The following is a 288,358-nucleotide window of genomic DNA, read 5'->3' on the forward strand; positions in this document are numbered from 1 at the left end:
AGCAGGGACTGCACGAGGTGTTCTGCATTCTTCGCCCCAGTTCAGGAGCTGCTCTGCCAGGGAGTCTTCTGGATAGGTATCTATGGATCAGTTCTTAAGTGCCAAGAAGACATTAAGACAACAAGAAATAGCTAAAAAATATCCCATTAGTTGTCTAACTATACAGATAAATGTTTAAACACCTTAATATCTAGGAAAAAAAAATATAATCTTTGAGCTTTCTGTGTCTCCATTTTCCAATTACTAAAATATTTTCATACTTCATAATCATGCCCAATCACACACAAAACAAAAGAACAGCATTTCAAGTTGCTACAACAAAACAACCTGAAGATTAAGAAAAAGATTAATTGATCAGCTACACGTAATGGCTGTCTCATTTGCAGATACATATTGCACTCCTAGCACAACTACTACATCCTGTGGAATAAAAACCCTACTGACAATGCCTGATGTGACTCTCTGGTTTGTTTCGTGTCGTGTATAATCATCCTGGTGCGGGTTATTCATTTGAATATACACAAATTTCTATTTTTCAGTATTTTGCTGCTTTTGCTCTCAGTGCACCCAGAAAGGCACTTTCATCAAAATGCAAATTTGTTGAGAATATTCTTAATGGATTAGACTTCAAAACTATGGTAAATATGTATTATTTAATATCTTCTAAAAATGAAGATTTTTCTCAGAGTAGAAAAGATAATTCTTATAAAAGACAGCAGTTGCACTATCACTTAAATTAAAAATAAGAACGTAATCTATAGACAGCAGAAATTTTTAATATTAATATATAAAAATCTTGCTACATGAACACAAACATTAATAGTATTAGTTTTAATAATTTCAACAAAGGTATTTACTTTTCCTAGAACATATGCTGACTACAATGCAAGCTGGAGTTTAAAGAGTTACAAAGGCTATGCAAAAATGTTTGATCAAGGTAAGGCTGACTTCCAGGAAAAAAAATGTCAGACCGAAAAAAAAAAAACACCACAGTAGATAACGGACAGATTATATATGCAGATTTATGTACTGGTTTAAAACAGGTTAAATGTATTATGGTCCAAACAATTTTTGGCCAAGGACTTAATAGGCATCCCAAACATGGAATAAAGTCAGTAACAAATGAGCAGGGAAAGAAGGCACATGGGGTGATTCCACTTCTTTGCTGTATCAGAGTTCAGTAAAGGAGGGTTCATTGACTGAACAACATGATGGGATTCATTACATGCGCTATACCACAGCTTAGCCTTTCAAAATTCCACCTTACACACAACTTTCCTGTCTCGTCCCACTCTGTGTTTTCGGTTCAAGAATGTAATATTTAAAAGCAAAGAGAAAACAACAAGCCCAATATCTGCAGTGCCTCAGGTCTGCTCTAACTTAACTAGGACTTGAGAGTTAAAATACTATGTCACACATTCTGGTATTTGGCCATCCCTGTTTTTACCCCTAAGTGTGGAAAGGCTAATTGTTTTGCTGAGGTTGTGTCATGTGCCAGAAGTGGCTGGGAAGGAGTCAGATAATTAACTAAGCTGCTGCTGAGAATGTAGACCTTTCCCCCTTTCAAAAGGTTTCTCTTTTTATTCCTTCTCAGAGCCATTATTAGATTTTTCTTAACTGTTAAAAATTGCAGGGAGTGGACAACCTCAAATCTAACACATGAAAATGCAAAGAAAAGGGAAAACAATTCCCAGCAAAGAATTCCTTCAAAAAAAAGTTCATGTTCCATAACAGAATATTAAAACTACATAGGTGCAATCACAATGAAAACGTTGTGTTTTATTAAAAACACATCTTGCTCAAGGCATCCATTACTCATTTCCGGATTAAATAGCAAAATTTCAAATTTTAAGGAATAAGAGCCCTTCAATTGGACTGTATCTGGCAGCCATCAATAATATGGCATCTTTTTGATATCTACTTTGCAGCTTTTATAGCATTGTTATTGCTATTTTCTAGACGCTCAGATCCCTGCCCCAGATTTTTATATGAGAAGAATAGGTATGGCGCCATACCCTTAATGAAGTGTCTTTTTTTCTACACGTTGTTTGCTTGCTCCATGCATAGCCACCATGGTTATTTGTCATGAGCTTGCGTGTTGGCATTTTCTCTGCCTGGCCTTATCTGATTGCTTCACTGGACTTTCTTCCAGGCCTGAGCTTCTTCCCACACTAGAAGATTGAAAGGACACCTTCTGGCAGGCATCAAAGCCCATCTGGAGAGATAAATGGGAGACTGTCAGGTAGCACACAGTAATACTTATGCCAGTCCCTCATCCGGAGGGTGGAAGAAGCACCTGGTCTTCATTAAAATCACTGCTATGGTTAATGCATTGCAGGTGTGAAAGTGTGTCGCTGAAATCTGACAAAACACCTGTCTTTCATAGCAACATTAGATCTGTCTAGTGTGGGACTCAGGTATGTCTGATCCTGCCTTGAAAGCCATAGTAAGCATTGTCCTGTAATTATGAAATCAGAGTCATCATTTGCTGGGAAGAATTCTTTAACAAATTATACCTAATTACTCTGAAATTACCTTTAATTCATGGTAAAAGCATGGCTAAACTCTGTTCTATAACACCTTCCTTTTTATCTTTATGCAAATATGATTACACACTATCAAACTGGCACAAACAGTCATAATAAACAGCTGCAGCTAGTTCTCTGGTTAGTAAATAGGAACTGGACATGTGCCATAGACTGTATTTTCTGGAATGCTGCATCAAAAATTATTCAGTTCATTCTGTGACAGCACTAATTTTTTACCTCCCACTCAAGCCAGGAGTGTTTGGATTTGAGGTATTGGTTCACTTCATAATACAGACCAGAAACAGCAGAGGAGATTGGATCTATGTCAGAATTTCTTCAAATACGGTGAGCATTTGGAGGAAGAGCTTGAGTTTACATCTCAATTTACTACCTCAGGGAGCCAAAACAGAGCCTACAGATCCTACTTAATTAACTTGTTGCTGAACAAGAGACAGATTTGTAAACATATACAACTCTCTTATTTTTTTTTTAACTATTCATACTATCAACTGTGTGTTATATATTCTAGTAAGATAAAGTATTCAGAAGCAGAACTTAATATGGAAAGGGGAAATGCAAACTATTTCACTATGTAACTACAGAAGAAAAATTCCTCAAGAGAAAAATCTTTCCACAAATACATATAAATCATTACCAGGTGGTAGATTGTCTTTGGACATGATAGACTTATTTCTCAAATAGGAGTATCATAAATTGTTTTTTTTTTTCCATTTTGCTCTCTTCTTCCAATCACTGTGCCTTTTAGAAGACAGTTTTAAACACATTTTCTTGTAAGATGACTAGTTAATATAAATGTCAGTCCGTAGTAGCATCCGCACAAAGACCAGCAATGATGAAGTTGACTTTTAAGGAATTTATACACTATAGTAGCTTGCTTCTTACAGGCAGATGTGTTCTGCAGTGAAGACAAACCTAGTGTATTCAACAAAATTCTTTATCTTCCTTTCTCTCATTTTCTTTGTTTTTCTTTTTTTTTACTTTTTTTTTAAAAAAAAGTATATTGCGGGAAATAGACTTTGTGTTTAAACCGTACAGAGTAAAACAAGACCTCAGTTGTGTGTAGCCCTTCAGCATTACTGACATACAAAGAATCTTGATACTTCCAGGTGTTTCCTTACATATCTGATATATCACTTTTAGGGTCTGTGTTTTCATTGGGAGTTTTTATCTTCAGAAGGTTATCTCAGAAACTTAGAGGAATACAGTCACAAAGTGGTTAAAACATGGAATAGCATAACATAGACTTAATGTTATTTTATTGTTCAGCATTTATTGATTTATTTATTTTAAAAGAAAACTTTTTAGATGGCCCTTTGGAAAGTATACTGAACTCCCTCTACGCAATTTTATTTATGGAGTTTCCTTTTTCCAGTATGAGATGCAACCAGTGGGCCATAAATCAGTTTTCAGAGTTTCTTTAATGAAAACATTCCCTTCTCATTTAATGCTTCCAATGCAGGATCATATTCCCTTCTGTGTAGCAAGAATGTCTGATTGTTGAACTCAAACACATAGACTCCTAAACTTCTATAATCACAACCTACTTGCTCCCTAAATGTTTTCAGCGGTTTATTACTAATTCAAATAGGTTATTAAAATGTGGCCTCATTGTGCAATGACTGTCCAGCTTTAAAAGAAATAATATTTTCAACATCTCAGTACCCTTGTGTGGCAAACTTTATGAACATATAAATATGTTTATATAAACATATAAACATGTCACTGAGCAGAGAATTCCCTCACCTTTTTTATTAAGTTTTCGGCTTTCTTATTGAAATAAGAATAATTCCTTCATTATGCAGCAACAGAGCTGCAAAGCTTGTAGGTGTGCTGATCTGCAGCATTTTGATAGTCTTTATTTTCAGAGTGTGCATGAGCGCTAATTCTTTGAGCAGATGGTAGAGGAGAGGCAATGAAAAAATATCCAGTTGCATATACGAAACAAGTTTCATCAAAAGGCCTCTGTTAAGCAGTTAGTCTTTGTTAGATACAGTTCAGACTCAACGACCCCTTTCCTAAGACGATATTGAGCCATTCAGCTGAGAAATCTCTTGTTCAAGGTTATTATTAGGGACAGTATGGTATATAGGAGAAAGGCTCAGTGGGGTGGGGGTGCTTTAAAGGGTTCATTACATTCAGTATTCTGGGCACAGCTATCATATAGAAATTTTTCCTCCTTTCATGGAAAAATTCATTCTGGATGCTTACATCCCAAGACCCACTAATAGGCAAGCCATTAGCACCTTTACCCACTGACCCACAGTTGCGGATGGGCCAGCTGTTGCACAACCGCAGCTGCTTCCTTCTTACAAATTCTCTGTTCTAGAGCCAAATCCACAGAACACTTTCCCTACAGTCCAGTCTCAAACCGAAAGCCCCAAAGTACCACAAAACAGCCTACTCTGACATATTTCCTGGCAGCACAGGAATCCAAGAGTACTTCCTAAGGCAGTTATATGTAGAGAATTTGTGCCCTTCTTACCATTTCATCCCCGCTGTGCTGGCACGTATCTCAGATACACCCTCAAAGAAAGCCCTAGAAGAACTACCAAGGACTTTAGGGCAAACCTTAACAAATTTGTGTTGAAACAATTTCCTTTTTCACACAGATATAGCTTTTCCTTGTCTCCCCAGTATCCTTATACATCTTTAACGTCTTTTCTGCTCATTCCAGCAGCTTCTGACTCTGATATTCCTGATGATTTTAATTTATTTTTTTTTAGTGGAAAGGTAATGAAAGGATTAGAGTTTTCCCATTATACTGCAATTATTTTAAATTGCTGATAAGTAATAGGTATTTAAAAACCCAAAATAGTTTTGGCCCGAAAAGTAAACTAAATAACAAATCTGTTAGCTACAAATACACACCAAATCTGATTTAAAGAGAGCCCAAGTTTAGTGTCTGTTCCAGGGGAATAGCTAGTAGTTTAGCTGCCTGTTCAGCCATAGCTGTCTCAGCAGGCTAGCAGCATTCCCATACAGACCAGTGCCCCTGCCTGCTCCCTCCCAGTCAGTCAGGTAGAGACTCAGGCAATGGTATTCCCCGAGGGTACTGGAAATGCAAAAGGAGTTTGAGGTACAAATAGGTTTAAAGTTAGCAGCTGGAGGTTATGGTGGGGTTGTGATGGAAGTTGAAACAGAACTCAAATTAACTGAAAACCTGGCTTCATTAATTTTGTTACTTGCATAACTTGTTTGGTGTTCTTTATAATTCATATTCTATCCTTACTAGCATTCTTTGATGATCCTAATATAGTCATGATTGACCTTCTCCCAAATGCTCTAAAAATGCCATAATGTTGCAGTTTACAATAAACTTGGAGAAAAACACATGTAAGTGATATCAAAGCAGTTCATTTTAGCTACAGTACAAAAAAAAATATTGTTTCTAAGTTATTTCATTATTGCATGTTTTCATGTATATTTACATGTGCATATATTATGCCAGAGCAAATTATTTAAAATGAGACAAATGATAAAACCAGCCCAAACTGAAGTAGTAAAAGAACTTTGGGGATTTTTTTTTTAGAAGAAAAAAAAATAATAATAACAGTATTTATGTCTGAATAAATTCTGAACACAGAAATACATTTTTATGCAACATTTTCAAATAATAAAGCTATCTTTCTTTGTAAGTGTGAAGTTGTGGGAGGCTTTACTGATATAAATACTATGGAAGTGAATGCATCACTTACCCAAATCTTTTAAGTTTTGAGTGTGAAACAATATTCTATCACAGAGTGCCTTGTGACCCATTCTGAGCAGTAATTTGTCAAATACTGCAGTACCACAGGGAACAGGCACTCATGAACTGATAAATGCAGTTCTGTTCCCCAGGCTCTATGCCTTAACAAAATAGAGCTGTTTGTCAGTCTGGAGCAATGTTATAATTCAGTTCTATATGCTCTGCTCTCATTTCATGGGAAATTGTATCAGTTCTTTCTTTTTTCAAGATTTTGGCTTGAGTTTCCTAAGATAGCCACTGGTTTGAAAGGTCATAATTGCCTTTGCAGAGCCCTTGAAATGTTCATAGTCCCTTTGACCGTCCAGAGAGCTGTAGAGGTTTTTTGAAGCACAGGAACTTCTGTCTTTATAGCGAGAAACAGAAATTTAATCCGGGTACAAATAAACTTCATTTAATTTCTGTTTGCTACTAATTGAGCAGCATTATTCCTCAGCCTTTTATGTGAGTGCACCATATAAGTGTAGCTATTTTCAATATCCATACTTTTACATGTGTATCCCAACAACTACAACAGCCCACTTAGGCTGATACAAGGAATTCACTTTCTCCAAAACAGACATGGGGAAGCACCTGTATTCTTGTTAAAGGTCTGGTTAATCGTCAGAAAAAAAAAAAAGACTTAGGCTGTATGCATAGTTCTCCCAACCAGGGAGAACTTTTTCATTTATCCACTTTTTTTCTTATTTTCTCCATGCAGTGATGATTCATCTTTATTGTCACTAAGATATAGGATGAGACCTAGGGCATTAAAACTCTAATGCCATTTAACCATTCAAAAATATCCAGTAGAAAACTGCTGTGCTACTGTCAGCTTAGTGCCCTTTCCTCAAGTCATAGGATTTTGATGCAGAAATAGAAGAGGCCATGTTTCCCTGCAAGGAGAATGTCTGTTTCCAGCATCGCCTGTCAAATTAAGGCAGGCTTGGATGATAGAAAAAAATCAAACTTGATTTTGTTGTGATCGGATTATAACATCATAAAAATTCCTACTGAAATGCAAGCAATTACACGGAAGACTTCAAGCTGTTCACTGGATCTTGCTGTTATCCAGACACATAAACAGCATACACATATATATGTGTGTGCAAGTGTATGTATTTTGGGGTTGTATGCAGTCATACATATATTAAAAAAAAAAATCTCATCATACACACAAATGCACAGAGGCAGAGCTCTGAAGCTGTGAGTTATGATACTGTTACTTTGTAGTGAAAGGAAGGGAAGAAAGCATCCACCTCCCCTGTCTTACACTTCCTGACCCATTCACTTCTCTCCTTCATGGTTCCAAGAGCTACTTAAGCCAATAACAACTTAATAACTAGTATTGCGATTAGCTGAGCTTGAGCTGATGTTTTGGCAAGTTGTTTTCATACTCCAGCTGAGTCAGGAAGATTTTCCAGGTGGCTTTCACACAAAATAAAGCTATCCAGAGATTCTCAGCAGGGCATTCTCCAAACAGTTCCAGTATTTTCCTGTAACAGTAAAAGAGTTCACTTCAGGATTTATCTTCTGTCTCTTCCACCAGCCCCCATGTGCACCAGTTCAAAATGCCCCATGTCTGGACAAGTTTCCCTCCAACTAAGGAACTCAGGGTGCAAATCTCTCCAGGATTTTTCAGCCACAGAGGAAGTCAAGCTAAGCATCCTCCCTTTGCATTGCTTCTGGCTTGTTTTGCAGTGTTTGAAGCAAGGAAGCAGGATCTGCAGACTAGCCACAGTAAGATATATTTAACTACCATCTACAGACTTCACATGTTGCTGCTTGGCACTGTTTCTTGACGCAACTCAAGTGTGAAGTATAAGGAAAACTACATGCCAAGCTGTTTTGCACCTCCCGCAGCACAATAGTTTAATTGCACTGTGGTTTGTCTTCAAGACTTTAATGTTAAGTGCTAGAAATGCTTTTGTTACTATGTGGTTTGGAGCAAGGCAGAGGCTAGAATGGAAAACTATCCAGTGTGTAAGACAATTAAAGAACAGGGCATGATAAGGCATGTGCTATTATAGTAGTTACTACACCATATGTGTTGTAGCTTACCAGCCTAAGATACGACACTCTCTTAGAAGTGGACTGGTTCTGTTTGTTTCTTTGATTCGACTTGGGACAAGTAGCATAAAACTTACAATGTCTTCACTTTGAATATTTCTCAAAATTTTAACCTCTACCTACTGAGGTGAGGTGTGGAAGACATTTACAATCTCCTGCCCCTTACAGACGCATTGCTAGCTGAGCTGGGAGGCTTTTGTTCTTGTCCACTCTTGTTCACTTACAAATATCCTCAGCTCAGAGATGCGCTGTTTCATTCACTGTCTTTGAGCGGTGACTCTCACTTCTCTAGCAGGTCAAAACCACAGATGGTCTGCCTTTGGCCTGCTGGGTGAGTTGGATTATGTCTCTTTTTCCTACCTCAGCTTTCCCAAGTGTAAGATGGCAAGGATAGTACTTCAAGGTCCACAGATCAGTGTTCTAAATAATGGAAGGCTTTGCTGGTATATATTCAGAGCTGCTGAATGTAGTAGCCCAACAGTGGTGAGGCTGCTGCAGCTCCATGTCCCCAGTAGCGAGGCTGAGTATATGTTCCCAATAGGCAGACGTGCACACACACACACACAGACAACATGTATACATGTACACACGGCCAGCCTCACGGGCAGAAGAAAAAGCATTTACGAAAACACAGACTGCACTGACGTCCTCATCCTGTTCCCTCTCTGGCTAATCAGGATGAAAGCCTGTTAGTGGGAAATATATACATACATATGTATATATTCAATATGGATCCCTCTGGTAACTGGCCTTACTCATACATCTGTCCAGTAGCTCTGGACCTCATTGTCTCCTAGTTGCTACATACACAAACAGGTATTTCTGGTAGCTGGTCCAGACCCGTGCAACTTACTGGTACCTACCTCAGACCCCTGCTCTCTGCAGTAGCTGGCTTGGACCTACGATCACTCCAGCAACCAACTCTCAGACCTTCTGGTCTCAGTGGCATCCAGCCCAGAGTTAGGGCCACTCCAATACACAGCTCCCAGACCCCTTATCTTACTTAGCACTAGTCTGGCTTGATGTTTGCTAGTGATTGAATGCAGTGACATATGCACCCAGACAACATGCAGACGCTCCAGTCTCTCTGGTTGCTAGCACCCAGGTTGCAATAAGAGGAACTCTGAAAGACCTATAGGAAAAAAATATGAGGCAGCATCCACACTATCTGCAGCAAGGTTCCTGCGTCTCCCAAGGCTGTACACAAATAAGGGCTTCTAATGACCTTTTACATCATGAACTGAGGCTTTACAGCAACTTTGAAGAGTTCAAGTTCCCTGTTAGGAAAAGAACTGAAAAGTGCATCATGAGATTTTCTTATAATAGTATGAAAATTCCAGCCATCAGCACAAAGCATGGATGTGAGTAACTGTAGTTTGTTTTTTGGCCCTCTGTTTACATTTAAGACCTCGTAGAATAACTGATAACGGTGGGCAATTCTCACTTTAATGACCAAGAGATAACCTCATAAACAACAAGTAGGAGGACAAAGCCCCAGGCAAGTTATGTCACACTGTCTCTAACGCAGGAAAATTAAAGCATATTCCATTGTTCATCAGTGTTTATGAGACTGAGGCTGTTTGGATGGAACAGAGCACAATAATATTCATACATACAGCATGGGATTATGTAGTGACTTTCGTTAGCTGTTTCCAGTGGAGGTTATTATATTTATTTCAATGTGTTGACTATCAGATGGTTGCATCTGGGAAATATGTTTCAGAGATGTAATTCTGCATTCTTGCACCAGTGTCTGTCTGCAGTAGACGGCACTGACATAAGGACAAATCCTGTCATCTGCCTAGCACATTATCACCTTACTACACACATAGGTCCACTAATTTTAGACTACTCCTAGGCTAAGACACTGATCAAAAGGAGGAAGTGTCACAAAAAACAGAGTGGAATGAAGTAAACAGATTTATGCCTTTTTACTGGCCAAGCTGTCTGAGAAGTAGACCAATCGGAAGCTGAATGTTGATGGAGAAAAAAAAAAAAAAATGTTCCCCTGCACAAGAATGTTTTTAACATAGGTTTGTAGTTAAACTTTTTGTAACACCTTTTTTTTTTTTTTTATTAAAAACTAAGCACAAGTGAATAGCTCCTTTGTAGAAAAATCACCTATTGTTTTTTGTTTTAATTTGTTTATATTATAAATACCGTTGGCTCAGGAAATACGACAAATCCTGTTTCTCAGGAGAAGAGAGAAAAACATTGTTGACTGACAGTTTTTTGGGAGGATAAATGTTGGTGTAAATCATCCCACCCTTTTCACTAAACATTTTTTCCAGAGGCAGCTGGGCAGCTGAATGATTGCTTATCCAATTTAATCATTTTGATGCTGTTCTAAGTAAAGTTTCCATTATGCAAACATATTGCAATCCTTCTTGTTCATATCTAGGCTCTTGTCTATTGTAGGCTGGGACAGAAAGAGGAGAGGCCTACCAGAGTTTTATCTTTAGCTGTGGAGGCCTCGTTTTCTCACTGAAGTTAAAAAAGTAGAAGGCGAAAATGGACTGAACAATAACTTTTTCCCACAACTACTTCCTATACAGTTACAATTCTGCTTTTACAAAATCGATCAAAATTATTGTTTGCTTCCCGTTAAAGTACTGTAAGTGGATGATACATGGTCACTCCATGGAAGCAAACCTACCAAGTGCGAGCAGTGGAAGGAGGACTGAGAATGTCTTAGTATGCACTAAAGAAAAAGAAGGAGGAAAAAAAAAAAACTTAGTATGGAAAAGAAAACATGCTTGCCTGCTAAAGGAAAGCATGAGTAATTCACTGGGGCTGCTGTTCAACAACAGTTTGTCCTGGTGAAAATATTACTTCTGTAATGCAGCCAAGGTGAATGTCAGCTTAGGTTATCTGCTGTGGAAGTACCAGAGATGCGGGTGAGATCTTCCCAGGAAGACTTAACAGACATGCACTTAGCTGTGAGGTCCAACTTCAAGTTTTCTTTAGTCATTTATACTGGCACCTCTTTTTGCTTCATACTCTTTCTCCTGTGTAGGTTGCACAGTCCCTGTTGGCTCATCTAACCTTATCAGTCACACCTATTAAAGAGATACTCCTGGGAGAACATTCAGGGTAACATCCAGGATATTTTGGCACAAAGTTTTTTCTCTACAATTCGCAGTACAAAACATGAGACATCTTAAACCGGAATAACTGTTCAATAAGCTCCCTTATGTTTTCAGGAATGAATCAGCTCTTCCTCACTCCTCCACAGAATTCATCTCCTCCCTTCGACCTTGCTGGCCATAAAGAGCTGTGGAATTACTTTCTGTGGAAATTCAGGAAGAAAAAGAAGATAAAGTTTTTCTCTCACCAGAAGCCTGGGTTCAGTCATGCTCCTGCTTCTGCTAGCCTAAATCTGGAGTAACTCCTTAACAATGCTAATACACCAGAGTAACAATGGCATCAGATCTCCCAAGCCATTAGTCCCGTAACATTTTCAGACAGATGCAGTTACCCAATAGCAAGTGTTACAATACATCTAATAGTGAGCTGTGGTCCCATAATAATGGCCCAGCTCCTTCTTGCTTTGTAATAAACACTTAAACTTTGCATGATGTGACCCTAAGATACACATTATTCCCAGACATTTGGGCATACTGTCTTTGCTGAGCAGAAACCACTCTTTACTGCATCATCATCCACCTGGGAGTGCTGGCATACTAAGAAGGGAGGAGATCTTAGTAGACAAAGAATGGGAATACTAGTAGAAAAGTTAATAAAAGCTCATTATAGCTGCAGCCTGGTCAGCAGTCTTGGCATTCAATTATTCCCTAGGAAAGAATGATGTGTAAAAATAATTTCCTGGTTTCTTACACACTCCCTCCCTCTCCTAGTAAAGAAACTGAATATTTCTTTAATTAATTTAGTGCAGACTGGATAGAGTGTTCGACAACAGAAATAGTGTATAAAGAATTTATCCTGCTACTCAAAAATACCTTTCAAAGGAAACTGGTAGAAGCTGAGTTAACTCCAAAAGTCAAAAAGAGCTAACTCAAAAAGGAGTGAGGGAGTGTGATGAGGAAGAAAAGTGTTTCAGAACCAACAGGATACTCAGCTGCTCTGCTAGTTAACCTCTTTATTACTGGAAGGAGTTTTGCAACATCTTCAATAGTATTGACATTTTTAAAGTATAAGGAGAGCCTATTAATTCTGAAATTTCATAGTCGTCACTTGCCTTGCCACTTACTTAGAGTCTCTGTTCTGTGGGATTAAAAAAATACTCGTGGCTTTTTTTCTCAAAAGGTACCTTCTGTGACTATCTGTTTCCCTGTTCAGGACCCAGTCTTCTGGGTCCTCTTTCTAGGAGAACTTTCTTCTCCCACAGTTGCCACTCAGTTGCTTTTTCCTAACATATCCCCCCCAAAAATTTTACTAATTATATTTTTTCTTGCATCTTGAAGCCTTGTACAAACGTTAATGACCTACAGCCACACTCCCAACAGGGAGATAGAGCAATGAAGAGCTCAGGGTGACAGAAGTGGTCAATGATATAGCTTGTACTGGAAGATATATTCACATGCCCACCAGACTCACCATTGCATAAAACCACATTTCACGACTCCATGCTTCCATCCCAGGCATGTACACCTGAAAAAAAAAAAAAGAGAAGAGTGCACAGACTAGTTCTGTGGCTTGCCTCCTATTAAATTGACACTGATTACTTTGGGGAATCATAATGAAGGCAAGATTTAAAGTACGACCCAAGCTGCACACAGACTGAGGGGAATCATGTTTCCCCTCAAGCAATTCCAGTGATAGATAACTTTATTAATCCTTGTTTGCTTTATAGAGGATATACTTTTTATTTTTCTTTCCTGTTCCCTAAGGGTTCAGGGAACTATTTTATGAAAATGCTTACAAACTGCGAGAAGTTTAGCTTTTTCTGGGGTTTTTCAATAGATGGAATGGAAGAAGAAAATTGAAACATCAAAACAAGTACTCTTCAGATAGCCAAATAAATAACAAGGTCTGTTCAAAGTCAGTAATTAATCTAGGACCTAGAGAGAGGCCTTGCACTCCGTAAAAGTGCTTTGGGTCAAACATGGTACACTAAGTATCTGTCACGCCAATGCACCAGCATCCATCAGATAAAATGTTTAAATCTGCACTAGTCATTTTATATAATAGAAGAAATGTTGTTCTAATACAACTCTGTCAGAGGATCAGTGCCTGCTGCTTAGAAAATAAACGCTTCTGCATTCATGAACCAGCAGGAGGCCATTAACCTATGACAATATTCTATTCCATGGGCATTAGCTCTTAATTATAAATCGTTTTAAAATGTTCTGTCAAATTACTGATTATACAAAAACTATTTTGCTAGAAATAAAGGGTTTATTAAGGAATTTTATGATCAACACATTCCTACAGTGTCTGAAACATTCTGTTTTCATAGAGTGAGGCTACAGTGGCAAAAGACATGAGCTAGGAACACCAGAACATGGGAGAAATACACTCTTTGTCTCTCCAATAGCTACTTTTTGTGACTTCGCACAAGTTATCACCATATTCTGTCTTACCACCTTGTAACATATTACATGTGTAAATCTACTTACTATCTTTACCTGTAAAAAGACCCTCTTTTTAAGGATAGTGTGGTGTTCTGAGTTGAGCTGAAGCTTGCTTTGTAGGTTAGTGGCGATAGATGTATTTGTGTTTTTATTTCACCTCCTCAGCAACAGAACAGAGTAAATACTTCTACCTAAATTTTCATTCATAATAACTTCAGTTTTACAATAATAGCTTAGAAAAAAAAAGAATAATTTGCAGATGTTAGTAAATTAAATATTAACATTTTGTTGGTTAAGGTTCTTTCCAGGCTTGAAAAATAAAAGCAGAATAGTAATAGTAGTTACACTTCTAAATATGATCCAATGATCCCAACCCTTTTCCATGTGACTTCTCAGTTAAAAAGAAGGCAACACGTAAAGATCACAGCCTCTGGACACCTCTCAGCAAGCACTGTACACTAGGGTGGCTTACAGTGACAATTGAGTGTCTATAAGAAGAAACATTGAGAAAGAACCAATTTCCATGGAACCTCCCTTGAGTCATTAAGGCATGTGTCAACAAGCCAAAAAAATATCAGCACATGCAAAATAACCATGTTAGCATAGTAGATCTGACTCAAAGCTCCAAAGCTAGGAAATTACTACCTCTCCTTACTCCAGTCCATTGTAAGAAAGATGCACATAGGGTCTTCCACTGGGAGGCCCCCGCAACATGCATAATGATGCATTTCTATCATGCATACTTGGAAACTTTCATGCCTGGCTAACCCTGAGATTTTCCAACAAATGTATGTTCTTAAAGAGAAAAAGATGACTGGAGCATCATCAGCCATCTAAAGACAGTCTTGTAACTCTGTCCATGTAGAGTCTGTTGCAACTACAAACTATGAGATTAAAGCTTTGATGCATTTGTTAGAGCCATTTTGAGCTTGATACAGCTAAAATCTCATATGAAAACTACATTAAAATTAGCATGATCCAGCCCTAAGGTAGTTTCTGCTTATACATACCATTGCATGTTTACTTTATCTCTAATTAGAGGTTTTCAAGAAAAAAAAAATAGTAGTTTGTCTCTTTAATAGTTTTAAGAACAGTCTGAAGTTCTGAATTTGGAGGACACCAAGAAAGGTTTCTGAAGGGACTTCAGCAGCAAAAGGAAGCCTGAGGAAAATGTGGGCCAGCAACCCTATTGGGTAGGCAAGCTGATGACAAAGGACATGGAAGAGGCAGGTGTACTTAACATCTCCTTCACGTCAGTGTTTACTGGTGAGACTAGTCTTCAGGAATACCAGGCCCCTAAAACTGTAGGAAAGCCCAAGAGGGTGTAGTTCATAGAATCATAGAATCACATGGTTGGATGGGACCTATAAGATCATCTAGTCCAACCGTCTTCCCACTACCATTGCTGCCACAGCTACTAAACCATATCCTGTAGCTTCTCATCAAGCCGCCTCTTGAACACTGCCAGGGACGGAGACTCCACCACCTCCCTGGGCAGGCCGTTCCAGTGCCTTACCACTCTTTGAGAGAAAAAGTTTTTCCTCAAGTCCAATCTAAACCTCCTCTGGTACAACTTGTGGCCAGTTCCTCGGGTCCTGCTTGTTGCCTGGAAGAAGAGGCCAAACCCCTGTTCATCACAACCTGCCTTCAGGAAGCTATAGAGTGCAATGAGGTCTCCCCTGAGCCTCCTCTTCTTCAGACTAAACAATCCCAACTCTCTCAGCCGCTCCTCATAAGACTTGTGCTCCAGACCCCTCACCAGCTTTGTTGCCCTTCTCTGGACACGTTCCAGGGCTTCAATGTCTTTCTTGTAGTGAGGGGCCCAAAACTGAACACAATACTCAAGGTGCGGCCTCACCAGCGCCGAATACAGGGGGATGATTACCTCCCTGCTCCTGCTGGCCACACTATTTCTAATGCAGGCCAGGATGCCGTTGGCCCTCTTGGCCACCTGGGCACACTGTCGGCTCATGTTCAGCTGAGCATCAACCAACACCCCCAGGTCCCTTTCCTCTTCACAGTCCTCCAGCCACTCAGCTCCGAGCCTATAGCGCTGCATGGGGTTATTGTGGCCAAAGTGCAGGACCCGACACTTGGCCTTGTTGAACCTCATGCCATTCAGCTCAGCCCAGCGATCCAGCCTATCCAGATCCCTCTGAAGGGCCTCCCTACCCTCAGGCAGATCAACACCACCACCCAACTTGGTGTCATCTGCAAACTTACTGAGGGTACACTCAATCCCCTCGTCTAGGTCATCAATAAAGATATTGAACAAGATGGGCCCAAGTACCGACCCCTGGGGGACACCACTCGTAACAGGCTGCCAGCTGGACTTGACTCCATTAACCACCACCCGCTGGGCACGGCCCCCTAGCCAATTCTTTATCCAAAGAAGGGTATACCTACCCAGTCCACAGGCAGCCAGTTTCCCTAGGAGAATACTGTGAGAGACCGTGTCAAAGGCCTTGCTGAAGTCCAGGTAGACCACATCAACAGCCTTTCCTTCATCCACCAGTCTGGTCACCCAGTCGTAAAAGGAAATGAGGTTGGTCAAGCACGACCTACCTTTCGTGAACCCGTGCTGGCTGGGCCTGATCCCCCGGATGCCACTCATATGCCGAGTGATCTCACCCAAGATGATTTGCTCCATAACTTTCCCAGGTACTGAGGTCAGGCTGACAGGCCTGTAGTTCCCCGGATCCTCCTTACGGCCCTTCTTGTAGATGGGAGTCACATCGGCAAGCCTCCAGTTGTACCCTTGGTGGAAGAACATCAGATTAGGGAGCACTTAAACAAACTGGACGTATACATATCCACAGACTGTGGTGAGATGTAGCCATGAGTGCTGAGGGAGCTGGTCCATGTCATTGCAAGGCCACACTCAGTTATCTTGAAAAGGTTGTGAAGACTGGCAGACAGCACATGTTGCTCTTTTCTTCAAGACAAGTGACAAGGAGGATCTAGGGAAGAACATGTGCACATCAATCCCTAGGAAGGAGATGGAGTGAGTAACCCTGGAAACCATTTCTAGACTTTTAAAGGACAAGTCAATTGCAATAGTCAGCATGGATTCATGAAAGTGAATTCCAAGCAGCCTTCTATAATGAAGTGACTGGTATGGTGGATGAGGAGAGCACAGTAGAAGTCATTTACCTTCATTTCAGTAAGGCTTTTGACACTCTTATCTTTCTCTTGACATCCTCATAGACATGTTGGTGAGGTATGGACTAGATAAGTGGATAGTGAGTGTCGTAGCTCAGCCCCGATCGGGATCAGACTACGCAGTGTCTCTCTCTCTCGCTCCCCCCACCCTCTGAGAGAATAGGAGGAGATGATATAAGAAAAATGGCTCAAGGTTTGAGATAAGGACGGGGAGAAATCCTTAAAGTTACCGTCACGGGCAAAACAGACTCGACTTGGGGAAAACTATTCATTTATTTCTAAAATTAGCAGGAGAAGAGACAGAGAACAAGATAACCTCCCCCCACTCCTTCCTCTTCCCAGACTTAACATTATCTCTACTACCTTCCCTCCCAAGCGGCACAGGGAGGGAGAGGGGAGGGCAGGGCAAAGGGAATGGGGGTCACGGTCAGTTCATCACACATTGTTTTACGCCACTGTGTCATTGTTGGGGGAAGAACTCCTCGCATTCCTCCTCTGCTCCAGTGTCAGGTCCCTCCCACGGGACACAGTCCTTCATGAAACTGCTCTGGCGTGGGTCATCTCTTCCACGGGGTGCAGTCCCTCCAGAACAGCTGTCCCAGCAGGCCCTCCACAGGCCACAGCCTCCTTCAGGCCTCCACCTGCTCCAGCATGGGGTCCTCCACGGGCTGCAGGTGGATCTCTGCCTCTCCATGGACCTCCATGGGCTGCAGGGGGACAACCTGCGCCACCATGGTCTTCACCACGAGCTGCAGAGGAATCTTGGCCAGGAGCCACATTACTCCTCCCCCTCCTTCTTCACTGACCTTGGCATCTGCAGCCATTCCTCAAAACAGGCTGGCAGACATCTCTCAGGATCCTTTTTACATCTTATTCACTTCAACTTCTCATCTCCTCTCCACTTCTTGCAGCCAGGTCGGGCCAAGTTGGGCCTAGTTGGCTGCCCAGCAGGAGGCCAGAGGGTGAGACCTGCAAGACATACAAGGCTCACACCTTCCCCCTCTCTGCCCCCTGCTCAGCTGCTTCACATCTCTCCTCACTTATATACTGAGCATGATGTCAGATGGGATGGAATAGCCCTTTGGCTAATTTGGGTAAATTAACCCCAGCTGTTAGCTAGTTAGTTAACTATCCCAGCCATAGGGGCTACCAGCTTCAGTTCTCCACCCAGCTCAGGTGAATATTAACTCTATCCTAGCCAGAACCAGGACAGTGAGGTAGATTAAAAAATGTCTGAATAGCCAGTCTGTGAAGGTTGTGATGAGTGGCATAAAGTCCCAGTTGGAGGCCTGTACCCAGCTGTATACTGCAGGGGTCAATAGTGGGACCACTACTGTTTGACATCTTTGTTAACGACCTGGACAACAGGACGGACTGTACCTTCAGCAAGTTTTCAAATGAGGAGAGGCTTATTTATCAGAGGGTCCTGCTGCAATCCAGGGGAACCTGGACAGGCTGGAGAAAAGGGCAGACAGGAACTTCATGCAACTGAATAAAGGGAAGTGCAATGTCCTGTGTCTGAGGAGGAGAAGCTCTAGGCACCAGTACACACTGAGGGCTGACATGCTGGAGAGAAAGCCCTGGGGAGTCCTGATGGACAAAAAGCAGACCATGAGGCAGCAAAGTGCTCCTGCAACAAAGGCAGCCAACAGCCTCTTAGGTTGCATGAAGAAGAGCATTGCTAGCAGGTCAAGAGAGGTGATCCTTTCTCTCTCCTCAGCCCTTGTGAGACACATTTGGGGTGCTGGGTCCAGTGCTGGGCTCTCAAGTACAGGAGGGACGTGAGCATAATGGATTGAGTGCAACAAAGGGCCACCAAGATGTTTAATGAACTAGAGCATCTCTGATATGATGAGAGGCTGAGAGAGCTAGGAGTGTTCATCCTGGACAAAAAAAAAAAAAACCAAAATGCTCTGGATGATATTTTACACTTTTATAAATACCTGATGGGAAAGAATGAAGAAGAGACAGCCAGAGTGAGTCGACTGGGAGTAGGCAAGAAGTTTAATGGGGTCACAGCTGGGACAGCTGACCAGAACTGACCAAAGGGATATTCCATACCTTACAAAGCAGGAGTCTCATATAATACAATTGCTCTTTCTCACCTGCACAGCCTTGATCCTTGCTACAAGGATTCTCATTTCACACTATGTAGCAACCTGTGCAACAGTCATAACCAGCACAATCATCAACTTTTGTCTGGAAGAAGCTCAGTAGAGTCTGAGACAAGTAGCTAGTTTGAAGGAAGTGTTGCCAGAGCTTATCATGTCCAGTACCTAACTCCTCTTACCTCCATCTGTTCTGCTGATTCAGAAGGCTGGTGTTACCCAGCTAACAGACCGTGTAAATAAACAGATACTCAGTGATTGCATCGTTATTGGCAGTTTCAATTACATCAGTACGAGGAAGCCACATTGCTGAGAATTGCATTGGCCAGATCAGCCCACTCCCTATTCTTGACCTCAGAAAGATCAGAAACTGCACGGAGCAAGACTGCCATGAAATACAAGTACCCTCCTTTTTATTTGCTCAACCTTGGTCATCAGTACAGGCCAAAATGATTAATGCATTCATCCTTTGTGGTGGCTTTTCAACTGTAATGTCATCCTCTCATCTAATTGTACCAAAAATGCTACAAGTTACCTGGACTTTATTAAAGCCTTTGACATCATTTCCCACAGCATTCTCCTGGAGAAACTGGCAGCTCATGGCTTGTATGGGTGTACTTTTCAGTGGCTAAAAATCTGTCTGGAAGGCCAGGCCCAAAGAATTGGGGTGAATGCACTTAAATCCAGTTGGCAGCCAGTCACAAGTGGTATTCCCCAGGGCTCAGTATTGGGGCCAGTTCTTTTTAATATCTTTATCAGTTATCTGGATGAGGGGATCCAGTGCACCTTAGTAAGTTTGCAGATGATAGCAAGTTGGGCAGGAATGTCGATCTACTTGAGAGCAGGAAGGCTCTGCAGAGGGATCTGGACAGGCTGGATTGACAGGCTGAACTTAATTGTATGAGGTTCAACAAGGGTAAGTGCCGGATCCTACACTTGGGTCAAAACAACCCCATGCAATTCTACAGGCTTGGGGAAGAGTGACTGGAAAGCTGCCTGGCAGAAAGGGACCTGGAGGTGCTGGTCGACAGCTGGCTGAACATGAGTTGGCAGTGTACTCAGGTGGCCAAGAAGGCCAACAGCATCCTGGCTTGTATCAAAACAGTGTGGCCAGCAGGACTAGGGAAGTGATCCTCCCTTTTTAGTTGTCATTGGTGAGACTGCATCTCAAATACTGTGTTCAATTTTGGGCCCCTCACTTGAAGAAAAACATTAAGAAGCACATCCAAAGAAAGGCAATGAAGCTGGTGAAGGGCTTAGAAAATAAGTCCTATGAGGAGCGGCTGACCAAACTGGGATTGTTTAGCCTGGAGAAGTGGAAGCTAAGGGGTGACCTTGTCACTCTCTACAGCTACCTGAAAGGAGGATGTGGTGAGATGAGTGTCGATCTCTTCTCCCAAGCAGCAAGTCATAGGACAAGAGGAGATGGCCTCGAGTTGTGCCAGGGGATGTTTACATTGGATATTAGCAAAAAATTCATCACTGAAAGGATTCTCAAACATTGGAACAGGCTGCCCAGGGAAGTGATTGAATCACCATCCCTGGAGGTATTTAAAAGACTTGTGGATGTGGCACTTAGGAACATCGTTTTGTGATGGACTTGGCAGTGTTATGTTTACAGTTTAAGTCAATGATCTTAAAGGTCTTTTCCAACTTAAATGATTCCACGATTCTATAAAAAATGAATGGATAATGTGGACCTTTGTATTTAATGTAGCCTGTAGCAGGCTTGCAGTCAACAGAATTGTAGCACTATAACAGGAGAATATTTTTATACTGCCTTAGATTTTGGAGAAAATAAGTCTACTTGCCTTGCTCAAGCATAAGCTTATGAATGCACATGTGAAATTCACAGAAGTCACCTTCAAAGTTCAGAAATCTGTCACCAAGTTTTTAGAGCCCAGGCCAAGTACAACACTGCCAATCCTTTTCAACAAATAAGAATACTGCTTTTCTACCTGTGAGTTCAGATAAAGTTGGTCTTTTGATTTTAAAGTGCCTTGAATTACTGTCCACATCTTCAAACTGCAAGTTCTCCCTTAATGCTTTTAAAATCGTGTTTTAGAATATAATTCTAAGCAATACCATAAATCCCAGCCAAAAATTCAGGGAAGTGGACCTACACCTTCTGCAAACACTTAACAACACTATGACTTTGTTTTATTCCTGCTGGTGTGAATCATGGCCTTACCTTTAAATGCTCTGGCTTTTGTCACTCTAGGCCTCAGTCACTGCCACTGTCACTCTAATTTTGTCAGAGGACTATCTGGGTGGTGCAGAATGGGCAGGAATACTTAGCACAGCACTGTAATCTTCCACATCATCCTAATACTGTCTGGCTTCTCCATACTAAAGTACACAGCTCTAAGACAGGCAGCAGTGGAAATGTAATTTGCGAAGAATTATTAGAAGGCAGAGAGCCTCTAACAAGATGTAATTCAGAAGTCATGATACCAATCCTATTTTTCCTAGTAGTGTATTTGGCAGATAACTGGTTTCTCTTTCTCTCTCTCTCTCTCTCCCTTATTTTCTGTGCTCAAAGAGTTAACAGCAAACCAGACTGAAGTGGCATGTTTCACCATGTCTTCTGCATGACTGATACTGCAATCGATCTGCAGCGGTTCATTTTCTCTCTGGAATCTCTGCCTACTGAGAACAAATACAAACACATGTGGAACCAATAGGAAGCAGACCAAGGGGTTTAAGAGCGCGTACCAACCTATGTCAGAAAGTTCTCACTTAACAGATGGGGCAATTAATAAAACAGTCAAGTGGTATGACTGCGTCAAGGTGCCTTTAAGTGCTAACAATCCTCTTTTGTCTTACTACTGTAGTGTACAGATGGATTCCAACAGAGAATAAGCACTGCATTGTGTCCATGTTTGCCGTCATACAGTGTCACAGTATTTATAGGGTGCCAGGTGTCCAATGCCTTTTATTTTAAAGACAAATAGGAAACTGGTTCCCTCCCTTCTCATTCCACCCCCTGCTCTAGCATTTCAAGTGCTGAAGTGATCACTAATCGGGGTAGAATTAAACTCTAGAAGTAAATCACCCTTTTTATCAATTTGTTAAGGTAGGATTTGCCATAAAATAATGCTAACATTCATGTGCATCTTTACTGTATTGATCCTACACAAGAAAGCACTTTGTAGGGCAGTGCATACCCTGCAGTGTGCCTTGTTACATCGTATATTGATTCTCAGAATTAAAAAATTATCTTCACTTCTCATCTTGAGTATGAAATGTAAAACTCTGTCTATTTCGCATTTAAGACTTTGAGAGACTTATTACCAAGATTACTAATCTGAGTGTCCTGACCAAATTCTACTGTCCTTCTCTATGCCTATGTCACATCTTCATTCTCCTTTCCTTCTCTCTTTCCCTTCTCTTGCTTTCCCATTATCTCCCTTCTCAACATTCCATACCAGAGCAGGCACATGACAACTCTCATCCTTGGAGATGGCTGTTCTCAATTAAGCACAATGTTGATCTCCTTCTAGATGAAAATGCCTTTAAAATGCTCTTAGGCTGAAAATAAAGTATAATAATTGTTTTGGTTTTTCCATACATCGCTAAACTTTACTTTTCAGTCCAGGACAGAAATAGAGCGGTGAAGGTGAGGGTGTTTCCTCAGGATCACTGACTCACAGAGCTACAACCACCAGCCCAGCTGCCAGCTCTTGTGCAAGCAGGGCACTAGAAGCACATTCAGCAAGACTCTTGATGCACAAGCATTCTTTTGTATTTTACTTTGTCCCTGCATTTAAGCACTAAATGAAGGAGCGGAGTCTAGCAAAAAGACACTATTGCCAGATGTAGGGGTGTTCTAGTTCTGTTGTTGCAGCGTGTAAGTATTTTATTACGTCACCTTCACATTATTGCTTTGTCACACCATGCTGCATAACTAATAACCTGTTTATCCAGTGAGTTGTGTGTTACTGTTATTATTATTGTTATTATACTTTTTACCTGAGGCATACATCAGAAAAAAAAGAGACTGATTTGTGTCTCAGAGCAGATAGGAATGAGCATCCCTTCATCAGCTTCAGAAATATTTTGCTGATGGTAAAGTTGAAAAAAAAAGGAGGAAATAAATGTTTGTTTTGATTTTTATTTCTCCTTTATTTTACACATAACAATGCCATAACCTTAAACTATTTTTCTCTCTGGTGAGTGAGGTTTGCAGGATTAAGTCCTGGCTGTTATAAATGTAATGAGCCTGTCAACTCACAAAAAATTGATGGAGTTGCCCCCACCTATTTGTGAAATCATTAAATTAAATGCCACTCACAGAGTAATCTCTTCACTATAACCGTCAGTATGACTGACAAAGACTACATGGAGTTTATCCCATTGATATTTTTTCCAATTTGAAATCAATATGCTGTTGGTTTTGTTTTCACTCAGCATATATTCCAACTAATCAATTCACTAGGAAGAGAATCTCTTTACTATAGACAAGACTTTAAGGCTGGAGAATATTTGTAGGAAAAGTGTGTTTGATCAAAATGAACCAAAAAGGCTGTAAGTTCAAAGACCAGTTATTTGCAGGAAAATAATTACTAACATTCATAAGCTTGAATCTGGAGCAAAAACTTAGTCTAAAGATATGCAGCATGTTGTAAAGAAGCTTCAGCCAGCCCTAACCAAATAGAGTCCTACAGCTGCACTAGTGCCAGGTACTCCTCCAGATAGCAAGTTTGGCAGGCATTTCCCAAGCTACTGCAACTTTACCTGTGTGGACCAAGAAAGCAGCATGGTGCTATGCTCAACAGTGTGCCATATCTTCCCACGCCTTTGCTGTGGGCTGCAGAGCATGCAGACAAATTGAGTTAGTCTTACTGCTGTGTCTACAATATATGATCCTTGGCCAAACATCCACTAGCCACATCAAAAAGGAGTAACAATGCTAGAGGAAGGGCTACCATGTCAACTTTTCAGAATGAAAATTACATCACATTACATTACATTTTCCTCCTGTGGGATCTTTATCATCCTTGTCTGGATGATAAAGGTCTGTAGGGCTCACTTTTGTTAGGGCTGGCTAGTTTCTTTGCCTCATGCTGAATATCCATTATTTATAGATTAAGACATTACTTATAGAGGAGAAAAAGCCATACTTGAGTTTGACTGGATTCTCTCATCCCCTGTAACCCACGTTGGACACCTAGTGCATCCGCCTACAATTAAGGTAATAAATGTCTACAGTGATCCATGGACACTGAGTGTAGACACCTCATCTGCACAGGAAATAAAGGAACTGTAGACACAACACATCAGACAATTCTTTCCAAGTTGTACCATATTATGGCAATCTACTAAAGTCTAAGACGGTGATGTGTTCCAGCAATTTCTGTAAAGCTCAAGCTGTTAGCTCTTCTTAGTATTTTCTTCTACATCTTTCAACTTATCTATGTAATATTTGCAGCATAATAGCTCTTCTATGGCTGATCAGAACCTCAGTAGGTTAAAAGCATGTAAATCCAGAGAAACCCATAGTCTACACCAGAACAAGTTCTGCTTTGCATTGAGTCTATCACTGTAAGGCAACACAAATGTTGTTATTTCTGACCAATGAACAGAAACTCAGCTTTCTCACTGTTATTCAAATTTGCTGCCAAAATTGATCATTCCTTGCTGGAACCACTGTTGATATTAAGCAATTGCTGCTGCTAATGTGCCAGCTGGTATTGTACACCAAAACAATGCTGACATTTTAAACATCTTTTAGTTCAGGAGACTTTCACAGTAGCAGAAACTCTTTCATAATTGAACAAATAACAACAAATTTACTGGTATCTTATTTCTCATCCTAAGGTTATTGGAAGCCTCTTTCCATTTCTTAATACCTATGTTTATAGCAACCAGATCTAGAAGTCATAACATTCCTATTTCTTTTGTTCCAGTGACAGTTGATGAATTCAGGATGAAACAAAACAGAAAACAAGTTCTGCAGATTTTCCCATGTCCTGTGCAGACCTCCTTCAGAGACAAGATAGCTGATTCACACCTTCACCACCACACTCTTGGCCATCATTTGCATGTTTTGCATCCCCTTTTTCTTAAGATCTAGCTGTAATTTATCTCAGTGGTTTCAGAAAATGCTTTTGGGTCTCACAGAGAAGCAGGACTCTTTCTAGATATGCCTACTGGGAAGAGATAAGAAAAAAAAAGCTAATGCCACTTCCCAGTTCTGACTGTCCTTCAAATACAGTCTGATTCAGTAGTCTCCTCCTGATATGCCTTACCTGCTTGGCTGCTGTATAGATAGCTAAATTGGTTATCTGGTTGACTGTATAAATGTATAAGACACATAAATTGCTTCTGGTTGCTTTTCAGGAGAAAGGGCATTGGAGACAGCCAGAAGGCTTTCAGGTTGGAGGACTGCAGTCGCATAAAGACCTCTGTCACTCTCCTCCATCTTAGGAGTTTCCAGAACTCAGCACAGCACTACGAGTTTTGGAAAGTGACTGAGGGGAAGACATTGCCTGGGTAGTTGGGAAACATGTTTGTTCAACACACTCACACTGCAGCTTTGGCCAGCAGGACCACAGAGATTAAAGCCAACCTCTGCACAATGCTAGGATGGCACTAGTGGGACAAAAACGCTTGGTCTGCCTCGCCATTTGAGCTGTAAATGACCAAATCAGCAGAAGGACATCTGCATTGCCCAGTGACAGTGAAGACAGATCTAGTCAGACCAAGATAATGTAGCAACTAATGTCAATACTGTGTACTAGAGATGAACCCCAATGGGCTGGGCGTGTACGGATGTGTGGTTTCAGTTCCATGCGTACTAAAGTGTGGCTGATGCACAGCCTACCAGAAAACAAACATGTGTACAATGTGTCAGTTATATTAAGCCCCAGCTATGTATTAAGCAATCACACCCTCTCCCTATCCCTCCCCCCTCTTACCCGTGCAACACACTAATCTAACGGCAAATATTTTAATAAAAGCCTCCTTTGGTTTTGTATCATGCTATTGTTTGGGGAAAACAAGTTTATAGTTTTTGTAATGTCCATCTTCCCTTTCCTCAAACACAGTTTCCTGCCAATCATGCAGGAACACAGAGTGCCAGGCACTCTGACAGGATGTTTGCTTGCTGCAGCCGCTAGCCAAGTTGCAAGTCTCAGCACTTATACTGAATATCCAAGCATAAGAAAATGTCTTGAACAATTATTTTAACATTAATAGGGTTGTTTATACTGTAAAACAGACACAAATTATTCCCAAGTGAGGAAAAGGTGCTGATGAACCTATAACTTTCAACGGTTTTCGTATAGAATCATAGAATAGTTTGGGTAGGAAGGGACATTTAAAGGTCATCTTCTGACAGTTCTGCAGAGCAGATATCAGACAACTTACTACATTCTCTTAAACACAACTAGATCTTTTCAGTTTTGTCAGTAAAGTAACAGATAATACCAACATTCTCCAGGCTGAGGGGCCTGAAGACTGTTTTGTCATTTTTAATTTTTTTGCAAAAAGTCTCCTAAAATAGTCACTAGTTAGCATTCCATAGCTACACTTCTACTCTGATTACAAATCATCATTATTTCAGGACATCAAATATTGATGTGACACTGTAAGATACAGTGGGAAGGCCATCAGAATGGCCTGCCATGAATCTTGGTAGCTGGTTATGCACTCCATTCTCTGCTGTTAACCTGCTCTTGTATGTTCCAGATAAAAACCAGCTGAGGCATGTTGGATCCCTGCAGCAGAAGAGGCTGGGTCACTTGACACAAAATGGTGGTAGTTGTGAAAGTAAGGACCTCAAGACAGATGAGATGCTGGCAACAGCTTAAGCAGTAGTTTGCTTAGTATTATTACTCTGAATTAACTATAAAGCCACTCAGGAAGGAGGATTAATTCAGAACATAACTAAAGGTTCAGACTGATCACAAGACAGAGAGTTAGTCTATTCACAGGCTTATGTCTCTGTCAATCCATTCTTAAGTGTTGGAAAGCTTCTGTTTATTTTCCTGGCAGTATTCTATGCCTCCTTACATATCATGGGTATTGCAGTGAACGTGCTCAGACTCAGAGTACTATTTGGTCTTTTTGCAATATGTGACAACAGCTAATTAAGTGTTTGAGGACCTTAAAAAGCCACAGGTACCTGAAGCTACATTTCAGAATACCTCAAGATTCAATTTAAGGTAAGAAAGTGTCACGCTAAATTTTGGGAGACGTATGCAGTGGAGTCACATAGCTGCACATCTCTTAGTGATGGAGTGTCTCCATTCCCAAACTAACCGTTGCTTACCTTCTAGGCACATACATAGTTCTTCGTCAGGTTTCCAGTTTGTATCTTTTCTCAAAATAATCAGCTGTATTACCCTACAACAGCTTTCTGTGCCTGGACTTGTGGGTAACATAAGAAAAAGCAGTGCTTCTGAAAAGCCTTCAGAGTGGGGCTTTCCTGAGTGACTCGCACATACCCAAAATGGGCCAGTAACTGAGCCCAAAGATATTTATCATCAGCATATTGACCTAGGAACTGAAGGACAGTCAACCTTAATAGCTACTGTTGACTGGGTTTTTTCTGCTATTAACTGACTACTCAAAATTGACTTCCCAGAAATTTAATCCTGACTGAGCAAGAAAAGTAATCTATGTAAACAGAAACATACCTGTGTCACAGTTTATTTAGCCAGCCCCCTCAGCAGTCAGTTCTCTGTCTTAACGGTCTAAGATCAATGCATATTCATTCTCTACAGCCCATGCTCTCTGCACATCCAACATAAAAGCCTGATCTTTCATCCTGACAGCCTGAATGGACTGAAGCCAAAGTGACCTCTCAAGTCCACATTATGATTTACAGCTTCTCCAAATAACTGTGCTAATCACGTACATGGAAATTATCTATGTCCTCAATGAATCTTATAGAAAATGGTCCTGTGTTTAAGGACCTTACAAGGACTCAGAAGAGGTAAAGTAAGTTTCTTTTTCTGCTACGAGCTTCCTCTTATGTCATAGGGCATATTGCTTTCTCTTCCTGGCTGTATCTGGACTGAGTGGAGGTTGGATGCTATCACACATACCACAGTCCTGTGCTCCCAGCTGCCAGAAATGGGGATGTGGCCAAAATACTCTCTGGCTCTATTAAGCCTATACCTTTCAGCAGAAATCTGGACACAGAATAGTGCTGCCCTGGTTCTGGGTCTGGGTCTTCCCTTGAATATGGAGCTGGAACAATGTCATAGGAGATCTGGGAAGCACTCCTAGATGCACCAGACTAGATATGGCCTTTGCCATAGTTGTTCATTCGTAGAAAGTAAAAGTATTTGTTTCATTCTGTACTTAAACTCCTTAGATTTAAAGGGTTTTTTTCAGATAGTGAGGACCTGCAAGGTTTTGTAAACAGAGGTTATATGTTTTTATAATATGTACTTGCTGCGCTTCTGTCTGGGATCAGGCATTTGACGTACTGTAGATACAAAACGCTGAAGAAGACATGTACTTACTGTGCACCTGTGAAAGGCTTTACTCAAGATCAGAATGTGCTTTGGGCTGATCATTTTCACTGCCCTGTATAAAGACAGCCTTTCATATCAGCTGTTCTCCCACAGGAAAACCTGGAAAATAACAAATGCAGGGAGAGGACGTGCAAAGAAAGACAATAGTATGATATGAAGAAACAAATGCATCCTACTTTAGGTAATGAGGGTTTGGGTTTATTTGTCTTCTGTACTGTATTTTAGCACTTCAATACTGTGGTGACTGAATGTCTATCTGAAACAAATATATCAGCTAGATTAAATGGGCAACTTTTTTTTTTTCTTCTCCTGGCTGTAACTATCTATGAATAGTGTCACAAGACCTTGAGGAATTTTCTTGATCTAGACCCTAGAGGTCACCATATTATTCTACCCAGACATGTTTAAAGTGTGTATCCCAAAAAAAAACACATGGGAAAGGTACTTCTTCACAGCTGCAGGGAAAAATTATTTTCAGAACAAAAAGCATCAGAAATCATAATACAGGCTTTAGTTACGGTTGAAAGGAAAGTACAAGCAAAATTCAAAATGTGGGTCTGAAATCTCACTTTAAAAATATGTTCACACAGCTATTAGCTGTGGAAAATATTTTCATTTTCAGAATCAAACTTTTGCAATTCTATTTCACAGACTCGGCAAACAACAAAAGAAAAGTGTGGGTTTTTTACAATAAGAAGCAGACTTCTCCGAAAAATAGACAAAAAAAATAGAGAGAAAAGAAAAAAAAAAAAACAAAAAAAAAAGTAAAAACTAATGAAATGAGGGGTTAAGTGTATTAAGTTTTGTTCCTTACATAAGTTTTGCTGTTGTAAAATATGGCACATTTTGTACTGTATGTTCCCTCAGAAAGCCAAACAGAAACTTGTCATCATGGTTTTGAGAGCACAAGGCCTCTCCTTTCTCATGTTTCAACTAAACAGTCTCCACTTGGGCTGAGGAACATATCATATATCATAAATCACTCTCTGATAGATATTTGGCAGCTAGTCAGCACCCCAGGCTATGCAACGTACAGTATGGAACATTTTTAAGGTGGAATCTAGATTTTGTAACTTAAAGACTTAATAGCATCTCAAAACATTTTACTACTTCCTGGTACAAAAAAAAAAAAAAAAAAAGAGAGCCAAGAAAGCAGAATTCTCCATATGGTTTTAGGTTCTGAATAATGCATGCATATATACATACATACATACAATAAGCCATGGAACTGTAAACCTGCAGGGTTTATTCAACAGAAAGAAAGCCAAAAATAAATTAAGGAGCATGGTTACAGCTAACCCTTATAGCAACGAAATAGCAAAGAAGTACTGGAATCTATTTTTCATCTGTTAAAGATCTTAACTATTTCATTGCCTTGGAAGACAAGGGGTTTTAAATATCCGAGCACAGATAGTCCAGGCTCTGGTGGTTTTGATAAGAAGATTTCATTTTTATGAAATGCAGCGCGTGCATAAGGAAAAAAGAGCCCTGATGAGAAAAACGACATTAAGTAGAGTATATAAATGATGGTAATTAACCCCTTCTTTGCAGTGTGTCATTGGCCGACTCAGGAAGGTACCCCTTATCATAACTTCAGGGCAGCAGCAGCTGCTAGTAAGTGTGTATTGATTGACAAGGTTATGCAAGAACTGTTTCCCTGAGTTTATGCAGTGTGTCATGGGACACTTACGGGTTAACTTTATGTTTTTGGGACGTGTCATAGTGTTCTCAATGTACTTAGACTGAGCAGTTCTTAGAAGGATGAAATGGAAACAGGAGGAATTGCAGAGCATGTGGTATGGGGGTTGGATTTCAAGAAGAAGAGACGCATGAGGAACAAAAGAAAGCTGCTGCACAAAATCCAGAGCAAGTTAAATTAAAATTAGGTATTTACAGAGTTTTTTGAAGAAAGAAGTGTGAAATTCTAATTTTTTTTTATTTAAGCTGCAAACAAAATTACACTTAAGAATTTATTTTCTTAAACTGGATTATCCCACTTTTGTTTAATTTATGCAGTGTTTTTGCAATGCTTTATTTTTTACTTAAAATAAGACTATGAAAAATTATAACTAAGTCACTGCTTTGCCTTAGTCAGTCAGGTTGTTCATGTTGAAATACTACAGTATTTATGCTTAAATCCAAACACTACTTGATTATCAAATTTAAAATCGAGAACAAACAATCCAGACCCTTCTGATCTTAAAATGCTGAAAATTTAGGTAAACATTTTGTGTATTAACCTCTCTCTCTGAATTTTTCTAAAACTAAACATATAAAATTTGGCAGGCAATGCCACATTGCACATTTCCAAAATGGTCAGAAGAATGACATGGAACAAAGATGTTCTTCCTTGGTATTTGCAGGTCCTGTAGTTTCACTTATCATCTGAATATCAACAGAGGACTCTGCAAAGTAGCTTATACAATGCATCAGCGAAAGTACATTTTCCCAGCTCTTTATAAAGACAATTCTCTGAGTGGGCAGCAAGCTATTTAAAACATCAAGACATGAGAAGTCTTTACTAATTTCTGTCCTTGCTGCTCCTTCAACTCACAGTCTAAATTATTAACATCCTGTTTATATAGATGCATATGCCTACCCAGACATGCTATAATAACATGTTACAAAGGTCATATAGGGTTTCTATTCTAACCTTCTTTTCCTATACCTCTGAATTTCAATTTTTGACTTTTCAGTCTTGAAAAAGACTGCAGAACTTTGCAGTCTTGGTCTATACCTGGAGGAGATTATTTATTTATTACTTAGCAGGTCAAGCAGGTCATACTCAGACTTTGCAGATCTCAGGATTTCCTACAAAGCATTTCTTGTTGTATAAATACATATGTGCATGTTTATAAACTGTGTTGTACTCTCTGAGAACTAAGGTTTAAAAAAAAAAGTACAGTTCACAGATGTGTCTATGCTTTACAATCAAGATCTCAACATTTCTGTTAACAATATGTGAAATAAATATTTAAATGAAATACTAATTTAACCTAAATTAATGGATATCATAGCTGCAATACAAAAAAAAAGGAGTCAAATAGACACTGCATGCAATATTTAAACCTGATAATCTACCCCAAAACACCATGAAAATCAACACAATTAATCCTGTAGCTTGCAGAACAATTTTAACACACACAGTCTCTTTCTTTACCACCTTTTCAACAGTTCTTCAAATGCATCAGCTATGTGTTTGCTTGCATATCTGGATATTAATGAATTAGTGCATTACAAAAACAATTTTAAGAAGGATTCACACTCCATCATTCACCTATGCAAACTGTATGAACAAAACTGCTAGAACGGAACCCAGGAAGACTAGTAGAGCTTTTCTTGTCCTGGCCAGTGATGAAAGAGGACCATATCCTCAGTACAAGACTTGCTGCCTTGGTCTCCTTAATGGCCCTTTATTTCTGCAAGCACTCTCTCAAGCTTCTGTTAGGAAGGGAGATCAGATGCAGAACTGACTCTGTATTGGCAGACATCAGCATATCAACAAGAGGGCATAAAATAGTTCAAGAGATGAAGCAGAGCACCATCAGAATCCACAGACTAAGGCAATTACAAGCCAGGCTGTGATGACAATTAAATTTTGAGCAGCAGTAAACATTCCTTGGATTGTGCCAGCCTGTACTATAGTTTGAACCTCTTTCTAGTCCTTATTACATGGACTGAAACTATTTATTTTTCTCTGACACAATAATGCTTGTTAGTAATTTTACTAATAGTAAGTACACTTAGACCACCACTGTTGTGCTGACTGCACACCAAATGAAGGCCCAACTTCACAGCTGTCTTAATGGGCTTGAAACAAATCACCGGTAAATCATGTATTTATGGAAAGGAAAATGTAATTCTACAAACTCAAGGATGAAAACTGTTACAGTAAGTGAATTGTGTACCCCAAGGTGCTTTTATATTTTGTTCTAACAATGTCTAGCAGATGCAAAAAAATGGAGAAAGAAGCTTATAAAACAAGCATTTAAAAATGTCTTGTCAGTACTAATGCAAATTAAGCTTTGCTACAATTTCAGATGCCACATACATTATTTTCCCTGCTGGGGGAAAAAAAAAACAAAACAAAACAAAAAACCAACCCAAAAAACCCAAGCTAAATAAATCCCCACTGCACCTAGTGAAACTAGCAAACCATTCTCCAGGAATGGGTTTATCGACAAAACTAAACTTTCTATCTCTTGTTAGACAACACTGACACACTTCAGTGAGTCAGACTATGGCCTGACTGTACTCATCACAACTAGATGGTCCGGGAATGTATCAAACTTTGTTTCCCCATGTCTTGAGTGAATGGGATGGGTAGTCCGAAATGGGGTGTAACTGGTTCTAGTTCTGGTGGTGTCAAGACATTACATATCTTTGGAAGCAGACCTTTGCTGGGCTGGGAGTTTCAGAAGATCTATTGCCTCTTCTGTTATTATTTGTGCAAAGAGCTGTTAAGAGCTGACCTATAAATGAACAGCAAAAGGAAGGTACAATAGTAATATATGATAGCATATTTCCGTAACTCACATTAGTACAGGATGGGAATAAAAACATGGTAGCATGGTTTTATATCTACTTAAATCTGTGTCTGAATCTGTATTATGTCAATATGTCTGTCTTACCATTGACACTGAGGTTACATAAATTAACCTAGAATATACTATTGTCAGAACGTCACTTCTCATTTTAGATTTATTTTGGCCATACTAAGTGTTCAAAAGAAAAACAGAATTCTTGAACTGGAAAAACCTAGGCACCTCTAGACAGCTCTAACTATATGTGTTAAAGATCTCATTCTGGTCTTTGTTCTTTTCTTCTGTGTCTTAGATTCCAGAGGACTTCTTGCACCTCAGGAAATTTTATGTTCTTTTTTAAATCTCCAGAAGACTTTTGTAAGTCTACCTATAAGGCTAAAATCAGGTTCCCACTGCCACTGAAACTCAGTAAGTTGGATATCTAAGTCTAAGATATCTTTGAAAGCATTAGGTTTGTTCTACTCAATAAATTATTAACTTGAAATTAATCTTTCATTTGTATCCTCAACTTCAGTCTGAAACAGAGCAGAGCAAAAATGTATCTTCCTAAGTTATCTTTGAACAATGTTCACTCAAGCAAGCCTTTTGGTGTTGTTAATATTAATAGAGAAATAAAATAAAATTCAGGAGACTGACTACAACAGAATACATTGCAACTGTGAACTCTGAATTTTGATTAAGTACCCACTTTTAGTTGTAATTCTTCCTTCTTCCCTGTTTCTTTCCTAACTAATGTCTATTTAGAGATACTTGAAAAATATATCAGTGAGGGAGAAGAAAAAGGGCTACTTATTACTACAGAAGAGTAAGTCAAAGTGTCAGTCTTTCTTGCCTTTAAAAGAGCAGCCTTGATGACTAAAGTAGACATTATTTTGAGGGGGACGGGAAGGAGAACATTACTCATTATCAGTTATAAAATGGACTGTATGAAAGGGAAAAACTGATAGGCTAGTAAGGTTTCTGAACTTAGATGTTATTTTCTATAGGGTGTGGGTACTGAGACCAGCACTGTTTAACATCTTCGTCAGTGACATGGACAGTGGGATAGAATGCACCCTCGGCAAATCCATCAATGACACCAAGCTGTGTGGTGCAGTTGATGCACTGGAGGGAAAGGAACCCATCCAGAGGGACTTTGACAGGCTGGAGAGGTGGGCCCATGCAAAATTCATGAAGTCCAACCAGGCCAAGTGCAAGGTCGTGCACATGGGTTGGGGCAGACTGGCTGAGCATGGACTGAGAGAGGCCTGAGGAGAAGGACTTCAGAGTGCTGGTGGATGAGAGGCTCAACATGAGCCAAAAATGCACTTGCAGCCCAGAAAGCCAACCACGTCCTGGGCTGCATCAAAAGAATCATGGCCAGAAGGTTGAAGGAGGTGATTTTGCCCCTCTACCCTGCTCTAGAGTAGAGTGAGACCGCACCTGGAGTACTGTATCCAGCTCTGGAGCCACCAAGATAAGAAGGACATGGACCTGTTGGAGAGAGTCCAAAGGAGGGCCAAAAAGATGGTGAGAGGGCTGGAGCACCTGTCCTATGAGGACAGGCTGAGAGAGTTAGGGCTGTTCAGCCTGGAGAAGAGAAGGCTCCAGGAAGACCTTATAGCAGCCTTCCAGTACCTAAAGAGGCCCTACAGGAAAGATGAGGAGAAACTTTTAGCAGGACCTGTTGTGATAGGACAAGGGGTCATGGTTTATAAATGGAAGGAGGTAGACTTAAGCTAGATATAAGGAAAAATTTTTTTACAATGAGGGTGTTGGAACACCGGAACGGGTTTCCCAGAGAGGTGGTGGATGCTCCATCCCTGGAAACATTGAAGGCCAGGTTGGACGGGGCTCTGAGCAACCTGATCTAGTTGGAGATGTCCCTGCTCCTTGCAGGAGATTTAGACTAAATGACCTTTAAAGGTCCCTTCCAACCCTAACTACTCTATGATTCTGTAATCCAAACGTCGTACTTATTAAACAAAAACAGAAACACCACTTCCACCACTGAGGTTAAATAAGGGATCCCAGACACTTCTTTAAGTAGTGGACAGAACAAAACCTTTGACTTTGTGTCTGACAGCACAACAGAAACAGAGCTTGTGGGAGGAATCAGGCTACATTTTCAAGGAAACTGGCTTGCACATTTTCTCTTTCTGGTGCCATAAATTGACCATGAGCGCGTTCAAACCCTAAAATGTTTAAACAAGGTGTCAGCTACAGGAGTAAAGTTTTACCATTTCCTGAATAATCTTCACTCATCTTCACAGAATGGATTCCAGCCAGCTGCTTTCCAAGCTGTGGGAACACTTCCCATAAACTGCTGTTTCCATGTGAAGATAAACAACAGTGGAATCCTTTACACACACAGGACAGATATGAATATGAGACCAAGAAGAGGAAATAAAGAAGGAATAGCCTCTGCAGAGAGCTAAAACTTGCCTCAGCAAAGATTTAGTTCATTAAACTTTTTTCTAATTGTAAAAGTTCCACCAAGTCCCTTGGCAAGAAAGACATGTAGAAGGCAGCCTGGCTGCACAGGCTGCTTCAGGTGCCAGCATTTCTGGTAAGGGGATCTCTGGACATACTGAGCTGCAGTATGCAGTGCTTCAGAGAATGGCAGTGGTTTTTGCACAAGATGAGGAGAACATGAGCGCTCTCTGTGCTAGGAAGCCCTCTAAGTGGTCTGGAATTTCTGCAACATTGCTCTCAGCAGCTAGAAATGTCATCTTTTATATTCACCTAAGATGCAGTTTAACAAACTGGTCTGACTCTCCATAACATTTCTTAAAGTACAGCTGTAGAATGGTCTTGTCTGATTTAAAAAAAAAAAAAAAAAAAAAAACACCGCTAAAAATATGTACTTTTGGACTGTGTAGCCCCACATTGGATGAGTAGATTAGTTTTCCCTACTTGTCTTACTTAACCTACTCTTTTAGAGAGATGATCTCTCCCCATTACTTGCCATACACCTTTACAAACAGCACTGCTAATGTCACCACAGCACTGAACAGCACCAGTCTGAGGATCTGATTTGAGGAAATGTTCTTTAAAGAGTACTCAGCAAATACAAACTTCTGACCTTGACTTTCTGTACAATAATGGTGTGTAGGGCCAAGCATTGCTTGGTACAGAGTAATTTTCACCAAAAGACGATCGCCAGAAGGACCCCCAGTAGCAGTATAAGACACCTGCTACAGAATGTGGGAATGGCCAGTAGCCTATAATAAAGGCCAGAGGCTTCAGCCTAACCCCAAAGGAACTGGTTCTTTACATTATGACACTTATAAATAACTACTTTACCTAAAAATGAGAACCCCACTCCCATTAAATAAAAAAAATAACCCCCTCCCAAAAGAAACCTCACCTTGCAGTTTTAGAATACTTATACCCTGTCCTCTGTGAGATGTTGGATGGGGCACTTCCAAGCACCCAGTCAGATTTAGAAACCTGATCTGGACCCTACCTTTCATTCGGTCTTGATATTTAAACACTCAGAAGAAACTCTCTTCCATTCAGCTGACAACGCAAACTGTAATCCACTCTTTTTATACAACTGAAAATCAAATAGAATTTATTCATAAAGCACCTCCCCATTAAGCATGTTGTATTAATATACATCCAGCTTTCTACATAGTGAAAACACAGTCTTTGTAGTTACTGACAAAATCAATGGTTCACCATGTTTTATGTGCTGAAAAGGAAGAAGCAACTTGGCCAGATTCCTGGGGGAAAGATAACCTGTCATATTTTCTGAGATTTATTTGTGAAAAAGCACTCAAGATTATAACTTTTGTGCAATCCCCACCGTTTCTGCTTTGAGCATCATTATCAAAAACTGAATTTCAGGGATTCATTTGAAATCAAAATCACAAGCAGTCAAGGAGGGCTTTTCTCTATGGCAGTCATTGGCTCCTCCACTTCATTATTCAAAATTTTCTTATAATTATGATTGCATATTTTAAAGTCATGCATCTGGTTCTGCCTCTCCCCTCATTTGTTTCCCTGTTCCCAAGATAATTACATTTTGACAAAAATTTATTGAGACATCTGTTTTTTGCTTCAGATCTCCAGGTCATTCTGCAGCCATAACATCAGTGCAGCACAGCTCAGCCATTTTCACCGAGGAGGGGGCTGCAGTAACTAAACTCATGGCCAGATTGGGAGAAATCTCAGTATAAATCTGCCAGCTGGTTTAAGGTGGAAAGTGGCAGGATGCTCAGGAATGGAAGAGGAGATGAAGAAGAGCATCTTTCTGGTAATGCCATCCTTCCAGCACTTCTCGTTCACCTCTAATAAAGCTAGCTCACACAAAATCAGCTGTGCCAGCAAGCAATCACTCTCATTGTCAGGAAATGCTGAATTAGTGCAGCAAGGGACAGGAAAAACTGGCAAAAGTAAAAAGAATTTTTAATAGCATAGTAGACAGAACCTAGATTAGAGCATTTTGTGAGGTGGCAAGCAGGAATAAAAGGATTCATTGAAAGGAGGGGGCCAGGTATTCAAACACACGGCCTATATGTTTAAAACCACTGCTATTCTGGCTGGCCCAAATTTGGAGCTGTGGCACAGTAACCTGAATTACACTTCAGCATCCTGTCTTGCATGTTACTACCTCAGAATTTAACACATACAAGAGAAAAATGATGTCATTTAGAGGCTGCACCGTTAGATGTTATTTGGGAGAAGAAGCAGGAGCTAGAATGCTTTGTACCTGCTGCCACCACAACTTAGTCCTAAAATTAACTGCCAGTCTCCCTTAGCAGTGGTAATACTTCCATTTTTTCTCCATTCACTTTGAACATGTGTTACAAATATTGTGTGGATGGTCAGCTGTATTTCCCATCTCATGACCTACTAAAATAGCATCCAAAATACCCAGTGAATGCTGACATTAACCCAGCATTTATGTTCAGCTAGGGTACGGAGATTTTTGAGAAGTTATTATTAGGAGTCTAAAAGGTGCTTTAATAAACCCCTCCCAAATCCCAAACAAAGAACAGTTCATCATTATTAAAGTTCATCTTAGCTAAATCCTACATAGCAAAATGTTTCCTGCTACTCCATAGGACTCCTCTCACAAAACACAATGTTAAGCCTTCTAAAGTTAACAGAAAAAGTTAACTTTTCCAGCCTTTCTTTAACTAGAGAAATATCAGTGACTTATTGCCTCATCACATTTTGCAAGGCAGGAGCTGCTTTCTTGTGGAAACCAAAGTTTGTCTTTCAGCTATTGGAAATGAAGTACTTCTCTTGAAGATGTGATGTTTCCTCCATACCCCAGGGAAAACTATGTGGCTTAGATTCTAACCATCCCCTTAATGCAGTGTAAGAAGAAAGACAGAATGTCCAATGGGCCACAAAAGGAGTTACTTTATGCACTAACTATTTTTATGTGAACTGAAAGTAGTTAGTAGCCATCTCCTGAAAAGAAAGATGCATCACAAAGAGAATAGGCAATCCTTATTGCTTGTTAACTCTAGCAAAAAAAAAAAAAAAAAATTTTTTAATAATATAACATAGCAGTTCCTTGGGTTAGGTCATAAGGTTCAGAGGAAATAATTTATAAATGGTACCACACAACTGCAATTGCAAAGTTTAGTTGGCCTTTACAGAAAACTTCTTCCCCTGCACCTCAGAGCAATCACTGGGCATTTCTACTTGCTGGGCAATTTTGTGATGAGCACTCTTGGTAAGCGGATCTATTCCTCTTCCTAGTTTCTTTGTTGTCACCTCTCTTGTAATGGTCTCCATGTAAACTGTTGTATCTGAGCAAAACCAGACTGACTTTAAAAGGTAAAGAGGTGTGTTTTGGAGAAGGAAGGAGCGAAGGACCTGCTACCTTAATTGGTTCCCCAATCTCTGTGAAAATAAATGCTGCCACACCCACGCATGATCCTGAGGAAGCAGCTGAATTCAGGATGCATAAACTGGTGAGCACATGGACCACTGCTATTCCACTTGTTCACCTAAACATCGCCCTTGAGAAATTGCCCTTTATGAGATACATGAGGTGTAAATTCAATCTCCATCTTCACTCACTTTCTGTCATTTACTGAGCTTACATTGCCAGCTGTGCCAAGCCACATCAGTTGGACTCTTGATGAGTATGTCAGCTTTAGAGGTTACCCCAAGAGGCCCTGGAAACTCATCTCAGGTGTAGAACTCATTTCAGTCTCAGATGAGATCGTTCAGATGGGACAGGCAGGGTATCAGCTGCATGATATCTCTTTTGCAGCACGAGGAAAGCGCACTGTTGAAAGAAGCTCATAAAAGCCTGCTTAAACAAAAAAGGACCTCAAACATAGTTCACTATTCTTATTACATTTTCTAAAGATACAAATATGATGACCCAAGCTATTTCTATTTATACCCAAACTGAATGTGTAGGGGAAAAACCAAACAAATAAACAAACAAAACCCACAGAGCAAAACAACACATTTCTCGATTTTTCCATGTATTATTAGAATTAAGTGCAATTTATTTAGCTTCATGAGATCTCTGATAATAGGCATTGACAAAGAGGATGAAATGCATCTAGGACAAAGGAAGACCCAAACCCCTGCAGCTGACATGTTTGTTAAAGCCAGATGTTTTGCTGGCTGCTCAGATTTGGTAAATGTTACAATGATAATGACCACTGTATAACAGTAATTTTATCTCACAGACCCATTCATAATTTTTTCCCATGTCATTGTTCACAAAGGCACAATGTATGTGGTTTATTAAAACAGAAATGTTTCTGTAAATGTTCAGTGTATGCTCTTATTTGTTGGCTGCTGTGCTGTGCTTTAATGCATCTGTTTATGCCACATTTGCTATGGCAAGTTTTGTCTGACACAAAAAAAAAGCATTTTGATTCCTGAATTAATAATACACAAATCAGAACTGTGACTGAATGAGAGCCGTTCAAACAGTTTGAGCAAACACAATGTTTTAGTTTAAACCAATCAATAAAGCAGCAAGTCTTCCTCTTCAGTGTTCAAAATTGCTCTGTTTTCATAGGTAACAGTATTTTACAAGTGTATTTTACACTTCAGGAATATTTTCAGTTAAAGGAGACAGAAAAATATACACTTTGCTATCTTACATGTTGCATTTGCATAGTTCATTGTAGTGTCTTGCTAAATTGGCTTTTTGGAAAGATGTTAACCCCATAATAACAGTGTGAGTGCTCTAAAGGTGTTCATAAACCAAGACCAGCAAAAGTTTTGTCTTCCTTTATCTCTCTCCCATGTCAGGTTTCTTTAGTCTGCTAAGACTAAAGAATTTATTTCTGCTGTTAGAGCTCAACTTGTCACGGAATTGCAACACAGAATAGTGCGATCCTATAAGGCCCAGCAAGAAGAAGTAAAGGATTTTAGTTCTAAAATGCAATCCAGAGACTGTATCTCAGTCACGAGATGGAACTTCATAAATCCCACACAAGAAAGATTTTGGGCATTCTTGACAGGAAAAAAAAGTGACCTACTGTTCTTCAAAACAATATGCAGACACAAAATAATTCTTTTTTCCTTCTTTTCAAGCATGCAATACCACAAGACCTGAGAATTAACAAAACAAGAAGGCATGTTTGGGGATGTTATCTGAGGAAACGTCTAACAGAGTGATCTACACCCTCCTTTTGGAGGCCCAGATCCTGAAATACCTGTCAGTACTCCAGCAGAAGTCACCTATTCAGCCATATCAAAAGAATGACTGAGAAAAAACAAGGTGTGTTTGTTGCATCATTTTTCCACTGGCTGTGCCTCCTGCAGGAACTCCTGTAATAGGGCTGCAGCACATCTCTGTGTGTTTCCCCTTGCTCCAAAACTATTGTTGTGGGACAGGAGAAACGCCTGGTCTTTGGACAGACAAAGTCACTGCATCATACTTCATCATATTCTGGTACTGCATAGTTAGTCCTTTGAGTTTGTTTTGTATATACTGTCCACCTCCTTGCAATGATGTACAAACCTTCTCTTATGACCGATAGGAGTAACCTGAAAGGGATGAAATCATTTTGAACAAGCGTTAATTTTAGCTAGTCTCTGCACAGTTTACATTAAACAGAGGGTCCCACTTTTTTTTCCTAATCCTTGGGAATAGTGACAATATGTAGTGTCAGCCTCTGGCAGAGTGGGTCAACCTTCAACTCATTGCACACAGGGAGAAGAACTGCAATTACTCACGTTCTCTGCAATGATAAAACATGTGCAGCCATTAGAATTTGTGCTGTCAGCCAGAGCATAAAGGAGAAAAAAGTCCACTTATTCCTTTATCCCTAGATATAAGAAAGAGCCCATCTGTTTCATGCAGACCAGAAAGTGTGGGGCAACTGGACGGTTCAGCTGGTGCATCAGCTTTACATTCCACTGCGTAGTCTTCATTTCCCTGTCATAAATCAGTCATGAGACTTACTACTACCCTCACAGTGGCTTACTGCACAGCCACACTATTGTCTGCCTGGCTCTGATGTTCCACTTCAAGGAACTGCTGGGCCATTTTCTCTCGCTGTGACTGAGCTAGAGCCTTTTTAAAGGAAACTGTCATGCATCTTGCTTTGGAAGTTTACAAGAGAGGAGCTATTTCAAATTCCTAAAGGAAGCAATCCCGCAGTCTCAGGCTGGCTCTCAGCCCCCTGCTTCAGCCAGCTCCATCACGCTCTGTTTCAGATTCCTAATGAGAAGGGGTCCTGGTTACAAATGTGGACATTGTTCTTGTGTTAGCCAATACCCCAGGAGCTGAATCAAGGTCTGGGCTAAGTTAAACGAGGTAATCTAAGCATACAAAGTATGTGGCAATGTCGCAGTTCAGTTAGAACTCATTTACCAGCATTTTTGCCTTTCTGAACAGTCTTTCCAGGTTTCAGCTGGAAACAAAACCTAGAAGACAATAAAATGAGCTTCCTTCTTGTAGTAACTGTACCGCAAAGGACATTCTTGCGAGTCCCCCAAGCAAGCTGGACTTTGTGAGAGTCCCAGGTAAAAATATTCCACAAATCCAGTAAGTACAAATATTATTTTTTTTTGTATTGAAGTAATCCTCCCAAAATTTATGCCCCTTCCCAGCACTGCCACTGAGAAGCTCATCACTTCCTCCATTACTTCAATTAAAAAAAATCACTTTTCCGCAAAAATGTCGTCAACAGCTGAAGGAACTTGGCATAAGCTGTTCCACAAAGTAGTATCAACTGCGGCTACTAAAACTTCCATTTTCTTGCAGCAGTGCAAAGCACAGGTACACAGTCTCTCTTCCTAAAAGTTGATCAAATCGGGGGAAATGGCAAGGATACTGTACTGGGTGTAGGTGTCAACGTGTTGGTAGGGGACAGCTGCATGGGTAGCCTCTGTGGAAAAGCTTGGGACTGCCTCATGCCAGACACAGATGGGTCCAACACACCCACTACAGGACACAGCTGAACTCGTCAGCAAAGCTGGTGAGACCTTAGGGAAAATATACGTAAGAACGGGCAAAAAAACACTGCACAGACAGTAAGGAATGAGGCAAAAAGTCTAAGAAACAGCCTGGTGAACACCATGGTCAGAGAAGAAAAGGGTGAAGGAAGAGCTGGAGCAGACATTCCTCTGCAACCCCTGGAGGAGACCACACTGCAGCAGGTATTTCCCTGCAGCCCTTGGAGAGGACCACATCGGAGCAAATATCCACACTGCTGCCCATGGAGGACCCCATGCTGGATCAGGTGTTTTTTCCCTGAAGGACTGCAGCCTGTGGGAGGGAGCCCACTCTGGAACAGGGGAAGAGTGTGAGGAGGAAGCAGCAGCACAGCAGCTGTTATGGACAGATTGTGACCCTCTGTTCCCCATCCTTCTCTGCCACTTGGGGAAGGGGTGAGGTAGAGAATTTGGGAACTAAAGAGTGAAGTTGAGCCTTGGAAAAAGGGGGAGGTGCAGGGAAGGTGTTTTAGTTTTGGTCTTTGTTTCTCATCCAACTCTATATTTAATTGGCAATGTATCAAATTAATTTTCCACAAGCAAGTATGTTTTGCTTGTGAGGGTAATTTTTAAGTGACCTCCCTGTCTTTATCTTGATTACCAGCTTTTTCATCTTATTTTCTCCTCCCTATCCTTGAGGACAGAGAGTAAGCAAGCAGGTGGGTAGCAGTCTGTCAGCCAGCCAAGGTCAACCCACCACAGACACAAAAAGGAGAAATTCTGGTTTCAAGAAAGTTAAAAGCAAACAACGACACAACCTTCAGCTCAGCAAGGAGTGATTTCGCACAACCAGATCTAGTTCCTCTAGAGAACATGTTAATAAGCTCTGTAAGGAACCACAGTGAGTCTCCAGCATACACAAAGAGCTCACCTACACAAACTTGGCCTAAAGTGTGAATAGTCTAATAGGGAAAGAAAAAAAAAAAAAAGAACTTTTTTTTTTTTAAATTAAGCCCAAGTAGAATTCAGGAAATACTTCCTTGCTTTTTCAGTAGATTACTTTTAAAAGTAAATCAAAGTTTAAGATAAAAAAATTGTGGGAATCTCTCGAAGAGAAAGTAACATTTTAAAACAAAACTTGGATAAAGTGCACTATTCATTTTGAAAGTGAAAGGCAGAGTTCAATGTCCATCAATCCATTTAGTTTCAGAAATAATAGTTTTTTATTAGTACATAGAATTAAATGGTCTAGAAAGTAAACTTCCAGATAATTCCTGCTTCTATCACTTCTGCCATTACCATGTTTACCTACTCCTTTGTACTTTCTTATCAGTGAGTCAGTCCTCAAGAGCAACACAGAAAGGTGATAGCAGAAAGAGTTCAAGCATTACTTGTCCACAGAGTGTGGCATCAGTCTGGTTTGAACTCCCATTATGGCAGTTAGTTAATTTATCCAGGTATTCCTGATTTGATATGAATATAATTTTTGCATGTGATGGAAAAATAGCTTCAAGAAAAAAAATTCATATTTTACTCAAAGACAAGAGTTGAAGAATCTACTATCTCTTTTGGCTGCTTATTAGTAACATTAATGTTTTTTAAAAAATCTGATTGTTTTTTCTATTTAAATTGACCAGCTTCAGCTTATAGACATTTTCCTACTAATTTTTATCATATATATTTGATAAAGAAAACAGGCCAAGCTCTCGAAATTTCCCATGACAATGCTTTTTCCTAAATTCCAAGTATATCAAACCTTTCTTCCTCCAAGATTTTTTTTCACCTTAGAAGTTCAACTTTGAACTATTAAAGGACAACAGTGTTGCTTTCACTGTCATTGCAAATATGTGTAAAAGCCACAGCACTACCACTCATAGGTCAGGTAAAAGGGCTTGCTCACCCTCTTCATCCTATGTTGCTTCAGGGCTCAAGCTCACTAGTCTGCTTTTTATATATGTTAAAACTTTTTGAAAGCCATCACTGCTGTAATGCTCAGCATTTATTGTATTGAATATGTGCTGTAGTCCAGTCCCTTTGTTGGTTTGTTCTGATTTTGTTTACCAGGACCTTTTGCTGTTAGTTTCAGCTTCCTTTTTGGCTGGGTTTTTTCAGATTTTTTTTTCGGTTCTCGTTATTCTTTATGAAATAGATATTTTTCAACCTACCAAACTACTCATTCAAATTGTAACACTTTTTCAGGCTTTTGGAATTTCCTTAGTGCTTAATATTTATTAAATGAAAATTTATGCAGATATAAATAGCTTTTGACTGTCTTTGAGAATCCTTTTCTGGCCCTCTGTGTTACCTAGTTACTAGCTTTTGCAAATAGAGTTCTCCTCCCTCAGTAAAGGACTGATAAGCATGTCAGCATCCTGATGACATACAGGGACTTTATTCTGCTTCTTTCCAAATAGGAATATCTTTAATGGGGCACTTCTCTGGAACCATTCTGGTTTTTCAGCATCATTATGAAACTTTTGCTATCTCCATTTGGTAATAGTCTTGTTTCACTGCAAGAGTTTCTTTGTTCCCAGTGTATTCTGGCTCCTTCTTATTCTGAGCCCTGCCAACCATGTTACTTTCCTTAATAGCCTTCATTTCCCTCTATCATTTTTGTCATGTTATATCTCTTCCTTTTTGTGCATTATTTTAGCAGACAGCTCCACCTCCCCACTAAAGTGGGATGAGATTTTATGCAAAAAGTTGTCTCTTTCTTTGCAGGCAGCTTGGGATTCATAGTTATTTAATAAATTGTTTCAATTGTCTCAAGCAATCAGAAAACTATGTAAACATTATCTTTGCTTTCCTTTCTTTTCCTCTTTTTTTTTTCTTTCTTTCCTGTTTTGTTTTTAGTGGTTTTTTTTTCTTTTAAGTATAGCATTGAAATTTGTTGGAGAAAAGAAGACATGTCAGATCCTTTTATTTCCACTTGAGAAGATCAAAATCCTACAATTATTCATGAAAGTACTCATGTCAGAAAAAAAAGTCTTGCAAGGTGACTGTAAAAATGATTGTCAGACTACAATTAAACTTCTTACTGGTTTATGCTGTATAAGTTAGTTGCTCTCTAGGAAAAAAAATGCAAGCCCACTCATAAACCTAATCAGAAGATATATATCTTATAAGTGTTTAAGGTAACAAAGCATACAGCAAATGAGGAGTTTTAAGTTGTTACAGCAACAGAAGTTGCAACTCATGTTAGACATGTTAATAGCAAGAGATGGGGTAACACTTGGCTATGAGCACATAATCTGCACGTAATTACAATTTAACAAATTCTGGACTCATGTGCACCGTACAGACCCCTTCACAATTAGTGACATAGATGCTGAACAGACTGAAGAATGGTAGCCACTCGTTCAATAATGAAAGCTACTTCTTAATTATTTTCAGAAGATGCTTGGGTTTTCTATCCTGTCCTATTGACCTAGGCACCAATTTCCATTTATCAGTCGTAAATTTATTTCGTGTTATTCATAGTTTTTATCAAATCCTGCAGATCTGCTTATTAATCCTTTAATAAAGAGGGTTGATTCATTAACTTAGAGATACCACTTCCTCCAGCTCAAATTTCCCTGACAGCTGAGAATCTTCTTCTACAACAAAACTTCAGAAATAGATCAAAATCTTCTCCTGGTCACATAAATGGAAAGCGGGTATGTAGAGGAAGCACAACAGTACAAACAGCATTAAAAGGCAATCTCATTCTAAGTTCTACAAGTTGTGTTAAGCTTACGATTTTGAAAACTGTTTCCCAGAGATGTACTTCCTACAACACCTAAAAGTATAGAAGATGATAAGATCATTAAATACTCAATTCATATTTTATATGATCTGCTAAAATTTGCCAGTTAAGTCCAAAAACATAGGCCTTTTACTACAGGCCGTGACTTGGGACTTCAAAACAATTAAGTTTGACTTGATACCAACTTTATATTTGGGAAACAAATCTCTTCTCTCTCAGAACATTAAAAAAAAAAAAAAACAGAAACCAGAAAAACAACCAAAAAACCCAGCATTTTCAAAAACTACGTGTATGGTTTGACCATGTAGGAAACCCCCCATTATCCTGGAACAGTTGGGTGATAAATGTGACCCACACCAGGAAATAAGGCTGCATTTTTTTCTAGTCTTCCAGATGATATAAATGAAACTTTGTTTTAAAATAACTGCAATCTATTCTTTTGTGTGCAAGTAATCTCCCTCAAAACTTTGAGACCAGTCTTTTCTATTATTATTAATATTTCTAGGAATATTGAAGTAGTGCCTGGAGGCCCTACCTGGGGATCTGGAGTTCACTGGGTTAGGTACAGTACATATGCCTAATTGAGGGAAAAAAAAAATAAGAAAGAAAAAAAAATATAGTTACTGATGCTAGCAGACAAATACAGTCAACAGATGGTGGAGAGTATAAAGGACGGCACAACAACTTAACTCTGTCTGATCTGTCTTAGGAACACTTCAATCTTCAGATATATTCAGGTAGAAATCCCAAAACTCGAGGATTGTTTTTCTCTGCAGCCCTTAGATGTTGATAAACATTTGTCAAAGACAAATGTTCAGTCAAGCAATAAACTGTATCAATCACGATGACAGACAAGTGAATGAATAAACAATGGAACAGCCCTAAAGTATCAGTTTCCAATAAATTCAAGAAAAAAATAAAATACTACTAAATTGAAGGGCTGGTGCAACAAGACAGGAGGAAGATTTAATTTAAGTGGAAAATGTGGGTTCCTCATCTGCAGTTTTTGACAGCAAAACAACGAAGAAGCATCAGGCAAGACCAACATGAGTGCTCCCTTTGCTTTCCTTGATCTCTGCAAATGGCAAATCAGGCCATAATCCAGCAGTGCATGCCTGCACTTTATTGACAGCAGTTTGTATCTTCACCTTATAGTGTTTGGCCTGAAGACTTGTTCAGTAGGTCACTTCTGTTGCACTCCTCGAACAGCTGTCCAGCTGCAATGTGCAGCACCGTTCTGTGGGACTCTTGTTTTAGTTTAAAGTTGGTTCACATTTGCTTATGAGCTGTTTTGACATAAAGATGAACATCTCTTCAGCTTTTTCATTCTGATCACTTTCAATAAAGCCATCTCCTAGAGAATGTTTTTTATTATGTTATATACCAGCACAGAATTATGGCAAATGAGCAAAGTCTTTCACTCAGGTTCTGAATAAAACATCAAAATGGTAACAGAACCCTCACAATCATGCAAAAAACATGTGAAGGAACATCAAGAATCAGGTAATCTGATAGCATTTCCTCCAACTGAAGAATATTTTTGCCTATTAGTATGTCAACATCACTGAAATAGCTGAAGAGAAAGAAAGACTGGACATAAGGAAAAAATGTTTTACAATGAGGGTGATGAAACACTGGAACACGTGTCTACCAGAGAGGTGGTAGACGCTCCATCCCTGGAAACATTCAAAGGCAGGTTGGTCGGGGCCCTGAGCAACCTAATCTAGATGGACATGTCCCTGCTTCTTGCAGAGGGGTTGGATTAGATGACCTTTAAATGTCCCTTCCAACCCAAACTCTTCTATGGTTCTATGATTCTATGATTCAAAAGGTGAAAACAGTAAATCAATATAACGTCAAAAATTGTAAGTAAATGCTCAACTTTAGAAATTTTTCTCCATTCTCCAATTATTCTCAGATGTGGAGTTCAACATTTCCAGTGTCCTCCTGTGGAGGCAACGCATGGTTTATATTGGATCAGGCAGCTCAGCCCTCTACCCCTAGGTATACATCCCATATATGGAATAATGTACTTTTCAGGGGAATTTTATCTTTTTCATAAGTATCAAAGTTAAACAAGTTGCTCTTCACTGAAGCAACTTTGCCCTTTCCCAAGTTCCTTTCCTGAGAGGCAGCTTCAGCAGTAAAATGCAATCTAACGTTATATTTTTAGCAATGTAAAGTCTACAGTATCTGGTTTTGAGGCAGGAATCGTAGATATTTCCTTTCTTCCTAAAACTGTTAAGATGATGACATATCTGGAAATCATATCCCCATATTTATTTCAAACCCAGGCCAGACCTTCTGCTTAATCAAAGACAAATTGTAGGAAGTTAGATGATTCTACATATTTCAGTAACAACCAAGCAAACTAGTACTAGAGGCCAACGCAAACTGGTGAATGTTTTCATTCTTTGCAAAGTTTCTGTCTTGCAAGGAAGCTTTGTCTGTAGAGGAAGTGATTTTGATTCCTTAATTCAAGCTAGAAAGTTCTAGGTGAAGGATTTGAGGTCCAGCAAAACTCTTAATATAGTCAAGTGACTTTCATGTGGAGAGAAAGGACTGATCATATCCCTCAAGTTGAGTGAAAACAACATGTGTTAGAAGGCTCCAAAATCTGCTTTTCCCAAAAATGAGCCCCAAAGACACATGAGTCCTTGTGGCAGCTCAGGCAGGTGTGATTTGCTGTCAAACTCATCTAAAATTTTCTACTTGCTAACAAACTCTCTGTTTCTGTACTCTGAGGTCTAAGCTATATAGCCATACAAAAACAGGACGAAGGGAAGGCAAGCCAAGAAGATCTTTCCAGTCATCGTATCTCACATCAATATGGGAATAGGCAGTGAACATCAGATAATTTAGAAGTTTGAAGTTTTACCTGCAAATCAATTGGATGCTCTCTGAGCAGAGCCTTGGAATTATACCACATTCAAGAGGTATTTTCATTTGTGAAACCACATCAACATTTGCTGAGTCTGAACTTTATAACCTCCAGCAGCTGCACCATGCTCTGTGCTTCACTATTGATGACTGTGGACTGACCCATGCCCCTCAGGAAGTGGCCAGACTGATTTTTTTTTAAAGCAACAAATAAGCTTTGAATAATTCACCAGAGAACTCAACACAAATATAAACTGGTGCATGAAACAAGGATCTGCAGGAGAGCCTGAATATTATTAAAAAATTAGTAAAAAATCTTCAGAAGTACTTGCATAGGCTCAGCAGGAAAGCTGATGGAATCATGTAATCACAGGTTGGTTTTTTTTTTTGTCACAGTGAAAACAGGTTTGACTTGCTGGCTTAGAAAAGCAATGCTCATGTCACTGTAGAACATAAGTAAGTACAAGTAACTTCACTTACAGGCTGTGTGCTAAACCACATTACAAATGCAAATTTAGCACTCAGAGAAATGATCACTGTGTTTCTGTCTGTGTGGTGACATAGTTGATTCACTAATAATCTTAACCTACTTTTAATCCCAATAAAGCCATTTAATACTAATGTGCAACCTGCTGAGTGCGTAATTCTGTCGGCAACCTACATGTTGTATCTGAGTCACTGTAACTCTAGCCACAGGAAACCTGGAAGGTTTTATTCCCATTTGTGTTTACGTGGTGTAGATAAACTAAGGTATGCAACTTCACAGACAGTTCTGAATAGTTTACAGGAAATTAATAGGAAGTTCCTCACTATGCTGATGCTCACTCTGATGCTGAGCTCTGTGATGCTCGTCACTCTCCAAAAAAAACCCATTAAAAAACTCAATTTGATGACTTGTGGAGGCATCATGTTATATTTAGTTTATTTTCTCATTACTAAGTTTATTTTATGGTTATTATGGTGTATGTCCTCCTCTCCTGTTCAAAACCAAAGCAAACTAGCATACATCAGGCATTTCAGGTATTACATACAAAGTGAATTCTCACCTCACATTATATTTAAAGGAAGGAGGGGGGCAGAAGGAGATAAAGCTACCTAAAAAAAAAACCCCAAAACTTATCTTTGTATTCTTGTCTCCATGAAACAGAAAAATGTACTCAACTTCTGACAGTTTTCACAGGTTCAAGTTTTCTGGGGAGTGAAATAAATCCACTCTAAGTAACTGTGACATTTTTCAATATACTACAGCAGAAAAATACACTGAGGGAAATATTTCAATCTCAAATAATTTGGGAAAGAGGTATTTTTAAACCAGAATTATGTCTGAAAAGTGTTTAAGTACTAAAGCCCCCACTTACCCTTGGGTGACCTCACTGCATTCAGAGTCATTTCAGTGGTCTAACTGGGGGCACCATTTGTTTCTTGAAACATCAGTAATTATCTGATCAGAGAGTTTTTGAAAATTGAATTGACAGCTGCTTACAGTTGATATGGTTCCAGCTTCACAGTGCTGCAGTGCTTGACTTGTCAGTTACAGGGAGATATAGCTTTTATCCCTGCCCCAGTCCTGTTGTGTATCAGGATGACTTGCTTGTCTGCCCACAGCAATGTGTGCTGGTTTTGGCAGCCAGCAGTGCAGCTAAATATAGTCAATGGAGACTATTGTTTTAGTAGTGAGCATCAGCTTAGCAAGCAGAAGTAGTTTTGTTCTGCTTTGAACACCTCCTTTCATCTAAGGCATCTGCTTTAGGGAAAAAAAAAAAAACCCAAAAAAAAAAAAAAAAACAACGCCCATCTTAAGACCTCGAAATCCACATTCACCTAAATTAAGGTGCCTTGCCAGCAATGTAGGCCTGATCCAATCCTTGTTAAAAAACAGCTGAGATTTCTATTGACTCCAGTGGCATCAGATCAACCTTCTAGAGGAGCAGGTTTCCCCTTGCTTTCTTAAGCAGCACATTCTGTTTAGGTACTGCGTAACACCATGTGGATCTCAAGTCAAGCTTGAGATAAAAGACTGGTCATGTTGTCCCCACCTCATTTTTTAAAGCTTCTTATTTTGCAAGTAATATTCTGTAACTTTGTTCATTCTTTGTCTGGGGAGCATGCTGATACTCTGGACAGAGTCAGAAAAGTGGACCAGACTACTACGTAATGGTAAATGCCACAAAAGGCAAATTGAGTTCACAACACACTTGAATCCTTGCACAGCTTTGGACAGATCTTTACTGCTCTCAGCAGCTCAGTCAACCCATGTTTTTGGGTAATAGCCCTAGTAATAGTGGCTGATCTCATGCCAGTAAAGACCTTAAAGAAACCATCAGTGGATGCTCTAAAGATGTATTTGTCAGGTAGAAATAGGATAGTTCTTCTAATGAATTTCCCTTAGCTAGATCCTCCTTGCATCTGTCAAATTTTGACCGACAATGCGAACAGTTTGCCTTAGACTGCTCTCCATTGTTAAGTCTCAGTAGACATGGTTCTGCTATTCTTGAGGATGACATATATACCCTATGTATAAAACAATCCTCTAGTTACTTTACCAGAAAGACTTAAGGCTGCTGCTGGTTTAGGCGGAGATGTGAAAAAGGGCATGTGAATTACCTGGATAGCAGCGACGAGTCTTTTTTTCCTCCACCCAAGTACAGACAGAATTTGGTTCAGTCCTGAGCATTCCATAACCTTCTTCTGTTCATAAAAACTCAAGGATGTGATTCAGATTCTGCAGCTAAACACTCCCAAGCATTCCCTAGCATTCAGTGCCTTCATCCCCAAGGAAAGAGATGGTCATGGACCCAGGCTCACAAGCAAGAAGCTGAGACTACGTTTGTTTTCAGCTTTGCCCAATTAGCCAGAAGTTGATTGAGCGACAGCTATAATATACAAATTTAAGTCAGTAACTGGAATAGAAAGAAAAATAAGACTCAAAAAGAAACCCCCACCCAACAAAGATAACTTAACAACTTCACTTAATGACTTAAGCGGCAAAAAACTGTGAGGTGGCACTGCACATTTCTACCTTGCTTGTACATGTGTTTGGATCTGGTGGCAAGATTTCTGTTCTTGATTTCAATTGTAATTGTTAAGCTCATGGGAAAACACATAAAAATAACACTGGAGTTATCAAAAAGACATTAAACACCAGTTCATGGACTGTTTGTCTGTTTCTTCTCAAAATCCTAGCAAACGGGAAAGCAGAAAGGCCTGAACCAGCAGCTTCCTTCTCTCAGCATGCCCCCCACCATGAACTAGAGAATTTCCTTATCAGAAAAGGGAGGCAGGACTGAATTTAAACATCTCTGGGTTATGCAGGAAGGTTTTCTGTTTCAGAATTTTTGACATGAAACCTGAAGTCCTTAATACAATTTTCAAATCATGTCCAAATGAGAACATTCAAGGAAACTCTAGGAAGACAAATTGGTAGAATTTCCTAACTTTTCAGTGCCTGACAATTTGTTTTGGAGAGATATACATAAAACAAAGGGCCTTTCACAGAAAAATTAGTCCATTTAATAAACAAACAGTGTTTGTGTAAATGAACCAGTGGGAGAAAATAACAAATCATTTTCCATTTTTCACACTAATGGCTGAAACTGGATAAAGCTTATGCTCTAGAACCTGCAGAACATTTTTATCTGAGTAAAAGGAGAGTCATTTAGCTTCACTGTGGGACAAAATTTGAGGATTTCTATAGAATATAGTTAAAGTCTTCACACTGTGATCCAGTCAGTCATCTCTTGACCATATATACATGCTACTTGCCAACTGTTGCTACTGGTTTATGGATTCCTAATGGTATAAGAAGAAAATAATGTATTTACAGGAACATGAGATGAATGAAACATCCCAAATATACAGCTAATTCACACTTATGAAAAAGAATTCTTCTTTTGTAGAATTCAAAGACCTTGATCCAAAAAAAAAGCTTTCTGAAGTCAGGAAGAATCTGGGAAAGACTGGATCTTGCTGTCTTTATTTAATAAAAATGTTATCATGAAGGCTGCTAAGAAATCAAAGATTTACTGTCTGTCACAAGCCATTAATATTGAAAGAAAACAGAGGTCTCTTCCGCTGTCATACTCAATCTTACATCACAGGAGAAGCAGTTCAGGTCACTAGGGCTGGTAAAACGTCATGATGAAAACTAAATATACACTTTTAAATTGAGCTGATTATCTGTTTATATCTCCCTTTGTTTCTGTTCTCCTTTTTTAGTGTAACAATTAAGTCAAAATGTATGCAAACAAATATGTTAAATCTGAACTCATTATACACAGAAATCCATAAAGTTGTGCCATGCTATCAGGCTACAACTTTTAAGGTTACCTTCCAAGATTTAGAATCACAGAATCATAGAACAGTTTGAGCTGGAAGGGACTTTAAAGACCATCTAGTTCCAACTCCCCTGCCCTCGGCAGGGACACCTTCCACTAGAGCAGGTCACTCGAAGCCCCATCCAACCTGGCCTTGAACACTTCCAGGGATGAGACATCCACAATTTTACTAATGATGACTCTTAGAGATAGAAAAGAAAACATAAGACCAAGGTCTGTAGCATAGCTCATTTTTATTGTTTAAACAGTTTTTGCATAGGAAATATAACCGCTTCCAGTAATTCACTGCAGTATGAGCAGCTGCTAGCAGTATAGGCTGGATATAACAGTAACAATCACATTAAGTCAAGCTTGATTTACACCAGTTTAAAACTTGTGGCAGTTGAGTTCATTTGTAACCTAAAAAAAAAGTACCAAAAAGAACATTATTATCCTCCAACCAGGCACAATAAAAACCTTTGTTAACACTCAGGCTAAGAACAGGTCCGATGCCAGAGGGCCCTAATTCCAAAATTAAGTAGCTGTACTGTAATGCATCCTACTAGTGAAGGTTCATTACACAAAGACTGTGCACGCACCTCCTTTTTAATTAAAATGTAACCTTCAGGATTTATGGCCTACAGTATCGGGAAAAATGCCAAAAGTTTTAAAATGGATCAACCCTGGTATGTAGCTAGCAAGCAACAACTGACTACTTGTCACCTACAGTTGTACTAAATGTATCTAAAGAAACACACAGCCCTACAAAAGTTGTTCTCAGAGAAATATCATTGAGATGGGGTGCCTCTTCCCAGCTTACTAAAAGTTCTATATGATATAAGCACAAATTAACAGCTTGATGAAGACATAATCTAATGCAGCTCTTGAGAAGCCTATGCCTGGGACTGAGGAACCCCTCACATTCTACAATGTTGTAGAGATTTATTTTTTTTTTTGAAGAAAATGTTATCTGAAACATATTTACAACTGAACTCAACAGAGACTGTGAAATTGAACAGGCACTGCTCATTTGTTTGAGTTTTTTGGTAAACATTTTGCTGGTTTTTGTTTCTTTCTCATTTTGCATCAACTTTTATCAGTCCATGCAACTTCAATGCCCTCAATGAAGAATGCATAATAAGCCATACTTCTTAAAAAACTTCCTTCTGCATATAGAGATACATTTGCCACATCAGTCCCTGTAGCACAGTTTTCAAAACCATTCTGTCAAAAATACAGTAATACAAAGACTAGCTTTAGTGTCACTAGCTCACACTGCTCTCCATTTATTTAGGCCACCTTCTGTTTTACTGTTACCATACCATGCAATAAAAGAATCAAAGGCTTATTCTACGATATTATGATGCTAGTGGCACTGAAGCCCTTTTCACAAATTCAACATACATTTGAATTGCAACACACAGATATTTCTAAAGAGTAATAACTAGTGAACCCTTTTATCATAAAAAAAAACAACTACTTACAACCATTGAAGAAAAAATTGCAACAAAAAATGTAAAAATTGACCGTCTCCAACTTGTCCCCTTTACTATTAACAATGTGACCAACAGAGCTGTGGCATGGAAACAGTACAAAGAGTTGTCATGGCAATAAGTTTGGCTGATGCAAAGGTCATTGTGCAGGGTTAAAGGGCAAAATCAGTGGTCCATGCTATCCTCCAACTGCAGTGCTCCACCACACCCACACAATTTTGAGGAATCAGAAAAAAAAACTGGGGAACTAGCAGAAAGTGCAAATAAGAAGGAGGCAGTTTTCAGCTCCTTCAGCATGGAGTAGGACATTCAACTTCGAGCTTTTCCTGTTTAACTAGATTAGTCTGCATGTGATTTTACTCGCTCTTTTCTTTTTCTAAGTTTTCTAGAGAAACCCAATTAAAAAGTCCAGGAGCATGCAGCTGGTTAATGTTAACAAAAGACCTTGACAGGATCATGTAAACGATATTGGATGTCATGCTTGGGGCCTTACTGCCAGCAACATTAGAGAGTTGTTTCATTAAACGTGAATACTGTACACTGAATATGGGATAACTTTCTGCAGCCTTCATAATCTCACACAGTAAATACAATTTAGATTTAGGTACAGAACACACTCCGGTGTCACAGCTGAGTATGTCCTTGTGCAATCTCTTTCATTAAGTCCTTATGAAGCTACAAGTTGCAAATCCAAAATTCTGCTCCCTGAGGACACAGCTATGTGAGACATAAGTACTGTTTTAGTTCTCTGCCTATCCTGAATTGCTCTGTGAACCTAATCTTAAATACCATCATGTAACAATCACAAAACTTTTGCTAAAGGCCATATATACTAATAAAAAAACAGTGGTGCTTCCAACATTTTGAAATGCTCTGAAAACCAACTTTTCCAATACTAAATACAACAAAATAACCTTCATAAAATATAACTTTTCTCCATTTACATTTTTAAAGGATTAGTAACCTATGCTTTTCAAGCACAGGAATCTGCGAAATAACTCCTAACATGGACAGATTTTTTTTTTTAATACATAAATTAAGAAACTGGAGAGTTTTAACCCAAGTCCAGTTTCCAAACAAGGAATATTCTTGTTTACTTTAAAAATGGAAATGACATGCATTTCCATTATAATTGTTAAAAAGTTAGCTTTACAAACAAGGGTATTTTAATTAAAAAAAAAAATTCTTAACAAAACTATACAGTGTACAAATTACTGTCTACAAGGTAGGCGTTTCATTCAGAAGATCCTCCTTTCTTCTCGCTACTTGCAGCTTCACAAATTCATTCACATATTTTCAATGGAGCTGCCCACCTGAACATCACCCCACAACTATATTGCTATAATTAATATTTTTGCCATGTCTTTATGTACAGTCTCCTTCACTGCCTTTTTTTTTCCTTAGTCAAGCCTCAAATGTTCATGTCACTCCAGGGGAAACACACTTCAGTGGCACAGCCATGAGGCCAGGGCTGCAAAGCAACTTAATAAAGGCAGAACAGTGCACATAGAACGGGGTGGCTCGATTTAGTCAGAATACACTTCCTGGTGAAGGAGGAGGCCAGAGACTGGATTTGAGTTCTCAATCTTATCTTAATCTTTTGACAGCTGAGCTTAAAAAAAACCAAACAAACAAACAAAAAAAAAAACAAAAAAAAAAAAAACCAAAACAAAACAAACCTACAGTAAATGAAAAGATGAAAAGCTCATTTTCTTCCAAACAGGCTTTTCTATTAGAGAGGCAGGTGGAAAAAACCCACAGTTGCTTAACAACTCCATTCATTCACATAGGAGGAAGGAGTTTGCTTTTAAAAATATCACATCTGTAAGCTCAATACAGGAGGTCAGAGACAACAAAAAACTCTGTTAAGGGCACCCACCTTCTTACAAGAGCAATCGTCATTTTAACTATTGCACTTTGAAGCCTGAACTTGTTTCAGTTTCATCCTGTGTGCTATTAAAAGCTTCAGGGGGACACCTTGCTAACGGCACTAAGCAAGGACAGCACCCCAGCATCCCCTTCTGCTCGCAAACAGCTCACTATCAATGGTGCACAGAAAGGACAATACAGACTTTGTTTTACCAGGCCAGAGCCTGAGGTGCACTCTGGGTGGGTCTGGTACATTTTCGTAAGCCATGTGCTTAGTGAACTAATTCACTTACTATGGGGCTCAGAAAAGGAGCAACATAAAATTGATTTTCATTTTCTTTTGGTGTCTTATGTTTCCATGTGAGATTCTTTTTCAGTGTAGGTATAGATAAATCTCAAGGATTTGCTTTTCTACAGCTCCTGCCTCTGTAGCCATCAGGGCCCCACCTACGCACGTACCTCCGGCCGGAGATGTGGGGCTGTGGCACCACAATGGCTGCAAGCCGCTGAGGGGATGACATTGGTGTGCCACTGCCCAGCACTCAGTGGGGCAGCTGTTCCTGCAGCTGCACCTCTGGACCTACTCTGGGACAGGAAAACTTCCAAAATGCACAGACAACGGATGTATTTTCGCAACACAGTATCCCTCTGTCCACATGTCTACACTTTCCTCTGCTTGCGTCCTAACAAAAGGGTGTGCTTTTAAGAAAAATTCACCCAGTGTTGAGCCATACAGCACAAAGATCCCTGGTGCATAAGAGGTCTCCAGCAACAGGCCCACGACTGATCTGCAAAATGTGATTTTACTGGAAATACACTTTTATTTACATCATAATCTAATTCCATGCATTAAGAAGCTCCTTCCCCCCTACAGCCCAGGGCTCTCCATCTGACCTGCTGTATGACAAGACAAAAGCCTGAGCAGGCTGAAAATTGTAATTCAGATGCTGTGAGTTAACAAACCTGGGGGGTGGGAAGAATGTTTTGACATAGGGAAAAAAAAAAAAAAAAAAGGATTATTTACCAGTCAAGTAGACTAAGGAAGGCAAATTCTCTGCAGGAGCAACTCCAGAGTCAGCTGAAGTCAGTGGAATTATGCTAGCAAAGATTTTGGCCCTCTACATGCATTTCCTAGACAAAGCAAGCATCTTTGTCATTCTGAGCTAAAAACATTTTCTAATGTGAACACTTTAGGATGCAGCATCTTTGCCAGAATGGAAAAGGCTTCATCTCACTGTGGGTCTTGACCTCTTTCTCTGCCTGTCTGTCTGTCTCTCTCTCTTTCGCAAGAAAAAAACCAAAAATTTAAAACAATTTCCTCAAGTCAAGTCTGCCTCCAACAGAATTCATTATTTATTTTTAAAATCCAGAAATGATTTCAGCTTGCACCCCAGGTGGGAAGTTAAAAAGAGGGAACCGATTTGAAAGTTTGTCACAGTAGGCAGAACAGTCGCTTTGCAGCCCTTGCCTGGCTAAGGGTGCACTGCTTCACAGCTACACTGTAAAGTGTTAAAAATCCTCCCCACCCACCCCAGAATATATATATATGTATGTATAAAAAAAAATCCCCTGTCCACCTCTCAGTACAGAAAAGGACCTCATCACACTGCAAAAATAGCAGTACCCACTTTGGTCAATTAAAACAAACAAAAAAAAGCATACATTATTCTTTTTTTTTTTCTTTTAAATCTGTGTACTTACCTATAATAACCAATACAGCTAAAAGCACTACCTACATAGGCAAAACTTGGTATTGCATAATTCGTATAAATTTGTATCCCCTCCCCCCAATATTAATTGGAAGATGAAAAACATGTAAGGTTAATAGAAAAAACACCAAAATACTGAAAATATTGCTGGTCGATTACAATTTTTAAGCGGCAACTATACACAGCCATGATATGCTTTATAAATGTGAGATAAAGGTATAACTGTCTAAAAAATCCATGATGTCACACTTTTTTCCCATCTGGAGTACAAAATATTTTGTCATAAAAATGGTAAAGATCTAAAATGATAATAAATGCAGCAAAACAAGTGTAGTGATGTCAATTTTTTTTGTAGTTTTTTTCTTTTTTTGTTTTTTTCAATTTTTTTTTAGATTTCAAGGCAAGGCACGTAATGTGGACATTATATCTTCGTGCAAATTAGGATTACTGGAAAGAGTATTTTAACTATTTTTTTAAAGAGACATAGAGGCAAAATGTCTGCCCATGCACGTTATATTTCTGTCAATATGTGAAAATTGTTGAACAAGGCTAACTTCTGAAAGCACCATGCAAGTATTCAGCACCCTGTAATTAGACTTACATGAAGAGTGCATTATTTAAATATAACATATCCCCATCCTGGTATTACCAGTTTGTAAACGGTAAGCTTTGCCCTTGTGACATGGATTTGCCTATCTCTTTGTCTCTATGATGCAGATTTTACAGAAACATGTAAACCCTATGGGTTCTTGATGCAACCAGTAACTAAATAAATAAATCCTACCCCTCCGTCGAGGCAGCAGCTAAACCAACATAAGTGCTGTGTTTTCATTGATCTATTTTTCTCAAGGACATGATTTGTCTTGATCTAATGCCTTTTAAAGCCCTCAAAAACTGAGGGGAAAAATAAGTCTGTTCAAAGTAATTTTTATTTCTATTTTTAATCCCCTCAATTTAGAGTCCAAGGGCTGAAGGACTTATAGTGATGACCCCTTAGATATGATTTTTAAATTGCACTTGCCTCTGTAAGTGTTTTTTAAGTGGGGAAAACGTTCACTTTATTTCTTTTCATTTTTACTGTTGCATGAGGATATAACACTTTTTACCTACGTAGAGGCATTTCTTCCATAGAGCCTGTGTGTTCATACTGATTGAAAATTTCAAACTGCGTAACACACTAGAAAAGGCTGAATTAAGGGCCAAAGTTTAATAAATCCATACTGATAACTAAAGGCTACAGAGCTTATTTTTAAAACATTTAGAAATCATAGTGTTGAGAAAATGACTGGCTCGCGGCCCTTTCCTCCTGCAGCTCTGTTGCTGCTGCCTAGCCTTTGTTTTGTGAGATAACCAGGAATAGTGATCCCATGCGTAAACAACAAGAATACTAAACCAATAAAACTAGCTTATCATGCAAATATTAAGGCATCTAGAAAGTCAGTTAAAATATATTGTCAGAGACAGAACATCTATTTCCCAGCGGACTTCATATAACAAAGGCTACTTAGCAGGGCTGCATTCTACCCATCAGTGAAATATCATTGACCCTTTTATGTCATTTCAGTTTCAACCATAAGGGAATTAGTGATTGTAAGAGCTGCAGTTGCTGGTCTATTTTTCCTTCTTTCTTCAGTTTCTTTTCTTGTCCTGTCTTCCTTTCTTTTTTTCTTTTTTAATTTTGCTTTTATTTTTTTTTATTTTTTTTTCCCTCAGTTGCTTGTTTCTGCTTGAAGGAAAGGCTCTCCAATTATGTTCAAACCATAATTTGGGACATTTGTCGGCAGGATCGGTGTCCTATTTGATACTTGAAAAGGAACGAAGCTAGCCCAGGTACCAGGACTGTTGAAAAGGGGAAAGGGATAAGGAGAGAGGGAAAGAGAGAGAGAAAGAAACAAAACATAAATTAAACATGTTGCAAAAACCAGAACACAATGAATTTGAATCAAAGTTAAGCCAATATTCATTATTAGTAGCATTACTTAAGATAAAATAAGAAAGCAAATTTGTGAATACTATTTGAGATTCTAATTCACAGTTTCCTTTGTGAAAGTATGACTTATTTGAATGAAAAATAAATGTGTTGATCTCAGTTGCTGTCTTACACTAAGTGGCCTGCTTGTTTATGAAAATCCCCCAAAACTTCAGGCACAAATATATAGAGCAGACACAACTAAAACATACAAGTGACACTATATAGCACCACGGATGTTCTTTAAGAGCTACTGAAATACACTACAGCGCTCAGGTTTGCTTTTTTCAAGAACACAATATGAAGGTTCAGTGGTTAAGCTTCCTGTGCAGTTTCCTACCCTCTGACAACCCAGCAGTTTATCTTCTCTCAGTCCCAAGATGTGCCTCTCAGGTGTGTGGGTCCCCATGAGAACAGGGGACCTTTAGTATTAAAAAACCCTGCTTTCTTCACAGATTTCTCCTAAAAACTATCAGTGCCTACTGAGCACTGGACACAATCATGTAAACACTTGCATCCCAGGGTAGTTGTGAGTTGAGCATAGCAGTGAGTACCATAAATTTTTCAATAAATGTCTGAGAAAGAAAGTATTTTCAAAGGCAATTCAATGACACTGGAACTTAAGTCATCATTTCAAAAGCACTCTGCCACTGAAGAGCTTAAGTCCCAATAGTAGTCACATGCTTACCAGGCACCAACCAGTAGCAGATAGCATGCCCAACAGTATTTGCAAGACAGATACTCAAAGAAAGACCTCAGCTGCCTCTATTCAGTATCCAGAGAAGACCCGGAGCAGCCTTTTCCTTAGATGTGTTTCTAGCAACCCAGAAATAATGGACTTCAGAGAAAGTCTCGCCAAATTTATTCAGAAGAAAAACAGCATCATTATGTCAGCAATCACTGCCAAACAACTAACACCAGAACTGGATACACAGTATGCAAACACATGCTTTCTCCACATTAGATGTTTCCACAAACACAATAGCTTACTTGGGAATACACACTGGGATGAGACTGGTAAGCAAGCACCATGATAACACATCTGAAGACTAAAAACTCCGACATGTTTTGTGGGGGATGGATGCTGGAAGTTTTCTTCCTTCTCTGTCTTTGGTCTCCCCTCCACACTGCTCTCTTCCTGGATGAGCAGATGCCCTTCTGTGGCACCAGGTGTAAAGAGGAAAACAGACCCATTTATCTATTTTAAATGTCTCCAAAATAACTGCATTTCACCTGGCAGATTTATGTCAGTTGCTGCTGTATGAAGATCAAAGAAAGAGGTCAACTTATTTTGTGAAATTCAGGCACCGTGTTCCTCAGGTCTTTTATAATAAAAATAATATAAACAGCTTCTGTCATTTAGTCCTGTTTGATACTCTTTATCTCTCTAAACCTGATAATTTACTATTTTGATTTCTAACAAAGAATTTCAGGTGTTCTGTTTTACACAAAAAAAAAAAAAGTGGAAAAAACTGCTGACCTGCTTGTCTCTCATTGAGACAAGTCAAATTCTGAAGTGAGCAGGACTAATTTATTTCCTTAAGGAAATATAAAATACATTAATAACCTAATGTATTTTAAATGTCTAAAGTACAAATATTATTCAGTAAGGTTTGTGGGGTTTGTTTTCTAACTGGTTACATTCTTGAAGGTCATCTGAAAATCTGAGGAATTTTAACCTCTTCAGAAATCTAAAAAAAAAAAACTTGCTGTATTTTCAAAATCTACAATCAGCTAATATGTTCAATTAAAGATTTTTCTTTCTTTTTTTACATTCTATTGACTATGAAAAATAAAATTAATTGTGCTGTTTGAGAAATAACCCTTTCTGAAATTCAAAAATCACAGTTACACCACGAATCTTGAAATCACAGACTTAAACACAGTTATGTATGAAATATTTGTTCAATAAGATCTGATGAAAAGATAATGTTTCAAAGAAAAAATTCAATACCAGAACCTCATTTAAGAGGCTTCACAATTTGTTTTAAAATACATTTTTTGTTCCTTCCTTTTTGGATTTCAGTGATGTTAAGAAGTAAATTCTGACATAACAGACACAATGCAAATCATTTCCAAGCACAGGGATGTGTAAAAATAGGAACTAGTAATAAAAAATAAAAATAAAAAACACAAGCAGATTTGTTTGCTCAAGATCTGTCTGAATATATGTTTTACAGTGCACAGTTCTTTGTTGTCCTGTTACATGGGATTTACAGTGTTTAGCAACTTTAAACAAAATAGAACACTAACTAAGGGAATGTAAATTTTGTGTGAGGTCAACACGGTATTTAAACAATTTCTGTTGCAAAGGCTAAATACACAGCTTCCAGGTTATCTTTCTGAAGATTTACAGTGCACTTCAGTGGTTGAATACACATATATGTGACTTTTTCCTTGGTTTTAAAGTTGACAACCTTTTAATGCTCATAATGGGTAAAGGGAAGAAGTCAGTGCTGATAAAGAACAAATTATTATTTGTAGCAGCTTTCTTATCTACTGCTTCATATAGGAGACAGAGATCTTGATTTTGTGGAAAGTGCTCCATAAAAATAAGTTGTAGCGAGTGACTAATAGGACTGTTGTTGCCATATGACCTACAAATTCAATATACATGTTTATTTAAACCTTTCAAGCCTCCCACTTTGTATTACACGACCATGATAAAAACATGCATTGCAACAAATTTATCAGTGCTGCATATGAATCCGCAGGGCCCAATAAATCTCCCCTGTTAACACCGTGTAGATCCCACAGGAGTTTCACAAGCCTCTCTCACAGCTGGCCGCCCACCAGGGACAGGGATGCAGGCACCAGAGCACCCGCCACACCAGGACAGCTACACACTGTCTGCCCGCCTCGGCTGGAAAAGCCATCACTTCGACACCTCTGATGGAGGGCTGACCTACATGAACTTGCTGGGCAGCAAGTTGGCCCCACTGGATGTCCCTCTGCTTGCCAGCACTTCCTTAGCCATGACAGAATCATAGAATCTTTAAGGTTGGTAGAGATCTCCAAGATCATCAAGTCCAACCATCAACCTAACACCACCATGCCTACAAAACCATGTCCTGAAGTGCCTCGTCTACACGTTCTCTGAACACCTCCAGGAACGGTGACTCCACCCCTTTCTTGGGAAGCCTGTTCCCGTGCCTGATCTTCAAGGCTAGATGAACTCCAGTTGTATTTTAGAAATTAACTTTATCATACTGCAGTTTGATGTAACTCTATCTTGGGTCATCCCAGTTCTGATACCGCTGCCAAGTCTTTACTGCAGACAAAAGAGGAAATCTGAACAGAAGTTACTGAGGTGAATGGCACTAATCACAGCACGAAGCTCAGAGAACAGCTAATCATACCAAAAAAACCCAAACAACCTTAGGCTCTAAGCTGCAAATGTATGTCTCTCTATCCGACATTCCTCCATACCCCATTACATTTATGGTAAATTTAATTGAACTTTCCAACACCATAATAAGCCATCCCCTGCTTTGTAGCTCCACAGTGCTCCTGTGTGTAGCCAGGCCAGACTGACAGCCCAGAAGAGCACAGTCCCCTGTCAGCTTTCTCAAACCTGCTCTGAACGGACCTCTGTGAGCGTCACAGAGTTTAGCTCCTGCCATGGAAACCCTCTACGTTTTTTCTGCAGTGTCCTAGGCAAAGCACCAGTTACTGCCAACTGCAGAGCAAACTCTACCTGGGGGCCCACGCAGGTGGCAACAGCAGGAAAAGGAAAAACACCTTTCCCTTCACCACACGATCCAGCAGCTTGCCTAAGTCCCAGGTAAACTTCCAGCCCTTGGTTTCAGAAAAGCAGAGGCAATGTTCTGTCTCTGTTCACTAAGTGTCTTAACATGGGGGAAGCAAAAACTCTTTCCAGGACACAGGCAAGCTGTAGTTAATGAGATGTCTCTCTGTTCACTCGGCTTCTCCTTCAGATAAAAAAAAGCTTTGTATGTATGAGTGGAATAAAGCAGGTCTACCCCGCCCTCCAGCTCACTGCTCCTGAGGAAATTTGTAAGCCCTGCGCTGACAGAGGTTCTAATATAAATGCCGGTCCCTTGGAATATGAAGTGAGACCTCCAAAACACTGCTCTAGGCTAAGTTTTGAAGAAAATTACATGAGAAGCACCATCAGACACTGCTGTGAGATTCAGACTGTGAGAGGGAGTATGGTTTGCAGGACCATCTTCCTGAAGCATTATACCTCTAAGTAATTTCACTACCAGAAATAGTTCTTTCTCACCGTAACTAGACTATCAGCTGTGTTATACAGTCATCAGTTCCCTCTCTATCTGCGGCAATCTATCTGTTCAAATGTAATAAAATAGGAAAGGAAAATTCTGCAAGCATTCTACAGGGTTAACATTCTCCATTACAGTTTCCATTACAGTTTTCACATGTTAATTCAATCACGATTTCTGCTGTGATTTCCTTTTAAAGATAATAATTGCCATTTCAAGAATCTCTGATTAAAGTATTACTGGAATAGACCACAAGCAATACTAACATTATATGTATATACAGTCCACTTTGGAGGTTATAATAACATAAAGATTATAATAATGTTAAGCAATTAACTAAATGCAATAAAAAAATAAATCAAATCAGACCTCTGAACAATTTTAAGATTCTTATTTTCCACCAGTACTACCTTCTTTCTATTACAGCTTCAGAAGACTATAAGAGCATTTCACCGTATGGAAAGTACACCTAAACCAGCATTTCCTTCTTGCAGCTTTACTACTCTGTGAGTGAACAAACTAGCTTGGACAAGGTAGATCAGACCATGCCAGGTCAGTCTTTGGATGCAAAAGGTAGAAACGCCTTTGATGCTGAGAGAAGTGGCACTAGCAAGTCACCAAGCAAGGTTTGTCCATCTCTGTCCTAAGCAAGTGCTTGTCCGCACAAGTACAGAAAACCTTACCATTTCAAATTGTTAAGATTGTACAGACTTTGGAAACGCAGTTGTGCTAATCTCAGTGCCCTGACTAAATTCCCAACTGTGCATTTCTGCCAAAAGAATAACCATCCCTCCAGCATCTACTTAATGTGGTACCTCTGCTACCATTCTAAATGGGTATCTGTAGTTAAATAGCTGCCAAATCTCACCTCCAAGGTGAGCATTTATTTCAAGAGATCTATTAAGTATATCTCAGCATAGTTTAGGATTACTTTTACAGTTTAGCAGACACAAACCACCCATCTAGCAGATGTAGGAGGTAAAGAGCTATTAATTTATGCCCAGAAAAGGGAAAATGGAATTGTTTTGTACTGATCCTTATTCTATTTCCTGCAGACCCCTTTTTGTGACAGTGTCACAAAAGAAGGTAAGGAGAGATCAGGAAGAGGCCACAGAGCCCATCACTAACAAAAAAAAATCCACAGCAGAGGAAGGGCCCAGAGAAACACTGCACGTCCATGCTGTGCTCTAGACCATGCACACATGAGCATTTGGTGCAGGGACTGGGCTAAAGGAGGTTTGCAAACACATACGTGCACAGAGAGGGCTATGACCAAGTGGAGGGCTGTCTCTCACAGAGCCAAACTGTGGAGAAGGTGGGCTCAGGTTAACAGAGACCACTGAGTCACCTACAAAAAAATGACTCTTCACTTTCCACATCTGCACTGCCTTTTTTTTCCCCCAAACATTACCATTTCCAGTTTTAACCTGTTAGATTTTTTTACCTTACCACTTTTTTAAAAAATGACTAAAAGTTTATTTATCAAATTAGCATAACTAAATAATAATGGAGATAATCCTAAATGCACAAAAAAAAAAAACTCCAACAGTGTAGTTCTACTGTTTAAAAAAAAAAAAAACAAAACAATTTGAACTAAGATGACCAAGGAGTAAAGAACTGGAGTAACCAAGGGGTTAAAGATAGAGTTTACACTTGGGAATTCTCTATAATATGCCCCTCCTTCCCTTGCAGTGCTGCCAAAAAATCATCTGACAGGAAACATAAGATTAAGTTTGTCCTACCTAAGTGAACAAAGAGGGCTCAGAACAGGCAACCAGTTCATTGCAGAGCGGGAACTTTCCTAATCCTGCTGGAATCTGCACTGCTGCTCAGAAAATATTACCGAAGTTGTTTTCTTTACTTTAACATCTTGATTCTGGATCATCTCATTCATTTTGGTCATACTGCAGTTCTCGCTGGTTCTCCCATAAAGGTTAACTTAAAGTTCCAAACATAATCATGTGGAAAATGGACATTATTGATTCCTATGGTCCATTGTTCCCCCATTCTAAGTCCCTGAAGTTCAAGTTCAATCTGGAATTACATCATGTCTGGTTTCTCCTGGTTACCAGACGGCTTGAGACGTGACCGCAGCTACAGAAAAAACAAACAGCCTTCTTCACGCTTCGGCTCCCCTATCGATTCAAACATAAACTTTTTTTCTTTCTCTCAAGTATGCTTCAAGTATGGAGCATGGTTAATTTAGAGATTAAGTTCCAAATTAGATTATCTAATGGCATCTTAATGGATTGCTGACCCATTTCCTGTGGGATGGCAGCATGCAAGTCTGGCTTGAATACAATTAATTTCTTAGGAAGTGTTCTGAAGATGTTTGCCTAGATGGAGAGGAAACATAATGTTCCGCACATCTTTCTGCATTACAGAGTTGGGCAAAACTATTACAGTTAGCAATTTAAATTGATAAAGACCAGAAATCGTGAGGTTTTATTTCTATGAATACTTCACCATCAGGACACTTCAGCATTTTTGTTCTTAAATGGTAATGAATTGATACTTCTATTCCAAACCATTGCCCAAGAGGATTGGGGTGGGGGAGCCGGGGTGGGGAAGCAGGGGATATGAACCATTGCTCTAACAGGTGTCTGTGTTTGCTAAAATGCGCTTGCCACAGCAATGCTGCTGTGTTACTTTAGCGATGTGTTTTTGTCATACCAAACACATACAAGGTACTGTGCTACAAAAGCAACCTGCACCCATTCTCAATTCCTCTCCTACTTATTTCACAAATCAGAAATTATCCCACTCGACTGCCTCAGCAGCACTATTAACCTAAACCCAGAGTGGTGCTGGGGGGAAAAAATGATGCCTGGAAAGCTGAACACCCCTACAGCAAGAGCTGAGAAGGAAATCCAGCACTCTGAGAACAGAGCTCCCGTCAGCATCTCCAGGAACAAACCAGCTGTTGTGCTATGCTTATGTGTCAAGATAACAGACCAAAAGCAGGAAATGCTAACCTAGTGCATTTGCCTGGGTAGTGTAAATGTAACATTACAGTAACAGTTAACCCATAAAGCTTACACAGAAAGACTGTTAAAAAAAAAAAAGAATATAAATAACAATAGTTGGGAATAAAAATATATTTGGCAATAGCTGAGTTAAAATGGACGCTTTGGCAATGAAAATCTGCTTACAGTCTGTGAAAGACTTGCAAATACTCAACATGCTGTAAAAGAGACCCATCATGCCAGTGTTTAGGAGTGGTCCCACTGGAATGAATATCAATGGCATAAAGAGTGGCTGAGATTCAGGCTCAAGCTCATGTTATCAGACTTAGACACAGACACACACACTTTTTCTCACTCTCACTTCTGTCTAAAGTTCACTTGTTGCATATGCTCTTGCTCTCACGTAGCAACTGAGACAGTATTTTCCTAATTGAGCCTTACTGATTTTCACATCTTCCCCTCACCTTCTGTCTCTAGAAAAACAGTTATTATCACAGAACTGTGGTTATCAAAAAGGGAAGGGTTTTTTTTTCATGGATTCTTAGTATCTTCTTCATATGTACAACAAAAAATTGAGATAAATGATCTTTAATCTACTTGAGACAGTAGACAAAATATATACTATAAATACTACAAAATAATTGTAGATGGTTAGGGCATCAGGAACAAAATAAAAATTACTACTTCCAAATACCTTACCAAATAATTGGGGTTTTTCCCATTTTTTAGGCTGCTCACAGGATGTTTTCTGTAAGTATTTTGTTTAAAGATACTAGAACGTTTAATTCATCTAAGCAAAGTATTAATCTAGTTTTTACTATCACTATTCCTTGCAAGTTTTCTGGTGTTGAAGAAAATGGTTCATCAATGACTTAAGGTTTTAAGCTTAGGGGCTTTTTTGGTCTTGTATTATTCATATTCGTCTTTTCTTTTTTTCAAAGTTCCATCTTTTGCACATGGACCGCTACTGTCTTATACTAGGACTTTAAATGCCAACAGATACATAATTTTATAAGGAAAGAAAAACCCAGAAAATATATTTTGAAATCTACATATCTTTTTTTGGAATCTTTATATCATATCTACTATCAGGTATGACAGGCAGCTAATAATAAGACAAAGAACACAGAAATAACAGAGGTTTTATCGTCATTCACTCTCACCAAGTTTCCAAGGGACGGTTCACCAACAATGCTCCCTAACAAAGCTTTCAGCTTGGCCTCTCTGCTACCTGATTTCTGTAGGAACAGGACAGCTAACGTTGAGGCACTAACAACTTTTTTACCTTCTTGAGGTTAATGATATTTCTGAAAAATTAGGATACTTAAAATAACCACAAAAGGTGTAAAAGGTCAGATCAAGTACCATCAAAATGAGCACTGCAGATTTGAGGAAATAGTACAAATGTTTACTAAACCATTTTAAGGAGGGGGGAAATTTGACTGTCTGGACTAGAATATATTTTTTGCCAGCAAGCAACAACAATTCCTTTTGCAGTAAGTTCTCCTTTTTTTAGTGTTAGTTTTAGTGTTAGAAAGGCTCACTGCTCCTTAGCTTGCACAGGTATCATTTCTCCTCTTAGATCCTCACCTACATGGGATTTGAAGAATGTTGTATTTCAAAGCCTAAATCCTAAAAGCCATCTATTTAGGGAGAACTAACAGTTTATTTCTTTGTCCTCTAAGGTTGTTCTTAATTCAAGGCCAAGTAAGCATAGCCTAGGCCTGTAAAGAGATGACCATGGCAGAATTTGTGCCCAAGTTCATCTGGCAGCACTTTCGTATGTTGGCAGGGTCAAAGTAGCATTCGGGGAGCGACCTGCAAAGCAGTTTTGTCTATAAAGGTGAGTGGATCATGAAGCGTGCTCGCACTCATCACCAAAGTTTCCTCGGTCATTGCCTAGAAATCTTTTTCCTCCCTTTGCTCTCATTTCATAATATATGCCCAAGGGTCTTGTGTGATGGCTACTGAAAAACAGAATTCAGCAAACACTGGGACAGTACTTCAGCCAGTATAAACTGGCATGGCTTTAAAGGGTGTTTGAGTAATGACTGATTAAAACTGTTCAAGGATATTCCTAGATAGGCAGTTGTGATATAATTTCCTAATGCCTGTCCATGCCCTGAGAAAGCAACACCCTTTGTAGTGGGAGAATAAATCACCCCCTCTCTGCTATACTAGCTTAGTTTGGATTCACTCTTGGCAGTACATTGAAAACTGTGGCAATTACTGCATGATGGGGATTTATAATGTGAATCACAGCCCTTGAGGAGATGAGGTGAATCCATTAGCTAATTTTCCATTGTGCCATTTAATCTAGAAGGGAAGAAATGACAACATTGAGCTTTTCCACAATAATTCTTCCAGATTTTAAATATTATTTCAGAAAAAAAAATGCAAAAAGGATAAGTAAAGCAAAAATATTCAAGGCATTTAAGCTTCAGATTTGTAAACAGCACCAGTTTTCAAATTCCATAATTACGCTTCCAAGTTGATACTCAAAAACCTCAAACCTTCTAGCAATCCATAGTACAATCCAGTGCATCAAAAGGCATTTTGTGCATAATACATATACACACCCACATTCACACTATTACTTACACAAACTATGTAGAGGTATGTATACTTCCAAGAAGTATTTAAAATTATTTCAAGAGCAAGTATCTAATACTTCATCTGACAGGCTCCCAACCCATGGCCTTTACATGTGCAGCCCCTATTAAGTGTTGCAGATAATTCTGCACATGAAAGAGGTGAAAAACTGATGTATCACGATTATGCTGATTTGTTTACACACCTATTTAGACACGCACACCTCCACTGTTACCATAATTCATTGTATACCAAAAGAAATAAAAGAATAATCAGTAATTTATTAATGTACCAAAGGTTAAGGGGTTTTGTTGTGCTTCCTTTATTTTAATATAGAAAGGAACTCTCTTTCATGTAAATCATTCCTAATTATTCTATTATTTAGCTGAGAAATATGATGGTTTATATCTTACCTTCATTTACATGTTAGTGACCTAAGTCTACACCAGCCGATTAGTAAGAAAAATCTCTATGAATAGTACGGTTATTCATTGTCCAAAACCACCACCACCTCAGACATGTATTACTATACTGATCTATACCTCTAACAGCACCATTTTCTTTGTGTTAAACCACTAAGCCCCCCAAAATATGACCTTTAATTCTGCAAACACCATTTTCATTTTTTAAGCCTAAGATCAGTATTCCCTTAAATTTACAAACCCTTTGCATTTGGCAGCACAGCACTGTCTTTCCAGGTGCTTAATTAAGGCAGTTTCTGAATTCAGCTTACACTAAAGATGATCTGAATGTGTATGGGAGAAACGTTACACATGTGTTTTGATCAAATGCTGTCACAGATTTCTCTGGAGGCCCGCTAAAACAGATACTGCAGCTCAATGCAACTTTTTTAGAGGTGGTGTAGGGGTGGAAATAATTAAAATGTTACCTTTGCCAAGTAATTCCCAATGTATCCTCACTGGCACTGGGGTATAAATGCCTGCCGTTTTGATTCATGGTCCAGTCACAAATTCTCAGCTGTCAATTGAAACCTAGCAGTCAGATATGGATCGAGCAGTACTACAGTTTTTAGTATTTAAATGAATACATGCAAACTAGTACTGTACATGGCAAAAGGCTTACTTTCCCAAGAAGTAACTTTAAAAACTAAAAGCAAACAAACAAAGAAAAATAACTTATTCTGAGAAATAAATGCCTATAGAGTTGCTTAAGATAATGCTACTTTAATACGCTCCTCTATTAATAAAGCATAAAAGAGTAACTAGTGTTTAGCACATAACAATTAGCCATTATTAGATTACAAACTGAGCTGGAATAAAAGGAAATGTTAATATTCAATAGTGAGATACTTTAAGAAAGGAAATAAAAATGCTCTATATAATGTGTTTTAAGTAAAGGTCAAATATAATCAATATCTTGTAGCATGCATTTCATGAAACATAGAAGACATGCAATTTATAGAAAATTTGCCCAAATTAAACAAGCTGTATGTCCTTATCTTACTATTTAAGAAGGGTAAAGGTATTTTGTAATTGAAGCTTATTAATCTAGTGTTACTGAAAGTGATATTACTTAGCAAGAGGTGATAAAATAATCTAATCTTGCTTTAGACTCAGAATAATTGCATTTAAAATACTTTATTGTATTTTAATAGAACTAGGAATGCATCAAATGTTAGCTGAAACAAATTTTTCCCAGATCCTCAAATTATCAATTCTGCCTCCATGGATTGTTCAAGCAACCCTCTACACCTCTGTTTATTTAACAGCTGCCCTGTAGTGTTAGCAGATTTATTGAAAAGATATACTGCTTATTTTTAAGATTATGAAAGTGAATTTATCTGGCTTGCGAAGAAAACATACATTTTAACCTCTATGTGGTCATGCTGTATATAAATTGATGTACCATTATATATGATATAGCAGTCTGAACTGAAGATAATGTTGTTACTGAGTTTAATTGCATCCAATAAGTTTTTGTTTTCTCTACCAGTATCCACAGTCTTTAGATAGCACAGGCTACAGCAAACAAACTACAATAAGCTATTTTCACAGGAGCACAATTAATTGCAGTCTTTTCCTGAAAAAACACAAATGCTGAGGACAAGACAATATTGCAAATCTGACCCTGTCTGGCTGTTAGACTCACAAGCTTCCTGCTGTTAAGGTCTGAGAAATGGAAATGTTAGTCTCTGATGTTTTCATAGGGATTGTTTCTTGTTTGTTATCTGAAGAACTCCAAGGGACCTTCTAAAGGCCATTAAAAGCATGACTAAACCACATGAAATTAACCAGAAAAGGAAACATGCAGTCAAAAAGTTTGCTAGAGGTAACTGTGAATAATATATTAAATATGTTTAAAGAAAAGGGTAAGTAAATATTTGGTTTAGTCACTATACAAAATAGTATTGTAAACTTTATTTTAATTTGAAGACATAGTAAAATATGTCAGCTCAGTTACTCAATTTACTGTAGATGTATTTCTGCTATAATCCTTAAGAATGTCTTCATCTCCATTATAGATGCACATTTTAAAGCTTTATAACTTAGCTATAAAAACTCGCTTCCAGCTGAAACACAAGACTGAAAGGTTAACCCCCCCCCCTTTTCTTCTTTCACAAAATATAAAATCTACAAATAAAAGTCCTTTGGTTGATTAGAACTATAAAAAATATTAAACTCACAAACATAGTTTTACCAAATCATTTTATGCACTTAAGTCTAGCTCAAAAATCTGGCAAGCACCTAGCTTTCTATAGAACCTGCTTGCATTTGTCATTTGGTGAAAACAGTAAGGGTATGATACATTACATTTAAGTAAATCAGCTTCTGCACTAAATCATTATATTTATCCACAGTCTGTATTAAAACCTTCCACGTGTACCATTAATGTGTCAAATTTATCATTAAGAAAGCTCCAAAAAGTGGTTTTCAAACCTATTTCATAAATGTCAATAATGACATACTTGATATTATTTACAGTCATATGTACCTCAATACGTAGACATCTAAGTAATGGTAACAAGAGAACATGCACATTTTATATATATGCTGTAGACACATACACACATATGTATATGAAGATTCATGCTACGTCAGACATACTTAGTGTAAAGTGTAGTGCTATTCACTGCACCAGCTGTGCCATTACTTACGGCACTGGCAACAGCTTGAAGAACTGCAGGACTCTATGGCAATGGGTTCTGTGAGAAGCTCAGGATTGCATCAGCTGTGCTGAAAACCACTCTCCCAATGTTAAAAACTATTGCTCCATGCTCCTCAGCAGGCTCACACACCTGCCATGTTGTCTTTAAAAACTAACCTGCCAGGAAAATGGGTTTTTTTCTCTCTCACATAAAATCTCCTCTCCCAATTCACTCCTGCTTAGAGATAAGGATGTCTTAAGATTTAGGAAAATACTTCTGAAAAAATATAGAAGTATCACTTTTAAAGTCTGCATCTGCATCCCTCATATGTGTTCAGTGCCTTCTGGGTAAAGAGGCTGGAGAAGCTTAAAAGAGCTCTCTGAGCCCTGTCTCCATTTGATGGAAGAAGACGTCCGTCCCCAGCAGCAGCGGGAATGCTGTCCTTGGAGCATGTCCAGACAGCCCAACAGGGTAAGCCTTGGAGCACAGACCTGATATAAGTACCAAGCTTTGGAAGGATGTAGGGCACTTCAGTACAGTGTTTTGAGTGCTATGTGTTGTCTGGAGACATGCTGAAAGCTTTCTGGCTAGTTATAGTCCTCTGGGTAATTTAAGTGGAATCTAAAATCATGCTGCAGTGTTAGCTAGAGATGAGAAGACACGTTCACTCACCCACAGTAAGCCAGCTAAAAGAGTTTCTCTGCAGGACATATGAAAGGGAGAGTCAGGGAACTACTTGAAGGCTACTTGAGAAAACTTCAAAACCTCACTAGAGGGACTTAAGAAATAGTCATAGACAATAGACACAATAGACACAATAGACACTTAATAAATGCTGAAAAACATTACTAACTTTCTCAAAAATACGCTATGAATGCAAAATAAATGACATGTGCCAAAGTCTTTCCTAGAAGGCTGTTGGGCAGGCCTGCTCTTCAGTCTCACAGCTTTGTGATTTTCAGCAAGAGAAGCCACATGAACCCCACTTGAATAACACCTTCCATTCACGAAACATTCTTTTTTTTTTTTTTATTTATCTCTCACCTAACTACACAGAAAAAGAACATGGGTCTGTTTTCTGAAGTGGGAGAGGATCACCAGCCTTGCAGCTGTTGGGGAAACCTCACAAGCACTCCAGCTGTTTCCTGACATGTGAAGCTGCAGCAGCCTCTAATCCTTGCGATACATCCTCACTGCTACACTCATGACCTAGCAGAGAGCGCAAAGGCCACTGCAATGGGCAACTCCCTCACTTGCCTCACAGGAAGGGTCCACAGGCCTAGGCAGAAGCAGAGCAGTAGACCAAGTGCTTCTCCTAACTCTTCCAGCTGCCTGAAACATATCCACCTCCCTGCTCCTGTTCTGCCCTCTGTAAGATGCCAGGAAAGTTATTTTGGTTTGCACTTTCGGGTGCTGTGAGATGTACTGATGTGAAGTTCTACTCAAGAGCTAGATTTCACTGTAGCTGCCTTTTCAGTTTAAACTGGGCACCTTCCAAGCACAACCATCCTGCAGAGTGTCCTATGTTCATTAAAAACCCATAATCAACAGCTCAATCTTTAGTCACAGTCTGAATAATTTTTACCAGGTGATACTCAGGAAGGTTTTGTATTCTCCTCTTGAAAGAGTGGCTGTCTGAGACTAACATTCATTTCAAGCTTCTGTGATCGCTAGTGAAAGCAGATACATATTTTGGAAAGTGTAATAGGAGACTGTGCTATAGCTCCTGTTAGTTCAGAAAAGCCCATAAAACTTCACATTTGCATATTGCCATTGTTTTGACTGAAACTTCCTTTAAATGTGTTTCCTTTCCAGCAAGCATATGTGAAAGGTGACCTCTTATCCATTTACATACCTCCCTGGTGCTCACGTGATCCAGTTTTACGTCAAACTGTCAATTATGATAAGAGACACAATAAGAACAGCCTAAGTGTTGATAACCTGTTTCCTGGCTTTACTGAGAAGTTCTGTTTAAGAGTCCACTTGTGTACTTCTTTCAGCCCTCTGCTGAAAGCAAAAGCAACATCCACCCAAAACATTTTGCAAACAGTTAGTCTGTGTACAGTGGACATTTCAGTTTACGATTTCCATTATGAATACATGAAGAGAACTCCATTTTGAACTGTGCGATCCAGTAACTAAAGGATGCATCTGGTAAGAACAACTTCCTACCAAAGAGGCAAGGCAGTCTGGTGTGTAGAAAATAAAAAGCTGTCCACAGTTTTCTGATTTTGCATTTGAGAGACCTTAAGTGTTTCTTATACCGATGTACATGGGAAATGTCTCACTCATAAATGTCAAAGCTGTGTGAAAATCATGTATACCACAGACCACACCCAGAAAGTCCAAGCTCTAGTGAAAACAATGCCATTGTATTGATCAGTGCAAAGACTGGAGGAGTTCACTAGTTCCTCAGTAGCAGGGCCAGCATTAGTTAGCACAGTTTACGTAACAGACAGGAAAGTTGCAGAGGTCATTGTCTTCACAGACCTCAATACCTATCCTATTTATTTATATTTTCTAATTAAAAATAGAATCACCCATACAAGGCTCCAAGATGCATTAAAATTAAATCAATGGCCAAGAAAGAAAATCTGTCAGTTATTTCATTAATTCCAACAGAAATCTTATTATTTGTGAAACCATTAATCTGCATTTGCAATAAATGCAAATGTCTGTCTAGCTATCCATCCACTCACCCATTCATCCATCTCTCTGTTTATATTGTTTACACAGGTAAAGTGCATGACTAGTATTTCTGGCAACATTCTAACTTTATAGCCAGAAACAACATCAATCTGTCTCTAAGTGTCTACCAGTTCAAGAACACAATAAATTAATGAAGTTGAGAACAGTAACACAAGGAGGATACAGAAACGCCATTATATAACCATGAAAATTCTCATCATTAAGACTTTGTTACTGAACTAAACATCTCTCCATTAGGATTGTTTAGCCAAAAGAATGGAGACACAGCTAGAATCTGGCAAAGGACTGTGTTCACTTGTAGAAGATTGAATTTGACTGAGTTTCCTCAGTTTGTTGCTTCCTCCTCTAGTCTAGGCTTAGACACCACAAATCTTCAGTAGATGCAAATCAGAGAAAGAAGGGGGCAAAAAGGTGCTCCCATATAATGTGAAGATTATTCAACCTTCCTTTTATGCACAATGCATTTAAGATGTTTCTCAGCACAGATGATGAGCACTGAGTACCAGATTTGACTTCATAAAATAATCCCACCAACCACCAATAGTAAAATTAAGAAAAACTGTCTCACTCAGGTACTAGCTCGTATCATTTCCCTCTCCCCTCCCTATGGTACCCTCCCTGCAGTTACATGATCAATACTTAACAACTCTCAGAAACTGATGCTGAATCAAGAACAGCAAAACAAGTGGTCATTAACCATTTGTAATAGACAGCTGGGGAGGGGCTGACATGACTTTTTTACAACAAAATAGTAAGATACATGTGACTCTCTAGATGCCACTGAAACAAGAGGTATGTTTTGTAACTATTCACATCACAGTATAGAAATGCCTGGCATTTCAAGGCGGGTTACAGGAAGACCCACCAGCGATTGCAGCAGAAAGTGGACAGCATAGTTTTAATTCCTTATTAGACTCTTCTCTTCCTAAGTACCAACAGAGCATGCTAAGTAATGCATGTAACAGCATATTTTTCACTGTATCCAGATCAGTAAAAGCAAATAAACTGCTCCCATTGGTGCTATCATGCACTGTCTTTCAAACTTGTGTTCAGTACTTCCCATCTAAATGTGAGTATTCCAGGCAGGTTGTGCTATAAATTGTTTACTGGAAGTTCTAGCAAACTATCACTTTGTCAAAACGTTCCATGGAAGTGCATTCTTGTAAAATACATGTGTAACTTTTAAATTTATTGTGGTTACTGTAATTTAAATAGGCTACATAATGGTTCTTTTTAACAACCACAAAAATAGTCAACGATATATGTCAATATTTCTCATAACCAGAGAGAATAAATCTTCATAAAGGCTCCTCCAATGAAGTAAAAAATGTACCGGTGACAATATTTATTCTTGAGAGGTCAATGGGCATTACAGGGTATGGTGAATGTTTAAAAGACCTCTCTGTAACTAAAACCATTGGCTTTCTAATTTAGAATTTCTCTCCATTAATACAAAATGATTGATTGCCTTTATTTAATGTACCCCTTGATTTTTCTTTTCATTCATCATGGGCTGCTTTAAAGCAAATGCATTTAAAATCTGCCACAAGAAGAGTGGTCTCTTTTAAATTGTTGTAAAGTAATGAAAGGACATAGTAAATCAATCTCATTTATGCCTTACCAAAGCATAACCTTTAGTCTGTTAAAGTTGTTCAGACAACCTCAGTGCTCTACCTCACTTTCTGGGTAATAAACATGTATGACACTGTCATCTCAGAGATGCCTTTAGGATTTAAGTGACTGAAAGTAACTAATTAATTTGAAACATATATATGCACTTATATATTCATATTAATCCATCTGAAAAAGCTTTGTTGTTAAAGTATTCTGTTCTTTCAAGTGGTTTCAGCAGTACATGCTATTCTCTAATTTTTTACATATTTATATGTGTAAGTATCCACACACGCACCTCCCTCCCAAACGCACTCAGGGAAGCATATACATACATGCATTGCATAAGTTAGAAAAGAATAGAGAATTCACAACAAAGATGAGACCATGACACAATTTTTAAATTTACAATATGGCTCACTGGTCACCAGTTGATGCTCTTGAATTGATATAATGAGACTATGAAGCAATATACTTTGAAGGGAGAACATCAGTTTCACGCAGTGGCATTGAAGAATTTTTCTGTTTGTGAAGTGTATGTGAGACCTAACTCATTTCCCCTTCCCCTTAAGCCATCTGGCCACATGTTTTATCATGAAAGGGAGTATAAGACACAGTGCATGTAAACACGAAATACTGTGATGACCCTTGAGATCCCTCTCACTTTTATGTTCCTATGGCACTGATGAAATCTCCACATTTATTTCCATCTACACAAAGCCAAAATATAGAGAAGATGCATGAAATAAGCAGTATGTGATTTACATGTCATAATCTCAGACAACACAAAATTATGTGTGCAGCCACTACCTTCTGGCATGTGATAAGAAGTTTGTAACTCTTGCAATCAACTTGGAAGAAGGTGAAGTGGGCTTAAGCAGAGGCAAATCTGAAGAAAAAATTGTGTTTAAAAACATGTAGTGAAAAAACAAATATTGCACATCCTGAAATTAACTGGATGTCAGAGACTTCTCAAAGGATACTGTGTAAAACTTCACATGAATAGAAATCCTGAAATTACATGCACTTTTAAAAAAAGAGACATTGTTTGTGTTTTAAAATACAATAAACCTATAATGTGTATCTTTTAAAAAGAACCATGATATAGTAATTATAATACATTTTCATAATACAACACTCTTTGAAAGGTTAAAAAAAAAGCAGTACACTAGAAAATTTACTGAAAAATGAATGGCTGGCAAAACCACTAATTGTCATTTGGTATTTTCATAAAAGTGTACAGATGTTTCCAGTTATGTCTCACTGGTTAAAAAAAAATAATAATTGGCAAAGCATCAGCTATCTTGAATAAATGATCATCTTTATGACTTTCTCTGAACTCTGCATGTGGTGACTTCTAAAACGGACATACTGCCACCTTGCCCTGGAAATGGGTAGGCATAGGAGTTCCAGGTGAAGCCTGCTTCAGCTATACCTCAGTAAACACAGAACAGGTAGATTTTACTAAAAAATGAAACAGGCACATGTACCAACTGTTGACAGGAACTCAAGCCTGAGAAGAAAATACAGTGCAATAAATACCAAAGACTATTTAACAGCCCTTTTCTTACTGCCACATTCCACTTTTTTCCTCATAAGATCTTATATGCTGTTAATTTCAGTTGTCTACTGCTAACATCTAGGAGCAACACAAACACACATCACAAAATATGCTAAAGTTCTAAAGAGTCTGCCTGTATTCCTGTTACTAGCAATGTAGCATTTCTGTATATGCATGGTCTTGCTACTGACTGAGGCTAATTTGTTTGCAAGTTATCATTAATCTTGGCTGTATATTTTCACAGTTTGGGTAAACACTTCATTTGCATTAAATTTACAGCATTAATGAGATGTGAAATTTAAAATGTTGCTTGAAATGTAAATGATGTAAGAATAGTTTTACATGGTTTTATCATGTTTTAAATCAGCAGACCAATTTAAACCTATTAAAGTGTTGCATTGAGAATTTAGCTTTTATAACTCATCTTCTAGAATTAAAATGAAAAAATGTAGGCTTAAACATCTAGAGGAAAAAAAACAGCTTAAAAATAATAAGTTGGACCTTTTTCTTTGGAAATTTGGCTTATTTTTTAAACTGATTTTGAAATGAGCATTTGTTCCTTACACACCTCATTCTCTTTCCTAAAATCCTACTAAAGATTACATGTATGAGCTCTTGAAAAATAAAATAATTGAAAGAAATATGATTAGAAGATGGCAGAAATCTAAGAATCTAAGAAATAAGGCATATGCTACATTGATGTTGCTTAAAGGGCTCAGTTTTGTTTTGAATAAACTTCATCTTCAGATGAAGGCAAATACTGAAACCATTAGGATCTCCATCTAATCCAAGATAACAGTGGCAGCACGTAGGAAGGAAATATCACAAAAGCTTCTCTATATCATTACACCTATGTGAAACTTGCCCACCTGTTGCTGGTGTAGGAAGGATGGGTCTCTTGGGCTTAGTCCCACATATCGATTGGCCTGGGATGTGCCTGAGGCTGTGTAGGCTGATTAAGGAAGAACAAAACATATTGATAAAAATGCCAACCTATCATAACTATTACCCTGTGCAGGTACAGTACAAATATGAGAGATCCAGAGTTATGATTTTGCAACATATAGGATGTGTCTGTGTTTTCCCTTTATTTAAACTTTAATAGAATGTAAAAGAAAAATTGGACCAAATTTTGAAAGGCATGTGTAAATTCCTATCGACTTCAATGGAAGCTGCATGTGTAAATCATAATAAAGTCTACTCCTAAACAAAACTTCCTCTGATTAATATATATATATATATATATATTTAAAATTATTAAATAAGGTGTGTATTTGAAGGGATCGCAAGTCTGATTCTCATTTCCATTACATCAATCTAAGTCACCAGAGAAATCACTGAAATTACAGTGTTGAGAGAGAATATTAGTGCACGCTTATTATTATCCTTGCTGCTGTGAAAGCCCATCACAAAACTGTAAAAGAGCAACAAAAATTGGAATCAAAAGTTCCTTTTACTGCCATGGCATAAAATGAATCTTTACAGGCCTTTAGAAACAGGATGTAATCTGATTAATATTTTCATGAGAAGGGAGCTGATTCTTACTGTGCAATATTAAATATTCAACTCCCTTGTGCATCAGGAAACAATGTTTTCCCACGGGGATAATTTAAGGAAGTCTCTCACTGTCTGCTACAGAAAATTAAAGAAATCCATTTCTGAGGACAAAGGGAATGGTAAGTGATGCTGGGATTAGTTACACGATATGGATCCTTCACCTGCAGGTCACATTCCTGTCTGGTCTCTGTCAGTAATCCCTAAAAGCCATTACCCTCTCATGGCTTTTGGTGGCACTTATAAAATGAGGTAGCTGGTCTGACTCCACTTCCCAGTGCGGAGATGTCCGCACAGCAACTTGCAGCATCACAGCCTGAAAACTTGCTGGCTGACAAAGCAAAACTACTTGTTCAAAAAAATTGAACAAGGATGCCAGTGAGGAGCTAGATGGGAGTACTTACTGAATTGGCTTGTTAGTATTGAAGTCACATAGCAAATACAAGCAAATTAACTCTATTAAATACTTTTTTAAAAAAACTTTATGCAGTAAACAGGCTTTACTGAAAAACTCTCATGAAAATTAATCAATTATTAGAAGGAAATTATGGTGGAGGCCACAGGGTTCCCCAAATATTATCAAAGCCTGCTGTTCTTTCTTATTCAAAATAACTCCGCTATTGCACTTCAGAATGAAAAGCAGTGGTAATCATCTGCCATTTTATTCTCATCAGACTGAATAATAACTTGTTGGCCAAGCATATGTTTTACATCTGTATCTATATATATTTTGAACCAATCAATCAGTTATTGCAAATAAAAGTTAAACTATGCCTTAATATATATTTAGTCTTGATTTTCCCATTAAGTTAGCATTAGCAGTCTGTGTGGCAGGTCTATTATGACTGATAATACAGCTTATATATGCATTCATATATAATTTATATAATATATATATTATATATATATAATTCATATATGATTTTTATATCAGCAGGAGATGATCCCTCATTTTTTGCTATTTTCTTTGTCAACAAGTTCCTTCACTTTTTTTGCCCTTGCAGTTACCAATCCAGTTTCAAAAGGCTTTACTAAGCAGATAGACTAAAATACATAACACTCTGAACATCTAGCATTTACACGCTATCGCATATGCAGAACTGGCACATTCAAATAAAATTTGTACTTAGCAGTTTTTTATTATTATTCATGATAGACATTGTATCTTTAGGCAAGAAGTTACTTGCACACTACTGTAGAAGCATGAGAAGGTCTTATTTCAAGTATCTAAGTCGAGATGTTCTAAGGTTCACAGGGAATCAGGTACCCAAGTTCCAACGAATTGCACCAGAAATCAGGTGCCAACTTCATTTGAAAACATAGTCCAAATTTTGCCCTTAGTAGTAGGACAATGAACAGATTAGTTTTGCTTTCTTGTAATGATGAATAACATAGTCAGATTACCAAAAAACATCTCAACACAGTTCTGACATTGTATTTGTTCTTTTTGCCACTGGTATTAGGAACCCTGACCTCGTCTGTTAGACAGCTATTTAGGCCAGGCACGATCATGTCAAACAGGATGCAGAATGAAACCACGAATACTTGAAACTATACATGAACTCAGTTTTCTATTCTGGACCAAAAGTTTAGAGCAGCAGCTTCTTGTTTGCTGCTGAAACTAACTCTTCTTAAAAGGTACCAGAACTCTACCACAAACCACCAGGAAGGATACAGATACACTCTACCACCTTTACACAAAACTTCTGCTATACTACAAGAATAGCTAAAATACTTCCATAAATCTATCAATATAATTATTTGTTTATACTCAAACAATAGCTTGTCCAACAGTTATTACTATCCGTTAACAACACAGGCATAACAGTTTTCTCCCTTTACATCTTGGCCATTCCTATGCATTTGAGCCTCATCTCTGCTTCACATTCTAATTAAAAGATTTAAGGTAGTATAACATCTAAGAAACATACAGTTTATGGTCTCCATTAAAGACAGACCAAAAATTAGGGACTGGATTCACAGTTCAACTACTAAACAGTCTAAAACAAGTAAATTTAATGTAGGAGACCCTAAAGAGATTAATATTTTTAAAGACTGGTAAGTTTTCTTCCAAAATGTATGTTTGGAAGTGTCTCCTAAAAATCTTCACCGCTTTGATAAATACTGGTAACACTGACCATCTCAAGTCCAAATAAAGGCTCAAAGACAACAGAAATGCAGAAAGTATTTAAAAAGCAACATTCTGCATCACTGAAAATAAGATGAGTATTTGAAAGAGAAGTTACCCTATACATAGCAACACCTTTGCTCTTATTTCCAAAACTGCAATTCCATTGAAGATCATAGGGTAAAAAATATGGTCCTATATAGTAACAAAGAGCTTAAAACATTAAAGTTAGGGTTTGGGTTTGTTTGGTTGGTTGTTTGGTTTTGGTTTTGTTTTTTTTTTAAAAAAACAGTGGATCTACCATCCATTGCAACAATGACAAGGAATTTTTTTTTTTTGCTACATCAGTTTTTTTGCTAAAAACGACACAACCTATATGAACATGCAATTGTCATAGCTCAGATTCAGTATGCGTTGTAACAAGATTTGATTTCTATAGGAAAGCTCATTGAGGAGCAAATTATCCAGCCTCTGTCTGGTATTCTGTTTGCGGGTCATTGTAAAACCTTGCTGTCTGAGTGTGCTTCTCAATGTCTTAACAATGTCCACCTTAGATGAACCTTAGGTTTTCTTTTTCTTGAATAGTGGTCAAATATGCAGGCTTTTCCCTTTCATTTTGATTGTCATGTCACAAACTTTGGTTCAAGTAACATGATGCAATGGTTGAAATTTGGGGAGGAAAAGCTTTGCAGTCAGATCACGTTTGCTCTCCATGTAAAATGATGAGCATCCGCTTGGTCAAATAGTAGGAAAAGGCACCTTTTTCTGGCCTCAATTTGAAATTGTATTGAATCTTCGATGGACATTTTTTGTTTCCTAAAGAAATACTTACTGGTTGCTGTAGGTGAAGATGCCTCACCTTCAGTGGATGTAGTGATGGGTTTAGTATCTGTCATGGTCAGGGTCACAGGTCGCACCGCACTGTGATGGGGAGAGGGTGCCAAAACTGGAGTAAAATGGCCAGGCACTTTCCCTACTACTTGACCACTGCTGTTAGGCTACAAAACAAAACCAAAAGAATGCCTTGTGAAACATACACATTGCGGTTAAGGAACCTACCAGCCTATCTTAGGGTTTTCCAGGATGCCCATCACCGTAGTACCTGCATGCTGGAATGCGCTGTTCTAATAAAGCTATGAATCTCTATGTGGTATTGTCAGCAGCCAGATGCCTCCTCAGATAGGTAGCACTTGCTTAAGTAGCAGTACTTTTTTGTAAGCTTGCTTTCTTTCTGGATTCGGCACACATCAGATTGTTTCAAAATATATTTGCTCATGCAGTGGCTGTGAACCACAGTAAATCCCACGATAGTAGGATTAAACTGACCAGGCATAGGCTCTAATATATGAAGTATTAAGAGCAAATGAATGATGCAAAACCTCTGTTTTCACATGCCACACCACTCTGGCTTGGAGCATAACCAAGGCTTGACCACAGCTGTCCACAGAGATTAAGCATACTGGAAGGCTAACTAATAATTCACGTTTGGGAGTCAGGGGGAGGGTTAGGATACGATGTACTATAATGTATATGTCATAACATCTGGCCAAAAGCCATCTACCAAAAACAAAGAAGTGTTTAATAATGGGAACTTTGCAAGTCAAGAGCATAATAAACAAAGACACTTCTTTCATAGATACAAAAGGCAGTCTGCATATGGCCTTAGGGTACAAGTCGTCAAGGTAATATGCCACTTTCCACATAGAGGCACATCTAAATTTGGCAATGTTCACCAGTAAATGCATATGTTTATGCAATGCTTAAACATGCCTTAGACATTCTGCATGACTGTAAATACTCCAATGGTAAATAACTTGCAGTAAAAATTAGCAAGTAGTAAAATTTTTTTCAACAGTGGCTGATAACTTTTGTCTTAAACTGATTGTGTGTTCTGTGAATCAAAGGTATTTCAAAATATAGCCATACAAAGTAAAAAATACTGGGAATCTTATTATCAGAAGAATCTTGTCAAATCTGAGATAACTTAAAGTAAAGAAACAGACTGATAAAGGACCTGATTCAACTCATACAAGGAAAGGTTAAAAGAGGTAAGTATGACTACGGTAATGAAATAATAACTGGCTGAGACAATTACTGCAAGTATGTGCAGAGTATAAACGCACAGAAGAGGAAGGAATTATTTGGAAAGTACAGGAAGTATAAACTCGGGGTAATGGAATGAAATTGAGAAGGAGGAAATTTAAAATTAATAGCACGAGAAACTTCCTGGCAGTATGATCTACTAGACTTTGCAAGTGCCCCCAAGGGAGAGTCTTGTTCTTTAGGACATCTACAACTAAGCTAGAAGAAAACATGAGAAAAAAAAAGTGCAAATGGAGACCAATCTTGTACTCATTAGAACACTGAGCAGTTAGCAGACTACTTCCCTCTCTAAAATCACAAGCCTTACAGTGAAAAATAAGTTGAAATGTACACTAATGAGAAGTGTCCAACAAACTGGCCCTCTAAATGAAAAAAAAGTTACCCCCTAAACACAACTGTATGTTTCAAGGGGTATTGGAGCAGGGTTGGGGACAGAAAAGCCATGGAATTCCAAGATCTTACAGATATAGAAATTGGGTGGATTTACCACTTTTTCATTCATGTTCCTAGCTGCATAAGCTGACAAGTTGCTACTAGAAGATTAGTAATGGAAATAGGTGTCAGCTGTCAAAGCAGCTTCAAAATAAGAAAGTAGCACAGAGTGGCAATACTTTCACAAATAACACAATTTCCCCAAATAACAGGCATGCTACATTAAGTTCTGTTCACCAGGTGAAACTTAGCAGTTAGACAGATCTCCCTTATTATATGTACTTGAAATGAAAATGAGATGGGGCAAAACATACACAAGAAAAAATAATGCAGCCTAAAAGTTTACAGAGCATATGCTTGCACGCCTACATGATCATTGGGTCATAAGTAGCGTATTCACTCAGTAATTACAGAGGCCTTTCCTCAAGAATAGAAATTACATCTTTATATTACAGCAAATAGTCTTATTTTATTTTGTGGGCTCTATTTTAAAGGCCTGCCAGCCTCTAAAACCAGGTGTCTTGGCAACCAGAAATCAGACTTGACCTGCCTTAGAACGAAACGAAAATTTTAACTAATATACAGCAGAAAATCTCTAAGAGTTATCCAAATAAATCCTCCATACAAATGACCCAAGATACTCCAAAACTTAGAGGTAAGTATCCTTACTCACTGATTGCAAGTCATAGAGATTTAAACTCAAGATATCTGGATGTTGCAATAAAACAGCCTCTGCCATAGGTACAGGAGCCGTCACACAGTTTGAAGCAATTGTGGGGAAAATTGTTAGAAATATAGGCGGGCCTTATAATAAACTTTTCTCCAAAACACCGAAGTTCTTGTCTGTACGACCTGCTAGCTACATTGGACTGGACTTTCAGTGTGTTTCTGGGGAGCCTGCTGCAGAGGCAAGCCCCCTCTCCTGCCCTGGCAGCCCAGCTCTCAATTGCATATGGTAGCTCCTAGGTGGAGTCACTGACCTGTGACCACAGGTCACCTTTGCTCACATGGTGTGCTAACGTTATCATGAAAACAGCTGAGAACCCCTTACCAAAATGACCAACTTTTATTAAAAACTAGAAAAGACGATTCCAAGGAGTTTATGGATTAAAATAGTCAGTGTCAGCAGCTTCCAAAAGCAGCTCTGTTTCCAAAGCCAGACTCGAATGAATTAGGACACAGCTGGAGACCAGGACAGTGTACAGCAACCTATCTAGTGATCCTGGTCAATAGGAATGCAATGGCTCACACGGACTCCAGCTTAGTCCTTGTGCATATGATTCAAATGAGCAAATCCTCTCCTTGCTGCGTTACAAGACAAAGAATATACTTACACCCCATTCTCATGTAAACCATGCTTTGCCCTGTCTGATACATAACAGCAATGCAGTACATCACCCCACTTCATCCAAATTGAGGGTGAAATCCTGTCCTTGTTGAAATCCAAGGTGGGCATTCCTCCATTTCTGTCCTACATGTAAAAACTGAGTGCAGACACAATACAATGAATCTGAGGTCTGCAACCTCTAGACAGAAAAATAAAACCTCCAAAGTAAGAAAAGGGAAAACTCATTACTTCAGTAAGTTTAATTCTTATGGTTCCAACATTTCAGACCCTGACTGCACATTAGATTTCAAATGCAATTATAACCTAGTTATCTGCCTCTTAACAATTTTATTGCACATTATCACATTTCCCCAAGTATCTTCTGACTGCACTTTATGATTTATTCTGCTTTTATTTTTGTAATCTCTAACATCTATTCCTTTCCTTTTTCAAGTACTTTACCTCTATTTTCACATTTGTAGCATAACATTTGTTTTAAAATTTTGCAATAACGTCAAATATTGTATATTGCAGTAACTGTTCAGATGTTATCGCTCGGCAAATAAGATAACACAAGAATGGATAAGTACACACAAGACAGAGCTTGGTGTAGCATGTCTAAGAATCTAACTTCCCCCCTATTACTGAAAGTTTCCTGAATTTAAATTTTTAACTAACCTCAGTTGTAGGTAAGCACTTACCTACCAGGACTTTTATATATATAATTCTTATTCAACAATCCTAGCTGTCTTTCAGAACTAAGGTTCTCTCTTTGACACAGCTTGTCATGAGAAATGGTACACATTAAATTTTCTTAAAATCTCTGTGTTTTTCCTAGGCATGCTATATTTGAAAACAGAATTTAGGAAAAGCAGTCTCATACTCTCATGAATTTTTGTTACATGAATGTCACTCATAAGGAACCTTCCTGGGACATTGATACTTTTCTTTCTCACATGTAGTGAACAATAGTGAATCTGTTAACAAAACTGATATTTAAGTTATCATAATTAGTTTGCAGCTTAAGATCATAAAGTAGTCCTAAATAAACACATCACATAATGGTCTCAGAATTATTGCTTAGGCCTGCCTTCAGATTGACGCTGCATTGTTTTATGCTCAATTCACTCTTCTGTGGTTATCTTTGCAAACACAAAGCTGAAAGCATTTGAAATAAATGTCCAGATTCTGGACTGTGGTAGCTGATAGTGGCACAAGCTCGAGAACACTACCCCTCTTGGATATCTCAGGTCCTCTCCGTCCTGCTTTAAGTTTTCAGTGCAAAGAGGGAAACCCTCTGGTCAGAAATAGCCCTCTGAAGTCATCAATTCATAATCTTACTGAAAACTGGCTGCTAGAAATAGCTTCTGTGACCTGTTCTCCTTTTAACTTTTGCGATTATTTCAAAAGATATTTTAGTATGGAAAACACATATCTATTCGGACAGTATCCACTTGAATAACAAGTGCAAATATTTATAGCACATCATTTAATACAAATTCATTTTGCCCTTACTTAAAGAAGTTCTATGTCCTAGTCCTAGTTTTCCCTGAAGAGATTCTTATAGACAAATGTATTACAGGTGAAAAATCAACTGTTACCATCAACTAGGGCATCAATATGTCTGTGTGATGGATTCACAAACAGGGAGGTGATGCCCGAGGCATAAACCTCAAACAAATTGCATGGACGCAGCTGTGTGAGATTAACAAGCTGTGCATTTGGAAATGGGAGGGGGAAAGAAACAAACACAATAAAGTCTGGCAAATTTAGCCTCAATTTATGGAGGTATATATTTTTCTATTGTTAGAGTGGAGACTAATTTTATTTTCAAATCTGTGTTACATTTTCCAGCTTTTAAATTCACACCATCTTGAATTGCCACAGATTAACCCATATATGTGCCCAAAGCCACAGATCAGTTGTATTCATCCTCTTAGATGTAATATAACTTAACTCAGATTGTCAGACTGTTAATATCTGATTGTCTGCACCATGCACACCTTCATTTAATCTTTGGGTCTGAAGTCTGAACAGAAACTTGTAACAGATATGAATATGGGCATTCTTAAAATCAGGATTCACTATACCTGTTTTCCCTGATGGGATTTTACTAACATATTTATAATCACTAATTAATCAACCTCCTCTCAGAATTCTGTTCTTCAGTTACATTTTAGGACAGTGTTTTGTCATATAGCTCACTACTTCCAGCATTGAAAAAAATCTTTCTGATGCCACAGTGAAATGGCAGTGCTAACATCTACAGACGTCCAAACATAACAAAAATTTGACACACATATTACACAATTGACATAAACGATTAAGTTGCTTAAATGTTAAAATATATTTTGTGTTTAAATTTGCACAATATCTTTTTTAACAAAATAATTGTAGTATAATTTCAAATTCCAAATAAATAATTCCAGTTTTCCTTGTAATCTTAAATACAAAGCATCTTCAAAGAAATAATCAACAAAGACTACAAATCATCTTAATCCTGTGCCTGTATAGGTACAGCTACATATTATACTGTGTTAGGTATTTCAGAAAGAAGTTTCAGGGCTTAAAAAAAAATATGTCATTCCAGCTAATCACTCTTCTTGGAGAACAATATATTTGCATCTCAGAACACGGGTTTTTCAATAGAAACTCTGTGTTTCCCAAGAAGGTTACCCTGTTATAGCCAGATGATCAACCAATGAATGCCGTTTAGTCAAACTGGACTCAGTGTGTTTGGAAACACTCTGTCACCCATTTCTTCTCAACAGTTCCACTCCCTTGTAACAGCAAAGTTCAGATACTATGGTGCAGAATATCACTGCAAAACCCCATGGCAGTGCAGTTTCAAGACCATTGATTGACCTGATTTTGTTTATGAAGCTGTAGAAGATCCAGCTCTGCGCATTTTGGTCCCCTGCTGACAAGTCAAATACCTTGTAACAATTTTCTACTGGCTACGTCTATGAACTTGGAGATCATAGCTGCTAAGTTCTGTCTTTGAGTCCATACTGTTGTGCTCTGTGATATCCACAGAGGGTGATGGATGTTTCAGAAAATCTACAAGTAAAAGAAACTGGAAGAACTATCTTCCATTTTTTATAACTCGCTCTACCTTTGTTTGGCTTTTGGATTGATTTTTTTAGTTATATGACACAAACCCAGCCTTTTACCTCAGTAGAGCTTTTGCCTAGGGCACTGTAATGCTACATCACCTGTAAACATCCAATGGCCATGTTAGCCTGCCACGGGAGACAGCTCAATGGTAGAGGAGGCAGTTTAATCAAATGTGCAGAAGGAACTTCCTGAAGTTATGACCTATCTGCGCAATATAGCACAGTGCCTTTGAGATTCTTCTAAATATAAGGGAATGGTATTGTTAGAGCACTGCCAGTGAGACTGTAGAAGGTACTGCAGGACAGTTTCTCCTCAGGTTGAACCTGGTGGGTTCCATAAAGCTTTTGTTTAATAAGAAGCAAGACTATACAGATTTTCTTTCTGCTCTTTGACAGTAGGAACAGAAACGTACTCTGCCTTTTTATAGTGCTCCTTGCCACTTTTCATATGGATGAATCTCACTAGTTACCTCATCCTTGCAATCTGAGTAACTCATTGCTACAGCACATCTTATGCAGACCTCACTGGGAGATGCCACACAAAAGCTTCAGGTGGTGTGACATGCAGCCACCTGTCTGCTTGAGGAATTACCTTTAGAAAAAAAACATGTTGTTGCCAGTTCTTGGCTGACAACATCACTTCTGTACTACTTTCTGAGAGAAAACACGATGTTGACTTTGATCTATAAAGCTCTGAGTCTCATCCATTTGAAAAAACATTTTCCTCTTGATGTAATGCTGCTGAAACTGAGAGCAACTGCAGACCTTCAGCAACCCATGTTCAGACACAGATATCATAAGACATTCTAGGCAAAGAGTCCTCCATGCTGAATCACAGTTTTACCTGTGAGCTCACAAAATCTGAATTATTTATCAACAGGTAGAGCACAAGGAAATACCCAGCTTTCCTTGTATATTTGCCTTAACAACAGAGTAAGTGCATGTTACACAAGCGCAGGAAAGGAAATATCTTTGTAGATAAATGTTCAAAAGATATCTTTGGGTTAAATGATATTTTGTGCACTCTGGAGACTTACAACAGTGCATCTAATAAACTAAAAATGAGCAAACTAAATACAAAATAATAATTTACAACTGCAATTAAATATTTAAATGCCTTGTCAGTAGATACAGTTGAGCTAGTACTCTTTCTCTGCCTCCCAATTACAATTAAAAACAGCACATTTTCTTCAGCAATTTCTTTAAAATTACAAGGGAAGACTTGCCCAAGAAGCTGAAAACTAATAAATGTCAACAAATAAAGGTGTTAGCTATAGCAAAAAAAAACATATGCACACATATCGCTTGTGTCGGCTTATACTGCTCGTATTCTCCAAGGAACCAACAGGAAACCCTTTGACCAGCCCAAACAAAGCCTCACAAGATTCCCTCCTCATTGCTAAATGACTGCAGTTATTGAAGAATGACAAAGCATCTGCCTGGCACTCCTGAAGAGTGTGCCTATCTTTCATTGAACAAAAAATTGAATACCCCAATCAATTATGAGAGGAAAATAAGTGGCCTCACCAGCTTTCAGAAGCAGCTCTTCTCAAGTAGTTCAGATATTTCTGTCTTCAGACAAAGATAAAATCATTAAAAAGATAAAGGCGCAAACTAGCCCACATTGCAATAAAGTACGCTTTAATGGCCCTAGAAATTTTAGTCAATATGTGGACAGTGGTTCACTTGAGCTGTAGTATGTAACAAGTGTAAGTCATCTATTGTAAGAAGAAAAGGATACAATATTTAACTCCCCCAAATTGGAGGCACTTTTACCATGCTATTGAAAACTGTATATTTCACCAAAAATATCACTAAATTTGATTTAAGGTTACCTGTAAACTGTGCCCTTCATAATCCAAACTCAAAGGGCTTGTAACATTGTCTACTTCTGTTTGCTTTGTTCAGTCAGAAAAAAAAAAGTTTCTGACTGATGCCAGGATGTTCTCCAGCAGAATTCACCTTAACTGTTTGCTTTATCATTGCTTCCTTCATCACACCTGCTGACTCTTCTTCTGTGATTCACTACACCTTAATCAGGAAATCACTCCATTGAACTTGACAGGGCACTAAGTTTGGAGTTTTTGTTGTTGACTTCAGCCACACAAGTGGTGTTGTGCTCGGTGATTTGTTCAGGCTCATTGGAAGTCTCATTCTGATACTATACATTGATTCATACACTGTCCATTATTAATGCATTTCAAGTGTGTACAGATTTGTGTCTGTGCACGCACATGCGTACATGCACACAGAGGAGGTAATATTTTCCAAGATTAAAGAAGATTCACCCATCTGGAATAATTCAAAAAGGAAAGGCATGTTCTAAATCCATGGAAGCTTTGAAAACCTCAATACACTGTAGGTGGACAAACACCATAGGTGGATTAGACATATACCAATCAATCAGGTTTTGCTGAAACTTACAGGAAGTAACCAGTATCAATCTGACTGTGGAGTTACCAGCACCCTATCATAGTACAGATACATACCCACACACACAACCTCATCCAGTACCACGCGTGCTAGCTCAGAAGAAAAGCATAGAAACAACTACAATAAAAAGGGCTCAGCAGAATTATTTAATTATTGTAAAGTATAGTAGTTCTCAAAATCTTGGGAACTTTTCAGACTACTAATGGGAGGCAAGTCCAGCGCTATATCTAACCAGGTCTATTTCTACTCCATACATTTGTTTATTTATTCTCCAGATTGAACAGGTGATAAAAAGCAGATATGCATGAAACTGACAGCCATGGCTCTCTTTTGTTTAGGATCATCCATTGTTGAATCATTTTTCACTGCAGCCAAAGGGCCTGTTTGAACTTCCTGACTGTTCATCACACATAATTTGGAGTATTTAACATTATGTCAAGAAAATTGCCCACTGCTTCCCACTGTGGAAACCTATGGGAGCTCTATATCTTTAAACTAATTTTACTTAAAGTATTCCATTGAATAACATGACTGTCTCACTATAATCAGTGCACCAGTAATGTAATTAATCTCAGAATTGCTGTGGGGAGTACAAGGCATCTCAGTTGCTTATCGTAACAATCTAAATTAGCATATTACTGAAAGATGTTGGGGAGGAACAGTTCATTTTAGGTAAATGCTGTCAGGGTATCCATCCTTTCTATTTCTAAAGCTGAAATTAAAACTATCATCATAGTTCCTTTTGAAATCCAAATGAGTATGTTTTGAGGTGGGAAAGTATAATTAAATTTGATGTGGTATTCCTACAGTTGCAGTTTTGCATTTTATTATAATTAAATTTGTTTGAATAAAAATTCATGTTTTATTTAGAAAAGAAAAACTGGTTTGGCTCAAAGCATGCCATTGTATCAAAACAATTCCCTTCTGTCACTGAAACTTCACAGGCGGCTGCTTCTTCTTTTCCTAAGCAAAAAAAAATTATTCTTGGTGTTTTACTTTTTGTACAGCCATCCTTTAACTGTTCTATTTAGACATATTTCGACTGGGCATGCAACTCCTCTAATGTACAGCATACCTCAGAGGTGAACTTTAAAAAATTACATGTATAAGAGATTCCACTAATAATAGTGATTAATGGTAATAAATTGCAGAGAAGAGCTGATGCAGACACCTAGAATCCCATACTTGGTGTTGTTTAACCCCATCTCCTCTTCTCAGGAACTAAATCAAACATCAAATGAAATGAAAAATATTATCCTAATATAAAGGTTATGAAAGGTGACGAAAGTAGTTAATTGAGGCCAGTTTGGCCTGTAATTCCCTGTGGTGCACAAGAACAGGAAGTCTTTTCAGTTTGCTACTACTCTGAAAAAAAAAAAAACAAAACAGCAGAGTAAAATTTTATCTTTTAAGGTCTAAAGATTAATCTTTCAACCACAGATAAGGGAAAAGAGTAAGAGTCTTGCTGGGCAAAGAGTTGAAAGCGCTTCTCCTGCTCAATGAATATACTCCTCAATGTTAAAATCACAAGACAGCACATTTGTTAACTGTCTGAAAGAAAGTCAGATACTTCATTTAGATGTTGTATTTTGTCAGTGATGATCCAAAGCAGAACACTGAACAATCCAGAGAGATTACCACCTAATCTGCTCTTTTAATATATATAAGAAATCAAAATGTAAGTAAAACAAGCACTGAATAATTAAAGAAATGTATAACAGTAAGGGCCTGATTTTAATTTGTGTAATTTTTCCCTTAATAGTGCCTAATTAAGACATCAGTTTAAAAAAAAAAATCCAACAGAACTCTAAGATTTTCTGCACTGAATTAACGTTAAGGACTTTTAATGGATGTCTTAATTAGACTTTGTTATTCATGGAAATTTTACACAAATTAAAATCAGGTCCTGCATGCAGCATTCCCAGCTGAGTCTCAGAAAAAAAAAGCTATATGGGACTGAAAGATTTTTAATCCATGCACAGGCAGCAATTTGTATTCTAAAGCTGACATACTCCATTTTCACTTTTTGGTTTAATTTGCATTAACATGGTAACCAACAAAAATCACATAGCTGGTATTTCTCCCTTCAAAGTAAATTTTGATTTAATGGACCCACTTTTTTTTTTTTCAAATACATAGAAAGTCATGCAGCTGGACCAGAGCATTAGCTCATGGGGACAATAGACACAATGAACAGCCCAGAGGGGCTGTATCTATTATTCAACATAGAAAGTTTGATTCAGTCTCAAGTTTTATTGCTGTTGTGCCTGAAACACAGGCTGAAAGGCCTGTCATTACTGGTGAAAAACTAAGCAAAACAAAGCCCAAAACAAAATGCTGTTGCAGCAACCCCTTCACCCCTGATAAGATAGTTGTTCCACAGGAACCTAACTCTCAGAAGCAGGAAAACCTGATCGTTGTCCTTCAGTTTACATTGCCAAGGCTCTTCCAAAAAACACACTAAAGCACAAGCTACATAGCTCCACAGGAGCCTTGTCTGAAAGGCCTTTCAGACAAGGCATCAAAAATAAATAACAGCCTGAGCAGTAAAGATTACATTACACTGACACTGGAAATATTCCAAGTATTGACAGACCAAGTCTCAACTGCAGTTTATCCCTTAGTGCAGATCACATGCTAATGCTACGTGCTGATGCTATCATGGAAAGCAGTTTTGCACACAGTCCTTCACAAATTACTTTCCTAATGAAAACCATCTTAATTTCCCATATCAGACACAAGTCTAATACTGTGTAGCAGCCAGGAACTCATCTGTTACTGCATGTTCTCTATAAAAGGAAGAAAAAACAATTTTTTGGGTCTGTGCTGTGCTCACTACAGTAATGTTTTTGCATCTGTGGAAAGAAATGCCAGGCGCCTATGGAACAGGGCAAATATTACCTTGCTAGAGTTTATTTTCATTGTCAGTCTATAAATACAACTGTATGTCTGTCTATGTGCATGTGTGCACATGTACAAATCAGTGCACTCCTCGCTCCGTCCTGCAGCAGGAGCTTCGTCCCCAGCAGCCCTGCACAGCCACAGGCACCCAGCCTGCAGAAGGGGTGCGGGACTAGGACCTGCCCTGTTAGTGCTGCCGGGTCGTTCAGGGCAAGTATTTTTATTATGCTTGACAGAGGAATAGCGAGTGGCTATGACTAACCTACACCCTTTATTCAACCACGCTGAACAGGAAAAGTTGTCAGATCACTTATATGCCAGCGCCCAGCTTGCTCTGAGACCAGAACTAGTGAGACACCAGTCTAGATGCCCTGGAAGACACATATTCCTCACAGGATTTCTTTTGGAGGGTTTGCATTGTTTTACAGTACCTGGCTAGTCTGCGGGCTGGACGGGTCGTAAGAAGGTACATAATTCTTCAGAGTATCCTGAGGATTCAGGTGGGGAGGATATCTGATCGTTGGATGAGAGAAGTAGCTAGACGGGGCAGGAGGGAGAATAGCTTGTGCTGGAAATGGCAATGGTGAAGGTGGAGGTGGAGTTCTAGTTGAGATGACTGGAGAAGATAAAATAAAATTAAAATTACTTCGCGTCTTGTTTCTTCTAAAATTCTTCACCTCTGTGTTACAGTAAGAAAAATAAAAAGTCGGTTATAAATCAGAACACTGCACTCCCGCTTCACGGCATCTTTACAGAAAAACTTATATGTCCTCCCCTCACATCATCCCAGACAATGGAAAATGCTACTGTTCCAAATTCATTAATAAGTATCTTGTTTTGGTTTTGTGGGTTATGCCATCATATTTTTTTCATTTGTTCTTTAAACAGTAATCATTCTCCAGCATAAAAGACATTTCAATTATACAGGTTTCCCAACTGGAGCCCACATAAGCAAAATAAATATTTTCCTCAACATATAAAACCTACGCTTTCATCCACAGCACTCCAACAGAGGAGACTAAAGTCACCAAGCCCAAAGAAACAGTCAGTGATTCCTCACTGCATTGCACTCTACCTGCCTCATGTGGGGTCGAGGTAATGACTTCTCATCAATAATGTCAGGAATATTACCTGACCTTTGTGAAAATGCTAATGAACATTCAAATTTAGGTCCTGGGAAACCCATCCATCCAATAAAAACATCTCTGGCAAACTAAAAAGTCTCTACCCTATACATATTTTCTTTGCATTCTCTTTCTTCCCAGCTCATACAAACACACACTTCTCTATCTGTGGACTGCATGTAATGTCTAAACAACCAGCAATGTTTTCACAGGGAAAGGAATGTACAGCATGCCCTGCTGCTGCCCAGTCATCCGGCTGGAAGTGGAGAGTGTTCTTCTATCACACTGCACAACAACCCATTTTCCTCCCTCACTACACATCTAGAGGGCACCTACTTGGTAACCTATTAAAAAGGAGGTACTGAATTTATTGGAAATTGAGAAAAGGCAACAGCCCATTCATTTTCATTAGTGGAAGAGTACAAAATCAGGTCTGTATAAGCAAAGTGTTTTATAAACTGCTCACAGTTCTATACTGTATCAGCACAAGAACACCAATACTGCTCTTCTGGACCACCTCTCATATCTTTGGGTTTTTTTCAGCTTCATTTTTAAATGAATTGCTATTTTTGAGCTGGGACCAAGTCAGAGTTTGCCCAAGAAAAAACAACAGTAAGAATGTTCCAAAATTGCTGTACTTGGCAAACAAAACCTTGCAAATGTCAAAACCATTGCTCACTGACGTAACAGAACAAACTACACAAATAGAAATTGGGTTTCCTAGCAAATACGTCTACAAATTAGGTTACGACTGTCACTCAAATACATACATCTAAAAATTATACATTAAATCTAAAGGTCTGCACATAAGTATAGGGCCAAAAAATAATTATGGGAGCTTCTTTTCTGACAGGCTTATTTTAATCACAGTTCCACTAGTTCAGTTTAATCACAAAACATTAGTTACTGCTCTGACATGTGGGAGCTGTGCAAAACAAACACCAGTGAGCAGAAATCTATCCCTTCCATTTCGCCCATCATCTTTGATGTGCTTGGGTATTTGCTGATGGAAACCAGAACGAGTCTGGGCTCACTTTCATAATACATAATAAGTGGATGTCAAAGGGAAAATCGTCCTTACACATTAATTGAAAGAAAGGAACTTGAAATCATGGAGGAATCACAAAACAGAAACTTCTCAAAGCAGAACTGCATGTTAAAGAAAAGAAGAGAGAGTGCTCAAATCTCTTACTCCTCTAGTCACTCAGTTTTCCTCAAGAAATGAATCCCTTTATATGCAGTTTATAAGGAGACATGATGAGCTGCTCAGGGGAGACTTTCAAGGACTGTGTTCTCACCTGAAGAATCAGGGTCACTCTCACCTCTAAAATTAAATAGATCATGATGCTGGATTTCCTGATAAATCCTAAAGATAACATGCAGTCCACCACGTCAAGTGTCTCCTTCACACTTTAAGTGAAGTTTTACTATGGATTTACTATGGATTTCAGAAAACAGATGTTCAAAAATATTTATCAGGACTCAACCTCTTTAGGTAGAGCATTCAAAAGAAGTACTGGTACTTATTTCATTGGAAGTGAAGGTGGTTGTGATTTATCTTGTGTATTAAATCCTACCTATTCTGGTATTTAAATACAACATATTCATGTAGGTGGAAGGAGGAAAGACAGGGAGGATTTTTCCTCTGTCAGTTTCTTCATGCAGTTTACAGCTTATTTTATTCACTGGTTAATCCTAAATTCTTTCCAGTAACTTGCAGCAGTCAGACTACCTGAACGGAGTTTAATGAGCATTCCTGCAAGAATGCCCCAACCTCTTCCATTTCTATTTTCATCAGTTCTATAAATGAGATTAGATCTCTAAGAAAGCCTGCAAAAATGCATCACAGTCTGATTGTAGGAGAGGAGAATAGACCAAATGAATAGGGAGGTATTTCTTCCTCCTCCATAACCCTCACCACTGTGTGCAACTCCTGGGATTCCTGGATGGTGATGCTGGGGAAAAGTGCTCAGTCTTGGTGAAGAATCCTGGGGAGAAGTAGGACTAAACAAAGGCTTTTCAGGTTTCTTCATTGTAGGAGAAGACATATCTGCAACAGAAAAACAATGGAAAAGTGACATTAGCTTAGAAGTCCATCTCAGGACATACCATTTTGTAGACTGAAGATATTTATTTTTACTGTTCTTGCATAAATACTGTTTGATGATCCAAATCCCCCATGACCAATAAACTAATTTTAAACTATCGCTTTCAAACTTGAGAATGAATAATAATGTCCTAACTGGTCTTTGTCCTGCAAAACAGAAACTACATTCCTTTCATACCAGACAAGCCAAACAGTGAAGAAATGCATGTCTTCAGAACCTCCCTAGACACTTCTCAGCTCCCTAGAACATCACCAAATCATCTGCTCCTTCAACAGCCACATAATCTTTATTGCATTTTTTAATGGAACACCTACACTCAGGTGTGTGGGGTAACTGCCATACACATGCTGGTTTATGGTATTTATTAATTTGTTAGTTCAAAACCCATCCCTTACCCTTCCCAAAACCATAGTGAAACAATGTAACCTCCTTAAGAATAAAGGATACTTTAACTTCTCTATCTCATATTTTCCATGTCTCAAGTAGGGCCTTCCCACATCTTCCTTCCAGCTTCCCTTTCAACAAAAACATTTCTTTAGAGCTCACTGCATGAAGATAACACACTAGTAAGGACAAATGTGTGATTTCTACCATGCAGGGTTACTGATGCTGCATAAAGCAAAAATAGTGGATTCTTTCTGAAATTTTGTGTTAATTAAACAGCATTTGTTGGACTTTGTAGTAAATTATTTCAAAGTTAATTATACTATTTTTATAGGACACACATCAATATCATAAGTGGGTTCCATTTCAAATCAATGAGACTAACTCATGTTTAATGAAAAAGTAATTTCTTAAGTACTTTACTGGACTGGGGCCACGATGCAGACTTTCTTACCTGGATCATGTTAGCCCTTAAAGTGATTCAGGCACTTTTAATATTGGTACACACTGTACTGTGCTATTCTGGGGGGCATACAATCATCTTGGAAGTCAAAGGCATGCCAAATCTGAGCGCCCTACTGAAACCCAAGTGCACCCATGCTTTCTGAACCAGCTGGAGTTTAAGAGTGGGTTTTCACCCTGGAAGCCATACTTAGAGCAGGATCCATCAAACTTAGCAACCGCTTGTCTGCTTTGCCCCATCCCACTGTCAAGCCCTACATATGCACTGGCACCAGACCCAAAGCAGACTCTGCCAGTGCCCCTCTTCCATCCCCCTGCAACTCCCCAGCACGCCTTTGGTCTTGACTACTACATCTGCTGATTTTTGAGATACCCTGCAAGGTTCACCTCTTCAAGAAAGCTGCTGAGAAAGGATTTTATTCAGCAAAACATTCAGCAAGAGCAAGGAATTGCTTTACAACAGAGCAATTCAGGACTCATTCAGTTTTAACAGATATGACAAAGTTTACTGCATGCTTTTTATTATACTGATCTGTTGCAATTTTATTTTGTTATCAAAAACACTGAGTGCTGACAAAGGTGCCTCTAGTTGTCTTATAAAAATTTGGTAAATAAATTGTTGCAGAAAAAAAACAGAGGAATATTTTGTTTCTTTGAATCTATCAAGCAGGTTGCAAAGACCAAGTTGCCAACTGGTTACAACTTTGTTGAATACATTCTGCTAAGCTAAGAAATAATTTTTAAAACTGCAAGATGGATTTTTTTTTTAAATTGAGTTTTGCGTAGGCAAATCTTTACAAGAAGGTACATTAATTCTGGAATGATTTTCAAATATTTCATAATGTTTTATTTTCTACTCAAATGACAGCCCTAGCTTCTTCATATAAGGCCCTAGTTCCATCAGAGCAAGAAATTCTCACACCTCCACAACAGATGTAGAGTTTTATAAAAACCCAGGAAAAAGTTAACTAGCTATTGTTTTTGTACCGTGGTTCTGTGCATGCATAATCTCTGTCTCTGCCGAAATGTTGCAATATTACCGTCTGAGAAAAAAGATAACTGTGCCTAAGAGCTCGGAGACACAACCTCCAACTACAACGCTGTGGTCATCAGTAGTTGTCACAGAACTTATCAGTGATCAAATATCTTGTTGACTCTACCACATATAGGCTATCACAGAAGAGAGAATGTACAAACAGTTTAATTTTACTTCAAATTAGAAGTACTGCACTTAAGTTTCCCTAAGGAAAAAATAAACCATGGCCTGAAACTGGAAAATCTTTTCCATATGTAAAGCTCATATTCAACAAAAGAATTAATGAAAGAAAGAGTTGCCTAGCTCCTGAAGGTCTGCATGCATCAGCAGCTCTGATTTCTGGAATGCAACAGAGATTTAATTTGGTTGGTGACTGGTACTTCATTAAACAAGCAAAATTTGTTGTGTTTTTCAAAAACAAAATATTTTAGTTGTTTGAAAGAAGTATGCTATGTGAAGTGCAATGTAATGAGAGTATCCATTAACCCCCCAGTGGCATCACTAATTTGAAAAGAATCTACTGAAAAGGAGATTGGTGACTATGATAACCCTAGCATTTGCTCAAAAAATGTGTAATTTATTCCTGCTCCTATGCTACAGAAGTAAAAATTGTAGCTAGCACATAGAAAACAGACGGCATATATTACAAAGCAAATACAATTAACATCTCATACAGAAGACTGTTTCCTCATCAAGGTGAACGTGACTGGTAGTCTGGAATAGAAAATTCAGTACCACCATAAAAATACTCATTACCCACCAAAACAGCGACTTTAACGTTCACTGCACAGCGCACCACCACGAAGTACTTCCAGAAGTATTCTCGTTATATATAGCATAGGCAACTGCAAAGAATAATGGCTGAAGTGCAGGCAGCAGCTTCTTTGTTAAAACAATGCATTTCACATTGAGAAGTAATTCAGATAGCCCCTTGTCCCCCGCACCCCATAAGGCTCTCCCCGTGGGTGCCTGGTCATCCTAACGGAGCATTCATGCTCATGCCACTACCAAATAACAGATGCAGTCGACAGGGAAGACAGAACAATAACCGTTTGCATAGGTTAGGAAGGAAGGCTGCAGTCATCTCCTCCTTGACTCAGTGAGGAGGCTTGGAGAAATAGGAAAATATACAAGTCACAGTTCTTTGGAGAGCTGTCAGTTAAAAAAAAAAAAAAGTGAGGGGAAAAAAATGCAAAGCAGTTTTTCACTGCCTTTAATTTTGCTCATGAGAAACAGTGCCTTTAAATAAAACAGAATGAGTTAAAGTGGCAGTGAGACTTCTTATTATTTCACTTGTAGCTTCCACATAATAGAAAACACATATTTGTCTCATTTTAAAACATGTCTTGTTTTTTCCACATCATGAGATATAGTGTACTAGCTATGCAGAGCTTAGTTATATACTGATAATTACATAATGAATGACAAACAGAGGTCACAAAAATAGGCCAGTTGCTCTTATGTCTGCGTCAAAGTTTCAGGAATGAGATTCCAATCCTTATTACTTTGAAAATGAAAATAAAAAAAAACAGTTTCAAGTGCCATTTATTTTTAAACTTTCAGAAAAAAAAATAACAAAACTTTAAGTGCAGATGAAAAGCAGAAAGATGCCAAAAGAACTTGGACAAAGTTATCAAAAGGTCCACATTAATCAGGCACTGTGTCCTGTCCTGCCAAGAATTGTCTTAAAATCTGAAAAATGGGCTTTTTTTTTTTTTTTTTATTCTCAGTGCTGTACCAAATCACTCTTGCCTGTATTCACATATTACTGTGGAGATACAGTATGTATGCACCTAAATGAGTGGCATGTTACACATTTTAAAGCATCACATAAAGAAAAAAAGAGCTTATGCAAATAAAAAGTGTTAGATCACCCCATCTCTCAACAAGGTAAATCTGTCTACATAGGAAGGCAGAAGAGCTGCTGTGAAGCATAGCATATGTAGCCTGTTCATCAGCAGCTTGCATAAATGGTGCTCCAGATGTATGGCTTTTCAAGACAGCCCAAGGCAACAATTTTGATCAATTCTAATGTGTTATAATGCCATGGGGAAAGTGTGCAGAAATGTTTTTACGTCAGCCTTTAATTAAGCTGTTGTTCACATCCAAAGAACTTTAGGAAACACTAATGAGACATGAGTTTTGGCAATTTCCTCATCAAAGCAAAGACCCTCTTCCTTAGCCCTGAAGCAGCTTGTCATCCAGACAGTTCCTGGACGAATGTCACCTTGGCACACCATTCAGCAAGCCACCTGTTAGGAGAACTTGGCTGGAATCGAGCAGTGATCCAGGGCAAGTTCAAACATCCACCTGCCTGTTTCTGGACACCTGATCTGCTTTCTTGCTTACCACCACAACATGGCAGCTTCACTTTCTTCTTCATGAGACATGCTCATGAACAGAGGAAAAACAACTCATAAACAATACTAAATATCTTTTAATCCAGTTTATTCTTAACTCTTTTTATTGTTATCTTTTCTACTGCATAGTTTCATGAGTCTTTCTTCACAAGGTACGCTCCTGCAGACAACAATCTGTAAAGATTCATTTACAGCTCATTAGTGTAACATCACCTCCAGGGAAAGCAAGATAAAACAACGTTCAACTTACTGTATATATAACCATAGTGAAAGCAGGAAAGCTACGGAGTCCATAGCACCACTGGCAAGCTATGAGACGCATCCTTTCATGCTACAGTTTTAAACAAACTGCTGTTTTCCCAGAGGCAGTACCTGGCATCATTTCTGGTGGCAGGATACACTATGTACATCACATCCAGCTGGGCCTCACTCTCCCCTGCCTCCACCACATCTGGTATGTACGCTTGTGTGAAGCAGGTGTGAAAACTTAAGTAAAATTTTAAATTCATGTCAGATAGCTGGATGATGGTGATGAATTGTGACAAATCCCACTGTGCTCAGGAGAATCACTTTTGTTTTACACCTGTGCAAGTGAAGAACAAGCAGCGCCACTCTGCAATCTTCAGATGTGCTCAGGCTGATTCCCTTTAATGCTGTAAGCATTCTGTATTCCTCAACTGTAAGTCTTAATAAGGCACCTAACACTGAATATTGACAGCTGAGTGGCCCTAAAGCACTCTCATCTGTAAGAAAAATGCTTTGCTGTATCTCTCCTAAAGACTAGGCACTGGGGCTAGATGGAAATCAAGAATCCTGAAAATCAAAACATTTTAATTCATTTCTCTTCTTCACAAAAAAAAAAAAAGGAATGGTGACATATTTTTGTGGACAAATAGGAGAAAAAGACAGATGTGCCTGAACAGCTTTGTGTCTGAGATACTTGATGCCTAGAACAGAGAAGGACTTGCTAGAATTCCTATTCAGTATCAGGCAGTTATCAGGATTTGCGTCTAGCTCTCTCATTATCCAAATCTATGCCCTAATAATTGGCTTGTTGGTGTCTCATTCCCCCTTACTGTATATCTTCTCTTAGGCCAGAGACAAGCCCTCCTAAAAATTTATTTCCATGAAAAAAAAATCAGTTCTGATAAGCAATGTTTTCCTGAGTGGAAAATCAACAAACAAAACAAAACCAACCAAACAAATCATGATCAGTTCTGTTTCATGACTTTCTGGGATACATAGAGCAACTCCCAGTGTAAAGGACTTTGTACTCGCTTTTGAAACAGTGAGGTCTTACATGAAGACATATATGCATGTTGCTTAGCAGATGACAGTGTTCTGAACTTGAGGAGCAGCCAGTGTTAAGGTTCAGAGAAAGCTGCTCTCTTCACGTTTAAAAACTCAATCTCAATTTTATTTTTGCTTCTAGATCAAGTGTAGAAAAGCATTCTACCTATGAAAATCTTATACTAGAGTAGAATATTTCAGTGTACAAAGATTTGATATCCTCCCATCTTCAAGTCAGCCTACTTAGCACCAATGTTGTTTTCACATGCACACCTCAGATATTGCACAATCCAGTCTATCAGACTGTGACATTGGTTTTCCTATCAGCAATCATGCCCACAGCTAATCAAACATTCTTTTCTACTATTTTGCTGTTTCAAAACAGAGAAACCATTTCTTTTGTGATTTGTAGCAAAAAACCTAAGAGGAACTAGACTAGAATTTCTTCCAATGCCATTTTCAGTACTGCAAGCTGGCAAGCAAAACACTACAACAATATTGCAATTCAGAAAAGCTACTGTGAAATATGAGTAAATTTCATATAATAGCAACTGAATTATTTCCTTGTTCATTCTCTATTAATTTTTTCTAATAAATTACACTATTTTATTTTGCCTTGCTCAGTAAGTATTAATACACATAAAAGAAGAAAGTGATGCGAGAACTTTCAGACAACTGAAATATCAGAGTCAGAAAGCCTTTAGATGGAGTAAACATGTCATTCTTCTCATCCTTGCCTACATGCAGACTTGCAGAATACTGTAGTCCATTGCCAACAGTTACATTCTGTGCAATGTGTTAACTTTGATGATTTTCTTTTCCTCAACAGAAAGGGATTTGGACAAAAGGCAGAAGGGTTGCATCTACCTGCCCTTATAGCTCCCAGCATACTGGGGGTGAGGGAGGGAGGAGGGGGAGCAGAAAACCCAGGTGAGTCTCTGTACAATCAAGTTGTAGTATGCTTTTTGTTGGTATATGTGCCTACCTATATAAAGTTGGATAACCCAATTTCTTCACTGCATTACTGATTATCTACTTTTCATGGACAGAAAACAAAACAACTCAGTACAGTTCCTGTTAAAATCATATACACTAGCTTTTGAAAAGTGTAATTCTAGTGCATGGCTATTTAAGTTAGGGTAATTGGGAAAGCTGCATACACATTTCTCAAAAGTAACTTTTTTTCTTTAATTTTTTTCAGTTTTAAGGAAGGGCAGTTTATAAAACAGGGGAGGAGGAAAGATATGATAGTCAGATCTGAGCATTAATATTGAATCACATCAAAAACATCCACATCCCAAAGCAATTTCAAAAAATGTTTAACAGTAGGATGGGACATATGGACCTAATCCCACAACAGTTGTTTGACAGTGTCATACGACAGGTAAGTAACTAACTGCCATACTGAAGAGATTATTTCTATTTAAATTTACATCTATTCTCACTAAAATTAGGCTGAAACTATGGCACGCTATCCCGCAAGAACAGCGAGCAGCAATTCTTCATTCTCATCCTTCAAACCCACCTTGCCACCCCTCATCAGAAAGCAACAGTAAACGTCCTGGGAAACATTCATAACCAGCATGATTATGTCATCATACCTGCAGTTTCTTGTGAGGAGAAAAATCTCTTTTTTTTTTTCCCATGCATTGATCTGCTGGCACAAAGCTGGCCAGCCTTCCTCGCCCTACATGCTTCACACCAGAAGCACTGTCCAGCTGTGAGACCTGCAAGACACAGGTGCCACCACGGAGACTACAGGAACTTGGAGTGTTGCTGCTGGAGGGAGGCGAGATGTCTCCACCAGCTCTGCAGTGACCCAGGGGGACCGGCAGCAGAGTGCCAGACTTCGCCTCCGCAGCCTCTCCTGCCTCAGTTCTTCCCACAACTTCAGACTCCGTTTATCCAACCACCTCTGTACCAGCGCAGCCCATCAGATGCCCTATGGGAAGCACTTAGGAGTAACTTAGAGCTCAGTGGGGTGGCTACCTGTTAAACATGGAGCAGACACAGCAGATAATGAGGCTGACTTTGGAAACAGAGATAAGAAGCATGAGACCAAAAATAAAATGTTATGGCCACAAAGAATGTACTATAACAAATATATATACAGTCATTAACAAACCCACATCAGGCTCTCAGTACTCTGCACTGTCATAAATACCCCTTAAGCAGTTACAGTGTACCTTAGGTGCTCAACTACTTTTTTATTTAACTTTACACTTCAGAAATGGACTGGGCCGTTTCATCATTTATGAATCATTGTTAAGAGAAGTCATTCCAGCAGATAGCTGTGACAGAAGAGTATTATGGAAGACTGTGAGAAAATCTAATTAAAAAGCCAAACAACTTATAAAGACTTTAGAGTACATTTTAGTCATTTATTAAATTGTCCTACAGAAAGTCATCCAAACTCCAAGGAAAAATACACAGCTGTAACATCTCATTAATGTCGAGAACTCAAGGCACTCAGCTAGAAAATGAAATCAACATTGTAACCTTAACTGCAAAAGTCAGAAAAGTATTCCTAATTTCTAATGCAATAAGACTAAAGAGGCATTTGAGATAAAACAATGTAAGGGACATTGTTGATTTAGAAGCATTTAGGTTATGGCTTCTCCTTCATACTACTACTCCAGTCTAGACTGGTAACACTTTAGGATGGTTTAACAGGTGTGACGTATTAATTTAATAGTAGATCCAGCTGGGGAATGGATTTGAACTGAGATAAAATCACTAACTCACAAGGAAATGTACTACTTTGATCAAGTTTTATATAGTTTGTATGAAAGCAGTAAAAAAAGATAAATTAAGAACCTTTTCAAACGTATCTATATATACAGTACAGAAACAAAGAATCTATCAATGAAGGCAAAAAGGAGAGGTGCCTAAAAAAAAGTTACAATATGTGGGCTAAATTCATTTTTTCCATCTCATGGATGTACTGTACGTGGAAAAAAATGTCAGTGCAGCCAGCTTTGATTCATGAGATACTAAATACCTATTCCTTTGGTAACTGAAGATATTCTGCACCACATAGGTTAGACCATACAGAATAATACTTAAACTACAATTTCTAATAAGAGCTGATCAATTTCAAAAATACTAATGAAATCTCTTATTCAGCAACTTGGGAACAGAACAATTATACATAATAGCTCCTGGGCCACATCTTGCATTAAGACATGCATTTTGTCACTAATTTCAATCAAAGGACATCTAGAGTCACCATCAAGGTAAGAAGATGTTGCCATACTATAATCACAGCATAAATGCTATGCATACAAGAAAAGTATCATTTTGCACTTACATCTCTCACTGATGTGTATAGAGATGCATATGCTAGCCCTGAGTGTATTTAACTCAGTAATCACACATGGAAAACATGAATAGGCCTTGCCACAACATATTAGTGAAAATAAAAGACAAAGAACCTATAATGAGATTTTTTACAGTGACTTTATTGAGCAAATAACAGCCATTTCCAGGAACGCAAAAAAAAAAAAAAGCAAACCTTTTTGTATGCTTCCTACTGTATTTGTCTTTCTGTCTATATTTCTAAACATTTTATTACTCTTCATTCATTCAGAAACTGAAGTATACATGGGCTGAAGAAAAAGTCAAGTCCCTGCTCTGCTCAGAATAGAAACTTCCTTATCTGCTACTCTGAATATTTGAAGACACTATGAACAAGTTGTAAATTGGTCTAAAGCTATTCTAAACACAGAAAAACAGACACAATCTCTGTTGCTTTATTTTTGGAGAGAGTGTAAACTTAATATCTTTCTCACCCAATAATGGAAGATGTAAATTTTCTTGATGTACAAGCAACTTCACTCATTTTAAGACAACATTTTTACTGTTCTGCTCACGAATTTTTTTTTCTCTTTCACTGTCTTTTTAATTAAATAAGCATTTGAAAGCTCCTTCATCTATTTTTCTACACTTAGTGCCTTTCAAGCTCTAAGCATAAGGAAGCACTTTCCATCTTTATGAAAGCAATGTTTAACTTATTTTACGTACCAGCAGTTTTTCTTGTAAAATTGCCACTATGGAAACCAAAAGTAAACCAATTCCCTATTGATTTTAACTATATGTTGTAACTATCATGGCAGAACTACTGATGTTTAACAAGTAGACATAATGCTTATTCATTGAACACTACCAACATTTTGTTCTGCAACCAGGAAGAAAGAGGGGAACCCAACCTCTGGCCTCCCAGATGAGTCTTCCTTGCTAATGCTATTGTTTGTCATCATGATGCCACTTTCACAGCAGCCAAAAGGCTAAGAGAAGACATGGCTAAGAATTTTCTCTGGAAATACACTTTGAAAAGTTACGCTCGGTGAAAAATACCTCTCACTTTACAAAAGTGAAGCTATGAAAACTTATCAAGTGGCAGCATTTGACTACCGTGCACACATTACACTAGTTAAAAACACAGAAAATTCAGATAGATCTGATAAGGTGTGCATGGGTATGTGTGTATATATATATATGAAAGGTATGTGCACGTGTGTGTATACATTGACTAAAAAGTATTTTGAAACATTAAAAAATACAATGGTAGATGTAACAGAAGTCACTAACAAGACATAAATTGCTTTAAAACATGCTTTGACATACAAGGATTTTGAGAACTCAGACTGAGTCAAAAACACAGAAATGCATTTAACAGATATTCATCAAGGTAAATCTTTGCAAGATGAATTAATCTGTTAGATGGAGACTATGAGTTTCTAAAGCATTAACCTTCAGAAGGAGCACCAGGACCTGGAAAAAATCCTGAACTCTGCCCAACACAGGCCACCAAAAGGCCAAGGTGATCTGTTACCGTTCTCAACTCCTGGACCACATTAACTACTTCCTCTTTTAGCTCCCTCACTTCAGAAATGAGAACATCCATCTTTGACGGTCCATGAGAAGAAGGCCCAAGAAGGAAAGAGCCATCAGGAAGGACCCCAATGGGGAAGGAGTGTCCAGTGGGTGGGGAGAAAGCAAAAGGGGACAAGTGTCCAGAAGAGGGGTATCCAACAAAGGGGGTCGGGACCTGAGAAGTGGAGGGTCCAACAGCTGCTGGCCAATCAACGGGTGAAGGTGGTCCAGCTGTTTCAGTTTTAATGGTATGCTGGCATCTTGTCTCTTGACTGTTGGTGGAGGTGGGTGAGGTGTAAGAGAGTGAACATGATGAAGAAACTGTAAAATTAAAATTCACTTAATTGTATATTGACATTCAGTATTTCCAGATACCTGACTACTATAGAAATCCACAAGAATCTCTCCACTTTTATCATGACCAGTGCGCACTGGTCATAACCCCTGTTTTACTTATTACAACATACACAGCGCTGTAACACTGTACCAGTAAAACAGATTTCAAGGACAAATACTGAAATTGTCTGCAATTATGTTAATGCACTTTGTCAAGCTAGCTTTTAGAAGGGAAGCCATAGGTGCACACACAGTGCTCTGTTCTTCTGATATTCCTCTTTCCTTATGAGTTGAGGAAAAAGTATCTGATTTACTTACCAGCTAAAAATCAAGATGTTCACCAACAGTTCTTAGCCTATTACATCTGAAGTGTTTTCTACCCACTGCACTAGTTCCTAGTTTTGTTACATTTTTAATAACTTCTTCTCCCAAATGCAGAGGGTGATTTTTATTATTTTTTTTTTTACTGGATAAAAGTTTACCCTCCTCAGAATTTCTAAAACACTCAGAAATTTACTAATGCAGTCACTTCCATCTGTTTCACAAAGTATTACTACACACCTGTAGGAACTCAAAATTTTGCTTAATACAGAAACACGTAAAGAATTGAGTAACAGCAATCTGAAAAAAAGTAATACTACAAGAGATTTACAGCAAACTACTTTTTAGATCTAGATATACTTCCAACAGGTAGAAATGTGAGTAAGACATGATCCAGACATTATTGAAGTTAACAAGACATTCAATTGGAAAAACTGAGGTACAAGAAAGAACAAATAACTTGCACAAGATCTGACAGTAGACAAGGAATTGAACTCCTATTTTCATGTGAGGGCTCTATTTCTCAGTAATGCACCATTCTCAGAGATGACTTTTCACTTTCTTAGGCTCTAGGATTTTTGGAGGATGGTTAGTTTGAAGGCTAATGGTAGAGTGAATGTTTGGGACAAATCTTTACAGTTATAAACCTGCCTATTTGTTCTGCAGGAAGACCTCACACCTGTTTCAAAAAAATAATGCAAATAGAGAACTATTTGAAGTATTTTAACATAGCAAAAATAATGGCACAAACTACAGAATCTTCCCACAATAACTGAATGTATCTGAAATAAAAAACAATATTGTAAATCCATAGTAATATTTTTAATCTGTTTTTGAAACTGTTACACATACTCTTGTGGTTATGTATAATTTTAAAACAGTCACAAACTTTAGCAAGCCAATGAGGTAAACCTCCAAGACAGTATCATGGCTTCACAATCTTTTCTTTTCTTCCATAAGGACATATAATCTGACTTCAATAAATACAAATAAAAATTTATTTTAATACTAATTTTGTTTAATTAGAGGTTTTTTTATTTTTACATCAGAACAATAACATGCATAACAATACTAGAGCATTGGATAATAAAGCCACTGCTCATAACCTTTCGTGGACTGGCTTTGACCAACCTTATGCCATCTAAAGTTCTCATTTTTCAGATATGCTTACCTATTTCTGCACAGAGTTACATCTCCAAACAGCCAACTCCCCTAAAATAAACTACAAAACACAGTATCTAGAAATCTGATCAAAACTTTTCTGGAAGTAAAACAACAGGAAGAAGACAGATAACAGCAAAAAGGACAACATCTGGAGTTCTACAACTGAAAGCAGACTGTGGTAGGAGGAAGATTTTATTGCAGCTGGGCTAGATTTCTTTTTCTTAGTTTTACAAATGCCACATTCTGGATAAATCACAAGTACTCCTGTAGTCATGTTCCTGTCCCTCATGATGCACACCTTTGTCACCAAGGCTGAGGTACTTAATGTCTTCTTTGCCTCAGTCTTTAATAGCCAGACCAGTTATCCCCAAGGTGTTCAGCCCCCTGAGATGGAAGACGGGGACGGAGAGCAGAATTAATTCCCCACAATGCAGAAAGATGCAGTTATCGACCCACTAGGCCACCTGGACACTCACAAGTCTATGGGCCTGGATGGGATCCACCCGAGAGTACTGAGGCAGCTGGTCAAGGAGCTTGCCAAGCCACTCACCATCATTTATCAGCAGTTCCGGTTAACAGGAGAGGTCCCAGGCAACTGAAGGCTTGCCAATGTGGCGCCTATCTACAGAAGGAGGATGTGGGGAACTACGGGCCTGTCAGGCTGACCTCAGCACCAGGCAAGATTATGGAGTGGTTCATTTTGAGTGCACTCAACTGGCACATGCAGGACAACCAGGGGATTAGGCCCAGCCAGCATGGGTTCATGAAAGGCAGGTCCTGCTTGACTAACCTGATCTCCTTCTACTACCAGGTGACCCATTTAGTGGATGAGGGAAAGGCTGTGGGTGTTATCTGCCTGCACTTTAGCAAAGGCTTTGATACCATTTCCCACAGCATTCTTCTAGAGAAGCTGGTGGCTCATGGCTCGGACAGGTGTACCCTGCAATGGGCTAAAAAATGGCTGGATGGTTGAGCCCAGAAAGTCGTGGTGAATGGAGTTAAATTCAGTTGGCAGCTGGCCACAAGCAGTGTTCTGGGGCCAGTTCTGGGGCCAGTTCTGTTTAATATCTTTATCAATGATCTGGATGAGGGGATTGAGTGCTCCCTCAGTAAGTTTGCAGATGACACCAGATTGGGTGGGAGTGTCAATCTGCTCACGGGTAAGAAGGCTCTGCAGAGGATCTCGACAGGTTGGATTGATGGGTCAAGGTGAATTGTATGAGGTTCAACAAGACCAAGTGCTGGGTCCTACACTTCGGTCACAACAACCCCATGCAATGCTACAGGCTTGGGGAAGAGTGGGCAGAAAGCTGCCTGGCAGAAAAGGACCTGGGGATGCTGGTGGACAGCTGGATGAACATAAGCCAGCAGTCTGCCCAGGTGGCCAAGAAGGCCAACAGCATTCTGGCTTGTATCAGGAATACTGTGGCCAGCAGGAGTAGGGAAGTGATTGTGCCCCTGTACTCAGCACTGGTGAGGCCACACCTCAAATACTGTTTTCAGTTTTGGGCCCCTTAGTACAAGAAGGACCTTGAGTTGCTGGAGAGCATCCAGAGAAGGGCAACAAAGCTGGTGAAAGGTCTGGAGCACAAGTCTTATGAGGAGTGGCTGAGGAAACTGGGATTGTTTAGTCTAGAGAAGAGAAGGCTGAGGGGAGACCTTATGTCTCTCTACAACTACCTGAAAGGAGGTTGTGGTGAGGTGATGTTGGTCTCTTCTCCCAAGTCACTTGTGATAGGATGAAAGGAAATGGCCTCAAGTTGCAGCGGGGGAGGTTTAGATTGATTAGGAAACACTTCTTTACTGAAAGAGCAGTCAGGCACTGGAACAGGCTGCCCAAGGAAGTGGTGGAGTCACCATGCCTGGAGGTGTTCAAAACACACGTAGATGTGGCACTTTGGGACATGGTTTAGTGGATATGGTGATGTTAGGTTGGTTGTTGGTCTTGATGATTTTGGAGGTCTTTTCCAACCTTAAAGATTCTATGATTTTATGCTTGTGCAGTAGAGAAGCTGTAGAAACTGAGCATTACAACAGAATCATTCATACAGAATCACTCCTCTCCTGATGTCTACTTACCCACTAAAACTACATTATTTTTTTTTCCACAGGAAAATGCCTTTTTTCCACAGGAAAAAAAAAAGGTTCATCTAACCTGTTCCACCCCACTGCAAATTTTCATCTGTTACATTTTTAATCTCAGTATATTTCTGTGTTACCCATTAATCTTTGTCCTGTTCCCTCTATCAAAATAGTTAGATACCTCTTAGACACGTCTCAAAGTCCTACTTTATTCCAACCTGTTTCAGCTATCATTGTATCATTGTTTTACTGTGACTCTCTCCAGTTCCAAGCTACCACTGTCATCTCATTCCTGCTACTTTACAAATGCAGCTAAATAAAGATACGAAAAAACTTCATAATAAAAGAATCTTTCAAATCTATGTAATTTCTATTTCTATGAAAATACATTACATTTAGGTAGGCAGATGAAGAAACTAGATCTATTTCAGGTCAAAAGTTAGAAACTTTGCTCTGTCAAGTTCAAAACAGAGACAATGAAATATAAGTCAATAATGCTATCTCTTAATATCAACACTACCTCTGACTTTGTTTCTCTTAGAAAAGTTAAAACTGCATCACAGTAAGTAGGAGAGAAGCTACTTATGCATAAACACGAAACCTCTGCATATTTTCATTTGTGGGTGCTGTGGAATGATTCGTATTTCTGGTGCTGATGACCTTTGGAGACTGCCTGGAAAAGCAGTGCCTGTTGGGACTACATGAGCATCCCCTGGTGACAGTGGATGAACACAAAAGTGATCCCAAACAGCTTCTCCTTTTTTTTTTTTTTCATTTATGCCCAACCTCATATGACACACAGATCTCCATGGGAGAGAGGGAAGTAGCACCCTTGAGCTCTCTGGCATAGAAACTGCCTCCAAAATTTTATTTCTATTATTTTTGTGCTTACAGGCATAAGAAAACAGAATATACGTTTTCACAAAAATAATATCTAGGTAAGATCTCTGTGACCGAAAGGAGCTTTACACAGATACATGCTAGTACGAAAATGATCTAACAAATTAGCAGCAGAGCAAGCATGCCAGGAGCTGCCACATTGCCCTTCCCAATGAAGCCAGGTACCAAGGACAGGCAGTGTGGTCACTACCTTACAGTGTTTCCACAGCAGCTGGATAACCTCAGAAAGTGATTTGAGCTAAACATAAATAATTAGGGGAAAAAGGTTTTACTTCCCCCACTATAAGGCTTTTTCAGACTGTCCCTCTGAAAAGACATTTTAAGGATGGAAAAAACAAAGTCCCTCATAGTGTCTCAAAGACAACTTCTCGCCAGGGATCTGGTAAAATTTCACTAGGCACAGCAGTGCTGGAAAACAGGATATTTAGGGAGGAATGTAAACTCCAGGAAGCAAAACCAAAATACATTGATTCAAGTCTCTCTCTTTTATTCTCTCTTTCTCATCTTCTGGAGTTCTCTGGTTTATGAAACATATAGAGAGAGTTAAAGGCTGTTTCAGTCCCCAAGTCTAGCTACTCAATGGCACAGAAATTAAGTAAAAGTTAATTGTAAATCTGCTCAAGCAATCTGAACAATAACATTGTTCACTACTGATAAATGTGACACGAAGAAGACTGGTAAAACTGAACAAATCCAGTGTTCACAGAGCACAGCAGAATGATTCAGGAGCTAAAACTCTTTTTTAATTGCTAAAAAGCAATTGAGATAGTTGGGAGCTATAGAGACCATCTGTGAAAGGCTCTGTCAGCAGGACTCAGGCTCAGTTGTCCATGGTGTACTGCATTTCTCAGAAGCCCCTACAGCTCACTCAGCAGCACAAAAGGACTTCATTTCACAAGTGGGGATGTGTGGAGACCACTTCAGAGAGGAACGATTAGCTGTTTTCCCCACAATCACAAAAATAATTTCTTTTAAAAGCACAAAAATTAGTTGAGGCATAATCCTGCCTTTTATGAAAAATTGTAATGAAGCGTCATGGCGAAACAGATAACAGTCACCGAGGAAAATATTTTACAAAAGGAGGAAGATTCTGGCTGGCAGAATTGCTATTTTGCTGTTCTTAAATCTGGTTATGCAACGACAGACAAGATTTTTTTTTTTTTAATTCAACAGTGAATGGTGCAAACAGCTAGAAATAAGAAAATATCAGCACCTCCACGAGAAACAAAAAGTACAAAAGAAACAACAAAGAAAAGGACTAGTAAACAGTGTGTGAGAGAGAACACAGATCAGAGGGTAGGCAGAAGCAGACTAAAAAGAGACCAGCTATAACAAAAAAGTGAAAATAAAAGGCAGCTAAATTAAATACCAATCATACGCTACTTTACACATGAAGATGAAAGAGAAAACTTAGCAGGGGAAAAAAAAAAAAGAAAGAAAGAAAGAAAAAAAAAGAAGCCTAAAATGATATAACAATGAAGCAAGACCAAAGGGTTGGCTGGTTGCTGAAGAACTGAGTGCAACAACGAGCAGTGGACGGGGAAAAAGGTGGGAAAACACTGGAAGATCAGCAGAGGAAGCAACAGCATGTCTTTTTCACTATTTCACTTTTACATACTGTGCTGTACTTTTCACGGACTCTCCAAACAGCTGCAGCACCTCAGCCACAGGATCTGTTAACTAACACTGTTCAAATACATGCGAGTTTAAACACGTTTCCACATCACTAAGGTGAGGGAAAAGACGACACTGGCATCCAGGTTTATAAAGTATCAATTAAGACAACATGAGGGAAAGTGATGACAAGTAATTTTACTATTTTGACAGCCATAACTTTCTTCTCCACACAAACATGTTCCTTGCTTCTGATAACTCAAAACACAGCAGTGCTTACCAACATACGGATTTAGTGCCACAGAGCTATGTGTGGGCTCTTCAGAAAAAAGCCTATTTGACCTATGCTGAGTCACTAGCATGAGCTAAACGCGCATACAGGAGTCTGTCATGGTAAAATAGAAACTAAGTACACTAGTGTTGACTCAGCCACAGCATGGAGATGTTTTGGTTTTTACTTGAAGCCATTGTACTCAAAATCCTGCAGGGTGATCACAGAGTACACAATATCAAGTACCTCACTTGCCATACATCTTTTCAAACAATAGATAAGGCAGTCAACAGATGGAAAAATTATTATGTGGTTGTTTATATCATATCTTGTTGACTTGGTTTTAACTAGATTTTACAAAACCAGCAAATACACATACTAGACATAAAAATAATAATCCTTCTAAAAAGCCATAATTTTATTGCAGTAACAGAAAGGCAGATGCAGAGATTCATTGTATATTTGAATACACTTTGAGGTAAAATGGTCCTGTGTTACTCACCTTGATCTCTTTCATGCCATGTCCGACTCCCCGCAGCTGGTGAATTTGGAGAAGGATAAAAGTCTCCGGTCGGGCTCGGCTCCATATTTTCATCTATGGAGATAGTTTTGGGTCTTTTGCTGTTGAAGTAATATGAGATTTGTCAGTGAATACATTATGTAGCTAGTAGTGGTATATAAACTGTTTGGTTTTCAACAAATATTTCAATAGAAAGTAACTCAGGTATACAGAGCACAAAAGAAAAAGAGAATATTAGAGTTTACATTAACTTACACAGCAGATGTTATTTAATAATATGTAATGCAGGTATGTGCTAGCATTTTCACATGACTTAATATTTCAGAGATGGCATGAATGGGTAGTATATAAAAGTCAAACAACATTTGGCTTAACAACCAAGAAACCAGTTCCTGTAACCTACCAAAGAAAGGTTGTGTCATGAGAGTGTTAAATACTATGCAGAAATGATGAAAGCAAAACAAACTACTGGAAAAGTATTACTAATAAAGTCAAGGTAAAACAGGAACTTCTCTGAATATGTTAACATGGAAAAAAAAAAGTAGTTTACTGTATTTCACCAGGTTAAAATCCTAAGCTTTTCAAAGAGGTTTAACCTGAAACACAGACTCTTCTTTTTAGACTAGTTTAATTAAAAACAACAGGTCCAAATTTCAAGTCATGTTTTATAAAATGAGGCAGCATGTTGATACAGTGGAGGGAAGTCAAGTTTGTTCGTAACAATATATACTGAAGCTGTTATGTTGAGGTTTTAATGGTGGTGCTGGTGGTGGCAGTATCATTATTGTTGTTGTTGTTGTTGTTGTTGTTATTATTATTATTACTATGACAACACTGTGAGAATTAATCTATGGATTTCTAAAACGTAGTACGTGAACGGCCAAGCCAAAAATACAATGGAATGAAATATGGGAACATGAGCAAAATAACTCAGAGGCACCAAGTGCTGGTGGAAGAGCACCCCAGCCCCCTGACAGCCCTGTTAAATCCTGTCCCACTGTGCAGACACTTCGTGGTACACTGGGGTGCAGAAATGTGGGGCAATGAGAGATCCTGTAGTGCTTATGATTTCATGGTACATCGGACAGTTTCAGAAAAGCAAGGGATCCCTGGGGTGTGACAGACAGTACATTTATCTGGGAGTCAGAAGGAGGCACAGCAGGTTCTCCACCTCTGTGGGCCTGCCACAAGGACTGGAAGGAGATCTTTCTCAGACTCGGGAGAAGGGAGCATGTTGAAGCAAGGAAGAAGTGGGTTCCCACGATCAAACTCCCTGTAGCAGGCCCATGGAGACCCTCAAGAAACACTAGAGACCCTGTGACAACTTCACATGCTCCTCCTCGTTCCTACGGTGCAGGGAAATGCCCCTTGTAAGGGTGAGGCAGGAAACATACTTTCATGAGCTGGAGTGGTGCCACACATAAAGATACCTTGTCTTTATATACGTGTCCTAACATCTTTTCCACAGGAAATAGTATCTGTCCCAGCATATCATTCAAGACAGAGGTCCAAGAGGGAGCCCTCAAAGACAGCCTTTGTGCCTGCAACCACGCCATGGCATCGAGCCCTGCCAGCAGGTTCCCAGCTGCTAGACTTTCCTGTAACTCAGCAGCAGATTCAGGATGCATTGCTTTTCTCTTGGAAGATTATTTAGTGAGCCCTTCAAACCCTGACAAAAGTTATTATTGTCTTCAATATCAACAGCAATGACAGGTAATATTGACACAACTGCAAATGACAAGATTTGTACCATATATATGTATACATAGATTATGGTAATGTATGTAAGTAGGCTACCTCACAAAATCAGTGGAAATTCATAAAATAGTTGTCTATTGACCGTATTTATGAATTGCTTGTCCTACACTATTAAACCTGGTTTCACACTAGCACTCATTTCAAGTTTTTACCTGCTCGGTGGAGAGGACAAGGACCTCTGTAGATTTACACCCGAATTCATATCATGGTAATACGGCTGGCTCGGAAGCTCTCCAATTGGGAAGTTCACTCCAGTTCCCTGTGTTATGGGTGCTGAAAAACACATCATCATCATGAGTTCAAAGATAATCTTATATCTTTTTAGCCATCTTTTCATTTTTTACCACTGGGAAAAACATCAAGATGTTACTACATGTATCTAATTTTCTGTATCTTGCAGAAATCAAGAACAGACAAGTTCTGTCAATATTTACATATCTAAAAAGTGAATTATCTTCCCCAGTCCCTAGAAATCCTTCAGCAGTTATGCAGACATAATACATTTGTTGTATAACAGATAACCTGAAATAATCAATATGAAAAAGGTAACACAAACCTCAGCACAAATTCAAGCCATCTGTAGAAGGACTTCTGTAATGAATGAGGCAGGGTTTATAAGGACAGCTAACATTATTTATTAAGGAACTCAAATAACTGGAAAGAACAAACTTGGTGACATATAAACTCTTTTTCCTTTAGTGTTAACTCCTTTGTATCAATAATAGCCTTCCGTGATGACAGCATGTTTTGCTGCCTCTTTTTTTTTTTCACCCAGTGCCACAGGTTTTGGCATATGTACACCCACACTGCTTTGCATGTGTACACCTACATGCAAACACACACTCAGTGTTATCTGCACCTCCTTACAGAGTCTGTGTACCATGCGTCTTGGCATTTCAAGAATAAATTATATGTTACATATTGTGGTGTATTTACCTTTGTTCACTGTCTGTACATTGTGCATTTTAACTACCTTTGGCACTTAAAAGAATAATTGCATGTTGTGCAATGTATCTGGAGGTTTGTATTTTTTCTGACAGTTAAAGTACAACTCTGTTGCGGCTTGAGGTTAAACAAATGCATGGTAAGAAATCCCACAGAAACCACATGCTATAAAGCTTATTATTAGAAGTATAACATTTATAACAGCTGCAGAAGGTATGATTTCATAACGGAACTACAATATTGATTCTTAATCTGAATGCCTTGATACCTTAAAATGTATTTAACCACCTGACAGCTAAAAGAAAACTGTATTTTGCACATCCTCAGCCTCCTAAAACAGCAAAATCATATACTCAGCATGCACAAAACTCAGTAAGTCGTAACACAGCAGGATGGCAATGCTCAATATTTTGCTGAAGGTCTTAACATAATTTTAATTGTTGAGTACTAATTTCTGACCACAGCAAACGAAATGACACATTCACCTTAAGCCTCACTAAGTTAATTGAATTCCTCAAGCATCCTGACCTGGCATGAATTAATTCCTGTGCAAAATTTGGAGAGACAGTTTTGGAAACATGTGTCTCACTGGTTTTGTCCTCACCTCATCAGAAAAGAGATTTTCCTGGACCATTCAGTTGTCATAATGTTGGTGGCACCACTGCGGACACTTCTAACTATAACTTTCAAGTATTTTTATTCACTTCCTAATGAAGGCTTAAGATAAATACTTTAATAGTGTTGATACTAAAGGGAGAAAAGAAGCGTTCAGAAAGCAATGTCAAATGAAAATATGCACTGGTTTTAAGTCATACTATTATAGCAAATTATTAGATGCCAATGAAACAGATCTTATTTATATTCACTTTTTTTTTCTTCTTTCTTCTATAAAAGCTTCATCTGTCCTTTTTTTCTTTTTTTTGCATGTTTGTGTGTGTAACATTTCTGATGCCAAAACAAGCCAATGTAATTAGAAATTCAACTACATCCAGTGCTATGAGTAAAAGAAACACAAGCATATAATGCATTAAGTTAGTCATCCTCTACATCCATGCTGCGATTTTACTTTTAAGAGTTACAAATTCAAAAATAAACTAAAAGAATAATCAGATGGTTTAAGAAAATCCAAGGATGTGTAAGACAACCTTAAAAAGTTGCAAGTTAACAAACAGAAACTTTTGTTATGTGTGGTAATCCTATTGACATATCCATCCATTAAGCTACACGGAGGGACACAAAACATTGATTCAATCCTTAAATATCAAAGAGGCGAAAGTACACTTCTGTTTGTTTTATTACAAAAACATCCAAGATGAACTGTAATATTGTGGTCAAAGATACCAAAGTTGTGTGTCATTATAGGCATTTCCTATGCATCTTAAATCTTGGGGAGAAAAAAAAAATCAAGAAAAAATCCTTCACTTGATTATAGCAGGCTTTGGAAATTATTAAATGCAAATGATAACTTACTTCTGGACACTCTCACAAGTTCTGACACGTTGAACACTCCAGATTTTACAAAACTATCCTCAAGGTACACTGAAAAAGATGACAATACTTTAATCAGTATGATAAGAAGATTAATAAATAACCATAGACAGGTATATACACCAGCTAACAACAGTATCAACACAGTCCCAGAACTATAATACAAAGACCAAAGTACACTGAAAGCCAATCACAGGATCTAATGAGAGCTGAAAATCAGGCAGAGGTGCAAAAAAATCTTGAGGAGTTGTGAGAAAGCACTTTTAAAATATAAGTATGAAAATTAACAGGAAATACACTGAGTTCCTAGCTAACCATCCAGAAAATGTCTAAAAAAAAAATAGTTCCTTTTATTAGTATCTTCAGTTTTTACGTTAGTATTGAACTAAGAACTGTATCAGCTGGACTAAGTGCCTTCACCATAGAGCAGTCCTGTCCCCACACACATTTCTGCTAAACAGATTTTTACTTAACTCGTACCCTGCTGAGGTAAGAGCTTACACTACCACCTCCATTACCAAATCATCACCTCTGAGGCAGATGAGGGTTTTACTTATATCTCCAGTAAAAGCAGGACCTGGACAAAACAGCTGAGCTATTCAGTTGTTTTTTTATATACATGCTGAATTACATATCTAGAAATCAATGTTTAAGAAACCATATATTATTGTTTTGGCTTATGTTTACTTATTCTAAGATAAATATATATGATATACTTTCCCTGCCATGAAATTCAGGCACAAGTTGGCAGTACAGCAGTAAAACAACAGCTGATAATCAAGACTTATCTCAGCAGTGTAACTAGATAACCTTATTAGAAGAGAGCTGAGAAGGCCATGTTTCTGTGGAAGTCTCATATCAATAATCACTGCATAAGCTGACTGGACTGAGTTTGAGATTACATGACATCACAGCACTTATGGGTAGGAATGCCAACCATTTACCAACAGAAATATTTAGATCTACGCTTGCTGCATATGGCTACTCCAACTGTATTACTTTTTCATTTGCATTCATGTGAGACGGTGCACTAAGAATTTCTTACTGTGGTTTCTCTAGTCTCTTTTCTGAATTAATACAGACCTTTTTTTCTTTCGGAAATACACTGTCAATATTCTGTTCCAAATGTCTGAATCAGTAAAAGCACTCTAAATGTCTTAACTAACAAAACCAACATACAAATTAAAAAGGCACCTACTGAAATATCTTCCTGATTTGAAAAGCAATGGTTCAGTACTATTCTCTTTGGGTTTCTTTTGGCAATTACTGCTTTCATCTTCAAGTAATTTAAGAAAACTTGAAGAATCAGAAAAGTGACCGTAAAAGTAGTACACTTCACTTGAAAGATCTGTCCTTGGTATATCTGGAGAAACCTTTACTTACTTCTCAGGACCAAACAAAGAGGGCAAAGGCAAAAAGAGTGGTTTTCACTGCTTACTAGCAGTCTTACTAGGTCTACAGAGCAGCCTCACCCAGCCCCTCTGATATTATTTACCGGTGCAGGTATAAACAATGCATCTGACAACTCAAGCTGAAAGAATGTGAATGCATCCCACTGAGCAGATTTCCTGACATTTCTGTGAGGCTGTTACACCTACAAGCGAATGTCATTCTTCCCCAGCTGACAGTGCTGGTTATCGCAGGAGCAAGCGCAGTGGGCATGCGGAGCACCACAGGCCTGTGGGATCATCCTGAACAACATTATGCCAATGTCATCATTTTCTCATCATCCAGTCAACATCACTTCATACAACATCCCTGCATGTCCTTATTTCCACTAGTACCTCTGCAGGTCTCCCTCTCCTTTTTCTTCACTTCCTTTCACATTCCTCTCCCTCTCATTTTCAGCAGCTTCTCTCTATATCCATTACTTTTTCCTCTCTTATCGTCCTTCACCTGAATGTTGCAGGCTTCTCTACAACCTTATTCATCTCCAGTTTCTAAGAAATAAGAGCCTTTCTCTTCCATATTCTGCATTTTCTTTCATCCTTTCTCTGTGGTTTTTTTTTATGTGGATGAAAACATGACATGGCTTCTCAAATATTTACTTCTTTATTTGACAGAACTTGACATATCCATATCACAAAAAAAAACTGCGAAGAGTTAATGATTCTTTTCCCCTTCTTCCTCAGTTTTCATTTTTTAAACTAAGAATGGGAAAGCTGGATGAATGCTAATAAATCCTCCAACAATGGCAATCTTTCTGTTCTCTGCCTATTTCATCGAGCAGGAACAGTCTGAAGTAGTACACGAAAGGGAGATTTCCAAAGAAAAATTTGGTTTCTGGATTTTAGTTGGCCTGTAAGTGAAGTCTGGCTTAAAGCCAGTGCACAAACATGCAGCCAGCTCTGGCGCTGGTAATGAGACAAGACTGAACTTCTCTGCTGCTTATCCAAATACCACTACTTTGAAGCACAACTTCTCTCATTCAAGTTAGGCTAACGTGAGAGGAGCTTTACCCAAGCGTAGATTAGTACAGCTATCATTACAGTGAGAACAAGCCTCAGGGCTCATATTAAAAAAAGAAAATGCCCACGTAGGATTTTATATGTAAGAACACTGATGCACACATGTATGTGCACACATAGACACACACACGTGTTTAATCTTCAGCCTCCTCTCATGAATTAGTTCTTCTCACTGGCAATACTGAGAATACCCACATAACATAAAGAGCAATACGGTGTGTTTCTCTCCTTGTGATAATGAAATGGGAACCAGGAAAAAATTCTGCCACTGAGTGGTGTCACTATTCATCACCTGCTCACAGAAGGATGCGTTGTTGACTGATGGATCACAATCTTTCATTCAGGTTTCATCCTACCTTGAACGGTCCAAATATAATGACACCCACAGATATATGCAAATGCTTTGCCTAGCATTAGGAAAGAGAGGGAAACTGGAGCTATCGTCAATCTCAATCAACTTAAAAAACAGCTTGAAATTTTTCTCTATGAAGTGTGACAAAATACTATAAAAAATTGATGCAACAATAAATAGGGACTGAGCGACACCATCCTGACCCTTATGTTCTAACAGGGAAGGTGAATTCCAGTGGTGCCTCTGAGTGCAAAAAAATAAACACAGTATGTTCAGTTCCAGTAGACTTCAACAGTTTTAACTAGTTAGAAAGACAATCCGTGGTATGTTACAGAACTGTTCGTGGCTCCCAGCTGTGCAACAGGAAAATGTTCTGTGCCATTAAACTGTGGTAATTTGTTGCAGAAACATGCACTCTACATACAATAACTGGTAAACAGCAAGGCTGTATGCAGCAGGACCACAGTATAGGACATTTTGACTTTATGGCGTGAGCCATTGTCTTTTACCTTTTGAAGCTGATCTCCCTACTGAATGAGAGTTAACATTCATATTTACATTATTACACTGCAAGTAAGAAAAAAAAATATGTGGTGATACCCCGTACAGTATAGGTCTTACTGTTTTTTTTTTTTAATTAAGCAGTCCCTAATACACTGCTTGCATTAACATGTTAAAGAGCCTTAAATTAGCATTCTTGGTGTGTGTTTCTGATCTGTTCAGTACAGAAACTAACGCACTTGATAAAAGTCTATTGTTGTATTCCTTATAGAGGATTTAGTGTACCTTTTGATGGTCATGACAACACTTTGCTGTCTTTATTCAAATCTAACATAAGTACCAAATAGTGTCATTCACTAAAACTCACCTTGTCTGAGAGATGACGCTCTCTGAAATGCATTTCACTAATTGTCATTATTCTTTAAAATCTGAGTTCTACAAAAAGAACATGTCTGCTAAAACCACCATAGTGCAATTCTGAATAAACAGTCAGCAACTTCCAAAGCCCATAAATAACAGTGGATTTTCTTCTGTATTTCCTTTTAGTTTTGGCACAGACTAAGTATAAAATCTGTCTTCTCTCTTTACTTTTTTTATGGAAAACTCATTTCTGAAAAATATATTTTCCAAACAATACTGCAATGACCAGATCAGTGCCACTAAGGATGAAAGATCAGCAGGTTAGGCCGAGCAGCAGCTCTGATCAAGCTCCCCTCTACAGTCAGTAACAGGAGGAACCCTCTGTAATGCCTCCAACTGCTGTAAAGGGTATTCTGTCCTAACCTTTATGTGTCTTCCACTCGATTCCTGTGCTGTGCCTTCAAGAGCTGAGTTACAAGGATAGCTTTTAAACATGCTAAGACTTAAAATGGAGGGGGAAAAAAAAAAAAAGCTGTTTAAAACGACTGAAAAATATTTTCAGTTTGCACTAACATGTACTGTAACGGGCTTGTTCTCACATTACTTAGAAGCTTACCAGTGACGTCTGGCTTTACAAATCTTTAACCAACCTTTTTTATGTCTTCTGATTTAATTGTACTTTTATGAATAGAACGCCTGTTTATGTTCTGCTGCATATTGACTAGTGCCAAAACATTAGATTGCTTCCTGGTATCATTAAACATGTAGTTTTTTCACTGATACAGCCTTGATTTTGAGCAACTTATAAAACAGAAGTACGGATCCAAACAGTGCAGGAAACAATTTGTATTACTGTACTTTTATTTCTGGATGTTTAAGAAGACTAATTACACAGCAGAAGATAGATTTACTAACAGTGGGACAAGTTCAGCATCAGGAGCTACTGTGACAAGAAAGGCTGGAAGCTTCAGCCTGGTGTACAAAACAACAGCAGAGAGCTGTAGATTGACTTGAAGTTATACAGTGCAATGTTCTGGATGCTGCTACAGGTTTGTTTGACTTCTAAAATGGCTACAATTAAAGATTAAACCATTTCATTGCATAGCTTCTTTTGTTTGAGCCTTTGAAAACTGACTTTGTAAGGATCGGATCTTGCTGCTTTCTGCAAAATCCAACTTTTACAGGAAGGTCTTTAATTTCAGCAAGAATCCTAGTGGCATACATCTACTAGTCACAGTCGGAACTGTGAATAATTAGTAGTGAAAAATTAGTCACACACTGTTCATAGTAAGTTATCAGTCAGTAGAACTGCAGTTTGTTTTCTTATTGCATGCATTTTGAAGCATTTCTTAAAGGCAGTTAAGGGTCGATAACATGAGCCAAGGAGTGACACAGAAGATTTCTGTGATTATGTCATTTGAAACAGTTGAACAGCCAGAGAATGAGGCTATTTTGGTTATCACACGATTGTCTCTGGCCTTGTTGCACACCCACAGTTTCTTTTGGTTTTTCTCCTGAAAGTTGCAATGGTGTTGTAACTGGGACAAGAAAAAAAAAAAACATGTTGCAAAAAGATTCCCTGACTCCATTGAACTTTTAGCACAACAAGGAACTAAGAAGCTGTCTGTGCCATTTTCAAAAAGAAATAAGATTTCCAATATATATCCTATAATATCCTCCAATGTTGCAGTAATTTGAACAAGTAAACACGTGGTTTAATGGACTCTGGAATCCATGTACTGGAATCCATGAAGTGGGTTACCCCAAGACCTAGCAAGAAACAGAAAGGGTAACTAACACAAATGCATATGGCCTTCAATGCCAGAAGGTATCAGATTATATACAAATTATAGCCAAGATTTAAAAAGAGGTTGGAGGAGCTGCTTTTTAACAGCTATAGGACTACCAGATACCAAAAAAAAAAGAATTTTCTGGTGCCAAAGCAGGTTTCTGGACTTCTAACTGGTAATGTAAGAGTTTTTAGTAAATTCTTGCTCTGTGTATGCTTTGAAGTAAAAACCATTGTGCTCATCATTGAACATACCGGCATCAGAAGTGATCTTAGCATAATTTATTTAAACCATAGGTTCATAAAGAAGGATACTCTATGCTAACAAAAATTCAGAAGTAATCCTAAGCCAGTAGACAGTAGTAATTACCCACACCAAATTTCAAACCATCATGCAAGGCCAAAAACTCCTCCTCTTGGAAAAAGGGGCCATACAATCTGTGCAGGTTCCTGATTGTTGAGATAGCACAGCTGCGCTCTGCCCCCAGAACGCCCCGCCTGGCTCAGGGCTGGGAGGCTGAGGAGGAAGAGTATCACCTCTCAATCACTGGCATTACTAACTCATAGAACATTTGGGAAAAGGAGAACTCCACAGAAAATCAAGCCCTGACCAAACCCAACCCTGTTTTATTTGAAGATCACTATCTGAGATGGCACGGCTGCAGGCATACGGGAAACAGCAAGCATTTCAGAATATCCACTACCATGCTGAAAAAGCGAAGTGAATATGTTTGTTTGTTTAAATACAATTCTGTCTGAATCCCTAAACTGCTACTATGGCATTATTGCTTTCACAAGAAAAGCTGCTTATAGTGATGAGGCCAGGGAATATCTCTTCTGTTCCTATTAATTAGGGGGCTAATTCCCCATCCACAAGAGGGTAACTTGCAATACACTAAAATAATGAAACCATCTGTGTTCTGAGTCATTCAAAACTCAAAAACATTTGCTTATTGCATTTCCAAAATAGGGTAAAGGTTGAGATCACATGACTCTTCAGAGGTTGTTTCTGAAACTATACATTCTAAAACTTAAAACCAAAATACTTCTATCTAAACCAGTCATATATAGGCAAATTTATGACACATTTCTTAGGGGTTGATTCACAAAGAATGCTCTCCCTATGGCTGCTAGCCCATATGAAAGAGCAAAAAAGCCTCTGGGGCTCGACAGCTGCAAGAGAGATTTGCATATTGAGAGATAGGTGAGGCTAGTTGCAAGCTTTTTGGCAACACCTTCTTTAATTAGGAAAGAAAAAAAAAAAAAGATGTTGATTTCACTCAGGACTTCTTTGGAAACGGTTCCCAGAATAAAAATTCCGGGGAAAACAGAAGGGGAAAACCAATTCCAGAGCAGTGAGGCTGGGGCTGGAGATTCACATACCTATGCCTCATTCAGATTAAGGATCTTATCACCAGATAAATTATCTGACAACATATCATGGGTTATTGTGGAGGAAAGAAGGGAAACACTGAGGAATAATGAAAGGCAGAGAGAGAGTTTCTCAATCTCTCTGTCTAAAAGTGTGTCAACCCCTATAAATAATGTAATATTCATCACCTCACAGACTCAAACCTGAGTCATCTGCATGCCACAGTCAGCCCTGACTGACTTAAAGAGTGCAAAATTTATATCAAAATATTCCTTGGACCAGCTAAAGTGGAATAAATCCTATCAGGAAATAAAAAAAAAAAACCTAGCAAGTCCCACTTCCTGGGAAACACAGCCCTAATAACTTCTGAACTCAACTGTTCGGACAAAAGCAAAAATCTGAACACACTTGTCTTCCCTCATCAATGAGATTCATAACTGTCTATGCGTGGAGAGTTAGGTTTCCTTTGCACCTTCTGAAAAGTTACCTTTTGCAATCCCCAATGCTGGACAAGAATAGCTTTAAAATATTGAGGAAAACTGTACAAGAAGAGAGTATCCTCCTCCCAGCTCCATCCAGAAGACAAAAAATGAAGCACATGAAGCAGCAGTAGGAACTGGTAGCCACTTCCTCAGGCTTCCAGTTCTTTTGATTCCTCAAATTGTATTCACCTGTGTATCCTCTCTTTTTTCATATCAAGATAACATTTTACTCTATCAGTATTGCTATTTCTTACTCTTATTTTAGCAGCTTTAAAAGGCTGTGTTCAAAGATTTGAGCAACATGGCAACAACCAGACACAGCAGTGTTAATGCTGGTGTATAAATAAATCAAGTCTTCCAAGCAGCAACCTCACACCAACGGCAGGTAGCAAGCAACCTTATTAATGTCAAACAGTTATGGCCAGCAGGCAGTAAGTAAGGTAAAGAAAAAAAAAAAAAAGAAAACAAAACTCAGAAAATCCTCTACTAGTAGAACTGGCTAGTAAGGATTATATCACTACAGACCAAATTTTTGTGGCGAGTGTCAATATAATTAGCTTACTAGCAGTTCTAGTTCTTTTTCTCTTTTTACTCACCCTCATAATTTTCTTATGCCTAACAGATTAACTTACTTAAAGATCACTCCCTCTGTCTTCACTATGTATCCTCCCACACCTTTGCAGGTATTTCGAGACACACATGTTAAGGAAGGCTCATTTTTTTTAGATTTTCTTAAGCTATATAAAAGATCTATGAGTCTTGCAGGGAGTAAATAATACAGCATTACACTGAAACTGCTACACTAGGTCTCCTTCAACAGCCTGCCTTCAGCAGTAGTCCTGAGCAGATGCACAGTAGAATAGTAAGAAATAGGGTGGGCCTAAAGTATTTGAGGGGTTTTTTTGACTGATAGTGTCCAAGTCTCCAGCTATTTTCAGTTTGAAAAGTCATTAATCTAGTTGTGCCTCTATTGGTTTATTCATCCTCAACAGATCCATGGACATGTCCATTCTCTCTTTGAAACCATGTAAACTTTTAATAGTTGGCAACATGCTAGCACAACACAAACTTTTAGATTCCAGGAACTTAATGACTGATGCGGACAACAGCAGTGATCAAACTCTTCTCCTCTCTCAGTTCAGTTCAGTTCAGTGCAGTTCAGCTCATCTATCTGTCTGGAACCCACTTAACAATCCCTGTGGAGAAGTGGCCTTTACAACCCAGCTCTCAGAAAAGCAAGTTCCATTCTTTAGAAATATATCAGATGAAAGTTATTGAAAAATAAAACTTAGAGGAGGATATCCCTGGATCTTGCTACAAAAGCTACATACCACTTTCACCACAAGCTACACCATCTTAATACTGTATTATGCTATCAAAGTAATCAGTGTATTTTTAGGAACGTATTGTAAAGAATTCCAGCAAGTGCTCTTAACGTTCTTTTGTTTGGCAAGTGACATTACCCTTCCTCCATGGTTAAGACAGCAAATTACCAGACACCCTAAAGAATGCAACAGTCTAGCCAAACCTAGAAAAACCCACTTTTAACACCAGCAGCCTTGCCAACTACCACTCAGTTTCCAACCTCCTCTTCCTTGGCAATGTCTTTGTGAAGGCAGTGGCATCCAAAAGCTAGCAGCACCTATCCCTTGCCAACAGTCTGGCTCCTTAACATACAGGCATCAGACCAAAACATGATAGAAGAACAAACCCGCCTGGCACTGCCAGTCTGCATGCTCCTGGCCTGGGACCGAAAACAAACCTCAGAGTGGATATCCTCTGGGGTTCTGACAGAAGTGACTGCCTGGTTCTAATAATAAGACTCATGAGAAGTTTAGTAAGAAAGAATAGGACAGCAGTTCTTTTCCCAGACAAGCTGAATGGAGTGCAACTGCCTCTCATTCTCCTGGACAGCCTTGGAAGTCCTCTGTACTGCAGTCCCACAAACCTCAACGCTTTCTCCCTGCCAGTTTAACCCCAAGACAGTATCACACAGGGAAGCTGAGCGATGCCAGAAGTTCATGTATCCTCAAATAGACAAATGACATTCAATTATGCCTCTGTCTCTGTTTAAATTAAGGGTTAGAAGGGAAGCAAGGCACAGCTTCCATTTTCTGTCCCCACTTGGCAGCAGATAAAGGAATAATACTGCCAGCACTAACTCCAAAGCATGAGAAAGTGTTATGCTCAAATTTCAAGCAGAAAGTTTCACGATTAAACCAGCAACAGATTTCTTTGCTCTCTATCTCCCTCTGACTTCTGGGACACTGGAGTTTGTCAGACATTGGGGCATCTGGTCTTGCCCCACAAGGCTGCCAAAAGAAAGCCTAAATAGCTCTTCCACGGCTCTCCCCAAGGCTATGCTGCTGGCAGCAAGATTACTCCTTGTTGGAGTAGCCTGAGGTTGAGACTGAGGGTTGGGGAAACCGGACTTACTAAAGGATGTGATCCTTACTAGTGAAATATGTACTTCTACCTTACTACTCCAAATGCTAAATGATACTTTAAAAATATAATTTTAAAACATGTTGAAAGTCAGTTTCCAGACCCTGCCTTCAGCTTCCCAAACCCAGAGGCTGCAAAGGATCCTTCAAAATGATGAGAGGTAATGCATTTGGCTTTTCTTGCACTCACAAACAGAGATATTCTTAAACAAAAATAAATGCTCTACAGCTAAATGTTTCAAGTTTTACAAAACCGTGATTATGTGCAAGGAAATTTTTCAGGCTTGTTTTAGGTGTAAATTTGCTGGTTTGGGTTCTTAAACTACTATCCTACATAATTTATGTCACATATTTAACAGAGAAATAAAAGCCTACTCATAACATCCCACACAGTTTGGAGAGAAACAGCATAAAAATCTCTAGCCAAAAGTGATTTCAAGCCTACATCATCCCTTGCAAAAAAAAAAATTAAAAAAAAATCACATTTAAAAATCACTTGAAAAAGAGCTTGCCACATTATTTGACTTGTTCTACCCTCATACCTCTAAAACGTATCTGCAATTTTCCAATGTGTGTTTCTGGTTTTTATATTATAGCAATACAGCTTTTTGTAAAAGGGTCTATGACAGTTCTCCTACTTTTGGGTATTAACATGCAACACACATGACATATTCCACCACGTGTAGAGAATACTTTGATCATATGCATAGTACAAAACTGTACAGCCACAATGGAGGCTGTTTCCCCTAATGTTTGGACAGATCCAAAAAATATTCATGTATATGTAACAGCCCAGCATCACACAATTAATTCTTGGTATAGAGTGTGGTTCAGTTTGCATTTAGAAAATAAGCCAACTCAGTTAGTTGCAGCTCATTTCAGATAGACACTTCTGAGAGCCAAAATGAGACGATATAGCACGACAGTGATGGCAGGAGTCACTCCTTGCTCATTAAGAAATGATAGTTTGCCTGTCACACTTGTTGGTCTTACCCCAATAAAATTCATATAACAAAAAAGATTTACAAGATTTACTAGCACAGCCCAATTGATCAGAAGGGTAAATCCATGAAAATACAAACAAACTTTGGTCTAAACAGTGTCAAATGGCAAAGTCTGGTTATGATTTTCTCTCGAATTTTTATTTTTAGAGAACCCTTGAAAGGACTGTTCATACTGACATCTCTTTCAAAAAAAATTTCAAATGTCACTAGCATGACCCATTAACAACGTGTTCAAAACCTGCTCTGAGCTGATACAAAAAATATAAAAAACGAACACATTTGCATTTTATAATGTATATATAAAATAAAAGTAAAGAAGCTCATAGCTCAGGTCACAGACTTTAGAGGTAGGTCAACCATGTTTTGTCTGAGATAAAAGAATACTTGTAACATTTGAAAACTTTTATAGAAGTAAAGTTATTTGAGATTTTGTCTCCTTATTCCTCTGCCCATTCCCACTTACGAAATTCTAAAAACCATGAACTGAAAGAAAAATTCCTTAGATTAAATGAATGTTGACTAAACTACAATTGAGGCATTGCCAGTTTAAAAGAACTAAAATAATCACAGCTTGTCCTGATTATATGTACTTACCAGTGCAAAATAGGTTGCTGACCAATTATGCTCTCTTTAACTATTAACAGTAGTATCTTTGTTCTCAAACAATGTTAGATGCACATGTTCTGGAACTTATATTTACCTGGTGGATTCTTGGCAGGATCATTGTGGCTTGGACTTCCTGGTTGTCCAGAATCTATAAAGAAATGAAAGAAATGTTTTACTAATTTGTTTTGAGAGTATCTCACAACCTTTTAACACCCTCCTTCAGTATTAAACGAATACTTAACTTTGTTCTTTAAAGGTCATTTCCCTGACTTTCTACATGAAGGCATTATTGAACAAACACACTATATGTAACTCATTTTACACAGAAGCAGAAACATTGTGAAAGACGCAATGATCCTAGTAAGAGGAACTCATAGATCACTGAAGAAGGACAAGAGAGTCAGTCAGGTAAATACACATGTTGTAAACACATCTACAAGGGTACCTTTTCATTCCCTTTCCTTCCATCCCCCAAATATAATATTGCATAATCAGCAAAGCAGAGGTAGTTTCTTCTCAGGCAATGACCAGAAAGACGTACTGGATCAGGCAACTAATGGTGTTTGCAGTGATGAGTCCTGTTTTTATATCCTTTCCTCAAAGCACAAAGGCCTATCCTGCTTCCACAGACTCAAGACTGCACTGAAGATATGACTGTCCATTTGAATACAGTATAAGCTTTGTGTTCCCAGTCTGTGAGAATAGCTGTTGTGAAATGAAGATCACATAACATAAAAACTAAAAAAACCCAAACCCTTTGTAGACTACAAAGAATGTTCTTTCCATGATACATGCACCTAATGAATTAAGAGAAGAATGCAATTTGATGTTAATATATTAAATAATAAATTACATATTTATTCATAAAAGCAGTTCGTTTTAAAACTATCTACTGTTTGCTGTATTCCCACACCAATAATATAACAAAACCCTCCTCCAGTGCAAGAAATTGTTATTAACAAAGACATCACAGACACTCTTGTATGCAAAGAGAATAAGAAATCAAATGAAGCACAACCATTTGTTCTGTATATAGGTATCTACAATGGAGCAGTTTTACAGTCTGAATATTTTTTTTTTTAATGTAGCAGTGCTTGTTAGTAGCATAGGACCACCAAAGGATTGCACCATATCACTACAGAAATTGCTGTGACCAAATGGACCCTGGAGGGAATTCAGAGTTTCTGAATGTATTGCTGCTTACAATTAAAGGAAAAAATAGAGAAGGAGAAAGGTACATATCAACAAATACTTGTCCTTCAATTCCCATCTCTTCTTCTTAAAGCCATTGTAGCCCTCAACCCAGAATGAAAGATTCCCTCCACCTGCTACAAGAAGTTCACTGAAATCTGTTACCATCTGTTATGTAGCTTAGCAAACATGGCTTCACACACAAGTCTCTCAAGCACTTTAAGTTAACACAAGCTTGATTCTACAGAAGATATTATCTGAGATAGAAATCCATTTCACAGTTCAAGTCCTACTGAATTCATCTGAATGACGGTTGTCATAGAAGACAAGCATCTGGGGATCTACCAGATTACTGAAAGACCAAGGCACATGTGAAACCCAGTCCTGACGGTATTAAAAACAAAACTAAATTTTCCAGTAATGAATGAAATTATTCTTGCACACAATAAAATACACATTGAACAGCAAATTTCACACTAAATTTCCTCTATCTTCTTCAACTCAGGGTAGGAAGAATAAAGATCAGGCCTCCCAGACACATATCCCACGGTCTGGGCATTTGGGGACTCTTAAGAGTCCCCCTGTACAGCACAATATGTAGCCATTCAGCGTGCCTGTTTCTTTTAAGATAGAGTACATCCCTTTAAAAAGTCAAATCAAGTTGATCTGAACACTCAATTAGCTACAAGAAATGCTAAAATATGATGCTTCTCTGCATACAGACCTTTATTTGGACAGGCGTCCTTTTTTGTGTGTTGCAATGGGAGGGTTCACCCTGCAGGGGGTGAACTTTAATATTCTTCTAATAGACATTCTCTGCTTCTGCAGATAATTATTATTTAAATTATCAGAGAGGATTAATTTTACACAGTAATGGTCCAAGTGTAAAACTACTGCAGATGTGTGGCTAAATGAAGTGTCAGTTTGGTAGCAGATGCACCCAATAAAGCTTGGACAGTGTAGAACAGGGAATACAGAGATTTGAAACTGGATTAATGAGGCCTACCAGAGAATAGCCTTTAAAGTTTTCTCCTGTTAAAATTCTCTAAAAAGAGGCACAAAGCGAAGAGCACTTTTTAGCTCTTGCACGGCAATTTCCCTTTACTCCTACTTTCTCATTGTCAGCATGGCCACTTTCTGTAGTTTAAACAATTCTTTTTTATAGTATAATAACATAAATTTAGCAAAGAATTTTCCACTTATAGGGATAAGCAGTTGGCTAGTTAATTTGCCAGTCAGACTTAGCTTTGTTTTATGTTATCCACTTATCAATCACGATTTTTACAGATTGATTCTCACAGTGTTTTGAGCAGTAGATGGTACTAACATATTCGCCATCAGGTTCTCAATGATCTTGAGAAAGCAAAGAATTATTGTAAGATGAATATGATAAGCATCTTAACTAATCCTGCACTTAAAGCAATTGAGAAAGCAAAGAACTGTGTTCTGTACAATAGTATCAACCTCTGTAACTCTGCACTTGAAGCACACAGAAGCATCTCATTCTCAGGATGAAAGACACAGACCTGAGACGGCCCGTGATCAGCCAGTTCTCTTACCAGTGTCAGTAATTATAAAGCACTCTGCTGATTTGACTGGATGCAAATAGCCTTGGAAAGTACAAGAGAACCATGATCATTACAGCAATAAATTATATGAATAACTTAATTTATAAGCAGAACATTGAATGAAAAGAGACATTGTAGCAAAGCTCTTTTAAAAGAGGGAGTAAGAGGCATTTTTGGAAAGCCACAGAAACTAAGGAAGCAAAAGACATGTTAAGACACTTTAAATCTTTCTTTGTCCTCATCTGCACAAGATCATTAATTAACAACATGAGCCCTGGGTTTAAAAATTGCAGGCTTTTCTTCCAGTGTGATGGAGAAAGACACAACCAGACTCATTGTCTGCCTAGCTGGCTTTGCATTCAATTTTCCCACCAAATAATTCTGTGCAGATTTAGAAAAAAAAAAAAAAAAAAAAAAGCCTTTCTAAGCAAAGTTATAAAACTAGTAGCAAATAAAACTGTACCGTGTAAATGTGATGAAACTGAAATTTTCAACATTGTCATTCAGGTAGCTCCCAACTGTAAGTTGCCTTAGTTTATTCTCTTTTTGGGGTTTTTTTTTGTTTGTTTGTTTGCCTGTTTGTTTTAAAAACCTCATTTTCAAATTTTACTATCAATGTGATTTTCTTGAAAAAAAATTCTTACACACAGATCTCAGAAGTACTTATCCTTATTTGCTCCAGAGCAAAAGCTCACCTACATGTACCACTTCCACAGAATGGCTTTCACAAGCACCTCACAACTACAGTGAGCACATCTTCTGCTCTGCTCCTCGTGGTGCTGACTGCTCCAACAGTCAGCAGCAGATGCTGTGATAAGTTATTGCCCCACAGATGAACAGTTTATATGACAATGGCTCATGCCAGCCCTTTCTCTGATCTGGTAGACATTCATGTAACCCTGATGCACTTTATGTATCATACATCATGATTCAACATGGCTACCACCAGGACATTCGAACTCTTTACTTGAAAGTACTCTTTCTTTTAGAAGATGGTATGAAAGGATGAGTCAAGAGGCTGGTGTATTTTATACTGAATTGTTTCCCATGTTTCCACTTCTAGGGGTCAATCTCAATTAATATCTCTGAGTGCAGGCAATTCTCACTGCAGCCAGGGTTAAGTAAAACTGACTGTTAGGGCCTGCTGCTGGTGAGAAAAAGCATTCCTTTCCCCTGCTGTACACTAGGAGAAAGGTGCTGCCATGACACATCATTCTTGGCTTTGGTAAGGCAGAGGGAAAAAAAAAAAGCTGATGGCTTGCCATCCAGTGAGGGACAAGCAGTAGCAGTAAGGACACACGTGCCAGCAAAGCCAAGAAAATCACACTGCTGTTCACCAGCTTCCTGAGGGATTTTTGTATTGCTCACCTCAGGAGTCTGATCTTTCATTTTTCAGCTGATAAGAGAGCATACTGTCTTTAAAAAGTAAGTTATGCTATACCTCCCTTATGCCCCATACTGTAAAAGGAATTTTGCTTTTAAGGCTGTCTGCAGTAGCATAACATTCAAGGACTTGAAAACAAAAAGAGGTGGAATCTGTAAAAAGAAGAAAATACTTTCTAGAGCATCATAATAATCAAATAAACCTCCTCAGTGGTTTCAGTGAACACATATCATTTTTCATTTGCCACAGGCTAGGAGACAGCCTTTGCACTCAGTTAATCTCAGCTGACAGAAAGTAATTTAATCATTCACCAGCATGTAAATGCACCCTTGTCCTTTGATAGTCCATTACTGGAGTAAGGGGAATGATAATGGACCAGAGAGATGTGACACCATGTAAGTATCAGTTTGATGGTCTTCAAGCCTTCACATACCTATACAGTATCTGAGTCGACAAGTGACAGAGTCACTACCATGCACAAGAATGACAACTACCTCCCGGATTTCCATCCGTCAGGGTTATGTTGCCACTTGACATCACAAACTTGAGGCAAATGGTTGTACCTCTGAAAATCATAGGACACCCCAGTCTGGAGGGGGCCTGAGGAGGTCTCCAGTCCCAGCCTCTTTCCAGGGAAAGCTCAGCCACAGGATCAAACTGGGCTGCTCAAGGCTTTACAAAGTCAGAGCATGAAACCCTTCAAGGATGGACGTGGCCCAAGCTCCATTGCTGGGCAATCCTCATGGGGAAAAGACTTTGCAAATCAGCTCTTCATCCTTCAAAGACTTTTCTAACATCATCACAGCAGGAAAGCATTCATGGCAACAAAAAAGCAAGATATCTGCCTTTCTTCCAAAGCAAATAACATGATCAGCAAAAAATCCATAAAGCAAAAAAAAAAGAAAAAAAATTCACCTGTGTACTTTAAATCATTACTATTAATTACTATTTTTGTAATTTTACTACACACTTACCTTCTGCTACCTACATTATTTTACCTTGACAAAGCAACTAATTGGATTGATAAAATTCCCAAATACTTTTAAGAATTTCATTTTGCAAAAGCAATGTCTTTCACTGTACACCATGCCTACATCTGATGACCCTGAACTATTGTACAGTTTTATGAGCATTATTCACACCAAGTCTAGTGTTACAACAGTTTGTTTATCATATAAACAAGCTGAGAGTATTTTGTTGTATTAAGTATGTGCTGAAATGATGCTATAAACATGGAAATGGAATTGGTATAACTGTCACTCTTGTTTTCAGAAGTATGTTAACTTGAGGGGGGATTTATTTTTCATGTTTTCATAGGCCACTACCTTTAATGGAAATACTTCTTTGAAAATTTGGCTAAATTATTTCTTATAATAACATATTCACCCCTACCACCTTCTTTGCTAGAGAAGTGTTATAGCTGAGAGAACAGTGGTTATTTAGCCTGAAGAAAAAGAGGCTGAGGGGAGACCTTATCACTCTCTACAGCTACCTGAAAGGAGGTTGTAGTGAGCTGGGTGTCAGCCTCTTCTCCCAAGCAACAGGACAAGAGGAAACGACTTCAAATTAGATTGGGTATTATGAAAAATTCCTTCACTGAAAGGGTTGTCAAGCGTTGGAATGGGCTGCCCAGGGAAGTGGCTGAGTGACTATCCCTGGAGGTACTTAAAGATGTGTAGATGTGGTGCTTAGGGACATGGTTTGGGGGTGGACTTGGCAGTGTTAGGTATACAGTTGGACTCAACAATCTTAATGGTCTTTTCCAATCTAAATGATTCTATGATTCTACAACCCTGAAGATATATGGTATGAACCACAGTTCACACAAGGAGGAGCACCTCAAAAAAAAACCAAGTAGGGCTTCACTGTGAGAAAGACATGTTTGCAGGACAAAGCCTCACATTTTTTCCCAACAGCATATACTGTTAGCAATATGTGTTCAAGACACCCAGACTGAAACCCTCCACAACACACAGGCAGTGACTTCTTTTAAAAATATCATTCTGCTGCCCTATTCTGCATGGAGTTCCTCTGTGTTCGCCAAGGCTTCTATCTAGCATAATGCTATTGCACTGGATAAGTGTACGAGGTGCTAGCCCTACAAGTTTTTAATGTGCTTGGTACTCCTGTAGCTGGTGGTGAATGAGCAGTGCAGAGAGCTGAAGTTAGACATTTAGGTCCAAGTCATGGGGCAGTGGCAGCAGCTCCCAGACAACACTGCACTGGCAAAACCTGTTGGCCATGGAAGGAAGGATTGCTTGTTGTTCACCTTGCAGAAAGTTTTCCAAAGACTTATTAGTTCTGATCCATTTGTAGATCCGGTTTCCACAAATTTAAGCGTACCAAAACAACCTATGTGCAAAGGCTCTTAAGCTGACACAGAAATAACTGTCCTGGTTGCTATTGATATGAGGTGTATTAAAATCTCAAGAAAGCCTCAGTTCCTCAGTGCAAACTCCATTTTGGCAAGTAATCTCCACTGCTTTTTGCTCCCTTCATTAGTTTGCGCCCAGCAGCCATGGAAGGGACCTCTTGGGAGACCAGAGCAGTGGCAGGAGCTACTCTGAAGGCTGGATGTGCCTATCCTATGAGGGCAGGCTTCCTTCAACAGCACCCACCTGTGGCACCAGGAGCCATGAGGCACCCTAACAGTGACCCATGCTCTCTACCTTGAAATGGTGCTGCCGCCGAACCTTCACCTACCTGAAAAAGGCAGAAAGGAATAGAGCTGATCGCTAGCCCCAGAAAGCTAACGTATCTAACTGTGCCGCCCCCTGGCTCAGGCAGGTACCCAGGTTTTAGCCAAAGCAGGCCTGTCATTTCACAAAAAGCCTTTGGGGCTCAGGCACGGAGATGCTTCTGCTAGGAGACAGCTGGCCCAGCAGGCAGAAGCACAGCTCTGTTGTCGTTTTGGTTTGAACCTGTTTGCTTTGGAGTGGGGACATGGCAAGAGCTACTCAGTCATCGGCCATCCCCTTTCACCGCACTCCCCCGTGCCCTCCCACAACAGACAAGTTCACCTGTGGCTGGCACAACCGGGAGAAACCCCATGCCTTTCGGCCAAGAGCCCCTTCATCCCCATGGGACATGCTTCCCAGCCTCCGCAGTTGGGGTCTGCAGCTGGAGTGTTATCACCATGCCTGGGCTGGTCGGGGCGATGCCACCACGCGGGCGCTTGCCACCCAGGCTGACAGTTGGGCAGCACGTGATGGTTCAGAGCCGTGCAGGTCATGGCAGGCTCCCCTTCACCTCCCCTTTTATCAGCAGCTCAGATCAGCTGCCAAGTCACCCAACACGGCCATTGTCGAGACTGTTAACTTTTCTTCAGAGTGTTTTAATTAGGTAAATAAAAAATGGTAATTAAATCAACATTACGTAATGTGTTTCTGATTTGTAATCTCATTTAAATTAATTAACTGACTCAGCCCTTGTTTAGTTTTTAAACTGCCCTAGTTAAGAAGTGGAGCTCTGGGAGTAAATCCAGTTTTTATATAGTTGAAAGAAATTCAAGGGCCTAGAAGCACTTACCAGAATCAAAATAGCAATAAGCACAGTCAGCTTTTCAGTTTTATGTCCCATGCACAGATTTATCTTTTTAATTTAAATTCCCTTATTTGTTTATGTAAAATAAATCACAACACTTATTTATTCAAAATATTTCTTATACAAAGACCATATGTTGCTCATTTTGAAAACTGAACAACTTTCCCCAGCTGTGTTATAAGATAAGTTGTGCATGGAATATATATATATATTTTATATATATATATGTATGCACACACATGCAGACGCACACACACATTTGTAAGTTAAGAAAAGGGTTATATTTTTTCATGGCCTGAAACAAATGTTTCCCATACTTCATAATATTAGCTGAGCTCGTTTTTGACATGTACGTTAAGAAGAGATTTACATAGGTATCTTGCCACATGTGGATGAATGTGAAAGAATGAAGTTTCTTTCCAAAACTTGCTGGATTCAGTAGGAAAAGATGAGATATGAACACTTAATTCTATCCATCTGGAAGATACTGTGGATACTAGCTACAGTCAGAAACATTCAGAAGTTGGTCTTCGAAACCAAGAAACCTTTTACATTAAGGTATGTATCATAAAGGGCTTTTAGTATAGATTCTTCAGAAAATGAAAAGCAAAAGGTAGAACACAGTGAAAGACTTATTTGGGTGTTTAAAGAAGAAAGAAATTATATGACAGATTATCTTAATGAAAAAGATCATATTTGCAAGTAAAGAATAGCAAATTTTTTGCATATACCTTCAGACAGTTAATAAACTGGCCACTTCATTATGTTGTGAAAGACAAAGGTTGTGAAAGCTCTATTTTAATAAGAACTCTGTATTAATGAGAACTTTTGCATGAATCCCAGTTTCATGGAAGTCAATGTGGATTTTGCCACCAACTCCCATGCAATCAGGATTTCATTTTCTGCTGCATTTTAGGGCAGTAAAGCAAAAGAGTTCAGGGAGATAAAATACACATTTCCACTACACAAGGCAATATTTTGAGGCATGGGATAATGATGGCATGACTATGAAAAAAAAAGAAAGTTTTGTTCAATATGGGTTTCAGCCAAAGGTTGTTAAAATCAATGGAAAGTTGCTCCAGTGAGCTTTGAATGAGTCACTTCATAGTAAATTACAGTTTAAAAGTACAAAAGAAAGCATAGTTTGACAAATACTGCAGGATAGGATTGCCTTTTTTTCTTTGAAGTGCATTGCATTCTCCACAAAAATATACAGTAATAAAAGCCGGATTCCTCAGCCTTTCAGAAAGTTACAATCATATGCTACTTCTCAAGTCTAAAACATCACCTGACAAAGAAACCACAAAGTAGTTTACAAATATTAGCAGAAGCTCACGAGCCCTCTCTATTATTCTGCAGACAGCTATCTCCCAAAATGCTAAGTATGCCACTACACTGTACTCTAATTTGAGGAAATAAACAGCAATTAAACTAAAATGCTGGGGTTTTACATATCATGGAAACTCCAAAATTAGACTAGAGCACTACAGTATTCAGTATTCCTTCAAGTCAGCTAAGAACAGCATGAGGTAGTACCTTTGCCATTAAGTATAGCCCTGTTTAGGAGCCCAAAACAAAATTAATGTTTCCTCTGAAACAGGAGGGAAAAGGCTTAATGATTTGACAACCTGAGCATCATTGTAGCGTTTCTAAATACTATAACATTTACCAAATGATCTCCTAATTTTGATCTACGATTCACAATACTTCCAGAACTGTTGTCATAGTTGCAGCCATACTGGTCAAAACATATTAAAAAAAAAAAAAATCCTATCTGATCATGTTCATTTGTGCCTTCCCAATATAATTCTGTCATTTTGTCGCTAATAGTTCATGGGAGCATCTCTTTTGTAATTCTGTAACTTTCACTGTTTATTACACGTCGGCACACTCCTCACTTTTGCTGATTTCTAATGTATGAGCATCATCCACATAGGGGAAATTGCCTGACATAGGTACAATACCAACTGCAGCTCTGCAACCAAGATTTTAAAATATGCTTGCTGGTCCACTACACAGCAGAGGCTGCTTTTGGTTTTTGTATTTCAATTTATTTACCAAAGCTGGCACATGTTCTTGTAGTACCTAAGGGTATTATATACTTAGGAAAAGAATACTACTTTTATCTAAAATAACAGAAGTATGGATTCAAACTGCAAGGTTTTTATTTTTATTGCTTGCTACTGTTTTTTGGTTCACATAAGTAAAAATTTAGTGTTAATTAAGTAAAAAAAAAAAAAAAAAGGCCACCAAATCAAAACCAAAACCAAACTACCTCAAAGTTGTTACTGCACCTGGTAACTCACCAATGCCTTGAACATTATTTAGCCACCCAGAGTTTCTAAGGCCTATTTTCTTACCGCTGTTCCACCACAGCAGAACCTTGAGAAATGTATCAAGTCTGATTTGGTCTGCAGATATATAAAAAAAAAAAAGACTTTGGAGTTAAAAAACTTAGTACAAGGTTATGAAACTACAACAGAAACTCAAGCTTCAGTTTGTGGCAGAGGGCAAAAGGGGTTGCACCACCCAGCAGCTCCAAGACACAAAGCCAGAATGAGTAACCTTAGACATTCAATGTCTACTGTAACTGCAGGAACTACATTCTTATTAAAGGCCCTTTTTTATTTAAAAAATAACTTTCTGATGGCTAAAGATATACGATAACATTTAATCTAAACAGTCCTTTCCATTTTAATAAGTTTGTATATTCATCTATCCATGCGTGTGTATGTGTGTGTGTGGTGAAATTACAACTGCATATAGCTTCAGGATTATCTCTCTTACAACGTTTGGGGCTCTGTAGAGGGGAAAGTCTAATGACTTAGGCATGTTAACTCTCTTGTGCATTACTGAAAGAACAGGAATAAATGTGAACAACAGCACCTTCATCACAACATTCCTTACAGAGGTATTTCAGATTTTTCTTAAAAAAAAATTTATTGAAAAAAATACCAACTTAATACTTGCACTGTCCTTCTTCTGGGAACAACTCTAATAATTTTCCCCCTTGTGCACCCACATAGCAGGTCCAAGAATCAGTTCAACATCTCCTTACGTATATTCAAGAACTTTGACATCTTTGACCTGTATTTTTCCTGGACAAATGGGTTAAACATGCTTGACCTGAAAGAGTTAGATGAGACACAGTGCACTGCACAAGAGCTCAGGTGTATGCATTGCAATTACAGCAGACCTTTTTATGACTGATCTCAAGCGTGTGGCAATACTTTAAGGGAAACCTGGGAACCTCTCAAATTTTGTCTTACTTTCCTTTCCCTTCTGCCTGTCCCTCCCTGCCCTCCACAATTAAACACACACACCTTGTGTGCTTCTGAAAAAAACATTCTTACAGCCCCCTTTTGAGCCCAGTCTCCTTTCATTGTGGTTGCTGCCAACACTTCAGAGCAGTGTGAAGTAAAATCTGTCTGTGCTGCTTGAGCAACTTAATGCGAATTTCAAAAAGTATGCAATGCCAAGCCTAGACCTCACTCAGATCAGCCTGTCTTTCAGTAGATCAAGATTTGAAGATGATAAAAGGGCTGGAGCACCTCTCCTATGAGGACAGGCTGAGAGAGTTGGGGCTGTTCAGCCTGCAGAAGAGGAGGCTCCGGGGAGACCTGATAGCAGTCTTCCAGTACCTCAAGGGGGCCTACAAGAAAGATGGGGAAAGGCTGTTTAGTAGGGCCTGTTGCAATAGGACGAGAGGTAATGGTTTTAAAATAGAGGGGGGTAGATTTAGATTGGAAATTAGGAAAAAATTTTTTTACGATGCGAGTTATAGAACACTGGAACAGGTTGCCCAGAAAGGTAGTGGAGGCCCCATCCCTGGAAACATTCAAGGCCAGGCTGGATGAGGCTCTGAGCAACCTGATCTAGTCAGGGATGTCCCTGCTCCTTGCAGGGGGGTTGGACTAGATGACCTTTGAAGGTCCCTTCCAACCCTAACCATTCTATGATTCTATGATTCTATGATTCTATGATTCCACATGCTTGCTAAAATTCGCATTGACATGGAAATGAGACCAATTGGCTAGTTATACAATAATCTTTACCTTTATGAATAGTTATAGCAAGCAAATTTCCAAAGCCCAGAACGCTTTTACGTTTTCAAGCCATTTTGCAGGACATGCTGTACATCTGAATAACGAACAGTATCCTTTTAATGCCTGCTTAAAAGTGAAACGCGAACAATAGAGCCTTTTCAGGACAGCGGTATGATATCAGTAACGGCAAGAACATGAGAAAACCCAGTTCTCTCATGAAATTCACACTGGCCTAAGGCTGTGTTTCTCCACCCAGTGGGTGTGACTGACAGGCAAGCGTTGCGGAGGGCCCACTAGTCACACCTCACACTTGCAGAAAACAAACCAAGAAAACCAACACCAAAAAAAGAAAAAAAGGCACTGATGGCAGGATGCAGCAAAGTTAAGAAGCCTGCTCACAAGCCTTCCCCAAGCGTCTCCCAAACTGTCTCCAACCTGGAGCGGCCCCATAGCAATGTACGCTTTTCACATGATGCTCTGCTGTTCACTGGCACCAACGCACTTCCCCACGTGGGAGCAGAAGAGAGTGTGCGACCTGCCTGCAGCAGAGTGAGGCAACATCAGGGCTGGCAACAGAGCGCTCCACCAGCGGCAAAGCAACCACCGGAAACCAAGAATATGCCAGCACATTTTTTGGCCAATTTTTCCAAAGTGGTTCTGGCATTAGCCTTCCTACATACACAATTGTTCAAAATTAAGATCGTGTAACAAAGTTAAAACACGTTCCATATCAAGCCAGCTTGTCTGCTGTAATTTTAAAGCCCTGTGTCGCCCCAGGAAATACTAGCATTACTGTATGGCCCCTTTCTTCTATTTTAATCAAATGAACAATCAAATCACTTCCATATGCATAGCTATTGATAACAGCATGATGTAAGTATCCAGGAGACGGAAACAGCACATGAAGACAGATTGCCATGACAATAAGAGTAAAATGAAAGCTTTATACAAAGTTTAGTCTACAGGTTACCACATTTTGTTAGACAGTATGTGTATCTGTATAGGAGACAGCCCAGAAAACAGGAATCTAGGAAGACTGTCAAGCTTGCAAGCCTACACTGTTTCCCATACACAAATTGGCTCAGTCACAGCAAGTTTGGGTATCTTTGCGCAGCTCTCATCTCTACCATTTCAAACTATATGCCACAGCCTAACTAAGGCACTAAGCCTAACTAAGCCTAATTAAGTGCATGTAGATTATAGGCAATGACATGAGGATCTCTGAGCAAAGGCATATGTCAGCACCAAAGTGATAGCTGCCTTCTTAAATTTATTAGCATAAGTCCATTTTAATAATCAGCAGACACAAAAAAAAAATGGAATCAGTATGTTGCAGCATTTGAAAAAAAAAAGACTAAACATACATAATAAAAATCATATGCTAGGAAATAACATTTATTAAGCAATGAGGTATTAAAAAGAAGTGCTGTGGTTATGTGGCAGAACACAGTAAATTCTGTGGACTGTATCTTTCCTTAAAACTAGTAGGAGAGAACCCCAGTAAACTGACATATCTGCACTGTGTGTTAAAAAATCGTTTTTCCTATGTTTCCACGCTACATTCCAGTGTTTTCGCAGACTGCTGAAATACGTTCTCTCGACATTGTTTGCAGACTCGTGAGCAAGACTGGAATGGTTTAAATCATTAGAAAGCTGAGATAAATTCATAGTCCAAATGACAAACTCCTTCCTGTCTTGAAATCTGCAAAAAGGAAGTTTGTGCCTCTTAGGAAAGATCATCTCCTTACAGGGACTGCAGACCAATTTTAACAACCTGTACAGCCTGAAGACCCTTGGATCAGACGACTACTTATATTCAGACCCTGCTAACAACAAATTCAAGGCTGATGGTCTGCAAGGGCCAAAATCTGAAACTGAATTTTGTTCACATAAGCATACTTGCAGTCCTTCCCTGTGCAGGGCAGATTGGACAATTTTAAGGTCACACAATAAACACCAGCAATCAAGATAATCTTGCTGATTTCAGGCATTCCCAGAAGAAAGCTTCCTGAAATACTCCACAAAATGAAGCTCTGTTAAAACTCTGCAGTGATGTTTCACTTTCAGGTACCTCAGAAAATTACTATCCCCACCGTGGCACTGAAGAATATCCAAAACATTCACCAACAAAGAAACACAGCTGCACGACTACTCAGCCCCTTCACCTTTACTAATGCTCTCTGCTTAGGGGGCAAATACACTTAGCAGTGTGTTAATCACAACCCAGTTAAGCACCACTGGAAGGACAGAGACGGACAACCCACCTTCAGCATGGACAAGTAACAGTAACAACTGTCATCCACACTTCCAGAGGATTCTTCTGTGGTGTTACTAAGAACAGAGGGCATACATGTGAGTAAATTACTCCCTGGTATGCAGTGAATTCAGAATATGTGGTTTTGTGTGTGTGGCATTAGAAGTGGTTATCCACAAGCAAAGTTTGACTCTAGGAAGCGCAGTAATTCCATTAACGCCATTTGCAGCCCTTCTACCCAAGCTCTAAGTCTATAATTAACTTCAGGAATAGTACTGTATATGAAATTGTTAAAGATTTACTTAAGATAACTTGCAACCACCTGTATGAATGACCAAAACAACCAACAACAAATTGTTTTCCCTGCCTTCTCCTTACAATCTTGCTCTGCCTTCCTCCTGCCACCACATGCTTGGAAATATTCCTCAATCCTGCAACCTTCTCAGTGTCCAGGAAAATACTTGTAGTTAAACAAACTAAAACCACTAAGAACTGTACAGGCTTTCTGCTGAACTGAATAAAAGACAGACAATCAAATGCCGCTTTATTATGAAGGGGCCTATTGCTGAAAGGATCTGTCTCTTTTTTCTCTTCCCTGTTGCTGTTACTTTAAAGAAACTCTTCTCTTTAAAGGTGTGCAAGGTAGGGGAGAGGCCGAGCAGATGATGAATAAAGTGAATAGTTTCTTTTGAAGAAGGACTGAAATATGAAGCTGTGCTTTGCAACCTGGGCTTTGATGAGTCATCTGAAAAGAAGGCTTCCCCTCCAATCACGCAATTTTACCACTCACGGCCAACAGCCATGCTGCATTTATGGCTACTATTATCATCAACCTTAGTGTTTAGTCAAAAAGGAGGAGCTTAAAGCTTTAGGTGAATATCACAGTCATGATATGAAACATTACAGGAATAGAAGTGGTAGATATATTTTCCTGCTTCAGCCTCACAAGGTAGAGAGAAGCTGAACCAAAATCAGGTGACCAAATTTAGTCTGGGGAAAAAAATACACAAAACTGTTCAGTTCAGGAGTTTTTAGAAATATGATGGTGAAGTTCAGGTTCTGAACAGCTATATACTTATTATTAGAACTCCCCAGTTATAAATATTACATAAGTTTGGTTTTCTTAGTAGTTACAACAGGGTCACAGACATTAATGTAGCTGCAGGTCGAGCAACACAGAAGTGTAGTACTAAATTCCAAAGGAACTCGATTCCCAAACACAGTAAAACTGCAGGAGTAAGCAAAAACAAAATGGCTCGGGGAGGGGAGAGGGATAAATCCACAAAACCAAAAAAGGTTATCATATCTCTTCAGCACCTCACATTTCACTGAGCTTTACGCGAATTCCTCTTAAAATGTCCCATGTTCCCTGCTTCTGTGAGCAGCTTGCAAAACTGTAATCACACACTCCTATTGTCAAAATTTTCTCTCTATTCCTGCCTCAGCCATGTGCTGTGTACTTTCCACTTAGCCAAACAGAGAAGAATAGAAAGAAAATACAAATGTTGGCATAGGTGATCTCAAGCCGTAGTTGTTTGACCTTTTTGTATAAGCTTTTGGCATTTGCGACTTGGCAGGCGGAGCACAGGCCAAGCCAGGACAAAGAGGAAGACAGGAAGCAGAGAGCTGGCCATGTCTCCTTGGCAGTCAGCATTGCAACAGGGTGAAAAACCACGTCGTTGCCAAACCAGAAACAGTGGGGGAAGCCCAGATAGTTGGCAAGTCACATACGGCTGTATTGTACATCCTAAACACTAAATGCCTGATAAACTTAAGTGCTATGCCAGAGCCTAATCTATTTAAACTGTCTTCTGTTGTACAGGGGAATACTTCATTTGTCCTCGTGTGTGTGTTCTCTACAGAACTGACGCGGCATTGTTACTACCATCTAAGGGCTGGCAGGTTAAAAGCGTGCTGCTACTATACGTGTATGAGCTTTCAGCATCTTTCTAAAAACTCCTCTAAGATAATGCCAGTGGAGGGGATCCCCACCACGTACACTCATTTTCTGCCCCCAACCCCAGCTCCTTGGCATCCAAGCTTTCAAGCACCCCCAGCACACACGGTGCACAGCCAATTGCACCAAACTGCTTTTACTTCTTTGAATATTTTTTTTTTTAATTCCTGCCACATCGGTTGAGCAGGACTACTCAACTCCAGCATCTGCCCAAGCATTAGGTCAACATTCAACTTCAAACTTGTGATCTGGGATGAGAGAAGGGCTTTGGGTAAAGTTGGCTGTCGGCCACTTCTGCATCCTCCCAAACCCCTGAATGGACGGGATGCTGTTTAAGGCTTTGCTGTGGGTACTGTTCCCACCCTGGGTGAGGGATCAGGTAGGTCACTGCCAGCAGTGTGCTCTGCAGATTGCTGCAGGCTGCTACCTGGGGCAGTGCAGCAGTGGTGCTCATGGGCACAAAGGCAGAGGTGGGAACCCCCAGGTCATCGGCATTGCCAGTGCAGGTGGATGGAGGAACACCAGATGTTTCCTCCATCAGTTAGTCAAGGCTCCTTGCACTTATAGTGGACCACGAATTTTGAAGGGGATGTGGCATGTTGCTCACTCTCAAGGAAGGCTTGGCTCCCTGGTGGACCTGGAGATCGGCTTATGCATAGGAGACCCTCAGCAGCTTCACAGGGACTCTGCTCTCCCACAGTGGTGCAAAAGAGCCTTGTTCCAAACCCACCTGTTTAGGAGGCTTACTGATAGACAAAATGCAAGAGATATTTCCTTTCCAAATATCACCCATGCTCCTAGAAAAACTTGTGAACGGAGGTGAGGATTGCAGTTTATACAGATCTTTATTTACCAACTATCCATTAAATTAGTGTTCTTGAAGGTAACTGATAATCTCTTTATAGGTGCAGAATGCATTTCTGCCTTTCAGATCTTTCATTCCTGTGGCCAGGCTTTTACTATCTTTACAACCTCTTTTTTTTTAAGGACCATCAATGAATTACAAAGCATCTTTTTTTTTAAAATGCTGACTCTGCCTATGGGCTGCAGTCAGGAATCTCATGGACTTCTGTGGCCAAATAAAGGAGAGAATAAGGATCTCTCTCATGAGGTCCCTTGCCACCAAACTGAATTTTTATCACTCATGAAATGGTCAAACTATATTAAAAAGTTTCATTTTACTCCTAAAAGCACTCTGTTCTCTCCTCTACTTACACTCTAATCACAGCAACAATGCTGAATAACTGTGCTTCTAGTTAAGTGAATAGCAGTTAAGAAAAACAGCTAGATAATTCCAATTTATTAGCAAGACTGATTTATCGATTGATTGGTAGAAAGAGTAAGGAGACAATAAATTAAAAGTAATTATCTCTTCCTACAATAGGAGTCTAAGAAAATGTCTTGTGATCACGAGGGACAAGAAGTTGTTCTGAATTCTTGCAATAATCAATTGTATGGGATCCCATTCATGCACTATATTCCCTCCCTCACAGCAAATCTTGATAACCAAACAGGTTACAGAGCAGAATTTTCCTTATAACTAGACCCTAGCTTATGCTGTTAGTGCTTTAACATCTGCTTTTGGTGACTTCCTTCAATTAGTTTTTTAATATATCTCTGTTGTTATGCTTTCGTTCTTACTAACCTACCCACATTTATTTGATGTCTACTATAAAAAGTAAATATACTTTTTAAAAAACAACATTTAAGATTAATTCAATTCAATGAAAATTAGGAATAGGGAAATCAGTTGGAAAAAGCTCTTGTTTTTCTGATGGCCTTTCACTCACATTTAGAATAAAACTTTCTGTAATTCATTAAAAACTGAAGTAGTTAATTTCACTCACTTGCTTTTGGGCCATAACACACCCATTTAAAAACCTCCTGGTAAACGATGCCTTCAGCGATGCTCACAAACACTATCACTTGTATCTGCTTCCATATCTTTCCTTCCTTCATTTGAGGTTTAAAGCAAAAACCCTTTGCACAGCCCCCAACAAGTTTCTGCACGTCAGATGAAAAAAACCATGAAGAGGCTTCAGTGCCCTTTACCAGTCATCAGGCAGCCTCACACCACCACCTCCCAGCCCCACACACCTGCAAACCAAAGCTGAACACTCCGTGGGGCTGAGACCATGGTCTAGGCTGCTGTGGGACAACCAACAGCCTTTCTTCTGCTGCTACTACTGCATGATTATCGACAACAAGTGGCTTGGCCTGGAAATACAAACGCCAACATGAAAGCAGACAAGATAGTAGTTTCTCGGATGCTAGGCCAAGCTTCTGGAGTAAAGATGCCTCAACATACTTTCACAAAAATACAATCTTTCGTACTTCTCAGCTTGTCCAAACTGAACTGATCCTTTGAATCCTGAAGGCTGCCATCCCTAGAGAATACACTAATCTAATTCTGTGATGGTGCTAACTGTGTTTTCCCCAGACCCTGAACATGGAGCCCTGTATGCCCGGGATGGTGCCTCTGACGCTGTGCAATCACTCACAGGATTGAGGAGCTCCTGACCGCGAGGAAGTACTCAGCATTTTGGCCTTTCAAAGTCACAGTGAAGCTTTTCTTTCCCACAAAATGCAAAAGGAATTAGAGAGGGTTACTTTAATGTATTTGATAGTGAATTGAAAGATATTATCTAATATGTATTCTTATAAAACATTAACCAGTTTCACAAAGTCAATTAACTCATCTCATTATAAAATACTGTAACCTCCAGCATTTTGAAGTTTGCAGAAGAGGATATTGGGCTGCTTTTGCCATCTAAGGCTGAATAATGCTTGAGATTAGAAATTATTTTTCTTTTACTCTAGAAGAACAATTACCGCAACTATCACACAATTATTGCAATTATATTCCTAAGAACTGCTGTTCAGAGCTGTTCGCTGTAGCACCATTCTGCAACGCCAGGAACATTTGTCTTTTCTAATGATCACCAGCACAAATCTCCTTTTGTAGCTCTTTAAGTGATTTCATTTCTTTCTATTAATATCCTGTTAGTTGCTTTGGGAGAAACCAAAGGAGACAGGCCCCAATTAATATATACTTTTAAAAGCAAAGGCTTTTACTGAAGCCAGAGCTAAGGCATTTTAAAACAGGAATTGACACTTCCCTTTATGACAGCCTAACATTTTCAATGTGCCTTGCTAAATGGATAGAAAGCCCCCAAAATACTTCAAATCTGTGTTTCATAAACTGTACTCTAAGAGAAGTAGCAATAAAGTTTATTGCAGACCTAAAGTATCTGCATAAACCCGGTTAATTGAAAAGTGGGTGGAGAAGGCTGCCAAATTAAATGTTTACATTAGCACAGCTGTATTGTAAAAACATTCTGCCCCCTGTGCTTTGTAATTATAAGATATTTCTGGACTGTGTATCTCTGCAAAGTTTATCTCTACTGCCAAGAGCATTTTGGCACGGAGTGTCTGCAATTTTTGGCAGCCAGAGAGCTCTCAGCGCAGGCAGTATCTAAAATGGCTGCCAAACAGTTATCCTGAAATGTCGTCGACCTAGTGTCGTCCTGTGTGAAGGGCAAAAGCCAAAGCTGGTTTCAAAACCATCTGATTGTTTTAAATGAGGCAAGGAACTGGGTTTCCAGACACGCGCAGGACCTGGCACTGCAGGTGGGGCACACCAGGCTCACCAGAACACCCTGCACTGCAGTGGCTGGAAAGGCACACGGACTGCTCCGAGAATCCCGCAACAGGGAAAAAAAGAGGGGAGGAGGGGTTTCCTGAAGTTAAGCTAAATTTTATTGTTTTAAATTATGCATACATCGTCATACGCTTCCCCTGTGCCTGGAGCACACACGTTGGGACCTTTGCAAAGCACAGCTATTTGGCGCTCGGCTGCAAGGCACTAGCAACGTCCCCGACACCCGATGACTCCTTCACACCGACTGCATTTGCCCAGTTCTAAAGGAAATCTCTATCTTCAGCAAGCAACCAGCAAAACGTGCATACCCCTTCCACACATCTTGAGCCTCTGCTGTGCCAGCCTTTGTATTTGATTCGAGAGGGACGTCCTCACCAAGGTATCCCACTCTTGTCCAGAACTAGGAAACTTTAGCTGTCCTGTCCTCAGCCTGAATAATAAAGATGGGAGAGTATTTTTTCACTGTCAAACCAAATATAAATGGAGAGATTCCTTGGGCCTGCTTATTGTGCCGTAATCATAACTGACCATGACTGAAGCAGAGGCATTTCGGAGCCTTGGCTGAGACCACTGCTTTCTTACTGCTCACTGAACAGCTTCTGGAAAGCCTCAGGTAGACCTGGTGGTCTGGGTAATAACAGGTGACACTTGAGTGTATCATGATGTTTGCACTGAATTTCCTTTAAGAACTACAACTCTACAGGCATTTTATCATCACTTGGAATTAAAAAAGAAAATAGGATGTGTCCACACCAGAAGAAAACAGCTCAGTAGCAGAAGAATCACAGGCTTACAGACATGAAGTGAATACAAAGCTTCTCTTGTGGATGCTGTCCCTGTCTATTTACTGTCCTAAGCCTCCCTATCAACTGTCATTATATAATAACATCTGAACAGGAGCTTTTTATGAAAACACTGGTCAACTGATCCATGAACTGCTTATTGTCTACAGCCACATTGCTGCATCAGAAGACTTCAGATCTAGCCTAGTCAATTATTTATATAACTTTTATTTCATTTCTAATCCTTTCTACTCTATCGAGCAAATCTTTGTCCCTGTAAACACAAAGGACATTCACTGTGATAGTTCTGTCCACTCAACAGGCTTCTGAATTAGGTGACTTTCACCCTCTGTTTAATTAGTAATAAGGGTCAAAGTCACGTAATGCTGATGTCCTTGTAAAGTACCAGTGAGTTAGGGTTAAGGTTCCAAAGAGCATGGGGACTGCATCGGCATGCAATTTCAATTGGTCTCTCTTCTATTAATATTTAATAAGTGCACCTTTAAACAGCTCTCTACCAAAAAAAAAAAAAAAAAACAAACCAAACAACCAAACAACCAAAAAAAAAAAACAACCCAAAACAAAGCTAGCAAGGGATAATATTGAAAATACTTTAGCAGTCAAATAAGCACAGGGACATCTTTGTCACCTCTATTTTCCAAAGAATCTGCCATGGTTAATCTCCTGTATGTAAAACATTATCCTCACAAAATTATGTCGTATTTTCTATCTTATCTGCTTACAGCCTCCAGAGATGAAGCTTCAGTCTGTGAATATCATGCCACTGTTGTGTATATTACACTCATGTATATTTTAAAAATAAGTATCTACCTGTTCCCCATTTCTCCTCCTTGTTGGGTTAATATGGCACTTTTGGTTATACCACTAAATAAATACATGCTGTTTTCTTCTACGGAAGCACCAAATACTTACTTTGCTGGGAATCCCAAAACTTTCCATTTTTACCCAGCTGGATAGAAAGAAATATTAAAAGTGCTCAAGAATGCATTTCTGTTGATTTATTGAAGACAAAAAATAGATGTATAAGAACAGCCTTCTCAAGCTCAAATTTCAGTGTCTCCCTTTAGTAACAGGCCAGCAACCTGGCATAATGACTAGTACATATTTGCATGTAGCTCTGCACCCCAGTGCTGTAAGCAGTCAGAAAATGAGATCCCATCCCCAGTCCCGGGGTTCTGCATGCTGCTGCCAACAGGTTTGCTGAAAAAAAAGTGAACAAATTATAACTTTTCTGGGTTTTAAATGACTGTGAAATTCTATTTACCCTGTTAAAAAATGCCATGATATTCATGCTGTAATGTTAATGCTGCAGTAATCATCCTTGTATCATAGCAGTTCCACTTGTGTACTTAGAAATGCCCCTACCAATTGGTTCACATCTTCACTGGCACTGGCACTTGGCTTTCTGAAGTATTCAACGGAAAGAAGGATGAAGGTATAATATATTTTTATTTACAGTTACTCCTATGTTCTCTTCCTTTTGCTGAGAATTTTCAAGATAGGAAAAATCAAAGGATTTCTTCTATCAGGAGCATCACTTACAGAAGTTTTGTGAGTAAGACCTCCTCTTTTCTCACATGCCTTAGCTAATGGCTAGGTTTAAATTCCATAAAAATCTGTTGGAAAAGAACACTGAAATTTGTAATTGATTCTGAAAAATGTATGTAAAAAAAACAAAGTTGCACAGATAGATGCTTGAAAATAAAGATATCATGATTGGTGTTGGCAATACAAATTTTTCTTAGCTCTCTGGGCCATATGCAATATAATTTCTTGTAATCCTTTGCTCATACTCTACATCAAATGAAGCTAATGTCTTAAATATTCATGCATTGCAGGTTTTATATAAACTTAGAAAGAAGCCAAATTCAGGCTGCACTGAGATCCATACAGCACCTGTGCACGTACATATGTGTAAAAAAAAAAAAAAACAAAAATATTTATTTTGCAGTTAGAGTCTCTATTAGCGTAAGGATGCCTCCATTTTGTTTGGGAAATGTATTCCTGAGTCCAAATCTCCAATTGGAGATGATCTACTAAATGAAGCATCTCCTTGGGATCTTTGTTCACTGACTACAGATGCTCATGGCCATCTTTAGCTGTGTCAGACATAGGCAGTTCTTGTGTAGATCAGAGGTTAAAGGGAGGAGGGTCCTACGGTGAAGTACACCCAGGATTCTGAAGCATGATTCCTAGGAAAATACTGTGCACACCACCACCAAACCTAAAATAATTACTACAGCACTCTTCAGTAAGGGTCATTTCCCCAGCAAATAACAGGTTTCTTACCTCCAGGTATACTTCCTAGGAAAACAGTGTAAATGAAAGCGACAAGATCTTTTTATTTTTATACCAAGAAAGAATGTACTCTATAAGTCTGCCTATATATGCAAACAATTGTCTTTTTTTTTTTCTCAAATTACTTGCAAAGCACAACTGCTTTCTAAGGGAGTAAGCTTTGAAAATTTGAAGTCCAAACAGGAAGTCTGAAAGCAGAATGGAAACTTTTATGCAAACGTTATGGTTGTCAACATGTGCTAATACAGTAAACTATTTAAACAGCCATTTTTACTTAAACTTTCTGCTTTGCAACTAACTCTTCATTTCACCACCTACTGAATTTAACTTCCACATTTCTTTCTTTATTTCCTATTGTTATCTTCATGAAAATTATGATTATTTTTTTCTCTGATAGTATTTACCAGCTTTACAGAAAAGCATCCAAAGACCAAAAACTGGGATGCTCCTCAGTGAGCAATGACTCTAAGAGATCATTTTTATTTTTTAATAATGGGAGGAAAAGTAAGGACACTACCTTCTTTAAAAAAAAAAGTTCACGTCTTTATGCAATGAACCATCTCTGTTCTTGATCTCAGACATTATAAACTGTTGAGAGTTTTCCCTAGTCTTATCTACTTCATTGTCTGAGTGAATTCTTAATTTTAAAAATGTATAACAGAAACTAATTCCATTGCCTGTTAAGAAGAAATGTTTGCAAAATAACACTGAATTCACATCAGACAACCAGCCTACCGGCAGCTGACTTCTGGCATCAATTTTGAAGCTAGTTACATGACATTAGCTCTTAATATGTTATATACTGTGTACAGGCTGCCTACATCTCCACGCAATCCAGTCTTCACAGTCTTTCTCATCATCTTCTGCAATGGCTCATTTGTAGTGACACAGTAAAGTCCAACCACAAGCTTTCAATGCTTCTTTTTCTGCATCAGAAAAGAGTATTCTCTGGGCTAAAGGTAGGGCCTGCGCTGAAGGGAACATTCACAATACAAATTTAATATTCTTGCAGTGCAAAGTTTTACATTATGAAAAGAAAAAGACAAAAATGTGATTAGTGAACATTAGGAATATCATTGTCAAAGACTTAACATTTACTAGAAAACAGTTGCCTGAAAACATGGTCTTAATTGTGCATACATATTTTTATTCATTAAAATGAATAACCAATAAAACCCCGCACTATGGTGTCCCAGCCTCATAACACATTAATAAAGTTTCTTAAAGGTTTTGGCAGGGGGCCAGCACAGTCCATTAACTCCTTGCAAGTTGTAAAAAGAAGTAAAGTCATTTCAGGCTGCTTTGTGGTTATGAATGAAACAGCAGGCAGTCTGTATGGAAATGTCACTTTGGATATGGCATTGGTAATGGATGCTTTGCTGCTCAATCAAAGCAGTATGGGGACAAGTTAATGCACTGAATCACAATCTAAATCCCGATGCACTGCAAAACTAATTTAGTTAAAAGTGGAGGGAAAATGGCAAAAGATTCCAAGTTATGAAGTATGAAGCTCTGCATATTTTCCTAGTAGGCTGTCACACTGTATCAGGGTAAACTTGCCCACTCCAAAACCAAAAATTATACAATCAGTTTTCAGTTATTCGAGCAGTTCTGTAAGGTCGTTTAATAAGATCAATCACATTTTTGTATTACTATTAACAAATAACATAAGCAAATAAAGTACCCTTTTGCCTCATCTTACCCTTTTCTCTCCGAAATGTACAAAACATCCTAATTTTCTTGTTTTATTCTTTTACACAAAGGAGCATAAATAATTTAAGCAATTGGTAACTAAGTGGCTGTCTTTAGCTCTGTCAAACAATTTGAATTAAAGTGCTATACTTTCCCCTTAAGCTTTATGATGCCATCTGTTCTCCCTTTCAATGACATTACAAACATTCCGTTTTGGAGAAGGGATTTAGTGTTTTGCATCCTTTTTAGAGGAAAAGGCAAATTTGAATGGTGTTGAATATTCCAAGAGCCATTCAAGATTTTCCAAGTAAGGGAGCAAGTAGGCTACAGGATTAGAGCATTTTCCTTAAGGTGTGGCCAGTCTTTCCTCTTGCCTTATCATTAAGCATCAACATGTACTTTAAGATTAAAAACATAGTCTGAAAAAACAGCATATTAAAGGGGTTTTTTTTTAAGGAACAGTAAACGGAAAACAACTTGTGGAACAAAAATCTGTGCACTCCTTAGCAAAACAATTAAAATGCCACAGACTGCTCACTGATGCTGTAATAATAGTTTTGAGTATTTTGACGACAATTTCAAATTCAAAACCTAAAAGTTACATAAAATTTCCACTGTGCAAACATCCCTGAAGGATTTGGGAGGGACAACCAATTAATCAGCTGGAATGATGTATTAATCTTTTACCTCTGACAGCCCCAGCTCAAGTGTGGCTTAAATCACAAATGTAGAAGTTGTTTGTCTAGCACCTAGTGGGAATTTGCCACATTACAAAACCACAAAATGTGTTAAAATTAGCAGTGTCTTCAGAGGACGCCAAGTAGTGAAACAGACGGGTTGTTGAGGCCAAGGGTGAAACCCAACAACACTCGCTACAAAAGCAGCTTACAAAATAAATTACACAACTATGTCAAATTCCCATTGATCTAGCTGCCACTGGGCACCAACCATTTCATCCATAAACAGCAATGACATATTTCTGTATCAAAGACAGTCTAACACTTTCCATTTCAATACATAGGATAGTTTTCAAAAACTCATTTAGGCACCTGGAAGTGTACCCAATTTGTTTACATGATATGAAACACATTTACTCAGGATCATACCTTTCTAATCCAAAGTACATCAAGCAACCTGGTCATCTAAAGATTTTGGCTGGGGAGGGAAAATAAGAGAAGACCTAGTGATGTTAAAACAGCTAATAAATCCTGTGGCCCCAAAAATGTTTAGATCTATAAACGTGTACTTAAATCTATGCAGCGAATGGCATCTCTCAATGACTCCAAGCTAAACTAGGAATAATTCTACAGACTTCATTAGAGGTAATGCAGATTTATAGCCAAGTGCAAAGTTTGGCCCAAGAATTGCGTTTCACATGCAACTGAACTTCAGCCATCTCTGAGATATGCTTTTTTAGCCACATACGACTCACAGACGCCACAGTTTACAAGCCTAACCTAATAAATCCATACTGTTGAATACATATCTAACTTGCGAGTAGTCATACTGAAGCCCAATGGAATAATTTAAGCAGGAAGGAAGATATTCCACTCCAGCTTTCCAGAAACTTAACTTTCCTACAGAAAACAATTTGCAAATCGTAACAACAGATCTGTCAACCTTGCGACTGTAAAAAAAAATGCCATATATGACAGAAACTGCATTGAGAATTTAAGCAGGACAGGATACATGTATCTAAGTTGAATTGTTTCAAGTCTTTGGGCTCTTACAAAAGAGCAGTCAAACTGCTTTTGATTCTCAACTGAAACACGCATTTTTCCTGCCAGCTTTCACCTCGAGTGAGAGTAGGAGATGTCTGTGAAAGGTGTTTTTGAAAATCCGCCTCCACTTAACTTACGGAAAAGATTCTATGGTACCATAGGACAGGTTAATCTCCCCCAAAATATCATATTCCATTAGAATATCCAGCCCCACAATTCCCAGGCATAGAAACCTATAATGGAGGACAGAGGTCTCAAAAAATGACCGTAGGCAGTTTTTGCGTACTTCAGATGAGCAATTTGTTTTCCAAATTGGAGCACGCGGGTTGTGTGTCCTGTGAATCTCTCCTTCCTAATAGCATAAGGGTCACATATGAACAGCCATGTCTCCCAGCACGACATAGTTGCAAGTGATCATTCGCACCACTCTAAGGATCAGTCCCTTGGGGTTTAGATCAGCCCAGTTTGGGCTTTTTGCTATTTGGCTTTGTTTTGCCTGGGTTTCTTTTTCAGTGTTAGGCAAAAAAAAGAGTGAAGGCTCTCCATCTGTGCTAAAAATAAAGGAGACCTTTCTCAAAAAGTTTTTGGGGCTTTTTTATTATTATTATTTATTTAGTGATAGCTGTCAGAAGTTTGGAATGCTGGAATAGTCATGCAAGAGAGTGATCAGTGGCTCAAGTGCGCTTGTCTTAACATGGATAACAACAACCAGTCTATTCAAAATAGCAGTAGGAAAAGATTCTGTACTAAATGGTATAGAATTGTTTCACTAACAAAGGAAAAACACATGTCAATTTTGTTTCTATAATGCTTTTTGTATTCCAGAAATATGTCAGCTCTTGTTTTACCACTGTTAGATCAGCTCAATGAAAAGAAAGTCTCAGATGACTTGAGAACAGCCTGCACTAGTTGAATATAATCTCTTTTACAGATAAGACTTCTTGAGGTGTGGCCTGCACACAAACCACACACATTAATATTTTGCTAAAATTTAATCTACTTAGTCACTTCCAGTTTTGATAGCCATTCCTGGCATGTACAAGATGCCCAAGACATGACTGATGTCAGTCAGGAGAGCAACCAGAGCCTTCGACACCGGCTAACAGCCTAATGCACCATTTACCAACACTGGAACGGGCCTGACATTCCCAAAGAGGCTCTCTAAAACAACAGGATGGAGCAATGTGGAGTGCTGTTGCATGATTGCCATTAAAGGACTGCAGCTCAATGGAGAAGCAAAATGGGGCAGATTTACACTTTTTCTAGACTGCCAGCCGTGCTAACTCGACCAGGGCTTTGCACCATCTCCAGTAATAACCACACCAAACTGAAATGTGTACGTGAACACCTGTGCAAACCCATCCTCCAATCAGCTACATTAAGCAATCCTTTTTCTGACCCTCCCATTCTTCTGTGCCTCTTCTTAGCTGCAGTGGGTGGTAAAGGAGAGCAGAGACTGCTGGAAGCTACCTGCCTTCCACTCCTTTACCATTTTGGAGGTACTTGGTGTTCTCTCTCTCGTTCCTGGGAGAAGAGAGCATGAAAAATGCCAATTACATTTCGTCAACTGGCACAGGAAGGGGATGTAGTGAGACCCATCCACTCTGGTGACAGCCGAGAAAGCTCAAGCCTCCACAAAGGCAAAAAGACCATGAAGCGAAGGGTCCTGATGAAAAGCCAGAGGTTAAGCAGGCCTGAGGAGGAGGCATGGTAGGGACGCAGAGCAGTCGGCAGCCAGCACAGGAGGGAATCTGCTCCCTCCGTCTATTCAGTGACAGAATCACCCTAACAACTCTCCTTCTACAAAACATGGATGAGTGCATCTCCTGTAGATGTGGGCAGCTAGTCACGGCAAACAATAACCAATATGGGGCTATTTCTACAGTGTCACATATAGGTTCATTCATTTCCAAAAAAAAAAATGGAAGTTCTCTTTACTGAATAAGCCTTGCTTTTGGCTTTAAAGCTCTAAACAGGTATGTTCATTTGGGATTCATTTCTCTACAGACACCACTATAGTAATCATCTAGTTAATTCAATGGAATTTCTGCCACATAATGTTAATCCCTCAACACTACACTCTTAACTGTCCTCGCATAACTTGTACCCAGATATTACAGTACTCCATTGACTTTTCCATTTCACCATGCTTCAGGAATGTCTAATGAGTCACAGTTTGTCTAGATGCCTTCTGAGAGTCATAGTCTTCTTCACAGCATCTCATTGTATCTAGGTGTAAAACAAAATGGTAAATAAACTCACGCACCGATCCTCCTTTTCTACAATACTGTGGCACAATGGAGCAATAGATGGAAACTGTAACAGATAACATTTTCAAATTTACCTCTCTTTTGAGACTTTAACAGATCAATAGAATTATTTCTTTTTACTACACATGGTTGAACTAAATTTTCTTTAAATCAGTGCACTTGTTAGATGTGAACACACTGTAATATAAAAAATGAAAAGAGAGAGTGGTAAGTTCTCAAAGTAGCAAACTATTAGCAAGAACTGTGCTCATGCTATCTCTAGCGGTTTTGCCCAAGTACACTATTTTTCAAAAATAATAGTATTTAGAACTGTTCCAGGGATCACTCAGGGGAACTTGCTGTAAGCTATTTACAGATGTATCAATTGTATTTATAACCATTATCAAATATTTCTGCTTACAAAGCTATGCTATAAATTATTTTTTCAGCAATAATGGAGTAGTTGCCGTGCATAAAAGAAAGCCCAATAAATCTACAAGTCATTTTTATTAAGAAGAATTAAAGAGTCATAAGTAATTTGTGGTGAACCTGGTGTAAGCTGGTGTCTTCTCTTTTAGAGATGGAGTTGTTGTCTATGCCAAGTGAACATATATCCCTCATGGGAAAAATGGGGCCTCTCTCAATAAAACTAACTTTCCTTTATGGTTCCTCTTCCTTCCTCTTCTTCCTTTCTCTTGTGGAAAATGTTCCCTTTCCTAAAACCTTCTTCATGCCCTCCCTTACATCTCATTTTTTTTTCCTTTCTTTTCTAAATCCCCACACATCACCCCTTTCAGAATCTAGTATGTCTCATTAGAGTTTTCACCCTTACTACAATAAACAGCTTGGGTGTTAGATGCATATTGCAGGACAGCTCTCTTCTAACAAAAAAAAATCGTAGAGGGGGGAAAAACCAAGCTATGTCATACAACTGTGTAGCCATCTACAATTCAGTGTGTGCAGAAGATACAAAAGAAATGCTTGTCAAAAGGTGCCAGTAAATGTGATTTAAAAGAAAAACAAATTTACTACATGCCTACATGCAGTCTTTCACTTGGGAACACTGCAGAATGCACTGCAGATACAACTGCCTACCCCACTGCATTGCACCTCCAAATGTTACCTCGTGATCGTATTTCAAAGAGTGATCAGCACTATGTACTTCTGATGATAACTCAAAACTTCCACTTTGCACAGTTATGAAATATTAGACCTAGGTAGAAAACTTCCTTTTTCTCTCGGACAGCATTTGTCCTAAAGCATAAGTGCTGATACCCTTCCAACTTTTTTTTTTTAATATTCCTGTCACAGCAGCCAAAGCTGCAGAGTTTGCAGGCATTACTCCTACTAGAGCTTGAGGTCATTTAGCAGTCACTGGAAAATTATCCAGTCTGCCTCCTTGGTCCTCAAAGCTGCCATATGAAAAGATGCAAAAACATACTGCTCTTAGATTGGTCTAGACAACTTTACACACACCAGCTGGCAGCGTCTTGTCATTATTCATAAATATGGTGTAAGAAATAACTGCTTCCCAGATTTTGTATGAATCCCAAACATAAGTGCCCACATTTAGCAGGCAAGTTGATGCTGGTTTATGTAACAGTTGGGGATTTAAACCTCCTGGAAAAGCAGTGAGCCACTTTACTGGTGGCCGTGCAATTTGACTATGTGATTTCTGGACAAACTGTAGTCTAATTGGACCTGGGAACAAAGATGGCACATTGTGCTGAAGTGATAGTTGGACGTGGTACTAGTTATACAAATCAGGCTCAAAGAGCCTGGAGAAAAGTCAGCAGTGGAATGTTGTTGGTTTTATTTCATATTTCTCTCTGTGACATGCTTCATGACACTAGTATGTGTACCACAAACATCTGAAGGAACTAACTTTATGTGCACTCTATTCTCTGTGAGTCCCTGTAGAAGTAGCAAGTCACTCTAACCTTGGAACAATAAAATTAGGCAGCTTCAGAGAAGATAACCACTCTGCAACTAGAAGTGGACCCTGCAATGGCAAGTGTATTTTACATCTAAACGGACTTTTAGTTTAAGCACATTTCCCTTCCTATTGTTTTTTTTTTTTCTCAATAGGAAAGGGAAAGATCCAAAAGTAATTCTAAATTCTACTTATTTTGGTTAACAAGATTACTTTTATTATTCTTCCCCTCAAGCACATCCTTGTTTTGGAAAGCATTCCATCCAGCATCTAAATCTTTCAAAGAGGCAAAAAGGAGCTTGTGGTTTGGATCTCACTTTAACTTCTAGTGGATAGCTTCTAGAAGAACTAATTTATTTAGAATCTTTCATCATTATTATAATTGATATTATACAATTGCAAGTTTCTTAGAAATTAATTTGCCATGGTTCAATCCTATGGGCAACAACGTGAAAAAAAAATCCCTTGTTTAACAGATTTTTCAACTGCTTTTCGGCGAGGCAGGGGACGAACTCAGCATGGCTAACTTTTAGTACCCTACTCCAACAACAGAATATTATCTTTCTGCTAATTCTGATTTTGAAATGCAGAGGTTTTATACATAGCAAGCGCTCTCTGGCACTTCAAAAAAAACTTCAAAAAGTTTTGAAAAATTAGCTGAAACTTGTTTGGTTGTGTGTTTCTATCATGAACCATGTATGAACACCCTGCAAAGCAGCTGTACAACGTTGGGTCTTCTCATACAGAAAACCTGTTTCCTGAATATTCAGGTGTATTTAGCCTGCCCATCTTCTGTCACAAGAGCAGGACTCTGAAAAGCATTCTCTGCTTTACTGTTGAGATCAATAACCAGTTTTGAAAATCTCACCTGAACTTCTTTTTACTCTACTCATCACTTTTTTTCTCCTGCTGACACTACCATGCCGGCACACTGACAAGAAACTTAGCTGACCTTCGCCCACTGTGCATACACAGAACACAAATTTTGAGTGGATTCCAATGCCAAGATAAAATACTTCACTTGGTCTTTGCTTCTCTTGCTTCATTTTTTACCTTCTTCTCTGCTCTTCCTTTAAAAACTGCAAATTCATCAACTGGGTACAGCAGCCCACTAAACACTGCTACCAAACACAGGTGCCAGTGATCCCACAGAAGGCATTCCACAGGAAAACATCACTTAAAATGTCAACATGATATGGAGGACATCTTAGGTGTAATTTCACTTTCAGTGAAACTCACTCTGGAAGATGGCACACTGGAAATTTTTCAGACTTCTCTGCTAACTCAGGAAAGCTTTGAAAACAAGACCCAAAAAAAATCTGGTTTGTTAACTCTTCATCTTTTGGCTGGATGGAGCTGGATAGGAGGAGAATATGTTTTTTACATAGGAGGCAAGACCGGAAGACACACCAGGTCTCTGCCTGGCACAAAATAATCTCACATGTGCCAACAACCACTCTCGGGGCCAGTGTTAGCCTCATGCCCTAGGGCTATACTCCAGGGCAAAGCTTTTTAGAGAAAATGTGGTGTGGCCACAGTCTTGTCTTTATCCAGAAAACAGTCTTTATCCTGGTGGAGGTTGTAAATAGGAGGTGCAGAGCTCCTGGTAATGGCTCTCCACCTTCTGTAACTCAAGCAGCATCAAAATCTGTCCCACCATTGTGCAGCAGGGCTGCAAGAAAGATGTTACCCAGCCTTACACACTTAGAAGTAACTACCTTATTTGAATGTAGCACAGAAGGAAGATCAACCCTATCTGAATAAAACCCTGTGTTTATGAAACCCTTGGCACCAGATCTGTTATCATAAACTATTTTGATTGCATCTAAAAGAAGAATCCTAAGTGAAAATTATTTATTCTTTATCTATTGTGCAATGAAAAGATTAACTCCCTTAACAGTTGGTTCTCTTTTTGAAGGTGTATGTCCTACTTTCATTGTCTTATTTTTACTAATGAGAGGTTTATAGTAGGTTTTAACTTAAGAATGATTGCTGATGGTGAAATGCAGTAATTATATGCCTTATGACAAGACACGAAAGTGCATGCTGGAGAACTTGCATAAAATGCCAACTTAATCTCCCTCATATAAAAAGGAATACTTTACAAGCTGGCAGATCTTCAACTTTGAGTAACAAAACCCCTTTCTTTTTCTGCCCAAAAGAAGAATGGGTTAACAAAAGCAGGAACTAAAATGTCTCTATTTTCTGCTGTCTCTTGTTCACAAAATATAGTATTACAGGACTTAAGGAATTTGAAATGCCATGATGTGAAAAGCTATGTGAAGCAAAAGAAGTCTCCTGTGATAATAACAAAACAGTCCTATTTGAAAACGAGTTCATAAGCAGTTTATAATGAAGGCCTTTGAGGTCCATCAGATCCATCTCATTAATTTAATTTAGAAGCAAACCAGAAATACTAGGCAAACAGCAAACGGCATTATGGGCATAAAAGTTAAACTAACATTGCATCTTGTTAAAATAAATAAATAAATAAATAAATAAATAAACAGAAGAAGAAGAAGAAAAAAGGAGGAAGAAGGAGAAAAGAAGGAGCAGCAACATGCAGTAGTCAAGTCAATAGTGTTTGTACTGTTTCTGCATGACTGCATTTTCTCATACAAGAGGTACTTCTGAACTACAATGAGACTGTGGTAAACCATCTGTTTAGGGATTAAGGACCAAGAAACACTGAATGTTCAGTTCAACATAAACTGGTCACTTGTTTAACTCTGCATTTGCCATTGTTCCCCCAAAATACTTCAACAAGTACCAGCTTTTTAATTCTACAGATAACCAAAAATGTATTTTCTTCTTTGTCTTGAAAATGTTTTACAATAGGAGTGACGTAGCTACAAATTTTAATGTAAATTACAATCAATCTGAAAGTTTTAGACCCATGAACTGGACTGCAGCTGTGGGTTTGAAAGGCCAGTTAATGACTGTCAACAGAGATTTGAAGTCTTTAAATAGTAAAAACATGGGGCACATTGTACAACAGTGTAAACATTCTGAGAGTCTAAGACAAAAAAAAAAAAAATTAATATTCAATCTAAATTTCAGGAAGATCTTTGCATTCAGGAGACATTTAGCACTGCTGCATCTTTTCCTAAAGGAGTGACGTAAAACTCCCCTTGCCAAACCAGAATGCATTTGTGGAAGCAGGCATATCTGAGAGTGCATTTTAGTGAGACATCTGATGAGAAGAGATTTAGGTATTGAAGGTGTTACTCTCATTTACTGATTTGTGTTACAAGCTCAAGGATTAGAACACATACATAATGTATCTTTTACATCTCTAAAATTTACTATGTAAAAAGTAGAATATCCTTCAATAAAATGCATGGTGTGTTACTTTGTAACATACATACATCACTGCATCAATAACAAGATGCAGATTTTTGCTTAAAGATTTAAAAAGCAGCCCAAAAAAGGGTCAGTTATACAGATTTTACTGTCGATGTATCACTAAAATACATCTCGCCTTTCTGCTTTGAGCTTTCTCAGCTTGCCCTTTCCCATTTAAACTGTACCTGTGAGTGGCAGACAGACCAGCAAAGTGCAAGCTCTGAAAGTAGCAGCACAACACAATTACAAAGTTTCCTGCAGCCAAGTGAAAACTCTTATTCAGCAAACTAAACTGCTTGCTCACTGAAGACAAAGTATACAAACTCCTGCTAAAAGGCAAAAGAAAACCACTAATTGCCTGAGCTTAGAAAGCTACTTCCCCTATGGGCAGGTTATTCTGTAACTGTCAATTAATGCGTTTCTTGCTCATTCCACTGGCTGCTATCAAGCAGGAGGTGCTGCGCAAAACTTGACGTGCACGATCTTGGACCACTGATCACATCTGATATAATAAAATCCCTGTGGTCATGGCACAACTCTATCTTACCATTTTACACACTTCCACACAAAAACTGTGGCCTCTGTTTAAGGACTTCTGATTACATGCCATTTCTCCCTGCCCAGGACATTTAAGCAGGTGTTCAATTCAGTTTCTATGAGCTCTGTGAATGTATTCAAGGATGCCGTGCAGAGAGAATACCTTCCTGAAATGGTGACTATCTGGTCATGATCTGCCACCAGAGCCTGTCTCCTTCACGAGAGAAACGAGCCAAGGAAAAGGGCAGTTAGTGAAAGCACCTAAAGAACGCAGCGTCCTGTACCCACAAAAGTGGTTTATCTGTTTCAGACACACTGTACGCTTGCTTCTTAGTTGACTCCCAGAGACTGAAATGCTCACATGGAGAAAGTACTTCTCAGCTTATCAGAAATGTAAGGGAAGAAGAAAACCCTGAACTACTAACTTTAAACAAAATAATATTCTTTTGGAAGTAAATGTTCTAAAGATGCATGTCAGCATTGCTCCTCTGCAGGAGTGGGCGTATCAACAGCCAGCCATTAAACAAGAAGTTAGTAAGTCGAGGTCCAAATCCTGCCCACAAGCCAATATAATAAAATCTGAGAAATAAAGCTGACAGTAGCTCTATCTCATAAATTCACCAAGCTTGTCACAAGAGAGATGACTAGCCAAGATTACCAAATGCACCAGTGTTTTTGTTTGCATCTTAACCTCACTGAATGAGGCTGACACTGAGAAGAGTGTTTATGTAGCAAGACAGGATAGTCACAAGTTCCTAGAACTACTGCCTCTTCCTTGTTGTCTCTTCTTGCTACACCCTCTCCTGGCATCAAGCCTTGAAGTAGACCGTAAACTCCTTAGGGCAGATATTGTGTCTGTGCTGGCTTTGCACAGTGCCCAGTATGATTAAATTTTGATCCCAACTGTCATTTCTACAGATTTTTCAAACAGAAAGGAAGCAGGTTGGCTACAGAGCAGCTTTGAGGAACTGCATTGTTTTTAGCAAATATCTTCAAGATTTTGTTCATATTTCTCTTGACCTCAGACTTTTACTTCATGTAATGGAAAACTGTGATTTAAAGTATGAATAAAAATATCTTTAACTCCTTATTAAATCTTCAAGAGAAATCAGAGACACACTGTCCTGATGCTTTTGCTGCTGTCACACACTTGCAGACATCCCACACAGCTCCTTCAGCAGAGATGGAAATGACATATTCCTAATTGTTTAGCTGCGCTAAGCGTTCCTTGCTGGGAAAAAAAAAAATATCAACAAACAATAACAACAACAACAAAAAAACCCTAACAGTTTTTCAATACCGTAAAATTGTGTTGCAAGAGGTGAAAAAGCTTGGTCATGTGGTGAAGCCCAGTGCTTTCCAGCTGTCAGTACTATGTTCACTTTGTTTTTCTAAGTTATCCAAACAATCAAAATAATATTCAGCAGGTTGCATTTTGTGTACCAATCTGATTATTCAAATTTGAAATGTCAGTCTCCCAGAACTCACTTTCACAGGGATGTATCAGCTCGATGAAGCTAAAGAGGCCCTAAGCATGGCTTGGGCAAGTGTTTCTGTTGGCCCTGTCCTTCATGATTAACAGTGAAGTTCCTAACTCCTAGGTATCCCAGGGTAATTGCTCAGCTTTCAAGCCAGAGCCTCCCAGTCACAAAGAACTGCAAGAAAGTCACATCTCTTGCTGGTTTTGTTTCAGCTTGCATGGCTGCAGACTAACAGGACAGTTGTGCATCATGCCTCACTGTAAAGGATGTGCTCCCACCTGTTACATAAACATTTTTCTTAGCATTCAAGCTCATAAACACTAACAAATAAAATTTAAAAAGCAAAGGAAATATCAATGGAAGGGGTAATTGCAGCTGCCATAGGCACTGCAATAAAATCCCCACAGATGCTGAGTGGGAATGCTGTCGTTGCCGCAATGCACCGTCAGACAGCCAGTCCCAGGCCATCGCCTTGCATGGCGAGGCTAAAGGTTCAAGCATGGACACTTAAATGCATCGCATCTCGGACAAGGTTCAAAAGATCACATCTACAGAGTAGGTGGTTTGCTGGAAGGAAGAGGCAGTTGTTTGACTTGCTGCCAAGGACAATCAAGGAGCATTCACAGGGCAGAATGTCCTGCCATTTCAGTACTGCACCTCAAGAACAGAAGGCCTCAAAAGCATAGGTCCCTATGAAGATTTACACACACCATCTACTTTCCCCTGAGGTTCACAGCTGGCAGTATGCAGTTCCATCCCACCCCTGCCAGGGAACCACAGGAGGCAGCAGTGTAGATGATTCACACAAAAACCCACTTTCCTCTAAACCACAAGCATCGAAGGCTGATGCGCTCCTGAAAGTCTCCTCTTTCAGATGAGAAACGTAACAAAACTAGTATGCTCTTGAGAAACTAGGACTGTTAGTCTTCATACCACTGTCTGCTTCTGTGGATTTTGTGCAGCTCTTTATTTTTCTGCCCAGTGTGTGTAACAGTGTGAGATGTTGAAAAAAGTCATCTCCCATCCTCCAGCTCAGCCATAGCCAATACTGAGGCTTAGCACTACTTCTCACTAATTTCTGAACTTTCTGCTGACATCAGTATGAGTTCTGCCACACACCAAAAATTTTGTAAATTAAGTAAATTTGGCAGGTGGGAAGAGATGGACAGCTGTTCAGTACAGTTTCTTTTCCGTCACACATGTAAGACTGTTTCTCCCAACATTAGTTGGCCATGCAAGAAAAAGACATTAACTAATTTTGCACCTAATGTTTCTGCTGCTGCTTCTGTGATCTGTGTAGAGAAGTCTCTTTAAAATTCACTTTGAAAGACACATTGGTAACCTTTAAAGATTGAGATGGTAGTTAGAATTGATTATTTGCTCTCTGCAAGATGCTTACCTTCCTAATTAACATAAAACCATGACACACTCTAAACGTACCGGTCCACAGGGATTACAGAGGGAGCATACTATAAAAGAATCAATGTTCATCTCTGTAAATCAACAGGATAAGTGTTCTTTTTCAGAACATCATTCATCTTATTTTTTCATATGCTGGAGAGCCCATAAGACACACATTTCTCTGTTACTGCTAAATTCCACAAAAATTTTTGGACCCTGTTTAATGAATGAGGATGTATTTTCATATAGTGGCATTGTTTTACTACTTCCCATGTTTATTTGGACAGATTCATAGCACTGGGTAGGAAATGTATTGGTTGGCAACTTCAGTTTTGGAAGGGAAAGTAAACACATGGTGATTAGCAAACAGTGAACTCTACTGTGCTTAATTTTGGCTTAACAAAAACTAAAAACACACATACAGACAAACACATGAACCAGGGACCATTTTCTATTTTGTTCCAAGCAGGACCATTTGTCCGTACGTTGTTTCCTAACCCCTCTTTGGAGAGTTTCCAGAATTATACTTTTTTCCTTTTTTTTTTTTTTTTTTGATCTGTTCATTAACACTGATTGCAGATGCCAACAAGGCACTATTTTAAGAAGAGAATGGTAAGTCACCAATAAACAATTTGCCTCTGAGATGTAAATGAAATCACTAAACCATACAGAGTTTAAAAAAAAATAAATTAAAAATTGTGTCTAGTGTTGATAAATCAAAGGTCATAGGAGCCATTTATAGAAAAACTCAGAAGAACATAATGGAAAGAGTCTCAATGAATTTCAGGGCTAAAGATAAATACACAACAACGACATAAGTTTCCAATTGTCATTGTTTTTCTTTTAGTACTCCCATTGCTTCTTTTAGTGCTTCATTGCTTTACCTACCCTGGGAGTTGGGGTTTTTTTAAGGCATTCACTGTCACTATATGCAAATGTGCTGTCTTTCCGGAGATTATGACACCCAAATTTAACTGGAGTTACGTGGTTGGAGCAGAAAAATAGGACCCCAAGTCGTACAACCTATTTTCAGTTCAGCTGCAGGATCCACAGCATCAGTTCAGGAAAGGCAAGTACTCCTCTTCTGTGCTTCTGTGCTTAATTTCACCTTGTTGTAGCAATACTTCTCTGAATCAAAGAAGTGTTGGTGATAGTTTATCTACACCTGTAAGGTAGCCTCAGAAAGATACGGTGCAAATAAGACAGTGCTCTGACAATTCATGACCTCCCTGCTCACACTTTTCTAACTCCCTGGCAAGTATTTTCCTGCAGTGGACATTAATCACCTCAGAGCTTCAGGTGGCCACAGCATACCGCAACCCACAGCAAAGAGATTTACGCAATGCTTGCCGCATGCGATGCACAAAGTAATTGCTAAACAGCACTCCGTACTCAATAAAAGACAAAAAGCATTTCCTTCCACCAAGGCCTGCAGCCCAGGGCCGGCATCCGCCAGGGCCACTCCAGTTGATTTCAAACAAAGGTAGGAAATGGCTGTATCCTAATGCTCCATTGTGGCCCCATGAGTCAGTGCTTTGGAACTCCCTACCTATTCTTCACTCTTTTACCAGAAGAAGGAAAAAAAAAAAAAAAAAAGCCAAAAAACAGAAAAGCAGCAGATAAACAGTCCAGGCTGTTCAGATCAGTGCTTTGCTCAAGAGAGATCTCCTGGTCCTTAATTTTCTTTTCATTTCCTAATCTACAGCTCTGCAATATCATTTACTCACCAGGAGGAAATCACTCGTGGTGACCAGTTTTTCTACTGCTATGATGGCCCAGCACTGAGCTGCCGTTTCAAAGCCATGGTTGTTGTGGAGAAAGAAAGAGAGAAGGTGTGCAGGCTGAGAAGGTGACTCAGTAACCCTCACAAGTGGAAAACCACTCTTGCAAACACAAACATAGGAAGGTTATTCACAATAGTAACTAAGGTAGCCAAGCCACAACAAGTACGTTCTCACTTATCGGTTAACACATTTTTTCAGGGTTAAAGATAGCTTTTTACAAAAAGCATAAGCATGAAGAAGGAGTGGAAGGGTTGCCAAAACCACATCGCACAGCTTTGACCCTGCTTTTCTGACTCACCTACAAAACTGTTTATGATGTGGATGACCAGATTAATGTTACTGCTGATATGGCATGCTACTGGACAAACGTCACAGGATTTAAAAAACTCTTAAAAAAATATATTGAAAAGTATTGTTTTATAGCAGTAGAAATAATTTTATCCACCATAGATAGGCAGCTGACTCTGAGGTAAACAGAGACAGAGGTTTAACACTGAAGTTAAAGATACTTAATATTTCAGAAGCTCGTTGTCTCAGAAAAGTCTCAAGGTGGAGTTTTGACAAATCTCTGCAGTTACGAACATTCTTGTTAATATAATATTTCCTTCTCAAGGGTACCTGTGGTGACTGCAAGATATCAGGATTAAACCAAAGATCCTGTGCAATCACTATATACCACTGTCAGCTACAGGACACCTACCTCATTCAGGCAGGGGCAAATTTTTAGTTCAAATGGAGAACTCAGTTACAAGATCCATTAAAGAACAGCATCAAAAACAGACTAAAAGAGGAATAAAAGAGTTGAGCTGGAATGTGTTATACCATCTTCAACATTACTGAAAGGTATTACTCTAGTTTTTACAACTGGATAACTTATTTTATAGCACAGCCTCGATGCTGTGGTACAGTTCAGTTCTGTATTACCATTGCCAATTGTAAAAATAATGTTATTCTCCTTTTGAAAAGGTGAATTTTCAGCCTACATATGTATGAATAGTTCATGGATTGGTGTTCTTTTTTAGATTTCAGTAACATTCACTAGATTTTAAAATCATCAGGTTTTGCATTTTATGAAGATGACTCTGTTTCTCCTTATATAAAGGAGCAAGATTAAACTTGTTTTTCTTATAAAATCTTGATCTAGCTATTGTTAAGGTACATCCTTACATATACTATGACTATCATATTGATAATTAACAACTTGCTCATTTAAAAAGACAGAAGTAATTTTTTTTTCCTAACATCTACCAATAAAATTATATTTGTCATTCAAGTCTTTATCACATTTCAAGCAGTTGAACTGACCACACAACCAAAACTGAGTACGGAGTGTATAATGGCATATAACAAGGAGGAAACTGTAAGAAACTGCCTCATACTTTGCCAGCATATCAGTAGTCAGAACTGTTTACACAGGTATAAAAACTATGACGAGCACAGTTTATAAAACAAAAAGGAAATGTACTCTGTGCAAGGGGAAAGTTAAAAGTAAAGTGCAGTAACAGCACTATCTTGTTACAAACACTTGGCAGTGTGTCTAAAGCACCATGGTCAAAGGCATGATGCAGTATGTGCTGTGTTCCTGTCAGAAGCATTCCCCTACTCCAAGCCTTTCCAGCCATCATCACCACCTCATTTGGCAATGGCTCCAAAGACTCAGTTCATCTACTCTAAATTTACTCCACATGAAATAGACACAAACTTACTAGATCTGTATTGTGTCCGTGCAGGAAAAAAAAAAAAAAAAAAAAAAAAAAAGGGAACATTGGCAAACAGCAGTGCAGCATGTGGCTGGGCAGCTACAAAGACAGTTGCACTGTATCATGAAAGCACACTTGTACATCGTGTCCACATCCTGTTTTCATTCTAAAATTTCAGTGACACTTTTCTTTATTTGTCTTCCTTTCTACGTTCTTCCAGTTTCTCAGCTCCACGCTTTTTTTTCCATGCTGCTGCTGCTGCTGCACTGGATACAGAAGTAATGTGTTCGGGACAGATAACAAGCAGTGTTTTGAGTGGATAAAGGAGACAAAAGGACACAAAGAGAACTAACTGACATCTCTGATTAGGAGTTGAGCTATAAAAACTCTGGAGGCTGTATTCCACTTTCCTCAGAGTTATTGCCCAAATTATTTTCTCAGATTCTCTACAACAGCCCACCAAAGGAAATTAATTAATTCAAGCATACTGCTTTGAATTTAGTGCCCGCTGTATTTCTTAAAAGGAACGTGCATAAACTGGAAGGAGTCTTTTCAAGCAGCTTTGGGGACTCAGAGATTCACTTTTCAGCAAACCTTGTAGTTAGTGCTTAACTACTCAGTAGAGTGAGGATAGCAAACAATCTCAAAGTCAGCCTGATGCGTACCAAAGACTATGTGTAGAAGACACAAGTCAAACTATCTGAACGGGGAGGTGTTATGTTAAACAAAAATATTTCATTTCACATTGCTATCTTTTAAATTCCCTTGAAGACACCAAAGTGATAATTTCTCTTCTTATCTATCAAGATCCCTTTGAGTATACTGAGATATAGCTCCTCTTCAGTTTTTCCCCCACAGGGAAAAACTGTTTGTTTGTCAGGCAGGACAAACAAGAATAGAGGATTATATGGCAAAACCTGTGACTCTGAGAGGCCTTAAGGATGAAAAACTCAGTACAAGCTCCCAACACAATCCAGGGCAAAACCAGTTCTAGCTCTGTGAAAAAAAGGCAAGCAGCAGAAGCACCATTCTGTCTTCATATTTTAGTGAAGCACTGAGACATAAACTTTACTTAGAGGTCACAGAATAAGTCCCACAACAAGAGAATTTTTCAAAAATAAGGAAAAAAAGTGTTTTGATTGGAGTGTGTAAGTAGCTTCACAGAGAGAAAATAACAGGTCCTAAAGAGCTCATCAATTTAATCATGAATGGCATCACAAGAACTATACGGTGAAGCTAAACAACTTCAATTTAGCAACAGCAAGAATGACAAACCATTGGAAAAAAAAATAGTAATCATCCAAACTGACTCCCCAGTGCTCTGATCTTCTTCTCCCACAGTAACAAATTTTAAGACACATTCTATACCTCACATGACTCATTTATTTAATGTATCTAAACTCTGAAAATAAAATTTGTGTATATAGTGTCTTATTTATTACTGTAATTAGAAAGATATATGACTTAAGCAGAGAACTCAAGCACGCCCATAGTCTATATTCTGCCTCTTTCAAGAGATGTGACCCTGACTAAATAACTTAGCACTTCTGCCTTAATTTCTTCATCTGTAAAATGGAGATAATCCTACTTATTTACATATCTCAGTGTATAATGTGGATTAACTAATGTTTTAAAGTGCCATGAAGTTGAAAAGCCATCTTTAAACACAGTTTGATTAACAGAACCACACATACCATCTGCAAATTAATGAGTAAAATTATTTCAGAGATTTCTTGCAAAGATCAATAATAATTATACCAAAAAGGGAGTCTAAACATTTCAATACCTTCAAGGTTGTTCTGGTTTAGTTGTATTCATGAACGTCACAGTCTGGACACAGAAATACCAATGTAGCTTCTGAAAAATTACTTAGAGTAGCCCCACTGAAAACAATGTTCTCAGGAGTTCAGGACTGAAGCCCTTCCACCTCTGCATAAACTTTGTGGCTCTCATGAGCCTTTCTCCTGTTCTATACATTAGATATGTCTACTGGGAGAAAAAAAAAAAACACTATGATGAAAGCCAAGTTTTAATTTAGAATTTAATAAAAATTGATTAAGCATCACAAAGCACAAACAAAGCTGCTCCATAAATCTCTCAGCTCTTTTTGTGCAGGAATGAAAGAAAACACTGTCTACTGAAGCAGATGACAGATGCTGGCTTAAAGATAAGTATTATTTATACTTCTGTACCAGATTTCTTCTTATGCATATCTTATCATGCATGGATATACAATCAACAAAGAAATTATTCTGTATCAGTCAAAGACCTTACAACATACTTTTACTCCATGGGAATTTATTTTAAACAGTTCATTGTTCAATAAAAAATGGAGAAAGAAGACTTTCAAGAAAATGTTTAAATTATGTCTGAAATACTCTTTCACACTGAAGTACTGAAATAGAGCAAGTGAAAGCTTTATAAACTGTCATGTACAGAAAGGCACTGATGCTTTGCAAATCGCTAGGGAATATCTGCAATAACTGCAAATATCTGCAATCAGGGAAGTGTTAATTAAATTAGCTATTCCATATGATTCCTCCACAAACTAGTCTACTAACCTCTCCCTTCCCTGCAAAGTGTAGAGTATCTACATGTCTACAGTCTATGGCAGCAATTTTTAGCATTATTATTGGTATAAACATATATATTTGATATAAAACAATTAATTTGTCCAAAAGTAAAACTAAATACAACTTCCAAGTTTCAATGCCTTCTCTTCTTCCCTCCCTCTGAATGCTCAAATTCAGCAGTAGCCCACTAAAACACGGCATTTTTCTGGCTTAATAGTCTAAAAGAAAAGGCAGAAAAGGATGCAAACAGTTAAACAGCTGAAGCAACCTTCCTGCAATGATCTACTGTAATTTGTCTAAAAACAAAGGTTGAGAAATGCAGACATAAAAGGCATGTTTCTGCCATGATATACAGGCACCTACATCATAATCACAAAAGAATGGTTCTGAGAGAATTCAAATGACAATTCTTCAAAATTACATTGGCAAAGAAATTAACTTGTAGCTTTTTTTTTTTAATTGAGTGAAGTTATCTCTTGAGAATTTGAAATGTACTACCAAAATAGGAATCATAAATCAGCACTTATGCTGCAATATGCAATCAATTTCTCCTTTTTGAATTATGCATGAATGCACTATAGAAGCATATCAATTAGAGGACAATAACTCTTCATGAGTTTCCACAACACTCTCCTTCCCCATAATGCTAAACCACACAGGAAAGTCTTTCTGAGTAAAGAACAAACCCTCTTTTCAAAGTCTGGCTACTCATGTCCACTAGAAGTATCTCAACAACCAGTGCTATGATTAAGATTGAAATAAATTAAAACACTTCAAAATAGTGCACATATATGTCTTACCTCTATATGAATACTCTCTTTTTTCATTCATAGTGAATGACACTCCCAAAGACTGACTACAATATTTATGGGATTTAAACAGTTTTACATTCTTGTTTTTAATTAAAAATGCTGTCACTACCAATTTTCTGTCATGCCTGGACCCTTCAAAGTGAAGAGGTGCTCTGGGATAGGAAAGCAATTAAAGGTCACAAGTAAAAAGCCAGAGAAGCAAGTACAGGTGTCTCTAGAGGAGACTGCTGTTTACGTTCTTGCTGTATTTTCACTCGCAAACAATGAAATTGTGTCTCATTGGCATGCAGGGTGGAATGAAAGTATATACTTTCAGGTGAAAGAGCTAAGGTATCTCTTAATAGCAATATGTCCGAGATATCACAGGGTTTCAGAAGGTCAGATAGTTGATAGAATTTATTTACAAGGACTGGTCAGTCAACCATTGATTGCCAGGTAGCCATCTGAACTTATGACCTAAAACAAAGAGGCTCAAGAATAAGGTTACTCTCAAGTTTTAGAAAATGTGAGGAGAAAGACTTCTGCAAGCAACACCAAAATAGGTTAATTGTATGTGGTCTAAAAGTAGGCAGAGTATTTCCAAATTGCCACTCACTGACGGAGCTGTTCAGGGTATTGTCCTATAAATCAGTGGAGTCCAAGTATTGCATTCATAGCAGAAGGTAGGATGGTAGAACATATACAGATGACATTTTTCAAAATATTTAAATGCAAACCTTTTACGTATATGTGTCAAAATAATCTATTAGCAACCAAAGATATCTTCAGAATGTCATTTTATCTTTGCACTTTTCTGCCTGCCATTTTGTTAATAGATAGGAAAATAATTTTCAAATGCAGCAAACCCAAAGAACCAGCTAACTTGTGTTGTAACTAATGCAAAGGTATGCCAGCTGACACTATGTACAGATTTTACATTGAGTCTACACATGTAACAGATCCAATACAAAGATATTTCAGAATAATAAGCTTTTACATTTCTCCTAATTTTCAGAGAGTGAAATATCCATAAAGTCAGCCACTGATTTCATAAGAATTTGGATTATTTCATGCGAGTAATGATATTAACACAGCGAACTCCCTTTTTCAGAAGTCTATCTAAAAAAGCCAGTGGCATGTTTTAAATTATTAATGACTCAAAGAAAAATATATCTTGGAAACAATTTCATTATCAAGCAAAATATTACACAAAATATCTGCTGAAAAAAAATACCTATCCTACAGTCTTTATTTTAGCACGTCCTTGCTTTTGGTGGGACAGTACAATAACTGTATTTCCACCAACTCATAGCATCATCCGATAAACAGACTTTTCATTAATACAGCCTTTCTTGTTTATAATTATGATTTATTCATTACACTTCAGATAGCTAACAGTCCGTTTCATGTTTATGACAATCAAGTTTTCAAAACTATTCACAAATGCAACTCTCCCTCTACCCTGAATATCCTCTTTTATCTTTCATAGAGGACACATCAAAAGTTTTATTGGAAGAAATATACATGAGTACATCTGTCATAATAAATAAATACTAAATGTTCTGGATCTTTCAAAGACTTGACTTTTCTTTTGTCTATCTTTCCTCCAGGGATTTCTGCAGTGTAGGATCTTAGGGTTTGAGTAATTAGCAGAATGTCGCATTTCATTAAAAAAATAAAACAAACCCTGGAAACTTCAAAGGAAAACAAATCTAATGACATTTCTCTGAAATTTGGCAAGAAGGGCATTGGGGGAGGGAAAAAAAAAAAGAAGGAGGTCTTGCTTCTTAAGATTAAAATATGCAACAAGTGAGACAAAGAAGTGGCATCTGACTCCACAATGTCCTCTCCGACACCCATTCTTCAAAGGGAAGCACTGTCAGTGCTGAGCTGCTAAACAGTTAATCTTCAGCAACTCCAGCAAAGAGCACTAGTGGCAGGCTGCCCATCATTCTTTTAGACGGAGCTTGTCAGGGAAAGTAGGGCAGCTTGTCCAGCCCGGCAGTCAACTGATTACTAGCAAGCTCAATGGGGCTGCCGGCCAACCCCTGAGACTGCTGCCAGCCCCTTGGGTATTCAAAGGCCAGGATCCAGTGTGGCTCACTTCGCCAGAATCACATGATGTCAGTGCTGTTTTCTCCTGACCAGAATAACCAGTCATTCAGGTTGCTGCAAATGGTATGCAAACAAATGGCATCAGCTCAGCAAGGCTTGTGCCTGCAGTAACTTCCAAGGGTTACAGACACAGGAAGGCACAACTCACCTCCACAGCCTGTGTTTCTGCTGTCCAAGGGGCGTGGAGGGGTGTCTGTTCAGGTCTCCCACTATAACTACACAAATCTTGTGTAGTTTTTGCACTGACAAAGTAATGCTCTGGAAAGTACATATCTCTAAGTATTTTTAAATAAAGAGATGACACCAAATCACTGGGTCTGCTAAAGCCGAACAGAAACCAAGGAGATATTTACAGCTGTATGCATGGAACAGAAATGAAACTCCTAAAAAGTGCTAGAAGAGAATGTCTACCCACTTAACATCTGAGGAAATTTGGAATTGAAAAGAAATAATAAAAGTGATGTACAAATGGTATGTTTTTCATCAAAGATTTCTCTCCCTGCAAATTACACCCAACCCAACACGCAGACCTGTCCACTTTCATCTGGTATGCTCAACAACATACATCATGCTGTAGATATGCAAAGGATTAGCAAAGCGAAATGCAGGGATGACGAAAAAAAGAACTAGGTTTCTTTTCCACTTTCGAAGTTTGCAGGTTCATCAACACCACTCCCCTGACAATGCTGCTGCACTGGTGCTGTTAAGTTTCTGAACTCTGTCTTTGTCTGGCTAAGCAGAGCTAAATCAGGCAATCGTTTTCCTGCAGGATAAAGTGTATGTTTAGAAGGAGAATCCTCTGGACCTTACGGAGAATAATCAGTAAGAAGAAGGGTAAATATGAGGAAAATAAGAGAGGCTAAAGATTACCTCCAGCACCCTTATACCAGAGGAAAAAGTGATGGCACTACCACCTTCAGTTGCAAAGGTTCATTGTTTCCTGTAAACTGCAAGGCAGGGCAGGGTAGATCTTTTTGTCACAAAAGAAATGTACAGAGAAATGATTGATTCAACAGTCAACCTTCAGGTGCCAGAGTAATATTCACAAAGCCAAGCTCTACTGCCTTTGACCACTGTTAGGTAGTATCTCTGTGTCAGATGTAAATGAGGCAGTGATGTAAGATACAAACCAGCATGAGTATAGTAAAAAAATTGGCTTTAAACACTGAGCTAGAGCCTCAGGCCCAACACAGCTGCCCAGAATAGTTTAGGAAGCCAGGAATTCTCACAACACAGACACAGAGTTGGAGTAAAAAAAAAATAAATCTCTGGCTGACAAAGTGAGCATGTCAGGATGGACGGGTGACAAAAGCAGATGGGGTTGAAATGCAGCCCCAGACCCCTTTGGGTCAAATGTCTGTCCGTGTAGATGTGTGCCAGTGTCTGCCTGCAAAAGTGCAGTGGCTCCTTTTCATTCGGAGGACCACTGCCAGTTTCCAAACTTGATCTAACAGTCAGTAACTTCTTGGCTTTTGACTTGTCCTTGTTCACCCTAGTGTGTAATTCTCCTGTGGAATTATGAATTAGAGGTAAATCACACATAACTTTAAACCTCAGCCAATTATCAGCAGAAGCTCAGCACTCTGAAATAACAACAGGTGTGTGTTTCTCAGATTTCTTTGGCATCAGCAACATCCTCCTCTCCTTCAGCACTTGAGACTTTTGACAAGTGGCCCTTCTCTCTCTTCCCTAGCGTAAGGGGAAAGGGTATAAGGTTGCACCTACGACAACCGTTTCTCTTAATTTGAAAAAGCAGCTATGACTGCAAAAGGAAAATAGTCTGTCAAATTCCAGAAGTTTAAAAAAGTAGCCGTCCAATAATAACTAAGAGAGGTAAAAACTGTCACTCACTTAATTTGCAAGACATTACAAGAGCAACAGAGTTTGTTTGATTTGGAGGGGAGGCATCTTTTTCATCATTCAGGTTCAGTACTCTTCCACCTGGTGGCAACTGGGCTTGTAGTGCATATTCTTCTAAATCCCATTGAAAAGGTATACTGTATCACATGGTATCAAAGACCAACTGATGATGGATGTTTTTCAGAGTAATGTCACTTATTCTTGGGAAAAGCACAGTAAAATAGCTACACTATATACAAACTAAGCAAAACCATGACTCATGACTGACAAATTAAATCCAAACACTTTGGGCAAATCTTTTGGAAATCTGAATATCCAGGGTACAAAGCATGGAGTTGGCACTCAAGATTTCAGCATTCTCTCAAATCCCAGGTAAGCTAATTTTTATGCCTTGGTTTATCTCCTATAACCCTGATAACTACACAAGGTAGTCATATTCATTTATTGAAAAATGTACATTTTTAATGAAACGTGATCTTCACCACCACTAACAACTTGTTCCATGACTTCATCTGGTCCCATATGTTATGAAATCTCTCAATACTGTATACAATCTGTCATTTTGACATCTCCCTCTTGCTACTTATATCCACTGCTGTCAATCGCAAAAGTCAGATTAATTTAATTAGTGGTATAATACTAAGAGTCAACTCCAGATTTCAAGGTCACTCTACTTTTGGCTCCTCTGGTTACTCATTCAATATATGTGTGTTCAATATCTGCATTTCATACAGAGGCTGTCTGCTGTTACTAAATACGCTGTTATTCTCAATTTTTGAATTCTAGAAACAACAATACATGCCACAGGGCAAGTCTAGTCCTTTGATTCAGTTGTTCTTTATCAGCTGATATTTTTCCCCCAAATTCCAACCTTAACTTTGTTAAGATGAGTTAAGACTAAGGAAAGGGTGGGGGGAACATGCTTTTATATTTTGCTTAAAACACAGAGCTGCAAAATGTTTTTACACTTGTAACTTGCTCTAAGGTATTTTGCTATCACTGAGTCCATATGGCAAGGATTAAGCTGTAGTGAAATATCAGTCAAATACCCCATTCATACAAGCAGGTCAGAAAAGAAATTATAATTTTCTCCATGGGGGTCCAACAGCCTTTCTTTCAAATTTTCTAAAAGTAGGTATGCAATAGGGATGGAAAAGCTGTGGGTGAAGGGCCATCTGAAAACTCTACATAGTGGTCACAAATCACAGGAATGGAGTCAGCAGCAAGATAAATGGTCTTTTCTTGGACGGGGCAGTCTCTAAGGCACAATGAAACTGAAGGTCAAAAAACGAGGGGGAAAAGTCATCTGATCTTGGAATGAAGAGACAGCCAGACCACAGGACTGAAATAATTCTGTCCGTCGAACACCTTGGCCTTTGGTGTTTCAGTAAGCCAAACAGTGTCCTGGGTGCAGGTCCTCGCGTCACTCACAAGGCTCAGACAGAGTCCAGTCACCACCATGCCCTGCGCCACGCAGACACATAGGTGAGCACAGGGTGCTCAGCGGCTTCCCCTAAGTTCTGGAAGTCCGGGGAGCAAGGAGATCAGGAGCAGCAACTCCTCAGCAGCCACCGAGGAGCACAGCACGTAGCACGTAGCAGAAACAAAGCAGTTGTTCCTGTCCATGCCTTGAAGAAATGCCCCGATGATTTTTTTAACAGTTCCGTGGCAGACTTTCACAGGACTGCACGAAGAACACACCCAGAGGTGGTAGGCAGCTGAATTGCCTTAGAGCTCTGCATTTTTTAACCGGTTTTTCTTTTTAAGTCTACTGCTAAAGGTCTGGAAAGCTGACAGAGAGCAGAACTTCGTGGCAGGAGTGAGGAGAGGGGCATAACTTGACACTGCAAGCCTCATCTTACTGAGGCAAAAAAAGACAGATCTGAAGACCAGCCTGGTCTCTTGACATTCTTATTTGAAAGCAACTGGATACCAAGCATATTAAATTACAGTCATTAATGAGACAATTCAGTTAGAGCCTCTCAAGTTCATCATTTTTCATTTGTCTCCATACTTTGCTGGGATGAGGCACCTGCCTCTGCAGGAGTTACGCTTTCTTCCCTTCCTTCCCCCCGTACGCATACCACTGCAAATCTGAAGGAATATTTCAATCACCACTTTGATAAAGGAGATCATTTTGGCATACAGGTGATCTCCTAGCAGATTAAGGATATTTACTTTCTTCCTGATGGATCATTCCCAGAGATACCAGCAAAACGCAGCCTACGCAATTAGTTTTCACAGGTGGCTGTTTTGCCTCCAGTAAAACTGCTTTCTTTCTCCTCCTGCAAGTCATAGCAGAGCAAATGTATATAAAAACATTTCAGATATGAAATAAACACTTTCATAAAAGCAGCTGTGATGCAATGCATCATTTCTGTCTGACCTGAGCTATGGAATGAACTTTTGTTGCCAGGATCAAAGATGGTAAGAAGAGAGTGGAGGATGGGGGGCAGGACAGGGCTGGGGGAAGATCAGGGCTCAGAATAGCACAGTGTAAAATAACCTCAGATACTCAAAGGGTAAATGCCAGTTGGGTGCAAGCACACGCTCTGTGTACTCTGCTGGGCAATCTGTGCAGCCAGGCTCAAGCTGCCGTGCAAGACAAATCAAGACAGTTGTCCACAGCCTACCCTGTAGCACCGAGAGCAACGGAAAGACAAGCCCCTCACACATTATGTGCCACAGGCAGCAGTGAACTGCCCAAAGCATAATAAAAAGCACATCTGAAGCTGTAATTCCACCCTCGCACCCTTTTACTGGTCATTGTACAGGAAAGTATAAAAGAAAAACTCTTTTTAAAAGTGCTATCGCCCATTTTCAAGAACTATGCTTTCAAGACATTACAAAGTCAATGTGGAAATCTCAAACTAAACATCCATTAAAGATGTTTCTATGTCAAGGGTCTCAAATCATTACACAGTAGGGGTTGAAAAATATTTTTTTCCCAAGTCATTTCATGCCTACCATATATAGCAATTTGACTATATTATTTAAACATCTGGCAACCTTCTTCAATTTTGTTTTTTTAGTGTTAGAAAAAGAAAACTTAGAAGAAAAATCTTTTTTTTTTAAAGTATCTTCTTCTTTACATGCTCATTGTATGGAGCCTACAAAGGTATTTGAATATTCAGGCTCTACAACTGAAGTGGACTTTTTACAGAATTTCCATGTGCGAACCTAATGGTGGATTAGCTCTCACTTCCAGTTGGTACCACCAAACTACTCACAAGCCCCTTGTGACTCAGAGTCTTCCACAAGGTGCCAACTGAGCAAGAAAACTATCCTTAAATATTTTTTTTCATGCATTTTGCTTTTCCTTTCAAAAAAATGCAATGCATGAAGTAATATTCTAACACCAGACAAAACAAAAAGAAAGAAAAAGGGCAGGGAGAGATCTTTGATGACTCCTTCAGCTTATTGATTTCTGTGAACATTTACAATTTTTATCTGGGTAATTTTGTGCACCATAACAGAGCATGCGGGCATTAGTACTAGAGGCCTCACTCCTATTTAGGGCAGAAGCTTTTAGCCTTTTCAGAAACACAAAGAAAAAAATATGTCACTAAAATTGTGATGATCTTTCATGTGAAAGTTTGAGTTTGGTATTGATTGCTAGGTAGCGATGTACCTCACAGTAGCTTCATCCTCAAAATCAGTGCAGAAAACACAGGCAGCAGGAGTCTACAGCTCTCCTATGAAAAATTTTTACTGACTAAAACTAACAATGCCAGTCTAGTCAATGAGACTGTAGTTCAACCAATAATTAAGATTTCTGTGATGAGCTATGTAAAATAAATGTATGGGGACATACTAAACCTACGGGGATAAACTACTGCAGATATAAATATGCTACCTAGTGATTAACTGCAAAAAGGTCAGAGGTCCAAATCTGTCCTTCTTCTTCTTCTAAAGTGCTTATGAAAGCAATCTCTTTTGCAGATACCAGAATAGAGCAGAATGGTTTTCCTGTGCAATCCAAATATAAACGTCTGAGTGATACTCTGAAGAAATATGAATACCTGCAAAATTGTGGTCAGATAAATTTATGTAAATATATGTATTTAGTAATTTGTATGAAGACATTTTTTTCTTAGTCTGTTAAGTTTCACTAAATAAATTAGACAGTGATGGACACGGGTGTGGGGACTTCACCTTCAAAAAGGGCCAAAGGAATAAGTAATTAGGAAAAGGTTTGAAAAGACTACTATGAAAATTTATTTTAAAAGTAGTAGGTTCATTATTAAAACACAGCAGCATGCTTATCCAGGGCCAACCTACTCATTTTGGAAGCTAAAAGAGACTTTTACTTTGATTAGCTTTGAAGAGCTTATATAGTTAAGAGAGCATGAGAAATAGATTCTTGCCCTTCTATTACAGCTACATTTGTTTATTAAAGTTGCACACCTGTGCAGATTGACTCAAGGCAAAAGTGCAACTGAGGACACAGTTTGGCCCGTGGAATATTTGTTACTGGTAACAGATGAGAAGGAACAAGCCCCGTGCAGCTATAACAACTCAGGCTAAGTTTGCAAGTTGATAGGGCGGAAACTAGACAAAGGTATTTTACACTGTGTTGCTCAGACACAAACAGAGAACTCCCCTTTCTTAGACTAATTTTTAGAGTTACAGCACACTGTTATACCAACCTCTGCACACTGATTAATACTGCCGTTCATAGCAGGTTTCTGAAGGTAACCTAAACTAACTCAACTTTTATGGTGCAATCAAAACACTTAAAAGAAATTAGGGTTTGATTTTGTGTTACTAGGGAGCTTATCTTTCCTCATACCTTTACCATAGAAAGACATTTGCCACAGGAAAGACCCAGCAACTTCTGATTGTCTAATGACTAATGGCTGCTGACCACACCAGTGTCAGATCTAAAAGCTCTGTGGCTTCAGGGCTTCACTATCGTTTTCATTTTGAAGAAGAAAGAAATAATGCAAGGAAAAACAGTTGAGTTTTCTTCGTTTCCTCCATTCATTAATGCCATTTCAGCAAGTCAACAATGGTTTCTTGTTCCCTCATTTAAAATGATCCTAAAAAGACATCCATCTTCTAAAACTGTATCATATCAATTAATAAATCAAACATCACCACATTGTCTCTTTTAGCAGCATAATGTTTACAAGTAACCCATTCCTCTTCATTCTAGTTTATCACCATTCTTCTAGTCCTCTGAAGTAACTTCTTGTCCCCACTACATTAAAATGCAACAGCTTTTCTCCTCACGTTCCTATTTGAGGAAGAACTCCAATGAAGACTCCGAGAGCTAGCAGCAAAAACTGCAGAAAGTCCAGAGCTGTTCCTGGGCTGGAACATGCTCAAAGCAGACAGCACCTTCCAAAGGATTTGTCTGCTGACATCTGATGTGACTGTAAGTTAACATGTGCAAACTGGGCCTTTGCAAAGGCTTATAACTTGGCCACATTCAGGCATTTTTTCACAAGAACAGCAACAGGCATCCCCTGACACCAGAATGACCGCTATGCCAAATTTCAAGACTTTGCTCAAAAGCACGGAGGCACCATAGCTTCTCAGTAAAACAGCTGCAAGATGTATTTATTACAATCCAACATATTTTTGTTCAATCTCATTTTTAGGAACATCTAGTCTAGTTTTGCTGAAACTTCAGAATAAAATTCAGCTCCAGGTGACACTCTGCATGGAAAAGTCAAAGCTCAAAGAAGTCAAGCTTGACCAAGTGATAAGCAATGGGAAGCATACTTATCATGGGAAGATCCTGGCTACCTTGACTCTTAACAGTGTCACTAGCTCCACTTAGAATAAAAAGAAAGAATGAACCTTTTAAGAAAAATAAAAAGAAAGCAACTGCACCTTTAATTCAGACATTTTTGAATTGTAGTAAGATGAATACTGCAAAATCTTTCTCTGGGACATAAGCTGAAAATATCTTTCCAGATCACTGCCAAACAGACAACGAATAGTAGCCAAGCTTGACATCCAATATGGGTCTTCACAGGGTACAGTGACAGCGTTTAGCCTCTTAAGGGATTTGTCTTTGAAACAATTCTGGCTGACAAACTTCAGGGCCCAAAAGACGTTGAGCAGTCTCATTTTCTGTCCAGCTGCTTAGAGCAAAAGCCTAAGCAACTCTTCTTATCCCAAGAGACACTTCGTATTAACTGTTTTTTAACAAGTGTTTGGGGTTCGAAACAGTGCTCGGCTGACTTATGGTTGCACATCTCTCTTTCTGCCTACCTTCTCCACAGCAATATGGAAAAGAAAAGGTCAGATTTTAAGATTTCCATGATAAATGAAGGCTTTGCTTCTCACCTTAGATATGCCCTAAGAAGGCCTACAATAGAAACGCACATAATGTCCTCTGCCCCTTCAGAAGGAAGGCTGTTTGTGACTCCTTCCAATGCTGTGACTAGGAAAATGCCTTCCTCCAATAAACTCTGCCCAGTACCATGCCAAGTAAAAAGGCCATGCAGAATTCTGATATTGCCCATCAAGTCTCCAGAAGCAGGCAGCATGCTTGACACACCATAAGGTTATTTGCCTCTGAAAATGTTCTTTTGAAAACGCTGGCAAGAAGCCAACAATACATGATAGTAACACAACATGAAATAGGTCTAAAGGGAACAATGTACAGTAAAAACCTAGCTAAATCACACAAGCCAATAATACACACACAAACTCACAGGAAAGCAGTGGTTTCTTTAGCAAATATATAGAATTTATGCATCGAGGTCTTATATCACAAATACATAGAATCAAATTAAACTTTTAAAAGTACTGCCCCTCTTTGGAGGTTCATATGACTTTGAGGGAACTGTGTATTGTAGCCTGTCTCAGGGGACCCTGCTTCTTGGAAAGACTGAAGACCACAAATATTCTAGCTCTACTCAGTATTTGTACACTCGGATTCTGGACAGATTTGTATCTTGGGATTCTTGGACTCTGTGAAGTGGTCCACCCTGGCATGGGATAACAGGGAGTCTTCACACTTCCTTCAACTTCATGCATAGTCAAACACAGGAGTCTACCTCACTTTTAGTTATGTTATGTAGCACAGGATGGCTGCTGGAAAAATATTATGGGAAAGGATCGAGGCAAGGATTTTCAAATACACATAGGCATTTTGAAATGCCTAGATATCAGCTATCTGCCAACTCACACATTTCAAGAAGTTAATGAAATCAGAATCTCAATACTTCTGTAATATTATAAAGAGAAATAAAGTAATTGAAAGCTAGTACAGGGCTAGTAAATGTATAGGACAAAAAACCGAAGCTTTCCCTGGGGATGGTAATGGCACTGTGAAAAGGCACCTATTCACTCCTTTGAAATAAAACAGATACTCAGATTCTCATGACTTTACACTCTTCTGTGGACATCACAAATTATCAGTGCTCCTGTCATGATCATAATCCATATTTTTTGTAGCAATTAATTCAGTTGATTCCATATCCACTTTTCTTTGCTAAAAAAAAAAAATACAAGGAAGAGAGGAAAGTATTTAATTTCCAGAACTTACTGAAGAAAGGCAAGTGAGAAGCATTATCTTATCTGAAGCTTGATCGAAGCTAGGGAAGTGCAACAGAGCAACAGATGACTCCAAAACAAAACGGAGCCCAGGCGACAGTTTTGCTGCAAGAAGTCACAGCCTCTAGCCAGCGTTATTCAACTGTCAGAAGATTTTGTTGTAGATCTGGCTGTTGCCTCATAAGACGATATTTCAGGAAATGCTGGACTAGGAATCTTACAAGATCGAGCCAATAATTTCTTTCTCCAACTGGAGCAGAAGTAGTGTAAAACTTGACTGATTTGCAGTATTTCAGCATTTCTGGTCCCAGATGGAAACGTGAACTGGAGAATAATGCCAGGAAAAAAAAAAGTTAGTGAAAATCCAGTTAACTATTTTGCTGCCTTCAAAATGCTTCTGATCCAAGGTTGGCTTTAACTAGCTGGTAGACTGTTACCTCAAGCAGTGTTCATCAAAGCATTTAAAAATTGTTCTTCTTGAAGCATGTTAGAACAAAGTCTAGTATCAGTGACTGCTTCTGGACCAGACAGACAAAATGCCAGCAGTCTCTTGTTCAGGATTTTTCTATTTACATATAAGCAATTTATACTTTTTGCCGCGTTCATCTTATTCTCTGTTCCCTATCATCAGGTAGTTTTCAAGGTCACTGTCTCTCATGCTTGTAAGTCTGATGAATATTCTTTGCTCCATGCAACTTTATATTTGGGCAGGTTAGAAGACATAAAGGAGCAGTCCAGACTGCTCAATGTCAGTAATTTTTTTTTGCTATTCTGTTTCATCTCTCCCATTGTACCTGCAATTTTTATCAGTGAAGAAGGTTTTAGGTCTTGTGTGAAATATGTCAGAGACTCTTACAAGAGAAAAGGATGATAATGTCAGAGATGTGTCTCCACTGATCACCAGCTCCATATGCTATCATTTGCCTTGTTCAAGTCTATTACACAGATGGTTACAGCCATCTTGCATAAATATAATGAAATATAATGAAAAGGAGTTGGACTTTTACATTCAAAGGAACTTTTTATTTCACATTCAATTTAACTTCTCTTATTTTTTCCTTAGAAAAGTGCTGAGCCATCAGATTGGTGTCCTAGGGACTGTTAAAATTATTTCAATGTACCTTAAAGCTCTTTTGACTTAATTTTTTTTCCCATGATTATGGCATACTGTGCAGTTGAAAAACTGAAAGACCATCAGGAAAACAAGGAACCATGCCGCAAATATACAGCTAATCACTCAGTGCTTTAGAAAGTCTGAAATATAAACTAATCCAGTAGTGTCTTTTTTAAATTTTCATTTTTTTCCTTCCCAGACAAAATTGTCATCAACTTCAGAACAGGTAAGATGGTAAAAAGGCCAGAATGAAACTATATAATACCCTTAGCAGTAAAGTTTTTAGCAAATATCCTTTGCAGGCTGACCTTCTTTTTGTCCTAGCAGACAATCTGATTATTTTTTTTTTTTAACAGAAAAAAAAAAATGTGAATTGCTTGGTTTGCCAACATATTTTTCTATTGGTAGGTATATGGTTTGGTTTGTTTTTTTCTTTTTTAATCTGGCCTGGAGAGACGAGAGGTCTTTGTCCTACACATGCATCTCGATGAGATATGAAAGTAGCACTACTTTGGAACACAGTTGAAGGACCAACATCTCAATGTTCACATCTGATACTTGTCAATCAAGGGAGAAAAATAAATGGGATAAAATGGAATTAATGCCTGAAGGTAAGAATTGATGTATGGAGAGTCTTACAACCTCAGCTTCCTGGAGCAACAAGAAAAGTGACAAAACATATGTTTCAAGGTCGGCCTGTTTGCCACGTGAAGATGTATAGAAGCTGTGCCTTCCTGTTCTATCCTAAAAGTATTTGATTACTTTAATTTTGAAACATTTCTACATTCTGTTCTCTTTTTTTAATTGTATTATACCAGATCTTAGCTATACAAATCCTAAAGGGATAAGGTTTCTAGCAGATCGGCAAGCTTCCATGAACTTGCTGAAGGAATACAATGAAAAAAAATGGTGTTGGGATTAAGGAAAAAAAAAATTCTTAGACCACTGCAGCAAGGAGCTTCATTTCATTCATGGAAAGAAAAATGAATGTTTTAATGTGAGAAGTCATTAGCACTTTGCTATCTCGTGAAGCACGTAAGCCTACTGTGTTCAAACTTAAAAATCAAATCTAAGCTAGTAAAAAGAACAACCTGGTAAATAAACTCCTGCTTTCAGCTTTGTGACTCTTACAATACTTATTGAAGAAGGCTAATAAAGTTCACAAGTCAAACATACCAAATACTTAAGTGTACATATTTGTATAGAATACATGGATGCACTTTAAGCTCTCTGTCCTTTTAAAGCTAATATTAACTACATTTTAAATGGCAATGAAAGGTCAAATGGCTTGTACATGTTGCCATTACCAGTAAATTTCCATGGTTAAGGAGACTGTAGAACAAGTCCATGTCTGCATGTACTGTATCAGTCTGCAAAAGAACTGACAAGCTATCATTGAAGGTAAGAAATAAAACATAGAAGCAAGAGTCTCATAACATCATAACTTATGAAGTACAGTCACTGGGGTCTTGTGATATTTTTATGCCATATTTAGTTTAACAAGCATCTATTTCTTCTAAGTCATTTATACTATACTCACATACAAGCCATTGATTTCTGCCAACCGAGGAATTATCTTTCTCCACAGAAAGACAACCTATGCACGTACAGATTTGAAAGATAGGATGGAAGCTCCAAGTGTTTTAATAGCCCATTATCAAAAATTATCCCTTGGCAGTAAAAGCCCAGACCACTGGCTTGAGATCAAGTCAAAGAAAAATGGGATTATACAATTTAATCGAGAGAGAAAGAGAGAGAGGCAGAGAGAGGTGTTCTAAAAAGCCTAAGATCACAGAGAAAAAAAAATCCAGAGAAAGTAAAAGAGAGATCAGCTCCATTTTCAGTCCAACGTACTTGTCTCACATACAAATCCTCTAGATTTTCTAAGTGTTTTCTTATTTAAACAAAAAAAATAAAAAGGATTGATAGTTGATATTTGTAGTTTTTAATAAAGAAGAAAAAACCTCACTAGAAAAAAAAATAAACTATATTGAGAGGTGACAGGAAACAAAACAGCATTTTGTCTTAAATTTGCACAACCTAATTTATAGTAATAAAGCAGAACCTAAGAGTTCTGGTAAATGTCAGTGCAGTCATGTTCATTACATATGTTGATAGGTATGAAGCAAAGTCTCTGTAGGCCCTTCAAAAATTGCACACAGCTGATTTAATGCAAACCAGAAGTCACTGACTGCTGGATGAACATTCGGTTTCATTCCCACATGGATATTAAGACAAAGCCAGGGGGGAGGGGGCTTCCTCCTCGTTTATTTACAGTTGAAGGGTGGGTCTTGAGGAATGAGCATAAGGCCAGTGAAGGATGGATTTGGTTTATGGGAAGACACCTCCCAGCCTTCCATTCTCCAGCCACCGCAGCGAAAGCGCCTGGGTTGTGTGTAACCTCCTCCCCCATCTTGCATCTGCCTTGCCCAATCTCGCCTGGGCCCGCTCCAATAACAACATCTGCTTGGCAGCTTTTCAAACCCATGGATAGTTATCTAACTGAGGCTTTTGTGCTGCGCTGTTTATTCTATGTGAAGAAATGCCTCCTTAGTTGAAAGAGTACTTTAGAAAAGCTGTGCAGCTATTAGCAAGTGAAGCACAAGGCTAATAACCCCCACCTGCTCATCAAATTAATTATGACATCTGAGTCATTATAACTCAGAAAGAACACACGACTGCAGACTTGTCACATGTAGAAATAAACACACTCCGCATTAGGGGAGGGAAAAAGCTCCAGAGAAAAACATCTAACCCTCCACATTTCAGTTATTTAAAACACGCTTTATTAACTTCCCAAAGGCAAAAACTAAAGGAGAGAAGCTAGGAGCGGATAAAATTTTCCTGCAGGACTCATCTCTACACCTCTGTATGGGCTTTGTGAAGAAAAGGAGAAGCAAAACATATTAACTCAGTGATTTTCGGAGCCGGACTGTAAACCAGCATGGTCCTTTACGAGAAATCTTGCTTCCATAAGATTCCATAACAACCTGGCGGGAAAGGTGCACATATCATCTTCCCCCCGCCACTCCCCAATCCAACTACTCCAAATGTAACGTACGTATCTTTAGTTAAGCCACATTTTCAGACCGGAGCACACTTAACAAGGACTAAGGTAGGGAAAATACTATGGGGAAAAAAGTTTAATGTCTGAGCCATGCTTTAACTCTCCATTCAGACTGTCAAGGATAAAGCACTGCCGCACTTCATTTTCAGATGTTGCCTGCTAACCTGATTATGAAAGCTATTGGATCACTGTGCCACAACTCAAGTAGATGGCAGTTTCATTCTTTCAATCATAAGTACGAACTCAACTGAAAAGGTTAAATCACGCATTTGCTTGTTATACTTCTAAAGGTCTCTGGCATTCATAGACATGGTATGCATTTTCTGTACTTTGTAGCACTTTTCTGGTAAGAAGAATGATTTTTCACTATGAAAGACACCGCCCTGCACCTCACTGTGTACTTCACTCTCAACAGTCGTTCTGAAATGCAAAGTGCAATCGACGGTTAATTCATTTTAAATAATTCTCAGACTTTTTTTATTATCAAAATTAAGTGACAGGTAAACAAACCATTAATGCGTTCATATACTGTGTTCAAGTTTAGTGAATAGAAAATGTCAGGCACTAAATACACAAATGTTGGAAAAGCGTTTGTCTTGCATTAATCCCAACTTAATTCTTTGTTAACAGCACTTCCTCCAGAACAGCACACGGAATAGCTAAGTAACTTCTCTGCTGCAAAGAGCCCACTTCCAAGAAATGTCTCTACCACAAGCACTTTTTTTTAATCAGTTAGAGGAACAGAAAACATTTTCTAAGTAAGCCACAAAACACAACCCAAAAAGTAGATGGGATATTACTTGCTACAGGTCAGCTTCACCTACACCATTTCTCCCATTAGTGCATATTTTTTGCTGTGTTGGTAGCAACCACCACCCTTTGCAAATACAGACCTCCAGCATTATTTCTGGTGAAAAAAAATGCTTCAGAATTAACTTTCAGACATGACGATACTGGTCGTCTAGCTTCTTCATATTTTTTAAGCAATATGTATGCAAATTATTGAGAAAACTATGTTGGAACTTCATTTTACCTACTCTTTTTTATTTGTTTTTACTTCAATTACAGTTTTTTTCCTATTGAAAGAAGATTTTGGTTGATTTATTCAACTTTGTCATTTAGCCCAAAGTCGAGAGGCATAAAAAGAAAGCAGATATTAAAAAGGTAGTCCTGGCTTTGCTTTTGCCAAAAAAAAAAAAAAAAGAAGATGGATACTCATCTTGGAAAATAAATTACTATCACTTGAATGTGTTAGTGCTGCAGAACCAAAATAAAGCAGAAGCAGGAAATATATTAATCACACAGGCAGGCTGTTCTGCACAGATTGATATTTATATTTCTCAAAAGCTCCCCTCTTGAGAAGTCTTCTTTACCAGGGACTTAATGTGTTGATATTCAAGTCCATGGCTTCCTCCACAGCAGGATTAGGTCTCTAGAGAGAAAACCTGAGTGTGTTCCTCCCTGCCACACTCATGCTCCCTGCCACAGAACCTCTTGCACTGCATCCCTGCAACCTGCTCCTGCCCTGTCTGGTCCACACGTACATATTGCTCCTTCACATCACAAAAAAAACACCGGGAAAGGGAAAGGGAAAGGGAAAGGGGAGAGGGAAGGGGAGAAGGAAGGGGAGAGGGAAGGTGTGGGAAGGAAAGGTGTGGAAAGGTGTGGGAAGGTGTGGGAAGGAAAGGTGTGGAAAGGTGTGGGAAGGGAAGGTGTGGGAAGGGAAGGTGTGGGAAGGGAAGGTGTGGGAAGGGAAGGTGTGGGAAGGGAAGGTGTGGAAAGGTGTGGGAAGGTGTGGGAAGGGAAGGTGTGGGAAGGGAAGGTGTGGGAAGGGAAGGTGTGGGAAGGTGTGGGAAGGTGTGGGAAGGTGTGGGAAGGTGTGGGAAGGTGTGGGAAGGTGTGGGAAGGTGTGGGAAGGGAAGGGAAGGGAAGGGAAGGGAAGGGAAGGGAAGGGAAGGGAAGGGAAGGGAAGGGAAGGGAAGGGAAGGGAAGGGAAGGGAAGGGAAGGGAAGGGAAGGGAAGGGAAGGGAAGGGAAGGGAAGGGAAGGGAAGGGAAGGGAAGGGAAGGGAAGGGAAGGGAAGGGAAATTTGTTCTCTACTGGTACACTGTTAACTGAATTTACAACAGCGTGCATAACAAAAGTTTCAGTGGTACCATCAAATTACAAAATATCTATTAAATCTAGATTTCATCTGAATGCTCTATTTTCCAAAAATAATATCTCATCAGAAATTAAAGTAAGTAGAGGCACAGAATTTATGTGTCCAAATTTAAAACCAGACTAAAACTTGCAGATGTAACATCAGAGTGGGAGGAGTTAAACTGGTTAAAATATTTTTAATGTTATTTTCTAATAACTAGTTCCCACAGTTACAGAATTCCTTTACCATGATGAATAACAAATATGTATTCAAAAAAAATATAGCTACAGTACATGAAAGCTTGTGCACCCGCACACAAACACAGACATTGCACACACATTATATATGCCGAAGTGCAAGCAGGAAATGGTATGTATGACAACCACACATTAAAAACAGCTCTACACAGAATTTTGTGACAGGTTGCTAGATTTAGTAGCATTGTCACTGAACTCTTAAAATTGCCAAAGAAGATGCCAGAGAGTGTCTTTCTCAAAATTCTGCAGTTCCTAGATCTTTACAAAGCACACTGCTTCTCATAGCCACTTAATCTCTGCATGCATCTCCACCCTTGCTTCCTTCCCAATGGTATGTGGTCTTGAAAATACAAATGTTCAAGTTTCCTGGAGCTGAGCGAAAGAGGAAAAGTCCCGGTCCCAAGAGGCAAAACTAAAGGCTCTCCCCTCCCCTGAAGTTGTTAACTACAATACAACACAACGTGGCACTTCACCATAATTAGCAAGAGGGAAACAGCCTTTTTTTCACCTCCAATGGCGTTAAAGAGATAAGCCAACGAATTCCAGATCGTATCTGAAGGTGCAAAGGTGTCTGATCAAGAAAGTGCTTATATGGACAAGGAGTGACATTTTGTGCCACAAAGCAGGAAACAAACAAAGAAAAGAAAATCAGAGCAACACAAATCTGCTCAAAACCAGTTGTAGCTGCAGATATTGTTAGCAGCAATAGTATTAACATGCAACCAGGAAAAAAAAAAACACAACCAAGAAAAAAGTCCTATGATTACTTCTTCCTTTTTAAATTTTTATTAATAAACGTGGTCCGCAGAATTCCTCCTAATTTTATAAATGCTCTCTTCCTCCTTTATATGGATATGTTATTTCTAAAAGTGCCACTTCAAGTATTTTAAATGGTTTAGACTGAAAAGGTTTAATTCTCCAGCCTTTTGTAAGTATCATCATTTGTGTGAACAATGCTGAGCAACTTTCTTTTCTTTTATCTGTCCACCCAGCTTTTGCCCCTATGCTGTAAGTCACCTTGAAAGTGAAGAACCAGAGACAGTACTGCAAACATGTCCTTCTCTGCAGCCATTCATCACGAAACCTGTCGATAGCAGCTCCAATACCTCAGGGCTCCTACAGCAGTTTTGATTTAATAGAAAAGGATCAAATGCATTAAGTACTGAGTTTATTCAGGTTTTTGTAGGGGAGGAGGAGTGTAAAACATAAGTAAAAGTAGCACATAAAACAGGCCGGCTAAGGGCTCAAATCCCCCAGCTACAGAGCAAATCAGGCACCAACAGGGGCAGCAGTTTCCTCTCGCTGATCTATCCATGTGCCTTAATTATTTTCTAAAGGAACCACATCAAAGAGGGAAACAATTGTTCAGTTAACCATGCCTACTCATTCTTGGGTTTCTCTGCTGAGATTATCGACCATTTCAGCAGTGCTTTTCTGCAAAAAAAAAAAGCACCAGAAACCAGACTAAACCCTCAGTCTTCTCTTTTATGCCAGTGAGACCACATTCTTCATCAGGCACTTCTGACAAAATTTTTATTCCCAACTTTAACTGGTTAGTCGCAGCAGTAGCTCCTAGTCTTTGGGTGGCAGTTTGTACCATTTTCAGACTGGTACTCGTCCATGCTCGCCATCACGACTTAGTGTGTGCTCCAACCACAAAACTGCTTGGAACGATCACTGCAGAAGCCAGCCCTGCCACAGCCCTCCTCTGAACTGCAGGACAGCAGGGAGGGGGACATCCAGCACTGCCACAGAACAGAAAGGAAAAAAATCCAAGTTTGGGGGCTTTGGGTTTTGCAGTTTGCATTTGTTGGGGGATTTTTGTTCATGTTTTCACGTATTCTGCCTTTTGATACAGCATCCTTCGGTGCCAAAGACAAGGAGACACTGGAACAGCCGTTCCACCCCTGCTAGATAAGGAGTGTCCAAATGTGTTGTCCTGCCTGCAACTACACTTTCTATTTCTGTTCTGAATCACGCTCAATTACAGATTATACCAACAGGGTGTATGTTTCTGGTGCTGGGTGCCAAAATTATTTTTAAAAGCAATGTAGCTCACTGTCATTAAGCCAAACCAAAACTCTGTCAGTGCCAAATGTGGCACTAGTGCCAACAGTTGTCTACTGTTAGACTATACCACCCATTGTGGGATCGTTCTTCCTCTCTGTCTGTGCAATAAAGCGGCTGGATTCCGTTCTCCGGGAGTGACGCATCAATGCTTTACTCAGAACTGCAAACTCATTTTTGGATATGACAGAAGCCTTTTTTCCCACAATTTTCCCCAAGCTGACAATTCACTTAGAAGATTTTAGGCATAACTGAGAACACAAAACTAAACGTATGAAACTGGACTTACGTTTTGACAATGCAGCCCCTAAAAATAAAGATTTTATTGTTTTGTATGAGAATACAACGTCACCGCTTTTACTGGTCTACTGGAACGCCTGATTTTTTATTTTAATTTGATAGACTTCAAGAAAAATATCTTTTTTTCCATCAGCTTAAAATTAATATTGTAAGAGTAAAATCTGAAAAATTTGCATGCCATCAGCAAGCCAAACACAGTCCACAGCTTCTGGACTCTGATATGTACTCCTTATCAGGATTTATTGACAGTTCCAAAACCGCAACTTCTGAAATACCATAGTAATTTCCTGTTTTAGAAACAAGGTAACACAGCACAATGCAATAACCACGGAGAATTGCAGATTTTATGCTGATAACCATTGCACTGCTTTTTATCCAAGTGCTTCAAGGTGACTTACAAACGTGATTAAGCCTTACCATGACTGGGAGATAAGCAAATGTATTAAGAGTTTTAGCCTAAGAGCTGAGCAACTGAGGCACTTACTGATGTCCAAAGGAGTTTTGCCTTTGACCTCCATTCAGGCACCAATTAACAAGGAGCTCACTAATGAAACTAAAGAACTTGATCCAAATTCACAGAGAATTGTTTTTACAGAACCCAGCATCCTGACTGTTGTCTGACAGGAGCTAAGACAGTTTACACTCTGAATGGGTGTGTGCAAAATGAAAATGGACCTTTGAAGTATTTGACAAATCTAGACACAGGTCCAAACACATGTATTGCATTTATTAGCAATTGAAAAAAAAAAGTCTTGAATAAACTAAACAGGAAAAGTAAGCCAAGAGCCAATCTGTTATACCATTTTAATAGAAATTTACCTCAGGAAATTAATTTCCCTGGTTTGAAGCTAGTGATACATATAAAAATTTTATTCATTATATTGGATGCATTTTTGTGATCCTGTAACTGTAGAATAGCATTAATTATAATGTTTATTTTCATGTTATTTTTCATGTACTACCTCTACAAATTTTTAATCCAAATTCTGCTGATGGTTAACTGTTTAGCCTCACAGAAGTAATTACTGAACAATTCTTTTTCTATTAAATGTTCAAGAAAAAAAATGACTAAATTTTATTCTTGGCTTTGTCAACGGAATTTTAGAGCAAATAAGTCTGTTTTTAGCCTTCTTTTTAAAAGTCCCAAATATGGACAGCACATAAACAGCCGAATTCTCTCTTCAGCAGCCCATCCACATCACTTACACAGTTAAATATGGTAGCTTCCAAGATGTATTTCATTTAACAGTCTGTCTACACTGGGCATTCACTGCAGCATTGTCCAGAGTTAGCAATGCCATCATATTACTAAACTCTGCCAATGCAATAAATTTCCCGGCACAAAGGCACTCAGCACAAGTTGAGAATGTTCACACCAAGAGCTGGTACAAAGATTTTACTGGAGTGTAGAAGAGAGTAGCTAAGTTTGCAGCTGTGCTTACTTAGTTTACTTTTAACTGCTTTCCATACAGAGAGAAAACCCTAAACCCATTAGAAGGATAATAAATGTATCATACCACTGTCCTAAAATTGAAATTTCTCTATTGTGTAGAAGAAGGGAAGGGGGCGGAAGAGAGTGCTGGCCTGAAGAATGGTGGCATTTAGTTCTGGAGCCTCCAACCACACATGAAAGTAGGCAAATATAAAGTTTTATGTCAAAAGTTTTGAAATTAACAAATCGGTCCTGTAACATTAAACCACAGTTTCCCATACAGATGCCAAATAGCTGTTTACCCACACTGACAGATTTCACTCTGTGATTCACCTCTGTGATTTAAGCTCACCCAAAACCTCAGCTGAAGCAACTGCTGACACATCTCATCCTTCTTACACATAGAGCTATGTTTGAAAACCATGTTCAAAGCAGGGAGTGTAACTGCTAAACTGTTTTTGTTCTATATCAAGTCTTTGAGAAACTCCCTGCAGAACACATTTCAGGTGCTTTGCATATCTGATATATGCTTCGCTTAATGCACTAAGTTTGAAGGAATCATGAAGGAAGAACATGAGTGTCTCACTTCCTTCTTTGTTACCTGTTGAGGGAAGGCTTAATGCCCCATGGCATATGCAATGAATGGAGTCTTCTTCCAACAGGAACGAACATCCTCCAGTGCTGAGCACACTGGGTGTAGGTGTCCAGGCGTTGGCAGCAGGGGGCTGCAGGGGCAGCCTCTGTGAGAGAGTTAGGGGCTGCCCCATGCCAGACAGAGTCGTGCCAGACAGAGTCGTGCCAGACAGAGTCGTGCCAGACAGAGTCGGTTCCAGACACTCCAACAGACCCACTGCAGGGCATGGCTGAGACCCTCAGCCAAGACAGCAGTGCCTCTGGGAAAATGTGTTGAAAGGGCAAAGCAGTCAGGAATGAGGGAAAAAAAGCCCGAGAAACAGCCCTGTGAACATCGAGTTCACAGAAGAATGATATTGAGGAGGTGCTCCAGGACCACAGTGGAGCAGATATTTCCCTGTAGCCTGTGGAGAGGACCATGCCAGAGCAGATGTCCATGCTGCAGCCCATGGAGAACTCCACACTGCATCAGGTGATATTTCCTAAAGGACTGCCCTCCATGGAGAAGATCCAGCCAGAGAAAAGGAGGAAGGAGAGGCAGAGAAGAGCTGTTACGGACTGAACACAACCCCAATTCCCCATCCCCCTGCACCACTAGGGCCAGGGATGGAGGGAGACAGAGGAGTCAGGAATGAAGGAGTGAAGCTGAGCCTGGAAAGACGGGGGAGGTGGAGGCAAGGTGGTTTAGTTTTTTCCTTTGTTTCTCACCATTCCACTCTATTTAATTGGCAATAAATTAGTTTAATTCTCCCCAAATGGAGTCTGTTCTACCTATGAGGGTAATTTGTAAGTGACCTCCCTGTTTTTATCTCGACCCACCAGCTTTCTTGCCTTATTTTCTCCCCCCTCCTCACCCCGTCCTGTTGAGGAGGCAGAGTGAGAGAGCAGCTGGGTGGGCGTCTGGCAGCCAGCCAAGGTCAACCTACCAGACTGAGAAAAGACAAAACGGGCTTTGTCTTTTTCTTGTTGTGACACAATATGCTGTACTTGCCTGTCTGTCATAGTAGTAGTGTCCAGACTAAAAGCCAGAAGCTCATCTTACAGCCTAAGTTGCCTTTCACCACTCCCATCTTTCAGCACACTCTCTGCTCATCAATAAAAAAAAAAAAATACAGTGAAAACTGTCAGGTGACAATATTTCCATATTTAAGGTTTTGAAAACTAAGAAAATGCATATTTCTCTCTCAGTTTTTATATGACGTCTGTCATTGTTCTGCTGAAGTATGGACAAAACAGAGTACAGATGCATCTACCTCGCTTTCTTGTACATACAGTGTGCAATCAAAATATATATATATTTGTCCAACATAGCAAATTTACCAGAACAGCTATACTAGTATAATACAAGACCCTGTTGGAACAAAAGCATCTTTTCCTCTTCTGAAGCACCTTTTTTCGTTTTATCATCACCTGTGCCCACAACAGTAATTTATACTGGAATAACTACTACGGAATAAATTACTTGGGACTTTGTACAGTGGCAAAGAAGCAAGAAAGAAACAAGATTACTCTTTTTAAACTAAAGGACAAACCCAAGCCCCTGGGTTGAAAAGGCTAATTATTTTTGTATGCATTTCATTGCATTATATTTCAAACTATTGGAACATTACATCTGTTTTTTAAATTTTGTATTTTAACCAGATCAGTTCCCAGACTTAGTTCATGCCCTGACCACCTAAACACTTCCTGCCAGCATGAAATAGAGATGAGCAAAGTGGTGAGACAAACAACCACCAGCACCAGGGCAAAAGAAGGTTGCTGTGGGAACTTGAGCGGAGGGGACGGGTGAGAAAGGGCCCCTTTTTGCAGCAGCTATCCATGAGGTCATCTCAGCTACCTCATGGAGTTGCACCCTTAAATTTATCTGAATATTTGAAACACTGCACTGTAAAATAAAAGAAGATGTGCCAGAGCCTAAGGGGATTAACATAAGGAACAATTGTTACTACGGAAGAAAAAAAAAAACTGATTTCTTGGCTGTGGAATTTCTTTTAGTGAGGAGTTTGTACTCTGCTTTTGAGGTCTCTAAGCACTAGTCAATCCCCTATTTCAAAAGTTCAACACAGGAAAGAAATACTAGAAAACAAAGCAACCCCCCCAAAAAAAGCAATTCTGACTAACAAGCATTCTTCATCACCAGCCCATTTCATGTACATTGTCTCTGTGAATTTTCTGTTAGTGGAAACACCACCACTGTGCACACACACACAGCAAAAACAAACCAAAACAACACACACACACAAAAAAAATCACAACAACTTCATCGTATATCTACAACTCCTGATAAATTAGTAGGGATATATAATCATCGTATCTTCAATTCAAACGTAACGCACATAGGTTTCTGGCAGAAATCATGATAAACTCCTCCAGACACTTGGCGCGCGCACACAGGCAAACAGTATAGAATTTTTGAATCAGTAAGTCATTTGGAAGAAGCTCCAGAAGTGTGCCGAGGCATGCTTCTGGTGCCATGCCAAATTATGTGCTTCTGTTTGTGGCTTTCAAATATGGATTAGACAGATGCACAAGCATGTACTATTTGGCAAGTAGTGACAATAGCCTACTCTGAATTTAGCAATTCAAGCTTTACTTAACTTTTACTAGGTGAAAGAAAAAAATTAATAACATATTGTTTGGGCTCTGTCTAAAGAGCCATCCTTTTGCCATCTTCCTGCTCACTTGCCAAAGACAAGAAGCCTTGTAATTCCAGAATGTCCTCTTTAGATAATTCTAGTGGAGGAATTTCAAATGGAATGTTCAAATGTCAAGTGCCTTTAAAATGGAGTTTGCATTTGTACTTGCTATTATTCTAAGACACCTCAAAAATTCCAAAAGTCCCACTGTAGAAATCTCTAATACTTCAATTTCTGGCCTCGGATCCATTTGGAAATTAGTTAAAGGCAAAATTATTTGGAATGTCAAAGTCTTCTGCCTGCACCGTGCCACAGGTAAATACCGACTTTTGCACAATACATATCATGGGTTCACAGGCAGAGCTCTCCTCCTCTTACTTACTACCACGAGGTTGAATGGCATACCTAGAGCAATACTTCTTGATTCTCTACACTTCAGAGCCTGAAACACAGGAATTTCAAACTAAGCTTTATTCTAGATTCTGCAGTCATTACAACATTCTGCAAATAACAAACTTTAATCTTCACTTTAATCTGAACTTACCAGGAATATAAACACAAGTGCCATAGTCTTCTATAAATCATATATAAAATGTCATGCAAGGTCAATCCATTTACAGTCTGTCACTTTCCTCAGTTTATAGGTAAGAATAATAGTAGAGTTACACATGGAAAAACGTACAGAAACCAGGAAACTTTAAAAAAAAAAGATAGAAAGGATTAGATACTGACAGTGGCTCATTGTTAATTAAGTCCCATGTGTGAAAGCTACAGAAAGATTAGTTTATACAGCTGCTGCTATTTGTCAAAACATTGCTAACAAGGTACACATGTTAAATCTGAGCATCTCCTTTCAGTCCCTATAAAAGAATGACCACATTAAATTCTACGATAAATATTAATTGAGAAAAAATAACTGTTACTTCCTGGGGAATTCAACTATTTCAGATTATTCTTCTTATTTTATTACGGCAATAAGCATTTTTGAAAACATTTTCCATCAAATCAAAACTGTCTATTTGGAGAGTACAGAGGTAGGAACACAAGGAAACTGAAGCTTAAATTCTGGTAAATTCTCCTCTGTATCTCCAAACATAAGTTTTCAAGGACTGTATGGAAACAGAAAAAGTAACGTTGCAGTCATTGCCAGTGGAAACCAAGACCTTTTAAATTAAAAGTAAAAAAGTAAATTAAAAGTATACATAACTCAATAAAATATTGTGTTCTGAAAATAATGTGAACGTGGGTTTACTCTGGGGGACTACAGATCGAGCCAAACAAGGAAGCTCTACAACCAGGAAACATAGAACAAAGTAGTCTAAAGCAAGCCCATCCCTTCATCCCTCCTGCAAACGGGCAACCAGGTCTTGGGAGGAGGGAAGATAATTAGCTGGAGGCACCCCTGAGACTGCTGTGCTAGGTCATGTTACAAGGGTGGGCTCCATTGCTAAGTGGCAGCTGGGTACTTCAAAGGGAGCCAGCTAGAAGACACAAGCTGCATCTGAAAAGTAAAACCATCAGCCGCCCCTGACACATGGCCTGCCTCATCCCTGTCACTTGAGCTGGAAAAGAGCTACTTGAGAGGTCACTGTTGACCACTCCCCTGTTCACATTACTATTACAAGTACAGGTGTATTTACATGGTATTTTGTAGGCGGCCGTGTACACGAGCCTTGACTGTGCCATGAGCCAGCTGGCTAGAACCGAGTGCCTTGTAGTTGCTACAACCTTCTTGGCTGGCTCAGAGCGCAGAGAAAGTTTGCTGGGTCTGCTTACAAAAGACCATATAAATATTTTCTAATCTTGCTTCCATTTTCTTAACATAACTACTATCCACTCCACTTTAGCACAAAGCACTTCCCTGGGAGGTGAGCTTAGACTTCTTTGTGTAAGAATTAGGTTGTGACAAAAATGCCCAGCTACAAGCACGCTTCACAGCAGAGCACGGAAACATCCTTAAAAATGCAACTGTGCTTTGCCTTCTAAAACTGGAACCGACAAGACAGTAGCACACAAGGCTAATGCAAAAGGGAGCCCGGCAGAGTCTCAGGGAACCAGCGAGAAGCATACTGATAAATGTGGGCAGGAACCCAGCCCTAACTTTTAATAGCTGAGAATGCAGTAATGCAGCCCATTTGAACGGGCACAGGAACCAGACACTGGATGTTAGAGTTGCCTTTTCAATTTGCCATTGATTTTTTATTTGGCTTAAGAAAAGTTGCTTAATACCATAACTGAAGAAATACTGTATTTTCTACAGACCTCTTACTGCCTGTCATACACACGTAGATCTTTCAGTAGCTTCACCACACCTAGACCTGTCTCTTGTGTGTCTGCACAACTCTCCAGTGTTTGGCTAAACTGTTTTCATAATACAAATTATGAAAGATTTTCATCTTTTCACATATTGGAGGGCGGGAAATGTTCAAGAAATTAAATATTTCTTGTGTTGAATTCAAGTTTACCTCAGCAAGAAAATAATATTTAAATAATTGCACTATTATGGCAGGAAAAAAAGATGAACCACAACAAATAAACTATATTCTATGTACTCAAAAACATTTAAATTTAACTGCCAAATAACAAAAAATAATTATAACTGTAAATGCATCCATGCAATTGAGTTTAACTCCTAAATGTTAAGACTTCCATTGTTACAGAAAACCTGTTGTATACTAGTCTCAATTATACTCATTTCAATCTCACAGGCAACTGCCTCATTTAAATATGTTTAGCAAACGTTAGTCAGGTAGGGAATAGTAGCTATGACACTTCACAGTTGAACTTTGACTTACGTGCTGTAACCTTGCTTACATACTTGCACCAGCAGTGGTAAAAACTGCACTGGTTCCACACAGCACAAATGCCAGGTTATTGTAGAAAGTAATCTGTAATTTGCAGTTTTGCTGAGTCAGAAGGAAGAAGTGGTAAATAAATACAACAAGAAGAAAGTCACAAAACACAGAACTTAAGTGCTCTTTATGTGGTCACATAAACACAACAGACAGTGGTAAACCCCCCAAAACCAAACATAAGTAACAATTATCATGAAACCAAAAGAATGTATAGCAATGATTTTACCCTGTAATTCTTATTGGGTGTACTGCATCAATGGCGTACTTTAACTTCACTTTCCAAGCTTGCTGCTAAGCTAGGAACATGGATGTAATTATAGTTGTTGGCTTCTAACTCTCTCTGTAAACCGTGCAGAGATAAACTGCTATTAGTGAACATATATACTACAAATAACCATGTTTTGACAATATAGGTAAATGAGACAAAAAAAAAACCAAAAAACACCAAAAGGAAAGCCAACCACAGCAATAATAAGGATCTTGCCAGAAAGCACATCAAGGTCACTTATGGCTTACACTAATTTGCTGCAGGCCAAAAGTTCATTTCATTCACATGAACAAAAGCATTCACATTATAAAACAGAGGCTTCTTAAAAATCTGGACTTGCTTAGATGCCTCAGATTTCCCAGTTTTCAACAAATGTGTGAGAACCATACCTGCCATGCATGTTCAAATATTTACTTTGTGTAGCAAAACAAAAGTGTCTTCGACTCATAGTCTATAAAACACTTTTATTTTTATACCATCATCCAGATTAAAGCTGTGCCAGAGTCATACCTTTGTGGTTTCCAAGATGAACGTCTTAAGCATTCTGACAGAAACATGCTCTTGAATTGTGTGATTTTTTTTCCACCTCTTCTATAGAGAGTTCAAACTGCCTGCAAAAGAGCTGCCCATACTACCAAAACACTTTTTATCAATGAACACTATACTAATAAACTTCACCATTTCTGACAAGCCATCATGTACTTTTGTAATTGAATATTTAATTTAAAAGGCTATTAAACACACTATTCAATATGATTCCATGGATTGACAGCAGATGACTTAAATGGTTAATCTGTACATTACAGACTGAAAAACACTCCTTTAGATATTTTTGCTCCTGAAGCCTATGCATTTATGCACATTGACAGTCAGAAAAAACTTCATAGCTGTGTCTGAAGAATGTTGAAATTCAAAAACGGAAAAATATATATTGCTATTTTAAAAAACCTATGAATTCATTAATAAAATGTAAATGAATGATTTATTTTAAAATAATTCATAGCAACATATGCTGTGGTCCTAGAACTTTTTAGGGTCAGAGACTTTGACAAGTTATCCTGTTTGCATCAATAGCAATGACAGCATCCCAGAACAAGCACCATGTACTGAACTCTCAGAGTACTAGGCATTCCCAGCACAACCCACTAAATTGAACTCATCCTTCAAGTCCATACATACGTTTTAGTTTGTTTTCTTTCAAACAAGTAAAATTTAATCAAAAACTATTTCATTCCTCTCTTCATAAAGCATAAATGTGTTTATCTACAATGTCTCCTGCTATCCAGTGTGGTGTATTAAGCTTTTGTAACAGCTATAAAGATTAAGAAATTTAAGTGCTCACTACAATTAACAGAAATCTGTTTTTCTAAAACAAAACCTTAGCTGCTTTCCATGGTTTCCTCTATTGACAGATATTTTGACAACTATCTCAGGAAAAAGAAAAAGTTAAAAATTTAATCATTTACAACCATGAGAGTAGTACTTCTCCACTGACTTTAGATTTCAGTGCCAGAGGTAAGATACACAAATGCAGTAGTTGTTGTAAAGAATGTGACATAAAATATACCTGTCTTTTCCTGCTTGTGAAAAAATATGTTCTCATTCATACCAGAAGACCTCTAGAACATATGTTCAGAATACATTATCACAAATGAATGGGCCCAATCATTTTAATCATTATTTGTTCTATTTAGCAACAAGAAAGTGCCGTGAATCACAGCCTGCAGGTTGCAACGCAGCTGTAGTGTGCTGAGTCTTGCTTTAGCACAGAGACTGCACACCAAGTGTCTGAAATACCACCTTACACCACAATCTCAACAGGGATGAAGATCCTGCCATGCTTGGTGCTGAACTGAGGCACAGGAGGACACCGATCTCAAAAACCTGCATTCCTTCTCCTCTCAGACACTGAGTTTCAAATCTGTGTAAAAGCATTTCTAGAAGCAGCAAGATAAAGTAGCATGTTTAGATAAATAACTGTTGTTTCACTTAGGCAGCCAGGAGACAGCATGTTATTTTAAGAGGAAAATAATGTGAAACTCTTTTTGCATTTCAAAGCTGTTCACCTTCAGCAAGAGCCCCATAATGCAGCAGAATGACAGGACATCCTGTTATCTTAATGAGTTAACGAGGTACATTGATTCTGATGAAGAAGAACATTACTTCTCAGATATGAGACTACCACATAGAAAACTATGGAGAATGTGACAAGGAAGCACTTGTTACAAGTAGTCTTCTGAAAAAAAAAAAACAAAACAATTAATTATTCTTCAAAACTAACTAATTAGTTTCCTTCTTGTTTAGAATAAGCTTCACCTTCTTGCCATGCTGCCACAATCTGCTGTGATGTTATATTTGCAAATCCTGGCAAGGATTGTTCTGACACATCCAAAAGAAAAAACCCAACCAAAACAACAACAACAAAAAAGAGTCGAGTAAAGTTTAAAAGGACTACAAATGTTTGTCACAACATTTGGATTTAACCCAACACAAACAAAAGATAAATTCAGACCCTAACGAACTGACAGTATCCTTGGGGGTTGAGGCAGTGGAGGCAGGTGAAATAGTGTGCACTATCACATTTGAGCAAACTGACCTTATACACTTGCTACATTGAGAATACTTGTTCTATGCACTTCCAAAAAAAAATCTGCTGACTGAATTAATTCATTGCTCCTAGCAAATTAATATGACAATATCTCAATACAGAAAATCAGCACGAGGGTTCTCTTGATATTTTTTTCCTGTATAAACAAACTTTACAGTGATTTTGTATGGGTTTTTTTCCCCAAATCTTTCATATTAATGTCTATGAAAATAAATGTGCAATTTTTTTTTTTGCCTTCAGTCCCAAGACCTGTTTCCTGGAGGTTTACATTTCATAATTTCTGTTTATAATCCTCTCCATTCTGCTTTTTAAAGCATTTTATAGTTGATATAAGTTGCACATTTAGCCCAGGTCTCAAGAGAACTCAATATAAAGTCTAGAAAATACACACTAAAAGTTATTCTCCACCTCACAAAAGCAATTAGTTCTGAACAAAGTGGAAGAGTTAAAATCTCATTATAAAACATTGAGAGTATAATTCCCAATGACTTCACACCTTAAAACATAAGGGAAAATGTGAACCTATCATAGGGAATGAGGAACTGGGGTAACTACAGTATGGAGATACAGGTGACAGAGAAGAAATGTTTCCAGAATACACTATAGCCTAGAGGAATATCACGCCTCTGTCCACCAACTCTGCAGCTTCTGACAGCAAGCTAGCACTGTCAGCATATTTGCCATCTTGCTCCTCTTTTTCCATTGGTCTGGTGACAGGAGTAACAGTAGCTTATTGCCTATTGTACAGCTCATGGAAATCCCACACCACTGCTCTTGTCATGTGCACACTGACTGTAAATTTTAAGTGCTGGGAATCCAAAACATGGGGGAGATGCTAGAACTATTGTGCAAGCACCTCATCGTTGATGTAGACTACCATCATTTTTGGACTTCAGGGAGGTCTTTCCCCCTACACATAAACAGCCCAGCTGAGCTGCCAAGCTCTTTCTCTTATATTTTCTACAGCTGTTTTATTATAACATCTGTGCTGCAAGGGACAGTGAAAAACATCTTGTTTCTACATTCAGCTGCACAGCCCAAGGCATGCGGCAAACATACACATGAAATCTCCAGACTACGCGTGAAGTGAGCCCAGCACCATGACTCCACACACTCCTGTGTGTTACAAAACCAGGCCCACAGGCACTGGGAATCAACCAAGGTAAGGCAGCAGCCTATTGTCCCTTCCACAACAGACCTCCAAGTAGAAGTCACAAAAGATACTGAACTCCAGCTGCAGTAGGTGCTACCAGAGCTATGCAGGTGTTCTCTGTTCTTAGAGGACAGCAAAGGAAGTGGTCTCTACTCTTCCCAACATGACCACCCTCTGCTTTTGCTCAGATTTCTTTCTTCCTTGTAGTCTTACCAATTGACCATTATCCACTGTTCCATAGTGAATGGACAAGTGAACTCTTTGAATGTACTTTAGTTAATTCAGCCAGAGCCAAAATTTAGCATTGACTTGAACTGCAAGACCCAAAATACCTTAAAATTTTATTGAAGACATTGCTTTTTCAGTTTCCAAAAAACCCAAAAGCAAGCCGCTGACAGTCATTAACCCATATGCCAAAGGGCTCTTTTGATATATAAAAATATCTCAATATCTGTAATCCGGCACATAAACTTTATACAACATAGGTGAGGAACAGTGGTAACAGGACACAGCTACATACAGCATTTTCTCTCAAGTAAATAAAAATATGCAGGAAGGGAACAGAGAAAAGACACAGTACATATAGACAGTTGCTTTTGGTAATAATCCACTTTATAGCAATGGACAACAGTGTTACTTTTTTGCTGTTTTCTTTTAGCCCAGATAAAACGTTTCCTCAGAGTTTTCTTTAACAGTCATGAGATTATCACAGTTGGTGCAACAGATGTTGGTCTCTAGGAAGAATGGCCTGATCCTGTAAAACCTGCTTTCTCATGTGCAGACCCTTTGAAATCAGTGGGATTTATGTAAATAGGGATTTGCAGGATTAGGTCTACAGTCTAGAGAGTCTGCAGTCCTTCAGTCATACGTGTTCTAGTTTTGTTGCCTGGGAACCCAATACACCAGAACAGCTCCTGAGCAGGCCAAGCATCCCTTACAGAAGCAGCACAAATCTGAACACAGTCCCTGCAACATGAATTCAGCATTAGGACTTTATACTACTGTAAAATAACCCTTCCTGAGCCAAAAGATGTTCAAAGAGATCAGACCTGATCCATATTAATGTACAATATACAAGAAGAATACCCCTTGCATTTACAAAAGTGGAGTGAGGGGAAAAAAAAAATTATTAATGTTTTCTCCTTCCTTTACTTTTTAAATTTTTCCTAAATGGAACACAACATTGGATATGCATACTATCCTTCCCCAACACCAAAACCTGGAGCTGCAAACATTTTGTAGACAGTAACTTTGGGTTACTGTGGAGAGAGACTACTATTCAAAAGTAGGGGTTTCAAAATTGGTGCCATTGGCCATGGAGATGTATCCTCCACCACCTTCTCCTCAGACCCACTCTTGGGCACTCTCCATTGTACCCCCTGCCCACTCCTCCCTAACCCCTCATGCCTTATCTTCTCTCACCTCACCCATTCCCCGTATCCCCCTAGGTTCTGCCAGGAGCTGAGTTTCTGTTTTAGTTTCCATTGGCAAGGAGGCACACATAGGCGTGGCCACCGAGCAGTCAGACACTGACAGACTCCAAAAAAAAGATGACGAGTGGTAGCTGCCTCTGTGGAGATGCTTACTCTGGGAAATACTGGCATATTTACTCACCTGTGATGCCCAGCAATGCAGTTACTCTGCTGCTCAGGTGTTTGCCACCCAGGCAACAAGAAATATGCCAGAATGGCACTGGTGAGGCCTCACCTCAAACACTGTGTTCAGTTTTGGGCCTCACAGTGCAAGAAGGATGTTGAGTTGCTGGAGCCTGTCCAGAGAAGGGCAACGAAGCCAGTGAAGGGTCTGGAGCACAAGTCTTATGAGGAACTGCTGAGGGAACTGGGATTGTTTAACCTGGAGAAGAGGAGGCTGAGGGGAGACCTTATGTCTCTCTACAACTACCTGAAAGGAGGCTGTGGTGAGGTGGGTGTCAGCTTTTTCTCCCGAGTAACAAGTGATAGGACAAGAGGAAAAGGCCTCAAGTTGTGCCATGGGAGGTTTATATTGGAGAGTTGGAAAAATTTATTCACCAAAAGGGTTGTCAAGCATTGGAACAGGCTGCCCAGGGAAGTAGTTGAGTCACCATCCCTGGTATTTAAAAATGTGTAGATGTGGTGCTTAGGGACATGGTTCAGCAATGGACTTGGCAGTGTTAGATTTACAGTTGTACTCAATGATCTTAAGGGACTTTTCCAACCTAACTATTCTATGATTCTATGTGCCACTCTCAATAGGTCATGTGCTACCAGAGATACAGAGACCAGCCTTAAGAACCAAAGGCATCCTTGTCAATAATGTACATAATAACTAGGATGTGTGCCAAACACCATTCATTCAAACTGGAATCTACATATCAAACACGACATCAACAGATATAGTCAGACTCACATGTATATATTATTATCAGAAAATAAAACACACATATAACTGAGAGAAGTTCAAATGAGCCTGCTATGGAGACTCCAACGGGCATACTTTTCCAGAGTAGGTCCACATCATCCTGTGGCAGTGTACATAAAACCACATGAAGATGCCATACAGTGTTGCTGCTTTCAGGACCCACATTAGCTTGCTCAGACCTCACCATGATATCTTCATGTATCACTGCGTGATACATGAAAGCAAACTTCAGCAGAATTGAATTTTTAAAATCTAGAGCTTTTTTCCAACTTATAGCAGCATGTAGATTAATCATTAAATTCTGTTCTGTGCATTTTGACAGCTGTTTCCAGGGCATTACAATGAAAGTCAGGAACTTCATACATACATTTGCTACAATAAAACTGTTGCTAATCGCTGCTTCCCAAAATACAACCTATAACTATTACTATTCAGTGGTCATATCTACACCATCTAATATTGTTGCTTTATAATGCTGCTTCTTAACTGCCCCTGTTGGTCTCAGACACAGGATGCCTATCAATGGCAAGAGAAGTGTCATGAGCACAGGGCAGACAGAATATCTCGTTACACCAGAACATGGAATTTAAGAAAAAGTCTATGTATAGCCCTCTCTGTAGGTTTTCCACTAGATGGAATAGGGAATTCCGTGTTAATGCTTACCCTACTGTGAAAGGTGTCAGCAAGTCCAAGTTACCATTAATATGGCTTGAATTCTGACAAGGTCAAACCGGCTGGACTATATTTAAAAACACTTTTATCTTACTGCAATAGGATAATGTGTTCTAAGACTATGCCGCAGGAACGTAAGACTCTTCTGATGATTTAACCTAGGCTCAGAAGCTAATGCTCTGCACCATGTTTCAAGTTAATCACTGCTGAACAATGCAGGAGAACAGCACAGGACTCCAGCACAGCACCAAGAGAATTAGTATGCCCTTCTGATCAAAGAAAACTAAGCAGGCTATGTCCAGAAAAGCAATTACGAAACTGCAAAAGTCTGAGAGAAAGTTAGGGTTATTTTATTTGCTCATTATTTGTGAAGTCAAAGCTCAGAAAAGGAGCAAATTTGACTACTGCATTAACATCATTGGACCCTGAAGTTAGAAAGGACATCAAGAGATCACCTGAACCACCTCATTGCTAGACAACTTGATCAAGTTTAGGTGTGTCATTCTGGGTCATGCTTCCTAAACCTGTCCTTGATAAAAATAACATATTCTTCTCTCCCAGTCTACACTGCCCTCATCATTAGAAGGTTACTGGGTTTTTTTCTTGAACATAATCTTTCCTGATGAAATGTTAGGCCGTTACTTCTTGCTCTACCTAGAAAGAAGGCTAATCAGAAATCTTGAAAATTTCAGACTACCTCCAAACAATTCACACTTTTTTTCTCACGTGCAGAACCCAAAACTAGACAGCGTTGAACACCATTACACCAAAAATCCTTTCAGTGGGATGCAATTAGTGGGGTGTGAGTCCTTCTAACAATTATTGCAACTTCATTCTAGGTCTTGGTTGACAGTACTGAACGATCAATATCATTATTTGACTCTGCAATGATCCTGCTCCTAAACCTGAAATATGTCTTTGAATGCACATCTTACATCACACAAATGCTGGAGGACAAACAACAGATTAATTGCTGGCCCTAATGCTGTGTTTGTGAGTGCTAAGAAGTCATTCCAAATGTTCCAAAAAGGATTAATGCAGTATAACAAGTCTATTTAATTACCGAAACACCAGTGATCCTCATTTTACTATAAGAAGCTTTTCCTTTATTTGGAGGCTGTAAATAGAACAGAAATCATTACAGAACAACGATAATTCTTGTTCTAGAATATTCAAGTTACAGCAGCAATATAGTGAAAAAAATATGTGAAAGGCCAGGGAGGGCTATATATGCACACTGCATCTGTGTATGACAATGCAAGATCAGGTACATGTTTTAAAATAAACCAGCACTTCTCACCATGGTTAAAATGCAGAAACAATTCTTATGCTGTATGTAACAGTGTGCTATCTGTTTCCATAACTTAAAAAAAAAAAAAAGGGCAGTAATTAAGCCAGTTACGGTAATTACATATAGCTTTAAAAAAAAAGTTCCCTCAGGTTTAATAAAACCAAAGAAGTCCCTGACTCTTAAAACATAAGCCTTTATAGATTACTGAACTGCAGGCAGTGAACTCACCTATAAATGCATATATGGTAAAATCACAACTTGATATAGATTACTTTAAATTATGATGTGTCTGAATCTAGACAGCTCAATCAATTTTCCAATTCTCCTTTTTGCACAAGCTGGTTATTCTTTAACTGGAAGATAAACAACAGAATAACTTTGATGTTAACCCTCAGTTAGCTGTAAACTACATTGTTGCAGTATTACCTGGGGAAAGTGCATGGACGGACTTCTTTTCATTTTTATAAATTAATATCACTTCCCACTCTGAGAAGCAGACACAGTAATTTTGTAGGTGTTGATGTTACAGCTGGCTTGTTACCAACCCTGAAATATCATCATAAAGGAAGGAATGAGGAAAGGAATGACTTAAGGAGTAAAAGCAGATGGCACACAGGGTCCAAAAAGCACAAGTTACTAATTAAGTATTTAGGAGAGTTTCAGTACAAGCAGCGGGGGCTTCAGGCAAAGGTGGGCCCTCCCAGACAAGTCCCTGGACTAACCCCTTACAAGTCAATGGTGTTCCCCGCAGCTGCCTCACAAACCAGACCTGCTCACACATAGGAGATGAAACAGGATGACCAGCATATTCCAGACACAAGCAGACCATTACATTCACCTAGGTTTCATCTCACACCTCAGCCCAAACTCCTGACCATCCATCCATCCTCCTTCCATGCTGGTGTGCTCTGGCCAAAAGCTACTGGCCCACCTGACTGAAAAACCAGGGCTCAGAGTGGAGAGAAGGATGGGGAACCAGGCTGAGCTCAAAGGCCACCCTGGCCACCCATGGTAGGCCAGCTGGATGAACACACACGTAACTGTCCGTGATGATTGTTTCTTTTATCTTTCTGCCTAAAGTACTTTTTCCCTTCACTGTCACAGAGTAAGCTCTCTGAGCACACCAAAGCCCCTGCACCGTGGTCCCAGCCCCAAGGGCCAGCCCTGCCTAGGGCTGCTGCAGTCTAGAGCACAGGTGACCCAAGGACTGCTCCCACCACAGACCCAGTCTCCCGTGGTGGGCCAACTCCACTGCACGATTTCTTTCCGACACCCTCTCCCACGGAGCGGTACCACCGCAGGGCTTGCAATGGAGGAATGTTTTCTGCCGGCCCTCCCTGCTTGGGCAAGTTTCTTCCGTTCGGGCATGAGAAAACCAGGTAAGACATTTCTTTACAATGCAGAGCCCACTTGGGGGCTGGGCACCAGCTAATGGATTTTGCTTGCAGTGAAATACAGAAGGGTTATAACTTTCCACCCCGTACTTATCTCAGTATTTCGCAACCCACGCTGAGGCAGCGCTGAAGCAAGCAGTGCTCTCTCTCCTCAGGACCGGAGGCACAGAGAGACCAAGCAACCTGCCTGGGGTCAGCTGGGAAGGCACAGCAAGTCTGGGGACCAGGACAAGGATTTTGAAGTCCTTGCGTCTAAACACTGAGTCATACTTTATATTGTCATCACAGTGATAGCATTCAAGCTCCTTGCGTCAGCATTCCCACCCTCTTCCTTCAGAGGAACTATATAACAGCAATTAAAAATCACACATAGATTGTGGAGTTTCACACTGGAAGAAAAGGTTTGGTCATTTACAAGTGCACAGGAATGCTGTATGTACACATACAACCTGATAAACTTTTTCTTTTTAAAAAAAAAAATATTAATGAGTCGACAGAAAAATCAAGTGGACTGCAGAAACATAAACCTGATCAAACGCTGCAGAAGTCAGCATGTAGTGCTGTGAAAGAAAGTATGTTTTAAATCAAGTCAATTTGATTGAATAAATTACTCACGCAGGCAAAGTTTTCAGACTAAGGCCTTAAATTAAGAACACATCAATTACCTGATGACTGCTGGATTATAAATGTACTTGGTTTATAATAGCACCAGTACTAGCATATGAGCTTTCTTAACCCAGCAAGGCTGTATCGTGCCATCAGGTTTTCAACAGATCCAGTCACCAATTTCAAAAAGCACTGCTTCCTAAAACCACAGCACAATGCAGCAGATGATTAGACATAATACCCATCTCAAAAAACTAAACTGTCCTAACAGTCAAATTGTAGGTAATTACGGGAAGCACAAAGCCTAGATCAAGAAGCTGACATCAGCACCAGGGACATTGATGGTAGGCAGCCTGTCGGAATATGGGGCCAACGACTCCCCTCCTCACTGACAGTAATTCGTAAGGACAAGTAGCTTCCCCTAGAAACAAAGCATTTCACAAAAAATCAAAAAAAAAAAAGGCAGAAGGAAAATATTGTTCTTTCTCCCCTTTTTATAAGTTTAGATACTGCATCAAGCATCGCTTGTAAATTGCTTCACTTTAGAGACCACGGTTGCTCTTGAACACAATTTGGGTCTTTAACAAAATGATGTTTTGGTACTAAAGAAATCAAATAGCCACTTAAGACACTGACATGAAATGCTTCTCCATTCTATGTCAGGAAGTTATTTTGATGGCTCTTTTTTTCCTAAAAATCAAAGTGGTGTGCACGCACATTACATTTTCATCACAAACCATTTTCAAAGCGGAACCTTCTTCCCAGCATATCCCACTTGAACAGTGCTCACAGTGAAATGAGACCAACTAAGACTGATGGTGTTTGCCCTCTGAAAAGGTAGCGAACACATGCGCCCCAACAGAAGAGAAATGCACTGCAGCCTGAGAGAGGAGGGAGTTTCCCTCCAGCCCCTAGAAATCCTCCCACCACCTCTTCCACTGTGGAGGGCTGTCAATTTGTCCCCATTGCTGTCAGCAGACAAAAGTTAGTGACATCAGGAGCACATCCAAGGGAGGACACGGCCACTCTGGAGGGACACCACGAAACTCAATGGGGTGTAAATTCGGGGCTGATGCCTTCTTGTCAGCAATTACCACAAAGAACCAGAGGAAGTGGCACGGCTGCTGAACAATGGGGAGGTCAGGCAGTTCGCAGCCATTTCATGACCCAGACAAGTCAAGGTCAAGAGATTCAGGTAGCAACTTGGCCCGGGCATGAGTTACAGCACAAATGAATTGTTTTAACAAATCAGCTTTGGTCAATTAAACCTAACAAGACATGTTGCATCATGTAGCAGGGTTCTTGACACTAAGGCCAGGAGCTGAGGCCAGCCTCGTAAAACACGTCTTTTAACATGGCATAACAAATTTAAGGTAATCCATCCAGGAACTGCAGACGTTTTTGCACTTTTAATCAGGGACACTGGAGTGTAGTCATCCTTTCAAGACATTTGGCGTCATTTTCAATGGCGTTAATCATACTATGGAAAACTGATGCTGCAGTAAATATACTTGCCATCTCCCAGACACAAGGCAGTTTCATAACAATCTTCTAAGCAAATCCAGCATTTCACTCGTAGTCACTTCATCAAAAAAGGCTGAAAATGGTTTGGCATCTTAGGCCAATGTAATTCACAAGCAAAAAAAAAATATACTCTGTAAATATTTTCATTATATTTAATTTCTAAAGACATGACATTTGTAATTACTGGATTCTAATAAGTGCACATTTCTCTGTTTCTTTTTTAAGGAAAAATGTATAAATCCTATGACATCTTCTCAGAAGATAGCTTGTGAAGGATATGGCAAGATAACTGGCTAAAAATTAAAATACAATGCTAGATTTAAGATAAATAGTTCATACTTATCTTTCACTTGTTTAACTTCATCCTTTATGAAAATATGTAGAGTAATTCAGTTTAATGTAACTTGCAGATTGGGAAGACAAACATATAAACAATATGTTCAAGGCCTAAATGTTTAAAATTCTCAATTGTCAAATAACTGCAAATAATATAGGATATACTTACTTGTGCACAACATTTGCATCAAACCTATATCAGAAAACTTAACTTTTTCCCTAATTTCTCAAAAAACACGTTGAGTTTCTCAGAGTTCACTGACTGTTCATTTTTGTATTTAGCTTTCCTGTTCACTCTCTAAGGGGAACCGTTTTGTTCCATTTCCATGTGTGTTTTTTTTCAAGGGGGGAAATAATTAAAATCCCACTTAAAGCCATAGAGGTGCCTTCAGTGAAGGTGCCTTTATGGAAGGACACTGTAAAACATTAAAGTTTCCCTTCTGCTCTGGAGATATAATTACTGTCAGAAAGTGCAAGGTTTCTCCGAGAAAAAACAACACCTAATGGTTGAATGGGCTTCAACTAAGCTTTCGCACCAGGCTTTCCCCAGTGCCATATCACAGCAACTTCTCCTTATTTTACTTCTATTTCCTGTAGTTAAAAAAAAAAAAAAAAAAAAAAAGGTGGTTTCAACATTGTAAGCAGTTAGGAGGAAAATAACATTAAAATTACTCTGTTGTCCCTATAATTTTAAGTCACCTTTTTGACTTGAGGAGGGCATGGGGCCAAAAGAGATGTAATACACAGGAGTTATGGAGCAAGACGGCAAAAGCTCTGGTCCTCGGGCTGGCTAAAAACACCCAAATGGCTATTATTGATAAATACATTTTACACTATCAGCCCTTCCTCAGACAGAATCCCCCAACAAAGCCAAGTCTGAAGTGCCTATCTCCCACCGACTGCGGAAAAAGCTACAAAAAGTCACACGCCAATAATGAGGTTCCTAAAAACCAGCTAAATAAATATATTTATTTAAAATTTTAAAAGCACAATATACTTTAGAAAATGAAAGAACCTCTCTGAAAGGAGAGTTTGACGGGGGCAGAGTGTAAGAAACTAATCTTCTTGTAAATAAAAAGGTGAGGGGAAAAGATGTGCTGTGCTAAAAGCACACGCAACTCACTGCTCCCAGGTAGTACAATACACACACCCAAATCAACACTCTTTTCTCTTGGACGAAGCTAATAATCTAAGATTTACTTCCCCTTTACTAGCTTCTCAGCCTTTCAAACCTCTTCTAATCCAGACTTCACTGCCCTGAGCCAAGTTTTTAGCAACTGCTTCTAGAAGTCCCATTAAAAAAAAAAAAAAAAAAAAAAGGAGAAAAGAGTACAATCATGAAACCTCCCTATAACGAATGACATCTTGTTTGAGCTCCATCAAACAAACTGGCTAATCACACAGACCTTCTTCCTTTTTCACATTCACTCGGCATCTGGAAGGTGTCTCCAGATAAGGGACAACTTCTCCACCCCACAATGGAAGAAGCAACCCTGTTCAGTTAAGTGAGCCATTTAACTTGATCTTGAGGTCATCCTAACCCGAGTTATTATAGCAAAGAGACATACCACCTTTCTGTTAAGACTGGAATGTCACACTTTAGGAAGCCTCCTGAATTATTGTGGCACGCTGCTCCAAGGACCAGAGCTTCAGAGGGCCACTAGTCCTTGAGATGTCTGCATTACTGTACTAGCAGCAGGGAAGAGGAGAAGGAGGAAAAGCAGGGAAGGAGGGAAAGCTAGAAAAAGAGGCGGACTTGACAGCCATCTTGTGCAATTAACTTTAAAATCCAACCTGCAGTGGCATTTAGTGTTTAATTATTTTAATGAAGCTTTCACAGTTACAATGAATCCAATATGCATAAAAATTAAGAAATTTAAAATATAAATCTCTGCTGTTATTTGAAGTATTTCCTGTATGAATTAGTGGCCTTATTTATAGTTTAAAAGCATTTATTTTGTCCACAGTATTGTTCTTCTGTCTGAAACTACCACGAAGCAAGAATCTTGTTTTCTTTTCTATTCTTTTCTTTACTTTATAGCTTCTTGCTGTCAATCTAAATGTCATTCATAAATTAACACTGACTTCTAAATTTTCAAGTAGTTGCCCAGAATTTATTTAACCATAAGCCCTTTTTGTCTTAAACACAATTAATGCCATTTAACCCTGTGAAAATGACTCGCCCTTGGTATATCAGGTAAGAAAAAACAGAACAAGCTATAAGCTCCTTCCTAAAATGCATACATATTTTATTCCTGCCTGCAACAGTAAGCTTAAATATGCAAAATTCCCTTTTCTTTCACATGAATCGGTCCTGTGACTCCTAACTCTGTTCTGAGGGAATCTAAAATTGAAAAGAAAAAAAATATACATTTTTAGTTCTTCAGATCTACTATCCGAATGTCAATTCACACATACACATCCTGAAAAACGAAAATTGATGGGTGACCTTTTAAAATGTTTTAATATCCTATATCTTCATAAACAAAGAATCTGTAATCATTAATTGAAAAACATTATCATGCCCATATATACACCAAATTAACCTCCATCTCCTAACGACAAGTGTCTCTCCTGCCTGTAATTTTCAGCACAATAGAGACACTCAACAAAGTGGTCATCCAAAATTCTACATTAGAAAACCAGAAAACAAGTCAATTCTGTGTCTTTTTCAGTTGACACAAAAAGGTTTTTTTTAATTTTCCGCATTCCTGAATAGATTGGAATTGCTCAAAGTAATTCAGAGTTTTAAAAAGGTTTATCAGATTCTTAAGCTACAAAAACCTCTTGTCCTATGACAGGAGATAAAACACAAACTCATACTTCTGCTTCTTCACTGGCTTTCTGATTCAAAATTGAGACTTAGCACAAGGGATCAGCATGCCATTTCACTGTGTAAGTAACAAGCTCCTAGGGCACATAGATGCCTATAGGTACAGGCAGTAACAAGCTCTATTTCCCGTTGTTCCCAGTGTATCTAATAATTTGCTGTGTAAATTCCAACAAATCACTTTGTACCTTGACATATCCTCCTGCAAAATAAGTAAAAGGTTCTACTATATGTTCCTAGATAAAGTATTCAGAAGGAGGCAAATCATTAAAGTTAATGGAAGTAGGAACAACCAGCAATTCAACAGATTGATTGATCCTTCTAAGTCCATTATTTTTTTATTAATTGCACGTGGAAGCATTGATGCACACAAGAAATGCAAACCCCTATCCAAAATCCATCTGAGTGGTGTGACACTTAGACATATGACCATTCTCTGACTTACGCAGAGAGGAGGTTGCTTGAAATATAATTTTGATTGTGCTTTTAAGTGGAATTTCTTGTCACAGCAAACTAACCAAAAAAAATTTTATTTCTCATTTTTAAATATGAAAAGTATTATTATAATATTATTGTATCATGAATTTTCTCTACTTAGTAAATGAAAATTAAAGTATAACATAAAAATGACTATGTAAACCTACTTCAAAATTTGAGCTCCCTATAAAAATAAATTCACAAAACTCAAAAAGCTTAATAAAAAGATTGAGCCATTGATAACACCGAGAGCTCACCCGCCCACTCCTGAAATTCAGATGTATCACGTTTAAAAAAGAATTACAGTTCCTCCCGGAAGGAGGATATGTTTCTCAAAGTAAACCAGTGCATACATGTTGCCAGGACTCACTTAAGCAAAAAAAGCAGTATTCCCCTTTCCATTAAGGATTACCAGTTTGCTGGCGTTAGGCTAGGGTAGAAACAATTTTGAATAAACACAAATGCGGCTCCCTGTGCCCCAGCTGAGATTATCTGGAAACGCGCTTACTAACAGTACGAAGCACGCTACCAAAATGCGGGTAGGCCCGCGGCCCTCGCCCGGGTGGCTGCGGGTGGGAGGCCGCCGCTGGGGTCCCGCCAACGTTCCGCGGTGCAGTGGGAGGGCCCAGTGCCCAGAGCTCTCCCCAACCTGGGCCAGCCTGCGCCTTCGCTCTCCCCCTCTTCTTCTTTCTATTTTTTTTCCTCCTGCCCCTCCTCAGCCCCTAAAAGACAGGACACAGTCTGGCGATTCAGCTACTCACACAGGCCAGGCTTCCTTCTGTGCAGCCCTTTGGGTAGAGCTGCTAATCCTTCTTATTAATTAACAAGATAATAGCAGTTAACCGGAAAGCAATATTAATGCCAACTATCTAGGAAACTTCCAGCATAAGTGATTTCATCTTTTTGCTGATTTCCTGGTTACAAAATCATGCAGCTGGAACTGTAGCAGCATCCTGATGGTTTAAAAATTTAAAAAACCAAGAGTGCCTGAAGAGTATCGAACTAAGGACATCTGCATCTCTTTTCCGCCTTCCTTCTTGGATAGTTTAAAAGATCCTCCCCTCCCTCAGCTTTAGAGTTTATTAACAGCTGGAGATGTGGACTCCCCCCAATTATATCACTCTTACACAGGACAAAGAAGAGTGTAAACAGTAACACGACTCATCTGACAAATGTCGTCCAAGAGGCACATGGAGTTAAAAACACTTACAAATGTTTACCATTTGCATGTACCATTGCTCCAGTCCTTTAAATTCCCAAAGCATTTCTCAAGCTCTACTATGCTTCATTCAGTATGTACTGAAATACCTAACATCAAGGTTGCATTTTATTTATCCTGCAAAAAACAGCAGAGATGACGCAGGGATTGGGAATTCTGCAGATGAGGCACATTGCTCTAGATATTTCATGTTTTAGAAAAAAGAGCAACGCAAATTTATTTTTTTTTTAATTAGCCATTGTAAGAGTAAGTAAAACATCTATCAGAAGAAGGGATTTATATTATCTGGATTCTGTTGCAGCAAACAAGTACTGCAGCTTTCATTCACTGATTGTCAAAAACTTTCCAATGTGCCCACTGCAATGCGGATGCCAACCAACGAATCAAAGGCATTCAGCAACTAGACAAAGAGGGTCTGATGCCAACCTCGGTGCCACTGGCAACCATTATTGGCATCAAGCACATTGTCTGCCTTTTTTTTCCCCTCTCCTGGCACTCGACAAACAAAATGGCGGTTCTTGTAGCAACGGGAACACAGCATAAGCGCTGCGCTGAATCAAATGCCATCAAATGATTTTATGGACTGAGATGCATTTCATACCAAACGATAAACAGTCTCTGATGCCTGACAGAAAAAAAAAAAAAAAAAAGAAAAAAGAAAAAAAAAGAAAGAGGGGAAAAAATTAAAAAAGCAGTTTTGTCAACAGAAACAACCTTCATGCCATTTTCAAGATTTGGGCTTTTTAAAAACTCTGGGGGAGGAGGGGAGGAGACCTGATATACACAACAAGAGCCCTGTAGAAGTGTGTTACGATTAACAATTATTTTGACATTAAACATTGATCAGAGTGTGTACTTCCCATTTTATTCCTCCATTTTAAAGGAGCAGTATTGCAACCTATGCCAAGGTCCTTTTTTTTTTTTTTTTTTAAGACCCTAAAGCCCAAGAAGATAGTAGAAAGAGAATAGGGGGAAAAAAAAGATGCTGAATTCTGAGGGAGATGAGTGAAAAGTAGAACTAGATGAAGTTGGTCAATGACAGAACTTCATAGGTCGGTCCTTATTTTAAGGCAGGCATGGAAGTAAAAGCTCTTTTTATTAAGAGCTGAAAGGATTATTGACACTTCTAGATCTGGAAATTGTCAATATATTGTAACATTACTCTGCACTGCAATGCGGATGCCAACCAACAAATCACAGGCATCCTAGGCTAAACAAAGAAGGTCTGATGCCAATCCTGGTGCCACTGGCAACCATCACTGGCACTCGAACTATCTTCCTCCTCTTTTTTTCCCCTAATCTTCTTTTTTAAAGCAACAAAAAAAACCCCAAACTACTTGGCCCCTTTGTTCATTTTATGTGCTAATTCCTTCTTCATATTTCGTTCAGGGATTTAATTGTTCCTATGTCTCCGCTTAGTTTTTACATGATAGTATTAGGCGGGTTTATATTTACTAAAAGAGAAATAAAAAGCAAAACAGCATGTGTATAACTCAGCATTTTGGCTGACTTCATGCTTATCTTTTGCAAAGCCTGGTACTCCTAATCAAGTACACTACAAAGTGCCACAATTAACCTGCTTTTAATGGGGACAGAGAATCAAACTTTGACAAAATAGAAAATAAATATAAATGTAATATGACTTCTTCAAGAAGAGAGCCAACAGATGTTAACGGAAGATTTACTGTGAAGCAGTAAGACAGATACAAAGTACACGCAGTTTACAATAAACAAAAGGGTCTACTAAGGGTGACTGGGTACATAGAAATTAGCCAGCTTCATCTTCCAGTATGTTCTCAAAGTAGCACTGTGTAATGTTGAAAGAGTACTTTGTAGTATGTAACTTCAAAATATAACTTTGAAATAGTTATAATATTACAGCATGCTTATCTTACTCATTTCCAATTAGACAAGTGTTTTAAATAAACTCATATTCTCAATCCATTTAAATCAATAAAAGCAGCCCTGCAGTTCCTTCTCCCGCTCCAAGCTACTGGCTTCCAACAACTTAAAAGTTGACAGTCTGTAAGAGTACTCTGACCCCAGCTTCTTCGGCTGAAGAGCTACTTAAAACGGTTTTGCCTCCCTTTGTGGTTTTGACTTTTAGAGACAGGTAAATCCATCAGAATTAATCAGTAAGCTATGTCTTGCAAGATATGCATTCAAAATATAATTTGAATTTTTCTTCACAAAAGGAGTTTAAAGGTACAAATGAGTTGTAATTAAGCTATTTTTGTTTAACGCTATCAAAGAAATCTTTCTTCCTATGTTATTGGGGATCAGGTTTACCACAATCTGCAGCTACTTAAAGTCACTGCAAAATATCTACATGTTGTCTACTGCTGTGGAAAGAAAATACAAAAAAAATGCAAGCAGGAAAAAAAAACCAAAACAAAATGATGAATCATATTTTTTCATTATAAGCAATCCAAAAAATTGAACCCTATTTATATGTTCACATAAACATAGTGCTCCACTTGCGTAAATCCTAAAAGACAAATACACTGAAAACAAAAAGGTCGTGTTGCGTATCTATTCTCTTAAAGAATGAGCGCACATCAAATGAAGACATGTGCAATTTTACTTTTTTCTTACTAACAAAATCCATTCCATTTGGTTTTCAGTTAAATCCCACAGTTATGTATTAGGCATCAGATAACAGCCTGCCATCTGCCCTTCTGCAGGCCATTTCTGCCTACTACCAGGCCAAGTTGTGAAATGGCCCGCCATCTGCGGCCAGTCAAACTTTCCCTAGTTGAGATCTGAGGCGAAAAAATAAATGCTTTATTACTGCTGATCAGTCAGCAATACAAAGACGTCTAGAGGATGGTATAATCACCAAAAAGAACCAAAATGACCCCTCACAGAGAAAAGGCATTTCAAAATGCTTAAATGTCGGAGAAAAAAAAAAAGCCTTTACCTACTTACGGCCATTTATAATTTTGGGGAACCTGCCTACACATATTATTTTCTGAATACGCAACGACTAGCAGTTTTTTCCCTGATCTATGATTATCAGAAGCCGTGTTTTTATTTTCATTCTGTAAAACTAAGTTTAAGAAGCTTTTTTAATAGTGTTCCTGCAATGTTCCACATTTCAATTATCTGCCAAATAAAATTAAGTATATGAGTGTGATTATGAAAATATACTCTTCATGGAAAATTACAATCTGGATCTTTGTTTTAAAGCTCAAGCAGGTAAGATGAGCTAGTGGTGTAAAATATCAATAAAATGTTAAGTACTGTACGCTTTAATTCTGACTACATATGGTATTTACAAAGCAGTATTTCTGTGTTAAAGTTTTTTCATGTTTTATTTTATAAATGTGAGAAAGTCTACAATTGTTCTTCAAACTGATAGTAGGTTCATCAGTTTAAGGATGAATTATTGATTATTTGTAACTACAAAGACAGTAATAAACGTACTTGTAGTACTTATTGTGATTATGCAAATGCACATACCTGCATCTCTTACTAACAGTACTGGGGGAACTAAAAAAAATAAATCAATTTGAAAATCAAGAAGAGTATTTTTAGAAGTCATGACTGGAAAAGCCACACAATATATTGCCTTTTTTTTTAAAAAAAAAAGGCAATCTCAGGGGAACTAAAGTACTACCTTGATATGTCCCACTCTTTCTTGAAACAGAACAAGGCACATATGTCAAACACACATGTCATTTACACAGATCTGTAGGAATGCGTGTGTATGTAAGTAGATACGTATACAGGCAGATTTACATATGGATATGTACCCTCATTACGTCTATAGACCACAGAATAATGTTTCACTGGAAGCCAGCCCATAGCGGAAACACGGCTACTTGGAATCAGAGTTTGACATACTAACATAGAAACACAACAGTCTGCTTCCTACCTTGCTCCTGCACGTAGTATGCCAAAAACAAATCAAGCTCCTTGACTGATACCGTTATATGATGTGGCTGGACGCAAAGTGCTGGATTTGTGCAATGTGGGGATTTCATGAGCCGCTCTCCATCCGTACTTTCCAAGGGGATGCCTTTGAACAGGATCACCATGACTAGATCCAGACGCCAGACTTTGTCAGCCTGTCGCAGGCAGTCGATTCTCCTAATCTTACCCTTCTGGTCAGGATTGGACAATACACAGCATGGGTGCTTCTTCCCAGTTACCGTGAGCACAAAATCCTCCCGGAACTCTTGGCGAATATCTTTGCGCAGCTTGGCCAGAAGCCTGGATGCCCACTTCTGTTTAATTTCAGGCTTTTCGCTAAGTAGCTCATCCTTGACTGCTCTTTCCTCGTCCTTTGACATTCGTTTCTCATGTTTCTTAAAGTACTTGCGTTTTCGAGCCTGAAGGTTGAACCAAGTATAGGCAATTGCACGGACATGTGGAAGAAGTGCCTCAATGAACGGGTGAAATTCATCCTGTGGAAAGAAGTGGAGGGAAAAAAAAAAGAAGAGACGAAGAAAACTCAAAGTCAGTAAGTTCTCATAATCAAAGCATCATCAAGAAAGGTCTCTAAAAATCTTAAACTGAAATCCAAAACAAAGAGAATAAACACTGAAAATTTACGCAAATTTCTGCATAGCACCTTTTATGCAATTACTACCGCTGTCAGGCAGCAGATAAAAATTACACAGAGAATCACATTTTCCCCACATTTCACTGTTTTAAAGAACCATGTGAAGATTTTATTTTGTATGCCTCCCCTCACTTCACCCTGCGACGCTGCAGAGACAACATCATTTAAAAGAGATGCTATCAAGATGTTTTGTTTCCAATATTTAAATATCTGAGTGAACGGCTAACATCAAGAAAAGTACCATTGCACAAAGAGGACACTACACGGTTTTAAAAAATCTGAGCAGAAACGTTCAGAAGGCTGAGGCGAATGCCACAGTTCATTTCTCTTCTCTGTGGCACAGAAACACAAAGCATATACATGCTCAGTGTAATGCCACACAGTTCCCGCTTTTGGAGCATGCTCTCAGCAAGAGACTGCTGGTGGCACAAAGAGCATGCGCCATTAAACTTGATCCATTTTCTTATCAAACGTCCAACATTCCAGCACTGAAACAGCACCATTCCAGTGGTGGTAACTAGAGAAACCAGTATACAGTACGGGAAAGCGGGCAAAAGACACAGTGTGTCGTATACAAATCCTGAACAGAAGCTTCTGTGCTCTCAGCTCTTCGGGCTCCCCTCCCACCACCCCCAAACTCTGTAAAATAAAAGTTTATGAAGGTGAGAACAAAAATTACATTTATGTTCTTCCGGCAGCTCCACTGTGAGTTTTGAAGCCCCACAGAGTCAGTTAATTTGTTAACTGATCACATGAGTGTAGCAATTATTCTAAACCCCTTAAAAATCAATCTGAGGTGTACAACGAAAAATGGCAACTTGGCACAAACTTTGCATTCTTTGTGTTTCTGCATGCTGTGGCAGAGTGACATTATGAGTGCATCACTGGTCAAATGCTGCTTTTGTGAAATCCATGCAATTTATTTACAGTTCCAAAATATCCCTTTCTGTCATCTGGTTTCACCTGCAAGTTCTTATCTTCTGCCTAGCAGCAATATGGATTGCATTAAGGAGGTAATGCTTAGTTGTCGTCTACAAGTACCTCCTATAGCAATTAAATTAATTCTTTTTGTCTGCTTAAAGTACCATCCTACACATCCATGTTAATATCTAAATAGGCCTTTCCCAAAACTATTGCCTCTTTCCCGTGAGCAAGTCTGCTGTTCAGAACAGCACGATCTCTTTATCAAACGTTACTGTATTTTGGTTTGAGAGGGAGACCTTAGGAGAGGTATCTTTCTCCCTGTGTGCAGGCATATTTAGTTTTAAGCACCATGCAGATTGCTCATCATACTGAGTGGCATGGTGCAATCAAACTAAAACTGAACTTCTTTGTTATATAATTATATTCAAGAACACAATTAACAAACTAATATTTTAGCTAGGTTGCTAGACAAGGAATGAATTATGTTTAATCAATACACTGATTAACTCCATTAGGTAAAAAGGATGAAAGTATAACTAATGGTCTCAATTATACTGAGTTCAGACTGCCATTGTAGAAGCTTCAGGCCAAGAATTTAGTATTTAAATCTTCAAGTTTCAAACAAACTTCAACATTTCCTGAATGGTAAAAAAACCCCACTAGATCTAGTTACCTCTTTCCCCTAACCGTCCTCAACTCAAATAGAAAATCACAGAAAAGTTGCAAGCAGTTTACCTATGACCATATTACCTTCACAGGAAAGAAAAGAAAAAAAAAAAAAAAAAAAAAGGAAAAAAAAAAGGAAAAAGGGGGAAAAAAAGGAAAAAAAGGGAAAAAAAGGAGAAAAAAAAAAGGAGAAAAAAAGGAAAAAAAAAGGAAAAAAAAAGAGGAGACAGACAGTATAGGAAGATCATTCAGGACCTAAACAATTGCATTATGGTATGATGCTTGACAAAGAGCCACAAAGGCAATAATTAAACTGATTAGTAGTTTCCAGCAGAGATTTGAACAGTTCTGATACTATACTGGCACATAAAACTAGGCCATGGAAAGAGTTAAACCACAATCTGTTCTTTGTGTGGGAAGGCAATACTGCTCTGAGTAACCACAGCCCATGATAAGACTTCCCTATCTTCATATGCTTTCTGATGCCATGCTTTTTTCCCCCTCAATTATAACTACTAAAGAAAGTTTATTTTTTCTTCTACAGAAGTCATCTTAATGGAATTATTCAAACAATTTTTTTTAAAAATAATTAACATAAGCACAAAGACTGCACAGTGTTAAATCCTTACAATTCATTTTGGATTGAATAAAACAGATTTACTACAGATTTTGAAAATTCTAACAGCTGGGGCTAAAGGTGGGGCAAAGGCAAGGGGCTGAAGAGCTTTGAGACAAATGAATTTTTGCTGCAATACAGCGATCTCCCCTACGTCTAAACAGACTTCAGCATTTATAAGTTAAAATGGCAATAAAATTAATGTGGAAATATTCTACGCTAACTAGAATACAACATATCTAGTTTTCATTTTTAAGAAGAACATCACAAACTACTTTGGAATGGCTATACCTCTAGGTAATTCACATAGTATTACCAAAAATAACCTACAGCATTTTACATCTATGAAAATTTTATAGAGAAAAATTCCACTTTTTAAATTCCAATATGTAGTGGTTGAATGCTTTCCTTTCAAAGAGTGAAAAAAAAAAAAAACCAAAAAAAACCCAATCTTTTTAAAAACTGTACTCAGGCTTTTCTTTCATAATATCATTAAGACCTAGAGATAAATATATGTGGAAGAGTGTAAAGGAGAAACACACCAAAGAACATGCTATTCTGAAGCAATATTATCAGATATCTTTGAGACATTCATTGTGCATCTGGAGTCCTTTCAAATGAAACATTACTTGACAAGAAGAAGTGCCCATAAAAAATGATCCTAAATGGAGATTTGCAATTAATCACACACATTCTCCACTAAACCTCCTAAAAAGCTATCTACAGAATTTGACTTTTTTCCCCCCTTTATATTCATACAGGCGATATTGAAATATTTTTATGTGGCACTTACCCGTGTGCCACAGTTGCTCTTGCAATAAAGTGATTTATGGAGGTAAGATTTTCAAGTGTCTTATCAAATGGCTCAGGTGAATCACTGTGCACTGGCAATCTAAACTAAAATGGATGTTACTGTATAATATCTACACAGCTTGTAAATAAAGGAAGAAAATAGCAGTTACCTAATGCTGATAGATAGTCTGCATTTTCTTTCTGGAAAAGGTAAAGGGGAAATGCAGCGCCCTTCTCCTGTCTTCCACTATTATAAACTTTGTATCAATTCATGCAAGTTTGCACTGAGGACTATACCATAAATATACCAGACAGAAGTCTAGTAACTTTATACAGAAAACTTCATGCAGTCAATTTCCCTGCATGGATTTTCTCTGAGCCTAAAGAAACAACATATTCAGGGAGGAAAAGAAAATGACAACATATTCTGAGTTTCCTGGACCACCATAACATAAAAATAAACCACGGCAAAAATATCGCAAGAGACCAACCACTTAAAGGCATGTGGTAACTGCATCCTATCATGCCTCAGCAAGACAGATAACTGCAGCTTACACTCATTCCGAAACAGGGGAAACGGACACAGGGGAAGGAGAGGAACGCACCCCCAGAAATTAAATTGCACTCGGTAAGGCTTCCTTCTCCTTGGAGCTATTTTACACCCACCAAACTTTTATAGAGTGAGGGATGGGTAACACTTGAATTGCCAAGGTTTGTCTCAAAGCTGTACTTGAGATTTTAGACTTGTTTCTAAAAGGTGCTTCAGCGCTATCGCAGCACAAACTAAACTACTGCTTTTTTAAGGAGCTCGGTCCAAACAGGTGTTCTGTGCTCAGAACTTTTACCAAAACATTTTCTTCTGAGCATACACTACCACAGTCGACGTGCATTGCAAGAGCCCTGGGGATGGAGAGCACAATAGAGAGAACAATTTTGGCAGTGCTACTTTAACTGAGTCACAACTCAAAATAAGATGAACTGATCTTTGCTTTAAATAAATAAAAACCACAAAGTATAAATTCTCATTGCCAGTGTCATCTTAATTTTTTAATATATGGAGAGGAAAGATGATTTTTAAAAATGCCTTTATCATTTCCCATACGTAGAGAAAGATTCCAAATTAAAATCCATTTCCTGCAACTGTGTTCCACGTATGTAGCACTAAATGGGAACTGTCTCTGCATGGTGCATGATACAGCACGACTGTAAAATACTACAGAGAACTTATCAACGCACGAAAGCCAGGAGTTGCTTTCTCGTATTTATGGATGTAAAAGTACAATGTTGTGTTTTTGTATACACCTCAGTGTGGTATTTTAATATAGATCCGTAAAGGATGTGGAAATGTATTACATCTGTGAGTCCAAAGCGAGCACATGGAAAAAAAAAAATGTCATTGCCACAGGACACAACAAAATGAACTGCCTGCTGTAACAGAGGTGGTAGTGAAAACTTGTGTCTTTCCAACGTAAAAACTGCTTTCTCGAGTTGTACTCTCTGGTTTATACGCTGGTGCAGAGGTCTTGTTGCCTGTCAATAATTTCACAGGATGGACAGCCCACACAGAATTCATTTTTACTAATTGCAGATTCCACCATCAGTAATTATTTCTATGTGTGTACCTGTAAGCATGTGCATATCTGTTACACAAAATGCTTCCTACGTGCACTCATTTGGAAGAAGAAATATCTCTTTGGAAGAAGAAATATCTCAACAGTACCCTTTTCCAGCTTCGCTCCACTGCAGCTCACGTTTACTTGCTGAAAATATCCATATCTAAGTCAATCACACTTAGATGCCAAACAAAATATAAACAATAAAAAATGTGTCAGCCAAAAAGCTACAGGACTGTATCCAATCACTGAATAACCCTTATCATTGTTTCCATCTTCATTCACAATTTATGAATACTTCGGTCCTTTTGAATTACAGCGCTTTCTAATTGTGGGATAACTTAAATCGCATTTATTTATTCGCCGGGCAACTCCAAAAGCACCGCTGGCCGCTTAGCAGCCCCGCTTCGGGGAGACCCGCACATTTCGCACGTTTTCTACTTCTTGAGCCATTTGTCGCGCCAATGTGGAAGCAAGCAGCTATCGCTCAATCAGTTTACATCACATCCTCCTAAGACAAGACTTTCACAAAAGCTTCTGGAAACTCTCCCCTGCCCCTACGGACGGCGTTTACCCTCCGGTGCCCCGGTGCTGGCTCCCCCGTTACCGCACGCCCGGCCAAGGTGCTCCGGGGAAGCCTGCTCCCTTAACCCCTCAGCTCTCAAAAAAAAAAACCAAAAAACGCGCGTTTTGCCCGGGCCGGAGACCCCCGCTCGGGCGGGACCCCGGCCCGGCCCGGGCCGCCCCCGGCGCCCCACTCCGCGGCCCCGCCGCCGCCCGCCCGACAGCCGCCGTCGGGGCTACAAAACGCCTGGAGAGGCAGCGAGGTGTGTCTGGGCCGGGGAGGGGGGGACCCCAGCTCCCCGAGTTTCTCTGGGCAGGGGGCGGGGAGGGGAAAAACGCTGTGGCCCCGCAGCGCCGGAGGAGAAAGCGCGGCGCGGTCGCATCCCCGCTCGGCTCGCCCCCGCGGCCGGCGGGGCTGCGCCGCGCTCGTGGGGCACGGGACGGGGTTAGTCCGCACCGGCCAAGCGCTCGGGGTTTGGCTGTCTTTTTTTTTTTTTTTTTTTTTTTCCGGTGAAAACCGGCACTTTTCCTTTCCGAGCCCCTTTCATTAGACCCCCACGGAAACCGGCGAGCTGAAAAGAGAGCAGATCGTTCGATTCCAATCAAATCAATAGCTCCCGAACCTGCTCCTTAGCGCAATTATGCTCCTTCCCATTCGGTTAACCTTTGACTTCCCAGGCACCGACAATTAACAGTTATTTGCCTACGGGTGACACTTTGAATGGATCTCCCCAAAACAATGGCCTGGTACAGTTTATTCTCTAACTCTTCCCTCCCGCGAGAGGAGTTTGGACCTGACGAGCAGCTACAACCCCGCTTTAACCCCTTACAACTACCAGCAATGACTCATTAACAACTCACATACACACAGAAATTTGGGAAAAAGAAAAAAAAAAACACAAACCCAAAACACGTGAAAAATAAAGAAATAAATCAAGAAATAAATTAAATAAAAGGCGTCTATACCTGAGTGAGACAGATTGGAGAATACATCATGACTTCGCTTTGCGAACACGCAGCCCGGAGAGCCCCTAAGAAAAGCCTCAAAAAGGAATAATTTCATCTATTCACTTTACAGTCATCTGAGACGCAAGGAAGATGAAATCAATCAGGACGGGGCTCTGCCCTGGATCACCACAACTTCACAACAAACCCCAGTCCTCCTTAAATAGCCAAAGATTCAAGTTCACTCCGTGTGCTCGATTTCCCGGGGTGAAATCCAATCTACACTTTTAACCCTCTTGTAGTCGGCGGCGCAGGAGTCTCGCTTTTGCTGCTGCTGCTGCTGCTGCGGCTGCTGGTGGTTGTTTTGCAGATGAGGGGGGAAGGACTCGGGGGGGGGGGTGGGCGGGCGGGAGGATTTTTTTTTTTGTTTGGCTTTTGCTTTTTTGTTTTAATCCTGCTTTTTTTTTTTTTTTAATTTTTGTTGTTGTTAAGAAGTTGGTGGCGGCGGTGGGTTGTTAACGGCACTGTCACACCACGCTCTCCAAAGTTCAAGGTCACGGCCCGGAGCGGCGCAGGATCGCCCCGCAGAATCCGCCGCAACCGGAACTTCGCGGGGCAGCCGCCGGGCGCGGGAGCGCGCCCCGGGCGGCCCGCGCGCTCCTCCGGCGGCGGCGGCGGCGGCGGCGGCGGCCGCAGGGTCCCCCCGCCCGCCCTCGCGTTGCGGGCGACGGCGAGAGGCGGCTTCCCGGGCGCCCGCCGACACAAAAGTGGTCGCGGGAAAATTCTCTCCCCCGCGCGCCCTCCCGGTGGCCCCCGCGGGACAGTGTCCCTGTGTGTGCGCGTGTCCCCACTCTGCGAAACTTGGAAGTTGAAAAATGCACCGGTGACACCTCTCCGGACCCCGTTCCAGCTCTTTCCCCAAACGAGACTTAAGGGTTTTTTTTATTTTATTTTTTAATTATTTAATTACACAATCCTCGCTTACACTCCTCCTCCTGCAAACGCATTCCTCCTCCATCAGACCCCCCCCCCACCCGCGCCCTCCCCCTTTATCAACCGCCGCCGAACGCCGCAGAGCGAACCAGCACGTTTCGCAAACGTCCCTCATTTTCCCTCTCGGGTGGGAGAAACTTGCGGGGAGGGGGGCCGCCATCTGCGAGGAGGGCGGTTCTTTGCCTTCTCCTCCTTTTGGGGTCCGGTTTTGCCACTGGCGGCGGGGGCTCCGACGGCCCCGATCCCCCCTCGGCGGCCCCCGCCCCTACACGGGGGACGGGGGCATAGGGGAGGGCAGCCCCCTTCGCCGCCCCACCTCCACCCCAAAAACAGGGGGAGGGGGTCCTGGCTACCGGGCAGCAACGGGGCGCGGGGTCCGGTTTCCTTCTCCCAGGGCAGCTTTTACCGGGGGGGCTAGGGGGAAGTTGGGGTAGTGAATGAAACTTATGATCGCTCCTGAGAGGAGGGGTGCGGTGCAGCCAGGGCCGGGGGGGACCCCCACTCCCCCACCCCCTGCGGGAAGGGGCGCCTGAGTGGCCCCGGCGCTGCCGCCCGGGGAAGGGGGGGACCGGTGACTCCCCCCGGCCCGAAGCGAGGGTTTATGCACGTCAGGCGTTTCACTGTGACACATCAAGGAAAGCAGGCAGGTTCAAGTCAACCATGAAATGGTCACTTTTTAACCCCGTCCTGTCCTCATTAGGGAAATACTCAAACACAGCCCATTTTCAAAGAGGGCTCTTAATGAGGGGAGCTTGCCAAGTCTACCAGCTGCAATTCCCATAAATTTACAAACCACAAGAAGCGGGGGGGGGTGATGGGCGGGGGGAAGGAGAGAGCCTGTCCAAGACAGGTAAAGTCGAAGGAAACGCGTTAACCCTCGCGGAACCCACGCCGCGTCCCCGCAGCTCGGTTTCTGTCTGCGCTTGCCCGGTTCCTGCAGATTTGCAGGGCTCAAGCGACAGCCGCCGTTTGTCCCCTTCCACAGACCACGCCGGGAAGTGACAGGTTCAGAGCACACGCCTCGGCCAGATGGGATGAGGCGAACTCGGGATTAACCACAACGAGCAAAAATGTGTTTTCCTATCTGGTGCAGAATACCCCCCAAATCCTGTCATCTTTTCCTGTACCCAGACACTGCAAAAAGCTGATAACGCTAGCTTTAAATACTGGAGTTTCCCTTTGAATAAATATTCAATTTAACTGGAGTTAATTTACCATAAAAGATATTCCCCCTGGCACAAATGCGCCGATGTCCTTGAACACACCTCTTTGAGTGCCTGAACTCTCACCACGCAACAATCAGGTGTGCAACATTATTGCAGACCTTATTTAAAACCCTAATAACCCCCCTCCATCCCCCTTCTCCCTCGCACCCTTCCACCGGGATCAGGTCAAGACCCCAGCACCACGTCGGTGTTGCTGCACAGGTGTGAGAAGTCTTCCCTCTCCCAAGCAGGGCTTGCAGAAGGCCCTGCTCCCCCACAGGCCCCAGCCTGCTTTACAGATCTCTGCACTAAAAGCCAAAACTGTCCGGCCAGGTCCCCGGGAGCAACGAGAGGCAAGCAGGAAAAAAAGGAAAAGGAGCAAGGTAAGGGCAGGCACCAAGGTGGGGCTTTCTGCAGCTCTCGCTACTGCCAGGGGCTGCAGAGTCAGGGTGGGATCGGGTCTGTCCCCCGACAGGGGCTGGCTGAGGATGGGTGCGTTTGCATCCCTACCCAGAGGGGACAAGGGGTGGTCCCCAGCCCTGCCAAGCCCAGCCAGCCCTGCAGCATGTGCCATTACTCCCCAGAACAGCGCTGCTGAGGATCACGGCAAAGCCGGACCCTCCCCAGAGCCAGCCTGCTGGCCAGGATTGAGCAGGCCCCTCATGTGAAGGCATCCAGGGGGAAACGGAGCTGCCTGGCTAGCACGGCTCAAGGAGCATCTTGTCTTCTGCATGACCTAGGAGGCAAGGCCAGCATGGTGCAGGTTGCCATGGGTTTGCCTCCAGTTTGACCCACAAGGCTTCCAGCGCATCAGTGAAAGCAGGTTGAACTGGGCACCCAAAAGGCATGTTTCGGCTCTGTTCCTCCTGGCTAATCCCAGTGGGAACCCGTACAGGAGGGAGGATTTGTCCTGAGAGAACCCTCCCCACACACACACATGTGCACGTGCCTACACACACACACCCCCCTCAAGCCCCTCGCCTCCTTTCACCGGAAAGCAAGCTAAAGATTTTTTTCCAGAACGGAGAAAGAACTCCATTACAATAATAATAATAAAAAAAAAGAAACTCTCTACCACTTCCTCGCAGAGGTATGTAAATAGGTATGTGGGAACTGGGTTAGCCTGGAGAAACATGGTATTAATGCATCAATGACAGCAGCCACAGCGGCTGGGCCCTGGCACGCTGGGAGACCTTGTGGGGAAGTAGTTCAATTGCTTTCGAGTCCTGGCTTGCATTAACTCCCCATGCCCCTAAAAACCCTTCTCTCCCACCCCACACACACAAAAAAAAACCCTGCTACTGCTGAAAGTTCTCGACCCATGAAGCTCAGGGCTGGGGGACAGTTGGTTTTTGTCCTCTCTGCCAACCTCCACGCTACATCTGGAAGTTCAGCTATCATTTCATTGTGGGCAATTAAGAAAATAGAAGTCACCCTCTGACCTTCCCGGTGAGAGACACCAAGAGCTGTTCTTGACCCCATGGGGCCAGGATGGCCTAAGGGATCCTGCCTGAGGGTGGGATGCAATAGGAGCACTGACAGCAAGTGCACACCTGGACACAGGCACAGCTGAGCACATGCACACAGCTGGGCACATGTGCATGGGTGCTGGAAACTTCACCCAACAAAAATGTGCATTCAGGAAGAAAAAGCACCTTCCACACCAGTAAGTGACAAATACTGAAGCTGTGTATGAATCAGCCTTCCTAAGAGCGTGCACCGTCCAGGCTGTCCCCACGCCCCTGCCCCCCATGGCCCCAAGCCCCTGTCCCCCATACCCCCCACCCACTTCTGGCCAGGGCATCCAGGAAGGAAGGACATTCACTGCCCACACCGCAGGATCTGAGAGGGCTCATCTTGGGAAAGAAACAGAAATGCTTTTTTGACACCACGGGCAGATGGGCTGGCTGCCCACCACCCACCCTAGCTTCCCAGAGCTGTCTCCTGCTAGTGGTGCAGATCTTGCTATGCCAGAGTTGGGCCGAAAGCCTGTTTTTTTTCCCTCTCTCCCTTACAGACAATGCTCACAAACTTTACCAGATGCTGCAAAGTGGCACTGCCCTTGGACTTCAGAGATAATAACATTAGAAGTGGAAAGGCCAGTTTGGCCACCTGTATACTTCCTAAAGCAGAAGGTCAGCTAATGCCCTTTGGCTGGACAACTGCTCAACTGTTTCAAGAGCACAAGGCTATTGTTATACATCGAAAATCAAAGAGAAAGGTATTGCTAATGCTGAAGTGTACAGCCTAAGATTCTCCCAGGATACAAGCGGGCGGTTTGTCTGACTATCTAAACATGCACAGACTGAACTTCTAAGTAATCAAATTTTCATGGAAATTCCAGTAGTCTCTTTGTGAAAATCAGTAACAATAGATTCTGGCATATGGCATTTCATCTAAAAGATTTGATATCTGAGAACCAGCTCCAAAACTTTTACTTAAGAGGTCTCTGTGATCCAAAATACAAGCTTTACAGTGTTTTTTTTATATCTAGTTTAATAGCAACACTGTTAATTTCTTTTTCACCCTTTGTTCACATACATGTCTGTTAGATATACAATTACTTAGGTATGTACATAAATACTGAGCAGCACAACTATAGTATAGTGTCAAGTATGTGTAACAAATAACCTGAACCATATTATATTATCATACCGTTATCTAATTGTGATTCTGTGTGACTAGTCTTTGCACTTTGCAAGACTTCTTGTACCATTATACACAGTTTCACGTCTTTGGCATAACCAGAGCTTTGGTCAGTTTTCTCACATACAGGAGTACTGTGTGCACACATAGACATGTAAGTATATATAAACATATGTATGCGCACAGAAAGTTGGGTAGAAAACATTCAGGGAACAAGCATAACTAGTTAAATAAGCAAACAGATAATACATTGGTTTATGGGGTCTCAATGCAGCTGAATTGTAAGATATTTATGACTTAAAATGCAAACAGCAATTCATAAGACTTCTAAGTCAGTGCAGTATCACACCTACAAATAGATGCATCATGAGACTTACTAGCACTTTTTTTTTTTGTTTCTGGGTGATCAGAAGAAACACACACTGTACGAAAGCTGTGTATACATATGATCAGATAGAAAGTCTGCATATATACAATAAAAAGTGAAGAAACACGCTATTGACTCTGTACAGACACACACATACATATGAGGGGTGTGCACGCTTGACCCCTGTCCACATATGGTTTGACGGGGACTATAATACTTGAGCTTTCCACAGCATCCAGACTAGCAAATGAAAACACCAAACCTCAAGTGTAAAGCTGTAAACCACAACGTTTTGGGTTACACAATGGTGCTGTTTTTGTCCTCACTGCGGGTCACATTCTCAGCCTTACAACAGCATGAAACCCTCTTACCCCAATACAGTAAATTCTTTAAAAAATCACATTTGCCTATCTTAATGCCCTGGACATAAACAGCAACCACAACAACAATAAAATTTGGGCACCACCTTTTCTGACAGTTTGTATCACTTGCTAGATTTTTATAATATTGGGGAGAGAGTGAACAGTGTCTAATAGCCGGATTTAAATGTCTGCCCAAATTAGAATTATAAAAGTGCTTTACTTTTTTTTTTCTTGTGATTCAAAGTTAAAATCGTAAGGGTTGCAGCTCACGCTGCAGAGAACCTTACGAGTTAATCTTGTGTGTTTTGGCGCCTTTTCCCTGCCAGCTACTGTACTTTAAAAAAAAAAAAAAACACAGAAAAAAAACTTGGAGATCCTGTCTGCCCCGTCTCAAGTTCAATGGCAGCACTTTCCAGCAGCGGGAGGAGAAGATGGCCATGTTCGCAGCCCTAATAATAATTCAGATCACGCCACATCGGCATCTTGTGTCAGAGCCGAAACTGGCTTCCCCGCCCCCTTCAACCTGAGAGCTGCCAAGTCCTCACACACTCCGCATTCAACCACAACTTAATGGATGGGATGTTGTGCATTAAAATGTGGCCCAGACACACAGGCGAGGAGAGGACAAGAGGGAAAGCAGACAGACACACACACACGCACACGCACACACACGCAAGAGAAAGGCATGAATTAAAATACACACACAGGTCCCACAACAAAACCGCAGTGAAAAAAAAAGACAAAAAAAAAAAAGTAACAAAAAGGAACCCTCTAAAGTAACTTTAAAAAACAAGCCAGAAATGCCACCCGAACACTGCATCCTGCAATATAGTGTGAAAGAGACCAGCACAAGCCTCCAGACAATTTACCGAGCAGACCATACACGGCAGCAATGCCGTTTCCTCAACATTACACATCAGCACTGCAGTCCATTAACCAGGAAAACCACCGAGACAGCCAGAGAGAAAATACTGTATTACAACGTGAGTAAAGAAGCAATCTCTGCAGCAACAAGAAAGAGGGAAAAAGAACTGTCTGCAAGGTACAAATAAAGTAGCATTTGCATTAATCCTTTCCAGCATTTAACTGATAGTTGCCTGCCAGAGAAGAAGGCGGGGGGGGGGGGGGGGGGTGGGGAGGGAGAAGTTGAAGCAGGAAATGTGCCAAGTTCAGCACTTTTGGACGCAAACTCCCATCAACTGATTCCTGGCATAAAAGTGTGACCCATATACAAAAGCTGCCAAAAAAGCAAAATATAAACAATCCACCACTCATATCTCATCCTGTAAAGCAGGAGTGGTATCAGCATGTAAGAGGAGGGTATAACATCCACTCTGAAACCACAGAGACACAATCTCAGCCTGGAGGAACTACAAGAGTCAAGCAAGTTAAAAATATAAATATATATATATATATATAAAAATCTTTTTAAGCACCACGTACCATTGCGGTGTATTGCATTAAATAAACGAGATCTCGAAATCTGTAACTCGCACCACTGGGCCGCTGCCTTCACGTTTTCCAGGAAACAAATCTATTCTTTTCCCAAGGACTCGGTGTGTTGGGGTCTTTTTGTTGTTTTTTTATTTCTTTCCAGAAGCAGCCTTCTGCCTTTTGTTTGGGATGGGGTGTTTGCATTTTTGTTTTGGTGGCTGTTGTTGGTTTGGGATGGTGCTTGGTTTTGTTTGTTTTTTTTTTTTTTCGGGGGGGGGGGTATTATTATTTGCTCAGGCTGGCTGTTGGCCTTGGTTTGCTTTTTATTTTGTTTTTGTTGCCGGCTTTTTGCTTGACACCGAACGGGATGAGAATTCTTGGCCAGAGCAAGGGAAAAGGCGGTGAAGTCACAGCCGGAGGGTGGCGGGCAGCCCCCCGCCCCCCTCCTCCTCCTGCCTTCCTAGTCTTCCTTCCTCAATTTTGAGCTGCCGGCCTGGAGAGCACATTTCGATGGCGGCTGACTCGAACGGAGCCCAAGAAAATTAAAAAAAAAAAATTCTTTAAACTTTAAAATATATACATAGAGATGTGTATGTTATGGCTGGGCTGCCTCTGCGGGCCATCCCTCCGGGCCCTGCGTGGAGCGGGAGAGCGGCCGGGGCCTCCTTCCAGCCTGGGCAATGGCCGGCCCCTGGCGCAGCCCGGCCTCCGTGCCCGCGGGGCGCGAAGCGCGCGGCTCTCCGCTTCCGCCTGGCGGCTGCCGCACGCAGCGGGGCCGCCGCCGTCATTTGCATATTAGGAGGGCGACAGCCAATGGGCGGGGCGGGCAGCCCGCGGCGCGGGGACCGGGCCGGGGGTGGGGGGGGGGGTGCGGGCAGGGCCGACGTGCGGGGGCGGGGGGGGAGGGAGCGGGCGGCGGGGTCGGGGTGCGAGGCTGGCGGCGGTGCCGTTCAGGGCGGGAGCGCGCGCAGGCTGCAGCTGGAGCGTCGCCGGGAGGAAGGAGGCTGCGGCAGGCGCGGGTGCGGGCGGCGGTGGAGCCGCCGCTGCCTTCGTTTCGGTTTCCGGTTGCGGGCCCTCGCACCGGACCCCCGCGTCTCTCGCCCCCCTCGGGAGGAGGAGCGGCGGTGTGACAGCAGCCCTGCCAAGCAGGGCCAGTGCCGCGCCCGGAGCAGGGCAGCCGGCGCAGGGAAGGGGAGCGAAAGGGTTAAGTGGCTTGCAGTCGCGTTTTAAAATTTAAATAAACACCGAAATATTTTAGCTTAGCCTCCCTTAGCCCCTTAGCCGGGCTTGACGAGTCCATGTCTTCCCACGTGTTTGTAAAGGGCTTTTGCAGGCGGGTTGCGTAACCCCGCGGCTGCGGACACCTCGCGTAAACGATGGCATCGCCCCGCGCCTCCTCCGCAGCACCGCTTCACCTCCCCACCTCCAGCCGCATGATTTGGGCCCTGGTCCCCACCCCCAGACAGTACCGCACCTCGCCGAGGCCGGATTTCAAATCCCAAACTTCCTACAGCACGGAGGCGCTCACTGTGACATCAATACGGCTGCACGAGGCGGCAGCCCGCGAAGAGTTTTAATCAGTCGGATAACAAATACGTTCCTTCCTGTTAAAAATGGTTTGCCGAGTACGAACTCGAAAGAATCTTCATAATTGCTTGGAGACCATTGCTGGGAGCATGGGGGCCTCTCAGGAAGTCAATTTTCTTTTCTTTGATTCAAGGAAAACATTCTAAGCTGCTAAAAACACATTCCGCTCTTAAAATGAAGCACAAATTGCTGTGAAATAGGAAAAAAAAACCGGAAACGTAAGCTTTCAGATTTAAGAACAATCACTGTGGAGGTTTTTTGCCTTTACTTTTCTGATTCTTCATGAAGAAGTCAAACCTAGAAAAAAACTAAATTACAGGTTTGTCTGTCTGTTCAGTGAATGGGGGAAACAATTGTTCATGCTATGTGTAGCACAGCTTTTGTAAACTTTATGACAGCCAGTCAGTCAAGTGGACAGCAGACCTTTCTCTGTGCTGGAGGGAATCTGCGGGTGTTGGTTTTTTAATTTTTTGTAATTTTTTTTTTCATTGTTATAGAATTCAAGCCTTGAGTCAGAGAATCACAGAAAACGATGTGCATTGGTCATCCATATTTAAGAGAGTTTATTACAAGAACTTTAGCAGTATTTCATGATAGATGTCCAGACTCCTTGTTGCTCCTCAGGTTTAATTTTGGTGCTGCTGTTGTGATTGCTGACAAAGATTCCAGTTGTAATAGGCAGGCCCATTACTCTCTGCAGCTTTCGCTTTTCTGCTGCATGTTTGTTTGTTTTTGTTTGAGCCTGTACAGTTACTAAGCCCAATTCTGCCAGTGATTTAGCAAGCAATCAGGAACTTTTTGTATTACATCAAATGAGAGAAAAAAAAACAACAGGGAAAGCAATGGATATTGTAGTCTTTTAGAAAGAAAAAATATGTTTCCCAAAGCTGTCATAGTAATTCAATTCAGTTTAAGTCTAGGTAGTTTGTCATAGGCAACTTTCTTTAACATATTTTTAAGTTCAAAAATTGTGTTATGTGTCATTTCCATTGCCTTTGATTTCTCAACTGTATAGCACTAGCATGTCCTGGTTACGGCTTTATTTTCCGTAAATACAATCACAGGCTCATAGATTTTGTAACAGGCTGACCTTAAGTTCTGTTGATTCTGGATTTTTTTGGTCTTCTGAGGTTATGTATCTGTATACTTGATACTTTTAATGTTCATAATGGATGCAACATGAAAAGACTGTAAATAGTTCTCCTCCATGGATAATTGTTACATATTTAATTACCTATCTGGATATGAGCAGATAACAATCTGAAGGGAGATAGACTCACTTGCAGAATTTCCACTAAAACAAATAACAAGCAAAGAATTATTTGACGTCTTTGTAACAAAATTTGTAAGGAAGATCAAATTTTTCAAGATTTATTTTCAAAGCTGTTGATGTAATTTGCTTTATTAAAATCTCTGTAGTTGCAAAGTTTCCTCACTAATCAACAGGACGGGAAAAATAAAATGAAGGAAAGAGGATCTGGCGTATCGATGGTTCAACAATAAGGTTTATGAGCAGAGCAGTCACAGAATAAACCGAGCAAACAAGGATCACATGAAGTGGCGATACAGTAGACAGAGTCTCAGCGCCGTTCATCTGTGTTTATGACAGGACACTGAGAAAACCAGGAAGCTTTGGCTAAAGACATCATTTAGCACATGTGAATAACTGCTCTTGCCCCACCAGCTTCTGAGCCGGAGCTTCACTTTATTCAGGGACAGGCGACTGTAGCTAAAAAGGGGCCGCCTGCTATTCCTGCAACAACCCATTCAGGTTCATCTGAGCAATGCGCCACAGAAAATCTGCGATTTGCACATGTGCAGGACACTTGCTCATTATTTCTGAAAGTTCATACTTTTGCCGTGCTGCTCTTTATAGGCTGCCGGCCTCGCTGAGCCTCCTGCATAGTTTCCTAGCAACTAGGCAGAATTCTGACTCTGAGCTTGGCACCGACGAAATGGTTTCTTCTGCTGCTTCCCCCAGGCAAGTACTCTGCGGTCGAGGGTAAAACGCACTGGGCAAAGAGATGGGGAGCGCTGGTCAGCAGGCGTGCAGAGACTGGTGTTAGTAATTCCCTGTACCGCCAAGCAAAGCCCGGGGTTCCCACTCCCCGCGGCAGGGACAAGTGCCATTCGTTCCCAGCCCTGCCCTGGCCTATTAAATACAGGAGAACTCAAGGAGACTTCGTAAAACGATTCCTAAAATCATGAGGCTTTGGCCAGCAGTAGCAAAGTTGTTACCGATTACAGCAGACCAGATTTTTCACTTTGGAAGATAAAGCAACATGGGAGAGGAAATATGGCATGTACAGTTTTAGTCAGCAGCAAGCCTCACTTTCCTTGTCCAGGAGAGCAGCTGCAAATTCCTGATGCACAGCATCTATTTCTGCCTAGTTAATAGTCTCATACTATGTACTTTTATTTGTTTAATCCTGTTCTTCTATTAAAATCTGTTGGAAGCACTATCACAACATCAGCACACAACCACAACATCACCAGAACAAATTAAAAGATGAGGAGATTACAGAGTGAAGCACTAAAAAGGAAGAAGATTCCCTATTCATTCCATACAACAGGCTGCCTTCAGTTCTTCAACTGTCCTTAATAACACGGCAAAGCGTAATTTCTTCCCCCAGACCCTTGCCTCTCTCGATACACAGGATTGCTGAGGAACTGTAAAATCATTGTTTTTAATAGAAAAAAAAATAGCTGAGGCTTAATGGTAGCATTTAAACGGCATACAGAGCCTTTTGAGTTCACACCTCGTTAAGGTGAACAGGAAGGGAAGGGGTGCACATCTTTGTTGTTACTTTTGCCTTGCAGCACTTTCAGCCAAGCTATGTGAACAGACCAGCAGCACATTAACTGACTCCATAGCAGCTGTATTTTTGTAGCAGGGTTGGATTTTTGGGGTTTTTTTTTAAGTTTGGAAATTGCAGAACATTGTGAAATGGAGCCAGGGCAGGCCCTTAGAGGGCAAGTATTTTGGTTTCCTATTTTTTGCAAACCAATCTACCAGATCCGAGTCTCCTTCCTGCTCCAGTTAGGGGGTCTCTTTCCACCGAACTTCACGTACCCCGCTGCTTCTGAGATGGGTCCTATTGCACCCAGATTGACTTGGCAGACTATTTCGTGCTCTGGATGCAAGTATGCTTACCTGAGCTGACCAAACCCGTAGGTGAACCTGCACCTGGAGACCTGCATGTGGCACATACTCCTGTAACAGGCCCCAACTATGTTGCAGTTATGTAAGTGATCGGATTTGGTCTGGGATGAGTTTGGCTCTAGGATTTCTAAGCATGTGTTCCAAGGCTTTTAGCACGGATCAGCTTGATGGCAGGTTTCAATAAATGGTCAGAGGAAGGACTTCTCTGTCCCTCCCAAGTTCCTGTGAAAAAGTGCTTTTAGCATGCTAACCCAGCTCCTCAGTGTCATTTCTATCCTTTCCTGTTAGATCCGCCTGGATCTGAATCAACCGGTCTTGACTGGATTTAGTGTTCTCATAGCAGGATGCAGAAGAGATCAGGGAAGGCAGCAAAGGTTATTTTAATGTGAACATCTCACTTTTACCCTGGGATCTCCAGGAAAAAAAAAAAATGGAGGAGAGCTTATTTCTACTGGTGGGTGCTGATGTCACAGTCCGGCAGACACCTATTGCACGCTGCAGTCCCTGTGGGCTATCTGGAGGCACACCAGCACAACAGCTTGTGCAAAAGAAAGCTATCCTCTCAGCACATCGTCTTGGGACATTCCGCACTTCTGTGTGAAAAAGGAACGTGCCTGAAGCTTGACCACGAACTTTTCCTGCCCCCCATCTGCAGGATCCGCCCATGAGGGCAGACCTTTTTGTCCAGAGTGGATGATTTTGCCACCTGGTGGCTTTTTCTTCCAGACGTCTACCAGTCTGTGTCATTGTGGTGTCAGCAAGACAGCTGAAGATCTTACGGGAGCAAAGACTTTTGACATGACCGATGCTCTCATTGCTGTTGCTAATATGCTTAAAATAACAGTTCAGGTTTGAGAGAATTGGCTTCCAAACTGCTCTGCAGCCAACATTAACACAGTAGATACTGCATTTTACTGATCACAGAGAAAATCCAGCGGTCTCAGCCTGAAAGGCAATGCAGGCTTCTGTCACCCACAGAGCAGAAAGATGACCAGCATGATGCTGTCCCAGAGATGACATTTACCAGTTTGAACAGCTGGGATCTTACAGCATCCCAAGAGTACAGATGTTGGCAAGGTGCGTGTGCCATTTTACGAAGCACCTCTTGTCCTCTCCTTGCTGCTATTGTTGTGACCAGAAGACTGTCACTGGAGAAGCATGTTGAAGTGCGAACTCAGCAGGCTAAAGAAAAGACAGTCCTCCTTACCAAATAGCTTCTGGACAAAAGTATGGCCAGTGTCATTTCTGCTCCTGCCTTCTGCAGTATCCCGTACCGTGCCTCCAAGGAAACGACCTCCGAGGCTCTCCACCAGTTTTCAAGGCATGATAGACCAGAGACAGGTGGTTGGAAAGTGAGCCCATCATCAGTGGGCCGAGCCCAGCAAGCAGGGGAAGAGGTCAAGGAAAGCACCGTCTGCACTCATCCTTGCGTTGCTTGTAATGTGCAAGAAAAGATGTTGTGCTGTGGAAATAAAATGGCACACTCCTCCAGCACCCATTGATACGTTTTCCATTGCTTTTTTTGACAATTGGGAAACTGAATATGTTAGAGTCTTCCTGACTTCTCCGTCTGTCCTGAACATTCACATACCTGGGAATATCTGTGAAGATTGTCTAATCAAGTTATTCAACAATTTAAAAAATATTAACCCAAAATAAAAATATTATGAATAATTTATTATTTAAGCATTTTAGAACCATTACCGGCACTCCAACTGGTTATGATAATAATTTCAAAAGATGCAGATTTGCTGTGCCGGTGAGTGCTAGTGGTGCAGTCACACCAGTGGCTGAGAAGGACTTCTGAAGGGTCCTGTTTCCCTTTGACCACACTGTGTGGGACTGATGCGCTGTGTGGGAACAGAGCAAATGGGGAGCAGTACCTACTTCCAGTCCTGGAATAACTGAAAATCTTGTTCTCTCTGGAGGCTGCACTGGCTGCATGAGAAGACAGCATGCAGGAGAGGGCACCAGTAAAATACTGGAGGTGGTTCTGCTTCCGGAGTGAGAACCCTTGCCTTGGAAACCACAGTAGTGACCAGCCACTTGGCTCCTTTCTCTCTTCTGCCTTGCTGTGTGCTCTTCCAGTCCTGGTCACAAAGCTGTATCTCAGCTTTTCTAAAGAGAGGTCACTTTACCTGTGTTCTTTTCCATAGCTTGCTTTTTTTTTTTTTTTTTAGTCATTCCTCTTCCTCACTTCACTGGCTTAAATGTTCATCCAACTTCCGTCCAGAGTTGATGTGTACTTTATGCATCTATGAGCCCTTTTATTGTACTCTGTTGATTCTGCTTTGCTTATTGGCCCAGTCTAAGAGGTGGAAGTTCCTCCAGGAAAAATGAAGAGCATATAATTTGTCCTCTATTTAAAGAAACAAAAGAATTTCTCCTTTATATTCTATGACATGGCAAGATCACAGACCTCTTCCTTTATCCTTGCATTTTGGACCATACGTTGTCTGCTAGCAATCAAGTTCCCAGCTCATGGGTGCATTACAGGAGGGATTTCAGATTAGTTTCTTAACTGACTGGAAAGAGAAGTCAAGGAAAATGGACTGAGGGGTCATTCCAGAATGTTAGTAAGGAGAGATTACTGGTAAGAAGACAAGTAACTTCCTCAGGTGTAAAAAACTTCACTGTCACTGCAAGAGCCGCTGAGTGAAGACCATACCACGGAAGAAAGAGGGCTGGTGAGCTACAGGAAGTTTGTTCTGGCCAAGAAGCCTACTGAGTGTTGATATTTTAAACTTTAAATGCTAAAAGCAATACCAGCATCCCAAGTAGGAGAGGAGGAGAATTTAAGCAGCCATTGACAGGAGATTAAGGCAAAGTTTTGCACAGACTGCCAACTTCATTCTCTCCTTCTCACCCAGGATGTGAGGCTATGAATGGCCAACCTCAAGGAAGCCAACTTCCACAGCCTTGGGTGGAGATTTTTACTACATGCAAACATTGGTGATCTACAGTCTGGACTTGGGGACAAAGTTTTAGGAGTATCACTCTACAGTGCTGTACTGGTGTAAAAGTTAAAGGGAGCGCTGTCTGGAGAGAAAAGAAACTGTAATGGCTAAACCAACAGTTACAGTTTTCTTTAAAAAAGTGTAATAAAATGTTCAGATCAAATGTAGGCATCTGAGGCAGTTCTAGGGACCCTTCAAGCTCACCATAGTCACGGCTGTACAGGTGCACAGCAAGCCGTGTTGTTGCTGTATTTTGCTGCAATTGCCTTTCTTCACTGGATTTATACTGGCACACCCTGAAATCATAGCAGGCTGTCTCATCTCTGTCCCTGAACGTGCCTCACTGCCAGTGTTGATTTTCCATGCACCTACCAAAATTAAACTGTAAACCATAATCACATCAGGGGATTACCAAACCCTTTGATGGGCCTGGTGTTCTCAGGAGCTGGTTAACCTCAGCAGCGTGGCCAAGGTGAGACAAGCATGTAAAAATAGAATGAGCTGCCTGACAGGAGAGTTACATGTGTATAAGCCACAAGTGACCACAGATAATTCCTGTTGCATAGAAGAAAGCCACGAGAAGGAGGAAGAGTGGAGCAGGACGGGCCCAGGGTATTGCAGTAGAGCACAGAGGAGCTACCAAAACCTGGCATAAGGGTTTCGAACTTTGGCAGCAGCCACTGCACATAGTGAGCCTCTCAGAGCCCATTTTAAAATGAAACCCATATCCTTCCTGTACCAGCAGCTGGACAAGCAATCCTGGCTCTCAAGAACATGTAAGTTCAGAGTGAAAAATGTTATTTGAAAGTATTTAAGCTAAAATATATGTCCTGTTTTGTACTTAAACATACTGTGAATTTTCTGAAAGGCCGGGTTTTGTGTTCAGAGGAAGACTTCCTGGCATGTTAACAGTTTTTACTAGACACAGGAAATTTGAGTTCCAAAGGCGACATTTTCAGAACACTTTGAACATATGGAAAACAAGGTTATAATGGAACCTCTCTGTAGTGTAATCAAACCCTGTAGTTCTTTGAATACACTGAATATAGAGACACATACACTCAAATTAATAAGGTAAGACTATCAATCTTTCTGTTAACCAGCTGAACTGATTAATGAAGCAATATATTTTGCAGTACAATACACCTTAACGCAAGCAAGTGATGGAGCAGGAGAGCACTCAGCTTTTGAGTAGAGGAAACAGAGAAAGTCAGAGGAAGACATGATGGCCAGCAGCAGGAGGTCAGTCTCAGCCAAGAGCAGCTCTGTCTGACCAGGATGGGCAAAGGCAAGGTTTATCACAAGAGTGGCACTGATTGCTAACACAAAACCAAAGCAAAGCAAGTTCTCTATCTCTCTCTTTGTCCTCCGAGCCCCCCACCCTCATCATCTCTATCATTACCCCTCCCTGTCTTCCTTCTGCTTCTTACTGAGTCGAAGAAAGGAAAGTATGCGGGAAGTAGGAGGAGCTGAAGCAGCAGGAAGGTGTGTAAAGGGCATGGGGGAAGCTCTATCAGACTTTACAGTGTGTGAAGGAAAGCAGCACATGAGCCTCTCCCAAGAAGGTGGCAAAATTATCTTAAGGCCTGTAAGTAGGAATGCTACCCATTTTTTTTCAGTAAATAATGTATTTTTACATAAATGCATATATTCGTGCTCTCTGTATAGAGGTGGAAACATAGGTTGCTAGATGAGATTAAAGAAACATAATCAAGCAGTGCTTCCCTCTTCCCTGTTACAAAGTTATGTGGTGTTTTCTTCTGCATCAGTGAAAGGGGTTTCTTTTTTTCCCTAATGGATTTACTTTCCCTTCCTAAACCACATCCTCTCATGTTTTCTGTGAAGTTTTGACAGATAAAGTTTTCTGGGAAAGCACGAGCTTCTTTGTTTCTGGTATGCATTGTGCCTACAACTCTCATGGCCTCAATTCAGGAAGAGGATTTGTTTAAGTATCTTTTTTCATTACTGCTCTGTTCTTAAGGGCGAGCTGTGGTAGTGGAATGGACAACATCAGAATTCAGGCTCCAGCTGCACCAGCAAAGCTCCAGTGCATCCTAGCACCTCTCGCTGGCAGGCATGGTGAAGACTAAAGCCAAGCCATGCCAGCAGGACCCAGTATCATCCAGGACATCCAGGACAGCACTGTCCGCACAGAGAGGTCTGTCCTACCTAAATTGCAGTCCAGGCCAGGGTGGTCCCAAGCCCATCCCCAGCAGCCACCCCAGGTCCTGGGGCAGTTTGCTGCCCGATGGCATAGACCAGAGGGGTGGCCACCTTCTTTTAGTCTGGGAGGGCCAGGGACAGCCACTGTGGTGGGGACGGCCCCATGGCAGCTGTTGCAGGGCTGCGCTACCATGCCACCTCCTCTCACCGCACACCTGCCACCCTACAGGGGAGGGGACCACAGAATGGTGTGCCAGGGCAGATGCGTGGCACCGGTGGGCTCCTCTTCTTTGCTGGGAGCACTCACTCGTCATCTTTTTTTTTATTCTTTCTCTTCTTTTTCTGTTTGTTTTAATTTTATTGTATTTCCTGCACTGTGGGAGGGAGCTGCGGCCAAAAATAATTTTTGCCAAGCCAAGGGGATTGGCACACACTGCCTGGAGTCTGCAGTAATAGTGGAGGCTTTAAATAGACCAAGTCCTGGCTGCAAGCTGCTCCTGGAGGGCTGGCAGCCTCACCGCAGCGAGGGGGGATGCCGGCTGAGGGTGCAGGATGAGCTGCACATCACTGCTCCCATGACCACACCCGTGGGGTCTGTCCCCTCCATCTGTGTGCAGGTCCTGAGCTGCCCCCAGCTCCCTGCTCACACCCAGGGCAGGCTGACAGTCTGCAATGGCTGATGATGCCATCCATCCCCTGGAAATAACTGCAGTTACTAGAAATCTGCCATCAATAAAGCTGTGGTGGCCTGGTGGCAGCACCTCTGCATTTGGGGGGAAGCCTCCACTCCACATGTTACAGGTGTGAAATGCCACATGAGGCGAGAGCTAGCCCGGGGAGGGCTTACTGGGGATGGCTCCACAGACCTACTCCCACGACAACTGCACACTGCTGTCATTTCATGAGAGGTTGACCACCGCTGGATTTTTACAAGATCCTTTGCCCAGCCCAGAAATAATTGCTGTGGACAACTCTCACCACCCCAAAGTAAACAAGAACCTTGAAGCCTGGCTAAGTGGGCCAACCCTTCCTCCTTGGGTGACGGTGGCATGGGGCAGGGCAATAAGCAGGAGCCTCCAGCCCCCCGTTTTGCATCAGTGCACGATAAAGCTGCCTCCAGCTTTACAGGATGTAGAAGGGTCCCCAAAACAGCTTCTCTGATGCCCGCAGAGCTCTTCAGAGCTTCAGATGGGGGAATATCTCCCTCTGCCTAGCGCCTGGCACGCAAAGCAAGCTCAAATTCCTGCAAAGCTTCACCGCTGAGCTGCCATCTATTTGTTCCCTCAGATTAACTCCTGTTGCCTTCTGCCTCTCGGCCTGTATCCTCGCAGCCCCCTTTCTTCCTTTCTTACAGCAGCCACCAATTATTTCACTCTCATCGTTTCGGGGGTGAGGGCCTCTCCCTCCCCTCCAGCCGCAGAAGGGCAGGGGCAGCCCAGCCTGTGGGTGGTGGGAGAGGGAGGCACTGCGGGGGTCGCTCCCGGCAGCATCTCTCCGCTCTGCGTTTTGTGGCCTCTGCTTCCCCTTGGGACCCTGGCCACAGGGCACTTTGGCTTGCCCAAGTTTTGTGCTGCCCAAGGCTGCCTGCCTGCACTCTGAAAAGCCACTTTCTCCGCTTGCTGGCTTCATTTCCTACCTCCATATCTGCATCCCCAATCTGCCTAACAGGCGACCTACCAAAATGGGTCAGTTTCTCCATGCTTCCCTCGGTGTATGCCAATTTCCTTTATTGTTCTGTTATTGTTGTTATTCCTAGCACAGTACAACTGGGTACTGCTGGGCCCTAGGGAAGAGCAGCACTCTCAATCTGACACCAATTGCTTAGGTAGGATGAAGAAAAAAGCAGTTAACATGAATGTATATATATACTTAGGGTACAGCAGACTTGTGCTAGCCATTTCCTCTCTGGCATCCCTGTGCTACTTTTACAGCAGCCCACAGCTCCGCTGACGGGTGTCCCAAAGGATTCTCCTTCGAGGACAACGACAAGGGGACAGACAGGGGGACCGCTGTCCCTCCTAAGAGCCAACTGCTTTTTTTTCCCTCTCCCCACCGATGGACACACCAACCACGGAGAGAACAAGGAGATGTTCAGCCTCTTAGGTTTCGCCAGCTGCAAAAAAAAAACCCAAACCAAACAAACGAAAAAAACCCCAAACCAAACCCACCCTCCTCTAGCAGCTTCAGCCGTGTTAGGCAAGTTTCCACTCGCGATAGCGGCTGCAGGGTCGGCTGATCGATCGACGGGTCTTTTTCGCTAAAATTCACGTACTCAAGCCCGAAACGATAACCGCGCCGAACCTCCTGCCGCCGCCGCCCTACCCCCGAAAACAGCCCCCCCCTCCCCCCCGCACCTCCCGACAAATATCGTTCGGTCGCCACGGAGCCCACGCCGACGCGGGGCGCGGCGGAGCGGTGCGATCCTCGGCTTTTGTCTCCGTCCGCTGTCGCCTTCCAAATTTTGGGGCTCCCGCTCTGAGCCGTATTTGTAGACCTGGAGCCTTGGGCTGTATTTTTCCTTGTGGCTCCTTTGGCTTGGGCTTAAGGCGCTGGCAGGGATTTTTTTTTTTTTTTTTTTTTTTTTTTTTTTGTAAAAAAGGAGGCAAGCAGGCGGGCAGGGAGGGCAGAGGGGAAAAGAGGTGGAAGTCCCGCCGGCGGAACCTGGGGAGACACCCCCTTCACTCCTCCCCGGCTGCCGGTGGGCGAGAGAGATGTAAGGGAGGCAGGTGGGGGGGACAGCCGGCTCGCTGTGTGTGGGGGGGACAGCCTCTTGCCCCCGTGGAAGCGAGGGGCCAGGATGGCCTCACCGTCCCGGGAGGAGGCAGGGGGGCTTGGAGGGGCCGAGCTGTTTTGCTTTTCGTTTTAATTTGCCCCTGCGGTCTGCAGGTAAAGAAGCTGCCTTTTCCCGCAGCGTGGACGGTGAACGTCTCTGACACGGCACCGAAACGTCTCTGTAGCGCGGGCGATGCGGCTGTCACGTTGTTACGCATTTCCTTACCGAGGTGCACCACAGTCAGCCCCCAGCCTCCGAAACGGATGTTAAAGCAGCTTCTGACACCGTCAGGGAGCCCGTCCCGCGGGTAAGTAAAAAACCTGAGGCTGTGGAAGGAGCTTTTTGTTGGGCTGAAAGTGAGACTTTCAGGTTTGGCTTCGAGCGGCCGGAGCAGCAGGATGACGCTTGGCCGTGCAGTTCGGCATGATTATGACCTCGTTCAAACGCATTCTAATGTGCCATGAAGAAGGTATAAAATTAGATGAAAGCTCCCAACAACCCATCACACCCCGTTCAGAGCCCCGGCTCTGCACTCAGGCTTGTTTAAATCACTGACACCTCGGAACAAAACCTTTCGCCCTTCAACTCTCCGGGCAGATTTTTCTGTTTGATTACATTAATAATTTAATTTCTATTTCCTACCGGCCCTTCCAAGTGGGCAAATCAACCCCCTTCCAACACGGGTGGAGGCTCTGTTATTTTTAGCTCGTTCGCGGGAACAAAATGTTCCAGCACTCCCTGCTTTGAATCTCATTGCGGTTTGACGACTCTTTGATATTTTAGACCGTCGGTTTTCCGTGTCAGACTACCTGTTATAGGAAACGGCTCCCTCCGCTTGGCAAATCACCCTCAGCAAAGTAGAGGGGAGCATTTGCCTAAGGAAAGAAACGTTTCCAAAATGTTGCAGGGAAATACCCGAAAGATTAAACTGGTGAATCTACCGTAGATTCTACCCGTGTGATGACCGTAACGGGTGATGACCAGCTATTAAGTAAGAACTGATCAAAACGTTGCCATGCCTTCCTGTCCTCTGGATACCTACATTTTGTCGGCACTTGCTGAAGCATTTTGGGGACTTGCATCTGCGCTTCGTAAGCAGCACTACCAATGCGGGTCCGATTCAAATATCATTTAAACAGCCCCGCTCCCCCTGCCCAGCTACAAGTTCTGGAGCCCCTGTTTCAGTAACGGAGGACTTTGAAGTGCTGTTAAATATTCCGCCCTTTGCCCGCGTTGTCCGAGAACTTCCAGCTGACGCTGCTGCCGTGCCCATTTTAAAAACGTGTCGCTGTGTGTTCACAAGCTGCCCGACAAAAATGCAAACAGCGCTGGGAAGGAACACAACAAAGTAGGTGGGAAGGGGAAAGGGGAAATCTACTTCTGCCAAGTGATGGCTCCTAAAGAGCGAGCTACAGCAATTCAGACTTTAAAACCTAGCGCCCTTGAGATTATAAAGCCATACGCAATTCTATCTACGCACAGGTACAGCCTGAAGTGTAGAAACGACAATCGGAGTTTTAAACTTCATGGCTGTAGATTTGGGAAGTTCTCATGCCGTTTGCGCTGGGAAGCCCGCTCGCACCGGCAAAAACACCGCACGGAATTAAGCGGCGGTCTCAGGATTTTCTCCTTGCAGGGTTTTCTGCCACTGCCAGGAATATCCTCATGCCCTCCGTGGCCAGGGGCCAGCGGCTGAAGGAAGGCAAATTAATAAAATATGTGCAAACTAATCTTCTTTGCACAGAAAGGTTGAAATGTGTGGAAGGGGAGCGTCTAGAAAATATGAAAACCCGAGTTTTGCACATTACATTCTTAGCAACAGAACACGATTATTACGTGTTGCACGAGAGAGAGGGGCAAAATCCTGCTCTTGCAGTTATTATTGTTATGACAAGGAGCAATAACTGCTTTGTTATAAAAATAGTGTTTGTCACGCAGAAACTGGGTGAGCAGCCATCCAGAGATATTCTCTGCGCCTAACAATCCTACTGTCTTCGTGATGTTTTGTGTGCTGCTAACCCCCCTGTACTTTTCAGTCGTTACTGTATATTTTTTTTGCTTGTAATTATGCACATTGTTTCCCACTTACCCTAATTTAAACGCTAACGCTCCGAAATTGCGTAGAGAAATCAAGGAAAGGCTATTTTTTTTCCCCCCGTACGTGCGCATCGATAAATTCGATAACTATTCTTACTCTGCAGTAACCTCTTCGTACGACTATATCGAGCCCACTCAAACACCAGAGTCCCCAGTTCCTCTATATTTTTGGTGCATCTCAGCTGCCTTTTCCTGGTTCTTGGAGAACGGTGATAAACTCGCGTTGACAGGCAGGGAAAGCCTGCAGAACCGGGGTGCAGCGCTGACATTGCTCCCCAAGTTCGGCGCTTTCTCTTCGCACCGCTGTTCATCTCTCCGTTCGAGCAGCCGGACTCCGCGCCTGCCCGCGGGCGGACAACGCGGGGCGGGGAGAGGGGGGCAAGCGCGCAAGGGCAGCCTGCGCGGACACCGGTTGCGCGAGGGCCCCGCCACCGCCCATCTCCCCGCTCCGGGCCCCTCCATCCCCTCCGCCTCCGGCCCCCGCAGAGGAAAGACACAGTCCCGGGGGCGACGGGGAGCGGAGCAGGGTGGGGGGCGCGTCTTTTGTTCGCCTCGGGAAGCTTCGTTCCCACTCCAGAACGAAGCCCTACTCCGGGCTGAGGGCGGCCGGGCTCTGACACGGCCCTCGGCCCCCGCCCGCCACCGGGCCGGCCCTCGGCGGCGGCGGCTCTCGCAGGCGCAGCCCTTCTTGCCCGTCACCGACCTCTCCGCGGCTCCCCCTCATTTGTTCTTAAGGGCAGACGGATTCAAGACCGCCGCTGACGTAGCGGGGGGCAGCGCGGCACGGCACCCCTCCTCGCCCCCGCCCCAAAACCTCGCTGCACCTCTCCACTCCCCCGTGCCCGGCTGTCAACCCCGGCCGGGACTATTTTTAGGACGCCCGAGGAGTTCACCCCCTCTCGGAGGAAAACTCGCCTAATTTGGTCAGAGCCTCTCCGTGCCCTCACCGGGCAGCGCTCCCGCCCTCCCGGCGGGGCACGGCTTCCCCCGCGCCACCGCCGGCACCTCCGGCCGCCACAGCCGGACGCGGGGCCGGGCTCTCCCAGCCCCGAGCCCCGGGGAGCCGGCCCCCACGCCCCCCGCCGTCGCTGCAGGGCCGCGGCGGGCGGCGCCGGGACGGCAGAGCCCCGGGCGCGGCACATGCGCGGCCGCGCAGCGCAGCGCAGCCCGGCCCCTCCCGCGGCCGCGGCACCACCCGCCTGCGGAGCGGGGCTCGGCTGCAGGCTGCGAAGGTCCGACCCCCCGCCTGCGGGGTCCGGCCTCCTGCCTGTGAGGCCCGGCCTCCTGCCCGTCTGCCCGCCCCTCCTGCAGCTGCGGGCCCAGCCTCCTGGGTGTGGGGCGTGGGTTCACCGCGGTTCCTCCACGCCACCGCATCTCCCCGAGGGAGCGTTGTGGCGGGGGGCCGGCCGCTGGGTCCTGCCCCCTTAGCCCCACCTCGCCCTTTCGTGCCCGCTCTAGCTTTCCTCGGGGGGAAGCAGGCCCTCTCCATCGCTGGAGCAGGCCGAAGGCACCTCTTTGAATCCCACTCCACACGTGGGTCTGTGGGGACAATCGGCTGGCCCCCACCCTCAGCATCTCCCTGTGCCTGCCCTCAAGCGCTGTCTGGGCTGACCCCGGCCCGAGGGACCCGTCCTGCACCCGGGAGCTTCCACGGGGCGCATCCACCTTCTCATCACAGTGCACAAAGGCATTGCAAACACGGCTTCGTTCAGGTCCACACACAAACCCCTTGGAGGTGGAGAGACCGTTAGCCTCACCTTATGGAAGGGAAGCAAAGGTAAAAAATACTGACTCAGTTTACGTGCCCTGCTTGAAATTATTAAAGTCTTGTTCCACTTCAGGTCTCCTAAGTAGTGCACGATAATGCTTATGGACACAAAACTGTATTAAGGCTGCAGAATTCATCGTAGTTTTTAATTTCCTGAGATGTGATGAGTGCTTAAAACCGTTTACTGGTATCACTGCATGCTTCTTCATTAAGCAAACTAAAAAATTACATTCTATGGAATCATCCTGGCAGGTTTGCCAGCAAGCTGGGTGCCTGCAGAGATGCTCATGCACAGCTTTTCCACAAAGCTGTCAGTTTCTTGCAGCCTAAGCTCTGCGCCATGTGCTCCCGAACGCCATCTCATCATAAAGAAACAGCATTGTTTGCCGAGGACGTTTTACTCCCCTCCCCTCCACTCTGACTTCTTAACCAGCTCAACTCTAACATCAGCTGGCTGCTTGTAAGTCATCCCCGTTACTATCTACCTCAGCCGCACAACCAGATCTTCAAAGGTAGCCAGGTTGCCAGTGTCATCCCACTTCATGAAAACAGAGAAGCTAGCACCAGGATGCCATTACCCCCACGAGGGGCAGAGTGTGCAGCTCCTGATCTCCACTTTGCCCTAGGCAGATGAGGTTGGCAGAGCTGTGCAACCCACCCAAACGGAGAGCATCAGCTCCTACCATAGCTGTGAGATGAAACACAGTGCTCTACTTGCTACAGACCAGCAGAAATTTAGACTGAAGTCTAAACAAAGTCTTTGTTTGTTGTACATCTGAGCAAAATAAAAATATCTTCAAGAAGAGGAGAAAAAGAGCCATTAACAAGGGCGGATGAAGTACCTTGATTTGTTCTGTCTTGAAAGGAAGGCTGAGGAGAGCCATGCTAGAGTTCATGCTTTAACGGTGATGGGGAGAGGAAAGAGAGGTGATATTTTCTTCTTGCCATTTGAATATGTCCACCTCTAACATTTCCAGACAGAGGAGCTGCCTGGGCATTTACCCTGCACCTCTGGGAACTGAGGCACATACATGGCATGTTTAGAACTGACAGGTGGGGCAAAGGTGGCTCTTAGGATACCTGCTGTTAGAGGCCAAACTGGACTTTGGTGTAATTCATCAGAGCTGGAGGCCACCCTATGTTACAGTACTCCTCCTAGTCCTACTTATGGCCACAGTACGCCTTACATTTTTTAACGTTAATTTCCTTCCCTTTGTGACCCATGCATGAGTAATGGTGCCTTGAGTCCACTGATGACTGTTGAATACCTCAGGAGCAATGTCAAGTGTGAATGAAGATCTCTCCCAGAGACTCCAGCAAGACCGGTCACTGCATAGGCTGTCACCTCTTCACAAGGACAAACTCCTCAGAGCAGAGGGTAGCAGCAGGGAGGGCCAGGAGAGGAGGAAGGTTTTGAAAGGGTTACTCAAGTCTTAGGCCTATGCACAAGGCTCCACCCAGTCTGGTAATGGAGGGATGTTCAGCGCATATTTCTGGGCTTAACTCACAGTATCTTAACATTACCCCTGGGATGAAATATACCCTCTTTTATGAGCTCAGGAGTGGTAAAGTAAGAACTTTGGTGAAGTATGCAGAGGTCATCCTAATTCATGAAAATGAAACGGCTTCCCTCCAAGAATTATTTACTGTGTTCTGTTACCATATTTTTTGGACTGCCATTATTTTCTATATATTTTTTTTTTTAGGGGCTTTTCTGATTTGGTTAAATAGGAGTTCATTTATAGGGAATGTTCTGCTCCCTTCCCCAGTCAAGGCCCTGCTATGAAAGTCAGGTTTTGTTTTTATTTTTCGCTTTGCGGTTCACCTCTGAGAAACCTTTTAGATTCTAAGGAAAAGAACCTCTCCTACAATGGTAACTTGGGGACCAAATGAAAACAGCAATGTAGCCTGCTTTTGTCTTTAGGGGACTTCTCATGAAGCCTGTTTAGAGAAAATCACATGGCAACTCTGAAGAGTGTACAGATGCTATATCCTCACCTCATTTGGGGGTTCTCGATTTTGTTTCTGATTCATTTTTAGATCCTCTTCACATTCACCCCCAAGGACACTGAGTTATGAGCAAAATGATGTGACAGCATAGTCTTCAAGACTGCTTATCTTTGAACACCAAATCAGGTTCACTACTTCACTCTGCACCCGCAGCAGAACAGACTGTGAGGCTGCTGACGTTCTTCCTCAAGTGGCCTGATCTGCTGCTGCTAATCAATTAAGTGAATCTCTCATGCCTGAAAGGGAGAGATGGCCAATTCATGGGGGACTCAGGATGATGAGCTCCACCATACCTTCATAAAAATTATACTGGTTGTACAATTGGCCTGTAAGTAAAGTTTCAGAGCAAGGAGCCACAGCAAGTTCTACTGATGGCAAGCTGAAGCTGCGCTTGCCAGAGGCTTTCTAGCTGACCCCCAGAACAAAGAAGGTACCTTCGTTATTAAAAAATTCCCTGTATCATTCCTGAAAAGGCAGCCAGAATTAGAAGGTAACTGGTCCTTTATTTCTGAGGCAAGCTCTGCTGAACAGCTGATACTGAGCAGGAGGGGATCATTCAAACATCTGTCTTTGTAGCAGAGTTGGAAGCCTCTGAGATGATTCCACATAACTGCAGTTATAAAGAAAAATGAACAGGCTGATTTTAGGGCAAGCACTATTTAAAAAAAAAAAAAGGTTTAATTCTTTGACTGTGCAAGATTTTTCACTAAAAAACCAGAGCCTATACTGTCAGGCATTTCTTTGTCATTTCGCCCCATTAAGAGTACTCCCCTTTTTTTTTTTTAGTAAAAAGGTATAAAAATTGATGCATTGCCCTTCTTGTCATTAAGGGAAGGAATATAGACCAAGGATATATTCGTGGCAGTTTGCTGTCATTTCACACAATTCCAGAAGTGTACGTAAAATGGAAAGTAGGGGCCAACAAAAGCAATTTTCTGAATCCTATTAGCTGCCAAGTGCAATCACAACACATGGTTAGCTGGGAATCTGCAAGATTTCACACCTGATTCTTCTGGACTTAAATTTTAATTTGCCATCAGAACAAAACCTCTAATTGTGAGCAGAAGCAGCATTACATCTTTTGTGTGACTCTGACTCACACAGTGACCAAACTGTAAGGAAAGAATTTTCCCTTCCATACAGATGATGATTGAGCTTAGATGTTCCGTACCTAAGAATTCTTCACGATTTACTAATAAGAAACAGAGAATGACAGGAAATTATCTTCATCTGTTTCTCTCACCCATAAAGCCCAAAATAGATGAAGTGTTAGAGCAATTGCATACCCTTGCACCTTCTTCAGTTAACTCCTCTTGCGCAGTCCTCAACTAGCAAGCCACTAAAGAAAAGAAATACATGGGGAGAGGAACTTTTATGTCTCAGGTATCAGTGAAGGTCTTGTAGTAAATACAGGAGGAAAACATAGAAAAACAGTAGAATTAGGAGTTAGAAGAGTAAAGGGAAAAAAAAGAGGAAAAGGGCACCTACTGAGACTTCTCTCTCCAGACACTCATGATCAAAGCCCACCACTGCCATTAGGCAATCAATCTGCAGTTGCATACATAAAACTTTGGCAGTGTGTAGTCTCCACTGCTTTCAACAGAGGCTTTAGACATCTGAAACTGGGCACTCTCCCAAAATTTAGATCCAGTTGCACTATACATTCCAGAAAAGACAGCACCAAATCAGAGGCCCCCTTTTACCCATGTTATTTTCAAGCTGCAGCGTATGAAAAGTTATGCTCCAGCCCCTCCATTTAACCTCTTGGGTTGGCTGTGTTTGTGTCGTCCAGCTTCATCAAATGGCACACACCACTAGTAGGCAATTACTACCTAAACACATTGTTGTTTTAGGAGAGATTACTGAAAATGTGTGCCTGTCCCTGCTGACTAAATGCCTTCCAGGATCATTCAATCACCTATAGACTTCTTTATTTTGTAGATAGAAATCCACATTGGCATAACATTTTGTAAGTGTCATGCAACTTGTTTTGTAAGATGAGTGACCCTGAATCTCCTGATTTGTCTTGCTTTTCAGCTCTTAAACCTCTGCATCGTTTGTGCTGGGAGATTCTCCTGCTCTTGATTCAAAACTGTTCCTAGCAGCCAGCCAAAGTTTTAGCAGCTTCCTATTCACTCACTCCACAGTCAGAGGTTTTTCAAGCAGCTGCACTGGATTTCCTTGCAGGGAGATGAATTCAAAGGAATTCTGCAGTCACAATCGAAGCACAGAGGGCAGCCTCAGTTACTCAATCCTAATCTATGTACCTCTGTCTCTAGATGCTTCTGTCTTCCTCTGATTAAACACCTCTTTAGAGATAACTTAATCTCAGTGTATCCACAGCATACAGAGGCTGCCCTACATTTACTAGATTTTACAATTCCAGAATACTCCATTTCTTAATACCCCATCTGTCTTTCATTCCATTATCAGAAAAAAAGTGCAGTAGCTGTAGATATGCAGGACATTTGTTGAACTCTTCCATGGCCCCATAAATGCCCTGCAGAATGTCCACCCTCCGCCAAAGTTCTGCAGGAGACATCCTTCTACAAGAAAATGTCAGAGACCAAACACCACTTAATAGGATACACACAGAAGTGTGGTGAGATCCAGAGCATGCTCATGAAATCATCTGTGTATTTATGATAAGAAGCTCACTCCCTCTTGGATAACCTCATGATTGCGTTTTTAAAACCCTTGGCAGCTTAAAAGGCATCTTGCTTTCCAGCGTCTGAGCCTTCTTCCTTTCTCTTTTCTTCTCTCTTCCCCGTACAAGGGCCCCCTCTCTTCACTAGGCTCCCACCCTCCCTCTCAAATGACATTCTTTCTGTACTTGTCTGCGCAACAGCACAAGGCCCAGGCTGTGCTTCTAAAAGCCAGGAATAATGCCCTAGTCTTCCTGAGTGATTGATGCACTATCCATGGAGAATACCATGCCTTGGTCAGAGGGGTTCACAAAGCCATGCACGTTAAGATACCTGCTGATCTGCTTTTTAATTTCACTGCAATTTAAACAGAAAAAATTGGTGAATGTTCCTTGACTATATGGCCTTTCTTCTTGTTGCTGAGAAGCTGAAGCCCAGGATTTCAAGGCAGATCCAGACAAGGAATCATACACACAGAGATCTATGTTATACGGTCCATGTTATCAGGTCTATGCTTAATATTTAAAAGAATTAGAACTTGAAGAAAATATTTAGCTTGAACAGATTTATAAGGCAAGCTTTAGTTCAGGCAGTGCCACCTGTTCTAATTGAACATACACATAGCCTTACTTTGACTAGTATAGAGAGCTCCAAGTAGCTGGCATTTCCTTTCCTAAACCCTTGGCCTCTTCTGCCAAGGCCAGACATTACACAAGTACCTTCAGTGTGTATCCGAAGACTAGAATATAGCCCAGGATGTGGATACTTGCCCATCCTGGGTGAGTGGAGACATACTGCTTCACCTTATGCTCGGGCCTGCACCTGAGACATGCAGACATCTGTTACAAGACCAGCTCGAAAGCATTAAGAGATTTCAGTTTTACTATGGTCTTAATAACTGAGAGCAGTTCTATGCTTTAATGTTACAGAGGATGTTCCTATTTCCATCACTTCAACAGCAGAATTCTCATTAACTTCAGCATTAAATGGGAATATTGACTGAGGCCCTGTCTGGGGAAACAGCTATGGTGAAAGCTGGAGAATTGTAAATGCCTACACTGAAAAGCTTGATCCAAACCTCTCGAGATGCAGGTAGTTCAGATCTGAATCCAAGCTCTGCAGTTCAGGAAAAGCTTTATTGATAACCCTTTAAGAAATTAACCTGCTGCTTTTCTCCCATTATGATTTTATGTAAGGAAAGCTTAACCCTTAGGACATTGACGTTTTTCCAAATTGCCACACAATCAGTCCGAGCACAGCTGGCTTGCAGTCAAAAACTATCCTGGGCAAGCTGGAATTTGGAAGAAAATAAGGCAATTGCTATATTAACTTATATAGATAATTAAACAATTTTGCTAATTTAAAATTTCTAATTATATGCTGTTATATGTTATTTTTCCACATCTCTAAGTCTCAGGAGTAAAATCAGAACTGAAATGACTCTGTAAAGCTCAGAGAGGTTTGCCAAGTTTCAACTAAATGTTGCCATCTACTGTTAGAATAATAATAATAAAAAAAAACATAAATGGCTGAAACTAGCACTGTAATTGTGGAAGAACTCAATGGATATTTGTGTCCTATTGTGCTGATGCACAAGGGATTTTTCTTTGAATGCACAGGCAATAATATGTCTGTAAATCCTTCTGTATGTCAGAGGGAGAATAGAGTTCATTGTTTGCAAGATCTCATTATGATTACTTTTCAGCTTCTAAAAATGTAATAGTTTCCAGATCCAGCATTTATGGTATTCAGTATGTGGAGAGAAAATAGGCTTCATTGAAAAGCTTGCTCTAAATGTTCCTTATCTATGCTTTTCTTGACCGAGCACACAGAACTTGATAGTAACGTGTGTAGCAGATTTCTAAACATTTAACTTCTCCAGTATTAAAAGCTGAAAACACCTCCTCCCCTTTACTCACAAATGCATAAGGGATAGCTTTATATCAAGATCAGGCACGAACATCTGGGTAAGGACATAAAGGCAGATTGGTTACAGATTGCTTCTGTTCTGAGCTGACAATGGAAAAACTAATGTCAGTCTTTTACTTTAGGTATAGCAGAAACAGAATTTAAAAGGGGTTAAGAAACTAAAAAAGGACTATCCCTGAAGCTCCAAAAATGAAGGTAATGTGCATGTTTTTGTGTATGACATGAGCAGGAGATGGATTTCAAGCAATTACAGGATTTCTGGATTCCTGCTGTATGTGCTTTAGCTCGCATACTACACTTGTTTCTCCATGTCCCATATTCACTCACTGAAAGGGACTCCTTGAATTTTCTACATCAGATTTTGACAGAAAAATACAGTAAAATATATTCACATAACAAGGCCTAGTATGTTTCAAACAGAACTTCACATAACTTTGAAAAAATCCTCCACTCGTGTGTTGTTTTATTACATTCTCAGATAAACATCCTCAGCTGCCTGTCACAGGCATGAGCTGTGAAAAGGTTAGAGGCTACCCATACTATCTAGAAAAGAAAAAATCTGAATACAGAAAAAGAAAAAAAAAAAAAAACAACCAAAAAACATGCATAGTATCATGCAGTGCCACCTACAGCTGGAACTGTGAATTATAAATGATTTTTCAGTAGGGCTGTAGAGATTGGGTGTTGCTGCTGATGGAGCAGCATTGCAGAATGGCTCTTGCTCAGCTGTGTAACACGGAAGATATACTTGAGGGAATATTAGCCATGTTTATTGTTTCAAAGTTCATTTGAATTCTGTCAAATTATATTTCTTTGAGGTACAGGAATATGAATTTTTATTATGTAAGTTCTGATTCAGCAGACAAGTGCAGTTAATGTGAGGTGCAACATAGGATAAACTGACCGACACTAAGCAGCAGCCCTGGACCCTGGAACTGTCTCCCGAGTAGTTTGTTTCACCTTTGTGTTTTACCAGCATGGAAGGAAGAATGGATCAGCCAAAAGCAGTAGCAGAAATAACTGCAGGTGTCTTTGTTAGGAGTTAAGCAATACAGGACAAAGCTCTAGTAACTTTCTGAGATACAAAAAAAGGATGGAGTTAGGAAAGCCCAGACTTAGCAGGAGTTGAAATTATCAGGGGACATGAAGAGCAGCAATAAGGCCTTCTATGGAAAAGGCTAAGACACTCAGTGACTTCTTTGCCTTGATTTTTACTGGTTGTGTTTGTCTTCAGGCCTCTTAGGTCCCTAAATCTACTATCAAGGCCTCGGGAAATGAAGCATTACGCAGAGTAGAGGAGGATTGAAGTACAGAGTCCTTAAGCAGGTTGGACACGCAGAAGTCTGTGGGACCAGACAGAATGCATCTCAGGATGTTATGGGAGCTGGCTGATGTCCCTGCTCACAGGAACACTCTACCATCTTCAAAGTGTCATTGTGTTTCAGAGAGGTTCCTGATGACTTGAAAAAGGTAAATGATGCACAGTCTTGTTCAAAAAGGGCAAAAACGTGGATCTAGTAAATGTCAGGCTGGTCAGCCTCACCGCAGTCCATGGTAAGATTAGGAAGTAAATCCTTCTAGAAGCCATGTCCACATGACTGAAGGAAATAAAGGGATTGGGAGCATGGATTTAGCAAGGACAAATTACACCTGACTAAGTGGCTTGCTTTCTACAACATCCCATATAGACAAAAGGAGAGCAGTGGATACTGTTTACCTCATCTTAGTGAGGCCTTCAGAACAATCTTCTGTAGTACACTTATAGCCAGATTGGTAAGATATAGACAGTATAAACAAACCATACAGTAGGTGAAAAACTTTCTGAACTGCCAGGCTTGTAAGGTAGTGGTCAGCAGTATGAAATCTGTTGTTGGATACCTGTGACATTGTGCAGGACTCAGACTGGGGCTAGAAGTGTTTAAAGCAGTCTTTTGGTTGCATTTTTTTTTTATTATTACTCTTTTTATTGTAAATAGAAAGCAAACTTTTCTAGCTTCCAGATTCTTAAGGAACTGAATCCAAGCTTATGCTGACATTTGTTACTTTCTTTGCTTCCCTAAAATGTTATTCCTTTGTTTGAGTCTGCTTTTTGGATTAGAATTGTCAACCTATTGAAAGAAAGGCTGGTCATAGCATGCTAATGCTAGATCTGCTAAAGGAAGCATCTCACTACACATGAGAAGTGCCTACTTCCAACAGCTTGTCACTTTACTGCAGCTGTGCTGACCCCAAGCTGTTCTGAGAGGTCTCCTGCATTAATTCTAGTGCCCTTTCAGTGGTGGCAGTAAGAATTGCTTTAGAGTTAAAAGAGGTAGCTCTGATCTACCTAATTCTGGTGATAGGTTGCCTATCTGTGGTGTCTGTGTACCAGACGCCACAAAAAACTCCAATAGCAGCCATGGCAATGTTTTAACTAGGACTTGCCCCATCTACTAATGCTGTCAGTGAAAACATTTCCCAAAAAACACAGTGGAAATACCTAGCTTCAGCATGTCTATAGTGCTGCTGCTCTGGCCCATTAAAAGGCATATCCTATTTGTACATCAACTGTGTTCTTTCTCTGCATGAACAAACACATCTAGGGATAGTATTCCCTTAACCAGAACAGAGATACAGCACAAACAGGGAAGCTGTGGCCAGTTCAGTCTTGTCCATACAGGAGAAGGCTCAAGAGGGATCTCATCAATCTGTATGAAGACTTGAAGGGAGAGTACAAAGAAGATTGAGCCAGGGTCTTTTCAGTGGTGCCCAGTGCCAGGACCAGAGGCAACAAGTACAAACTGAAACACAGGAGGTTCCCTCTGAACATCAGAAAAGACCTCTTCACTGTGAGGGTGACTGACTTGAGGCACAAGCTGGCCAGAGATGTTGTGGAGTCTCCATCCTTGGAGGTATTCAAAAGCCGGTCCTGGGCAACTGGCTCTAGGTGGCCCTCCTTGAGAAGGGGAGTTGGACCAGATGACCTCCACAGGTCCCTGCCAACCTCAACCAGTTTGTGATTATGTGATTCTGTAATTCTGAGCAGCCTTTTTTTTTTCCACAGGAAATTGCAGCATAGTTTATTAATCCCATCCTGTTTAAGAACAGCCCTTTCATACAGTAGTTAGCAGTGTACGTTTAGATATGAAGAAGCGGAAGGTAACATACAGATCTAAACATGTAGCTATGGTGAAGCACACAATCATCCTATAACTATGTAACAAAGCAAGGAGTTCCCACACTTATTTGGAAAGACAGTTTTGTTCCTTCTTCAGCATATGCATTTTATAGGTAAAAATCTAAGTCACATGAATAAAACCCCCAAAGGTCTAGGTATTTAACAATCAGGTATTAGACTGCTACAAGAGGCAGAGAAGAAGAGTGAGATGCAGTGAGCTTTATGAAAACTCGTTCCCAGAGGGTCTGAAATTAGATGTGCAAAATAGTACAATTTAATATGGAACATGCTTTCTGTCTGTTTTGGAGACAAACTGATCTGTCCAAGGGAGCTTTCTAGGCTTAATTGGTCACAGTTCCTGGTAAAGGACAGAATGTTACAAACATCTGTGAAACTTTGCAACTTGGAACAAAAACACACCACACATCTTAGAAGCTCCTTGGTTTGTACATAGCAGTTAGCATATGCCTAGTCCAAGGAGAGCAACGATCAGAAGGCCAAACAGTTTTTAGGAAGGGCACATTTTGTCATAGTTGATTTTTGCTTCGTATCAGGCTTTGAAAAATGAGGACTTTGTTGCAGATTTTTTTGCATTGTAGTGTTGTTGTATGTCATTATTTAATCAGATTTTCATGTTGCTTAGTGTTTTTCCTTAAACAACTGCTGTAGATTGAGCAGTCTATAACTTTAATTATTAATATAACTTTATATAATTTTAATTATTAATAAATAATATACTAATAAAATTATTATTATATAATATCAGTTTTCATTAAGAAAAGAGCACCCCAAAAAGTAGTTATGTGTTTGTTCTCTCCTTCTGCACACCCCCCCCAAAAATGTACTATCTTGTTTTCTTAAACGTTTCATATAATATCTCATTATTTTTAAACTAATCTCATGCTTTTGAACGAGAGGGCTGAGCAATCTTTCTGCTGTCAGGGTTGAAAGAGGCATAACTAGTTTCCTTTACTAGTCAGAATCTTTGGGGTTTTTTTCATGGAAAGCGGTGGCTTTCTAATGGCTCTTTGTCCCTCTGGAGCTAGCAGTCTTCATAAGTGGTTCAACACTCCTTGTGGATAAAGCTTTGGTTCCTTAACCTTTAAGTGGTGCTTTTAACAAGCAAGATCGGTAAGAAAATCCACTTTCCTGAAACAAATGGCAAAGCCCCAGTCAATGCCCAGCCTTCATCCACAGGACCTCGGCAGATCCATACAGGTCCAGGTTCTGGAGATCCAGCAGAGGGAGCTTGTCTTACCCAGCAAAAATGCTCAGTTAAATATTAAGATTTTGGGGAAAAAAACATTGCCTAACTAGGCATAGTAAGTCATTACATTACACAACTGCATGAAACAAGTTATTAGTTCTTAACAGATAAATAATTTGGAATGGTTTTCATGGAGCGTAACTAAGTGCAAGTACATTTATGTAATCTAGTAATAAAAAAAAAAAAAGCCCTGTGCTGTGTGTCTGACAGTAACAATAATGTCATCGAGCTACACTTTTAATCAAAGTGAAGTCTAAAATCAGGATCAATTCTGTCCTTTGAGTAATTGTAAAAATGTATATCATAGCAGGCACAGCAGTTACCTCTTTCTGCTTCAACTTACTATTTGTGTAGGGCAGCAACATCTGAGAAAAAACTATGAAACTGTATCAGTTAATACTTATGAGGGCTTTAAATACTTCCAACCAATTATCACTGTTGAGACTGCTGTTGGCATTTGAGTTGGAGACACATTTAGGACAGTGTTACACATCCTGGTGTTAAAATTACACACTTGTGTGGGTGACCATCTTTCATGCATTTTATCTGTGATTTCCAAAACATTTTTTTTATCAGCCATTATTATTTTACTTTGTTATTTCATATTTTACAGATATGAAAAATAAGGAGTTACAGTTAGATGTCTTTCTGAGGACTGGGAGAGAACAAAGAATAGAAGTCAGATCTCTGGGCTCTCAGTGATTTGCTCTCCTCAGAAGATACCACAGCAATGAATGCACTGTAGACTGAGGACACTGATAAGGAACTGCAAAATGAGGGAAGATAAGGTTGTGTTTGATAAACATTTCATGGTACTGGTCATTGCAGAAGAAATTAATTGCTTCAGGGTTCCTTTAACCTTTTCAGGTTATATTCATTTAGGACAGCTCATGTAATAACTTGTTTGGTAATTGCTTGATTGCATAAATATCAGGATCCTACAGCTGTAATTGGTGCTAATGCGTCCTAAAAGGAGTTTTTAAATTGTGCTTAGGAATATATCTGATTTTGAAATGACACTGATGTATCATTTATATAATTTAATTAATAGCTAAATATCATAGACAATGTACTATCTCTTCTGAGAAACAGAGCTTTGCCAACATTAACAAATTAAATTCTCACAGTGCCTTTGAGAGACATTTTACAGGTGGAAAACCTAATTATACATAGATTGAATGACATGCCTACTGTGGTCAGCTGATGCTGGCCAATTTTCCAAGTCCCTTTCGTATTACAAACAGGTGAGGTATCAACTACAATGTGCTAGCACAAGAGAGCTGGGTTGATATTATTGTTCCCTGTCACCATCCTCCAAAATCAGAAGCTTTTATATCTCACTCATAATCAGTCTTTCCTACTATGAAAGTTGTTTAGGGAGCACGTATCATCCTGAGAGGCCCCTTAGAGGGTGAACACATGGCTGGTTATGCTGGTACATGTGAACTGGTTAATGGTAAATCTCTGCTACTGGTCAATGTAGCAGAGATTAACAGATGAGAGGTGGCAGCAGTAAACCCAGTTCAATTATAAATAGAACAGCATGTGAAACTGCCATCACTTTACAGCCCAAAACCTTATAAAAGCTCTACCCCCGTCACATGTTTAATATGATTCTGATGTACATCAAAAAGGGAAAGATACTGAGGAATATAGTGAGGAAAGATTTGGTAAACATCATTCCTGCTTATAGAGGAAATCTTGTTGCTTTCTTTTTGGCCCTAGAATGAATATTTATTGCCAAAAAACTATCTGTTAAGGGCAGGTTCTCACTGAAATAAATGAGATCATATCAGTGAATAATATGAATCCTTTAAATATTCAAAATGTAGACTTAACTGGTGAAATCAATATTAAATAATAATTCTCTGTTTACACAATCATTTAAGAGCCACTGAATAGATTTTAATAGTCTAAGTCAATCTCTGGGATCAGATGGTGTTAATCAATGCCCTTAATTCAGTTCTGAGGTTTAGATTATGATATTAACCAGCTCCTGGACTGATTTTTAACATTGTAATTGCTTAATGTTTTGTTGTTTCACAGATATCAACCAAGCAATTGTTTGAGCTTTTTAAAAAGTAAAAGTATTCTCTAAAAATGTTTATTCAGCATAAGAAAATATCTTTCAGATCAGTCAAATGCAGACTGAAGGGTCACGGATTAGATTTCTCAAGAAAGCCAGAGGTTTGACATTATTGTGTCTGTTCCTTATGAACTCCTGCCAGGTAAATCTTAATTGCCATGAAAATCTAAGCCACATCATTTTTATACTCTGCAATTTTGCAGCATAACAAAACGTTATGAATATGGGATCTTAACCACTTTTAGCTGCATGTGCCCTATTAAATAATTTGGGAATTTTTAAAGAATATATGTGTGGGGTTTGAGTGGGTTTTTTTTGATGTATTTGTTTGTTTTGCATTCAGTAGTGTTCTGGTTTTCTTTAGTGATGGGGGCTACAGTGGTAGCTTCTGTAGGAAACTGCTAGAAGTCGCTCCCCTTTGTTCAGTGGACTCGGCCAGGCCTAGGGCGGACCCGCTGCTGGCCAAGGCCGAGGCAATTGGTAGCAAAATGTTCTGTTATAATGCCTCTGCAATAACGTATTTAAGAAGGGGAAAAACAGAAAAAAAAAAAAAAGAGAAGAGATGATGTGAAGATGCTGAGCGGGGTCAGAGAGGGGGAGGCGCGAGCCTTGTGGGCCTTGCAGGCCTCACCCTCTGGCCTCCTGCTGGGTGGCCGACTGGGCCCAACTAGGCCTGACTCGGCTGCCTGCCTGTTGTGAAGAACTTCTGAGAAGAAGGGCTGCAGACGCCAAGGTCAGTGAAGAAGGAGGGGGAGGAGTAATGTGGCTCCTGGCCAGAATTTCCCTGCAGCCCATGGTGCAGCCCATGGTGGAGCAGGCTGTCCCCCTGCAGCCCATGGAGACCCACGGAGGAGCAGAGATCCACCTGCAGCCCGTGGAGGACCCCACACTGGGGCAGGTGGATGCCTGAAGGAGGCTGTGGCCCGTGGAGTGCCCACTGTGGCAGCTGTTCCGGAGGGACTGCAGCCCAGGGAGGAAATGACCCATGCTGGAGCAGTTCACAAAGAACTGTAGCCCTTGGGAGGGACCCCATGCTGGAGCAGGGGAGGAATGTGAGGAGTTCTTCCCCCAACGAGGAAGCAGTGACATAAAGCGACATGATGAACTGACTGTAACCCCCATTCCCTCTTGCCGCCTTTGCCGCTTGAGGGGGGAAGGTGGTAGAGATAATGTTAAGCCCAGGAAGAGGGAGGGGTGGGGGGAAGTTATCTTGTTCTCTGTCTCATTATCCTGCTGTTTTTGGTAATAAATGAATAGTTTTCCCCAAGTTGAGTCTGTTTTGCCCATAATGGTAACGTTAAGGGTCTCTCCCTGTCCTTATCTCAAACCTCGAACCCTTTTTCTTATATTATCTCTCCCTATTCCCTTGGAGATTCGGGGGAGTGAGAGAGAGACTGCGTAGCCTGTCACTGATCGGGGCTGAACTACGACAAGTAGATATGGTAAAAGACCTCATCATAGAGTGCAATGGCTTTCTAACTGTAGGACTGAAAGCACTAGTTCTGCCACCTCCAGAGTTTAAAGGGACTCTACTAACAGCAGCTCTCTTTTTGTCATCTCTTGAGCAGCACTTTCCTAACCCCAAATAGCATATTCAGGAGATATTTAGCACAATAAAGTCTGACTATAATAATCAGAACCCTCTTACATTAACACTGATTAACTGACATTAGAATAAGTCTTAACATCTACTGTTTGGTTATCAAGAACAGAAATGCATTTCTGTAGGGTTTATAGTGTAGGTTGTTGAGCTGGTGGTTAGGGAGCTCTCAGTGCAGCCAATATAAGGGTCACAACTGAACTGACAAAAGCTATCACCAGAGATAGAAGATGGCACATAAAAAAAGAAAACAAAAATTATGGTATGTTCTCATTGCAATTCAAAAAGCTTCACTGAAGCAGGGAAAAATGCTAGCATGTGTATAGTCAACATCTGCCAGGTGCCAATGGGACAATATCAACAGGGAAGTGACTTTGAGCTCTCATGGGACCACTGGTACACTGCTGTTACCTCATTGACAGTAATAGTATTTCACTGATGCTTAAGTTTGTGTTGTCAGGATTACAGAATGAACATGTTATATATTTATAATATACCATCCACTATGCTTATAAGGGTGTTTTCAGCAGTAAAACATTTTAAAAGCTGAAGGAAACATTGACAACAGACAAGGTGAAAAGTCTTTTTTGACAGCCAAACAGAAAGAGTAGTCCTAAATAGATGATGCACATGGACTTGAACATGGGGTATTCGGAGTAACAGCAGTTCTGGTGATACCAATGTCACCTTTCTTTGGAAAAAAAAATTGGTAACAGGAGTGGCAATATCCCTAAAAAGGCTCAGACAAGAAGGCTGAAAGCACCTTTACAGAAGGTGAAGCACTATTTCAAGTTTTAGCAAAATTATACAAAGATTTGGTCAATTTGCACAACAATCCACATAACTGAACAGTTTATCTTTTATTAGCCTCTTATTAGTTGTGTTTTGACATGATTTTACACTGAAATCAGAGCCTACAGGCAGCAGGTGAAAGATGAAAAGGAATCTGTGTGAGTTCCCTTATAAAAACTTTGTTGCTCTCCTGTGTGTGGCATTGGTAGCATTTTCCCTACAATAGCCATGAGCACAGTCTGATAGTTGAAGAGACATGCTGAGCTGTAGTGGCAATATTGTGAAGTCACTCCAGCCATAGGTGCTATGAGGTCGCAATGGTAGGCAAACATGGCTACCATGAGGCTTCATCATAAATATCCATCGGGGCAGCAAAGTGGAGTCAGTGGCAGAGAGCAGTCCCGCTTCTGATGCACACTCCTCCGGTGTTTGCAAGGCAAGGAACAGTAGCAATATACTGCTAGAAGGATTATGCTGTGTTGCTAATGACTGTTCATGTATAAGAAGTATTAGGCAACTAGTCATTATGATGCAGACTTCAGGAAACAAACAACATCTTTCAAACTGAAGAAGCACAGAAGCTTGGGATGCACTTAGCAGAAAGAGGGGGGATTCATGGTTGCTTGTTGACACTAAAGGAGACAATGCTGCCTAGACCAAGGTGAAGATAACAAGCTGTTTGGCTGCAGAAGATTGAAAGGTCATTTAATTCCTTGTTACTTAATTCTGTTGAAAGAAATCTTCATATTGGAACAACAACTCAGAGATCTGTTTATTTCCAACAACAAAACCTAAACCTTATTAAAAAATGTTCTAGGTGTCATGTGTACCTTGTTTTGTGAAAGTTGAGTTTCTGACCATCTAATGCATTCTCAATTAATTTTTCTTTTTATCAACAATCTGTACGTTTACAAAATTGGTTTTGAAATCCTTTTCCTAATATGAAAGATGCTTAAATACTATCCATGATCAGATACAGTATGGTTGTGTGATTGGAATGACCTGTTGAGTATTCCATTATTACAGCTGCCCTGAATATTTTTGTTAGTCCTCTTCATACAACGTTAAGCAGCCATTGCATAAGAGAAGTGTATGAGCGTTTCCTTTGCATTTTTGCCTCATGGTTATCCTTTCCATAGAACAAGCTGTAAAACAAGTTAAATGTGGCTCCCATAAAATTTTTCCACTATTCCCTTAATTATTTGAAGGAAGAGTTCCTTATGAAGAGATATAGTACAGTACTGTCTGGACAGCCAAGCAATCTAGATTTGGTTGGCTTCTGTGCACTATAATACCCAAAAGTCTGAGAATTTTGCAAGTAGACTTTGCTTTTCATTTAAACAGATGGCCTTGACTGTAGCTAAACATGCATCTACACAAAATCTGAGTATAAAAGGTAGGATTTCAAATCAGGAGTCTCCAAACAACGATCTGTTCTGATCTGACATGCGCGTTATGGAGGGATATATCACCCCTAAATTGCCTTGGAGCTAGAACAACTTTCAAAAGTAAAAAGTAAAACAAATACTGGCCATGAATTAAGACAAGTTTTGGCATATGTGTGCTAGGTAGACCGAAATGCAGGTGGATGGGATAGGTGTTAGCTTTCAGTCACTGCCACTGTTCCCCTCTGTTTTCTTCTCAGGATTGTGTAAGAGAAGTTTCTGCACCAGAAGAATTCCAAATGAGCAGAGTCATAGGATGCTTGATGGATCTCCTCAGGCTCACATATGTTTAATTTACCAGCCAGATTTACTTAAAGGCAGGTTTATTATACAGTGCGTTCTTTAAACACTATGAAAAATAATGTCTAACTAAAAAACATCCACTAGCTCTTACATGAACCGAATACTAACCTAAGATGAGAAATTAATTTTAAAAGTGATTTTAAATTGTGAGATGCCCATCATCAACTTCAGGTTTTGATACAGGATGTTTTTTTCTAAACTCTATTGACAAAACACTAACACACTTCAAACCTAAACATTTAAAAACCAATATATGTCTAATATAGCATTGGATACATATCCTAAGCATTCTGCAGACTGCACTGAATTCCCAAATAATCTGTCCACATATAAGAACTCAGACAACTGAAAAGTAAGTGTAATAAGAGGCTCAATTTCTACATTTTCCTTGGTTGCAAAGATAATACTGTGTTGCAAGTGATTATTTTAACCACAAGAACTTTTCAGGGTCATTTAGTGGTACCATGTCATCAGGAAAATTGCAGTGGAACTTAGTTTATCAAAGAGTTTACTTTGAAACACAGGCTCATTTCTGTTTTTTACAAAAGTGCACAGGACTTAACAGCTGAGTTAGCTTTTCTGCATCCTTAACATAGTCCAGGAAAAAGCTGCGGGGGGGGGGGGGTGCATTTTGTTAGATTTTGTTAGACAGTGAAAACTTAAGTCCTGATGCACAAGGAAAGATATGCAGTAACATAAGGCATAGACAGATGACAGAGTGACAAGATTTTGCTGGAAGCAATAGCACAATCTGAACTCTAGCACTAACTTTTCCTGCAATATGGAAAATTGTCCTACAAATGGCCTCTTAGATGTCCTGGGGCTCTATCACTGCAAGTTAGGATGCTTATACACTTGAGAAGTCTTATGGTCTCCGAATAGCCGCACCTTGAAGACAGAAGAGATGACGTATTTAGTTCAAATCCACTTGCCTTTGAGTTTTGTCTTATTCTGGCACCATCTTTTCCTTGATGTTGCTGTTGTCTGCTGTAATGCAAGTCAGCCTTTCCACCTGTGAGCATAACTGAGCTTCTTCTGCTTCTGCTACCAAGTTAGGCCCAATCACCACTTCTTGGATCATTTTTAAATGAAGGAATTACTGGAAACAATGTGCCAGGATTACTTCAAGAGACCTACTTGTATCCAATGCTGCTAGGCCAAGATTACCAATTTCCAAATTAATCAAGCCCTTACCTAAATTTTAGCAACCACAGCCAATTAAAGAAGCATAACTAGCATGCTGTCAAATCAAAGAATCTCCAGGGGCTTATGTTTTGTATTCAGACATGCCGACATAGTCTAATGAAACAAGTTTTTTCACTTGGTGCCAACAGCAACTGGTCAGGTCTAACAGTTAAAAATGCACAACCTGAATCAAAGGCAGAGACATACTTATTAATGTCGCAAAAATGCTTTTGAGTTTAAAATATTTTTAAAATCACTCTTCTTCTTGAATGACACACAGGATCATGCAATCAGTAGCTTTGCATTGGGTTCTCTGACAATAATCTGGTTTGGTTTCCACAAAAGAGAGGTACAGAGTATGGAAGCAACAGAGAAGGATTACTGGGCTGCTAGTAGGCCTTAAATATGAAGTAGATAGGCATTTAATCAACATGAGACCATGTGTGAGTGTCACAGATTCTTTGATTTAGCACACAGAATCTTACTATACAATGCAAATAAAGCTGTACATATGTATTTAGATGCAGAAATGTGGCCTTGTGCATGATTAAAGTAATTTAGACCTTTGTATTAAATCCAAGGCACTGCAAATACTGGGACAAGATAAAATCCTAGAAATGGAATTAATTTGCAGCACAATTGTGGATATTCCTATTATTATGCCAGCACATACAACCAACCACATTGGGTGGAGTTATTAAAAAAACAGGAAAGAAAAAAGTGCATAGTCTGAATAGACTGGCAAACAGAAATCCTTTTGTTTATTTGTGGTTAGTAGAAGAAAAATTAGCTAGCTCCTTTTTTCATAATCACAGGGAGTTTAGCTGAAACAGTGTAATCTATATTAATTCACCTTGGCAAAAAGAGAAGCTAGAAAATTCCAGGCAGTCTTGCTAATCTATACATGTAACCATTCACACCCATGACTTGGCACCTCTAACTCCCAGAAAAAAATATAACATATGCATGCACTGGGCAAGATCCATATTATAAAGCCTTTGGCAATTCTGAAAACATAGGAGAAGACACTTAAAGTAGCCCTAAGTTTTTTTTGTACCAAGATTCTCAACCTCCAGCTATAGCTTTCTTTGCTGGCTCGTATAGGCTTTGTGGGTGTTGACAGGGAAGGCTGTGTAACTTTCGGTATCCCATTTCTTGGTACTCATGGACTCCCTCTAATCAACTACTGCCTGTGCTGATAAGCACACCTATACATTATAGAAATGTTAAAAAGAAAATTGCAAGCACTGACATTTTATTTTGGTTAACAGGTCTGGTTTTTTTTTTTTCCCTTTCCTGAGAATCAGAATCATTGAGGCTGGCCAGCCCGTATCAAAGTCTCTAGTACCACCATGGCTTGAGCTGAATTACCCACAGCTCGTTGCCCAGGACCATGTCCAGTTGGGTTTGAATATCTCCAAGGATGGAGACTCTACACCCTCTCTGGGCAACCTGGTCTGGTGTTCAATCAACCTCACAGTAAATAAGTTTTTCTTAAATTTAAAAGGAATTTCCTGTATTTCAATTTGTGCCCATTGCTTTCTGTTCTGTCACTGCATACAACAGAAAGGAGCCTGGCTCCATCTTCTTTACTCTCCCATCAGGTATTTATACACATTTGTAAGATCTCCTCTAAGTCTGCTCTTTTTGAGTCTAAAAAGTTCCAGCTCTCTCACCCTCCCCAAGCTCCAAGCCCTTCATCATCTTAGTGGCTCCTCAGTGGACTCATTCCAGTATGTCCATATCTCTCTTGTACCGGGGAGCCCAGCACTGGACACACCACCTAGATGTGTCTCACCAGCGCTGAGTACAGAGAAAGGACCACCTCCCTTGAGGCAATCCTCTGCCTGATGCAGCCAAGGAGGCTGCTGGCCTTCTTTGCCACAAGGGCACATTGCCACACATGGTCAACTTGATGCTCACTAGAACTTCCTGGGCCTTCTCTGACAAGCTGCTTTCCCTCTGCTCAGCCCCTAGCCTGTGCTGGTGCATGGGGTGATTCCTCCTCAGGGGTAGGGATTGGCACTTCCCTCCACTGAAGTTCATGAGGTTGCTGTCAGCCCATTTCTCCAGCCTGCCCAAGTCCCTCTTCATAGCAGCACACTCATCTGGTGTCTACCCTCCAATTCCTTCTACTTTTAAAACTAATTAACAAAATAATGAAGATAGTTGCTATTGTCAGTCTTTTCTTGTTATCATTGTCAGACACAGAATTTAAAAGTGAGACTAAATGGCAGATATGAGATCTTTCATAAAGACAATTATTACAATAACTCTACTATACACTTTTATTTTGAAACAGTAACTCTCAAACCTCAGCAGAAATCCTTCTTTGATGACTCAGTGCTGTCAACATTTCATATTTTAGTAGAAATCTTATTTTTCTACCATGTCTGTTCAAAACCTGTCACAACGTGCCAGCTTGCTTTGACAGTCCAGTGGCTGGTACTATATTCTGTGGGTACTGCGACCTTGGTTCAAATCTTACTTGCAGCAGGAGGGGAACATGTGCCTTTCTGCTTCCTTTTCAACAGATATAAAAATAATTATGTAACTTTGAATGTCCTTTCACCAGATTTTCCTCCATCACTAGGCGCAGCATTGAAATAAAGAAGATTCACAGACAAAAATTATTGTGTGTTTTAAGATAGACATTGACCAAACAGAAGGCAGCGAAAGATTTCCACACCAGACTGCAATTGCCAAAAGGAGCAGGAATATTTTTCTGCCACCACAACAAGGATGCCTGTCTTCTACACCTACTTCTCTGCTGGAAGCGCTGTTTTCAGTTGGGGGATGCCTGGACATGTCACATTAGTAGTGGTCACCCCAGGGAGGTGGCCAGCACTTGGGACGTAATAGCCAGTCTGTGCTGGGTGGCAATGCTGGCACGGCTCTACTAGAGGGGACAGAAAACATGAGACACTGGACACATCCATCCTTCGTAGCTTGCCGTGATCGTATAGTGGTTAGTACTCTGCGTTGTGGCTGCAGCAACCTCGGTTCAAATCCGAGTCACGGCACAGGGGAGAGAGAACTGTTTTAGTCCTCGCTTTTGGAGGATTGGTGCTGGAGACACCCCACGAGGGACACGGCACCCACCCACAAGCCCTCCCTCTGCAGTATACGCTGAACAGGCCTCAGTGTCTGAAGCACAGAAAAAACAGATGAGAGGAAGCAGTAACTGCACAAAAAATAGTTCATGTAGCTCATTACTACATGATAAGGTGGTTGACACTCTTTGCACCATATGATTTTTGTCTCCTTTTGTGTGATCTCAGGCAGTTCACACAGATGTTGTTGTAGTAAGGTTGTCTGGGACAACATTTTCACTGAGTTCCCTCTGTCACTTTTTTAGCACATCTGCTTTCTCTTTTCCAGAGAAGACTGATTTCTCTCTATGATCTACCCCCAGGAATGACTCACCACAAAAGACAATTCCAGAAGAATTTTTCAGGAAAAAGCACCAAAGAAGAAATTACATGCAATTAATTTCTTTATTGTGAGGGTTTTTAGTATATTTTCCCCAAGAACTATGCACTTATGAGGCCAATAATCAATAGCAGCAAATGGGACACATCATGTCTAGGTCTGAAATTTTATTAAAGAGAAGAAAGACACTGCTGGAAATGCAGTGCCATTTTTGTAAGGAGAGGATTACGTGTATGGGAGGATTCTGCCAAGTGGAGGGAAAATGGTTTGACATGATTCTCTGTTCATCTAAGCACCGTTCACTCATCCTTCCTACACTGCCTATAAAGTTAGGCACTTTATACACTGACCAAACCATGCAGCAACACTGGTTTACTTCTAATTTTTTATTAATAAAAGATCCTAAAAACTGACCAATTCTAATTAATCTTCAGATAACTGTACATGTTGCTGACTGAAGTAAAAACTGCTCATTTTGTCCAAACGATTTCTTTATACCTAAGCACACTACAAGTCAAAACAAAAAGCAAGGGATGAAAAAGGAGAAGGCAACAAATACTAACTTATGGAAAATGGCTGTATGTTTCTAACAACTGAGGCTGGAATCTCAAAAGTTTTCCTTACTGAAGACAGTGTATGTCTTGAAGTCAAACACTATTCAGGCATCCAGACACAGGCTCCTCAGCTCTTGGCAGACTTTCTCCAGGTGTCTGTCCAGGGCTCAGTAAAGAAGCAAGACTATCTTGAAACTATTAAGATGAAAAGGAATTGCTTTTAAAGTGAGACTTGCGTAACTATGAGGACCAGCAGGGAATAATTCTATTAAACTCATCTCTCAGCAAACAAGAAATGAGAAGGACAATATGGTGAAACAAAGCAGTTCAATAGCTGGTGGATCAACCTTAAATCTCTTTCTGGACTTTACACTTTTGTGTCTCTGGAATAATTTATGTTTCTTATACTAGGTCTTCTAGAGTTCTTTTGCAATTGTTTTTCAGTCAAGTTCAGTTCTTACACAAAAAAAAAAACCCTTCAAATTTTTTTCCTGAAGATAATGTTCCATGATATGCTAGTTTTCTTTCTGTTGCTTTACCTAAATGATTCAGGCTTTTCCTTCTCAAGTGTTACTGTAAAATGCTAATTTACCCCATGTGGTTTTAATAAGAGTGCCTTCATGGTTATATCATAGAGAACTTTTCTGTGCCAGTACAAAGGTCAGTCCACCTTCTTGCCTTCAGCTGCATCATGAAGAACAGCAATAGTGCAGATCTCAGAATAAACACATCTTACTGTGCCAGATTTTCCAGAGTTTAGACAGACCTGCCACCCCCAAAAAATTAGTGAAACAATTCTGGAGAGTAAAATAAGAGGTTAGCTACTCATATCAGAGAATGGGAAAAAAAAAAAAATTCCAGGAGTTTGGAAGCACAAGATCTAAACTGGGAATGGAGGGATCCACAAGAAAGGAATTACCAGAAATAGTGCAGTGGCTATGTTGCTGGCTCCATGCACAACTTTCAGGTGCAAGAGGCAGGTAGGTGCTGGTTTAGCAGCACAGAGATTGATTATGTTAACATTGCAGACCATATTATAAGGTAAAATTTTTGCTCTATTAGCAGGGAATATCAAAAGTATGTGCTCTTCTCAAACATTTTTAAGACACTGTGTTTTGGGATCCCTTTGGATGGAGGTTTCTTTCTGACAAAGATATTCCTTTAAAAGGAATATCACAAAGTATCATCTTCTGAGTTGTATTTGATAAAGAGAAAACATATACAACATTTCTTTATAAGAGTGCAGGAAAAAGTTGTAAAACGTTAAGCATGTGAATGTCTTTCAAAAAGCTTTGTGAAAGAGATGTTTATCAGATGTGTTTGAATCTAACTCAAAGAGCTGATTTCACTTCTGTGAAATTCCAAATCAAGAGGACACATTTATAAAGTTTTTAGAATTAAAAAATGGGAATTTACAATTCAAGACACATGGAACCAGAGAGAAATTTAGAAAGAGCAACACAAAATATTATTTGGATAGTTTTGGATGTTTGGTAGTTTTAGGATTTGTCCTGAACTCTTGATGAAGAAGTTAAACCCAAACCCTACTCAGTAGTTTGAAACGCAGAGTAAAAAGTTGTGGGATTCAAACCTGAGCCAAAGCTTATCTCAAAGCAGTACAAGTCAAAAGCTTCAAAAATTGACCACAGTCTTCACAGTCTCCAGTGCTGTGAGTGACTGCTAGAGCTTTACCAATAAGAAGCTGCAGAGTCTTATTTAGAGAGCAGCACATACTTTCTTTTAAGAAAAAATGAAGATAGATTATGGGAAAAGCTATAGAACTGTAGCATCAGACATTGTTTATGCAGTTATGTTTACACATCAGGCTCAGGAATCTCCCTGTCTGCCAATTTTTCCCCAATTACTACCTATCCTGCAATAATACCTTGTAAACGCAGAGCTGAATTTCCAGAGGTAAAATCATCCCACCTGTGAAATGAATTCCTGGCATTCTTTGCTAAAGCACAACCAGCTATTTAAGCTTTCAGGAGTTCTCTTTACCACAGAAGATCTCCTTTCAAAGAGTCTTCTTGACCAGAGCCCTTTGAAAGGATTTCAGAGGGGACCTATAAAAGTTTTAATATGAGCTACACCCCTGTAAAGAGGATGAAAAAAAAAAAAAAGAATTAATTTGATTTGATGACTGCAGATTCAAAACAGCCACTGCTTTCTGTCCTGCTGAACACCTGATATGAACATCAGACAGGATACAACCAACTATGCTGTGCTCCTGAAAATTAAGGAAGTAGAACAGAATTCTACATCAGGCTCAATTAGTATTTCAAAAGTTTTTAAAGTCTTGCTGTTCACTGTTGCCTCCTTAACAACTAGATGTCTTTCTCCATAGCTTAAAAACTCTAGCAGTTTTAACCCTAATCAAAAGCTAATGTAAAAATACAATAACAAGAAATAAATCTCTTCCCAAGCGCCGCTGATGGGTACATCCTATTAGTCTCGGTACCAAAATGTGAATTAGGCTTGTGGGGGATATGGACATAGACACCTCTATGTCTTAAAAGTTTTATGTTCTATGTGGAATAGGCCATGCATGAGAACAATAGCAGGCACAGAAGGACACAGAAAAGCTGCAGAGAAAGGCAAGCACTCTCTTTTCCTGTCTTGTTTTTAAAATACTATTCTTCATTTCCCACCAGATCAGCTTGCTGCATAAAGGCTAAGAAAGCTGCTGATGTGAACTCTTTTCTCTGGCCTTCAGATTGTTCTTAGACAAAAAAAAAAAATAATCAAAGCTCCAGAAATAGATTTATGTAAATCTTCATCCTTCTTAATACCTTGAATATATTATTATTAGACCATGGTTTCCAACTGGAAAAGTGTTATCTGGACATGTCTGCTAGAAATGAAGACCCACATATTTCAGATACATACAGGTGGAAGTTGTCAATGCCCCATCCCTGGAAGTGTTCAAGGGCAGGACTTTGAGCGACCTGGTCTTGTGGAAGGTATCCCTTCCAGGGCAAGAGGGGTTGGAATCTTTAAGATCCCTTCCAACTCAAACCATTCTATGATTATCTGCCTACACCATTTTTGCTCTCAGTTTATAGTGCTAGAATTGAGCTAGCAATACAGATACTGGTATCCTAAATAAACTAAAGCAAACAGAATGACCACTGTTTCCAGGTAAGTCACCATAAAATTTTAAAAAAAAAAGGATATTTTGAATTTGTCTAGTCTCCTATCACAGCTCTTCCAAGTCATCAATATTAGTATAACTAACAATAAGGTAAAAAACTGTTTCTACACTTCAGCTACGGATGAACACCAGGTATAGAGATGTCAGTTCCAGGGAGGTTGAGATCTGGCAAGGGTCAGCCTTGAGTGTTTTGTCAGCCTCAGGGCAGTGCATGATTTCTGGCATTGCAATTTTTAAATTTCTTTTCTAGGACTTAATTCACTAGGATGCTTTAAATAATATAGGCACCTGTGATGCATTAATTTGGTATTTCTGAAGTTTATAAAATCTAACACAGCAGGTGACATTTCTGAGAGACTACAGCAGGGACAGAGTATGAAAGATGATCCTGGTCTCTTTTACGCTAATGAGTGTTTCTAAATTGCTTTCTTTTGGGAAATCAGTCACATCTGTCTCATCAATTAGATCAAGAAGTCAAGAGCTAATTGCTCTGATGTGCTCCTAAAAGGCTGTGTGATATTTAGACAGGAAGTCTGAGGCCAATCAGAGGAATACCCAAAGTTATTTTAAAAAATGCAACAGAAAGAGCTTTTGTGAACCTGAGGGACATGATAAGATGCCAAAACTGGGACACCTAAACCTCCAGCATCCAGATGTGAGATGCCTTCCCAGGTTTCCAGATAAACAGGACTTTTATTTTTCCTGATAGCAATGTGAAGAAACATTTGTTTTTTTTTTTTTTTCACTTTCTGTCTGGGTAGGAGGGCAAGGAAAGTCCCTGCTGCTTTGCAGAGAGAAAGGCACCTGTCATTCACACTGTGCAAGAGCTGGGCCTGTTTTATGAAGACTGAATCCATCTGAACCTTGTGGAGATGTAATCTGTTATGAGAAGACTGATGTCCTGTCAGATGCAACAGTGAGAGAAAACCAGCGCTTGCTCTTGAATTAGGTCCTTATCAAATTAAATCACCGACTACCAGAAACTCTATTCAGTGGCATCTGAATAATCTGATAAACTCCATAATAGTGATCTTTTATTAATATAGTTGTTACCAGCTATGTAATTTGGTTGTTAATTTATAATTTATTACACAAACTGTCATTAGTTACCCTAACTAATTAATAAAATCCATAAGGTCAATTTAGAAGTCTTCATTCTGAGCACACATTACCCAGAGAGGCAGGACAGTGAAGTTACATGCCGTTCCTATCAAAAAAAAAAAAAGGGAATCACTGGAATCACTGAAAAATTATGGTTCCTCTTGTTTGTCACCAGCAAAAACCTTCTGCTAACAGCCATTCATGCCTACGTAAGAAGGATTTCCACATCTACCACTGTCATATTTCCAAGCAATTCAGGCCGATTGCTTTATTAGCAGGAAATACTAGGAAAGATCAAAACCAAAGCAGACTTCATGGCTCAGTCCAGATCTTAAGTATCTATAATAAGTAAACATTATGTGCTCACTATGCCACTGTATTTATCACAATATCCATAAACATTAAAATAAATAAATAAATAAATCACACGTGGCAACAGGACTACTGAACTTGTGGCAAATACTGTTTTAGCAAAACATTCTTCTAACAACTACAGAGCTTCTAACTGTTTTCTTCTCTTAGTCTGAGACATCCCCCATAGACTATTTTTAGTGTGCAGTCGGTAATTGCATCTTTTCAAAAGATGCACCTTTTCCTGCCGTGACTCGGATTTGAACCGAGGTTGCTGCGGCCACAACGCAGAGTACTAACCACTATACGATCACGGCAAGCTATCTGTCAAGTACAAATTAAAGTGACAAGTTTTTTACCCAGTGCTCTCCAAAATTTTGTACAAATGGTGCCACCTACAGTTTACACTGAGTGTTAGCAGCAGCTGGTTCCAAACTTTCTTACAAAGAATTACATACTACTCTTCTCAAAATCGCTTCTAGACTTACTTTTCCTCTCTCTTAATAATCCATGCGCATCAAGATTGCCTAAAAACAGGCTCAGGAGAGTCATAATAACCCTTCTCTTGTCCCCTAAATCTTTTCAGAGATAACATTTTTTTTTTCCTTCCTATTTTATCAATGATGGGGAAGGCAAAGGCATGATAGCAGGAAAGTCTGGCAGTGTGCTGTACCGACAGATTTAAGCAAAAGAACAAAATCTACTTAATTGAAAATTGCATTTGCTGAGTTGAACCAGGTATGAGTCATTGTAATGTGAGTGCTTGTATTGATGGACATCCTCTTCCTTACCTCTGCAATAAGCATAGAGCATAAAATCCGCCTTTTCCCGAATTTGCCTTCTCTACTGTGGAAGGGAGATGGTCAGAGACACAGATTAAGTCTGAGGGGACTGAGTTCACTGAAAAACATGGAAACTGTGGTTCAGAAAGAAAGGTGGTAGAAAAGGGCTGAAGTCAGCTCTAAAGGTCTAAACAGTGAACAGGACAGTACCATTGCCCAGTCACCTGCATGTGAACATGAGTGCGTTTGGAAGATGGCGTTGCTCAGCATCATGCACCCGTGGGACAGACCTGGAACAAAAATGATTCAGTAGTAACTTCTCTGAAGTTTCTGGTTATTGCAGACCTGTGGAAGTTGAGCTCTTAGAATATTTACTTTATTTCCATACTTAGGACCTTAAATAACATTTTTTTTTTATTTGTTTGTTTCATTTTGGATCTTGTTATTAATGGTTACCTGTCGTTAATCTGCAACAGCAACTTCAGTTTTGTTTGAGTTCCTCAGAGCATCAAGATTTTCCCTAAAGACCGAAGTCTAGTAAATATAAGAGATACAGTTTTCTGCCCATGGCATCCCCCTTGAAAGTAAAATAGTTAAGTTAAAACTACTGCAGGACTCCTTGAGGTGCCTTATAGCATGATACTCCAGAGATTAAGGAGATTTAAAATGTAGTTTGTTTTACAAGTAATCAATAACATATTTGCAGCCATGATGAGACAGGGTCCTTGCAAGCTTTATAACCTGTATTATTGTACTGTACAGTGTCACCTCTCATAGAAGTCATAGGGGTACCCTATTTTTTTCAGCAGTGAAAGACACTTGCTAGATTCCTAGCAAAGATTTTCATGTGATTTTTTAAAATCTGAATCTCAGAGAAAGAAAAAAGCACTTCTAGTTCTATCTTGCTGTACAGAGCTTAGAATGTCATCTAATGTATTTTATTTTTGCTAAGTTGGAGTCACTGGATATCCTATTTTTATTTCAGACCTAGATGCACATGAGAACAAAATACAGGTTATAATAAATAAACGCCATCAATTACATCCCTAAATCTTAGGAGCTTAAGATCCTTGAGATGGTATTATAAGCAGTAACAACTGGGTAACGAATGATCACGTCATTAAGTGTACTACACTGGTACTACTTTCCACCTTGTATCTATGCATCTCGCCATGGTTTGCATTTATTTATTTCTTTAATAATTTCTATTAGGAAAATGTTATTACTGTTTCTTTTTTTTTCTCACCAGAAGAAGGATAGTGCACATGAGCATGCCTTGTGAAGTATTTGCACAATCAGGTGATTGTGCTACCTTTATGCTACCTTTACCTGAGCTCAGAAAACAGCTACAAAATTTTCACACACATAACTGAGAAGATATTCTAAATATTTGCAGTTTCCTTCTTTAATTAAAATGTTTGTGGTTTGTGGTTTTTGTCTAATAGTAATAGTCCTTTCAAAATAAGAACTGTTTGTGCAGATGTCAGTTTTGGACAGAATCTCTTATTCAGGACTGAATGTTGGGTCAAAAGAAAAAAAAATAATCAGAAGACACTCCCTCCCCCTCTCCCCCCAAAGAGACAACAGGTTCATGAGCAGGTCTGGAAAACGGAGGAGTTGAAGCAGATACAATCAGCATCTCTATCCCCGCCTCTCTCTCATTTCCCAAGAGGATTCTTTACTTATCAGATTATTAATTAAAGTAAGGTGATTCTCTCCCAGTGTCTCTAGTCTGAACTCTTCCATTTACTGTTAGCATAAGCAAGCATTTGATGGGACTAGCCTCCAGGCTACTCACCTGTGTTTTAGCTGAGTGCCCCCAGCATCAGGCCATGGCATTTATGCTTTTTGCATCTGTAGTGAATCAGCTGTGCAAGGGTAACATTTGATAGAAAAGCCTGAGACAGGCATGCCCTCTCCACACCCATAGCCAAGTACCCCAAGAAATCCACATAGGAAATGGGACACCCTGATCAGGTCTCTCCTCTGCCTACTTCTATTACATAGCTGGGTTTCTCAGTCTGTTTCTCACCTGCCTCTACCAGAAGGGATGGGTTTCTTCTAATCTTAAAGATCAGAGACACAACACCTCTATTTAATTTTGAGTAACAATCTTAATCTTCATGACTGTCAGAGTAACTTCGTGTAGTTCGAATCTCTATTGTGACCACATGAGAGAGAAGAATTGGATGCTAGGCCAAAGCCCAAAATTGGCTTAACACTCTGTTTAAACTACTTAGTTTAAAGTGTCACCAGTTTGCAGCACAATCTTGAATAGTCATTTTTAAATAGTTATTGCCATCTGTACAGCAGACACTTGTCATAGCAAAATATTTTGGGATGTACAAGTGAAAGTCTCCTTTAGTACTATTTTTTACTATTAGCAACAGAATTCTACTGGCATTTTCTGTATTTGGTGTTTTGCTCATGGATGCCTTCAGGCAAGAAAACCCATCCCCACTCACATGCACGTGGATGATTTGTCTCAGTAAAAATAAAGCAGAATTTATCAGAGGCTGACACAATTTGTCTTCAGGCTCTTTGCTATTAAAAATATAAAGGATTAAAGAGTTTTTAATGCAGCAATAATGACACTCAATGAAAGCTAGCATTCTCAGGAGGCACAATCGTCACCCATATCAGAAAAGGGGCTTTGAAAAAAATAACGCATAACTGGAGTTCTGACATTGTCTAGACAGCAACATGCAACACCTTTCTAGGGGAAGGCAAATGCCGTAGCATATCCACTTGTTTGTTTTCTCTGCCAAGTTAACTTACCCAATATTTACAGTTCCCATCCTCTCGGATTGTATTTTTAATGAACAGGACAGAAGGGGAGAGATGAAGTTACATTTAAGTACTGCAAACCACTCAGGCCAGCATCCGGAGGCCTTCTCTGCTCCTCTGGACTGATGCCATCATTTGCACAGTCTGAAGTCCTGGTGTGGTGTATACAGGCAATTCTGATTAGGCAGTATTTTACAATTACAAGGTGTAGGGTTGTTTTTTTTTTATGTCTGTGTACTTGCTGAAATGACTGCTGGCTGCCTTTGGCTCACTGTCGTCGTGACTCCGGGTGGGCGTACCGGCTGCAGGGACTGAGAGCCACCTGACTTCCCAAAGGCAGGGTGTGCTCCCCTTCTCTGCCCTGGGAGGAACACTCCCCTCCAGGTTTTTTTTCTCTTCTTCTGTTAATATTATTTCTATTAATATTGAAACCACTCTTATTTTCTGTGTGATCTCCTACACAAAGATTCCTAGTCCAAAAAAGTCACATTGGGATTCCTGTTTTTCTTTGAATTCAAATGCATCCATGCTACGATGCTTTTCTTTTGCTCTGTGCACCCCTATAATAAGTCATGAATGACTATGGAAATGTCTAGTATTTTCCAATAGCCAACATCATGTAACTTTTCCTTACGGACAAATTGCTCCATCTCCTGAGGATTTTGTCCTTCTTTTTTTCGTTGTTCTTTTCCCTTCCTGCAGATTTCAAGGTTCTTTCTGGTAGCCAGAGGCCTAGAGAGAATTAAACACTTTGGTCATTCTTCTGCCAGAACTTGCTATCTGCTTACAGGAACAGCAAAATCTCAAAGCTAGCATGGCCACATCTGTATACACCATGCATATTTAAATATAGACTTCTGCAGCACAAAGGGAGAAAATGACACAGCTAAAATCTTCAAAGTTACCATCAGCATTGCTTATATCCAGTTACAGCTGTGTAATAGGTCTTATAACACAACTCCTGTGTCAATGAAGAGAAAATTGTAGTTGGCTGGCATTCACCTCACTTCAGCCTGTGGAGCACTCAGGTCAACATCCAAACAAAGCAGAAGCATCTCTACTCCCAAACAGCAAACTTCCAAATTCTGTATAGTAAATGTAATTTCCTACCCTGTTATCCGATGCTTCTGGTATGCAGGCCAAATCGTCAGTGGCATTTCATTCTGCCAGGTTGTGGTACAAATGAGTGTGTCATCTGTTGTTACTTTGTTTTATTATTTTTACCCCCTTGCAAAGTTCTCCATCTCACTGAGTATTAATGCAGATTACATTCCTACAGTTGAAGAGGCTTATGGGTGGGATTTTTTTCTGAAATCATTCTTGCTCTCTAAAATTTTTGCGCATTGTTCAAGTAAAACATGGGAGTCAAACTGGATAATCAAAATTAGCATCACAGCTTACCTGAACTGGAGCATGAACTAGTACTATCTCGCCCTAATTTAGTTCCTGAATCCATTAGCTCTCCTCAAGGGTGCAGAGCTAATGTCCTGGGAGGGGAGAAAAAGTTCCCTGTGCCTCTGAAAATAGACTGAGAATAGGAAAGGGCTCAGGATGTTCTGTTACTGTCAAATACGTGTTCTTAACTATAAACAGCACGTAAGTGCGACTTCCCATTTAACATTCTGCTGTTAGTGAATTAGTCGAGGTGCATCCAAGGGAAGGATTTTGTATACATAATGTTTCTCTTATTTTTTTTCTTACTGTAACACAGCAACGTACTTTCACCCAAAGCCAGAAGACTACCATGTGTGTCCAAACAGTTGGAAACCACGTGACTGGGAGGACGGCTGCTAGGCAGTTTTCTCATCTGTTCAGCACCATGCTCTCTCTTCTGATGAAGAAAAAGAGGCAATACCTTTTTAAAAGCCAGGATTTGCCAGTTCTTGCCACTACACTGCATTTTAACTTGCTCTTGGTGCTCATTTCAGCTTTCCATATGGGAGTATTTTTTGTGCGCTTACCGTTGCACGGCAGGCAAGTCTGCATAAAACAGCCTTTTGCAAAGAGATAAACCACATCTCACATTCAGGTCAGTGACTTGTAAACATCAAAGGATAACTGAAGCTCCTTACAAGGAGATAATAATGAGCAAGGCAGTCAAACTAACAAAACTGAGCTAGGGTCTGATAACTTTTTAACATGTTAACCATTGTTAGACCAAACATGTCTTGATAGCAGTTTTCAGCTACACATTCATTAACACAGCAGGTATTTGATCAGCCTATGTTTATTGTGAGCACTTTCTAGAAGCACCGAAAAAAGCATTAAGGAGATAAAACATTAGCCTTGATGTAGTCCTGACACAGTTCATACCCTCCTGTCAGCCTGGGAGATCATGCCTTTGGCTGTTAAATCCCAGGAGCTATTCCAGGGACAAGCTTCACAAGCCCTGAGATGTGCTGATCATTAGAGCTCTTAACTTCCCCCTCCCCATCAATGAGGCTAAGCATTGTCCTCCATACGCCTTTCGTGGAGCAATTTGCCCCCTGTTTCCACAAGTGGAAGGGATGGAGCCACAGGGTTATGTGGCTTCAGCTGTAAGCAGTTGTAACTCTTTGCTTGCTAGACTGTCAGGCCATCATCAGCGCTGAGGATCAGCACATGGCACCCCCAAGACTTGAGGGTATACCCATGTCATAAATCTTGTTGTTATTATAAGCAGAACTGCTTTCTGTTTCTTTCATGGTAAGCTATGAGGAAATCTGTTTGTGCCTTTTGTGAGGGGGTAGGATACACTGGGATACTTCAGGATAGCCCTGAAGTGAATTACCCTGCAATATGTAGAGGGGCATTTCCAGCCTAGATTTACAGCCTCAGCTGCATTTTAGCTTGTAGTGCCACACAACCCAGCTACCCTGGACTGAAAGCAGCACTCACTGTGTATGAGTAGATGCTGCCTGTGAGGGAAGGCAGAGCTGGGAGCAGCACCGAGGCAGAAACATCATCAGAAAATGGCAGCTGCTGGCGCTGCTACAGGCCGCTGTGAGAGTGGAAGTGACAGTGTTACAGCAAATGAGAGGACGTGCCAAAACTGAAGGCTGGCTAAGGAAGGAAGGCCAAAGAGTCATCAAGGGCAAATTCAGGTAAGTAAATAAACTGTTAGAAATGAAAGCCCAAGTCAAGCAGAATTCCCACTCAAGAAACTGGAGTGTAGTGGGATGCTTTTTTCAGTGAGAGTCGAAA

General features: G+C 40.0%; 1 protein-coding gene and 1 non-coding gene across 5 annotated transcripts; both read right to left on the bottom strand.

Annotated features, from left to right (window-relative positions):
- Positions 1-53,706: 53,706 nt before the first annotated feature.
- On the bottom strand, positions 53,707-231,403 carry NFIB (nuclear factor I B). 4 transcript variants are annotated; one of them, XM_086770109.1, is made up of 12 exons: positions 231,102-231,403; positions 224,271-224,802; positions 131,805-131,858; positions 120,315-120,383; positions 118,052-118,172; positions 116,124-116,242; positions 98,337-98,468; positions 95,726-95,910; positions 83,842-83,980; positions 80,170-80,252; positions 71,203-71,291; positions 53,707-60,381 (listed from the first exon to the last, which is right to left on the bottom strand). In XM_086770109.1, exons 1-12 carry the CDS (start codon positions 231,129-231,131, stop codon positions 60,252-60,254), a joined length of 1,683 nt encoding a protein of 560 aa, XP_086626235.1. In that variant the 5' UTR covers positions 231,132-231,403; the 3' UTR covers positions 53,707-60,251. The 4 variants fall into 4 exon arrangements, with proteins under 4 accessions (XP_086626235.1, XP_086626234.1, XP_086626238.1 ...); XM_086770108.1 differs by having other exon boundaries at positions 83,815-83,980; XM_086770112.1 differs by lacking the exon at positions 71,203-71,291.
- A 50,448-nt stretch (positions 231,404-281,851) lies between these two features.
- Positions 281,852-281,923, bottom strand: TRNAH-GUG (transfer RNA histidin (anticodon GUG)). The gene has a single exon. It is a non-coding gene; the product is annotated as a tRNA-His (tRNA).
- Positions 281,924-288,358: the final 6,435 nt, after the last annotated feature.

The sequence above is a fragment of the Chlamydotis macqueenii genome, chromosome Z, assembly GCF_036417535.1.
Source record: "Chlamydotis macqueenii isolate bChlMac1 chromosome Z, bChlMac1.mat, whole genome shotgun sequence".
NCBI classification, from domain to species: Eukaryota; Metazoa; Chordata; class Aves; order Otidiformes; family Otididae; genus Chlamydotis; species Chlamydotis macqueenii.

What these genes read in the sequence shown, in the direction of transcription:
- NFIB (XM_086770108.1), bottom strand. Translation starts at nt 231,131, where the DNA reads ATGATGTATTCTCCAATCTGTCTCACTCAG. An exon ending in TCCTGCCAAGAATCCACCAG is followed by an intron (nt 120,384 to 131,804) that starts GTAAATATAAGT and finishes CATCTTTTTCAG; the next exon opens with TGTACCTTGAGGATAGTTTT. An exon ending in CCCAGGAGTTGCACACAGTG is followed by an intron (nt 95,911 to 98,336) that starts GTGAGGGTTATG and finishes TATCTTCTCCAG; the next exon opens with TCATCTCAACTAGAACTCCA.